Source organism: Rhineura floridana, chromosome 15, assembly GCF_030035675.1.
Source record: "Rhineura floridana isolate rRhiFlo1 chromosome 15, rRhiFlo1.hap2, whole genome shotgun sequence".
NCBI classification, from domain to species: Eukaryota; Metazoa; Chordata; class Lepidosauria; order Squamata; family Rhineuridae; genus Rhineura; species Rhineura floridana.
This window is the reverse complement of record NC_084494.1, coordinates 38,285,180-38,495,665: the sequence shown is the minus strand read 5'-3', so window position 1 is coordinate 38,495,665 and position 210,486 is coordinate 38,285,180. Positions and strand designations below refer to the sequence as shown.

The following is a 210,486-nucleotide window of genomic DNA, read 5'->3' as shown; positions in this document are numbered from 1 at the left end:
GCATGCTGGAATAAAGTTCATAACTACCCAGGCAGTGCTTTGGGCCAGGATCCTGTTGTCTCCAGCTGGGTGACAGTGCAGGAAGGAGAGGAGGTGGGTGAGTTCACGGACGTGTCTCTGAGAAGCTGTGTGTGTCTCTGTGTGCAAGCGGCAGAGTTGAAGAGCTGAGCTGTGAACAACTTCTGAACTAGACCAAGACTGAGGTTGGTTTGCTCATGTGTATCTTTTCTATGCCAATTTCGCTACTTCCGTAGGCAAACCAACAGGTATCCATCACCTTACACTTCCCCCTGGTAACTGGGGCCTGTTTTACCTGGCATATTTCTAACAACAATCCACTAGCGTTCTGATTCCACATCCACTAGGCTGTCTGCTGTTGCTCTCTTTAGCATGTCATCAAGTCCTTATTGCCCAAGAGGCTAACATCTGTGATTTGGTAAAAGTTCCAAGACGTTTCCAAAGAACTGAACATTTCCCTTGCTGTCATCCACTTTGTTCTACCATGTTAGACTGTATAGGTTAAATTGGAAGCTGCAGTCCAGGTGGGTGGGTGGGAAAGGCAGTGGAGGGTGAGCTCTTTGCAAATCATGCATTTTAATGCGAACATTGGGGGAGAGAGAGACAGAGAGCTCAGAGCAGCCAGGCTGGGCTGGTAGACTGGCTGGAGGAGGGAGAGGGGGGCTGGCCACTCTTCTGCTCCAAGGCCTTCCTGCAGGCAAGCGGCTCCTTCCTGCTAGAACAAATGAGAGAACGGACTGGGAGGAAAACAACCTCCTTTGCAGGGTTGTTCTGAGGGGACACACAGTAAAGACTGTAAAAGTAAGTAAGCAAGATTTCAGTTAATTGCTAAAGTAGGGGGTCGGTAGGTGGGCAATGCCCTCCTGTCCAGCATCTCTGTGGCCTCAACTTGAGATGGGCAGAGGGTGGACTTTAGTGACAGTTACTGAGAGAGGAGGGGGAGCTCACTCTGTTCATGTTCAGAAGCACTATGCACTTGCAGTACTATGTGTTCCAAGGTCAAGTGATGATACTGTGAAAGTTAGCTTCTGGGGTTGAGTTTCAAACTGAGTTCTCACACTGGGGAGGTGGGCATAGGAAGGAACACAGAGCCGGGTGTCTCCAGCTCCTGACTGGGGTTGGGGGCACAGAGCACATTTGGCCTTCCCAGCCAAGTCTTGAGAATGTAGGTCAGGCTTCACCTCCTCCTTGGCACCCGCAGGAGGGGTTAAGCAATGCTGGATTTGCCTCCATGCTGCAGCCTGCCAGAGGCCTTCTGCTCCTGAGAAGCCGCTGTGACCCAGTTCCTGGCTTCACACCTGCTTCTGGCTCCTGCTGCTGCTGCCAGCCAGGGTCCGCTACCTTGGTGGGAAGTGGCAGGAGCAGAACTAGCACTGGAGCCCCCTACGGTGCAAGGGTCGTGGGCCTGGGACCCAGTTCCTCCAGTGCCTGGGGGGGGGGCTGCTGCTGCTTGCCACCCTCCCTCCCTCCCAGGGCTTGCCTCAGTGCTGGCCCTTGCAGCATTGCGGCCTGCCTGTGATATCTCTCTTCTTCTACACCCCCCCACCAGCCCTGCTGCCCCAGAGGTTGAGGGGCTGAATTCTCCTCCCTGCCCCCCCCAGCCTCTGCTTTTGCTCTGCTTCCCAGACTGATATCCGCTCCAGCACAAGCTGACTCACGTGAGCCAAGTCTGTGGTGCTCTGGGCCCAGTCAGAGGCAGAAGGCTGGGATGTCGGCCCTTGAACCCCAGGGTGAGCTGGGGCAGAAAGGAAGGCCCTCTCCAATCGAGGGGGGGCCCTGTGCCAGGAGAACAAGGCAGTGTAGTCGGGGGCAGGGTCCTTACTGGGGGGGCAGATGATTGCCCCCCTTCTACTTGCCCACAAGTGCCGCTTTAGCCCTCCTTTGTAGCCCACCCAGGCACAGGGCTGTCCCAGAGAGCAGAGCTGGGCCTGCCTTTAGCGAGGGGGGAGGGTGGCGTGCCTAAAACCCCTCAGGAGTGCAGAGGCCCACAGGCCTAGTGTTTAGTTGCCAGCTGCTTTCTCTGCAATGTGAGCTTGGCCAGGGTGGCCGTGGCCACTTGCATCACCCAGGAGCCTGAAGCCTGAGGTCTCTCCGTTGCGGGCCACGGGCCCGTCTGGAAATCTAAGACAGCCACAGGCAGCACCCAATACCTGTTCCATAGAAGAAAAACAGCTGCCCCCCCCAAGAAAAAATAAACCGGCAAAACCACACATACCACCACCAACACCCTACTGAGCGATCTCCCAAATGCAACCCTCCCCACACCCTCACCTTTTAACAAATGTGCAATTAGCAGGGGCCGGGGTGTGTGTCTGAGGCTGGCAAGAGAGCTGCTTTCCACGCTGCTTTTGCCTCCGCACGTAGCCACCTAGCAGCGCTTGAGTGAAAGGGCTTGGGGGCTGTGCCTAGAGAGAGGAGCTGTGGATCAGCCCACAGAGGTCACCCCCTGTGAGGAGTTTGCAAGGCACTTTGAGGGTCAATCACGCAGATTTCCTCTGAATTCGATACTTCTGTCTAGACAGGTTCAATGGCGAAGACCGCCTAGGCCGGGGCTGTTGCCCTAGCCACAGTGGCTGCAGCTGAATGCCATGGGCGAGGCGCACGAAGGGGTCCTACACATTCCTCCTTGCCACTTCCCAGCCTTGGCTCATAAAAGCAAGCCAAAAGTGGCTGACCCAGCGTGTCCAAATGCCTCTTTGCAGGAGGGGGGCGTGACATCCCCGGCCCAGACATACGAGACAAATCCCATTCTTGGACAAGAAGGTGCTCACGAAAATGGTGACAGAACAGCTTCAAGCATGCTTGGATGAAAACAATTATCTGGACTCATGTCAGTTCAGCTTCAGGCCTGCTTTTGGGTCTGAAACCCTCTTGGTTTCCCTAGCAGATTACCTTCATCCGGAGAGCGAGAGAGAGATGGATATACAATTCAGTGGATTCTCCTGGACCTCTCAGCGACTCTTGATGCCATTGACCACAGTATCTGGATTGCCTTTGGGATTTATGGGTTGGGGCCATCACTTTGGGGCAGTTCCAGAAAATAGCACTGTGGTCTTGCCACCCTTACTGTTTAACATCTCTGTGAAACTTCTAGGAGGCAGCACGTCTGCACGGGGCGGGAGATTTGAAGTGCTTGCCCTAGAAATGGGGGGCTGCGTGCGCTTGGTCCACTTCAGGTACCCAAATAGCTTGTTGCTGCTGGGGGGAGGGGAGATCACCCCTCCCACCCTTCTCCGGCTCACAGTGGCTGGTGGAGCACACCAGTTCTTGGGATTGCAGTCTTGAGCAGCAAAGAACTGAGGTGCCTGCAGCCATTGCAAGTGGCAGATGGAAGTGTGCGTGTGTGAGAGAGAAGGTGGCAGTGGAGTACTCATGGGACAACAGGGGAGTGCACTGGCCGTGTGGCGCTGTAGCCCCAGAGCCACCAGTTACCTATTGAACGTCTGTGTCCTGGAGACAGTTTCTAAGCAGGAGGAGCTGCATCCTCGACTTCGGGAAGATTCGCAAGCGGCAGGGAGGCGCCTTTGCCTCCTGCTCTCCATCACGCCTCCTGTTCCAGCCTTCTTCCCTTGCTTCTGTAGGACCTATAAAAAGAACCCAGGGGTCCTGGCTCCCAGTCCTCCTCCCTCCCTTTTGGTCTGGCCCAGTCTCTTCTGAAGAGCCAAGAACACTGAGGACTCAAGCCCCATTTCCAGTTAATAGCTGGGAGGGGGTTCTGCTTTTGTTCAGATAACATACATGCAGGCAGTGAAGTGCCAGGAAGGAGTGGGAGCTGTAGTCCTCCAGGTGCAGCACAGGGAGGCTTCCTCCTTGGAGAAACAAATGAGAAACAGTGAGGACTAGAACGCTGGAGCTGCTTTGAGCCTGTTAGTACCTACTACCCATACACAGAGCTGGTCCCATTTTCTTTAAGCACACACTTGCCTCAATTGTATGTATGTTATGTTTATGGTCTCACATCCTTCATAGGATTCTGGAGCAAAAGGCATTTCAAGTGTCCAGAATGTGTGTTAGCTGATTCCTTACAACACCCAGGGAGGGCAAGGCCTTGCATGGTGCTAGCAGCGGCTACAGCCAAGCGTCTGGGTCAGTTTCATGGTCCTTAAGGGGCCTCCTGGGAGCCTGGAGGAAGTTGGCCTAGTGACTGTCCCTTCTTCCCCTTTCTCTTTGCTGGCTGGAAACAGACAATCCCTGGGCAGGATCTGAAGGTCCCTGGCTGGGTGTCCCTGGGCCAGGCTTTTGTCCTGCTGCTGCTGCTGCCGCCTCCTCCTCTTGCCAAACAGGTTTTGCAGGATCCTGAAACATGGCGTGGGGGACCAGAGGCTGAGTGCACCCCCCACAGGCAACCCTGCACCTCTCATGACACCTCGAACCTGTGCACGTGTGTCATACACACACACACAGTGTGTAGTGTAACTTAGTCTTTGCCAACCTGGAACCCTCCAGGTGTGATAGACTACAGCTCCCATCAGGCTCAGCCCACACAAGCAACAGCTGATGGGGGCTGCAGTCACTCCAAAATGTATGGAGGGCACCAGGTTGGCAAAGGCTGGCGTAATTCTCCTGCCTGAGGTGCCACAGAGAAAGGGACAAAGTCTAGGCCTGCTAGGGTGAGTACACAGACGCCAGAGTGTCATGCCTGCTTACGTCAGCTGGGGTGTGAAGGTTTTGCTGAGCAAAGTGGCTTCTGTCCCCCCCCTCTGCCGATGCCGGTTGACCTTCTGGCCCCCACTTCCAACTTTCCAGTAACAGTTCGGGTGTTTCCTGTTTTGCTGGGATGCACAGCCCCAAGGGGAGTTTCCAGGCTGCTGTCCTATGCGAAAAGCAGGAAGATCCTCCCCACCCGACAGAAAAACCCATTATCAGGAAGGGTACATTTTCCATTTCAGCATGGAACAGGCCTTGTTTCAGCCATGATTTGGGCCTGGCCTCTGTTTTTTGTGAGGGGTGGACTATTTAAGATTGGATGTGCCATTTATTCATGATTTCATTTATGAATCACTTCCCAGGAGGCATTTCCAAGCGATTTCCAATATACTTTAAAAGTATATATAATAAAAGTGAAGACACCCCCACCTCTGAGCGTGGACAGAGTGCATTTCCTTTAGGCTGGCTGTGCCTGCGATTAAAGATAAGCGCCTCCCCCCGCCCCGCCCACCTGTTTCTTGGACGAAAGAATCTTAACTGTAGCTGTTTTTAGAAAGCCCTTTTCTTGTTTTGTTGATGTATTTCGACTCCTTTGGGAGGAAGGGCGGGATATAAATTCAATCAATAGCAAGTGATCGCCGGGCGCCCTCTTTCCCCCGAGGGCTCAGCCTGAGATTGCTCCCCTCCGTCCCTGGGGCTGGGAGGGTCTGTTTTTGGGGGGTTGACTGGCGGGGTTCCATCTGAAACAGAAGCAGCTGCAGGGCCTGTTGGACCATGGCGGCGGCGGCGAGCGTCTCTCCAGCTCCGATCGCCCCCTCGGACTATTGGCCGCGGCTCTCGACCAGGCCAGGGTCTTCCTGCTTGGTGATGCCGCCCAGGATTGGCCTTGGGGGGCTCCAGCCAGCGCTCTCCGCCTCCCTCCTGCCGGGGCGAGGCGCAGGGGGTGGGAGACACAGCAGCCCTCCAGGGCCCCTCCAGGGGGCAAAGCCCAGGCAGGACACGGGAAATCCACGAAGGAAAGGCAGCCGCGCGTGGAAGGCTCCCTGCTCCGCAAAGCCGTCGAACCAAGGGTGCCCGTTCCAATCCAGCGTCCGGCCCCGCCCGCCTTGTCCGGCCGAGCCTGGGTGCCGGGCGCTGTACAGACGCGGAGGGGCTTCCGGCGCCGGCCGAGGGGCGTGGCGTCCGCCGCACGGAGGCGTGGCCAGGCAAATACGGCTCCCTCGCCTCCCCGCGGCCGGGCGCAGAGCCGCCGCCAGTGCCCGTGTTGCTGTCGCCGCCTTCTGCTCGGGGATCGCCGCCCGTGCCGCGCCCCGCCGGCTCCGGGGATGCCCCCACACGAGGCGCTGCCCCCGGTGCCCCCGCACGGTCCCCGCGGGCGGCAGCGTCTGCCGGAGGAGGCGCTGCGGGGCTTGGAGTGCGTCCTTCTGGGTGACGGCGCCGTCGGGAAGACCAGCCTGGCGCTCAGCTACAGCACCAACGGCTTCCCGGCGCGCTACGTCCCCACCGCGTTGGACCGCTTCTCCGGTAGGGAAGTTGCTGCCCCGCAGCCCACCCTTCCCAGGCCGGCCGGCGGGCGGGCAACCGGCGCTTTCCTGACGCTGCTGCGCACCGCTTGGCGCAGCCCGATCCTTGCTGGACGGGGCTTACGCTCAGGGCGGCCGCAGCCCTTTTGCACGCTGGCTGGGGTGGGGAGTAAGCTCCACGGAAGCACGCGTGGGGACTGGGCTGTCCCTCGCCTTGCTCAGCGCCTTTCCCAGGCTGCCATCCGACGGGCGTCTCCACGGCAGCAAGAGGATTGACCGGGGGGGGGGGTCGGGCGTCCGCAAGCCCCTTCGGATCGGGCTGGTTCCTCCTAGTTATTACTCCCATCTCTGGCAGAAAAAGACAACTGACGTTTGCTACTTTGGGGTCTCCCCCTCCCCATCTGACTCCCTGTTTCTGCTTCTCTCCTAGCGGTGGTTCAAGTGGATGGCGCCCCCATCAGGCTGCAGCTGTGCGACACAGCAGGGCAGGTAAGGGTTCGGCTCCGAGCCTTCCTCTCCGCCACCTCCCCGTGCTACCTGGGAAGGAGGTTGGGCCTGCAACTTTGCATTTTCTCTCTCTCTCCTCTCGGCATAACTTAGGCGGTGATCCTGTTTGTTTAAAATATTTATTTACTGTCCACCAGGTTTAATTCCAGGGCAGCTTGCAAAGCTAAAATAAAACCAAAAAACAATCCTAGGCACTTTTTACTGGTGAACCAGCCTTGTTGAATGTAGTTGCAAGTAAACGTGCATCAGATGGCAGAGTAATTCTGCTTTGGGGGGGGCATGGGGGGAAAAGGGGCTGTGTACACCTCCCCCACCCCCACCCCATTGCTAATTAATGGAATTCCTTCTCTCGCCCCCATGCCCAGTGTGCAGACCTTTTAACTGTCACTTCCTCTATGTTCTTACAGTTTTAAGGGCCAGAAACGTGGTTTTTAAAGATTAATTCAAAAGGAGCCAAGGTTTGCTTGATGCATGTTGCCTGACTGGCGGCAAACCTCTTTCCCCAGAACAGAACAGAGGCTGGTTCTCCCCCCATGAATATGGACCTGCAAGGTTCCCAAGGACAGATGTGCCCATTTGCTGTTTGTATGTGCTCTCGGGGTACAGGCCCCCATGTGGATGCTCCTTATGAGGGGGGAGCATGCAGTGGGACAGGACCCCTGGACCTCCTCTCTGAGTAGCTGCTTAGAGTTTTCTTCTGAATTTGGTCTGTAGGGGAACGAGGGAGGGGCAGCTGTGCGGTTTGGTGCTCTTTGCCTGCAGCCTCTTCACCCACTTTGGGGGTGGGGCACCTATAGCCCTCCAGATGTTGCTGGAAAACCTCTCTCCGTCCCTGACCGTTGGCCATGCTTGTGGCTGGGAGCTGGAGTCCCAACAGCCTCTGGAGGGAGCCACGTAGGCTGCCTCTGCTCTGGCCAGCTAGCCCTCCTGTGCCCCCTCCCCATCCCAACTTGCAGCCAGAGGGTTATTTCTATGAAGAGCCCTACTGGAGTTGAGCGGACGTAGAGGCACACTCTTTCCCAGTTACATCCCAGAACCTGTGAGATGTGGGTCGGATGTTGAAAGCCAACAGCTCTCAGTCCAGACCTCCTGGACTGGAAGACTGAAACTGTGTTGTGCTTTTTCATGAGCCACTTCCCTTTTGAAAAGTATTCATCAGGACACAGGCAATCGTAAAAAACAAAGAAAGGTGCCCTTTGAATTGACTAAAGACAAATGTAAGGTATGCAAACTAAAAAAGAGCACCAGATTTTTTTTGGGGGGGTGCTCCTAACCTAGGACCTTGTCAGGGGTCTGGTTAAGCTCTCCCCTCCCTTGGGTCCACCTTGTCAAGACCCAGCTGTGATTCCTCAGGTGCTGCTGTGGTTTCTCTCTCCTTCCTGCTCCCTTCTTGAGCTTGGGTTGTGCAATTTATTTGCCTTTTCCTGTGCTGTTTGAATAAAGGGCTGGGCGGGGGTCTCTTGCCTGTGCGCAGGACAGGTTGGCCCCCAGCGGCCTGGCCTGCTTTCATTCCTCTCTGCCTCCCCCAACTCGCCAGGATGAATTTGACACCCTGCGCCAGGTCTGTTACCCGAAGGCCGACGTCTTTCTGCTGTGCTTCAGTGTGGTGGCTCCCACATCCTTCCAAAACATCGCCGACAAGTGGCTCCCTGAGGTGCGGCGCCACTGCCCAGCCACGCCAGTGCTGCTGGTGGGGACTCAGTCAGACCTGCGGCAGGACGTCAAGGTGCTCATCGCCCTCTCCCGGCGCAAAGAGAAGCCGGTGGCCCCTGCCGTGGCCCGCTCGCTGTCTGCAAAGCTGGGGGCAGTGGGCTACGTGGAGTGCTCGGCCCTCACCCAGCACAACCTCAAGGAGGTATTTGACACGGCCATCACCGTGGGGCTGAGGCACACCGAGACCCCTGCCCCAAAGGCCCGCAGGAGGACCACCAGCTGTATCCGGACCCTTTCCAAAGCCTGGTGGAGGAAGTACGTCTGTGGGCGGTAGCCCATGTTTTGCCCACGGGAGGCCGGACTTCCTGTGCAGCTTGCCCATCAATGGCTCTGCGCGTGTCCCGCACGAGGAGTGCAGTTCAGCGATGTGATCCTCCACTGCTTGTCTGATGCAGCTGCACTGGGGGGACTGCACTCTGCGAGCAAAGCAGACCTCCCTCCCTCCCTCCCTGGACTCTGTGCGGCTGCAGGCGCACGGTGGAAAATGACCCGTGTGTTCTCCTGTGGGCTGGACCTATTGAGGGGTTGCTGGGGTAGCTTTCGATCGTATCCTCCAGGCAGCTTGCTGGTAGAGGCAACTCCATTTCGGCCTTCCTCAGCCCCCTCAGGTGAATGTAAGCTAGAATCTCATCACTGCAGAGCTTAATTTCCCCCCAAAGCTGCTTTCTACCCCAAAGTCGCTTCCTCATTTCTCAGCCCGTTACGGGGTCGCCGGGGTTGCACTTTCCTTTAACCAGAAGAGAACTTGTTCCTGTCTCGTCCAACACTTTGGGCTGCACGTCGCCGCAGCCCCAAGGAGCACAGCCGCACTGGCAGCACTGACAGTGAGGGGCGTTGTAGCTGAGCCCCAAAATGCCTGGAGGGCACCAGGTTGGGGAAGGCTGATCTGGCGAGACTGTGGACAGAGGCTGCCCCCACCCCAAAGAAAACTTTTGCATGGTGTTGTTGTGTGTGGATATGAGTGAAACACCCTGCCCCTCGCCCAGTAAATGGAGCAAAGTTGTAGCTGGGCCAGCTTTTTCTTACACAAGGGTGAGATCTGGTAACATTTCAAAACAAAAATGAAACACCACCACCACCACCACCACCATCTTGAATCTGAAACTTTGGTTCTTGATTTTAGGATGAGGGGAAAAAATCTGATAAAAATTTTAGCTAGATACTTACAGCAAAAATGTTAACCGTTTGTGTCTTTCTCTTAAGACAAATCTGGGATCAGGGTGGTCCAAGGCAGTATGGCAGTTCTGATATCCCCCCCCCGCCATGAATGCTGTGCCTCTTTGGGGCTCCCTGTTGCCCACCCCACCCCCAGCAACACCTGGAGAAGTGGTCGGTTGTGTTGTGCCAACAGGAAACAGTTTCCTGGTTGCTGTTTCATCTCTTCTGGGTCAGGATGAGGCAGGAGGACCCCTGTTCGCTTGCACGGCCAGGAACATGCAAAACCTTCCGCCCTTTCCCCTTCCTCCCAATTTTTTTTTCCATGGAAGTTTTTTGAGGGTGGGGGAGGAGTAGCTTGTTGGTCCCTCTTTCCGTGTTTTCCTGATTCCCACTGGGCGGGAGCTGACTGGGATCTCTGCCACCAACCTGGTTCCTGAAAATGTGGGCGGCCTTCCTGGGGCAAGCCTTTGGCAGGTGTTCAGAGGGCCTGGCAACCCTCTCTGAAGGCTCTTCTTGCAAGCCAGAATTGCCTGGGCTGGGTCAAGGGGGGAGCCTGCCCTGCTGTGTCATTCCCACCTCCTGCCCTTTTACTTGCAGGTGATCTAGATTCTGTGCCTGTTTGGCTCAGGGCTGTAAACGTCTCTGCAGTCTAAAGTGGAAATGCACCGCTGTGTCTCTCTTATGTATGAGAGAACAACCTCGCTTCTCTCGCTTCTCCCGCCCCCCCAATCTAGGTTGCATTTACACTGGAGTATTCCTGTTGTTTGAGGGAAAAACCTACTTTTAAGTCTCTCCCTCCTTTGGAAACAATTAAAAATAAGCTGTTCCTTTTGTCTCATGTCTTGCGCGTGAATGTCTGCCTTGTGCTTGTGGAACAATGGTGGAGGTGAGGAAAGGGATGTGGAGTTTCAGGGCGCACCACAAAGTAGGAGGCACCCCTCTTCTTGTTAGATGCCTTTGGCCCATTCAGGCAGAGGGAGTTGTGTGCGTCTGTCTGTATGGGAAAGATGCTATCTAAATTTTAGCCAGAATCCCATTTCTTTGTATGTGTTTGTCCCAACAGTGAACCATTTCCTACTCTGACCCGCTATTTTTTAAAGCTTCCCTTTTAAAAATGATCTTCCCTTTAACACCCCCCCCCGTTGTCTCCTTATTACAGATACAGAGACGATGGCTGTGGCTCTAGCTCAGAGGTGGCCAGTGTGGTGCCCTTGACGCTGCCTGGGGCTGATGGGAACTGGAGTTAAAAAACATTTGCAGGCCACCACATTGGCTACCCCTGCTCTAGATGTTCAGTGAGTCGCGAAAGGTACTCTGCACATGCTCAGAGGCATGTGTGTACATTTACAGCTTTAAATGTATGGCTTTCCAGGGCTGAACTTTGGCCTTCACAACAAGTTGTATTGTGCCCAGCCTTGGCACGTTAATATTAACAGGAATGGGGGATGGCGCTAACCTTTGATTGACAGAGTCCAAGGAAAATATATGAGTGTATGAGAGGTCGATCCTGCAGCTCCAGAGGGAGCTCAGATGTCAGCCTCTGAAGCCTCTCCTGCCCCCCCAAAACCCCTTGCCCACCTGGGCCCTTTAAAGGAGGGACGCCGCCTTTCCACACAGGTGTGCGCCTGTACAGACACACAATCCCCTGCTGAGAATCTGTCCAAGGCCAGAGAGGGTGGCTGGGAAAAGGCAGCTGACTCATTTGAGAGAAAGAAATAAAGATAAGGAGGGAACAGAGACCAGGAAGGCTGCCGGCCAGCTTGCTTGCCTTGCTCCTGGCTCAGGTGCCTCCTTTTGCCTGAATGGCGCCTTCTGAGTACCTCTGAACGGATGGGGAGGGTGCTCTCTTCCCCACACCCCATCTGGGATTCATCAGCTCCGCTGGCCTGTGCTCACGGAAGACGGGATGAAGAGCCCTCAAGGCCCCCCACCCCCCAGAGCAGCACTGGCCTCAGCTGTGAAAGTGCCCTTTGGAGAGTATTTTGTTCGCAAAACCTGAATCTGAGATATGTCAAAGCAGCTTTCTCCAGTTAGTTTTTTTTGGGGGGTGGGGGGACAGAGGCCTTTGCAAAACAGGGTCAATGTCACCACCGTGGGAGAAAGGCCATTTTAACCCCTGGCAGCTTCAGAGCGTATCCAGAGCTCTGTCATAAGTGTTCAGTGTGGTGTTGGACAATAGTGAGTTGTTACCCCCATTGTACAGGGAGGGCTCCTGAATGTGTGTGTGTGTGTGGGGGGGGTGCTGGCAGGGAGAAGGGTGGTCAGTCTGCTCTGCCTTGGATGTCTGCAAGGAAGTGTGCCTTGACCTCCTGCCCCATCACCTCTTCCTGGCCTGGGAGTCCCCCCAGCCAGGGCTGCCTCACTCATGGGAGGGGAGCTCCGTGGTGGTGAGGGGGGTGATAGAAGCCAGCGTTTTCTTGACAGGCACCCGCCCGCCCGCCGCCTCCGTGTTTGCCAGAGTTTGGTTGAGGGTGGGAAGGAGAAGGAGCTGCCAGGCAGGCTGGAGAATGCAGAGACTGGAGGCTGAGAGGCAACTGCCTTGCCCCCCCCCACCCCCAGGTCTTGGGACATCTGCCCTTGCTCCACCCTCCCGCTCCCTCCTTCACAGGGGAGGGTCAGGACTCCTGGTTCCTGGAGGAACGTTGTGCCAGCTGAAGTACTTCCTTCTCCTCCTGCTCTGAAAATCTCCGAGGCTCAAGCGGCCTCCATCTTATCGGTGGATCAAAGACAGCTGCTTGGCAAGGTGCCCTGCCTGGCAGTGGCACCGAGGGCAATGGGCATAAGGTGGAGCCAGGAGTCATGGGGACCTTGAGCTCCGGGGTGCGCCAACAGGATATGGAACCAGCTGCTTCCCAGGAAGCGGCTGATAGGGGCAGACCTCCCCCTGAGCATGTGCAAAGTGTGCCTCTGGGAGTGATGGAGTAGGAGCCTCGGCTGGGGCAGAGTGAGCTTCAGGCAGGCCTTGACCCCCACCCCCAGTATGAGGAGGGCACCCCTGTGGTGACCTGATTCAGAATTCGGCTGGAAGTAGGCCCAGCCCTGGACAAGCAACAAGAGCCCCTCTGAGCCCGTGTGAAGTGCCCTTTCTTCACCACTAAGTAACTCCAGTAAGTGGGTGGCAAGAGGGCCCCAGGCATGTTTCTGCTCAGCAGCTAAGGCCCAGCTTCATGGCTACTAGATCCTGGGGGAGGAAGGGGGCTGGCTTGGCTCTGAAGAGCAGCACAGTCCAGGCAGCTGAGTGGCTGAACGGAGGGAGCAATCCTGGCTCTTGAGCCCCTGCACTGCGAAGACCCCGAGGGCCCCCCTCCAGGCTCTGAGCTGCAGGACTCCTGGGTCCTTTAACAGCAAGCGGTGTCGGAGCCTACAGGCTTCCTGGGCATCCTGCCTACCCTTGCTCTCTGGGGCTGCCGGGCTCCTCGGTTCACCCCACCCTTCTGCAGGATCTAACTTGATGGGGAGGAGGAGGAGGAAGGGCATGGCTGCTTGCTTGGCAAGGACAGGCTGTTCTTGCCAGAGCCGGCTCTTCTCTCTGGGCTGGGCCTCACCCTGCCCCCTCCTGTTGGCCTTGCAGAGAGGGCTTGTAGGGGCCTGCGCAGGGGGAAGGAAGAGGGAGAAGCTGGAGTGGGGGGGCTTGCAGCAGGAGGGGCATGCAGGATGCCTGGGTCCTTCCCACCACATTTCTGGGTTAGGGAGCAAGGCCAGCGGTGGGCTGTCAGGTGAGTCTCCGTCCTCTCTCTGCTTGGAAGAGAGTTTGCTACCGTCCTTGCGGGTATTGAATGAGGTGGAATGGAGGGGAGGGGCTTCCTGGGGATACCTGCCCAACCGCAAGAGCCACTGCTGTGAAGTTGTGCTGCAGTGCCTGGGCTATTCATGTTGGCAACAACCCTGCGAGGCACTGCAGAGCTGCCCCCAATTGCCAAAGGGTCAGGGCACATGCCCTGAGGTGAGAGGCAGCTGCTAACCCAGCACCACTCACTGGGCCTATGCCGGAGGTGGGACTTGAACCCGAGCCCCGCTAGGGGCAACCCTCTCTCCTCTGCCCAGCTTAGCTGCTACAGAGAGTCTCAAGAGAGCTGGGTGGCATTGCACCTATGGGTGCCATATTGGCAACCCCTGTAATTATAATGAAGGAATGCTCTCTGATGATCTGGAGCACTCTGTCTCTGAATCCTAGGTGTGAGGATTGGTTGCAAAGATGAAAGGGAAAGGCACTCTGCAGCAGTTTAGGACAGTGCTTCACTTCTGCAAGACAGAGATGTGACTCAAAGCTGCCAGCAAGCTGTGCTGTGCTCTCTGCCCTGGTGGAAACCCAGGCCCCAAATTCTAAGTGCAAGGGAGCAGGTTGTGATGATGATGGAACTCTGCACATGCTCAGAGGCACTTTATTTTAATTTATTTCACTTTGTGGATTCCGGTTCTCATACTTGGTACTGCAAATAGATTCCTGGACAGATGTTTGTTATTGTATGTCAGTTCCAGGCTTGTGGCCTGATGCAGAAATCACCACAACGCTTGTGAGGTTGCGTCCACAGGAAGAGCAATATGGAAAGAGCCTTCATGAAAATCTGAAGGTTTACAAATGTGCAGAAGGAGAAGGAACAGGAAAGGGTGCCGCAGCAGCCAGGCTATGTCATGTCATGCTGCCAGTCCCTACAAGGCCCTAAATCATGGCAGACCTCAAAGTGCTGCAGGCTCAGAGCAGTTCCTGCCGACCAGCTTTTCCTTCCAATATCCAAGAGCCAGTTCCAGACTTGCATTTCTCTCCAGCCCCTGGGAAAAACCCCTCTGTCTTTGGCTTCAGGCCTCCTGTGCTTTCGCAACAGGGAATGGTGCAACCGTCTTGGATTAAGTAGGCTGCTGCCGTTGCTCCTTCTTACCGGGACCTCCGGCCAGGTTCCTCTCAAGGCTGCCATCTACTGCTGGAAGTGGGCATTGCAGCTGGTGAGTTTGTACCATTCTGTGCAGATCTGCTAACTAGGAACTGGCCATGTCTGCAATTGGTGGCCAGTTCCTTAAAAGGGAGATATCAGGGCTCAAGCCTGCTGCAAGTCATACTCTTGACTTGGAAGCTCACAGATGTATATAAAGGATGGGCCATCTTTACTCAGTGCTAAGCAAAATCCACTCTGCATATGCTCAGGGGCACCCCTTTTCCTCCCTCCTCCAACCTAATGGAGGATAAGGCTATCAAAGGATCAGAGGCACCATGTCTCTCCATGCCAGTTGCTGGAGAACTGCAGTAGGAGAAGGGGAGATGTTACCTTCATATCCTGCTTGTGGGCTTCCCACAGGCATCTGGTTGGCCCTGTAGGAAACAGGATGCAGGACTAGATACTTGGCCTGATCCAACTGCAGGGCTCTTCTTATGTTCTTAGGCTAAGTGGAACCTCCATGTTCAGGGGCAGTATATCGCTGAATTATCAGTTGCTGGAAAACAGTAGTGGGAGAGGGCTCTTGCCTTCATGCCCAGTTTGTGGGCTTTCCAGGGGCATTGGGTGGCTTTTGGTCTGATCCAGCTGCAGAGATATGCTGATCTCACCTGAAAAATCTTGAAATGGAAATAAGTCGATCCGGACTTATGGCAACCCTACGAATAGGGTTTTCATGGTAAGCGGTATTCAGAGGGGGTTTACCATTGCCTCCCTCTGAGGCTGAGAGGCAGTGACTGGCCCAAGGTCACCCAGTGAACTTAACGGCTGTGTGGGGATTCGAACCCTGGTCTCCCAGGTCGTAGTCCAACACCTTAACCACTACACCACACTGGCTCTCATTGCTATATAGAACAAAATGGAAATGGACTGCCTTCAAGTCAATTCCAACTTATGGCGACGCTATGAAGAGGGTTTTCATGGTAAGTGGTATTCCGAGGGGGTTTCCCATTGCCCCCCTCTGAGGCTGAGAGGCAGTGGCTGGCCCAAGGTCACCCAGTGAGCTTTGTGGCTGTGTGGGGATTCGAACCCTGGTCTCCCAGGTTGCAGTCCAACACCTTAACCACTACAGCGCAAAAATTAAGAGCATGTAAGACAGACCCTGTCCAAAGGGGAGAGAGGAAACCTGACCCACAAGGGAGACACAAATACTGTATCTACACTACAGATTTGAGCCACATCCAGACTGGCTAAGGAGATTTTGACTCACTTCATTGCCGTGTCTTCCATGCAGCCAGGGAACTATGGGACTGTGTAGTGGAACACAATGACGGTGGCTTCTAACAGAAAATTCTCAGGATCCTCACAAAGCTTATGTAACCTGGGACCTATTAAAGGTAAAGTGAGGTTGTGACAGTTAAACCAGTGTCAGTCTACTTTAACAATGATTGGGCCATCCGCTGCAGCTAAGCATGCAGGGGATGGCTTTGTGGCCTTTCTGGAAGGGGCATCTGATTGGCTGTTGCTAGGAACAGGGTAGCATAGTGGCAAACCGAGAAGTGCAGCGTTCCTTCATGATAGCCACAGCTGTGCCCCCACTTTTGCTGCTGGGTTGAGAATGAGATCCTTGTTAATACCTTCTCCCACAAAAAGAGACGTCCCTAGGAGCCAATAAGCATGAAAGGGGGGGCATTGTTGGCTACTGAAAAGAGTCTTCTCAGTGGTTGACTCACCTCCTTTCATTCTGATTGGCTCCAACCAACAGGAAAAGCCAAGGAAGCATGTTAGAAGACTCTTCTCAGTGACTAACACACTCCTTTCATGCTGATTGGCTGGTGGGATACTGGAGATATAGAGACCCTGCTCCCAAAAAAGTAAGGGGTCTAAGACCCCCTGAGACCCTGGACGACTACACTCCTGGAGCCACCAGCAGAGGGGCCCATGTGGGTCTGAAGCGCCAATCTAGGGCTGCGGGGGGTGGGTTTCCTGGTGTTCCTCCTCGTGGGCTGCAGTTCACGCGCTTCAACGCTAGAAGCCGCTCGTTTCCTCTCTAGCGGTGCACGGAGGGGAGAAAGGGCGCGGCTTGGGAGGGGGCGTGGGGCCGCCGCCGAACAATGTCGTGTGAAGTCATAATTGCAGCGACGCCATAACAAGGGGGGGAGGAGGAAAAGCGACAACCCGGAAGCTGCTGGTCTGGGCGCCTCCATATTGGCCGGGTCCTTGGGCGCCGCCATATTGTGCGAATCATTCTCACTCTTCAGGTCAGGCACAGCCAGAGAGGAAGGAAGGAGGAAGAGGAGGAAGAAGAAGCAGCGGAGGAGGAGAGGGGCCGCCTCCCCTCCCGCGCCCCAAACATGTCTGAGACTTATGGTAAAAAGGGGGGGAGAGGAGGCTGTCCTGAGGTTAGGGGCCCCATAGGCCCTGGGGGGGAGTAGCTGGCTTTAAAGGAGCTGGGGGGAACCTAGGGGGAAGGGCCGAGTAAGGGTGACAGTATCGTGGCTGTGGCTTCTCTCCTCTGGCCTTATTTATAATGATTGTTGTCATTAAGCGTGGGGCAGGCGCTGCTTTTTGTGGGGCGGGGTGTCCCGTGGCGAGGGGTCTCGGGTGTGTGTTGCCAGTGGGGCTGTCTCTTCTTCATCTCTTGGCGGGGTCGTGGAGGGTCAAAGGGTTGCCGGGGAGGGCTTCGTTTTCTGTGTGGGGGGCTTCTGGGTCTGCGCCTGCCTGAGCAATAATTGGGGAGGGGGCGTGTGTTAGGGGAGCAGGCGCGGGATTTCTCGGGATAGGGGTGAGAATATCCTAGGGAGGATTATTTCGGGGGGGGGGTCCTGATTGTGGCTGCTTACCTGCGGAGCACCAGGGGGGTGTTGGGGGGGGTTTCTTAAGCTGAGGGTTAAAGCAGGCTGTTGGCATGCTGGGCTTTGGCCTGGGGAAGAGTGGCTTTGAGGAGTCTTTTCCAGCTAGGACCTTCCAGATGTTTTGGACTGCAGCATCCATCATACAACAGTTGTGCTGGCTGGGATTAATGGGAGGGGTAGTCTGAAACATCAGGAGGGCACCAGGTTGAGGAAGCCTGGCTCAGAGAGTTGAGGGCCCTGGGCTGCGTTCTAGCGCCTCGTTAACCCGGTAGAGTAATCTTGCAATATTTCCCAACGTGGTCCTCGCATCATCTCCTTCTGTCTTCTAAGAAAGTGGCTGAGTGGCTTGCCCAGGTGCCCAGAAGGCGGCCTGTGTCAGAGCTGAGAAACAAACCTGAGCAAGTCTTTCTCTCTCCGCCCCCTTCCCCAGTTTTTTCTAATGAAGGGAATATGTTCTCTTGCTTTGCAGCTTGGCAGGATTGCTGCATGTCATTGTTTTCCTGTTCTCAGAACATGAATCTGTTGCGAACAGAACTCCAAGGGTTGCTGGATGGGCGGGTTGGAGCGTATTTGTCTCTCTCCACCTCTCCTGTGCTCCTGAACGAAGAGAGACAGGATGAGGTGATTTAGGCTGTAATTAAGCCCTATTCTAATCGGAAGTCCTCCACCTCCCCAATAATAGACCTTATTACATTCCATTAAGTAGGCTAAGGTGCCTTTTTCCGTGTGTGTTTACATGTAAGACAGAGACTGCAGATGATAGGAAAACTCTGCTGGGGAAGGAGGCAACATCGGGCCACATTACAGCATTCACTGGAGAAGATCTCCTAATATTTATTTATTTATTATTATTTGATTTATATCCCGCGCTTCCTCCCAGCAGGAGCCCATGGCAGCAAACAAAGTGCTAAAAACACATCAAAATATCATAAAAACAGACCTTAAAATACACCAAAACAAAACAACTTTAAAAACATTTTTTTTAAACGCTTTAAAAACATATTTAAAAAGGGTTAAAAAAACATTTAAAAAAATATTAAAAAGCAATTCCAACACAGGTGCAGACTGGGATAGGTCTCAACTTAAAAGGCTTGTTGAAAGAGGAAAATCTTCAAAAGCCACCAAAAAGATAACAGAGATGGTGCCTGCCTAATATTTAAGGGGAGGGAATTCTACAGGGTAGGTGCTGCCACACTAAAGGTCCGTTTCCTGTGTTGTGCAGAACGGACCTCCTGATAAGATGGTATCTGCAGGAGGCCCTCACCTGCAGAGCGCAGTGATCGACTAGGTATATAAGGGGTAAGACGGTCTTTCAAGTATCCTGGTCCCAAGCTGTATAGGGCGTTGTACACCAAAACTAGAAACTTGAACTTGGCCTCGTAGCAAATGGGCAGCCAGTGCAATTCTTTCAGCAGTGGGGTGACATGTTGGCGATACCCTGCCCCAGTGAGCAGTCTCGCCACTGCATTTTGCACCAGTTGCAGCTTCCAGAACAACCTCAATGGCAGCCCCACATAGAGTGCATTACAGTAATCCAGCCTGGAGGTTACCAGTGTGTGGACAACAGTGGTCAGGCTATCCCGGTCCAGAAACAGCCACAGCTGTCTTACCAGCCAAAGCTGGTATTTATTTATTTATTTTATTTATTTATTAGATTTATATACCGCCCGACTAGCAATAGCTCTCTGGGCGGTGAACATAAAATAGCATAAAAATACAATAAATAACAAAATAATACTAAATAATACAATCAAAAATCCAATACAATAACATTTTTAAAAGTAAATCAATTTAACTTAAAATGCTTCAGAGAATAGGAAGGTTTTGACCTGGTGCCGAAAAGAGAGCACAGTCGGCGCCAGGCGTACTTCCTCGGGGAGACTGTTCCATAGTTCAGGGGCCACCACTGAGAAGGCCCTAGATCTCGTCACTACCCTCCGGGCCTCCCTGTGAGTTGGAACCCGGAGGAGGGCCTTCGTAGCAGAACGTAATGTACGGGCCGGTTCATATCGGAAGAGGCGTTCCGCAAGGTATTGTGGTCCCGCACCATATAAGGCTTTATAGGTTAATACCAACACTTTGAATCTAGCCCGGAAACATATTGGCAACCAGTGCAAGCTGGCCAGAACAGGTGTTATATGCTCGGACCGCTTGGTCCTTGTCAGCAATCTGGCCGCCGCATTTTGCACTAGCTGTAGCTTCCGAACTGTCTTCAAAGGTAGCCCTACGTAAAGCGCATTACAGTAATCCAAACGTGAGGTTACCAGAGCATGTACCACTGCTGTAAGGTCCTCTTTACTCAAATAGGGACGTAGCTGGGCCACCAACCGAAGTTGGTAGAACGCATTCCTAACCACCGAGGCTACTTGAGCCTCAAGTGAGAGGGAAGAGTCTAAAGAGACTCCCAGACTACGAACCCGGTCCTTTAGGGGGAGTGTAACCCCGTCCAGGACAGGGTATATATCCACCATCCGATCAGAGAACCCGTCCACCAACAGCATCTCAGTCTTGTCTGGATTGAGCTTCAGTTTGTTAACTCTCATCCAGTCCATTGTCGCGGCCAGGCAACGGTTCAGCACATCAACAGCCTCACCTGAAGAAGATGAAAAGGAGAAGTAGAGCTGCGTGTCATCAGCATACTGATGACAACGCACTCCAAAACTCCTGATGACCTCTCCCAAGGGCTTCATGTAGATATTGAAAAGCAAGGGGGACAAGACTGACCCCTGCGGGTAAAAGGTACTCCTAGCCACGGAGGTCACCTGGGCCTCTAGCGACAAAGATGAACTGAGCATCCACAGACTACGAACCTGCTCTTTCAGAGGGAGTACAACCCCATCCAAAGCAGGCAACTGACCAATTATCCAAATTGGGGAACCACCAACCCACAGCACCTCCGTCTTGCTAGGATTCAGGCTGTTTATTGGCCCTCATCCAGCCCACCACCGAGTCCAGGCAGCAGTCCAGGGCTTGCACGGCCTCTCCCAATTCAGATGTTACAGAGAAATAGAGCTGGGTATCGTCAACATACTGCTGACACCTTGCTCCAAAGGTCCTGATGTCTGCTCCCAAGGGCTTCATATAGATGTTAAACAGCATGGTACCCTGCAGCACCCCTCAGCACAACTGCCAGGGGGGCGAAAGATGGTCACCCAATGCTATTCTCTGAGAGCGACCCTGGAGATAGGATTGAAACCACTGTAAAACAGTCCCTCCAGTACCCATCTCACCAAGTCGGTCCAGAAGGATACCATGGTCAATGGTAACAAAAGCTGCTGAGAGATCAAGTAAGAATAACAGGGTTGCACTCCCCCTGTCCTTCTCCCGATAAAGGTCATCCATCAGGGCAACCAAGGCCGATTCAGTCCCATAACCAGGCCTGAACCCAGACTGGGATGGGTCAAGATAATCTGTTTCATCCAAGAGTACCTGCAACTGCTGCGCCACAACCCTCTCAATCACCTTCCCTAAAAAGGGGGTATTTGCAACTGGTTGGTAGTTGTCACAAACCAATGGGTCCAGGGTGGGCTTTTTCAGGAGCGATCGAATCACTGCATCTTTCATAATTATACCCCTATTACCTGCATAGCAGGTGAGCAAGATTCAGCAGTGGTATAAACACTCATGACAGACAAAGGGCGTAGCTGTCTACCCAGTGCTTAAAAATAAACAGTTGGCTACCGGAGTGGAAATCCCTTTTTTTGCTCTCTGTGCTAAAGTGGTCAGTGTGAAGGCAGGGCTGAAACTGGGAAAGCTGCAGTGATGTGTGGCCTGATTGAGAACGTCAAAGTGCCTGCAGTTTGAAAAGTGGCTTGTTATTCTTAACTCTCTGTACTGCTTGCAACTCTTTCCTTGGGAAGCCAGTGGTGTAAAGCTGTAATTAGTGCTCAAAATACCTTTTAGGGTTGTAACACAGGCAAACAACCCAGTTGTGGGCATAGTTATGCAGCGTATGCTGTGTGTGAAGGACTGCCCCACTTGCCATTGGCTGCCGTCCTGAGGATGCAGGATCAGGTCCCCCGTCAACAGAACTTGCTGGTGGAGAATAGCTGGGAGACAATCCAAACAAGGAACAACTGGGGAGAGACCTTCAGAGGCTCACATGGCGGGGGGGGCAGGTGTGTGTGTCAAAGCCTGACAAGGAAAAGGGACTGGCAGGGAACTTGAGGGGTTGGCAGGCTACAGAGCGGGGTGTGAGGCCTCAGCCTACGTGCCCCTCAGAGCTGTGGAGGGGTATTCACCAGGGAAAGTGGGGAGTCATGTAGCTCCCTATCCCTAATAAATAATAAGAAGCAAACCAATCCTGTGGCTCTTTGTGTGCTGAAAGAAGACAACCAGGGCACTGGGCCTTTTGATGTTCCCCTGCCCATGGAAGACCAATACTTTTAAATTTCTGGGATAACCCCGACATGTGGCTATATAATCTAACTAATCCAGTGTTTGAAGACATTCTGTGAACAGGTGCAGCCTTAACACTGCATGTTCAGTTGCCGTTTGCTATGTTTGTCTTCACAGACCTGTGCCCTCTGCCTGGTGTTTGTGGGTGTAAAACAGTGGGTGTGGTATTTATAATCGTGTGAGAATGTTCAAAACTGTAGCATATGCATAATATGGGGAAGTATGATATAATCACACAGATGCTGGAACTACAAATAACTTAATTGCTGCTTATGAAAGTGGGCCCCAGAGTGTCACTTCTGAATGCTTCAGGGACTAGCATGCAAATGGAAATGAAATTAAATGAGATGTGGTTGATGGAAGCGTGAAAAACACGGCCTGTCCTGAAAGGAGCATGGAGCAGAAATTCATGGACAGTCAACTTGTCCTTTCAAATTGGAGAACAACAAGAAGTTTCCTACAGCAAACAGCAAAACAAAAAGCAAGAGTTCTGTGGTACTTCAAAGTTTGCTGTGCTTATCTAGGCAAGAACCAACTGAATACCATTTGCTGGGAATCACGACTGCAAGAAGGCGGTTGTGCTCCAGATGCAAGAAGAGGATTATATATATAAAGACTTCAGCTGAGGAACATTGAAAGGAACAATGAAGTTAGCCAGGCAGGGAGAATTGCTGGATTCTGCAGCTGCCTCCCAGGATTGCAGTGGAGGGGACCTGATAGGTTTTACAACCCCAGCAATACTCTTGGTGTGCCAGTTAGGTGGAGCTGTATGTTCTTTGAGGCCTTGCTCTGCTAGAGAGGACAATGTTTTCCTAGATTCATTCCTCGCCTCCCACATAGCCTTGCAACAAGAGCTCCCAAAATATTTTCCTATTAAACAAAGGAGGAAGGCAAAGAGAGAGAAAAATTGCAGGCTTGAGTTGTTTTGTTGAATGAAGTAACTCTTATCTTAAGTGATGGAGAAGTTGATTCTTCCTGGGAGTGTCCAGGGAGTTTCCATACAAGTCAAGTGGGTGTAGATTGAGGCAAGATTAACGCCTGACCTCATAAGTGGGGCTTTGAACCTGTTTGGTTTTATGACTAGCTGGGGAAGCTGTTGGCTGTAGCACTGGAGGTGGGATGGCTCTTGTGGTGTAGAAACTGCTCCAAAGAGAGGATGTGGATCTTGGCAGGATGGTTGATATTGATCCTGATGTTAAGCTACTTTGGGTCCTGGTCAGATGTATTTTTTCAGAGCAAGTCTTTGGAAGAACCGGGGATCAGACAGTGGACAATTCCAGCCTAGGTGCTGCAGTTGCATCTTAACCTCCAGCCTGGCACACCTGAGGTCTGCCGCAGAGTAACATTGGCCAACTCTTATGATTTGCAGTTGACATCTGGCTTTTTCTTCCATGAAAATGACTTTTGTTAAAGCCCTGGAGAGCAAGGGGGTAGCCTTTGTCAACAAAGAGATTCTTTAAGGGGCACAACATGATCATGGGGCTTCAAGAACCCCCCTACCTGAAAAGGTTGTAACATTGGAGGGTATTTAGTTTAGAAAATAGGAAAGTAAGAGGGCCGCAATAGAGGCGCATGAGCTGATGTACTGTGTGTGGAAAGTCGTTTTTCTCCCTCTAGAATCCAACGAGGCCATCCAGTGAAGCTGAATGTTGGAAGATTCAGGACAGACAAAAGGCTTCTTCACACAGCACACAAGACTATGGAATTCACTACCACGTGATGGAACAATTGCAACCAGCTTTGTTAGCTTCAAAAAGGGATTAGACAAATTAATGGAGGATAAAGCTATCGATGGCTAATAGTCAACATGACTATGTGCTGCCTCCTAAATCAGAGGAAGTATGTCCCGGAATTTCAGCTGCTGGGGATCGTGCGTGGGAGAGGGATGTGCTCAGGCTCTACTTGTGGGCCTTCCTTTGGGGCATCTGGTGGGCCACTGTGAGCATAGGTTGTTTTCATCTCCATCTGGGGCCTGGCGCTTGGACAGCTTGATGCTGGCTCCTGGGAGTTTGGCATATGTTTCCTGCCTTGGTTTCCTCCCAAAATGCTGATACCTTCTCAGCCCTGCTTGTGTGTCTTGCAAAGTAGGCTGCTGTCTACAAACTCTCCTGGCTCGGCCACAGCTGGGGCTTCAGCTGCCTGTGTGCCTAGATTTTTTGCTATGGCTGTCAAAGAACATGACATCTTTCTCCAGCAGAGCTGGCCTTACTGTAGGGGTCAGGTGCCCTGCCTGAGAGAGCAGGTTTTGGGAACCACAAAAACTGTGGACTGTCAGGTATTTTGTTCCTTGTATTTTTAGTGGTAGTAATGGAATGCTGTGTGGGTTTTCTGTCCCCAAATGTCTTTCTTCTGACTTGCCCGCTAAATGTCTAGGCCTTTTTTGCTAGTATATGGCATTGTTAATCTCCGGTGCTTCTTGGCTGGTTGCTTTCCAGGCCTTTTGCTGCCTTTTGAGGCTGTTAACACCATGGCGCTCTCTCTCGTTCTCCCTCTACAGATTTCCTCTTCAAATTCCTAGTGATTGGAAGCGCTGGAACGGGAAAGTCTTGCCTCCTCCATCACTTCATAGAGAGCAAATGTAAGATTATTCGGGGCATCGTCATGTTTGTGTTGTACCTTTCCAGGCATACACCAACCCAAGGCTGTTTAGAAGAAACAAAACATAAAAGTCAATATAACAAAAACAACTTAAATACAATTTAAAAAAAATGGCGAAACTAACAGTGTTGACCAGTTTTTAAGTGCCTGCTGGAATAACATGTTAAGAGCCCCCTTAAAAGCAAGCAATGAGGATTCCAGACATGTCTCTCTGGAGAGTTCACGCCGCAGGTTGGGCACCACAATTAAAGAGCCGTTTCCCTCTTTCCTCCTCTGTCTGTTGCGAGGAGAGGGCAGGTGCCTGCCTGCCTGGCTCAGGTGGCAGCGGAGTGTGTTTGTGGAGCATCTGGCCACTTACCTTTCTTTCAAAACAAAGCACGTGAGACCCTTTGATTTTGGGGCTGGGATATTTTTGTGTCTATTGGCAGAAAATATGTAATCGAATGAACTTTATCTTGTTTAGGCCAGCACAAATATTTTGCAGCTCCAGGGAGCCTGCCCAGCTTCAGCTCAGGGACGTGCTCAGGATCTCATGTAATTTTGTGGAGGGTTATTTTATTATTAATTTATATTTTTAAAATATATGTCCCGCCCTTCTCAGGGCAGCTAACATCTGAAAACATCCATAATATACAGGTCTGAAAAGTGCAGCATAGTAAGAACAAAGGCAGTGCAGCAGTTTAAATCAAAAGTATCCTATAAAAAAATCTGTCTGGTAAAATGAGCCGCCAGAGGCCCCGGTGTCACCTTCTTTCATAAAGCAGATGGAGATCAGGCCTGATCCACCAGAGATGGTGCAGAGGCTCGTACCGTGAGCCTGTCTTGCAGCCAGGCTCTTCTGTATGTCGGTGGTAATAATCCTTGGCACTGATATAGCGGTTTACCACGTTAACTCAGTATTCCTTACAACAACCCTGTAAAGTAGGACAGTATTATGAGCTTGTTGTGCAAGTGGGATGAAGAGAGAGTTAGGGCTTCCCTAAGAACATCTAGTGGGTTCACAGCAGGGGCAAGACTTGAAGGGGAGGCTTCCTGGTTCATTGCTCAGTCTCTGAGACGTTACACTGTACTTGCTCACATCAAATTGGGCAAGCTTGTAGGATAGTCATATTTGCATGCTTTGAACTTAACAGAGTGGTGGTGGCTGCACCGTGTCTTTTCCTCTCTCTGTTCTGTAATATATATTGATTATTGCCCTGCGCTTTAGCAGAGTGTAAGGAAGGTGGATGGAAAGGATTCATCTTCTCCCTCCATATAGAGATATAAAAATGTCCTGTTGACAAGTCTGTCTATAGCTGCAGACCACTCAAGGCTGGCTAAACAAAGTGAACTGAGCAAGTTGGAGATGGAAGATAAAGTCTCCCCCACTTCACTTCCTTCCTGTGTTGCAAAAGAGCAACCCAGGACGGCGCTCATTCCGATAGCCAGCCTTGGGTGCCGCACCTGAATTCTCCCTCACCCTGGAAACAGCTGCCATCTTGCCTCCTTTTACCCTGGCATCTAAAACACCTTGTCTGCTGGTCCTTTTGCCCCAAATCTGTGGGTGTTGTTAAATAAACACTCCTGGAAGTGGGTAGGGAGGTGTTATTCTCTGCCCCCCCGCCCTCCAGTGTTTTCGGACATGCAACATCTGAATTGCAGTTTCTGAGTCTTTCTGTGGCTGAGCCTCAATGCTCTCTGCCCCCTGCTCATTTTTCTTTCTCTCTCTCCTTTTATAGTTAAACAGGATTCCAATCACACAATAGGGGTGGAATTTGGATCTAAAGTTGTGAATGTTGGTGGCAAAACAGTGAAGCTCCAGATCTGGGACACAGCTGGGCAAGAGCGGTTTAGGTAAGGGACAGGATCCCCTTGGAGCTCAGAGGTGACCCCTTGCTCATTCTGCAGGTTTGCAAGCCATCAAGTGGTGCTTGACTTGCTTTCCAGACTGTACAGAGAAGAGGGCTCCAGATTTGTTGAAAGGGTGCCTTGTGTTTATGGTGTGTTCCAGGGAAGGTAGGGACGTGGGGATGCCACCCATTTTGTCAAGCCTTAAGGGTGGAAGTTTCTGGGGGTATGAAGATGGGCATGAACAGTGACTTGCAGCAAAAATGATAAAAGTTCTCTAGCAAGACTCCAGATGTCAGGGAATTTATTAAAAAGATTTCCCCCCAAAACAGCATTGTAATGTTTTTCAGTACCGTTGCATATGAATCTGCAAGATCATCAATCTGTCAAGAATTGGTGCTGTCTCTCTCCTTACCACATCTCAAATATCCTGAATGTTAAAAAACAACCCCCCCCAAGAAATCTCCAAATTCAAAGGGGTCTGCTAGGCTTCAAGCTCCCTTTCAGTTTGTGTCCATCCATGAGGGCTGGATTCAGTCAGCTTTTAATAGAAGCCCAAGGACCGCACAGAACACCACTGGGGAGAGGGGGCCGGGGAGTTCATGTGTCTTGAGAGAGGATCTCTGGGCCTCCCAACAGCACAGCCCTGTGTATTTTTACTTGGAAGTAGAGTCCACTGAGTAAGCACATATCAAGTCACTGCCTAAAAAAAGTGTGTCTGGATCCTTCCGTCCACCTCCATCTGAGACTTTGACCTTTTTCTGTCCAGGTCGGTTACTAGAAGCTATTATCGGGGTGCAGCCGGGGCGCTGCTGGTCTATGACATCACCAGGTGGGTCTCTGTCATTGCGTTTCTTTCCCTTCCGTTGGAGCAGCAGATCCCTTCAGACTCCAAGGGACGCAGGAAGCTGCCTTACACTGAGTCAGAGCATGGGTCCCTCTAGATCAGCATTGTCTGCACTGACTGGCAGCAATGGCTGTCCAGGGTCTCAGGCAGGAGTCTGTCCCAGCCCCACATAGAGATGCCACAGGGGATTGACCGTCTGCAGGCAAGACAGCTCCTTCAGGGTTGTGGCGTTCTGAGCCCGTCTGTGGAGAGTGGTGGGGATGATTATTTGGATTGTACAGTTATTTATGTTGCACAACGGCAGTGCAAGGGGAGGAGCCCACTGCAACCCTCTGTGGGTCTGAGGAGATGCCTGTGTGGTGGGTGAGTTTTGAGAGGCTGGAGCATTTCTGTAGCTGAAGCTGGGATTCCCGGGAGGGGAGATGAGAAGCCAAAGGCTGGCTGGCCTAGCTGCTGCAGTGAGAGGGAGGCTCCCTCCTTGGGCCTCTTTGTCCGGCTGCCTGCCTGACAGGGCCACTCCCCCCCCCTTGTTTTTGGTCCTGTGTTGCAGCAGAGAGACGTACAATGCCTTGGCCAACTGGCTAACGGATGCCCGGACTCTGGCCAGTCCCAACATCATCATCATTCTCTGTGGCAACAAGAAGGATCTGGATGCTGACCGGGAAGTCACGTTTCTGGAGGCATCCCGTTTTGCTCAGGAGAATGGTAATATTTGCAAGGGGAGGCAAGCAGCTTTCTTTGGCTGATGCAAGTGCTTTCTTCCCTTCCTCTCCCCACCCCACCTTGAGTTGGGCTCACCCGCTGCTCTCTCCCACGGCTGTCAACGCTGCTTGCTCAGGGCGAGGATCGTGGCTTGTTGAGGTGTGCCTGCGTCCTTCCTGTGCTGCCCTTGTGGTGGTACCACCAAGGATGGCGGTGGGGCAGCTGACGGAGCCGGCTGGTTGCCCGGCCAGCAGGGGCCGCTGAAGTGCCTTCGTGTAGGGATGGGAGCGTCTCTCTCTCTCTGCTTGTAGAAGCCACCTCAGGTGCTAGATTGCTGTGCCCTGTTGGCTCGTTGACGAGTAATGGCCTTTCCCTGATTCCTTCTCTGATCACATGTGGACCTTGTCTTAAATTATTTTTAAAAGATGTGTTTTTAAATTTGTATATTTGTTTTAATGTTTTTAGTTACTGTAAACTGCCCAGAGAGCTTTGGCTATGGGGTGGTATCTAAGTACAATAAACAAACAAACAAATAATTAAATAAACCAGCCCTCAACCTTGGAGGTGGCAGGGGAGGGGGGGAGAACTGGGGCAGAGAGACCCAGAATTTTAAACTGAGCTGACCTATCAGTAAGCCCAGCTCCTTCTCTCTTAACTCTCTTTCAGATAAGTTTCCCTCCTGGAGCTAGGAGGAGAAGCTTCTGTCTTGCGCCCTTCTTTGCTTTACCTGGTTTGACTGAGCAAAATTAAGCTTGTTCTGTGTCTCTTATTTAACCTGGCAGAGTTAATGTTTCTGGAGACCAGCGCCTTGACCGGGGAGAATGTAGAGGAAGCCTTCCTCAAATGTGCCCGGACCATCCTGAACAAAATTGAATCGGGTGTGTCTTGGTCTTTTTTTCCATCTGACTCCAAAAGAAAACAATGAACCTGTTTTGGGTGAAAAAAAGCTTTGGCTTCTGATGTTTATGGCCCCAAAGCATTGACTGTTTGGGAGTGACGCAGATCCTGTTGAGTGTAGCCTTCTGAAGTTCGTTTTCCCCGTAAAGGCAAAGGCTGCATTAGAGCACCACTAGCTTATATTCATGAACAGTTTGGTGCAAACAGAGATATGTGCAAGGGGCTAGGCTTGGCGTAGGGTGGAGGCTTTCCTTCTGCCTTCCAGGGTTTCCCAGGGTTCCACAGAAGTTTAGTGGGTCTTCCTCAAAGAGGAATGGCAGACTGAGCTGCAGGGAGCATTGGCATTAAAAGGTGCAATTTCTGTTCAAGATGAGGCTCTGGGTGACCTCTGCTTGTGCTCCGGAGTGTGCCTGGAATCCTCTGCAGTGTGATAGGGATTCCTCCTCAGGCATGGGAAGAAGAGAGTAGATGTGAAAATCAGAGGTGAAGGAGGAGGAGTTGATCAGAATGCTTTGTGGGACAGAACGCACAGTGGCTCCATTGCAGCGGTTCACTCTGCTCACGGATGGAAATGTTCCAAGTTCTCTGCTCAGCTTTTAAGCTTCAGGTAGAAACTGCTGTGACAGTGTTTGGATTCCTTGTGCCATCCATGGCTCAGGTGGGATGTGCCTGCCCTTCATTAGCCATTTGATAGCCAGCCTTTGAGTTTGGAGAGAAGTCTGACCTTTCAATTCCTGTCTGCTTTGGAAGTGTAAGAAATATGATATGTGGGGATGGCTGGAGAAGCAAATGGGTGGCTGAGGAAGGCTATAATGAGGACCAACCCCTGGACTGGTCTTGTGACTAAGCTTCTCTTTCTCTCTCTCTCCCCCCCCCCCGTTGCCCCTTTATCAGGTGAACTTGATCCGGAGAGGATGGGCTCAGGAATCCAGTATGGGGACGCTTCTCTGCGCCAGCTGCGGCAGCCACGAGGGACCCAGACACAGACTAGGCAGCAATGTAGCTGTTAGAGGCGGAGTCCAAGCATGCCTGGCAACTGTCTTGCAAGGTAAACCCTGGGGGAGGAGTAGGTGCGTGGCCCAGCCCGTGATGATGGAGAAAGCCCCATTGCAGGCTTTCACATCAAGGGAAGTGAGCTGTGTGCAGGGATGGCTCCTTAAGGTGGGGCATCCCCTGCGCAAACAGCAGCCCTCCAGCTGTGAGGAGTCCCTCCCACAGAAGTGCCTGCTTCTCCAGGTCGAATGAGAGGGACTTGGAAAACCTAAAGCTAGCTCCCCCCAAGTCTCTTCTCGAATCCCATTGTCATTTGGGCTCTTTGGTTTGCAGTGCTGTGGGCTGGTCTTGCGTGCTCTTTCCCTCCCTGTGCGCAAGCCCCGCCTTCTGCCTGCCTGATTCTGGCCTCGCCAAGATAGGGAAGCCTCTCTGATGGATTGATCGATTGAGATCATTTACATGCCACCGTTCCACAGCCAGCTGTGCCCAAAGTGGCTCACAACAAAGAGAAGTCAGTTTACAAAAAGTAATAAATTCAGGACAAAAACCAAGAATATAAAAACATAAAATAAATTCAATGCAGGTGGGAGCGCTCCTCTTTACGAGGCACAAAGCCTTCCAGTATACAGAAAATGAGCATGTCCGGGAGAAGCCAGGGCTCAAACCCCTCTTGAGCAGGCTGGTTTTTGGGGAGGGGGCAGTGCATTGCCCAGCGGCGGAGCACCTGCACACCAGCTGCGCTCTCCGCCAGCATCTCTGGCTATAGGATCTCGGGTGGCTTGGAAAGGCCTTGGAGATTGGCTGCCGCCAGCCAGGTGCTGCTGGGGCTAAAGGACCAGCGGCTCTGGATCTGATGCCTGGCGGCGCTGGAAGTGCAGGTGGCCTGCCTTGCTGGGTCCCATGAGCCCCTCACTCACCCACAGCCTGAAGAGTTGCAGCCCAGCTTCCTGCCTTGGTGAGAACAAGGCTTTGCAGGCTGGCAGTGCAGGCGGTGAGGCACCCGCTGCCTGTAGAAAGCACAGAGGAAACCGAAGCGGGTAATGCAGGGTGGGGGGAAGCGGGGCCCTCGAGCAATGGATGCCTGCTGGGATCCTCTTCCTGACGTTTGATTGCTCTCTCAGCCCTTGTCTTCCTCCCCCCGCCCCTTTTTCTTGCGTGCAGTGCTGGAACTTGGCTGCTTTTGGGCCCAGGGCTGTATGAAGCACCGTCTTTTGTTCTGTCCCCCAGGACTATGTGCCTCGTCGGCTGAAGCCTTCTTGCTTACAAGAAATTGTGATGCATCTCCGTGCTGCCGCCGCCACCTCCCCTCTCGCCTCCCTTCCTGACGAGAAGCTTTGCAACCTCAGGCCCCAGACCAGCTTTGTTGTGGGTTGTCCGCAGCGGGGACTGCGGCATCCTCTGGTTGCTTCTCCCTGCCGCAGGCCGAGCCTCCTCTCCGGACACCCTGTGACTGTTTATGGCGTTGAGGTCAGTGGGCTCTGTGCTCATGGAAGGCAGGCAGAGATCCGTGAAGGAATCCAAGGACCGTTAGGCCCTGTAGTTAATCTCTTTCTGACTTAATGACAAGATGCAGTTCTGATTTAGGGGTGAAGAGGGGTGCGTGTTTGTTTGTGTCACTTTGGAGATCTTTAATTTGTCTTCTCTGCCACCGGCCCTGTCCTTAAAGTGAACCTTAATTCTGCCTTTTGAGGAGAAGTCGGCGTGATGAGAGCACACGTTACTTGGTGGGGTCTTTTGGAGGTAGTGGAATGCACTGCCCCCACTAAGACGCCTAAATGGGAATATTCTGCCTTGGTAGCAAACCAGACAGACCTTCTTCCTAAGCAGCATCTCTGGTGCTCATCTTTCCATTGAGGGGTCCAGCTTGAATTTGTGGGTTCAACACTTGTGGCACCAGCTGGGCTGTGTGTGTGTGTTTATTTCTCTCACTCTCTTGTGCCACTTTGAAGGTGCATCTCCTGTTTCTTTTGCAGACTCTTTTTTTTTTACATTCGCTCTCTCTCCCCCACTCTCTGCCTACCCACTTCCCCTCTGGGCCAGGAACCAGCCAGGAGCAGCCCAAGAGAGGGCTGTGGGCTCACCACTTTTAGACAGGGTTGGTAAAGAGTCCAGATCTTCAGAGATTGAGCTGTTGCCTGTGTGACTGTGTCTCCTGGTGTGGGGGAAGACATGGGGTGGGTGGGTGCCAGTGTCTCTTCTCCCCCTGTCCTTGATGCTTTTACAGCCATCTCTTTGAAACCTTAGACCAGGCACCACTGTGAAATGCTTGTGAGATTTTAAGGCCCAGGAGCTTAGAAGAGCCCCTTCCTTGTCAAAAATTCTCATCCTTTTGATTCCATCATAATGAGCACTTAAGGTTTCCTGCAGCCCTTTATTAATCTATCGGTAGGTTGCCCTTTATCCCAGTTTCCTTCCAGCAGCTTAGTCAATAAATAAGGTTTCCAAGCTCTTGTCCTTGACTTCCAGCAGAACTGTTGGACTCACCATTCACCTCCTGCTTCAGTTCAGGCTGGATTGGCTCTGTGGGTGGGTAATGCAGAGGAAAGGGATGGGCGTCCTCCTTAGCAGGATAGAAGGGGGAGCTGGGCATTTCCCCCACCACGTGGCATCTTTCTCCTTTGTAGTGGCTGGCTGTGGTGGTTTGCGTGAGCCTGTCTCAAGTGTGCCTCCTGTTCCCTTTCTCCGGCGACATCCTTTCCTATGTTGGCCTCTTGCCCTTTCTTTGTCCATCACTCTTCTGTGCCAGAGAGTGTTTTTTGAATGCTCCTTCATGTCTTGTTCTGTGGTTTCAGCTCAGATGGCTTTTGAGTGTTCTCCAGGGTGTGGCAGTTTTCAGACCTTGAGACAAGATGTGTTCATTCAAAAGTGTTTCCTTTGCAAAGAAGCACCTTCATGGCAAATTTGCCAAAATCAGTGTGAAACTGAGAGGTTGAATGGAGGCTTTAGCTGTTGGTGTTTATTTCTGTTAATAGATGCGAAGTATGAAGTTTGGACATGTACCTCTGGATATGGGGAGGAATTCAGCCCTCCCCTCACTGCCTAGCTTTACAGACACCTGACAGTGGGGTGCGTGGGGTGGGGGAGAGGACAGTTTCTTCTGCTGGACTGCCAGAGCTGGCACTTCTTGTATGAGTCACTGGCTGGTTGGAGAGGGCAACTTTCCCCCCCAAAAAAATATCTGCCACCTCCACACCAGCTCCTTCAGCTGATCCCCTCCTTCCAAAAAAGAAATGTCCCAAGAGGAAAGAAGGGGTGGTAGAGATCTCGTTAAGATTTTCTTTTGCCTTTTTTCTTTTAAAAAGTATAAAGTTTAACTTTGTTATTTATTACTTCTGTGTCGGGGGGTAAAAGGCTACTGTCATCCTCTGTGTGCCCCCTCCTGTTTCTCCTCCCCACCCCACAAATAGTTCTATATGAACAATCTCCCTCTCTAATTCGAGGTAGTTCTTCCTTGAGATATGCCAAGAGATGGGCACAGCTGGGGTGGGGGGATCCTTTTAATTGGTGGTTGAGCAGCTGACGGTTACGGAAGTTTATTGCCCAGATTCTCTGGTTGATTTCTCTCTCTAAATGCGAACATTCCTCCAGTTTAAGGCTGTGATTCTCCTAAATAAAGTCTTCTTTTTTTCTTTTCCACATTTGAGGCTGGTGCTGTGTTTCTTTCTTCTGGGTACCTGATGTCCAGTTTGAAAAGGAAATGTTCTTCTGAAATAATAATAAAGGTCCCTTCTTCCTCTTCTTAAAAACCAGCAGGAAAGATGCCAGCTGAACCACCTTGGGCAGAGTTCCACAAGTCATCGCTACACCCAGAAGGGACCAGACCTTTGTGGAGCCGGCTGTGCTCCCTATAGCGGGTCCCACTTGTAGGAGAGCCTCCTCACGCTCAGTACCCGAGGCAGGTGCGATGGAAGTGAGGAAGTGACCCTTCCACTAGGCAGCACATAGGAAGCTGCCTTATGTAGACTCAGACTGTTTGGTCCACGTAATTCAGGATTGCCTGCGTGATGGGCAGTGACTCTCCAGGGCTTCAGACAGGAGTCTTTGGCAGACCTACTTGAAGATGCTGCTGGTGGAACCTAAGACCTTTTGGTGTGCGCGTGCTTTACCAGGAGCCTTGTTGGCTTTTATGTAGTGCTTTAGAAGCCAAAGCCAGCACAATGAATAGGGTCCAGAAGCCAACGTGTACCCATAGCTGATTTTTCCAGATCCGGAGTCGGTGGTCTTGACCTGCCTGTTCTCACCAATGCCTTGCTGACCGGGTGAAATTTCTGAATTGTCTTCAAAGGAAGCCCCACAGAGAGAGTGCATTATAGTCATCCAATCTAGAGGTCACCAAGGCATGAATTGTGGAGACAAGGTGCCGGTCATCAAGCTGCTGTGCCATAGCGGTTAAAGAGTGTCGGACTAGGATCGGGGAGATCAGGCCTGAAATCCCTAATAGGCTATAAAGCTCACAGAGTAGACCTTGGGACAATCACAGGATTTTGGGGAGGGGCAGAATCATGCCTGACACCTTTTTATTTATTTATTAAATTAATATCCCGCCCTTCCTCTGAAAAGGAGCCCGGGGTGGCAAAGGAGGCTTGAAATCTTGGGAGGAAAAGTGGGGATATAAATATAATAATATACAGAATAACAAATAAAGGAAGAGTTTGCTTTTGTTTGGTGCCCTGGGCTCCTGCCAGGAGAAAGGGTGGGATGTCAATCAAATAAAGAAATCCAGCAGAGTGTGGAGGGCTGTTCCAGCAACAAGGCTGGACCCAGGAGTACCTGCAGGAGGTCCCCGCCTCCTTTCTCAGTGTGTGTGTGTGGCCCTCCCCATTTCTGCCAGTTCTTCAACCTAAGGTCCCACTTACCCCTAGATCACCTTTGCTGGCTTCATCCAGCTCCTGTCGGACTGGTTCAGGGCTTCCATTGTGTTACTGGGCCCAAGGGCTATAAGCCAACATGCTGATCACATTTTAAGTTCTCCACTAGTTCCAGGAAAATGTTTCAAAGCATAGGGAACCTCCTGCGGCACTTGCCAGGAAAGCCCCTGAAGGCCAGAACAAAAGCCTTGCCAGCTTCCAAAACCTGCTTGGCAGGTAGCAGCAGAACCACTGCCAAAGTGTTGCCTCCAACTCCCTACTCTGTCAGCGGGACCAGAGGAGAACCTTGTGGCATCAAAGCTACTGAGAGTGTTGGGAGCACCAGCCCTGGCCCAGTTGCCCATCTGCCTCCTGACAAAGGTGCTCCACAGTATGCCCAGTATAGATGGGCCCTGAAAATCCAGGGGGTCTGGAGCTGGCTTATTTCTCTACTCCCCCCTCCCTGAGTCCCCTTGCTCAAGGAAAGCATCCAGGAAACTGGCTAGTAATTCCCTGGGTCCAAGATGGGCTGTTAAGGAATGGCTGCTGCATGTCCTCTGCAGGAGGGCTGAGGGCCATTCCTCCCTTCAAGAAGGTCTTAACAATCAGCTCAGCTTCCTTATCCATCCAGGACGCGCTTGCCTAGCTGGATCTGTGGCAAGGACCTTCTCGACAGATCCTGCGAGTCAGGTGTGGCTAAGCTGTGGCCTCCCAGAGCTTGATGGCCCCCCAACCATCGTTGGCAATGGTGGCTGAGGCTGATGGGAGCCTGGAGTAAATGGTCTCAGGGGTGGGGAGGTTTACATAAAATATCCTCCTTTAAAACAATGTAGTCTTCCCAGCAAGAGTGATAAATGTGCCCCCCCCAGCCCTGCAATGTAAGGAAACGTGTCGACTACTGGCTCGGCCTGAGAGGTTTATCTACAAAGTGTTTCGCAAACCTGGCACGGCGGTCAGAGGAGGGCCCTGGTTTACTTAAACTGTGCTCTACTTTAGGCAGCTGGGTTTCTCCCCTTCCTCTAGGACTAAATGTGGCCGCCCCTTCAGAGCTGGCGAGCAAAGTGGCCCATCCGAGAAAGCTGTTGGGAGCCTTGCAGAAGTGGCTGGTTGGTTTCCAGTCCTTGCCCATGTGGGCTCGTGCTCCGCCCCAATGACCCTCCTCAGCCCTCTTCCCAGAGTTTAGTGTTGCATGACTGGAACCTGGGCAGGGTGAGGGGCCACTGCAGGCTGCAGACCTTTTAAGGGGCAAGGGACAGCAGCAGTGAGGTTTTTGGGGGGGGGGGGAGACAGGACAGCTGAGTGTGCCCAAGGCAGCCTGCTCTGCACCTCCTAAGCTAGCCTGCTGCCCCCTGGTGGGGTTCAAAAGGATGGCCCCTCACAGATGCATTTAAATCTTTTTTACTTTTCAGTGGGGAGGAGGAGGGGTGCCATTGTGTCCTTTGCAAAATGTCTTGGGCTGGACCTGGGTATGGAAGACCCAGGCCAGGACGCCTGGGTTCTCTCTCCTGCCCTCCCTTGATGGGGAAAGGCGGCTGAGTCGTGCCCAGGTATTTGGCTACTGCTGGGCCTTGCCTACAGCATTTGGGACATGTGTGCATAATAATAATAATATTAAAATTTTATTTGTTAGTCGCCTATCTGTCCAAGCTAACGGACACTCTAGGCGACTTACAGCAATGCAAAATACAATATATAAATCAATATACAATCAACAAACCATGACATCAATTCATCTAAAACCATCCTTCAATTGATACACCATAAAACTAGTCCACCCCAGAAACCCCATAGGCCTGCCTGAATAGCCAGGTCTTTAAGGCTCGGCGAAAACCCATCAGGGAGGAGGCATGTCGGAGGTCAAAAGGAAGCGAGTTCCAGAGGGTGGGGGCCACGATCGAAAATGCCCTCTCTCTGGTCCGCACCAGCCTAGCTGTTTTAACAAGTGGGACCGAGAGAAGGTCTTGTGAGGCTGATCTTGTTTGGCGGCATAATTGGTGATACTGGAGGCGTTCCTTCAGATAAACTGGGCCAAAACCGTATAGGGTTTTAAAGGTCAATACCAACACCTTGAATTGGGCCCGGTAAACAACTGGTAACCAGTGTAGATCTACCAACACTGGGGTGATATGATCCCAGCGACGGCTCTGCTTTATCAAGCGTGCTGCCTCATTCTGTACCAGCTGCAGTTTCCGGACCGTTTTCAAGGGTAACCCCACGTAGAGCGCATTACAGTAGTCTAAGCGAGAGGAGACCAGGGCATGTATCACTCGTGGGAGCAGATGTACAGGAAGGTAGGGTCGCAGCCTCTGTATCAGATGTAATTGGTACCAAGCTGCCTGGCTCACTGCCGAAAGCTGAGCCTCCATGGACAGCTGGAAGTCAAGAATGACCCCTAGGCTGCGGACCTGGTCCTTCAGGGGTAATCTCACCCCATTAAGCACCAAGTCTAAATCTCCCAACCTTCTCTTATCACCCACAAGCAACACCTTGGTTTTGTCGGGATTTAGCTTCAGCCTGTTCTCTCCCATCCATCCACTTATGGACTCCAGGCATTTGGACAAGGTATTCACAGCCAACTCTGGTGAGGACTTAAATGAGAGATAGAGCTGAGTATGTGGCAGGGTTGTGGAGTCGGAAGCAATTTTGGGTGGAGTCGGAGTCGGTAGAAATGTACCAACTCCGGCTTCAAAATAAATTTTGATTGACAAATGTTTTAAAATATAAATTCAAAACGTCAAAGAAGCTTCCCATGAAGTCAGCTGTAGTTGAGCATTTCACCATAACTCAAGATGGAAAACTTTTTGTGTGTCAGTGTACGACACAAGACCCAGATGAAGACAAATGCTGTGATGCCAAGATCAGCGCATATTCAGACAGCGATAAAAATGCTCCTATGAGAGCTTCCAATTTAAAAAGACATTTATAGCCCTTTCCAGGGCTGTGGAGTTGGAAGCAATTTTGGGTGGAGTCGGAGAGTAGAAAAATAGAGGAGTCGGAGGTTTGGCGTACGGACTCCACAGCCCTGGTATGTGGGGAGGAGAGTAGGTGGCCGTGGGATCTCCCGCCGGCGCGCGTGAGCCAAGCATGACTTGCCAGCCCCCTCCGACCTCAAGCAGTTCCTGGAAAGGCTGGGCGAGGAAGAGTGGATGGAGGGCGTTGCCATGGCGATGGGATGCGGGTGCCACGGCCTGCTCAGAAGAGCATCCGCGGCGCACTCTCTCCCCTCCCCCTTTAGTTTGATTTATACACTTGAACCAATTTACATAGCTCCTGCTCGGAGCCGAAACATTACTGTGAGGAGAAGAAACGTCACGGAACACCAAGTACAGATCTTGGGGTGTCCATAAATTCTACACCCGACACGTCGTGGGTTGCCTCGACGGTCAGTCCTGCTTGGAGGGCCCCCCTCCCCCCGAGGGCCTCGACCGGGGCAGGGGGCCTCCAACTCCCAGCAGCGCCAGCATGTCCAGTGGCCTGGAAAAGGGGGGAAACGGAGGCCAGCAGCATCGGGGGGGGGCGCAGGGTTAGGGGCTCCAGCATCTGCGCTGGGTGCAGAAGGGCCCCGTTCCGGCAGGGAGAAGGAGCCGCGGCCCTCCAGCTGTTGTAGGGCTTCAAGACCCCCTCCTCCCTGTCCCTGACCGTTGGCCCTGCTGTCTGCTGGAGTCCAACAGCACCTGGAGGGGGGCGCAAATGGAGCCCCTCCCTTCCCTGCGTCGCTGGAGGGGCCCGACGTGAGTAGGAGCGCGGAGTCCTGGGTTCAGATCTCCCGGCCCCGAAACCCCCCGGCGACTATTTCTCGGCCTGGCCTGCCTCACCGGCTGCTGTCGCCGTGAGATTCAAACTGGCCCCTAGCTGCTCCTCTGGCTCTGCTCTGCTCATGGTCAGAGGCACCACGCCCTTCGTCCCCTCCGCCCCGCCCCCTCTCAGGCTCCGGCTCCCGAACCGAGCCTTTTCGGCGAGCACGGCGCAAACGAGGGAAGGGCCGGCGGTGCTGGGCTCCTCCCCCAGCCGGGACCGGGCTCGCCGCGGAACAAAAGCTGGAGGCAGAGCAGCGCCGGCCGGCGGAGCGCCGCCTCTTCCTCCTCCTCCTGGGTGAGTCGAGCTGCGCGGCGGGGAGGTCGGTGTTGAAGGGGAGGACTACGCATGCCGTGGTCGCTCTCGACCCCTCTCCTCCTTGGGGCGGCACTGAGGACTAGCCCCTTGGCCTCTCCTCCCTAACCGCGCGGCGGCAGATTAGCGAGCCGGGGTCTGCGTCGGCTATGCTGGGCTGAGGATCCCCTCCGCCGCCCAAGTCTCCCCGCGGGTTCGCGTAGGTACGGTTTGGGAAAGGCTTCCCTGCTCTTGGGCGGGAGGGGCCTGGGAAAGCTTCCTTCCCTCCTCCCCAGCTGGCTTCTGCCGGGGAGGGCGCGCGCTCGGCAAGCCCCGCTGGAGTGGTGGGAGGGGGAAGCGTCGCCGCCGCTCTTCAAGGCCAACTTAGGAAACTCCCCGAGAAAGAGCCGGGAAGGGCCGGAGCAGCCGCCGCCTCGGGAGGAGAAGGGCTGGTGGGACTCCCTTCGCCGGGCCCTTCGGGGGGGTGGAAGCGTAGTCCATTGCCTTCGTTTCCCGGCCATTTCCGTGGCCTTTGGGCTGGCCCGGGGCGCGGGTCCTCCCTCCCGGGCGCCCCTTCTCTTTTCTCTCTCCGCAGCCCCAAAGGCCAGGCTGGGCGTTCTGCGTGACATCCTCGGGGACTGACCCTTCCTGACCCCGCCTTCCTTCCTCTTTTCCCAGGCAAGGGGGCTGACCCCTCCCCCAGGGCTTCAGGGCACGATGGCTTTCCGAGGTGGAGCCGCCGCTCCGTGACCACCCCCCGGCTGCCCCCCCACCTGGCCAGCGTGAGACCCGGCTGCGACATGGCGATGGCCCCCGCCAGGTGCCCCAGGGACCTGCCATGGAGGATTCCTGCCCCACGGGCTCTGTAGGCTTTTCCTGCCAAAGCATGGGCCGGGACAGCCAGGGCAGAGGCTCCTGCTCCCTGGAGAGCGAAGGGGCTGCGGTCGGGGGCCTCCTGCTGCTGGCGCTGACTGGGCATCGGGAGCCAAAGCGTCGGAGGCCAGAACAGGGCGAAGCGGAGGAGGAAGGAACCACCAAGCGCCACCGAGCAGAGCCGGGGAGTCGGCGTGTGCCCACCAGCCGGCTGGCGCTGGCCTACGTGGTACCTTGTATGGACTTCTATGGGATCTGTGTCAAGGACTCGTTCCTCGGGGAGGCTCTGGGCACCCAAATCTTGGTGGAGGTGGAGGCCCTCAACCGCAGCGGCAAGTTCCGCGATGGGCAGCTGGTGAGCCAGAGGACGGTTCCCTCCTGCAGCATTCGGGGAGACCAGATTGCTTGGGTGGAGGGGCGAGAGCCAGGCTGCCAAGCCATTGGCACTCTCATGGCACGTGTAGATGAGCTCATTTTGCAGTGTGCCGGGAAGCTGGGGGGCTACGACATCAACGGCAGGACCAAGGTGAGTTTCCAGCAAGCTGGATGGGTCTGCAGTGAGCTGGGCTGCTTTTGGGGGCCAGACTTGGTCCTTCAACACAGGAAGCTCAAATAAATAGGGAAATTTTATTTATTTATTTATATTTATTTATTAAATTTATATACCGCCCGACTAGCAATAGCTCTCTGGGCGGTGGACATAAAATAGCATAAAAATACAATGAATAACAAAATAATACTAAAATACAATCAACAATCCAATACAATAAACATTTTTAAAATTAAATCAGTGTAACTTAAAATGCTTCAGAGAATAGGAAGGTTTTGACCTGGCGCCGGAAGGAGAGCAGAGTCGGCGCCAGGCGTACTTCCTCGGGGAGACTGTTCCATAGTTCGGGGGCCACCACTGAGAAGGCCCTAGATCTTGTCATCACCCTCCGGGCCTCCCTGTGAGTTGGAACCCCGAGGAGGGCCTTCGTAGCAGAACGTAGTAGTGCACGGGCCGGTTCATATCGGAAGAGGCGTTCCACAAGGTATCGTGGTCCCGCACCGTGTAAGGCTTTATAGGTTAATACCAACACTTTGAATCTAGCCCGGAAACATATTGGCAACCAGTGCAAGCTGGCCAGAACAGGTGTTATATGCTCGGACCGCTTGGTCCTTGTCAGCAATCTGGCCGCCGCATTTTGCACTAGTAGCTTCCGAACTGTCTTCAAAGGTAGCCCTACGTAAAGTGCATTACAGTAATCCAAACGTGAGGTTATCCAAACGTGAGGTTACCAGAGCATGTACCACTGATGTAAGGTCCTCTTTACTCAAATAGGGACGTAGCTGGGCTACCAACCGAAGTTGGTAAAACGCATTCCTAACCACCGAGGCTACTTGAGCCTCAAGTGAGAGGGAAGAGTCTAAAAAGACTCCCAGACTACGAACCCGCTCCTTTAGGGGGAGTGTAACCCCGTCCAGGACAGGGTATATATCCACCATCCGATCAGAGAACCCGTCCACCAACAGCATCTCAGTTTTGTCTGGATTGAGCTTCAGTTTGTTAACTCTCATCCAGTCCATTGTCGCGGCCAGGCAACGGTTCAGCAAATCGACAGCCTCACCTGAAGAAGATGAAAAGGAGAAGTAGAGCTGCGTGTCATCAGCATACTGATGATAACGCACTCCAAAACTCCTGATGACCTCTCCCAACGGCTTCATGTAGATATTAAAAAGCAGGGGGGACAAAACTGACCCCTGCGGGACCCCATATTGGAGAGCCCGCGGTGTCGAGCAATGTTCCCCAAGCACTACCTTCTGGAGACGACCCGCCAAGTAGGAGTGGAACCACTGCCAAGCAGTACCTCCAACTCCCAACTCCGCGAGCCTCTCCAGAAGGATACCATGGCCGATGGTATCAAAAGCCGCTGAGAGATCAAGGAGAATCAACAGAGTTACACTCCCTCTGTCTCTTTCCCGACATAGGTCATCGTACAGGGCGACCAAGGCTGTCTCGGTGCCAAAACCGGGCCTAAAACCCGATTGAAATGGATCTAGATAATCAGTTTCATCCAATAGCGCCTGGAGCTGGCCAGCAACCACCCGTTCCAAGACCTTGCCCAGGAATGGAACATTTGCCACTGGCCTGTAGCTGTTAAAATTGTCTGGGTCCAAGGAAGGCTTTTTCAGGAGTGGTCTCACCACTGCCTCTTTCAGACAGCCTGGGACCACTCCCTCTCGTAAAGAGGCATTTATCACTTCCTTGGCCCAGCTACCTGTTCCATTCCTGCTAGTTTTTATCAGCCAGGAGGGGCAAGGATCCAGTACCGAAGTGGTTGCACGTACCTGTCCAAGCACCTTGTCCACATCCTCGAGTTGAACCAACTGAAGCTCATCCAACAAAACAGGACAAGACTGTGCTCCGGACATCTCACTAGGATTTACTGCTATAACTTGAGAGTCTAGGTCCCGGCGGATACATGAGATCTTATTCTGGAAGTGATCAGCAAACTGATTACAGCGGGCCTCCGATGATTCCCCCGAGTCCGGAGGGTTTGAATGGAGAAGCCCCCGGACAACTCGAAAGAGCTCCGCTGGGCGGCAAAGAGATGATTTAATAGTGGCAGCAAAATGATGTTTTTTAGCTGCCTTCACTGCTCCTACATAGAGCTTAGTCGAAGCACTAACCAGCGCATAATTGTATCCGTCGGGAGTTCGTCTCCATTTCCGCTCAAGCCGCCTCCTATCTTGCTTCATCGCTCTCAGCTCCGGAGTATACCATGGAGCTGTATAAGCTCTACACAGGAGAGGGTGTGCAGGAGCGATCGTGTTTACAGCCCGGGGTCATCTCCGTATTCCACAGAGCGACCAGGGCTTCAGCAGGAGCGCCAGTCCTATCAGCCGGAAAATCCCCCAGAGCCCTTTGAAAACCTTCAGGATCCATTAGTCTCCGGGGGCGGACCATTTTAATAGGTCCCCCACCCTTGCAGAGGGAAGAGGTTACTGAAAGTCTAAACTTCAGCAAGCAGTGGTCTGTCCATGACAAAGGGAGTGTTGTAAAACTCCCCACATCCAGATCACTTTCCCCATGCTCAGTAGCAAAAACAAGGTCTAGAGTGTGCCCTGATACATGTGTGGGACCACTAACACTAAAGGTATCTGTTGCCATTTTCCTCTCTACTGAGCGAGTGGAGGGTGCCCTTTCCTGCCTAGGATTATGGGATGGCTCTTCTCGGTGAACGGGCCTAACTTTCCAATGTCCCACCTGAGCCATGGGGTGGGTCGAAGCAGGGAATCCTAGTTTGGCACAAAGACAAAGTCTTGTGTTCTAGTCCTCAAAGAGGCCAGTCCAAGCTGGGGTGGGTGAGAAGGATGGTCTGCTTTCCCTCTGGCCTGCCTGTGCTGTCTGTATGCTTTCTGCAGGGGCTGTAGCTCTGGCGGAGCGTCTGCCTGGTTGCAGAAGTTCAGTCCCCACCGGCATCTCCAGGGAGGGCTGGGGGAAAAGACCCGACAGAGCCCCTGCCAGTCGAGCTGGATGATGCCAAGTCAGAGGGGCTGTTGGTCTGACTCGGGCAAGGCAGCTTCCCACGAAGCACCTGCTCCTCTTGGTCCCACCAGCTTGTGCGGGTGGGACCCGTCCTTGTGTGCAGGCGCAGGCAGCTGTGGAAGGGAGCAGAGGAGAGACTGCCTTTCTTCAGTATTTCCTCCGCCCCTTTACCTTCACTCTCGGATCATGCTGTGCCCCTATTCCTAAATTCACAAGCACATGCCTTTTGCCCATTTGGGTGCGTATGTTGGGGCTGGGGAAATCTAGGTGTTTTCTGCTCTGGGAAGCGCCTTAAATGTGGCTTTGGGGACCAGGAACTTCCAGACGTCTTTCATTTCTCTCCTCCCTCTCCAACTTTCTCAGCAAGAGAAATACCACCTTGGGAAAATGCCCTGCAGCTCCTGAAATCTGATGACCTCTAGACCAGCAACAGGGATGTGTCACCGTTGGGGAGGCCTCTGTCCTCTTAAGACCAGAGCTGCTTTGTGGCCTGGGGTAGGGGAGGAGGAGAGCACTCTCTTGGCTCCCACCCTGAAGAGTGTTGCATTTCAGAGGCATCCTTATATAACAGCCGTTGCTGCATCTCAGAGGGGTAGTGCTAATTTATTCTGGGTGGGAGGCGGATTCCTTTTCCTGACTCACTGTGGGGTCTTTCCTGTGTGGGCCAGATGAGAACAGGATTTGTTGCATAATGAGGGTAAAGATATTGCGGAGTCTTCGTCCCTCTGCTTTGCGCCTTGGCTGTCTTTGGGAAGGAGCCTGCTAAATTTATTGGGGAATGCCAAGCAGCAGCCTGAATTATGCTGAAGAAGAGAGTCTCTCTGAGCATGTGCAAGGTGCATTTCTGTCAGCTGCAAAACTGCAACCCACCCTCACTTGTGACTAGAACTGGGGGAAGGGGTTAAGGCTCCTAGTTCAGTAAAGGGGGGGATTTCCTAGACTCTCTTGTGATGTGGTATCTCTGATTTCTGTGAAGAACTTTTGTCTGACTAGCTAGTAGGGAGAGGCAGCTGTTCCTGTGACCATAGTCTTGAACTTCTGCCAGTCCCTTTTTCCTTACATAATCAGAATTTCTGGTTGGGGGGGGGGAATCCTTTTCTCTTTCTGCACCTTGACTGCTTCTTTGGCAAATGCTGGAACCCCATAACATGAGGGGCTTGGAGATGTTTTGCAGTGGGGTAGGTAAGACCCTTGTGGGATTCATCAGGCCTGGCTGGACTCCAGGGCTTATCACTGAGATGTGTGTGCATTGGAGCATCTACAGAGTGCAGTGTCAGCTTGTAAATTCAGTAGCCGCAGATGGGCCACCCTCGCGGCGGGGGGGGGACGGAGCCCTCAGCTGGGACTGTCGCTCGGCCTCCCCCTCCCCCCTGCCTGTTCACACAAGGAAGTACCCATAAGTGTTTCGGGTCTTGCTGTCGTTGTCCAGGCAACACCCCGGCAAGTCCCTCTCCGTCCCGCTGTTTCCTGTGGTGACGGTTTCCTTTTTGTGCCAAGGCTCTTTGACCCCGGAATGTGGTTTTCACTTACATCCACGCCAGTATGCAAGCCTGTGTATCGGCTAGCAGCCCAGATAGTTCAAAAATGTGACCCTTCTTTCCTCAAGAAGCGGCTGGCTCTGGGGTGAAGACGGCCCTTGAACCCTGTTCCTGCCAAGCCAAGGCGCTAGCTGCCTCACTTTGCTGCTGGTGTTCTGAGCCCCTAACCCTGCGGGCTGTTCTTGCTCACCCTAGATATGCACAGGGGCTTGTTGTGGTTGTTACGTCCAAAGCAAAGGGACTTTGTGCAGACACTTTATTTGTTCCCTTGTCAAGCCCTGCTCTTTCAAGTAGGCTCTGGGGCTGAGCTGTGGGGAGCCAAGCCCTAACTGCAGCTGGCTCTGGAGTGGAGCCAGCACTTGCCACACAGATCGCTGTCAAGAGCTGCCCGTGTTGACTCTGTGGCTTTTGGGTGGGGGACAGGCAGGAATATATATATATTTTTACCAAGGCTGGCCACTCTGGGTTGCTTCCTTGTCAAGCTGTTAAGGTTTCCAGTTGATCCTTGCTTCTGAGAGTGTGTTTTTTCTGTGCAAAAATGCTGATTAAAGTAGGTTTGCCTGACAAGCACCTCAGCTGCCGTGGAGGCTCTTTCCCTCTTTGGCTTCCAGTGGTAGTGTGGCTGGTTGGGGTTTGGGGGCTGGGACCGGAGGCAGGATCTGCCTGTCGGAGCAGGCCAGGAGACTGGCTCTTTGCGCCTCCCTTCCCAGTAGAGAAAGCGATCTGCATTTTCCAGGAAGACGCCGCTGCCTTTGACTCTTGCTGCAAGGCCTCCTCCTTCTTGGGAGGGATGGGGCACCTTGTGGGCCTTCAGTTGTTGTTGGACGGCCCTCCTAGCTGTGGCTCCTGGTCCCTGCTTTCGGGAGGGACTTCCCAAGCGACTACTTCTGTTGCATAATTGTTTTTTTTTTCTTCAGTGGGGGGGAGACAGCAACAGGGAAGGATGCATGTGGTCCAAGAGCTGCTCTCTGGGGTTCTTGGGGGGGGGGAGGCAGCAGGTGGGTGGTGGCTTTCCTGTGGCTCCTGCTGCCAGACAGGGTGGTCTCAGGACTCCTGGGTTTCTTCCATGCTGTGAGATGGCAGGGATGTCATGCCTTGGGGACTTTAGGCAACATTGCACTGAAATCCCCTCTTGCCTTAATCCACCAGATCATGTGAAACTGAATGGGGAACTCATGCTGGCTGGGCTGTTGCTTGGACTGCTAAGTTAGCTTCTTTTGGGGGGGAAGTCTTGTGGTGTGCGGAAGGCTGGCAAACTTGGGGTTGTAGAGCCTCCGTGCTGTCCTCTTCATGCCCTCTGGTGAAGGGTCTGTTTATGCTGATGCTGTAACAAATGCCACAGGCCTCTCTGTGTGGCTTGACGCACCCTCCCCTTCTTCCGTGAGGCTCAGCTGCATCAACACCCTCCTCACCTGCCTGCCAGAGTTTCTCAGAGGCCCTTCTCCCATGCAAGTGCCCTAGAACTCCTGCATCTGGTGCAGGGTTAGGGTTGGGCTGGAGTGGCCCAACCCTGCAAGGGGAGGGGCCTCAGGCCATAGAAGGTGGCGCACAGGACTCCTGGGTCCTACTCTTGACAGCAGAGCCGGTCAGAGCAGCACAGTGGGGTTAGGGGCTGAGAATCCAGGACTTAGTGGCTCCCCCCCCCTTTCCTTACAGGGACGATGTCACCATTTGACAGTGGTAGGGAGGGGAAGCACAGACTTGTGGCACCCTGGCAAGCTCCCTCTGCCCAGCATCACCCGTGGCCCCCTCAGTGTCCTGGCACAACCCCTGGAGGTGGACAGGCTGCACCCCCCGCCTGCAAATGAGGAGGCGAATGTGTCTCCTGCCAGCTGGCAGAGCCGAATTGCGCCTTCCTTTCATTATCTTGAGCCCTCTAATTGAAGAGTGCAGTGTGTGTGCGGGGTTCTGCTCATTGCTGCTCTTGTCCTCGGCTGACCCTGCAGGGAACACGCCACGTGGTCTTACGACCCAGTTTGGTCAGTGAGCGGATCCTGCGTCACGGGGACAGGATGTCCTTGGTGCTCCCAGGAACGGAGGGAACAGGACGCACCAGCCTTTGCCCTGGGTGTGTGTGACAGCTTTTCTTCCCTCCTTCCCTCCTACCCCCCCACCGCCGGTGATTGGCTGCTGTGTTTCTGGCAGAGAGAGAGTAGAACCTGGTGGAATTTCAGTGCATGGATTCCTTGCCACCCTTTTCCACTTAAAAATGTTTAGTTGGGGAGGGAACAGAGATGATGGCATTGGCTTGGCCCTCTGCCTGCCCCCTCCCTCATTGCAATGGTGCTCTCTTCTCTCTCCCTCCCCCACATGTGTTAACCCTTCTCTGCAGCACATTAAAGACCCATTCACAATTCCCCAACCTCTTCAGGGCCTCATGCTTCATTTCTCAAACACCGCCCCCTCCCCCAAATTCCTCTCTGGCTTTGAGGTTTGACGTTGCTCCTAGCTCCTAGCGTTTTTCACTGTTCTCCATTTTAACAGTGGAGGGGTGCCTCTGAACATATGCAGAATCCCAGCTGCTCTGCACTGAGAACCCACAAAAAGGCCTTTGCATGTCTTGGAATGGAATGAAAGGTGTTTGGGTTGTTTTCTTTTTCAGGACAGCTCCGCAGGGCTCTGCGTATGGTGGCGCTTGAAACGTTGGAGGTGGGGGGAGGGGGGAGGGAGTTCCCACAGGGCAGAGGCCTTTGCTGGCTCATTGGGTCAGAACTACATGGCTTTCTCACGGCCTGCTGAGTTTGGGGGGTCTGAACTGAATGCTCCTGACCCCGAAAGCTGACCCTCAACGCCTGCCTTCAGGGTGAGGATGTGCCTCTGGGGCACGGGAAGGCAAAAGGCTTTATTTTTACTTTATTTTTATTCGCTGTTTAGATGTTGCCCGATAACACAAACCTCCTCCGGTTGGCTGTCAAAGGGCATTAGGGTCCTCACGCACCTGCCAAGTGGCTTCCTGGCACCACTTTGTACCGGCTGTCTGTGTAAAGCCCCAACTGAGTTTGTTTCAGCCATTCAGTGCCTGACGTTTCCTCTCCGCATTCCTCTCTTGGTCTGGTCCACCTCTTTCTCTTCTCTCCCTGCTCGCTGCTCTGATGCATGCTGCTGCTGTTCCCCTGGAAAAGCTACAGACCGGCCGACTCTGCTGTTTCCCCCCCCTCCGTCCACTGAGGGGCTTCTCAGCAGGGGCAATAGGCCCGTGATGGCAGCCTTGTAAATTACGTCCATGAAAGCTTTTCATCCGTCTCCCCATGTCTGTCTCTCAGCCATTTATGGTTCCTCTCAAGGGAAAATTAAGGTGCAGCCATTTGAATAGGCTTTTTGCTGCCTGGTCGCCTGGAGGAGAGCCTCCCCTTTCCATAGGTGAGCGGGAGCGTAGCTCCTGACAAGCCTGCCATTCAGGGTGGCGTGGAGCAGGGGAGGGGTCGGCTGTTCTGCCGGCTATTTGGTCCTTTCCCTGGCAATGAACCCTCCCTCCTCTCTCATCCCCCTCCCCTCCAGGCCATGGTGGCATGTTACCCTGGCAACGGCATGGGTTACGTGCGGCATGTGGACAACCCTCACGGAGATGGGCGATGCGTCACGTGCATATATTACCTAAACCGGCAGTGGGATAGTAAGGTAGGTGGTGGGGGAGGGGTGGGAGGTTGGGGTGCAGGGAGGGAGGGGGTCCTCTGCACCTGTCACTCCTCCCCATGATCTCTTGCATGGCAGGCGTTTCTTCCCCTATCATATGTAGACACCCCATTCCCTCCACCGTCTCTTCCAGCATGCAAGATTCTGCCAAGACTCCTGTGCTTAGTTGGTCAACTGTGCAGTGTGGGTCCTTGGGGGTCCCCGGGGCCTAGACTCCGGGGTGCTGTGCTTAACTTGCAGAAGAGGGGCTGCAGGTGACAAGTGCGAGGCTCAATCCTGGGGTGTGAGAAGTGCCAATAAAAGTGTGTCTGAGCATACGCAGAGTGCCTTACCCCCCAACATTGACTAATTTCGAGAAGCTAGTACAGGGCTTTGGGGTAGGACATGTTGATGTGCATGAGTCCCAGCAGTTCTCCTGGCTGTTGGATCTTTGAGCTGAGACTCCTGGCTTTTTTCCCCTCTGGAAGCTTAGTGGAGAGCCTGTACAAGGAGAATCCCTCAGGAGAGAGTGGGCCCAATCCACCGAGCTTCTGGTTCTGTTCTGGTGCTGCAAGACACAGACAGACAGACAGGCAGAGAGAGCCTGGCTGGTAGATCACACCAAAGAGCCATCTGATCCAGCATGGTGATTTCCACAGTGTCCAGGCGGATACTTCAGGGAAGCCCCCAAGTTCAACTTAAAGGCAATAACCCTCTTCCACTGTTGTTAACCCAGTTATTCCCCCTTAAATTGGTATTTATGTGGTAGACTGCCTCTCAATCTGGAGGTTCCATTTTAGCTATCCTGAATAAAAGCTCACCTCATTTTGCGCAGGGAATTTTGCAAGTCAGTTCTGCTTTTCCTTTTCCTTTCCTGAATTTCCTCCCCATCTGTTTCACAATTGGGTTCTTTTCCTTCAAGCCAAGACCTGCCTTGCTATGAATTGAGCTGGGATGACCCCTGAACAGTAGCATACATTTGGAAGGGGAAGACCTGGTGCTAAAGTTTGCACGAGGGGAGTATTTTCCCCATCATGTTTAGTTTTTGAATTCTCACTTGATCCTTGCAGCAGCCCTGTGAGGGGGCTGGGAGACAGCTCCCACTCCCACAGTCGGATGGCAGCTCTCTTGCATCTAACCTTTCATTGCAGTGAATGGCCTTCTGGTCCCTTCCTGACCTGAATGTGGGTCGATTCAGGGTGAGGAGCAGAGAGCTGCCTAGGGCCACCGTGGGGAGCTTTCTGGGTTTGGGGGCTGGGTGAAGAAAGGCACTGTGGGAGGGGGCACCTGTGGCCCTCCAGATGTTGCTGGAGACCTTCCCTGTTCACTGGTCGTGCTGGCTGGGGCTGATGTGAGCTGGAGTCCAATAATTCTAGGGATCGTAAGGAAAGGAATTGAAAATAAAACTGCCAATATCATAATGCCGTTGCATAAATCTTTGGTGCGGCCACACTTGGAATACTGCATGCAGTTCTGGCTGCCTCACCTCCAAAAGGATATTGTAGAGCTGAAAAGGTTCCGGAAATGATCAAGGGGATAGAGCGACTCCCCTACAGAGAAAAGTTTACAAGATTTGGGGGCTTTTTGGTTTAGAGAAAAGGCCAATAAGGAGGGGCATAAAATGATGCCGGCATGGAGAATGTGCCCAGAGAGAAGCGTTTCTTTCTGCTAGCCCTAGAACTGGGACACATCCAACGAAGCTGAATGCTGGAAGATTCAGCACAGACAAAAAGAGAGGAGTTACTCACACAGCACAGGGTTGATCTGTGGGCTCTGCTCCCACAAGAGGCCGTGATGGCTTCCCTTTGGAGCATCTGGCTAGCCACTGTGAGATCAGTGCGCTGGACTAGATGCGCCCCTTTTGGCCTGATCCAGCTTCAGGGCTCTTGATATTCTGAATAACATCCAGAGGGCCACAGGTGGCCCACCTGTCGTCTAGACCTCCCAGTTCCAAATCCAAACTGCTGTCGAGGGCACCGTCCCGCTCCCAGCCTGCACCCCAGTGTGGCCAGGGCCTCGGCCCTTTGCCAAGACGTTGCCCTGACTTCCTTTCCCAGCAATGCTGTCCCCAGCCCTGGAGCTGCAGCAGCTGCCCTTTTGTGCACCAGATGGACCCCCTTTTGGACCCAGTGAAGGGCCACCCCCTTATTCTCATGCCCCCCGAGCGCCTCGGTTGGCCTCTCTCATGACCCCTTGCCACTGCTGTCCCTAGGGATTCTCCTTTTAAGGGGAGGTAGGAGGCCAGTGGACCTGCGGAGTAGCTGACGAATGGCTTGGGGGGCAGCACATCAGGAGGGAACCGTTCAAGGTCAGTCTGCCAATGGGCATTTTTCTGCCTCCCTGTCTCTACCAGATTCACGGCGGCATCCTGCAGATCTACCCAGAGGGCCGGCCGGTCGTTGCAAGCATTGAACCGATTTTTGACCGGCTGCTCATCTTCTGGTCTGACCGGCGCAACCCGCATGAAGTGAAACCAGCCTATGCCACAAGGTAAGGGGGTGTGGGGGGCCACTATGTGGGTCGGGGTCACAACACAGGCGTATGTATCTCTGACTCTGGGAAGATTGCGGGGCTTTTAGTAGAAGCCAAAGCTGAGGCCTGTGAAGTAGTGCCCCTGAGGATGTGCAGAGTGCCTTTCTGTTCACCACTGAGTACTCTTAGCCGGGATTAGGGGAAATGGTTTCTCTTTTCATTCCTAATCAGGATGGAGCTCCTGCCCCTGCATCGACCTGAGTCTGACAGCAGCCCAGGCTGCTTTGGCACTTCAGTGGGGCTTTGAGGCTTGAGTTGTCGGAGTGTAGCATCCTCATCCAGAGTGATGAGGCTCTGCTTTGCAATGCATGACTAACGAGCGTGCACAGAGTGGCCTTCCTCTTTTGCAGAGGAGCCACAATCTCGCCACCACCGTGTGTCTAGGATTTGGGGGAAGATTCTTTTTCTCTGATGGCCTGAGATCTGGCATCCCTCCTTCTAGGAAATAAGTGCTGCTGCCTTTTTGCAGCGCTTGCAGGCTCTGGGACGGGCGCAGTGTGTCTGGCTCTGTCGTGTTTGGGGCTTGGTGGCTTTCCCATTTGCATGTTGGTGCCTGAGGTGGGAAGTGGAGATTGCACCCGCCTCTTTGCATGGGGCACATGATCCACTGCTGAGTGGCACCTGGCAAGGGGAGGGCTGGAGCTCAGTGGCAGAGCACCTACTTCGTGTGTGAAGGTCCCGGGGTCAGTCCCCAGGGCGGCTGGGAGAGACTTCTGCCTGAAGCCTGTTACGACACGTGCTCTTGGGAACATGAATGTGTGAATTTGCCACCCTCCTGTCCCATGAAGCACACCGCATGTTCGTGGGGAACCCGGTGCTAAATCATTTGCAGACGACCTGATTCTGGGTCACGGTTTCGTGCGTAGCAGAGCAGGTTCCTCGCTGCGATCTATTGAAAGTCAGCTAAAACCCGGTGCTAAATCATTCGTAGACAACCTGATTCTGGGTCATCTACGAATTATTTAGCACCGGGTTAGGAAGAGCGAGAGCTTTGCACTCATCATGGCTAACATTCAACCGTTGTTCTTGTGCTCTAACCACCAGGTGTTCAGCAGTTAATTTTGCCCTGGTACATTCATCCTTTTCTTTTTTCAACTTCTTATGAGCTATTTGAGCCTGAATTAATGCCTCATCTCTCTCCTTCTCCATTTGTCTTAAAGAAGAAGCCCACCTGATTTTTTCTGCTACCGTATTCATTTGTTCATGGCCAAAATTGTCACCATCATTTCTCCATCCTTCAGTCAAATCTACCTGCACACCCACCCAGCCAACTTGTCTGTGCTTCTGTTTCCTGCAGGTATGCCATCACAGTCTGGTATTTTGATGCGAAGGAGCGGGCGGAAGCCAAAGGGAGGCACCAGCTAGGTATGTGAAAGGGCAACTAATGTCGCAGAGTGGCGAAATTGGGAATGGAGAGGCTGAGTGAGCCTTTGTGTGTTTGAATCCTTGCTAAAGATTCTACCTTCCCTGCAAATTAGTCAGACAGAGCCTTTAAGCTTTAAAATAAGAAATAACTACTTTATTCTGGAAGTACATACTTGATAGGAAAGAGTTCTACATCTAGCTGAGTTGGAGATGCAAACACTGAGCCTAGTGTTTGCCCTCATGCTTGGAGGAGAGGGAGATACAAAGAGAATATGCCTGCTCTCCCTCTCAAGAGAAAGAAGAAGGAGATGTGGTCAACATCCTCTGCATATCAGTCTAGCAGGAAGGGAGAGACAGCAGGAGATCAAAGGATAGGTATTAGCCTAGCAATCAGGAGGTCTCCTCTGTAGCTACCCTTTTTAACCCCATGCAGCCTCAACCACAAGTTGGAGTTGAACCACATATATTCCAACAACTAAGTGCTGGGGCTCACCAGTGGATGGGGGAAGGGGGGCAGGCCCACAAGCTAGCTCTTAGTGCTGAGCCTCGGGTCTGTTAAGACTCAGAGCGCTAACCGTTAAGCATGTGCTTCAGAGAGCGTGTGAGGAGCCCTGGGAGTTTGCTCAAGGGTTTGAGTGGAATTGTCTGCACTAAAGAAATAACAAGCGCAAAGCTGGGGCCGTATCTCGGTGGCAGAGTGCCTGCTGTGCATGTTGAAGGTGCCGAGTTCAGTCCCCAATGGCATCTCCAGGCAGGGCGGGGGGAGGGCCCTTTTCTCCCTGCCAGTCAGTGCAGGTTACACTGAGCTTGATAGACGATGGCCTGACTCGGGATGAGGCAGCTTCTTGTTCCGTATACTAAGTCAGAACAGACTGTTTTGGGGATGGGGAGATCTGCCCATTTTGGTTCTCTCAGTTTCCCAATTTTGAATTTGGTTCTGCAGCAATTTGTGACTTAAAAAAAAAAATTCTTCTGAAAATCCCTTATAGTTTTAGTGCAAATTTCTTCTGTTTATTTATTTAGTCCATTTATATGCTGCTTATATTTAAATAAAACTCTTAAGCGGTGTACAAGTCCAAACATCTTAAAGCAACAACTAAAAAAAAACAATAAAATACAGTTAACTGAACAAAACATCCTCTTTAGTATCCACATAATATAAACATTGCATATAAAACTAAGTACAAGAAATACCAGAAAAAACACATAACACACGTAGTAGACTAAACAGAATATTCCCTACGTTTAAAGGAAAAACAAACATGTTAAAACAAGCTTATTTTAAAACATAATAAATTAAACAAATCAGATTTCTTAATCACAGTATAATAAAAACAAAAGAAACACATTTTTGTATGCAGTTTTAACTGCTGTAAACGTTTTTCAAAGCAATTTCTTCTAATATAATTCACTGTATGTTATTTTCACTAATATGTTCATTTTTATGCACAATTTCCCCTAATATATGCATTTTTGTAAACCTTGTTTGGCTGCAGAACTGAAGTGTGACTTTTGAAGAATAACTGTGTTTTGGTTCTCATAGCATTTTGGAAAGTGTGAATTTGATAGATGTGGTTGTCAATGCAAAGCAAACAGAATCCCCCCCATAGATACATCTCCTGTTGAATACTCTGGCAGGCAGCACCTCCCCAGGGCCTTGGGCAGGGAGGAGCAGTGCTTTGCCACCCTTCCACCCAAGATCTTTTTAACAAGAGGGACCTGGGACCTTCTGCAAGCCTCGTATATTCTTTGTCATTGAGCTACAGGCCATATGCAGAGTGCATTTTCCCTCTTCCCCACTCCCCCCCATGAGTAACCACAGCTAACCCCCCCAGACACCTGGGTTAGGGAACTCCTTGTATTCAGTACTGGGTGGGAGGGACTGGAAACCCAGCCATTAAGGAACAACTGTTTGAAGGGAGACTGCCAAAATGGACCATTCAACAGACAAGGTGCACCTATCCAGTTACTCACTATGGGAATATTCATTGGAATGATGTTAGAAGGGAAAACTTTGGTGGTTGTTTGTGAGGGTGATCTTGTTTTTGAAAGTAAATATTTTTTAAAGGGGTGGCATGAAGAGCTTCCAGATCAGAAAAAATTGATTTCCAGGGGCCTTTGAGCTCCAGCACTCCCCTTTGCTTACAAGTTGCCCCAGGCGTGTTGGCAAACAGACGGTGACTTCTTCCTCAGCCCAGGATCGTCTGTCTCTAACTGTATCCCCCCCCCCAATTCAGTTACCCTGTTCAGGACTGGAGTCAGGCCCCAGTGGAAAGTGCAGTGCCCCCCATCTCCTTCGAGTCCCCTTCAGAAATTCTTTCTCTCTCTTCAGTGGTGCTTAATTTGTGGGCCAGCTGGCAGCAGCACTGGGCTCTAAACCTACTTTCAGTGCCAGTGACTGGCCCTGGCACATGCCCTGGTGCAGTGAAAGGCAGGGAAGTACTTCTGAGCATGCACAGACTTCCTCCCCTCTCTACAGCCGCTCCCACTGCATGGATTTGCAGAGGGTGTGTGTGTGTGTTGGGGGGGCACACCGACAGGGCTGTTCGGTGGTTGCACGTGGCAAGCTCCTCACCCCCTTCCTTTCTCTCTTTTTCCCAAAGCATCGGCTCAGAGGGGAGGCCCCTCTCATGGGACTCAGGCAAACAGCCCGACTTGACAGGCGGCTGGATGGCACTGTGGAGTCCCGACAGCCCAAGGCCTTCCCTCTCTTTGGCCATTTCAAGCTGCCTGTTGCTGCTGCCTGCGCCTGCTGCTGCCTGCGCCTGCTGCTGTCCCCAACCCTGGCCGGCTGCAGCTGGAGGGTCTCTGGTCAGAGCCCAGCAGGAGGAAGAGGAGGTTGTCAAGAGAGAGCTGGACCCCAAGAAGGGAGAGTGCGCGCGCGTGTGTGTGTGTTGTGTGAGGATGGACAAGGGGGTCCGTAGGAGCAGCGGCCGTGTGAGGGTCCTTTTGCGTTTTCTCTGCAGAGTGGGAAGGGAAGCCCCGGCGTGTAAGGGGCACCCTCCACCCCAGGGACTCTTCTGTCCCCACCCCACCCCCTGCGTCACTGCGATTGCTTGGTCCTGCTCATTTTAATCCATCTGTGAATGGAGAGAGAGAGAGCAGGAACCGAGGGAGCGAAAAAGACCAGAGCAAAAAGAGACAGGAAGAAGCGACAGAGCGAATCTTTGCATGAACTCTGAGATGGGATGGAATAAACATTACCTCATGAAAATGGCCTCGGGCTGTCCGTCTGTCTGTGGGCAGGGCTGGGGGAGGAAGGGCCAGGAGTCCTGGGGGGTCGTTGCCTTGGGGAAATGGGGGGTGGATTGAGCTGCCTGCTGGCAACCTTGTGGACCCAAACAGTTGCATCCTTGTCGTCTGGCTGAGGTGAGCTGAAGTCACTGCCCCTCTGTGGCTTTGTGGAACGTGGGGAGCTGCCTTGTGGCATGTCCATCCAGCTGTGTATTGTCTGCTCTGACTGGCAGCAGCAGCAGCTCTCTGTGTGCTTGGGCAGAAGGTGGCTTCCAATCTCCTGGTCTTCAAGGTGCTATTAAGTGCTGGGTTTGAACTTGGGACCTTCTGCACGCCAGGCAGGGGCTCTGCAGTTCAGCTGTGGCCCCTCCCCACATGACGGACATGAGTGGAGAGCAAGAATTGGCTCTTTGGTCATTCCCCACCCCCAGTTCAGCATGCATTGAAGTGGGGGCAGCCTACCACTTTACTGTGCTGATTGAGAGGACGATGTTAATGTCTTAGAGCTTGTTATATTGCTCTTCAGGTTACAATTATCAGGCAGGTTAACAAGAATTAAAAAACAGGAGGAGATCCCTTAAAACAGCAATTGAAAAATGCATGATGAAAAACCTCAGATGGTGAAGACTGGGCATAATGGAGAGGTTTCTGTCTGTTGTGGAAAAGGCCCAGTGAGGGTGCAGGTGTTCTGGGGCTGCCATTCTTCCTTGGGAACACTGGAGTGATGGGTTTCCTGCACTAGCGGGGGGTTAGACTACATGATCTCTGGGGACTCATCTAGCTCTATAGCTCCACTCAAGGAGACTGACTCCTGAATAGATGTGTGTAGGATTGCGCTGTGAAATAAGTGCCCAGCCACTGAGAGTTCCATCATAGCAACGGTCCTCTCCTCCCATGTCTGATGATTAAAATGTGCATTTGAGGAGAGAGAGCTGGCACTTGTAGACTTTTGGGGCTTGGTGTGACTTGGAAGTGGCAGGTGAATGGCAAAGTTGGAAGAGGAACGTTGCTGGCAATCGCACGTGAGGAGAGCCCTGCTGTTGCACTCAGGGTCTGCTCAGGGGCTTCCCACAAGAGGCCTCTGGCTGGCCACTGGGAGGACAGAGTGCTGGACTAGATGGGCCCCCTTTGGTGGATGCAGCTGCCAGGCGCTTCTGCTGTTCTTAAGTTGGGCTGGATGAGGGCAGGTGCGTGAGGAAGCCAAAGGCGCTCCTACATGCCCAAGGCTGCCGTTGGGCATCATCATGCTGTGTGTGTTTTTCATGGACAGTATATGGAGTGTCAGTTTTCTTTAATATATATTGCCGCCTCTACATTGCTGGGAGAGGCCTGCAAGTGAGCCAGCCACGTCAAAAGGGAGACCTCCCTGGTATTCGCATTTTCATACTGCATGTGCACAGTGCAACAGGCAAATCAGCTCTCCAGGTGCAAAGAGGGTGGTTGTGTGCCCTGCTTTACAGAAGACAGTCCTCTATTTGAAGGAGTCCTCTATTTGCAGAGCTGTCCAGTCCAAGTCCAATTTAAAGGCAGAGAGCCATAAGAAGGCTGTTGGTGGCTGAAATTCCCCATCAACAGTGAGTTCTTGAACCACAGACTGAGCAGGCACATGGCAGGTCACAGTCTTCAGGGTAAGATGGGCTGTGTTTCTGTTTGAATTAGGGCAATTATTTCTAAATTTGCACCTGTACATATAAATTAGTGCATTGCCAAAAGAGAAGATGTCAGTTTGCATATATGCTAAAAGGTCACCCATAATGAGAGCTGGACTGATGTGCGTCCAAGGTCTCTTTCTGCCTGTATATATCCACGGACTGGAGTTTTGGAAAGGGGTGTGTGTGTGTGGAGAGAGTGAGAGAAGGGCGAAGAAATGCAGCAAGTGAAATGGCCTCAGGGTGGTGCCATTGAGCTGACTTGGGACAGTGTCTGCTGAAGGGTGGGGCACAAGCTGGAAGTGGGTTTTTAATTACCCTCTTGGCTCCTGGCCTGTCGAAAGGAGGAAAAATATTTTTTCCTTTTCTAGCTTACGATTTTATTATTTTGGGTGGTGGGGAGCACATCATTTGGTCAGCTCTAGGTATAGTTTTTAATGTCAGCCCTGGATAGCTTAACAAACACTGAAGTACCCAAGAGTTCTTCTGCTCATGTACAGAGAGCCTTTCTGCCAGCACTGAGCAGCTGGGCTTAGCAGAGAGGGTTTTAAGGATGATGAGTGTGACTTTCAGATAGGCCTCAGATTAATCAGGGGGTGGGATGGGGGGTGTTGGAGAGAGGCACTCGCTGCCGCCACCACCACTGCTGCCACTGGGTGTTAGTCTCTTAATGCCACAAAGAGCTGTGGCTGACTCCCTATATCGGGTGGGGAGCCTGTGCCCCTCCAAATGTTAGATTACAATTCCTATCATCACCCCTGGCCCTTGGAAGGGCTGGCTGCTGGGAGCTGGAGTCCACCAACATGTAGAGGGTGCTAGGTTGGGGGCGGTTGTGCCATCACCCCCCATTTAACTGGGATCGCATGCCCTCCCTCCTCCCCCAAGATGCCCATACAACACCAAACCTTGGCACCACTAAACCACCTCGCCATAAATTTCAAACATGTAGGGTGGGTGGGTAGGTGGAATTCTGAATCAGTTCCACCTTCACATGTCTGTTGATGGCTCAGATGAAACAGTTAAAAAAGACACAACCTTTTAACATCAGTTAAAAAGATGTCCCTAATTGGATAGCAGATTTTTAATAATATATGTTTAATACAATTAATTGCAACAACTCTGGTGGCAGCAGTTCCTCTGAAGAGAGATGTCCCATGTAGGTAGGAGTTACTCTTCCTGGCTGGCCTCTGCTGTGAGCAGATCATCTGAAAACAGTACGTTTTTTACTTTACCCTTCAGGATTTGTTCATTGATGAATGACTAATCAAGCGCAAGACATGCCATGAATCATTTTAAGATTTCTTGAACTGGCGACAGCCCTAGGGAGGTAAAGTCTGCCATGCAGAGTCCTGAAAGTGAACACAAAGCTTCTGAAGTTCTGAAAAGGGAGCAAGGTGATGGCTTTCTCCCCCAAGCTGGTGGAACTCCTTGGCCCTTGATGAAGGAGCTGGAGGGTCAGCTCCGACAGCCAGTGCTTCCCAATCCTTGCCATGTGGCCCTGTGGTTGATTGGTCAGCTTCCCCCACCACACACCTTTTAACAAGCCCTTCAGAATGAAAAGGATGTGGAGCCTCTTGCAGCAAAACTTGGTGTTTGGCGGCACAACGTGCCTGAATGCTACAGTGCTATTAAACTCCACAACCTCCCTATCAACCAAGTTCATTTCAGCTTCCTCCTCTCTCTCTCTCTCTCTCTCTCTCCCTCCCCTGCCTCTGCTCATAGGCTCTGGGGGGATTTAAATTTGAGAAATGGGCGCAGGAAGCTTAACCCCTGTGGTTTAACCGACTGTGGATCTCTGATGTTGCATCTAGTTTTACTGGAGAAGGAGCGCCAGTCCTGAATGATCCACAGATGTGCTGAGCTGGTGCTCCTTGTGTGGCCCAGATGAGGGAGTGGGGTCTCATGGTTCCCCCCCCCGAAGTGTGTGCATGCCACAATTCCACACTAGCTAAGAAAAGGCGCATATGATGTCACCAATAGGCACAGAATATAACCTTTTAATACAAGACGAGCCTGCTGGTTCTGGCCAGTGGCCTATCTAGTCCAGAGTCCTGTTCTCACAGTGGCCAACCTGTGGCCTTTTTTTGTTTTTGAAAGTCAAGCTGCTAGCCCTTATGGTGGCTAACATTTGCTTTAAGATGTTTGGGCAATGCCTGCTGAAATCTTAAAAGGCAGAGGTATAGCTGAGTAAGGAGCATGGGGGGTGCCCCACATGTCTCTAACCTGTATCCCAATGCATGGCAGAAGCAGACTGAATGTTTACAAAAGGCAGAATAAGTTACGTAAAGCAAGAGAGATCATGAACATATTTTAATAATATGTCCAAGGTGCAGAATTTTGGACATGTTTTAATAAGCAGACCCAGCTTTTTTGTCAGAGTGACTGTGAACCCTTCTGCCTCATGTCTCTTGGCTCCTGTCCCAGCTGAAGGAAGGCCTGAGGGCCCCCAGCAGCCAAGCGAGCCGGCGTGGGGCCCCCGTGGCCCTTCCAGAGCTAGCGAGGGAGAAGCCTGAACTCAAACAGACGGGGCACATTGCCCAAGCCAGTGCACTGCGGCGTCAAGTCAATCTCTGTAGGGGCGACCAGAGGCTGGAGGGTGAAGTGTTGGAGGATGGTGGTGAGGAAGAGGAAGATCTCCATTCGGGCCAGGCCGGCACCCAGGCAGATCCGCTTCCCTGCAGGTGAGGAGCAAGAGATGCTGTTTAGAATCCCTCTGCTGCTCTCTGTACTGAAAAGTTCAAGCATGAGCTGGAGGCTGTGAAGATGAGGAGTCGCTCCTTCACATCAGTGACTTTGGCTCTGGGCATAAATCAGCTTAATCAGCCTTCCACAGCTGGGTGCCCTCAACCAGCCCCAACAAGCAGGTCTGTAGGGTTCTGGAGCTGACGGGCACATGGCCATGCTGGCTGAGGCTGATGGGAATTGTAGTCCCAAACATCTGGAGGGCACCAAGTTGGGGAAGGCCGGTGTTAACAATAAAAAAGGAATTGACCACCTGTGTGGGAGAATCATCTTGGCAAATACCTTTCTGCCACCCAATTTTCCCTCTAGTTATCTAATGCCAGACCCTCCTTCTTGGAAGGGAATTAGGCATAGCTGCTGCCAACCGGTTCTGGTGGCTGTTAACCCAAGTTCAACTGGGGTTGCATGGCATCGTGTGTGTGTGTGTGTGTGTGTGTTTGTTTTAAAGAACCATTTCCTGGAGAATTGCTAAAGGCTGGGCTTGAGCCTTTTTTGAAAGCTTTGCAACACCTTTCTCATCTGGGGCAGCCTGCAGTGCTTCAGGTTAAGCTTTTAATTGGCCGACATTGCTTTTACATCTGATCTTGTTTGGTGTCTGTGTGTGTGCAGATTGCAACCTGTCCCTGAACAGGGATTGGGGGGAAATCCTGGGGAGGACAGCTGTCCGTCTCTGTAGCAGGCAGCTCTTCAAATCTTAAAAAATCTTAAATAAATAAATCCCCAGCCCCGACCCCCAGTTGGTGGTTATGCTGAATGTGGATTCAGTCCCTTAAAAAGGGCTCTTCCAGACAGAAGTTTACTGTGGAATTAATGCCGCTCTTTTTTGCAGAGTCCGCACAGCAACATCAAAATGCCAGGCCATAATTTTTAAACATTTTATCCAGATTTCCCATTACCACAGAAAATCTGATAAGTAAAAATAACATCTGCAGTCACTGCTGATGGAAAACTCCTAGGCGCACTTTTGTCTCTGTGTGTGGGTTTTGCCACATGTGTGTGCTGCTGACCTGGAGGCGCTGTTGGGGACTGAACCCAGGACCTTCTGCATACCAATCAAACGCTCTGCCGCTGAGCCCTTTCCAAACAGGAACCCAGAAAACCACCTTAGACTGAGCCAGACCATTGGCCCATCTAGTGCAGAACTGTCTGCACTGACTGGCAGCAGCTCTCCAGGGTTTCAGGCAGGGGTCTCTCCCAGCTCTACCTAGAGACCCCAGGGATTGAACTTGGCACCTTCTGCGTGCAAAGCACCTGCTCTGCCCCTGAGCTAGGGGGGCCCATCCCCCATTAGGGGGTGAGCTCTCCTCCTCTGCCTTGTTGTATTCTCCTTGGCTCTCTCTCAGCTCCACCTGCTTTTGGCCACCCTGCTTTGCAGCGTTGCCAACAGGGAACCCACCTTCCCAGGTCAAGCCAATGGAAACATTCCCTGTTGCTGCAGTGTTGCGCAGGGTCCCCAGCCTTGTCCTGAGCGCCCTCCCCTCCTGTACCTGGGGCAAAAGGCATGAAGGCATCGTTGCTTCTGAAGGAATTGTTTTCATCCAGGAAGTTGGCTGGGTTGAAGGAAGTTGGGTCCTTGAACTGGGCTGGATCTTGGTGCACCGAATTCAGCAAAGGGATCACGTTGGTGCCCTAGAGTGAGGTTTGGGGGGAGAAGGGAGAGAGACCCCAATGCCGGCTATTAGGGGGTTTTGGAAGGAAAGGAAATGCAGGCTGAAGAAGATGATGCACCTCTTCACCCTGTCTTTGGAAGCTTGAGATAGACATTTTTGGATCCTCTTTAGTTGTGAATATAATTTGTTTTAAACCATTTTTAATATCTCCCATATTGTTGTGACCTGCCCTAGGACCTACTGGCAAAAGGCAGGTGGTGGTGGTGATGATGATGATGATGATGATAAGGTAAATAAGAGCCACTGGACAGAGAGAGCTTCCGGATGGGTTATTAGTAACAGTTTTTTTTTTTAATTTACCAGATTTCCCCCGGAAAGGGTAAATCCAGATTAAATTGGGGAGGGGAGGATGGATTGGTATTTTGATGACAATCTTGTTGTGTGAATGCTGAAAAAAACCTCTGTGTGTATGAGATCACTGAAACCCATAAAGAACACCCATCTAGAAGTACCCAGGAATTTGGGATCTCCTCTCATGCGATGATCAGTCTGATAACCTGGGAGGGGGGGATTTGCATCTCCTTCACCCAGCCCAGCACTGTGTCTACTTTATTCCCCTCCCCATTTTGTTGATATCTTGGGTGGGGGAACAAAAATTTGCTTGGGGGCTGGATCAGGTCCCAGACTGGGGGTTAGGCACCACTTCTGATATAAACTGTAGCGGCACAGCACTCCTTTTTGACTAGAAAGCAGATGAGAAGCCCCCCCCCCAATGTATGTTTGAGTTTGGTCTCCATGTGAGAAATGGGCTCCTGTGTATGGAGAACACATTTAAAGGGCATTATTTTCCCTAAAGAATCCTGGGAACAATAGTATACCTCTCACACAGCTACAATTGCCAGCACCGTTAACAAACTACAGTTCCCAGGATTCCCTGAGGGAAATAATGTGCATTAAATGTATGGTGTGTACACAGCCTTAAGCCAGTGAATTAGGGGTGGGGAACATCTGTGGGGTCCCCCCCCAAATATTCCTGGACTCCAAATCCCCTCTGCCCTGGCAGCCAGAGCAATAGCCTAGGATGGCAATGAGAGTTTGGAGTTCAGCAACATCTGGAGGGGCCCAGAAGTCCCGGGGCCCCATCCTTTCTGTAAAGAAAACTGAGGCAAGCCTGGGTGATTGCTGTTGTTTGCACCTTAGGGAGCAGGAAGTCCCTGAAAGGGGTGTCCCGGGTCACGGCACGAGGCAGCCCCATCGGTAAGATGGTGATGAAGCGCTGGATCTCATAGAGGACGGCATCTGTGTACGGCATGAATTTGCGGTCAGCCAGGCAGGGAGCGCGGTCAGACCCAATCACTCGGTCGATCTCCTGGTGGACTTTAGCTGCGGGGAGATGGGCAGAAAGAGGCGAAGGTGGGTGAGGGCTGTGCCTCTACCGAGCCTGCTGGCAAGACTCAGATGAGTTTCCCTGCGCCAGGGCGGATCCAGGACAACTTGCCACCCAACGCGTCTGCACTGAGCCAGGCCAGAGGTGGCACCAGGACCCCTTGCACAGTTGCCCAGTGGAGGCTGGCTGTGCCTCCAGCAGGGATGGCTGAGAATTTCGATACAGTTTGCATTCTAAGCAGAATTTATCAAATTTGCGCTTTCCAAATCAGTATGAGAACTGAAACACAGCTATCCTTGGAAATTCGCGTTTATTAGAATTTTGTGATGCAGTTTGCCAACTAAACAATATTTACAAAAACGCATATATGAGGGGAAGTATGGATAAAAATGAATATATGAGTGAAAATAACATGCAAAAGGCATGATGTGATGAGAAATGGCTTGCAAAAATGGGGACCTTTGTCAAAACTGCCTACAGGAATTTGTTTATTTGGAGAAATTCACACTAAAATGTTGGAGAATTTTCATGAGGATTTTTTTTTTTTAAATGCAAATTGCTGCAGAAATGGGGAGAACTGAATTTAAGATTGGGAAACTGAGAAAGAGAACCAAAATTGTCAGATCTTTCCATCCCTAGCCTCCAGGCCACATGCTGCTCCAGTGGTGCATGTACCTCACGGCTGGGCTCCTGGTGGGGTAGTCTTGCCAGGCCTGCTCAGAACTCAAGTCTCAAGTGGTCAAACAGTCGCTTGCTGGAAATGTCCACGTTGTGCACAAAAATTGCCCTGTGATGGAGAAACTTCCTCCTAGGCAAGAGTGAAATGGCCAGGGACCTGAGACTACAAAGGAGCTCTGCACCCACCAATCCTGACCTTTGATCCATCTAACCCACCCAAGATGGGGAGCCCCTCTGGATTTCCAGATGTTGCATGACTGCAGCTCCCCACCTGAGCACTGGCTACACTGCTTTCCAGGTTGCTGGTGGGATCTGTAATCCAGCAACATCCAGAGGACCCCAGGGTCTCCTTCTGGACAGCCATCTGTTGGGAATGCTTTGATTTGGATTCCTGCATGTAGCAGGGGGTTGGACTTGATGGCCTTATAGGCCCCTTCCAACTCTACGATTCTATGATTCTATGATCCTTTGTTGACACTGACGGTCAGCTCTCCAGGATTTCAGGCTGAAGAGGGTCTATGCTGGCAGGGATTGAACCTGGGAGGTTCTGCCTGCAAAGCAGAGGCTCTACCTCTGAGTGTGTGTGTGTGTGTGTGTGTGTGCGGCTCCCCTGCCCCACCCCTCCACCCCGCCCCTGGGGCTTGCTGTCCTGCTCTCTTCTTGCCATCCCCCACCTGCCACTTCTGGGTACTTCATGAGGATCAGGAAGCTGAAGCGGATGGTGGTGCTGGTGGTCTCGGTGCCCCCGAAGAACAGATTGTGCGTGGTCATCACTAGCGTCTCCGTGTGGAAATGGCTCAGTGGGTCTTGCTTCTCCTGAGAGGAAGACAAAAGTGGAGGCCGTTTGCAAGGAGCTGTTGCCTTGCCTTTGCTGGGACTGGGATCATGGACGATATTCTCCTATGGGCAAAAGCTTGGCTTTCCCCTCCCTGGTGACGTGAGGCGCTGCCACTGTGGAGGCCAGCTGATGGCCAGGGGCCAAAGGTAGCCCACAAACAGCTGTTGTTGATTGATAGTCAAGTTAACCCTGCAGTGCAGATTTCCAATTGTTCCCCAGTTGTTGCCAGGCTTCTCTTGTGCTTGCCTTATCCCCCTGATCCTCAGAGGACGAACCAGAGGCCCCACAGATGGAGAGCCTTGCGGAGCAGGCAGGGTCCCTTGGAACCTCTGCTGGGCATCCCCTTGAGGATCCCCTCTCCAGAAGGACCCTTGGAAGAGGAGAAGGTGGAGCCACCCACCCGGTCCTCGAGAGTGCTGGGACCAAAAGGTACAGGCCTGGGTTGATCAGCAACAACATACCATGTGGCTGTGGACCCACAGTCAATATGCTGCACATGAGTAAGGGGTCTCCTTGTGAGTAAGCAATCCCTGAAACGCCTTCACTGTCAGCAGCTGCAGTGAGGGTGTGGCCTAGGCCAGAGTTTATAAAGACCCATCTGAGTCCTGATGCTAGTTCCCCAGCCTTGCCTGAAACCCTTGAGAGATGAACCTTGGACAGCTGCCTGGCCTTGCCTCTGGGTCGTGTTTTGCACCTAGACAGATTCTCTGTGCTTGACATTGGCTTGTTCTGACTCTGCTGTACCTGCAACCCTGCCCTTGTGGATGAGTGTTTTGCTAAGAGGCTTACACCTCCTGGGATTGGGATCCTGGCCTGAGGGCACTCACTGCAGCGTGACAGTATCTGTAAATATCATTCCTCCTCCTCCTCAAGTCAGCTGGTGGTAAGCGGGGCAGGGGACGGGCTGTTGAAGCCAGTCTTGGGGCCCAGGCAACTTCCCTTCTGGCTTAGTTGTCAATTTTGATTAATTTTAGTTTATATATAGTAGGCTGTTCTTAGCCAGCTTGAGACCTCAGGATAGGGCAGGATATTATCCAGAATAAATCAGTAAATAAAGCAGAAGGGGCCCTGGCTGATGATGGGTGAGCCTTGGGTTGCTGTGTGTGTTCCGGGGTGGTCGTCCGCCTCCCAAACTACCTGCTCCATGCGGATGAGAAAGCAGTCAATGAAATCCCGCGGTGCATCAGGGTCCAGATCTTTCTGATGCCACCGAATGCGCTCAGCGATAAACTGCCGCAGTTTCTCAAAGTTACGGAAGATTTGGTGATGAGGCCCAGGCAGGATGTCCATGAGCCGAGGGAAGATGTTGTAGAGCTGGAAAAGGGAAGTGAAGAGTTAATGGGGTGCAGCAGTGGTGGGCTTTTTTGGAAACAAACCCCACAATTGCCCCAAATACTTTAATAGACTTCAGAACACACAAACAGCCAAAATAGGTCCACCTACTCCAGCTTCCCTCACCCTGGTGCCTTCCAGATGTTTTGGGCTACAGCTCCCATCAGTCCCAGCTGGCACAGCTGTGCTGGCTGGAGCTGATGGGAGTTGTGGTCCAAAATGGCCGTGCTGGCTGGGGCTGATGGGAATTGCAGTCCAACGCAGCTGGAGGGCACCAGGTTAGGGACGGCTGCTGTGGCTCCATCCCCTTCGATTCACCTTATTCCCAAGCCCTGCCGTGCGGCCCTGACTTACCTCCCCCCAGCTGGAGCTCATGAGCTTGAAGTTCTCATTGAAGTGGTCCAGGAGGGTGAGGAAGGCGACATCTTCATAGTCAAAGCGGCGGCCAAAGACCACTGCGCAGATGACGTTGGAGACAGCCCGACACACAAGATTGATGGGGTTGAAAGGAGCCCCTGTGAGGGAGGAGGAGGAGCAGGAGGAGGTGCCAAGGGTGCCAGGGTGGCTTCTGCCTTGGAGGGCCTGAGGGCGAGCGGGCCATGCCTCCCCGCACAGCCGGCTCTTCTCTGGCTGGGTGGTGCTTCATTGAGCAGCAGCCACAGGGCGGGGCAGCTGTGTCCCTGCTGTGACCAATCCTGCCCTCCGAGCAGGCCTTTCTGTGTAAAGATAGGGGCTTGGGGGCCCCTTCCTTCTTCCCACCTCTGGCTCCCAGGAGTGACAGCAGGGGCTCCTGACCCCAAATCACTATGGAGAGGACTGGGGGCCCAGTGCAGTTTCCCAGGCCAAAGAGAGAGCTCCCTGCCCAAAATCACCTCTGCCCCCCTCGACACCCGACAACCCCCTGGAACTGCCAGCCCAGCCTTAACCCCTGCTGTGCTCTGGCGACAGACTCACCGCCAGTTTTCCGGAACTCCTGGACCAGGCACTGGGCTTCCTCTTGGATCCGGACCTCAATGCTTCTTTTTCCCATTCCAAAGTTCTTCAGTGTTTGCAGTGCAAAACGGCGCAGGACCTTCCACTTCTCCCCGCTGGAGAACGCGATGCCTACAGGAGTCGTCAACAGCCCATCACCGCTGGTTGCGGGACGTGGACGGGTCAGGCTGCGAACCTTCTTTTCTGGCGCTTATGGATCCCCCCTCTCTCTAAGGACGATCAAGGTGACCCTACCAAACTGGTGTGCTTCCAAACACCAGTTGCTGGAAACTGCAGTGGGGGAGATTGCTCTTGGGCCTGCTTGCGGGCTTCCCAGTGGGACATCTAGTTAGCCATTGTGAGAACTGAGTGCTGGCCTGATCGAGCTACAGGGCACTTCGTACATTCCTATGTTTACTGTGAGGCAAGGTGCCGCAGTAGATTTGGAGGCCATTAAAGCAAGGGCTGGCTAACCCATTCCTTCCGCCCCCAACATTGCTGAACATTGGCCAGCTGACCAGGGCGGGCCCCTTTCATCTTACCATTGCCTTTGGTGAAGCGATAGAACACGGGGAAGTCTCCACGGTCGCTGAAATCATCAGCCTGGTCTATCAAGGCCTCCTTCACAGCTTGGTAGCCACAGAGGACCACGCAAGGCAGTGACCCCAAGTGGATGGTATAGACAGGCCCATACCTCTTGCTGAGCTGCAGAAAGGAGAAACGGCGTGGGGCTGGTGTGGTCCTGAGCCGAGTGGTTTGCTGTGATGCAGAATATTATTGTATATTCCCTTGAGCATAAAGGACTGCAGCTCGGTGGCAGGACACCTGCCTTGCATGCAAAAGGTCCCACGTTCAGTCCCCAGCAGCACCTCCAGGCAGGAGTGGGAAAAGATTTGTCTGACCCTGGAGAGCCACTGCCAGTCAGTGTAGACAATACTGAGCTGGATGGACCACTGGTCCTATGAGTGGTTGGGCCAGCACCAGGCACAGCAGCAAATGGCACCCTCACTGCCCCCTCCCCCCCTCCCAAGACAAGGTGCTGCTCAGTAGCCAAGGCCAGCCAAGTTATCTTGGCATCTGAGGCAGGAAGTCCACAAAAACATCTCCTGCTCCCTGCCAGTTAAAAAGCAGAAGAACAAATGCAAGGCATTTTCTGCCCTTTCGTGACATCCAACATCAGGTGTTTGAGCCTGGTGGTCCCCTTCCTCTGTTTTGCAGTATTAAGCACCCAGCAGCTGTCCTGACGTAGCCCTCCCCACGGCACGCTGCCTTCACTTGGACACAATCACTCGCTCTTGCACACCTCTGCTCATTCTGTTTCTACCCCAATCTCCTGTGGGCCAGAGTGGCTTACAAAAGCCAAACAATAAAAATCAATTAAAGGTACAATTGAAACAAAAAAAAGATAAAATAGCAGAAATAAACCATACTTAACAGTTGTGATAAAAAAAACAACCCTATAAGCAGCAGATACTTTTATCTTAGGAGCAGATTCTTTGGTGGCTTCTACAACTACTTTGGACACATCATGAGAAGACAGGATTCACTAGGAAAGACAATAATGCTGGGAAAAACAGAAGGGAATAGAAAAAGAGGAAGGCCAAACAAGAGATGGATTGATTCCGTAAAGGAAGCCGCAGACCTGAACTTACAAGATCTGAACAGGGTGGTTTATAACAGATACTATACAAGGTCGCTGATTCATAGGGTCACCATAAGTTGTAATTGACTTGAAGGCACATAACAACAACAACCACAACTTTGTTTGCAGGAAAGTTAGATAACCATGGCTGTTTACTGAGCATTCATCCTGAATGATTTGTGCGGAGGTGACACAAAGTTGCATCAAGCAATGATTATCCCACACTGTCCAAGGCACTTCCCCATCATGTTCCTTACTGCAAAAAGTCCTGCTTTTTTTTTGAGGGGGAGGGATACGGGTTTGTTGTGCAAAAGCACCAGTTTGCTGGAACGTGATTGAATCCCACCCTAACATAACAGTCTGGACATGTTCTCCATTAAACAAGAGAAGATACATGTTCATGAAATAAAAAACCTCTCCATGAGATGCCTGAGCTGGCTTGGGGGGGGGCGACAGAGGGAGGGGGTTACACGGTTTCCCCACCTAACTCTTCCGCCTGCTTATCTGATGATGGGGCTGAGAGCAGAGTCTCCAACATTGACCTTAAATCTCGGGCACGCCCATAGGGGATAAGTCAGTTCCTGAGGGAGCCTGACCCAGTGCCACATCTGCGCTTGAAATCTGGCCCAGAAGCAAGCGTACTCCAGAAGTGCATCTTGAGCACAGGGTTGCTATGTCTGAGATCAACCTGTTTTGTTTCTTTCTGATACTACCAATCCGTTTTTCTCGTATGCCTTGTATCTCCAGCCATAGTCTCAATACATCTTTTGAATTTGAAGCATTGGGGTTTCACTCCGTGAGGCTGGTGGCAGCAGCCGTCTGAAACATCTGGAGGGCACCAGGCTGCTGTACTGCTTTGACAACTTCAGGATCTTTTCCAGGTGGCACCTGCACACTCCGGATTCTGACCAATGGGAGATGAGGGCAAAAGAGGCTGAATTTGCTCCATGGTGATGGGGGAGTGGCATGAGGTCCATATGTGATACCTAAAGGGAAAGGTTGCAGCTAAAACATGGGGGCTCCATGTCTTCTTCTGCCAACTGTTGGACACACAAATAAAGGTGGTTATTAACTGGATTTTTTGCCCATTTCTCCACCTGGTAATGCCCCTCTGAATATCCAGTAGCAGTCACTGGAAAGCACATAGCTGGGTGTAAGCATAAGGCATCAATGCATGCCAGTTTGTTACTTGATCATGATGGGAATTTTTAAAAACTGTATGAATGCGAGCATTGCAAATGATGAATTCTCCTCCAAGATATCAAGCTCTGTGATCTTAGTTTCATTGCTCTTAGCAGCACCCACAGAAGCACATGGGCTGCTTTTGCTCATGTGGGATTAATTTTTATCCAAACACCCCATATCACATTTCTTGCCCCAGGAGCTGCTGTTGCTCAGTCCTAACTGCTTTGGGCAACACTTCTTGGGTAATCTTGATTCATCCAACTCTTGCGGTTTTCATCCCATTATGAGAGCAGAACACAATGGAGTCAAGACTGAACAGAAAAGGAGCCGGCCTCTGCTGTCCACATCATTATTATGGTGTGGTACATGTAACAGTCAGCCCTGAAAGGCAATTTCTCATAGCTCACTCTGCCACATAATACTGATTGGGACAGAATTCCTCTCCTCCTCCCAAAAAACTTTAGGGTAGTACCAAACAGAACGTTCTCTAAGAAGTCCTCCAGGCAAATTAATAATCCCTTAGCTCTTCTTCCGAGATGCTTCTGCAGGTCCCCCCTCTGAGGGAGGTGACAAGGGAGAGGGGCTTTTCAGTTGTGGCTCCCTGTCTGTGGAATGCTCTCCCCAGAAAAGTCCATCTGGTGGCTTTGCAGACATCTTTTTGGCACCAGATAAAGACGCAGCTTTTTTCCCAGACTGAGATGATGTTGTTTCATTATTCGCGTGCTGCCAAACTTCCTGTGGCTGTTTTGGGAATTGTTTGTTCTGTTCTTATGGTATTATGTGTTATATTTTATGTTTCTAATCTGTTGCCAGTCACTTGGAGGCGGGGGTGGGAGGGTCTGTCCGGTTCTCTTCTCTCCGCTCCTCATTGTTCCAGTCTTAACTTCAGTTCTCCACATTTCTGCAGCAATGTGTGATTCTGTTTTTTTAAATCCTCATGAACATTCTTCAGCATTTTAGCATTAATTTCTCCTAATAAACACATCTTGTCTGCAGTTTTGACTAATGTGCACTTTTTTGCAAGCAATTTCACCTATTAGAATGCATTTTTGTATGTTATCTTCACAAATGTATCCATTTCCCCTAATATATGCGTTTTTGAAACACTGGTTGGTTGGAGAACTGTGCTGCAAAATTTGGATAACTGTGAATTTTAAAGGATGGCTGTATTTTATTTTTAATATTGTTTACATAGCTTTAAATGTGAAGTGAATTTAATTTTTCCCTCATCCCTACGTAGAGACCTTCGGATCACAAGTGACTAACAAGATGATGATGTTGTCATATATTCAGGCAGAGATTTATGTGGGCTAAAGACTGCCATGTCGGATCCATGGAAGTTAGCAGAAGCCATCAGGTACGTAGAGAATGACATGGGTGTTATCTGAATACTATTGATCAGACCTGCAAAGATCTACAGTTTTGCAGCATTTATAAATGGTGAGCAGAACGGAGGACAGTGCTTTTACACACTGTTGATATGACAGCCCCCTGATGGGGATGCTTTGATTTGGATTCCTGCATTGAGCAGGGAGTTGGAGTTGATGGCCTTACAGGCCCCTCCCAACTCTACAATTCTATGAGTCTATGAAACTACTTATTGTCAATTTATCCTGACTCATTTGAACAAAGTTTGTGGGGAGGTTAGATGATGATGCATCAAGCAATTTTTATCCCACACTTTCCAGTGTATTTCCTGTCACTTTCCTTATCACAAAAAGTCCAACTGGGGGGAGAGGGTGGAAGTGGGTTTGTTGCACAAGAGCACCACTTTAACTGGCTTGCTGGTATGCACTTGCATCCCTCCAGCAAAAAAGCAACAGCCTGGACTCTGGAAGCATCCTGAGACAAGGCAAGAGAACTGTGGGAAAGCCCACAGGGATGGATGATTGGTGGAGAGTGTTGCGGGGCCATAAAAACTGAGTGATCAGCACATGTACTTCCGTCCTGGTTTGAAACCCCATTCTGTCCATCCACACAAAGGGGTCATCAGTGGGGACTCTTCAGCGCACCCCTAATCCCCAGTAGCTAATGGGTCTTCTGAGGCCACAAATCTGTGTTCCTGACTCCCATGATGCACCTGTCTGAGAGCGGCTCTCTGCCGTCACTATTAACAGACCAGCACCCAAGAGTTTCTGTTTTTGAATTTGCTGTGACTAAACAGGCAGTTTCACTCTTGCAGCACTTTCTGGGAAGCTTAAGCTGTGCTGATTACCCTTCATTAATTACTTGGAGGCAGCAGAGTCCTCACGGAGGGATTAACTTTTTTCAGAAGGACTGGCCTCCCTCCCTTGGCATTCTGCACCTCCTTGTGGGTGCAACGTTGCGCCAAGACTTCCGTTGGGATCCACATTGGGAGGGCAGAGGCAACGAAAATCCAATAATCACATCTATCTTTTCGGTAGGAGTAGCGTGGAGAACTTGGGAGTCCTGGTACCCCGGCACCTCTCTCTCTTTCACAGCTACAGCTGAATCCCTGAACTTGATTAGACTAGACTAGACCAGACATTAATTTAATATTTCTCCATGCCAGGCCTCAGGCATGTGACTTGAGTAGTAGTAATAAATATGAGAGGTTTCCTAACCATGTGCAGAGAGCCTTTCATTCAAAACATTGAAAAACAGCAATCAGTCCAGTCCCCATAGATGGGATTAGCAAGAAGGGCATTCAGGCCAGCTTCAAACACTCTTAAACTCAGTACTGTACCTCTCAGTACTGGAAACCAAACTGTTGCCAAGGGTCCTGCTTCCCAAACTCAATGGTTTAACCTGCGAGTAACCCCTCCCTAGAGAAGGACTGATGGGTCATTTTCTGCCCATGAGATCCAGCTGATTACTTGGGGACGGGTGAAGAGGGGTTGTCATGTTAGGCACTTGCAGCATAAACAATCAGGGGTTCTGAGGAACATTAAAGACTACGGGCCCTCCAGTCTGGTGTTTTATTGCAAGTGCATTCTGCAACATGTTCTGGACACAGTAATCGTGAATTAGTCATGGATTTCTTCTGTGATGCATCCCCAATGCTACAACATTATTGCTGTCCAGAGGGGTTGTAGCACAACAAAAACAGGACAAAAATAAACCAGAACATTTGTGGTATAAAAAGTTACAGGATTTCAGTAGGAAATTACAGGATATGCACTGACTGCAAATGAGGCAGAGTGGCTGCCCCAAACCCTTTGCAGGTGCAGTATTGAAAGCAGGATCATATGTGACTGCCCTGATAGCATCATGAGCACAAAGGATGTCTGGAAGGGCCCTAACAAATTTATTATGGCTTAAGCTTTCATGGACTACAGTCCATTTCATCAGATGCATGAAGTGTTATCCTGAGTTGCAGGTGTACACATACGCACATGGGTGGGTTTTTTTGTGGTGGGAGGTAATTTTGGAGAGTTAGGTCAGATGGAAATGCAAAGTAAAAAGAACATGCAAAATAGTTGCTGTGACCAATTAACAAAGCTGTGTTGGTGAGAACACAAATATCCTGGCATTCGTAAATGAATTAATTCATGGAATGTGATAAAACGGATGGATGATATGAAACTGGGAGGGATAGCTAACACAATGGAAGACAGGAATAAAATCCAAAGGGACCTGGATAGACTAGAAAATTGGGCTGAAATTAATAAAATGACATTCAATAAAGACAAATGCAGGATCCTGCATTTAGGCCACAAAAACAAAAACAAAACAAAACAAAAAAACAGGATGGGAAATACCCGGCTTAGCAGTAGTGCGTGTGAGAAGGACCTTGGAATTGTAGTGGATCGCAAGTTGAACATGACCCAGCAGTGTGATGCTGCGGCAAAAAAGGCAAACACGGTTTGGGGCTGCATAAACAGAGCTATAGTTTCCAGGTCGAGGGAAGTAATAGTCCCACTATATTCTGCATTAGTCAGGCCTCATCTGGAATACTGCGTTCAGTTCTGGGTGCCTCATTTTAAGAAAGATATAGACAAGTTGGAGCGGGTTCAGAAGAGGGCGACGAGGATGATAGCCGGTATGGAGAACAAGTCTTATGAGGAAAGGTTGAAGGAACTTGGCATGTTCAGTCTGGTGAAGAGAAGGCTGAGGGGTGACATGATTGCATTCTTTAAGTACCTGAAGGGCTGTCACATAGAGGGGGGTACAGATTTGTTCTCTGCTGCCCCAGAGGGTAGGAGTAGGTCTAATGGTTTTAAGTTGCAGGAGCGTAGATTCAGATTGGACATTAGAAGGAACTTCTTGACAGTAAGGGCAGTTCGGCAATGGAACCGACTGCCTAGGGAGGTGGTGGGATCCCCTTCGCTGGATGTCTTCAAGCAGAGGCTGGACAGCTATCTGCGGGAGATGCTCTAGCTGTGGATTTCCTGGTGTGAGCAGGGGGTTGGACTCGATGGCCTACAAGGCCCCTTCCAACTCTATGATTCTATGATTCTATGAAAACCCTAACATCTGAATCCAAGCCACGGGTGACTGAATTCAGTTCATTTGGGATGATCATGCACCCAATAAAGTGAAATAAGGTCCATTAAAGGTTAGGCTGTAATATGATTGTTAGTCTATAAGGTGCCAAAAGCCTCTCTTGTGCCAGGACAGGGATGACTCTGCAGAGTAGTGCATTTTACAAGGACACTCCCTGCTTTTGAGATTTTCTGGTTTGGCTGCAGTGTTCCTGCTGTTCTGCTTTTCATTTTTTGGCCGTGTTGTTGCTTTCGTTGTTTTATGGCGCTGTCAGTCAGCCACGCTGAGGACCCTTGCGAAATGGAAGGTGCAGGTATGAAGAACAAACTAATGAACATGGAGAAGAAAATACCCTCCCACGTGAAGCTAACTTTTGTAACTGCCTGCAGGTCCACATGAGGATAATCTCAAGACATTTTGCAGCTCTGGGCAGGTGGATCACAAGGGCAGAGAGAAAAGTTTCGGGCCACGAATGGGAAATTTGCAAAGCCACTTTGCAGGCTGCACGGAGCTGCCTGTAATTATACTGCCAAGGGCCCATGCCTGTGAAGCTGATTTCATAATTGCCCAAACCAGAATAATCACGCGTTCGGCTGCTCAATCAGGATTTAAGTTATGAAAGGGATGCCAAGGCTGCAGTTGCCTCCTGAACGTCTTTCCTCTAATCCCAGACTCTGGCTCACTGTTCAAATTATGAGGGGAAAAGCAGGGGGGAAATAAACCCGCAAGCCCTGCCCTGCCCCTTGACTCCCCCCCCCTTAGCCAAATCATCCCCCCCCATGCTTCTTGGAAACAGTAGGCAAGCAGGCCTCTTCTGCCCACTCTGCTGTGATTTGAGCAGTGGTTTGGCTGTGGTTACTAGATGAGATGAAGAAGGCAGTTGGCACATGCTCAGTGGCAGTGTCTTCGTTACTTCACAACTTTGGGAGTTGAGTAGTGACTCAAATTAAAGCCCACATCTTGAATTGTGCTGGGACATGTTGGCCGTCCACTCTGTGCTGGACTCAGGGCTCTTTGGGGAAGCTGCCGCAGCTCAACCGATTCCAGACTAGGTTTGCATAGCTGTGTCTGCCGTGCATGTGCAGACGAGCCGGGAGTTTCCCCTCCACCACAAGCACCAGCCCCCCAGGTGCCTCTGGAGGAAGGAGGGTAGAGAGGAAGGGAGAGTGGGTGCTTGCCTCTTACCTTTTCCAGCGATCGGTGCATTTCTTTGGGGTCCAACTGGAAGAGGTTGCCAACGAAAGGCAGGGGTGCTGGGCCAGGGGGCAGCTTCCCCTTCTTTTTCCTGCTCCCTTTCAGGTACAAAGCCAAGAAGGAAAGGCAGGCCAGGAGTAAGGCCACGGTGAGGGCTGCATCGACATCCATGGCTGCAGCATGGAATGGGCTTCTCCCGGCGGGCTGGATGTATAGACCTGTGGCTCTCTTTTTCTCCTGCCCTTTCCCTTCCAGCGTTTACCCTCGAAATGCGGGTGAAGTTGGCTATTTACAGTTCTGCATGGACCTCAGGACAACTCCCCCCTGCAGGGTTCTACAGCAGGGCAGAGCAAGGCAGGGGCCCACAGCCACTGAGTTTCTTTGCCTGTCCGCCCCTGAGCAGGGCGTTATAAATCAGCAGAGCAGGCAGAGCCAGAGAGGGAGATCCAGCTGTCACCTCTGCTCTCCTCTTGATAGAACTGTGTACATTTCCAGGGTCTACAACCCCTGCAGGGTGCCAAAATGGGAGCCTGCCAGAACAGTTCCAGAAAATTGAGGAGTTTGTTATACAGACTTATAAACTACATGCGTGTGGGAGGGTAGGTTGGGCTGATTCTGAAAGACTTCAGAATTTAATTGAACTTTGCTTGCTATTCACATTTAATCCTCCCCAACACCCCCTTTCCCCTTGCTGTACCCATTAGGCCCACTGCACAGGCCCCTGGCATCTTCCTTAGGGCTTAATTTTCACCCTAGAATCTGATCTGAGGTTTAGCACTATGGATGACCGCAGGCACGTGCAAAGTGCCCTTCACTCCCTGCTGTGTAGTGGTATGTTTCGTGTTTTTGCCAAGTGCTCAAACGCTACCTGCAACAGGTGGGTATGTGTGCGTGTGTCATTATCTGCATCTTTGCAGGGGTGTGTGTGTGTGTTGGAATGACTCTTAGAGAAAGCAGTTTATCTAAGATCACTCCCTGCCCGCCTGCCCGCCTGCTTTGAGATATACGTTGGGAACATCCACCCCCAGGTTATGCCCTTGTTCGCTACCACAGCACCTTTCGTCCAGCATCTGGGCTGAGGGGCACCAGGTCAGAGGGCCTGGCCCCCAGGCAGACTTAAGCCCCACCACACCCCCTCTTGTGTTACCTGCTGGGTTTGCTTCCTTTAAGCCAAGGGGCGACCGCTGCCCCCCAGGCCTTCCCCATCCAGCTGACAGCCTCCCCTCCTCCCAACACGAGGGGAAAGGGGGCTTAGCGTTCTTCATCCCCTGGAGAGAAGATGCCTCTGCACGTCATTTTCTCTCCAAGGGGCAACCCCCCCTATGCCCCCTTTCTGCTTCCTCATGTGCAGCTATCCCCCATTCCTCTTCCAGCACTGACGGAGGTCTTGGCTTCTCCAGCTGCAAATGCGGATGGGCCACCCTCTCCCCAGGCCCTTCCTCAGAGCGGCCTCTTCCCCCTGGCCCAGTGCACCCCTCTTCCGCTTTTACTTCATCCAAGAGTTCTGCCTGCTGGGCGTGGTGGCAAAAGCTCTTTGCAGTGGCTTTTTTGCTAGACGTGGTTGTGCAAATGCAATTGCCAAAGAGAAGCAGCGGCTTTGGGACAAATGTGGCCGGCCCAGTTCCTCTTGAGCGGCTCCAGTGCACTTAGCTTGGATCCGAAGCTGTTCGCTGTGTTGCTCCCTCTCCCACAGCCAGGCCCTCACAGACCCAAAGCTCCAGCCAGGTCTTACTCTCAGCCCAAGAACCTGTTTTGAATGGCAGGTTCGCTTCTCATTTTCCCAGTTTCCACATCAGTTTGCAATTTTTTAAAAAAATAAAAAGTTCTCATGAAAATTCATGAGTATTTTAATGCGAATTTCTCCATGCTATTTTGCCTGATATATACTTTTCCCTTCTATAACATATTTTTGTCTGTTATTTTCACCAATATGTGCATTTTAATGCACACTTTACTCTAGCATTTGCACACCTTCCTTGGCTGGAGAACTGCACTGAAAACACCACAGTTGTAAATTTCCAAGGATGGCTGTGTTTCGATTCACATCTTGTTTTGGGAAGTGCAAATTAGGTAGGTTTGTCTTTAAATGCTATCTGAATCTAATTTCCCCTATATCCCTAGCAATCGTAGTCAGCTCCTTGACACCTGGTATTTCCAGGCAAAGATATGTGGCTTATCAAAGGGCTGAGCCCCAGCACCTCTCTGCTTAATAATTAAGCTCCGAGCTCAGCTGTGTCCATATAAGCAAAACACTCAGTGAGATTTTGGCTGCAGAGTGTGCTGAAAGAATGTGAGGTTATGCAAGGCGTTCCATGGCAACCAGTGCATGATGCTCATTTCGCCAAGTCTGAGGAGGGAGGAGGGGACACTGTTTATCTGAACAATCTGCCCAAGAGCCACACATTTCTTTCCCTCTCTTCTGAATTCCGCAGCTTTCCAAATGCCACTGACCCATGGCAATATCTGCCACTGTTGATGTGATGTTGGAAAATGAGTATCACAATTGCCTGATAAAGAGACTGGGCAGGGCAGGGCACCAGTAGGCCGTGCACGGAATGTGGACATTTCCTTCAATGGCACCTAATGTGCCTAATACAGGAGCCTATTGTTAGAGAATATGATTTGTATGCAGAAGGTTCGAGGTCCAGTCCCAGTTCTGGTGGGGCTGGTAAACAACTTTTCTGCCTGAGCCGCTGCCACTCAGGGGTCCTGTGTTCCCCCAGTTCATCTGATGGGGAGAACAATGTATCCACAGCCAGACAATTGAATGCACAACTGTACTAGATTAAACAACATTTTGCTAATAGGAACTATTAGCTGTCTGAAAGTGATCGCGTTTCTGGCTAGTGTTCTTGTATTGGTAACCGTTCGGCTTGGCTATGGCAATGTGCTGTATATGGGGCTTCCCTTGAAGAGTGTTCAGAAATTTCTGCTGATCCAGTGCATGCTGGTTGCAGAGTTCATATAATGCAGGGTGGCCAATGTGGCACCCTCCATATGCTGCTAGACAACATTTCCCATCACCCCTGACCATCCTTGTTTGGGCTAGGGGGAGGCACACTTCAGGAACATCTAGAGGGCACCACATTGGCTACTCCTGATATAATATCCACACTCTGTGATCCAGTCTATTTCTGAGCTAAATTCAAAGTGCTGGTTTTATCCATTAAACCTCTAAATTATCTGTGTCATGGAGATTTACAGAACACCTTAAATAAAATATATTTTATCCTGTGAAACGAAAAGCAAGGGTGCGTGTGTGCGTGTGTGTCTCGTAGGGATGGAAAAATCTGTCATTTTGGGGTTTCTCAGCTGCCATTTTTTCCAATCTTAAATTCAGTTCTCTACATCTCTGCAGCAGTTTGTGAATTTTTTAAAAAATTCTCATGAAAATTTTCCACATTTTAGTGCAAAATTTCTTCTAATAAATACATATTTATAGGGAATTTTCACTAATTTTTGCAAGCCATTTCTAACCAAATAATGCATTTGCATGTTATTTTCATCATATATTCATTTTTATGCACACTTTCCCCTAATATATGCATTTTTGTAAATACTGGTTTTCGAACTGCATCACAATATTCAAATAAGTGCAAATTTTGAAGGATGGCTGTTTTCGTACCATTATTGCTTCAGAAAGTGCAAATTTGATAAATTCAACTTGAAATACAAATGGAATAGAAATTCTCGCCCATCTCTAGTGTTTAGGAAGGCTGAACATAAGAGCCCTGTGGCTGGATCAGGCCAATAGATGCTTAGTGTGGGGTGGCAGGGCTACAAATTAATCAAACAAAATCTGAACTACTTTGCATAGACTCACCACCAGCACTGAAAGAACATTTACAGGAAATTACAGGCTTTAAAATTTGCCCCAAACATATTAAATATTTGAAAGTTCAAGTGCCACAACAGGGATCTAAAACTTGGAAACTAAACTGACACCCTTTGATCTCAAAAATAAAAAAAGACTTGCCACAATGGACTGCCTTGAAACTAACGTGGCTTGCCAGAGTGGCAACCATTAAAATGTCCATCTTACTGAAACCCTTTTCCAAGTCCTGCCAGTCCAAATCCCATTACAGATGTTAACAAAATGGCAAGCTTTGCCTTCATCTTTTGTACACTTGGATAAGAGACCTAGACATGGGCACATGATTATTGACAAGCAGGCCAGTTTAGGGCCTTCCCCATCTCCTATGGTATGCATGAAACAGCTCACTGGCAAAATATTCTTCAGATGCAGCATGATCCAGATAGCTGTTCATGTCTGCATATGGAGCAGAGGCGACACTGAACAGACTCCAAGCACTACCATTTCTTTTTAACAATAAGGGTTCTCTGCAGGATATCTCAAACCCATTTGCACCTACAGAACTTGCAGTATGGATACAGTGGACCAAGAAACTGGCACCTCCTGTATCCCCATTAATCCCCCTTTGGATTCATCCATTATTTTATAAGAGAGAGAGAGCCCAAGATTTTCGAAAGTGGAAAGAGGCAGGCTTATTTTGCATATGGGATGTGTATGACCGTCATCAACCAATTTCAGGCACTAACGAAACAATTGGGCCCAGGGAATTATATCTGGCTGCAACACTACTGAATTATTCAAATCATGCCAATAAAGAGGTGAAATTACAAGCAACATGGAACTTGACCCCTTTTGAAAATTTGGCATTAAATTCAACTGTGTTGTTATTATGTGCCTTCAAATCGATCACGACTTATGGCAACCCTATGAATCAGCGACTTTATATAGCATCTGTTGTGAACCACCCTGTTCAGATCTTGTAAGTTCAGCTCTGTGGCTTCCTTTATGGAATCAACCCATCTCTGGTTTGGCCTTCCCCTTTTTCTACTCCCTTCTGTTTTTCCCAGCAGCTTCAACTACTAAAAGCTTCAATTCAACTACAGCTTCTAAAAGGGTTCTTTCAATATCATATAATATCCTTATTGATTGACACACCAGTTATTTTCAGTCTTTGAAACAATTATGGGAGGTAGATCTTGGTATAGAAATAGACTAGTCAGATTGGTATAAAAGGGTGGGCTAAAAACCAATGCTATCTCCATCAGGAAAGATCAGGGAGAGCTCATTTAAAATCCTCTGTCACTGGTATTGGACACCAGTCAGATGCCATAGAATATTTCCCCAGCCCTTCCCCTCTATGCTGGAAAGGCTGTGGGCAAATGGGAACCTGGCTCCACGTGTGGTATGTGTGTGAGTTAGTTCAAAAATGTTGGAAGGATGTCTTTAGAGAAATGTCCTTCGTTACTGGACAGGCAATACATTGTACACTGCAATTTGGATTGTTAAACAAAGTTAAATAAACAATCAGTAAACAGAAGGAACTGATCACTTTTTTGCTTGTTGCAGTGAGACAGGTAGTCGGTCAACATTGGAAGCAGTTGGACAACTTTTGTTTAGAGACCTAGAGACAACAAATATTGATAATGGCATTAATGGAAAAATGAACAAAATATTTAAGAGCTTTAAATGGAACTCAAGAAGATGACAACGTTGTTGAAATATGGTACTGCTGTATTACTTATGTGAACTCTCAAGCATTGCACCCTCCATCTCATGCTCACCTGTGGAGAGGAATCCTAGGTTGAGATCATTATTATGGTTTGTCCTGTACTTACCTTTGAATAGCCCAGCTATGATCTGTTACATGCAACTGGGGGAGAAAGAGGGTGGGAGGGGTAGGGTGTTGGGGAAGTATTCTTACTTACCTTGTTTAAAAAAAACAATAAAATACATTTTAAAAGAAAAGAGAGATGTTAGGAGAAAACTCCACGTGACAGAGCAGCGCACGAGGCTTGGCTGTCGTGCCCATGTGTGTGTGTGACTGGAGAGCTATTCGTGCCTGTTGTGCCTCTAAGAGGCTGTTGAGTGGAATCTGCTCTTCTATAGTGTCTGTTTGTTTTCCTTCCGTGTTTGTTTACTAAGTTCTGGTTGTGCAATAGAAATGATCAGCAATAATAATAGCTTTATTATGCATGTTTTGAAAATCTGGACTAAGCTCTGGCAAACTCTTAAGCCTAGAAATATTCGCTCTGCCTGGAGTTTGATATATGAAGTAATTGAATCATCCTTGTGTTGGGAAATAGAGTGGAGAGGTTAAGGCTGATCTTAGGGGGAAGGCGGAAATGTGTCACTATCTTCTTGCTGCTAAACAGGGAGGGAAGATACCTTTATTTTGGTGTTCTCACCCCTCGTTGCGTTGGGAAAATGGCACCATCACTGGCTTAGAGAGTTGGCCACTGTTGGGCAGCTCTTGCCTTTTTCCTCTGGAGTTGCCATTATATGGTCACTTAACGTTTTACACGGAAGTTGCTGCCGGCCTCTTGTCTTCCTTCTCCTCCCATCTTTTTTCAGACTGGTTTGCAGTGATCCTCTTCCCCACTCCCTCCAGTAAAGCTTCATGTGCTGGCCCCTCCCCTCCCCCCAACAACTACCACCAGAGGGGATCCTGATGATCCATCTTGCCCTGAAGGAAGGGTGCTGATGGGGTGGCAGCAGCAGAAACAACTTATCCTAAACCAGGCATGGGGAACCTCATGGCCAGGAGCCAAATATGGCCCTCCTGACCTCTCAATCTGGCCTTGGGGACTCCCTTCCCAGGCAACGTCCCCCCCTCAGGCACACACCCCACCAGCCCTTCCTGAGCATTTTTTGTCCCTTCTCTTATGTGGCCTTGAGCTCTGATAATATGACTATTTCCTTGCCTGGATGGAGGACAGAGAAGGATGTATGTAACTTGCAGTGACTCTCCAAGGTTTCAGGTGAAAGCCTTTCCCTGCCTTACCCAGAGAAGCCCAGGAATGAACCTGGGACCTTATGTGTGCAGGACACAAAATAATGGGCTCAAGTTGCAGGATGCCAGATTTCGGTTGAAACTCAGCAAAAACCTCTAACTGTTAGAACAGTGGAACAATAGGACCAATGGCCTGGGGAGGTGGTGGGCTCTTCAACCCTGGAGGAATCCAAGAGGCAGCTAGATGGTCACCTGCTGGAGATGCTTTCAGTTGGATTCCTGCATTGAGCAGGGGGTTGGACTCAATGGCCTTATAGGCCCCTTCCAACTCAAATATTCCATGATTCTATGCTGCCAAGCAGGCGTACACCCCCTGCCCTAAGGTACTTCCATTCTAGTTTTGCCTTGTTGTAATGATGTGTGGTCAGGTGGTTTTAGTTAGATGGTATATCAGTTATAAAAAGTCACATTGCTAAAATCTTTTGCTCATTTATGTATTTATTATTTGATTTATATCCCACCCTTCCTCCCAACAGGAGCCCAGGGCGGCAAACAAAAGCACTAAAAACACTTTAAAACATCATAAAAACAGAGTTTAAAATACATTAAAACAAAACATCTTTTAAAACATTTTAAAAAAGCTTTTAAGACATCTTTAAAAAAAGGTTAAAAATATTGTTTTTGTAAAAAAGGTTTAAAAACATATTAGAAAGCAATTCCAACATAGACGCGGGCAGGGATAAGGTCTCAACTTAAAAGGCTTGTTGAAAGAAGAAGGTCTTCAATAGGCACTGAAAAGATAACAGAGACGGCGCCTGTCTAATATTTAAAGGTAGGGAATTCCACAGGGTAGGTGCTGCCACACTAAAGGCCCGTTTCCTATATTGTACAGAACGAACCTCCTGATGAGATGGTATCTGCAGGAGGCCCTCACCTGCAGAGCACAGTGATCGACTGGGTATATAAGGGCTAAGATGATCTTTCAGGTATCCTGGTCCCAAGCTGTGTAGGGCTTTGTACACCAAGACTAGAACCTTGAACTTGGCCCAGTAGCAAATGGGCAGCCAGTGCAATTCTTTCAGCAGCGGAGTGACAAGTTGGTGATACCCTGCCCCAGTGAGCAGTCTCGCTGCCACATTATGCACCAGCTGCAGCTTCCGGACCAACCTCAAGGGCAGTCCAACATAGAGCGCATTACAGTAATCCAGCCTGGGGTTTACCAGTGCGTGGACAACAGTGGTCAGAAACAGCCGCAGCTGTCTTACCATCCAAAGCTGATAAAAGGCACTCCTAGCCACGGAGGTCACCTGGGCCTCTAGCAACAATGGATTCAGGAGCACCCCCTAGACCTGCATCTTTCAGAGGGAGTACAACCCCATCCAAAGCAGGCAACTGACCAATTATCCGAACTCGGGAACCACCAACCCACACCACATCCATCTTGCTAGGATTCAGACTCAGTTTATTGGCCCTCATCCAGCCCACCACCCAGTCCAGGCAGTGGTCCAGGGCTTGCACGGCCTCTCCCGATTCAGACGTTACAGAGAAATAGAGCTGGGTATTGCCAGCATATTGCTGACACCTTGCCCCAGATCTCCTGATGACCTCTCCCAAGGGGTTCATATAGATGATGTTCAACCGCATGGAGGACAAGATGGTACCCTGCGGCACCTCACAGCACAACTGCCAGGGGGCCAAAAGACAAATCACCCAATGCTATTCTCTGGAAATGACCTTAATCTGGAAATGATAGGACTTAAACAGTGCCTCCAATACCCATCTCACCAAGTCGGCCCAGAAGGATACAATGATCATTGGTATCAAAAGCTGCTGAGAGTAACAGGGTCGCACTCCCCCTGTCCTTCTCCTGAGAAAGGTCATCCATCGATTCAGTCCTTGTTCAGGCCTTGCCTATGAAGCTCACCAGCAAACTGCTGGAGTCCTCTGCCCTCTTGCTCTGGCATTATGCAACCACCTCATAGTTGGCACAACCCTGTTCTTCCTTGCGGTGCCCGCCTCTTAAATAGAGCAGGGTTTGGTTTCTCAGTGAGCATACTTCTATCAGCAAACATTTGTCATCGTCATTGGGCATGAAACCCCAGGAATGAGGCAGGCTGGCATCAGAACCCAAGCCAATGTAATCTGCAGGAGCTTTTCTGAGTTCTGCCAAATGGTCAGCATGGAGTTCAGCACAGCGACGGCGGTCCTTTTGGCTGCCTGCCTTTTCTGCCTGCTGTTGTTCTTCAAAGGGAACAGGCAGGGCAAGAAGGGGTATCTTCCCCCAGGGCCTCGCCCACTACCTTTTGTGGGCAACTTGCCCCACCTGGATGCGAAGAACATGATGAAGTCGCTGTTGACGGTAAGGCTGGTCTCTGGTGCCTTTTAGCTAAATGCTACTGCTGCTGCTGCTGCTGCTGCTGCAGTCCTTCTGGAAGAAACATTTTTGCAATCAAGTTGAGGGTAAGAGAGAGGCAATCTTAGGGTGCTGGGTGTGAATCTTGTGATTCCTTTTCCACAGTTGGATGATGGAGAAAGTTCCTAAGAGGAGTAGCAAACAACAATCCTAATCAAGCTGAGGCATGAGGACCCATGGGTGATCTTACCCAGCTTATTAGCTTGGATGGCTTTCTTCCAGGGACACAATATTTGTGGAAAAGATTGGATCTGATCTTTCTGTACCTTGTGGTTAGAGCACATGGTTAGATCATCTCTCTTTCTTCCGTCTCCTCTAGCTCAGCAAGAAGTATGGCTCAGTCTACACCATCTACTTGGGCTCCCAGCCATCCGTGGTGCTCTGTGGGTATCAGGCTGTAAAGGAGGCGCTGGTGGACCACAGCGAGGAGTTTAGTGGACGTGGGGACTTGCCGGTGTTGTTCCGGTTCACTCAAGGAAATGGTGAGCATGCCTGTCTGCTTCCTCTGTTTCTGGAGGGCTCTCTGAGAGGTTGTTAATTTCTAAAAAGAGAGGTGCAGAGATGGAAAAGGTGCAGGAAGGGACAACTAGAATGAGGACCTCCCCGGTGAAGAAGGAGACAGCACTGGAGGCATTTTAGTCTAGGCCAGCCTTTCCCAACCAGCGGGCCACCAGGTGTTGTTGGACCACAACTCCCATCAGCCTCAGCCAGCATTGCCAATGGTCAGGAAAGATGGGGATGGTGGTCCAGCAACACCTGGTGGCCCACTCGTTGGGAAAGGCTGGTTTAGACAAGAGGTGATTAAGGGTGATGTGCCATGGTAGAGGCATTAGGGGTGGAAAGACCGGCCAATTTCGGTTCTCTCAGTTGCTCACTTTTCCAATGTTAAATGCAGTTCTCCCCATTTCTGCAGCAATCTGCGATTTATTTTAAAAAATCCTCATGAAAATTCTCCACCATTTTAGTGTGAATTTCTCCAAATAAACACATTTTTGTAGGCAGTGTTGTTGTTATTATTGTTATTGTTATTATTGTTGTTATTGTTGTTGTTGTTGTTATTATTATTATTAATAATAATAATAATAATTTATACCCCGCCTTTCGGCCAAAGGCCCTCAAGGCGTCTTACAAAGAAAAATAAACACAAGTATTAAAATACATCAGTGTTGACAAAGGGACACATTTTTGCAAGCCATTTCTCATCACATCATGCCTTTTTGCATGTTATTTTCACTCCTGTATTCATTTTTATGCACATTCCCCTGATATATGCATTTTTATAAATATTGTTTAGTTGGCGAACTGCATCCCAAAATTCTAATGAATGCGAATTTCTAAGGATGGCTGTGTTTCGGATCTCATTGTTTCGGAAAGTGCGAATTTGATAAATTCTGCTTGAAATGCGAACTGAATCGAAATTCTCACCCGCCCCTAAGAGGTGTATAAAATGAAGGGGAGAGAGACATCTTTGATCCCTCAAGAAGCCCTGAGATGTAGTGACTGCCAGTGTATGTAGTGAAGGCCCTGAAAAGATCTGGAAAAATTCAGAAAAAAGCAATGTTTTCCCCATTTTTTTCCAGGAAAAAATTGGACAATTCAGGAAAAACTGGGGGGAGAGTGGAGTTGCCCTCCCAATGTTTCTGTTGCTTTTCTGGACCTTGACATCTCTAGTTGCTGGTAGGTTAGATGGCTTCAGAGTGGGATTAGAGAAATTTGAGGAGGAGGAGAGCCTATCAATGATTGCGATGGCTCAGTGAAACTTCCATGTTTAGAGGTTGTCTACCTCTGCATATCAGTTGCTGCACTGAACAACAGCAGGAGTGGGCTACTCCCTCTAAGCCCTGCTTGTGGGCTTCCTGGCGGCATCTGACTAGTCTAGCCTAGACGGGCCCACCTGCTCTCCCGGTCCAGCAGAGCTCTGCTGATGTTCCCAGGTTCTTAAGGGTTCTAACAGCTGATGCCTGGAGATCTGCCTCCTTGAGTGATGCCTCTGCTAACCAATGCCTCCTCTGTTCCCTTAATAGGAATTGCTTTTTCCAATGGGGAGAAATGGAAGGTGTTACGCCGTTTTACTTTACAGACGCTGCGCAGTTTCGGGATGGGTAAGCGCAGCATTGAGGAGCGGATCCGGGAGGAGGCGCAGTGCCTGGTGAAAGAGCTTGCCATGACCAAAGGTGCGTTTGCATGCGGCTGTGGTTGATTGAGGCAGAGAGGAAGGTTGAGCATCCTCACATACACACTGGTGAATGAAGTTCCAGCATTTGAGTGGCTTTTAAACGTAGCTCCACCTTGCTTTTGTAATAGGTAATAGGGCTTTTTAGTTTAGAGAAAAGGCGGGTCAGAGGAGACATGATAGAAGTGTATAAAATTATGCATGGCATTGAGAAAGTGGATAGAGAAAAGTTCTTCTCCCTCTCTCATAACACTAGAACTCGTGGACATTCAAAGAAGCTGAATGTTGGAAGATTCAGGACAGACAAAAGGAAGTACTTCTTTACTCAGCGCATAGTTAAACTATGGAATTTGCTCCCACAAGATGCAGTAATGGCCACCAGCTTGGATGGCTTTAAAAGAAGATTAGACAAATTCATGGAGGACAGGGCTATCAATGGCTACTAGCCGTGATGGCTGTGCTGTGCCACCCTAGTCAGAGGCAGCATGCTTCTGAAAACCAGTTGCCGGAAGCCTCAGGAGGGGAGAGTGTTCTTGCACTCGGGTCCTGCTTGCGGGCTTCCCCCAGGCACCTGGTTGGCCACTGTGAGAACAGGATGCTGGACTAGATGGGCCACTGGCCTGATCCAGCAGGCTCTTCTTATGTTCTTAGGTAATAGGGCTTTCGTCCCATTAGAGAAATCTTATCAACAACAACAATCTTTATTTACAGTCAACCGACCACCAATACAGAGCATAGTATTAAATATTAAAAGATAAAACTGCTTGATAGCAGAAACTGTAACAAGCAGAGAACAGTCCAATTAAGTTAATTGCCATTCACTATCTTACCAGGTCTGGTTAAAATGGCCAGATTCAAGAATTTTGCCACTTGCACAGTGATTGCCTTATCAGAACCCTGGAGTAGAACAGTCAGAAGAGACTCAAGGGGGCGGCCTAGGAAGGACTGCGTAACTGGGTATATTAGATCTTTTGTGGCCCCTTCATAGTATCTACAATTCAACAGAACATGTATGATAGTGAAATCTTATCAATTAATCAAATTTGTTTTTATCTGTCAATTGATTGGTTAATTAATTCAAACTGCATCACTTTACATATGATCAGCACAATAGTGTTGAAGAAAAAAACAGGCTTTCCTTGCTTTCCAGATGTGTTTATGTCACAGTGGACATAAGCGGGATGGGCCTTCCTACAGGAGAAGAACAGAAGATGCAGATTAATCTGTATTCTTACTTTATGCTTTTAATTGGCTGATTTTTTATTTTTTAAAAAATCTACTCTTATTCTGGGGGGGATTTTATTGGTAGTGGGCATTTTTTTGGTGGAAAATGAAGTATAAATGGAACAAACACACAAGTTCCCTCCTGTGTGAGAGTGGGAGGGGGGAATGCTCTTCCACAAGTGCTTTATATTAAAGATCATTTCATAAGTACCTATATTAAAAGTACATATTTAAAATAATATGTTGCCTGATTAATCAGGAATGCCATTTCAGTTTATTAAGAAGATTTTTGATCAAACTAATTGAAGGATGCAGCCCGAAGAATATTCTGCACTGAATATTATCCATCCTGGGGATATTAAAGATGGCTTTTCTTCCTAACAAAGAGCAATAGCTCTTATTAATTAAATTGTGTCTTCCAGAGATACTGAATCCCTCAATAAATGCACCTTTCTGGAGTTTTTGTGAAATCCCCCATTTATTTAATAAAGTAAAACATTTCGTAAAAGCCAGTTACGCTGCAATCCTCTGCACGTAGCCTTCAAAGAGGAATTGAATGTTTGTTCAATGGGGCTTACTCCAAGATTAGTGTGCATAGCAGCCTTCCACAACGTGACGCCCTCCAGATATTTTGGACTACATCACAGCCAAGTTGACTGGGGCTCATGGGAACTGTAGACCAAAACATCTGGAGTGCACCAGATTGGGGAGGGCAGGCGATGTATACGCAGCCTTAATCAGGCAACTGAGACACCGGCCGCCCAAACACTCTTCCCCTCCCTTCCAATCCCATCCTGCTGTCCCTAAATGTGCCCTTTTGCCACTACTTCAGGAGAGCCCTTTGACCCCACATACATCATTGGCCTCGCCTTCTCCAATGTCATTTGCTCCATCATCTTTGGGGATCGGTTTGACTATGAGGATGAGAAATTCCTCACTTTGATTGGGCTGATCAATGACAACTTCCAGCTCCTCAGCTCTCCCTGCGCCCAGGTAAGTCCCGATCCCTGTGGGTAGAAGGCACACGCGTGGCTTGTGCAAGTATTTCCTCCCCCTTGCTCTGTGACACAGACTCTGAATGCTGCATGGAGAATGGGTGGAAAGTGAAGGGGAGGGAGGGCAGAGCTGACGGCTGGGCTCTCCGCCTCAGTGAGAGGCCTAAGGATGCCGTCCATGGTCAGGCCACGATGTGCAGGCTGGCACACAGCACCCCTCCTCCTTTCCTCCTATGGCTACAGCCATCCCAGCCCCATAAGCACACCAGAAGTGCCCCCCTGCGTCAGGCCCAAGGGGGCCCATCTGGCCCAGCGTCCTGTTCTCACTGTGGGCAACCAGAAGCCCCAAAGGGAAGCCCATAAGCAAGCAGGACCTGAGCGCAAGAGCGCTGTTCTCTCTGCCTGCGATTCACGGCAGCTGCATTCAGAGGCATGCTGTCTCCAACAGAACACAGTCATCGTGGCTAGTAGCCAAACATCACTTCTCTCGCTTCTATTAGCCTCTGAAGGGGCTACTTAGTGCAAACAGTAGCTGATGCAGGGTGGGTGGCATTTGGGCATGGAACTGGCGTGGTTCCCCATTCCGAGTCTTGATCCAGATCGGAGCTCTACACTGCAGGTTTTCTTTCCAAATGTGGCATGGGTCACCATGCAGTTTAAACTGGGTAAGCACTGTTTTCAAAAGTGTACTTAATGTGCAGTTTGGCCCTTCAAGGGAGTCTCCTCCTCATATTCCATCACAGCCACGAGAACAGCCTCTTGACTTAAGTCAGCCTTTGCCAACCTGATGCCCTCCAGATATTTTGATATTACCACTTCCATAAGCCCCAGCCAGCTCCAAAGCATCTGGAGGTCACAGGCTGGCAAAGGTTGACTGAATCCATCTATGTTGCTCTTAGTGACTGCTTTGCAAGTGCAAAATTTTCAGATTTATTTATTTTTTAGTCAAATTGTGGAAGGCCGGCTTTCCCCCCTCCCATTTGCGTTCACACACAAACGGGCATCTGCACAAGCACAAAGGGTGCCACTCCAGGCCTTCCATCCTCCTCCTTCTTCTCATTCCCCAATCTAGATGTACAACATTTTCCCCCGCATCATGTATTTCCTGCCTGGACCCCACAACCAAATTTTCATCAACTTTGAGAAGTTGCGTGCCTTCATTCTGGAGATAGTCAAGACGCACCAAGCAACCCTGGACCCCAACTGCCCCCGCGATTTTATTGACAGCTTCCTGATCAAAATGCAACAGGTGACCATCACAGCCTGGGGGAGGAGGGCGTCAGTCCAGGTCTTAATCGCACCACTTAGTTACCTGCTTGTTCTCATCTGGAGCTGGCAGCGAAGAAGGGAGGGCTCGAATTCCTGGCTGGGTTCACCAGTGCCACTTCCTGGCAGCTCAATAAAGGGCGAAGGCGTGCCCTTTGCCATGAACAAAGGATTCCCTGCCTTGCTGGGGGTGTGGCGTACCTTGGAGATAATCTTCATGTCCCTCAGATGAGGCCAATAGGGGTAACCCGAGCATCATGCTAAGTAGTAATCCTTATATTTGGGACCTGTTCAAATATTGAAAGGTCTGGCGTACTGCAAAGACCTCCCCACCACCACCACATGAAATGTCTCCCCTGGGAAGGACAAACATGAAGCTAGATCACTATAAGTTTGAACCAATGCAAATCTCCAAAGAATACAAACCCTTAAGAATCCGTAAAACATATTTTACGGCTGTGAAGATAAAAGGATGCAAACAAACGAGCACCCTCTGGGCGCCTCGAGAGGAAACATCCACACATTTCTGCATGTGACATGGCACATGGCCAACCACTGGCTAGGCACATTAACCTAGGCACATAGGAAACAGACTTATACTGAGTCAAGCCATTGGTTCATCTGGCCCAGCCTGTTTACACTGACTGGAAGCAGCTCTCCGAGTTCTCAGGCAGGAGTCCCTCCCAGCCCTCCCTGGAGATGCCGGAGATGGAACTTGAGACCTTCTGCATGCAAGGCAGATGGCCTCCCGCTGAGCTACGGCCCTCCCCTATAAGAACCACTTCCTTCGTGACGCATTTTCATGTATAATATATTTAGTTAAAGCATTTTTATTCTGCCCTCCATTAAAAATTCCAGGGCAGCTCAGAACACACAAATACCGACGCAATAAAAACAATCCATTAAAATCCAACAGACGCGGCAGTAAGCATAGTAGCTGAGCACTTTTTGATGGCCTTGGTTGCAATGACTAGCAAAGGCCTGTGTGTGTCTGGGCAATTGTTCTCAGGAGGTGTCAAAAACTCACCATAACTGGCACCCGCCTTATTTCTGATGACCATCTGCATGTTGACGCTTCTGGTCCACTGTAGTTTTAATGGTTCTAGCTTACATGCCTCACATGAAAAAGTGTTACCATATCTTTCAAGCGAAGCTACCAGATATTATAGATCACAGGCAAATTATTTCTTCTCAACTACACACAAATAGCAGAATATTTTTACTAACTTTCAAAGGTTGCAAAGAAATTTGCTAGCAAACTCGCCACAGAATTCTCAGTACAATATCCTCAACAAGGGGAAATGAGAGCCCATGTTGGAGACTTATATATGCCCACATGCCTACAGTGGAAGTTGAAATATATAAATGAGGTTTGCCCATGTTCCATTTTAAAACTTTCTGTCCTAAAATGTGTTTTATGGACTTTTTGGGTGTTTGCATAATTTGGAGTTTTGCATTTGGTAAACATTTTATTTATCCCAATGTATTGTTAGCCTTTTTTCTGGTTTGCTTTTGGGTCGGAAGGGGCCTCCCATCTCTCTAGGCTCTTGCCCCATCTCCATTTCCCACCTAGCCCTGAAAGGGGGAGCAAAGGGCTCCTCCTCCTCCTTCCCTCCCCTCTCTTGCCTTCTTCGGTCTTCTTGGGTCATTTCCAGACGCCTTGTTTGTTCTGCATTCACCCTGATTTGTTTGTGGGGAGGCTATTCAACACTGCATCAAGCGATTACTGTCCCACACTTTCCAGTGCATTTCCCCACCACTTTCCTTATCGCAAAAAGTCTGATGGGAAGGCAGGTTTGTTGCACAAGTGTACTAAATCAACTTTAGTTGCACAACCTGAATTTGCTGGTATGTGATGGATTTTCACTTGAAAATAGTGACAGGCTGGCAGTGCCCTCAGTGCCAGCCTCTCCATCCTTCCCCTCGCCATTCCAGGAAGGAGAAGGGAGGAGGAGGAATGGCTGGCAGTAGGAGGCAAGACAGCAACCCTCGGAGGGCCAGATTTTGACCAAGCCCAGCCAGTTGCCAGCCTCTTGTCTAGAGGACTGGGTCTGGTAGAAGTCTCCTGCTGTGGTGTTTCACTGAGCAGGAAAGAATCCGCAGGGTCCAACATTTGGGAGATTAGATTTTGCAGAAATCTAATTTTGTAAGACTAGTGAGGTGAGGCCACAGCTAGATTAGTGAGGTCACATAAGCTTAGAGAGGTGACATGACCCCTGAGGGTGATAAACAGTACGCACCTTCTCTCCCTGGACATTTTGATCGTGCATGGATCTCTGTGCAGGACAAGGAAGACCCTCTCAGCCACTTCCACATTGACACTCTTGTCATGACTACCCACAACCTTTTCTTTGGGGGCACTGAGACCGTCAGCACTACCCTCCGCTATGGGATCCTCATCCTGATGAAGTATCCCGAGGTAGCAGGTAAGATGGCCACGTTGGTCGGGTATAGATGTGATGCTGCCCCCGTGTATACATGCACGCGAATTGAGCTGTCTCGGATCTTGAGGCAGAGTCAGGCATCTTTCCTGTCACCTGTTCCCCAATCCTTTTAACTGGAGCTGCCAGAAGTGGGACCTGGGACCTCCAGCATGCAAAGCGAGGGCTCTCTGCCACTGAGCTGTAGAGGAATTGGGGATGGAAGGAGCTGCCCTTTTTTACTCTCTCTGTTTTCACTTCCCCAATCATAAATCCAGTTCTCTACATTTCTGCAGCAATTTGCATTTTTTTTAAAAAAAGAAATCCTCATTAAAATCCTTCAGCTTTAAGTGTGAATTTCTCCTGATAAAACACATTTTTGTAGACAGTTCTAATGTACACAGTTTTGCAAGCAATTTCACCTAATGTAATACATTGTTGTATGTTGTTTTTGACTAATGTATGCATTTTTATGCACCCTTTCCCCTCATATACACATTTTTGTAAATACTGTTTCACTGGAGAATTGCTTTGCCAAATTTGGGTGAGTGTGAATTTGGGAGGATGGCTGCCTTTCGGTTCTCACACTGTTTTGGAAATGGCAAATAGATCTGGCTTTAAATGTGAACTGAACTGAATTCCCCCCATCCCTAAGAAGGACACATGGAGCTGTCTAGCCCTAAGTCAGACCTGAGGCCCATCTAGCTCAGTATCAGCTGCACTCCTGGCACTGGGTCTCCAGTTTTTCTGGCCGGGAGTCCCCGCTAGCCCTGCCTGGAGATGTCATTGGGGGTTGAACGGGGGCTTTCTGCGTGCAAAGTGGATGCTCTGCCACTGAGCCTCCCCCTCCCTGCCTGTTGCTGCAGCCATCCATTTCCTGTCTTGTGTTTTCAGCCAAGGTCCAAGAGGAGATCAACCGGGTCATTGGTCCTGACCGCAGCCCATTGACTGAGGACCGGGGGCAGATGCCATACACCGATGCCGTGATCCATGAGATCCAGCGATTCATTGATATCATTCCCACGGGGATCCCCCATGCTGTTACAAAGGACACCCACTTCCGGGGTTATGTCTTTCCGAAGGTACTTGAGGATTGTAACGTTGGACTGATTTTTTTTTTTTACCAACCAAGATGGGTTGCTGTTCAGGATAAGGGCAGGTGGTGGGAATTTGGACTGAGCCCTTCCAATTTGCACCGCTTGTGCTCCCACAAACTCCCACACACTTCAGTTCCTATCCTTGGAGAAGATGGGCCCAACTGGGAGCTCTTTCATGAAAGGATGAGGAGGCATGTGCTTCTCAAGCGCTGCTCCAGTTCTGGACTGCATTTCATGTGTAGAACAGGGTCAGCTCCATCCCATTGCAACATGCTTGTGTTGCCCTGCAGAGAATAATTCCTCTAGATGGGAGTGACAGAGAAATCTGTAGGGGCAGCAGCACAGCCTCCCAAGGCAGGGCCAGACATTTTTTGGAGAGAAAGTAAAGAATGTGCACATGGCGTACACCTGACTGTGAGAGTAGACAGGTGAGGCACACCCTGTGGGATAATCACTCAAGATATGGTGCCTACTGCGGCTGGTTTGCTTTTGGAGATTAATGAATAGATCAACCAGCTCAGCATACGAAGGAGGACTGAGTGATTCATAGACTAGATGGATGGGTCAATAAATGTAAAAAATGGTGGGTGGGCAGACTGACTAAAGGTCAATATGGTGTCCCCATCCACACCCTATAGATTTAAAGCACTCTTATACCACTTTAACTGCCATGGCGTTCCCCAAGGAATCTTGGGAACGGTAGTTTGTTAAGAGTGTGAGACTTCTTAGGAGACTCCTCACAGAGTTACAATTCCCAGAGTTCCCTGGGAAGAGGGATTGATGGTTAAACTACTTTGAGAATTGTAGCTCTGTGAGGGGAATAGGCGTCTCCTGCCCACAGTAGCAAACTACCGTTCCCAGAATTAATTGGGGGAAGCCATTACTGTTAAAGTGATATAAGAGTGCTTTAAATGTATGGTATGGATGTGACCGTGTTAGGAGAACAGTTCAAATGCTGGGGCATTTCTGGCTTCACCAACTCCCTTCCTTTTCTCTTTTCCCAACAGGGCACCAACATTATGCCTTTCCTTTACTCTGTCCACAAAGATGCGACCCAGTTCAAAAACCCAGAAGTGTTTGACCCCACCCACTTCCTGGATGAGAAAGGAGGGTTCCGCCTACACGATGCTTTCATGCCCTTCTCTGCCGGTGAGCGCCCTGTGGGGTGATGGTAGCAAGACAGGTGGATGGGAGGGGGGTGGGATGTCTTTTGTCTTGCCTGCTTGATGGAAAGGAGGAATGGTTCTGTTGGGGGGATGGAGATATAATGAAGCATCTTGGGGTCAGGAGGCCAATGACCATGGGTCATGTTGGGGCTGAGGGAGTGTGCAAGGGGGCTGGCTTATGTATGGGTCACAAGAAGCATCCGGCATGGTGAGAGGGTTTCTGGAAGCAATGTGGATCAATGGGCAGAGGTCTGAGAGGGAAAGTCCCTGGGCAGTTCCATCTTTCCTTCCAGTACTTTTGCAAGCAGCAAAGGGTTAGGGTTTTTGCTTGCTTGCTTGCTTGCTTGTTTATAAGGCAGTGTGTTTATACCATCCTTCAGCTTTATTTATAGGGGGAGTTACAAGAAAGAATATAAACAATTACAATGTATATGCAAAACGCTTCAGAGGCCTCAAAGATAAAACCAACATAAAATTTCAGCAAGGCTAAAATTGTATCCAAAAAGCAGGTAAAGAGAATGTTCTTCCTAACCCAGGTTCTTGTTTCGTGTGTAAAAAATGGTATCTCTTCCAGTTAAAAACAAAGCAAACTTTCTAAAAGCTTTCTTCATGCAAGTCAACAGAACTGAAGCCTTCTGCAGGCAGCTAGCTGAGTGCTAGATTTGGATTGGGGGAAATGGAGGGGAATGGAGGGTTTGAGGCTGCAAATCCGAACAAGATGGATCACTGTAAGGCCACTTTTTCTTCTGTACGTAGCCCCAGTCCTAGCTCTTAACGTGGAATTTTAACTGTGGACTACATTGCAGACCTGTCACCACAGCCCACTGTTCTGCCTGGCACACCCTCCCTGGGTGCTTTTGCTGGGCTGACACGTGTCCTTGAATGTGTGCTGGCCTGGATGGAGAGAGGTGTGTGTGTGTCCGTGTTGCCTACTTTACAGAGGACCATCCTCTCTTTGGAAGGCTGTCTGTCCAAGTGTCGTTTCAAGACTGAAAATGCGAGGAAGGGAGAAGCAGGAGGGCTCTAGCGGCTGCCCATTCACAGGCAGCAGCAGCACCTGGAGAGCAGACGGAGCAGGCTGATGGGGGCTTTATTGTATTTCTATTTTAATGATAGCAATGACCTCTAAATTTGCATCTTTGCATATAAATTAGCATATGCGAATGTTCTGCAGCTAGGTGCCCTCTTTCTCTTGTCCCTGTGTGTCTAGCAGAAACCTTTGGCTTTTTTTGCGTGGCTGGAATGCAGATTTCCCGGAGAGTCCCCCTGGATCCTGCACTCACCTTTGCCCCCCCCACATGTGCCCCGGAAGGAGGGAGTGTGGCCCTCGGGCTGAAGCAGGCTTCCTCAGCCTGGCTCTCCCGCCTGCACGGGCCTCGCCATAAAGCCTGGGGCTGTTCGGTGACGAGCAGAGGTCAGCCTTAACGACCAAGCCTGCAGGCAGCTGACGGCGGCGTCTCTCTCTCCCTCCCTCCCTCCCTCCCTCTCTCTCCCGCAGGGAAGCGCCTGTGCCTCGGAGAAGCGCTGGCCCGCATGGAGCTGTTCGTCTTCCTCACCACGCTCCTGCAGCGCTTCGCCTTCCAGCCGACGTGCCCGGAGGAGGAGCTCGACCTCTCGCCCCTGCTGAGCGGCCTCGGGAACGTCCCGCGCCCCTACACCTGCCGCGCCACCCCCCGCTGAACCCCGCCGCCGCCCCTGCCGCCTCTGCCGCCCCGCTCCTCCCGCGCCCCCTCGGCCCAGCCTTCCCCAAACGGCGCGCCCTCCTGGTGTTTCCAGGGTTACCACCTCGGGGCAGGCTGCCCCGGGATCTCCTTGCCTGCCACGGCTGGGGGGGGGGGGGCAACGCTGATGCAAACGGAAGGGCGAGAGGAGGCCAAGCAGGGCCTGGGTGGCGGATGGGGCTGCTGGAGGAGATGGGGAAAGCCAAGGGACGAGGGAGCCCCGCTGGCCACCCGAGCCCGGGCCTCCTGCTTCTTACATCTGGAGGCTGGCCGGGGCATCTGGCCGGGCCGGGTGGTTCTGCGCAGGGTGCCAGGTGCTTGCTTGCCTACGTGGCCCAGAACCGTAGGCCCCGAGAGAGGGGAATGTGAAGGGACCTTTCGCCTTTGCCAGCTACTGTCGCTGCTTGAAGCGGCTGAAGGAGACGGCAGGCGGCCCTTTCCCTCCCGCCTCGGGGACAAGGCTCTTTCCCAGGAGGGGAAGTGTCCAGCGCTGTCAGCTTTTTCTCCCCAGCTGAGGCAGCCTCTTCCATTGCGCTTAGCCAAATGAATGGGATCCGGCTGGATGGGTAAAACTTTCTCCTTGGCTGCAAAATGTGAGCAGTGGAAGGACCTTTACAAAGTCCTGCATGTTATCCCTTTGAATCAGAAGCTGAGACGCTCTAGGAAGGGGCTGTTTTCTGTAAGGAATGATTCCAAAGGATAGAAAAGAAAATCCCCAGGCTTAGTGGGTAAATCCAGTAAAATGCCAGGAATGGTTCTGGTTTCACCTCTATAAATGTCTTTCCCTAGAGCCTCTATGATGCTAACCTGAGGGATCATCCTGCAGGAACGCACCACTCTTGCAGACTTGATAGTTATTACCGGTTTCCAGGGAAGCCTCTGGACCGTACTTCAGTGAGGGGTAGGATGTGACGGTGGCGGCGGCCAAGGCCTTTCCCGGGGATTCTGAGCACCCTCCCCAGACAACAGTTCCCAGCATTCCTTGGGGAGAAGTCGTGACAAGGAATAAAAGCAATATAAGCTTGTACTGAAAATGTGTGTGGGTTTGCAGCGGGGCATTGGTATGGATGAAATGGGGTGGATCTAGGGCAGCCTTCCTCAACTTGGTGCCTTCCAGATGTTTTGCCCTATGACTCCCATCAGTTCCAGGCAGATCAGCCATGCTCACATCAGCCTCCTCCTCATCATATGGCCTTGCTGCCTGGGGCCGATGGGAGTTGTAGGACAAAATATCTGGGGAGCACCAGGTTGGTGAGGGATGATCTAGGAGAGGTGTGGGGAACCTGCAGCCCTCCAGATGTTGCTGAACTACAACTCCCATCATCCCTGGTCATTGGCCACACTTGCTAGGGCTGATGGGAGTTGTAGTTCAGCTGCCATAGGATGGCAGAGTCCCTGCAAAAGGCCTCAGGTTGGGCCAATTGGAGTCCCTCATTTCCTGCCAGATGGTGACTGCTGTGAGTCGGAGTACACAGTCCTGGACTGGATGCTGCCTTGGCCTGATTTGGGTAAAGCTGTTTCATATGTGCTACCCACATAGCTTTCCAGGCCAGGGATAGGAGCGGCATCAGCGGGGGGGGGGGGGTTCACTTCCAAAACGGTGAGGGTTACTCCATCTGGGGCAGAGCTGGCCCGAGTACACAAGCCAGCAAAGAGGGCGCCCGGGCAGCAGCATTTTGAAGGGGTGCCCCTGAAGCTGTGTCATTCTGAGAGGAGCATCCCAGAATCCTCTGCAACAATGTTACATGGGCTCCTGCAGCTCTCCTTTCATTTAGTGCTTCAGGGTGCAAAGTTCTTGTCTAGAAGAGCCAGCTGAGGCATCTGCTAAATATGCAAGCTGGATGGCGCCCAGTTTCCTCCTCAACATTCTTGGCCTGCCCAGAAGAAATATTAGACAGTGTTATCTAATCTAGTGTAATCTTACCTAGGTTGCGGTCTTTCTCAAGACACTGGTGTAAACATTTACGAATAAAGAAGTCTTCCGCTAAAGGGTGTTGAACTGTGTGTGTTCTTGCAAGTGCCTCCTCAAGGCCCAGACCCAAGGGCTTCTTCAGCACAGACAGAGGGAAGATGGCAGCACAGCTGATGCCGGTGGCAAGGGCCTGCTGGGAGGTTCCTCACCTGACACTCATTGCCCTAGCAGAGTGAGGGTGACGCTTGCTGCTGTGCCTTATGTGAGGCCAGGTTTGCCAGCCGTGTGCCAGCCTTCTTTCTGCACCTTGGCATTTAGGGCTATTCTAGATGACCTCTTTTTTTGAACCTTTATCCTGATTTGTTTGCAAGAAGGTTAGATGATGATGCGTCAAGGCAAGGAAGATCCAGCACACCCTTTCCAGTGCATTTCCCCTCACTTTCCTTATGGCAAAAAGTTTGAACATTTGGGGAAGTGGATTTGTTGCACAACCTTAATTTGCTGGACTGTGATTGAATCCCACCCCCCAAAAAAGTGGCATCTGGAAACACCCTTAGTTTTAGCTGTGATTTCTGGGAGAAGCAGTTTTCAGCAAACAGACAATCCTTTGCAGAACAATTAAAAACAAACAGCCAATCTTTGATACGCTCCCTTTCTTGCTGCCTCATTTCTACAATGAGGTGCAGAAATACTTGGGATGCAAATACTTGGCCATTGCTACCTCAACACCACTGCGGAGGCATGGCTTGGGTTGATCAGGCCCAAGTCACTGAGTACTTTACTTGAGCACTTGTCTCTTTTTTCATCCTTCTGTGTCATCATCATCGTCAATGGACACACAAAGGGCAGCTTTGCCCCCTCCCATGGTTTGCCCTTTCCTTTTGTAGCGGGGGAGGGGATTGTGGGAGCCCTTCTCTAAAAGCAGGATGGCCAGATTAAAGGCAGTGCAACAGCCTCATGGTCCTTGCAGGGTTGTGTAGATTGTAGATAAGGGAACTCAGATATTGACCTTTTCAGCAGAGGCTTTGCTTTGCATCCTGCCACCATCTGAGGTGCGGCTGGTGATGCCATGGGGCAGAGCCTCTTTGGGTAGTGCCGCCAAGGTTGTGGAACTACCCTCGCCCTGGAGACTTGCATGCCCTGCACACTATAGGCCAGAGATCCAGAGATGGAGAACTGTTGGCCCTCCAGATGTTGAGACACTCCAGTTGTGTACACACCATACATTTAGAGCACACACACACACCCAGTCCTCAGAGCTACAATTCCCAGCACCCTTAACCACAGTTCCCAGGATTCTTTGTGGGGGGAGGAGGGAATGCGTTTTAGATGTGTAGTGTGTATGCAACCTCCATCTCCCATCGTCCCCCTGACTGCTGGCTGTCCTGGTTGGGGTTGGCGGAAGGTGGGGTGCACAAAGTCTAGAGGGCACTGCTAGAGTCCTTGAGACATTCTGTAAAGATAGTTGTATTTCGCAGGGCGTTGGGGTTTGGGATTATCTGTTTCTAGTTTGCTGTTACAGCTTTGTTCTTAGCGGTTATTTTGCTGCAGCCTTGTGTTTCTGCATTATTCATCTTCTTTTTATAGATTGCTTTGATTTTTGGATTTTGCCTGGTTTTTATTTTATTAAGTCACTTTGGAAATCTTTAGTTGGGAAAGCAGCCTAAAAATACAACTAAATAAATTGGGCAGGTGCAGCTTGTGATGGCAAGGAACTGATGCAGTGGTGGGAAGAATGGAACTTGCCCCAAATCCTTCTCCTGTCCCCCCTCCGCCAGCCCCACTCACCTTCAGAGGGGGGGGAGGGGCCATCATTTGGATGACAGCCACTTCTTGGGCATGCTGCAGCAGCCAACATTCCTTCATTGAACCTGGGGTTAGACTGGATGGCTTTCAAGCCCTTCCACCCACCTTTGGACTCTGAGATTCTATGGAGCTCATCTTGCTATGCCCAGAGGCCCCAAATAATATAGCTTGACCCAAAGCTAACAGAGACAGAAGCCTTTTAAGCACCCAGGCCAGGGTGAAGTTGCTTGATGTGTCTTGTGTGAGCAATGCTGTGAATGATTTACAATGTCCCCGGCACCTTTGCAGAGCTTTGTTGTTGAGAAGAGACAAGTCCCTGCCCCCAGGAGCTCACAATCTAAAATGAACAATGGATGAAACCACAGAGGGAAGGGAAGGAGAGAGAAAAGTGACCAGGTACCTTTGCATGTGCTTAAAACGTGTCATGCAGTTGGTGAAGAAGATGAAGAGAGCAAGACAAGAAAAAGGGGGTTTTGAGGAAGCTTTTGAAGGTGGGGAGAGGGTTGGCACCAAGTCACAATGCATACATTCCTAGGAGAAGAGTTCCACATGTAGGGGGCAGCAAGGGAGAGTGGGCAGGGTCGGGGGCTGAGAACTCTGATGGCAAGAGCCACGAGTTTATAGACAGGCAGTTTCAGTGTGGACCACAAAGGGGCCAGGGTTTGTGTTGAGCCAGGCTGAAGAGGGTCAAGGTTGGCCCTGGAAGGCAGCAGCAATGTGGCTCCAGATTCACATGCCAAAGGAAGAGTTCAAGGAGAGAAGGTCAGAGGTGGATGGATGGGTGAGGAGGGCCCGAGGTTGTCGGCCTGAGTGCTGAACTCATGAAAGGCAACGGTGGGAGTGTTGTCAGAGAGAGAGAGAGAGGCCAGGCCAAGCACTGAGATCATGGAGGACAGCTGAATATGCAACACAAGAGGGATGGGGGTTGGGAGACAGGGGCTTACAGGATGAGCTTCCAAGCCTGAGAGTGAAAGCATCTCCAGAAGAAGCAAAGTCCGATCTCTGGCGGCCGGTCCTGGCCAGAGGAGGGTCTTTTATCGGGGGATGAGGCAGAACTGATAAGGGCGGGGGATGCTCCCCAGCCCAGTTGACTCCGGGGTGATGTCAATGTCCTCAGGCTTCATCAGGGCCTTCAGCTTGAAGTTCTGCAGGATGGTGGTGAGGAAGATGAAGAGCTCCATGACTGCCAGGCCTTCGCCCAGGCACACCCGCTTGCCTGCAGGGGAAGAAGAGGGAGAGGAAGGCCTCTGTGCCCTGAGCTTCAACAGGCAAGGGAGGTCTGTCCACGGCACCGTCCTACACCCCTCAGAGGTGGGCTTCGGGATAGAGTCACAGGGGGCCTGTCAGGGCCGGGTCCTCTGAGGGGCACTTCACCTCCCCTCCCCTGCAACCTTCTGAAAGTTTCTTCAACGCAGTAAGTGTTGTTGTGTCCAGAGCTTGTCCTCCTACACAGAGTAGCTCAACTGAAATTAATGGGTGCGGCTAAGTCAGGTCCAGTCATTTCAGTGGGACTAAACGTAGGTGGATACGACTGTAAACCGCTGGCCTTTTTTGCTTATGGAGATCTAACAGAAGATGTGTGCCAGCCAGATCCAACTCTGTTGCCCCTGAAGGGTTGAAAGGGAGGTGGGAGGGAAACTGGAAGCGGCTCCTGTCTGCGGACTGAGCTCCTGCCCCCTCATCTTCACCCCCTTGCCATGTCCTTAGTTCAAGCTCGCTTTCTCGCCTGGCCGCAAGGGAGACTAGTGGGCAGGAAACCAGCTTTCCCCAGCCTGGTGCCCCCCTTTTCCAGCTGTTGTGGACTACAGCTCCCATCAGCCTCATTGTCATACAGTCCAAAGCAACTGGAGGAGGAGGGCACCAAGTTGGGGAAAGCTGGCTTCCACTAATCTCGAGTTAGAATTTGTGATGTCAATGGGGAGTTTGCTTGCCAAAAGCACAGGTTGGGGGGTTGAGGGGGAGGAGTGCCCAGTCAGAAGGCTGGCATCTTCATTTTAATCTCTCATTTCAAGACCCTTTGCTGCAGCATCCTTGACTGAAGGAATGTGGGTCTCTGTGTGAGTGCAGAGTGCATCTCATTCACCACAGAACAACTACTCTCAAGCTCCCATCCTCATCTTCCTCCGTCATCTGGGATTAAGGTTGAAGGACCACAGAGGGCATAATGCTCAGGCAGGTCTGAACCCCTGAACCTTTCACAGCCAAAAAACATGCACCACCACTTTTGATTTTTTGAAAGAAGTGGAAGGATGGAGGGGACATAATATTTATTTATTTGTTAAATTTATATCTTGCCCTTCCTCCCAGTAGGAGCCCAGGGTGCCAGTCTTACACCTCACCACCTCTCCCTACAGAAAAAGAGGGTCTTGGAGAGGGAGATTTAAACATGGCCAATCCCATCCCAGTTTTGTCCTGCTGTTACCTGCGGAGAAAGCCAGGAAGGCATCGTTCTTCTTGAACCGCCCGCTCTCGTCCAGGAAATGAGTTGGATCAAAGGAGTTTGGATTCTTGAACTGCATCGGATCAAATTGAGATGTGCAGAGCAAAGGGATGATGTTGAGGTCCTGGGATTGGAAGAAGAGGGGCACAGCAGGGAGGAAGGGGAGGATTGGATTAGAACCCAGGATGATGAGTCCATATTAGACAAATGCTGGGCAATGGGGAAGGACTGTGGCTCAGTGATAGATAAGGATGTGCTAGAATTCCTCTCAATTTGGATTTGGTAACGAACTTTCCATTGATTCACTGATTCTCAGTTGCTGAGGATTGGATTTTAATGTAGCAAATTTCCATGGCTATTTTTGAAAAAGGACTTTTTTAAAAAAAATCCACCTCTAAAACATCAGTTGTAAGAATGATAATTTAGTGATGTTTCCTTCAAAATATTGGTATTTCCTTTAAAAATATAGATACTAATACAGGTATTTTTTCCAAGCGAAAACAAAGAGCAGGTCGGTCAAAGCAGCAGCTAGCAGATACAGAGTGGACTCAAATCGATGCCCGCCTGTTAGGCCAACAGAATGCTTTCAAACCGGCACTGGCCAATGGATCCCGTCCCTAGTGACAGAGCATCGAGTCCCGGCTCAGTCTCCAATGGCATCTCCAGGTAGGGCTGGGAAAGTCTCTTTTCTGTCTGAAATCCTGGAGAGCCGCTGCCAGTCAGAGTAGGCAGTACTGAGCTAGATGAACCAGCTGGCATAAGGCAGCTGTTCCTGCACTCCTGTGTTCAACCTTAGACTAAGTCAAGGCTCTCCTGAGCTTAGTCCTAGGACCTATTTTCAAGGCCCCATAATAATTAAAAAGGGCGCCACCCTGAGAACGTGCCGCTTGCCTTCCACTAAAAGTATCCACAGCCCAGTCTCGCCCATCCAGCTTACAGGGCAGGCAGAGAGTTTCCCCAGCAGGTTTCAGTCCTGACATTTCTCCATTTAGCAAACAGCCCATGAGAAATCAAGGCAGGGTGCTGGCGATGGGAAACTTCTCATAGACGGTTTCCCCTGTCCTCACCTTGGGGAGGCTGTATCCGCGGAACTCAATGTCTTTTGTGACAGTGTGGGGCACCCCCATGGGGACTATGTCGGCATAGCGCTGGATCTCATGGATGACGGCATCGGTATAGGGCATCCGGCTCCGGTCTTCCATGCATGGGCTGCGGTTCACCCCAATGACTCGGTCAATCTCTTCATGGAGTTTCTCTGCAATGAGAAAGAGTTCAGGCAAGTTTGCAAATGGCCCAACTGTGTGGTTGCCAGGGAAAGGGATAGGGATGGTTTGTAAGGGGTCAGTGAACGACAGGAAGTACTGGCGTGAACGGGGGAGTTGCAGGAAGGCAAAGACAGCTGGAGCTGCAATCTGACAGGCTCCCTTAAAGACCCACTGATTTCAGTGAGTTTATTAAACCTAAGTCTGTAGGCACGGTTTCCTATAGGGCCAGTCCTAGCTGCTGGGTGGCCTCGTTATATTTTTTATGGGACTTGAGGAGTTCAGAGTAATGTCAGTTTGGACTAGGAACTTGCCGCCAGCTATTGCCATCATGCCCCGGATGTGGCTGTCAGCTGGTTGACAGCTGTGTCGGAGTGGATTCCTGCTTGGTCTGACCAGGATGACATTATTCCTGTGCTCTTCTGATTGCCTATTAATTCACAATAGTCACTTTTTTCCAGAAAGGTGAACTCAATGTGACTTTCAAAAACAAGAGTAAAAACCACCTAAAATGCTGCCCAGTAATATGCATGAACCAGCAGATTCTGAATTTGGGATATGGAATTTGCCCCTCCCCTCCTCCGTGTGAGGTTTTCCCATCCCCTTTGATAGCCTCCCCTTTGCTTCTTGGCCCCCTCCCCTTTACCATCCCTGGCAGGCAGGTTGAACTAACTGGCCAACGCCCACCCCTCCCGTGGCATTCCTGAGTGCAATGAGGTCCCATTCCTTTTCTGGGCGTACCTTCCACCTCAGGGTGCCTCATGAGGATTCGGAGCCCGTATCTCAGGGTTGAACTGACCGTCTCTGTCCCAGCAAAGAAGAGGTTAACGGTGGTCTTCGACATGGTGTCCTCGTTGAAGTGGGTGTTGGCGTTGTTCTTTTCCTGCAAGGGGGATGGGAGAGGATGGGAATTCTTTATAGCTCCAGTTCATTTTGCCATCGCAATAAACCTTGTGAGGAATATAGTTAATGATGCTATCATCTCACAGGGCTCCTCCAGGCATCTTTTTCTGAGTGTGTGTGTGTGTGCTCATTCACGATGATTTGTGCTGATGATGGTATCGGGCGGTTACATGCAATCCTGCTGTCGATACTGTTTGCACCTGCAAAAGCTTCCAGGAGGACATAGAGCATCCTTTCCAACTGGTGCATGTCCCGTAGCCGCTTGCTAAATCCTTGTAACTTTTCACATCACAAATGTTCAGGTTTATTTTTTGTCCCACTATTGTTGCGCAAGAGCCGCCCCTCCAGGTGTCAATCATGTGGTATCATTCAGGAAGCATTGCAGAACAACTCATAAAAGGGAACGATATGTAGGTGGTCCAGTATAAGCCTACCACTGATGCACTGTTATTGTGTCAATGCCATGCTGCAGAATGCACCTGCAAAAAAAAGCCAGTCTGGAGAGGCCCACAGATGAGACAGAGGCAAATTGCCTGGGCTGTGCAAAAATCTGAATCCAAATCACCTTGACTGAAAGCTCCATTGGCTACCATCATTCCAACTCTTGATGGATCATAGAATCCTACAATAGTAGAATTAGAAGGGGTCTATAAGGCCATCGAGTCTAACCCCCTGCTAAATGCAACTTAAAACTTAAAAGTTTAAGTGGGTCAGTCTGGTCCATCTTGACACTTGAATCCCAGTGGAAGCTTCAGCCCAAGGCAATTTGCTGCACACCCCCACCACACATCAAAAGAATGGGGACCCAGCACCCTCTGTGATGTCACCAGGTGACCTGCTGTTTTTTTCTACCTTTTGGCTCAGTCTACATCATTGGCTCTCCTAAACCTATTGCTGTCCCACACAAACGCTGTGCAATTGGGATAACCCTTGTTGCAGTCTATACTACAAACTTGCACCAGTTTTACATCAGTTTAGCTGTCATGACTTTCCCCCAGAGGAACCTGGGGATTTTATGCTGAGAAATCACAGTTAGAGAACTGTACCTCCCCTCCTCCTCCTCCTCCTCCCAGCATGACAACTTTCCTGGATTCCCTGCAAAGAGGGAGAGAATCTGGAATGGGTGGCCTGCTACTTTCGGTGCTGAAGATACCTGTTGGATTTTGATGAGGAAGCAGTCGATGAAATCCCGCGGGGTGTTGGGGTCCAGTGTTTGCCGGTTCATCTCCAAACGCTCACCCACAAACTTTGCCAGTTTCAGGTAGTTTTTGTAGATCTGCCGGTGAGGCCCTGGGATGTGCCTCATGATCTCTGGGAAGGTGAAGAGCAGCTGCAGGAGAGCAGAGAGGAGATGACAGTCACAGACCCCAGTTTATATAGCTTGCCTCCCGGTGCATTTCCCACAGCTGTTTCTGACAGGGAGGTGGATGCCCATCCAGTTGTAACAAGACTGGGACACTTGCCTGACTCTTACCTGGTGAGTTTTTAGATGCAAGCTGCAGGCAATTTTATGTCCCCGAGCTTTTAATTGAGAATATTTGATTGTGCTGTCTTCTGTTTTTCATGGTTTATTTTTTTACTGCTGGTGTTAGTTTGTATGGTTACTGTGTTGCTGTTCATTTTAGTTGTTTGTAATCTTGAGTTAGGATTTGTTTTCTTTTATTTGCTTTTTGTTTATGGAGTCTACGGCAATATGGACTTTCCACAGGAAGAGGTAAGGGACGCCTGAACAAGGTGGATGAATTTGTCACTTTTGCTGTCTCTGTTTCTTGTTTTGCTAATCTTAAATCCAGTTTGCTACATTTCTGTGTCAGTTTTCAATTTTTTTTATGATAGTTTGTCAGCATCTTAGTGTGCATTTCTCCTTACAGTTATTTCTGTATGTAATTATGCACATTTTGCAAGAAATTCCCCCTAATACAATTTTCACTAACATACATTTTTATGCACACTTCCAGTAATAGTTGAATTTTTGTAACACTGTTTTGGGTTGGAGAAGTGCATCACAAAATTCAGAGAATTGCTGTGTGTTGGTCTGTGCATTGTTTCAGGAAGTGCAAACTAGGTAGGTTTACATTAAAATGTGAACTGCTGCAAATTTCTCTCCCATCCTGAATATCATTTTCTGGGGAGTTAGATCGGGAGAGTAGTAACAGGCTTCGTGTCCTGCTTATGAGCGTCCCAGAGGCCCCTGGCACAGCCACGGTGCTGGACCTCAGAGGCTGGATTTTCACTCTGATCTGGCATGCCTCTTCTTGTTTTTTTAAATAACTTTCCTCAGTCAATATATCCATCTTAGAAAGCTTTGGGACAAAAGATAGGACAAATGTGTTTAAAATGAAATAAAGATGTATACACGTAAACAGTTGCAGCCGTGGGGACCCTCCCCTCCCAGTTTCCCTCCCTTTGTGGACTCACTTGTCCCCAGGTGGAGCTCATGAGCTTCCAGTTGCTGTTGATGAGGTCGAGCAACATGAGGAATTTCTTGTCTGTGTATTCAAAGCGGTCTCCAAAAACTAAGGTGCAGATGATGTTGGAGCCAGCACAGCTCAGGAAGAAGGTGGGGTCAAAGGGCTTGCCTGTAAATAAAGCAGGATGAGGTAGAGAGAGGTGTTGCTGTAGTTGTTTTGAGAGCCAGTGTGGGGTAGTGGTTAAAGTGCTGGACTACGGCCTGGGAGACCAGGGTTCGAATTCCCACATAGCCATGAAGCTCACTGGCTGACCTTGGGCCAGTCACTGCCTCTCAGCCTCATGAAAACCCTATTCATAGGGTAGTCATAAGTCAGAATCGACTTGAAGGCAGTATGTACGTACATGTCGTTGTTTTTAAAGTGTCTTTCACAGATTTCTAATGCCATCCTCAGTAACTGTCCTTATAGAACCATAGAACAGAATCATAGAATCGTTGAGTTGGAAGGGGCCTATAAGGCCATCAAGTCCAACTCCCTGCTCAGTGCAGGAACCCAAATGAAAGCATCCCTGACAGGTGCATTTATTTATATTCTGGTTTTCCACTCCCAGATCCACAAAGCAGCTAACAACAGCTTTTAAAATATGATTTAACAACCTAGATGCCACCACAACAAGCATTCTTGCATGGAGGGAAGCCACAGCTGGACCCTAAAAGCCAGCAGCCCCCAGCCTGGCAAAGGTGCCCACCTGAGTGGTTCTGGCGGGTCTGCATGGCCCTCCTGTGTTTGTCACGCAGGACCAAGGAGGAGATGGGCCAGAGAGCTGGACAGGCTTGGAGCAGGTCCTTTCTCTTAAAATAGGACAGCCTTTGCCAACTTGATGTCTTGGATTACAACACCTACAATGGCCGTGCTGGCTGGGGTTGATGGGAGTTGTAGTCTGGGACACTTGGAGATTGACAGGTTGGGGACATTGTTGTGTGTGGAAAGCTCCCTCCATTTGTCCACACTCAAAGCCCACCCAGCCTCTTTTCTTTCTCTGTCTCTCGCAGTGTTAGCCAACTAGACCAAATACTCCAGTTCACAGTTTAGCAAGTCTTCTGTGGACTTTGATTTCAGTATATGTTTCATCAGGAGACTGAGTTGCCACCTTTTCTCTTTTTTTTCCTGGCCCTGCTCCTGTGCGTTTCAACGGCAGCCTGAAACACAGCATGTGTTTCTGCCACGATGGGAGAATCTTGACCTGCTTAAATAATTTTGCCAGGTCAGGCTGGTGATGAAGAGACAAGGAGCAAAGGCTGTGAGGAAGCAGAAGCAACACAGGAATGACATATCCCGAGTTAGACCATTGGCTCTGCTAGCCATGGCATTGCCATCACCGCCTGGCCACAGCCATCCAGGGTTTTAGGAAGGGACGGTCCCAGCCCACCTGGAGATGCCATTGGGGACGGAACCCAGGACCCCCAGCATGCAGTGCAGGGGCCCTACCACTGAGTCCTGACCTTCCCCGAGAAGGGGAGATTCGGCGCAACTTCCACAGGAAGCCATCTCTTGTCCTGAATTGCTTTCTCTTCAGTGGGAAACCGCGTCCCAGGAACAAAAGGCATCAGCTTCAGATTGCCCCCTCACCAGCCACAGAGCCCACCTTCGGTTTTGCGGAACTCAGCCACCAGGAACTGCGCCTCCTCCTTGATCCGCTCCTCAATGGACCGTTTCCCCATCCCAAAGTTCTTGAAGGTACTGATGGCAAACCTGCGCAGTTGCCTCCACCTCTCCCCGGTGCCATACACGATACCTGAGGGAAGAGGCGGAGGAAGCGAGGAATAAGCCCAGGACCACTGGCACAATTCCCCAGTAAGAACCCTCTGACCAGGGAGGCAGTGTGGTGCAGTGGTTAGAGTGTCAGATTGGGACCCACTCAGCCATGAAACTCACTGGGCGGGCCAGTCACCATTGCTCAGCCTAATTTACCTGACAGGGTTGTCCTCCTGAGGATAAAATGGGGAGGGGAGAACTATTTATGTCATCTTGCGCTCCTTGGAGGAAAGGGGGTGGGATATTAATGTAAAATAAAAATAAATAAGCCACAAAAAGGTTTCCCCTGAAGACAGAGAGGCCTGGCTAGCTGGTGGCAGTGTTGCAAGCTCTGAGCACTCTCTAGCCAAGTAGAGGTTGGCTTATGTGCAGACATGTGGGCAGCAAATTCAGGGTTTCATTTGCATGGTCCTAGAATGAGGTGCTAGCAACCTCCGGAGGTCTTGGGACCTGGTGGCCCCCACAGGCGGATCCTCATGGGTGATGGAGAGACACAGGCAGGTGATCTACACTGCTCTCTCTCTCTCTCCCTCTCTCCAGCCCTGACCCCGGGGCTTCCTCTGAGTTTGGGCTCAAGCCCCTTTCCGCGACTAAGCTTCAGTCTCAGAACACATTATGTCAGTCTCAGACATAATACAGGGGAGAATTCCTTCCAACGTGTGCCCAGGGCCCTTTCTTCTCAATTGAGAAACTACCACTACCAGCAGCACTGACACTTCTGGGAACTGAGCAAGGGATTGTTGAGCCCCAGAAACACCCCCCCTTTCACACACACACACGCATGCACGCATTCACGCACACACACAAATATGGAGGGGTGTAGTTGTGGGGGGACTCAGGGGGCCTTAGACTTCTTATCTTTTTAGGAGCAGGGTCCCAGCAGGGTCCCTATGTCTCTAGCATTCTACAAGCCAATCAGCATGAAAGGGGAGTGTGTTAGCTACTGAGAAGAGTCTTCTAACATGTTTCCTTGTCCTTTCCTGCTGATTGGAGCCAACCAGAGTGAAAGGAGGTGAGTCAAATACTGAGAAGACTCTTTTCAGTGGTAACACTCTCCTCTTTCACGCTTATTGTTTCCTAGGCATTAACAAGGATCTCATTTTCAACCCAGCAGCAAAAAAGTGGGGAGGAAGCATGGCTGTGACTGACATGAAGGGACCCTGCACTTCTGGATTTGCCACTACACGACGGCACACGTGTTCCTCACCATTTCCTTTGCTCCACATCTGGACAGCAGGGAAGTCGCCTCGGCCGCTGAACTCTTCTGCCTTGTCAATCAAAGCCTCCTTGAGCACCTGGTAGCCAGAGAGGACCACGCAGGGCCGAGAGCCCAGGTAGAAGGTGTACATGGGCCCGTAGGTCTTGCTCAGCTGCCAAGGAGAGGAAGAAGCCTGGTGTAGGACAGATGGTGCCGGCTGGGATTTCGGGGGGGGGGGAGCATGTGTGTGGGAGTGTTTTCTCTTAGGGCAAGAGGAGATTAAAAGGAACCCAAACCCCACTAAAGCTTTGCCCAGTCTGGTGCACTTTGGACTGTGCCTCCACCAGCCCCAGCATGGCCAGCCCTGCAGAGCACCAGGCTCCAGAAAGCTGCTCCAAGAGGTTGCAGTTGTTGGTTTGTAGGCTGACTCCTCCCATCCCAGTTGTCCTCCTTCAGGACATCTGATTTGCTGGCCCTGTCTTCAGCTGGAGGGTGGCCTAACTCCTCCTTGCCTGCCCTGTTGCTTGCAGATCAGAAGAATGGATGGTCTCAGAAAGGCCAGCATTTCTAATCTGGTTTAAAATGGCCTAAAATGTAGCAGCTGATCAAATGTCCCAAGCCAGGGCTTACCCTATATCAGGAGTGGGGAACATTTGCTGCTCCAGATGTTGCTGAACGACAAACTGGCCATGCTTGCTGGGGCTGGTGGGAGTTATAGTTCAGCGACATCTGGAGGGCCACGGGTCCCCCACCTTTGCCATAGGCCTAGAGTAAAGTTACGGGAGCTTCCAGATGACCTGTTTATTCACCCTGATTTATTTGCAGGGAGATTAGCTGACACTGGCTATTTAACCGGCATTCATTCTAATCTGTTTGCATGGAGGTTAAACAATGTTGCAACAAGCAAATGTTATGCCAGGCATTCTCCCGGTCATTTTCTTTATCACAAAAAAGCAAGTTTGTTGCTCAAGAGCTCCAAATCCTTGCACAACCTGAATCTGCCAGTATATGACTGACTCCCACACCAAAAGAGTGACTGTCTGAAAGTGCCCTAATGAAGAGGTACCTACTCATGAAGAGAGTTGCTGGAGGCCTCTTTTGGGGCTCCTTGAGGTCTTCACTGGCACCCCCGGTTCACTTGGCGAACAAACCAACACATTTCATTGATGAGATGGATAAGAAAGTTCAGGCTGGAGACTCTGGGGGTGCACCAGGAGCCCAGCAAGCTGCCTTTATAGGCCCTCTAGCTTAGAGTTGTCTGTACATACTGACTGACGGGGCTCTTCACGCTCACCAGGGACTGCACCTGGGGCCTTCTGCATGCAAAACAGGTGCCCTGCCCTGCCACTGAGCTGCACCCCTCCTTCAAATGTTAATGGTACAGTCAGCCTCCCTGCTTCTTCAAATAGGGTTGTCTTGGGTCCTCTCACTCCGTACAGCAAAATCATGCCAGTAACCCGGAAGCCAAACAGCAACAGTGCCTTTTGCTTTGGAATAAATTAAAGCAGCCTTCCTCAACCTGGTGCCCGCCAGTGGTTTTGCACTACAACTCCCAGCATCATGTGGCCATGCTGGATGGGACTGATCGGAACTGCAGCCCAAAATATACGGAGACAAAGCTGTCCAGCGAGTAATTTCTTTGTTTTAAAAAACCTTCTTTTCTATAGAAATAAGGAATGAAGCTAATGCTCACTTTTGTATCTTGTTATATTTTCTGTTTAATAAGTTTTAAATTAAACTCAAAAGGCCCTCTGTCCTCTGGCGCACTGTGACACTTTGAAGGGGCTGCTTGGGCAGGTGCCTCTGCCCCACTCACCCTCCAGCCACTGACAGCTCTTGAGTTCTTCATAATGTCCCAGCCTGGCCATGGGAGCAGAAACCATTCACTAAAGCACATTTTTCTGCCCCCTCAAGTATCATGGGAGCTGTAGTTTAACCCTCACAGAGCTATAATTCCCAGCATCCTCAACAAACTACAGTTCCCAGGATTCACCTGTGGTTTCTCCCTAGAATGGACAAGCCAGGCGCTTCAGCCCCAAATGTAGCTCCCTGTACAATACAGAAAGTGAGCCCGGGGAAGGTGCTCTCTTTGATGGGACACTTGATCTCCCTCTAAGCCACCCTCTTCTTCTTTGAAATGAAAAGCTACAGGAGGCAGACAGAGTTGAATTTTAAATAAAGATAGAAAATAAGTACTGGAGCTCAAGCCTACTTGGAAGCCCTTGTCTCTAATACCCAAAAAGCTACAGTCTGCTCTGATGATCTAATAGTGAGAGAATGACACTTTGTGCATGGTCTAAGGCTCTCTTGTATTTAATTCTTCTTTCTCACATTTTGTGGCTGTTTTGAAAGAAGCCCTTTTTATCATTGGAAATGCTCCTCCCCTGCCCCCTCCCCAAATAACTGAAAGTCATTCCACTTTCATGCCTCAGGAAGAAAAGTAAATAACCTCCCCTCCCCAAGCCCACACGGTTGCTGCGGTCTCACTTCTCTCAGAGACTTGATCAGCTCCTTGATGTCGACCTGGAGCATGTTTCCGATGAAAGGCAGTGGGGTGGGCCCTGGAGGGAGGCTCCCAAACTTCCTTTTTGAGGAGAAGTGGAGGAAGAGGAGGCAGGAGATGGCCATGGCTAGGAGAATGCTGAAGGCCCCACTGAAGTCCATCCTGGTGGAGAAGATCTCCATGGCTTTGGTGGCAGCTTGCAGAGTCTTTGTGTTTGCAGTGTGGCCTTGAGCGGACTATATAGAGATGTCAGGGAGACCAGCTTCAAACTGGCTTGCACTGCACACACCCCCTTTGGCAAACACAGTGTGTCTCCTGAACTGATGTTTGTCATCCTCGTGTTTGCAGTTGCCAGCTTATTTCAGTCAGGCACAGAATGGAAACAGGCCATTTCTGCCCTTGGTGGCAGAACCTTTCTGCACATTTAAAAATAAAATAAAAAGAGGATAATATAATTTGTTCCACATGTGATGAAGGTTGTGTAACCTCCTCAGGGCAGAGACCTCACATTTTAGCATATGTTATTGTGCCCCCTTTCAACTCTATGTAGGTTTTTTTGGGTGGGGTTGGCATTGTATACAAATATAGTCCTGACAACTTATTTTTCAGACTTACATCTTGTATTATGCTAAACTATCAGAGCAGATAAATCAAGAGTCCAAGAGGCAAGATCTTATTCTGGTGAGCAAAATACCCAAAATGTTGCAACAGAAATAACATTTCTCTCCCTCTGTCATAATACTAGAGCCCAATGGGGGTCATCCAGTGAAGCTGAATGTTGGGAGATTCAGGAGAGACAAAAAGGAAGGACTTCTTCATAGAGCACATAGTCGAACTGCAGAAATTGCTGTCACAAGATGCAGTGATGCTCATCAACTTGGGTGGTTTCAAGAGGAGATTAGACTGATCCGTGGAGGGCCATAAGCTCTCTGCCAATGGCTCCTGGTCATGATGGCTACTGTAGCACCTCCGGTGCTAGAGGCAGTTGCTGTGGCAACGCAAGTGGGGAGAGTGATGTTGCGCTCAGGTCCTGCTTGGGGACTTCCCACTGAGGCATCTCATTGTGAAAACAGGATGCTGGTCCAGATGGGCCCCCTGTCACCTCATGCAGCAGGCACTTCTGGTAGTCTTAGTTCTCATACAAAGCATTGAAAGAATGAAGGAACAATTGCCTAGCTTCTAGAACACGCCAAAGGGGCCCCGTCTTGCCCAGCTTTCTGCAGCACACAGTAGCCAACAGATGCTTTCAGGAAGCCCAGGAGTATGCCAAGAAAGCAACAGCCCCTTTCTGCCCCCTGCGGTTCCCCTGAAATGGGCACTCAGACGTGGGCTGCCATCTGCACCATCCTGGCAGCGAAGCTTGGGTGGCTGCATTCAACCTTAACCAGAAACCTAAATTTATCTATTAGCAGTGACAGTTAAGCACATGCTGTAAATCAGGCTCCTTAGCAACACGCATCTTGAGTAATAGTGCGCTACCAGCCTCCACCTCTGGGCAACATTCATCCCTATTTGTTGACAGGGCAGCAATACAGCATGCATCCTGGTTGGCTTACAGGGTATTTTTATACATCATCCCATTAGTCATTCACCCCACACTTTGCAAATCACAAAATGTCTGTATTTTTTTAAAGTGGATTTCTTGTGCCAGGGGCACAGAGAGCTTTCCGCTGCTGAAATGACACAAACCTGACGTTCCGGTATGCGCTTCAATTCCTCCTGTCCTGCTTAATCCTGACAGTCTGGAGGCGCCCTTCAGCCTGTGTTCCTGTAACCTTGGTGGAGAAGATGGCCACAAAAATGTCAGGCTGTGGTCTAAAGGCACATGAGGCCAGTGCCCTGCTGAAGCTAAGCCGGATCAGGTCTGGTCAGTGCCTGGATGGGAGACCGCCTGGGAACCATATGTAAGCTTTCTATAATGGAAAGGTGGGGTATAAATGAAATAATAATGATAATGATAATAAGTTGGGGTAGGTGGGGAGCGTGCCTTCAGCTTACGGGGAGAAGTTCAAATCTCTCTGCTGTGGGTTTTCAGAAGCTGGCCAATGTGAGTGATGGCCAACATCCAGGTTCTGTTTCCTTCCACAGGGGGTGGATTTGACCCTTGTTCTCTCCCCCTCCCCGATATTGCGCCCTGGAGTCCTGACTTCGACCCTCTCCCGCTCTGACCTCAGAGCACCTTTGGGTCTATGGCCTTCAGGATGGCTGGGGCCAGGCAGAAGTCCACGCAGGCTAGCTGGCACTCCAGCCATGCCGCTTCTCCCCACTGACCCTCCATGTGGCTTGGCTTTCTCAGATCCCTTGGCAGACTAGCGGAAGGCTAGCTGGGCATTGCTGCCAGCGAGGCTTGTCAAAGATTGACCCAGACCGATGTCTATCAATCCGTGTGTCCACAGTGACCTTTCACCTGGATGGTTAATATCCACAAATTAAATTGCACAATAAGTTAAATTGCACAAGATGTTGTGGCTTAAAGGACTCCGTTGCTTGGCAGACAAAGGGATCCAGTTTCTCTCTCCTCTCCCTCTTGCCTTCCTGGCTTCCTCCAAGTCTTGATGCTGAACACCTGAGAAGGGTTGGGTGGCCTGGCCCAGACCCTCGGGGCCACACACCTTATAAAAGGGAGGGCTGACTGTGGCCCTCCAGGTCTCTCTGTCTGGCCCCAGGGACTCTGCCAGCCCGATCCCTGCAGCCTCCTCCAGGGATTTTACCCAGCTCGAATTTGCCCTTGAACGATGCTCACACTTGTTGCTTGCCTGGGTGAGGGAGGATGGCATATGTGTGGCCACACCCACTTTGGCCACTCCCATCATTGGTATATGGCCCCCGGAAGGTCGCCCAGAAGGGAACGTGGCTCTCAAGCTGAAAAAGGTTCCCCACCCTCACCTTTGGAGAAGGGTGCCACGAGGCAGGAAGTCTGGCAAGGCCTTTGGAACCACAGAGGCCCACCTTCAAGGGGTAGTGCTGGGTAGCCTCTGCAGGAAGGAGTCCCTTCAGTGGTGGTCAATGGGGCAGAGCAGGGTGGGGTGGCTTTGCTCACCTGGCTTCCTAGTGTGGAATTTGCTGCACAGGCAGATGGGTGCAGGGGTGACGGCAGAGCCCATCTGGGGCTCCAACTCTGTGCCTGTGCCGTGCCAGCCTGCATGCTGCCACCTTGACCCTCTCTTGCTCAGTTATTGGCAGTGACCTCTGCATTCAGAAGGCGGGTGAGCAACAGTGTCCTCCCCTGCTCTGTCCCACTGACCATTATTGGCTGGCCACTATATAGCAGAGGAAGGGAAAGGGGGAAATGTGGGAGAGGGGGTCCTTTCCCTTCCCTCCTCCTGGGAGGCCAGACCAGAACTTCCAGTGGTCCTGCTCGAGGGAGGCTGATGCCCTGGATGGGGGGGGGGGAATGCTCTGAAACATTTTCTTGCAAGTCTCTACAAGCATTCTTTTAAATGAGCTGGCTGATTCCCCCCACCCCATCCCCTGGAAGACATAAGCATGTATATCACACTTCTGCACATTAATTTTTTTTTTTAAGTTCATTTTCAGCCTCTCTAATCTGTTTTCTCTTGCCCTGGACAGCATTTGACACGGAACGTCTTTTATGTGGTTAAACTGTAACCTTGGGTAGTGAGTGAATCAACAACTTTATCCTTGAAAATGGTGGCGTCTCCCAGCTGGCTTTGCAAAGGGTTGGAAGACATCCCAAAACAATCACCAGCAGTTACCAGATAACTGATGTGGAAAGCGGCGTGAGCCCCCAGTGCCCTTATAAAGCCAACTGTGGCTCGGTGAGCTTCTCCGTTAGGCCAGGGGACGGCTCTCTCTTGGCAAGTGTCCCCCATGGAGCTGCTCTCTGGGTCTTTGCTGGTGCTCTTCTGCTTCTGCTGCGTCCTCCTCACCTGGACATGGAAGAGGCAAGACGGCAAAGGCCCCCTGCCCCCTGGGCCCACCCCACTCCCCATCCTGGGGAATTTTTTCCAACTGGGCCAAAGTAACATGGTCAAGTCCTTGGAGAAGGTGAGTCTCAGTCCCCCAGCCCTAGTCCTCTGGGAGACCTAAACTCTCCTCCCTGGTGAGGGGGAAGAAGTCTGAGTGGTGGATGAGAGGGGAAGGGGAGCCTGGTGAGGCCAGGTGGCTGAGGAAGTGGGTACACATCCCTGAAGTCTGGGATCCAAAAGGGGCCCACCTAGCCCACCATCCTGTCTACCACCGCAGTGGCTGACCAGATGCCTCCAGAAAGCCCACAGGAAGGGCTTGATGGCAATAGCCCCCCCCATTGTCATTCCCCAAAAACTGTTATTCAGAAGTAACTGTCTCTGAACCTGGAGGTTCCACATGAATTGTTCCTGTCCTTGCCCTGTTCACATCAAGGGAGAAGATTTCGTTTTTAGCATCAAAAGGGAGATATGAGTCAGGGAAGGATGAACCATCTCCTCTTCCTGGCCTCACCCTCCCCATGACCCATTTCTTTGGGCACTTGCCTCCCAACTGGGCTCACTTCCTGTCCACTTCCCCCTCCCCCCATGCACACCTGAGGGGCAGGGGGTGCCTTCAAAGGGATTGACGCTCTTCTCCTGCAGCTGAGCAAGGTGTATGGCCCAGTGTTCACTGTGTACCTGGGGCTGCAGCGGGTCGTGGTCTTGTGCAGCTACACGGTAGTGAAGGAGGCCCTGGTGGCGCAGGCGGAGGAGTTCAGCGGGCGTGGGCAGCTACCGTCCTTCTCCAAGGATTTCAACGAGCATGGTGAGGGGCCCATCCCTGGGGGGGGAGGGCCTGGTGTCCCCCTCTCTCGATTGCTCCTCCTCTCATCAAGCAGGTTTTGGAAAGAACATTGTTGTAAGATTGGGAAGCGTTTGGCCAGGCAAGGATTAATAGAGCCAGAAGTATGTCTGTCTGTATATTGATTTAGTCTATTTCACTTTTCAGAATAACAGGTCCTTGCAAAAAAGCTTGCAATAAAATAGCAAAACAATAAAAAGCATTCTTCATACTACTAAGATCAATACATAAATGTAAAGCAGATAATAGCCATTCCCAGGACAGGGTAACACCTGGCCCAGCTTATCTTAACCGAAAGCCAGTTGGAAAAGTGTCATCTTTCAGGCCCACCTCAAAGAAATTAAGAAGGAAGCCAAACTGGGGGGGGGGGAGTTCCATAGATGGGGTGGGGTGGAGGAACACCTCAGAAAAGCCCCGTCACATCTGCCATCTGCCTAACTGTACCTACCGGAAGATCTGTCAGCTGGAGTTCTGTCTGCAGCCAGCCTTGAGGCTTAAAGGGCAGCTTCATGTAGCGGTAGGCAGCCCTTCAAGTAACTCCAGGCGTCACAGGCTTAAAAGGTTTTGACCAGCACTTTGAATTGGGATGGAAAATGAACTGGCAGCCAGTGCAGCTGATATGATGTTGGAGCAATATGTTCCAAGCACTTTGCCCAACTAACATCTGAGCATCTTGTGTTTTGCACCAGCCGACCTTTCTGCACCGTCTTCAAAGGCAGCCCCTGGAGAGAGGAAGCTGGCTGCTCCTGGGTGACAAAAAGGATCCAGCCCTTGGGCACCAGCCTGCCCCAAGCCCATGGTGCCATAGCCCAACACCGCACCTTACAGGCGGTGCGGGGCTAATAAGCCTGCCCACACACCCCACCTACCTCTTGTGTTGTGTGGATGACGTGTGTGTGTAGCACACATGCCTGCCATTGACCAAGATGGTGATGGGGGCATCAGCCCTATAGGGAAGCCCCCCCCATCTTAGGTCATGGCAGGCATGCACACACAGCATGCATAGCATTCACACTGACGGGAGAGGTAGCTGGGGCATGTGGGCAGGATTATGGAAGCCCTCTTTGTATTGGGGGGTGCCTGGGAGCTCCCTCTCCACAATCTGCAGCAGGGTTGGGTTGCAGGACCCGACACTGCAGCAGATCACAGAAAGGGAACACCACCATCCACCTTAAGGAACGGCCCTTCAGGGGCCCCTCTGGGCTGCAGGGGCCCTTGGCCAGGGCCCAACTTGGCTGCTCTCTGGCACTGGCCCTGCTCCCACCCCCGGCAGGCCATTCTGAGAGGCAGGTGAGGAAAAGAAATTCGATGCAGGCCACATTTAATAGCAAACGTATCAAATGTACACTTTTCAAAACAACATATTAACCAAAACACAGTCATTTGCACTTCTCTGAATTTTGCAGTGCAATTCTCCAAACAAGTAATGCATATAAAAATGCATACATGGGGGTAAGGTATGCATAAAACGCATATATTAGTGAAAACAACATACAAAAATGCATTATATTAGGAAAAATGTCTTGCAAAAATTTGTATATTAAAACTGCATATAAAATATGTTTGTATGGGGAGATCTGTACTAAAACGCTGATGAATTTTCCTAAGGGTTTTTTTTTTTTACAAAAATTGCAAATTGTTGCAGAAATTAGGACAACTGAAATTAAGACTGTAAAAACGAGAAACTTGCAGAATAAACATTGACAGGTTTGTCCATCCCTACCTGTCCATCACCTGACATCTCATGCCCTGTTTTCCCTTTGAGTTCAAGCCAAGCTGCAAAGGAAGATCCCAGATGATCCAAGCAGGGCTTGAAGCCACCGCCCATCGAGCCCCGCTCCTCTGTGGATTGGCTACCCTCTGGGGCATAGCTGATCCCAATGGGGCTTGAAGTTACCACTGATTAGCTGATAGGTGCTGATGTTACTGGATTTTTTTTATTAAAGCAGAATACACTTGTGTATAACAGCAGTTGTGAAGAATGTTGTTTATCCAAGTTGTTGCTATACCTGCAACATTATAAAGGTTAGGAGAAATCTCTTCTATAAACTGGAGGCCTGAGGATGGGAGGCTATGGGAGATGTCTCTGGAAAACATAACACATCAATCTGTGTTAAGAGATAACCTGCATGAAAAACTGCTGGTCTCGTTCTCTCTCTCTCTGCTCATGTAAAAGAGGCCACATAACATGAAATGTGGTTGGCTTGCATAATAAATAATTCAGTGCAGGTTTTGGATTCTACCCCCCATATTATTTATTTATTTATTTAAGGCATTCACTGTATATACTCCTTTTCAAGCAGACCTCAAGAAGTGGTTTACATTTCTTTATTTATGAAAATATTTATACACCACTATTCATTTAAAAAAATCTACAAAAGCGATTTACAACATCTATAAACACAGAATAAAACCATATACAAATTTAAAATCAGAAATCAGTTAACTAACTATTGCAGAAAGATATTTTCCCAATTGCCTGCAAGAGCCGGATGACACAGAGAAGTTTTTCAGCAGGCATTTGAAAATCAGAATCGAAGGTGCCTGCTGAATCTCTACAGGCAGAGCATTCCACAGGACTGGGCTGATGACACAAAAGGCTCGTGTCCTTGTCGTTGTCAGATGAGCCTTGCCAACTCAGGGGATGACCAATGATGTTCTGGCAGGTGATCTCAGTGACTGAGCTGGGATATAAGGGTTCAGGCAGTCTCTAAAGTATCCTGGAGTTAAGTTGTTCAGGGCTTTGTAAGTTAATACAAGGACCTTAAACCTGACTTGGGAGTAGATGGGCAGCCATGTGTGCATGAGGCCCTTGCAGAAGTTCTTCTCTCTCTCTCTCTCTCCAGGGGTCGTGTTTGCCAATGGGGATCGGTGGCGGCAACTCCGTAGGTTTAGTTTGAGCACCTTGCGGAATTTCGGGATGGGGAAACGATCCATTGAAGAGCGAATCCAGGAGGAAGCTCAGTGCCTGGTGGAGGAGTTCCGTAAAACACAAGGTAGACCTTTGGAGACATTCCCCAGCTGTCGTGGGGCCACAGTCAGCCTGCGGCACCTCATAGTGTGTTTGCCAGGACTGGTCAATTGACCCCGAGAGCAGGGAAAACTGCTGCAAGAGTCGCAGTGCTAAAATCGTAACTTCCCTGTTACCACTGAGTGTGTTCCACCTGTTCATGGCCTAGAATGCAGTGGAAATGTCCTTGAATTGTCAAAACTAAGAACATCAGAAGAGCCACATATCCAACAGTGTAGTGGCCAATTCAGAAGCGCAGGGTTCCTTCATGGTAGTCATGCCATGCCCCCTCACAGCCACGGCCTTTTCCAAGATTATACAGCATTCTAAGATTATACAATAAAATGAGCTTTCAGTCTTTTACTTTGTTTAGAGTTCTGTTGAGCAATGAATGCAGTCTTTCTGAGGTTGAGCCAGAAGAAGACAATGTTAGCTTCCAGAAGACTCTTCTCAGTGGCTAACAAGCTCCCCTGTCATGCTGATTGGCTCATGGGACACTGGAGACACAGGGACACTCCTCCCCAAAAAGGGGTCTATGCCCCCCATGACGCCGGACTACTACAGCCCTGCACATGTCTGGATCAGACCAAAGGCCCGTCTAGTCCAACATTCTGCATCTCACAGTGCTCAGCCAGATGCTTCCTATGGAAAACCCACAGGCTGTACATGAACTTAAACTGATTCTTATACTGAGTCAGACCTGCTGGCCCATCCAGCTCAGTACTGTCTACACTGATAGGCAGCAGCTCTTCAGGAGTTCAGGCAGGGATTGTCTCTCCCAGCCCTACCAGGAGATGCCATTGGGGGGCTGAACTCGGGGCCTTCTGCATGCAAAGCAGATGCTCTGCCGCTGAGCTATGATGGCCCTTCCCCAACGGCTTATTCTCAGGCCTTTCTCCACAGTCCTGCTCCACCTCTTGCTGTCTGGCAAAGATATCTAGCGCAGTCTAAATTGATTAACAAGTCTTTTTCTCTCTTCAAGAAGCCATAGTCTTGGGGAGGGTGTGCTCTGGGGGATCTCTAATGTTTCTTCCACACAAGCACCCTTTAACACTGCTGAGGCGTCACTTGTCAACAAATAGCTGCAAGTGAAATTACAAGAGAGGTTCCACACAGCACTTAATATAGTGGTATATTATCTAGTGGCCAAGAACCTTCTATAGCGTTTACTCAAAGTAAGCAAAGGTCCTTTCCAATGTGAATTAAACACTTCCTGTTTGCTGGGAGACCCATTTTATTTCTTCCTGTTTACGTGTGGACAACATTTAATTGGTAGCTTCCTTGTATTAATTATTTTTTTCGGTGCTTCTCTTTTATAGTAAAATACTGCTGCTTTGCTATAAAAGGAAAAAACCAACCAGGAAAATTAATACAAAGGAAACCATCAATTAAGCCCCTGAAATGGGGAACTAATAAAGGAGCAATGAATTGCTACCCCCCTTGAACAGGAAGCAATAAAATATCCAGAACTGGCAAAGAGAAAGTTTTAAATTAAAGGATCAGTTGCCTTTAATTAAAGAATCGGTCGTCCACACTTGACAGGTTGGCACTGCAATTGTGTTTTATTGCCAAATGCACACGTGCACACACACATCTGCCCCCGTCCCCAAAGTCTGAAAAAACACAGGAAAGCAATGCGCTGGAAGGCAACAATTTGGCCATGACATCATCTAGACTGCCTCTCAAACGTGAGTGATGAAAAGATGGCCCTCAGCCAAGCTCTCAGCACCTTGGTTCTCAGGATGCCTTTAGGGAAGCAGCCGTGCCGCTTAAACTGGTATAAAACTGATACAAGCTGGTCGTGTGGATGTGCACTTACTTTTGCCAGGATTTCCCCCTCTCTCCCCCCCTATTAGGGGTGCCCTTTGTCCCCATCTCCATTCTCAGTCGAGCCGTCTCCAACGTCATTTGTTCCATCGTGTTTGGGGATCGGTTTGCGTACAACGATGAAAAATTCCTCACGCTGAACAAGCTGATAACGGAACGGTTCCGCGTGGCCAGCACGTCCTCATGTCAGGTGAGGGTGGCAGGACAAACTCTCCCTTCCTATCTCTCTCCTCTTTAATTATGCCACAAGTGCCAACTGAGCAAGAGGCATAGCTGCTTTCGGCCTATCTCTTGGTGTGGAAACGCCAGGCTCTCGCCCTGTTCACGGCCGTTCTTGTCCTATAGCCTTCCTTGATGGTCTGCAATGGGTTTTGCCAGCAGGCTATTCCAGATGGGGGAAGGAAAGACCAGCTCCTCTGCCAAGGAGCATCATTAGACCACCAACCTGGTGCAACCTCTCTCCTCCCCACATACAGAGCTTCCTAAAATAACTTGAGGTTGATAGGGAGGCAAGAAGGCGGTCTCTCCCCCTGCCCTTCTTCTGTTCTTTGCCTGCATCTGTCCAGCTCAGGATGATGGAGGGGAAAGGAGTTTTGTTGACTGGGGCCTAGATTTGGCACCCCACCAGGGCAAAGCAGTTCCTGTCATCTGCACTGCAGCGACTGGTCGAATCTGTTCCTCCAGCTATATGTAAAGGACTGAGGGGTTTGCAGGGCTGAAGGCAGCCCTGGAATATATGAAGCAAGATGAGAATTTTGGAGAGTCCAAGTGCCAGTGAGCATATGCAGACTATGCTACTTATCGGGTCAAGGATTGTGGCATCTGGGCAGTTGTGACCCTCCTCACCTGCTCTTTGGGGAAATTTAACTTTACAAGAGGTACATGCCAAACAAAGCCTCACATGCTAACATGATTTCATCACCACCAATCTCCTTCTCCCCCCCTTGCCCCCATTCCCAAAAACACAGCTGTACAATATCTTCCCAGAGATCCTAGAAAAGATCCCTGGACCCCACCATGCAGGCAGCAAATGTTGCCAGGAGATCATTAGCTTCATTGAAGAGAGGATCAAGATGCAGCAGGCCTCCCTGGATGCCAGCGCCCCCCAGAACTTCATTGACTGCTTCTTAGCGAAGATGGAGCAGGTGACAGATCAACCTCTTTGTTTCTACCAACTGCCAGAAAAACTTGCCACCTGCCAGTTTTCACCCTCCCCTTAATTCTTGGCAGGAAAAGCACAACCCGAGTTCTGAATATTGCATGGAGAATTTGGTCATGACCACCTTCAATTTGTTCTTCGCCGGGACAGAGACTATCAGCACCACCCTGAGATTTGGTTTCCTCATCCTGCTGAAATATCCACAGATACAAGGTAATAGGAGAAGGAGGAACCCCAACAAGAAATGTTTGTGTTCCTACGGGAATGGGCCCTGCAGATGAAGAAAGGCAACAGCCCAAACTTTAGGGCAGCCTCCCCCAGCTTGATGCTGGCTGAGGTAATGGGAGTTGTAGCTCAAAGCCTCTGGAGGGCACCAGGTTAGGGAAGGCTGATTTAGCCCAACATTATATACTTGTGTAGCATTTGCTCTCCAAGGCTTGAAGCAAAGGTCTTTGAAATTTGCACTCCTTCACATTCTGCAGCATTACAAGTAATGTGTGCATTTTTTAAAGAACGGATATAGTAGGATAAAGTGTGCATATAAGCATATATATATATGTATGTATAGTGAAAATAACATACAACGTGCATTATTTTAGGGAAAAGTGCTTTGCAGAAATGTGTCTTAGGAAAAAATGGAGACAAAAATGCCTATCTTAGGAGAAATTTGCCCTGAAATGGTGATGAATTTTCATGAGGACTTTTTTTTAATCGCAAACTGATCTGGAAATGTGGACAACTGAACTTAAGACTGGAAAAATGAGGCCACAATTGACCTGTTCACTCATCCATTAGCACAAGATTTATGTTTTTAAAAAACTACAGCTTCACCCTGGTCAATCTTCCTGGTGGCTGCGTGTGCCTCTGATTCTGAATAGGCATTTATAGGTCCTCTTACAATGTGAGGCTGTGCAAACTGTTTCCTGTGGAGTTCTGAAGAGTTCTAGTGGTGGTGGTGGTGGCAGAGCCAAGACACATAAAAAATCCCAACCTTTTAACTTTGTAAAAAGTTGTGCATTAATAATAAACAAGTTGTGCTGATGTGCTTTAAGAAAAATAAAATAAAATCCAGAGGTCTTCAGGGCTCTGCAGGAAACATTTTGGACAGCCTCACTTCTTGCTAACCTCATGGATGCAGGGAAACCCAAAGCTATATAGAAAATTATGTAGGGAATGACATGAGGCTTGTTGAGCCTTCAGTCTGACTCAAGGGGAAGTTAATGATATTGTGGCTTTGACATGGGAGGGAAGGAGACCCCTGAATCACCCTGATCGCCTCCTTATTTGACCCCCGCAGCATTCTGCACCAGCTGCAGTTTCTATCCTCAAGGGAAGCCCCAGCTAGAACATATTGTAGTAATCAAGCTCAGGGGTAGCTCCATGTCAGTGGGGCACCAGAATCTGTTCCAGGTTTTAGTCTGAACTTTCAAGAAGCTATCCAAGCTGCTTTCTCCAGACACCACTGATCAAGATGCAAGGTTACCAGAACATGTTGCACTGTGTCATCCCAGTCCAGGCAAATGGCACTCCTTGACGCTGAAGCCACTTGGGCCTTAGCTGACAATTCTGGAGCCAGGACCCCACCCACCCCGAATATGAATCTGGTTCTTCAGGGGCAGTGTGACTCCATCTAGAACAGGCCATTCACCCAAGTCCCAGACATGGGGACTCCCCACCCACAGTGCCTCCGTCATGTCTCCAACAACAGCTTCCTGATGAAAGGGTGCCAAGAGACAAATGAACTGCCTTGTCCTGATTTTGAGCAGGTCCTTAACCACCCTTTCTTCCCCAAGAAAAACTCCATGAGGAAATCGATCGAGTAATTGGGCAAGACCGCAGCCCAGGCATTGAGGACAGGAATAAAATGCCTTATACAGAGGCTGTATTGCATGAGATCCAGCGATTCAGTGATATCCTACCCATGAGCCTGCCGCATGCTGTCACGCAAGACACCCACTTCAGGGGATATGTTATCCCAAAGGTAAGACTCCCAGGACACACCCTACCATGGATGGGGAGACCAGGATCTGGCCTTTGGACTGGCATGAGGCTCTCGGGTCAGCATGTGGATCTGAGCTCAGTGCCTCCCATCACACACAGTGGGTTGCCTTGGGCAACTCGCTCATCCTCAGGACTCAGTTCCCCACCTGCACAGTGGGTATCTTTCTTACCTTATAGGAAGCTGCTTTATACCAGTCGGGCTATTTTCCCATTCATGAAGATATTTTCTATACTAATATATGATGTAAAATCACAGGGAAGACACTTAAGCAGAAAATCTGCTAAATAAATGAAAAGATGCTTTTCTGGAGTTGGGATGCGGCTGCCTGAGAGGCAGCTGTTGAACTAATGAAGCCTGTCTTGGCATGGAGATCCAGCAGTGGATAAAGATTCACCAGTTGAATCACCCTGGTTTGCACAGCTAGGAAAGGCACAGGAGGCCTGCCTGACCACTTTTCTTGTTACCCACATTTCCAGCCACTGATCCCAGAGTAAGGCTCTCAGTGGCTGCTATGCTAACCCCACGTAGCTGGGAGTAAGCCCCACTGAAATCAGTAGGTATTCCCTCTGAGCAGACATGACTAAAATTGCACTAAATGTCCAGAAGTCAGGATGGCTGTATACTAGCTTTTCCAGTTGGATGGAAAGGTCTGTGCCTTAGGTGTTTACTTTCTTTGTACAATTATCTTTAGAGGGGTTTTTATGGACTGTTTAAACACTATTTTAGCTGTTTCTATGGTACATTTGCACATCACCTTGAGACAAATGTTATCGGCGGAGGGGGGGGATTGGCGCTGTCCTATTGCCGGTGCTGAAGCTGCCACAATCAACTGCCAGCCAGGTCAGCTTTTATTATTTATTTTATTTATTAAATTTATATCCTACCCTTCCTCCCAGTAGGAGCCCAGGGTGGCAAATGAAAACACTAAAAACACTCTAAAACACCTTCAAAACAGACTTTAAAATATATTCAAACAAAAATCTTTTAAAATCTTTAAAAAAAAGCTTTAAAAACATCTTAAAAAGCAATTCCAACACAGACGCAGGTAAGGACTTCACAGTCATGGAGCACATGCAGTTAGGTACAAGCCACAATATATTTCTCTTTGGGATTTTTGCGTAACAACAGCACTGTTGTGTGTGTGGAGTGGGGGAAGCCACCATCTTGCCCTTTGCCTATTCGCTTTGAGAGCAGCTAAAGATCTGCCGAAACAACAGCATGTCTCTGAATGCCAGTTGTAGGAGACGGCAGGAAGGGAGAGTGAGGCTCTTTCACTCAGGTCCTGCTTGGGGGCTTCCCATAATGAGCATCTGCCTGGCCTGTGCGAGAAGAGGATGCTGGACTCGATGGGCCCTCCTTGGCCTGATCCAGCTGGAAGACCTTCTGATGTTTCCATGTGCTTCTCTGCCAGGGGACCTACATCTACCCTTTGCTCAGCACCGTTCACTACGACTCAGAGCAGCACTCCAACCCTGATGAGTTTGACCCCAGGAGATTCCTGGACAGCCACGGGTGCTTTAAGAAGGTGGACGCTTTCATGCCTTTCTCAGCAGGTGTGTGGGTGGGGTTGTGGGGGGGGGGGCTCCTTGCATTCCCAAAGAAGGGGACCAGGGGGCTGGGCTCTCTCCTTCAGCATTTATTACTCACTAAAAGTTCTATGGAGGATCACAGAAAGAAGTCTGTCATGACACCTGCTTTACATCTGCTGTGGATAGTGTGGCAAAGGGGTTGGGTTGCCAACTTATCAACCTGCCACTGCAGCTGTGCCTTAACAACAGCTTGACATGCAGGCAATAAGGCCCATTCCCTATACTGTGGGAAACTCTGCTGGCTGATCTTAGCAGAACTTTAACTGCTATTAAAGGCAGACACCGGGCTTTTGTTCCTTGGCCATTTGGCAACCCTGAATCTTCCCCTCTGTTCCCAGCTTCAGCTTGCCTGCTGGTCCAGCTGGTTCTCTGCCACTGCACCTGCTTTAAGTAACAGGGCCAGCCCTACTGTTAGGCAGCAGATGCTGGAAGGCAGGGTGCGGCGGACAGGGGCTGGAGGACAGAGCAGTAAGTTACACAGGCTGCCCTCAGGAGCAGGAGGGGGCGCTGTCCTGTCACCAGGGCTGAAGCGGCAATCAACTGCCAGTCTGGTCAGCTTTTGGATATGGAATGAAGGGAGACGCCATCTTGTCCTTTGCCACAGGCAGGAAAAAGTCTTGGACTGGCCCTGCCTAGATGAGTCTCACTCTGGTGTTCTGATCTTACCTTAGGTGGAGAGGGAAGAATTTATCTATCAGGTTAGACAGTAAAATGGCCTATAGAGGCCAGTGGTGGAGGCGAGTCTATCAGACAACTGTTCAATCTATTGCTGTGTCAAAAATTTTCCCATAACTTTTTAAAAACCATTCTCCCAGCAGTTAATGAGAAAAGAAACTGGATCTCAAAATTATCCAAGAGGAGAGTAAATTTTGATGAAATTCTCTTAAGCAGAAGTGCAGGGTTTTATTATACGTACCTTACTTTTGAGGTGGCCAAGGGGTATTTGTGAGGCTCCTTCCTTCCTTCCTTCCTTCCTTCCTTCCTTCCTTCTTTCTTTCTTTCTTTCTTTCTTTCTTTCTTTCTTTCTTTCTTTCTTTCTTTCTTTCTTTCTTTCTTTCTTTCTTTCTTTCTAGAAATCATCTCTCTAGGGGTCTGCAGGCTGCAGCCTCCCTGGGTGCCTCTGGCAGCTCATCCCATAGAGCTTAATCAGATCAGGAAACATGGGCGACCAGGGAGGCTGCATAGTGCTGGAGTAATGTTTGCTGGAAATTAAGTCTCACACTTAATTTGGCTAAAATATCTATTGACAGGAGGCTGCTGTTTTTGATACGCAATTTGCATTTTAATACTTCCCTCCGGGTCCGCTGCAGCCCTAAGGGAGACCTCTCCAATTCAATTACTACGTCAAGAGGGGTCAGACAGGGATGTGTGCTGGTCCCTCTCCTCTTCAATTTTTTTCTGAATGATTTGGCTCCCAAATGCCTCTCGCCGGACCTACACCCACCCAAAATTGGAGGAAAGAGCTGTCCCATCCTGCTCTATGCGGATGATGCGGCTCTGCTCTCTTTTTCTAAAGTTGTCCTTAAACGCCTGATTAGGATTTTCATGACCTACTGCTCAGAGAATTCCCTCACAATTAATTTCTCCAAAACCAAAATCCTAGCGTTTGCAAAATCCTCTTTAACCCCTGTATGGAAAATCAACGGACATATTATTGAGCAAGTTAGATCCTATAAATATCTAGGCATTGTATTTCATTCCTCCCTTTCCTGGGTGCCACACATACGTGCGTCAGTTGCGACGGCACGGACAGCGATGAAGAGCATTATACGCTACTTCTATAAAAACGGGGGACAATACATACCGGCAGCCATCCAGGTGTTTAGAGCTAAAATACTACCCCAATTACTGTATGGTGTCCAACTTTGGGTACATGCTTTCAATCCTTCGGTTGAATCAGTATTGTCTTACTTTCTCTGACGGATCTTTGGAGTCCCTAATTGTGTGCCAAATGCTGTTTTGAGAGTAGAGGTGGGATCCAGCTCAGTCGAATGCCGAGCTTGGTCCCTTGCCTTCAATCTCTGGATCCAAATTACTTTTGTACGTCCGTCAGGCTTCCTGTCGCTCCTTGGGGAAGATCGGTACCTCTCCACCTGGATGAAATGCTTTCTAGAAAAGCTTCCTTATCTAGGCCTATCCATAGAATTTCTCGCCTCCCAAGATCCCAGTAAGGCTTGGCAGATTATCTGGTCCCAGCTTAAGGACATCGACAGTCAATCCACAATGCAAGCTGCAGCTAAAGTCTGCTCCCCCCTCCAACACAATCTGAATGTTAACTTTCCAAAACATGCTCCCTATTTAGACATCTTCACGAATCCTAAATACAGAGCAGCCTTCTCTAAGGCCCGTTTCAACTGCCTAGAGTCAGTCCTACTGGAGGGCAGATTTAAGGGGATTCCACTAGCACAACGCCTTTGTCTGTGTAAAGAAGGACATGTAGAAACACTGGCTCATGTTCTCTTGGATTGCCCGTTATACGCTGAGGAAAGGGACCGATATATGACTCCCCTCATACAAAAGCACCCTCACAGATCCCTAGAGCAGTGGATGACATGGTTGCTAGCCGGCAATGATAGTCCCCATTTGATTGCTGTGGCTAAATATTTTAATGCAGCTCAGAGCAAACGACCGTCATTTACTCTTAACCTCTCTTGTAGTTGATTTAGTGCCACTCTAGTATTTGAGTGTAAATTTTATTTTAATTGATGCATTCTTATAAATTTTATCCGTTTGTTGGGTCATTGACCGCAATAAAGAATGATGATGATGATGATAAGTCTCACACATACACACACTCCACTCACACCTTGCAATGATAAGACAAGCTCAAAAACTTGCACCCACTGCATGTCCAGAGACATGCTAAAGTTCCGCGAGAATGAGGCAGAGAAATGGAAGAAGAAAAGTGATGAGAAATTGGACGACCAATTTTGGCACAGTTCCATCCCTTGTGCTGCTTTGCTCCTGGCCCTACAGGCTTTGTCTTCTGTCCTGGCAGGGAAGCGCATCTGCTTGGGCGAGGGGCTGGCCCGCGCGGAGTTGTTTCTCTTCTTCACCACCATCCTGCAGACCTTCACCCTCACATCACCCATGCCCCCTGGTGAGATCAGCATTGCACCAGCTGCAGTGGGCATCGGCAGGGTGCCCCCACAATACCAACTCTCAGTGGCCCTGCGCCGAAGTTGAGCTCTCTCCGTTCCTGTGTTTGGGCACAAGAAGGACTCTGACTCTCTCTCTCTTGGTCTCCAGAGCAGGGTGTGTCTACACTATCATTAGGGGAGCCAATAGGATCCTACTTTAGAGAGGACATCCCTCTACTTGAAAGGCTGCCAAGCCCAAGTCCAATTTAAAGACAAATGCCAGCGAGAGAGGGTGGCATCCCATCCCCACCCCCACTCAGCAGCACCTGGACAGCAGATGGAGCAGACACACAGAAGGTCTCACAGTCTTTCCCATTAGGGTGAGATGGGCTGCATTTCTGTTTCAATTGTACTTGATATTCCTAAATTTAGCATATATACATATTCATTCGCATGTGTAAATTTTATGGAAATCAGCACCCTCTTTTGTCCTCTTTTTTGACCAGGCATAAGTGGCCACACTGAGTACAGAGTTAAGCTGTCTTAACTGCAATGCCTTCTCTCCCTTCAAATGTGTCTGCAGGGGAGGGAGTTCTCTCAAAGGGCCTGTAGTGAATCCCCAGCAAGCCAACACTTCCCAGCATTCCTTGGGAGCAGGAGGCATGACAGCCACTGTGCATTCATGTGCACTGCATTCAAGGGGGCTGCCCTATGTACTTGGCAGTGAGCCCCATTGAACTCAGCCGGGCTAACCTCTGAGTAGATAGGGCTAGGACTGAATCATCAGTCAGCTGGCGGAGTTGTTCACAGAAGAAGGCTGTGCTGTGACAGCCTCCCACATAACGCCTTAAGACTCCTACAAGATGCAGACTTGCGGCTTTAACAGAAGCCAATATCCCCTCCCACACACACACTTCTTTTGGTTGAGGAAGAGTTCTGGAGAACTCAAAAGCTTGTACACTGTTTTGTGATATTTTGGTTGGGCTGATAAAGGAATTGCCCTGATATGGATTTTGGAATCTTCTTGTGGGCCAACATGGCAACCTTTATTTTTTTCCCTTTTTGTTTACAAAGAAGGAAGTTGGGCAATACTACATATTCACAGGGGCGACTAACTTCTGACAGAGAGAAGGAAGTTTGTATTTTTTCCCCATTTGAGGATGTGCTGAGGGTCTTCAAAGGATTCTGGCTGCAGACGGCCCTCCCTCCACAATGTCCGCTTCCCCCTCTCCACACTTCCAGCAGGCAAATGTCACAGGAGCCTCTGTGTGCGTCCGTGCGTGCGTGCGTGTGCTCATATTGTCCCCTTTAGTTAGTACACCACAATTATTTCAGTAAGTGCAGCACAGATCTGGAGGGAAATTTGATGCATGTTGAAGGAACTTTAATGAAGCAGATCTACAAATCCTGCCTCTGCGTAGCATCTGGTTTGTGTACAGATGACAGACAGAGCAGTTCTCCTGGAGGGGGAGGCTCTTTTGTCTCCAGATGGCTTGCCCTGATAAATGTGGGCTGGGAATACCCAGGCATGGATGGAGAGCGGGACAGGAGGGCACCTGCAAACCCTGCCCCTTGTCCCCATGGGCACCACCACCCCTGCACCCCGTGCCCAACCATCCCCGTTGGGAGCCTTCACATGCTCAGGCAGCGGTGGCAGCTGGTCCCCATTGGACTGGCAAAGTGGAAGGCAGGGAGCCCAAAGAGTGGGCGGAGCCAGAGCCAAAGGCAAGTGGAGCCAACTCATTCTCATTGTGCTCCATCCTCTTCCTCCTCCCTGCTGAGCTCCACAGCGGGCAACACGGAGGTGAAGGAGGAAGAAGCTAAAGAGCCAAGGCCACCCCCTGGATTGGCAAAGGAGGTGGGCACTGGCTGAGGGCAGACTGAGGTTGGTGGGACTGTGCTCCATTTATCCAAACAAACCCTCCACTCTGTGTGTGTGAGAGAGAGATGGGGGGGTATCTGACCTTAATGCAAAGACTTGTGGGTAGAAGGAGTTCAGGCTAGGTGGGAGAGAGCACAACCCCACAATACCTTGTGCCCCTTGGACTGTCAACCAAATCCTTCAAAAGACCCCCAAATCTGGTGGCTGCATTAAAACCGCAGGTGAAGATGCAACATTTCTTATGGGTTTCATCTGTTTGCATTTCACCAGAATTAGGATGAGGCTGGGGAACTCAAGGAGGCAGCAGGGCAGGGGCAGCGCCATAGGTTGTAGGGATTGGGGTGTGTGGATGGAACAGGGCCGCCAATTTGTGGAGTTGGGAAGTTCAGGCTCTGCTTCATCTCCTGGGTCCAACTGAGGGTGACAATAACTCCCCGGCAGAGCACCTCCTGTACACAAAGAGAGCTCTGGGTCCAACCCCTGGCAGCATCTCCACTTTAAAAAGGATCAGGCAGTGGCAGGTGGCGGGGAAGACCATTACCTGTCCGAGGTAATTGCCCAACCACCCTCAGGCCTAAGTGCCCGTCAGCCCCCTCTGGGCCATGTCTCCCCTGCGCAGAGATTCTGAGCAACTCAAGGAAGGCAGCTGGAAATAAGGCAGCTTCAGCAGCCCAGGAGGACAGAAGGCAATTGCTGAGTGACTGCACTAGATTGCTCCCTCTCTTGCCTGGCCCTTGTATGGCTCCTCTCCCTTTCCACGGGCTCACACAGAAGAGTGTGCCTGGGATGGGTGACTTGCATCCGTCTCCTAAACTGACCTGCTCTTTGTGCTGCCCCCAACCCAGCAGTCAGTGATGCCCTGCTGGTGCCTGTTGGGAATGGCAGGGTGGAAGGCAGGAGCCAATGAGAGGCAGACCCACCCCCTGATTGGTTGTCCATAAGAAGGCGGGCAGGTGAGGGCAGATGGAGACTGGTAGGGCAGTGCCCCATTTGCCCTCCTGGACCAGCCTCCACAGCTGGCGGTAAAGGCAGATGACAGGAGGCCTTATTCTGCACCTGAGAGCTAAAATGGTCCAGTGTAAAGAAGGCATTCATGGACCTGAAGAATGGCCACCAATTTGGCGGTGAGTTAACTCAGCACTGCAACAGCTGGTGGTTGGAAGGGGGAGGCCCCGGCTGTCTACTCCTCCTCCCCCCTCCCCGTTATCTCAGCAAGCCGTTGCAGAGGGTGTGGGTTTCTGTGCCCAGAGCAATTTCGGAGAGGAGGAGGAGGAGCAGCACAGAGTGCATCATCCGCAAAGGTAGGGATGGTGGCAGAGAGAGGTTTGCAACATGTTTTGAGCATTTTTCTTCTTAAGCGGGATCAGTAGGTAAAGAGATTGATAACAGAACTGCCAGTGCAAAAATAAAGTAAAAATAAAAACTGGCAATTGGCGGTGGCAGAAAAAACGACTGCTATATTAAAGACACTAAGGAGACAGCCAAAAGATTACTATGGTATGATTACTATGGAGAATGGTATGATTTTATTCGCTTTGTTAATGATGAAGCAAATAGCATGATTACCCCAAAGCTATACATACAGATATGGAATGATTAGCTACACTAATCCCTGTGCTGCACTGATATGCAGCTGGGTGCAAACAATGTCGGTATATGTTGGATCCCAATTATTAGCTTCAGACACCAGGCAACCTTGCCCCCCCCCAGCATACAGTGGACCACTCATTGCACTTTATTGATTAGTTCTGATGCCCTTTTGAATGCTTACCTATATGGCTTCCTTTGCATGGTTTAATTAGTTAAAAATTTCCTTTTTTGTGAGTGTGTTTTGTTATATGTAGATATGAAGAAACAGGAGGGACTTCTATTTCTGAAAGCTGTATTTGAAATAAGAATTCACATGAACCATTACCTGCATGTGACCTGTCCTGCAGAATTTTGAGTGGCGGGTGACAGTTATTTTCCTGGAATCAATGTGGTTCTTTTTTCTGTAAAACAAAAAATTAATAAAAAATTACATACAAAAAAAACCCCACCTGCCAGTGTGGCTATGCCCTTATGTAAATCTTTATACTGAGCTGTGTCCCCACTGTATAATGTACAGGAGAAATCAACACTTGGGGATCAATGAAAGGGACATATCAATGACATGGATGGCCCAAGAGTGCTGGTTCTGACGTCCAAACCAAAAGCTCTAGCTGATAGACACTATTGGTTCTATTTTATAGCATGGGAAAACTGACACTAAGGCTGCACATACACTGTGCATTTAAAACATATTTAAGGCACATCCCCCCCAAGAATCCCGGGAACTGTAGCCCCCCCCCAGCTACCATTCCTAGCAGGGAGGGGGGAGTGATTTAAATGTAGGGGGTGTACACAGCCTTAGTTTCAGCAATCCATCCAAAGTCACCCAGTGAGTTTCAGGGTTGAGTGGGAATTTGAACCCTTGCTGCTGGGAGAAGCTGGGAGGCTGCAGTGAGCAAGGATCAGGGCAGACAGCCTGTTTGCCAAGTTGTGAGATCAGCTCTGGTTAACCCTGCCCTCCTGGGTCACCAATGAGCAAAGGCATTCACACAGACTGGCCTTCAGCTGCTTTCAAGTGGAGCACAGCCCCATTCAAGCCCCACCTCCCACATCCAAACAGATGAAATGCCTTTCTATGTATCACCCAGATGTCGCAGTGGGGCTCAAAGTGAGGCTCCAGGTGTGTTTGCAAACTGTAGCCTGAATTTGCCCCCTCCCTGCCCCACCGGATGTGACATCCCCTGCAGTCCAGTGACAAAGGGGCATCCCCGCCTCCCCCCTCTCTTGCCAGGTGCCCCCTTTGCTCCCCTCTGCTGCTTCGATTGCTCTGTGTCTAACGCCATCAGATCCCCCATGTTTGGCAAGTGGCGATTGCATTCCCTTGTAATTCGCATGGTTCCCATGATGTTACTTTGACCACCAATTTCCTTTGAAAACAAAATGCAAGCCAGATTTTTAGCCTTTATGGGTTTCAGAGACAAACGTGAAAATGGCCCCGTGGCGTTTTGCTTTCTCTCTCCATTGCAGATTATGTGAGAACCAGGCATGGAAGCAATGCAATAAATGACCCCAACTTAAGCACACATATATTTTGTCCTTGCTTTAGGGGTTTCTGGTTATGTAATTTGGATGTATTTATTCAGGTGGAGAAACACCACAGTCCTGCACAACACCAGCAGATCTAGTCATGGACGGATAGAAGAATGCTGTCTGTCTCTCTGTCTCTCTGTCTCTCTCTCTCTCTGTATGTGAAGCAGGGTACAGAACTTAGGTGCAATAAAATATAATGTGCAGACATTGTAACTCAAACTGGCTCCAATATTGAGTTGCAAACAGTGCAATTTTTTGCACGTCTCCCTGGAAATAAGTCCCACTGAGTTCAATGAAACTTATTCCCAGGGAAGTGCATATTTAGGGTTGCACCCTAGCCAGTGCGGCATAGTGGTTAGAATGTTGGACTACGACCTGGGAGACCAGGGTTGGAATCCCCACACAGCCACGAAGCTCACTGGGTGACCGTGGGCCAGTCACTGCCTCTCAGCCTCAGAGGGAGGCAATGGGAAACCCCCTCGGAATACTGCTTACCATGAAAACCCTCTTCATAGGGGCGCCATAAGTCGGGATTGACTTGAAGTCCAAGCAAGCCTTAATGATATCCCTAGCAATGTGTACAGGCGAGCTACCATTTGTACTTATTGTGATCCCATTAAAATGTAACAAATTAATGCATAACAATATTACAAATGTATCAACAAGATTTAAGGTTTGGGTGTTTTGTTTTTTAAAAACCTCTCTCAAAAATGAACACTGGAAATTCTGGATTCAGTTTGTTTGTTTTTAAAGAAAGATGGTGTGTATGGAAACACTGTCTTCCGTGCTGTTTGATGTACCAACTTTCACAATGGTCTCATTGGCAAGGACCCCCCCCCTTTACCACAAGCAGCTTCACAAAATGTTGCCAGGCTTCATGGAATAGTTGCCTGGCCCACACCAGACAGCTTTCGAGAAGCTCTTGGGGCTGGAGGAGTTTGTCACAGGAAGGCAAGACTGCTTCCTGGTGAAAATGCAGAAGGTATGAGAGGAGGACCGGGAGGAGTCGCAGCAGGAAAAGAGGGTGGAGGAGGGAGAGAGAAAAGGGCTGCCCAATCTGACCTGTAGGGATCTGGGGCTACCTCAGCCCTCCTAAGCAGAGGCCCAAGTGCCTCTGAAGAGCCAAATCCAGCACACAGCCCTACTGGTACCCACATTTATCTTACAGTCACTTGCTGGTTGCTTTGTGGAGTTGCCTGTTTCTCCCTTCCTATCTCCCAGGGAAGTGTGCTCAGCCTCTCCCTAGTGCAGTGATTCCCAGATTCTTTCCCCAGGGACCACTTGAAAACTGCTGAGACTCTTGGCGGACCACTTAATGATTTTTTTTCTGCCTGTTGTAGCAATTGTAATTCCACAGATTTCAAATAAAATGCAAATGTAAGAAATAAAAGAAGCAATTAATTAGATATTAATTAAAATGAATAAATATGATATGTGTTGCAGTGGTTGTGCCGTCTTCCATCTTCAGCCATACATCTGCAGGCATGCCTGGACCACCTGAAAGAAGCTCACGAACCACTGGTGGTCCATCGGTTGGGAACCCCTGCCCTAGTGCATGTCAGTTGCCTGAGTCAACATTTCCTAAACCTTAAAGTACACGTTGCATCTCAATCCAGGGCTCCTAACTGAGGGAGCTCATCCTTGTATGTGTCTGGTTGTGTCTCTCAGGGCCTCTTCCCCCTGGGAGCTGGTTGCGCAAGGCCCCTCCCCTTTCTCAAAGGCACAGGGGGATCCTTTTCGTCTGGGGGTGGAAACGCAAATGAGGAGGAGGATTTTGTGCACAAAACATGAAGAGGGGGCTTAGCTGCTCCTCCAATAATGTTTTTCCTCTCCAAACTGCAGCCTCCTGTGCTGGATTTTCTTCTTCTTTCAGTGCCTGGAAAGAGACTATTGGTCTCTGTGTCACCTTTGGCTGTTATTGTTCATCATTGCCTAATGCCTACTCCTCTTGTGCTGGTGAGGGAATTCTGATTGGATTGCTTTTGGATATGGCTTTTTGGTTTGGTTTGGTTTACTGCTTTTGTCTCAAATCCCTGCCATTCTTCAAAACACTCTTAATCTCACAACCTGATTATCGCAAATACTGTCAAGGCCAGGAGAGAACAATTGAAGAGGCTCGTTAAGATAAAGAGGAGCTTTTTTTAAAAGGGGGGGAGGGAAAATGGCCAACTTGGTCTCTTTCGGAGGAGATGACAGCAGCTCCAATCCGACTTTTCTCTGACTCTTTCCAAATGCAGATGTGTAATCAGACATGGCCTGCTGAGAGAGGACCCAAGTCCACATTCAAGCAAGTGGGTCAGAAGCAGAGCTTGGGAATGTCCCTTTTTTGAACTACAACTCCCATAAGCCCAATCTAGTGGCTATGCTGGCTGGGGCTGATGGGAGTTGTAGTTTTAAAAAGTAACTTTTCCAAGCTCTGGTCTTTTGGCAGCGAGGTCTGTGCCATTGGTTGCAACTCAGGATGGAAGGATCGGTCAGTTTTCCTTCCCTCCGTTTCTTATTTTTCCAGTTGTAAATTCAGTTCTCCACATTCCTGCAGCAATTTGCATTTTTTTAAAAAAACAACATATCCTGATGAAAATTCTTCCTTTTTTTGCGAATTTGTCCTAGTAAACACGGTTTTGCATGCCGTTGTGAGTGTACACATTTTTGCAAGCAATTTCTCCTAAAATAATGCCCATTTCTGTTATTTCCCCCAATTTATTCATTTGTATGCACACTTTCCCCTAATATATGCATTTTTGTAATTACTGGGCCGGAGAAGTGCACTGCAAAATTTGGACAAATTTGGATTTCAAAGGATGATTGTATTTTGGTTCTCATGAAAAATGAAATGGACTGCTTTCAATTTAATTCCGACTTATGGCGACCCTATGAATAGTGTTGTTGGGGTTAAATTGAAATCCCCAGTGCTTGTAAAACTATAGTTCACTTGTCCTATCTAAACCAGCTTGGGCTTTATGGGAAATAGAACCAAAGTGGCCTTTATTTGACTTTTGATATAAAATGTCGGTTTATTTCCTGGTGACCTGACCCTTACCTACATTCCAGTGGCTCGCATAATAAAAGCCGGTTTAAGCTGGACACGTCCCTACTATGTATCTCTTGTATCACATCCATGCCTATGACCTTGTTTATTGCTATAAAGGTGCCTTGCATAGAAATGTTATAAGCTGTTCCGCTGCCCCACAGATCTTGACTTGTGAAACCCTTTGATATGCAAGCGTAGTAATTTTCATGTCTGTCTCCTACCCATGGGGCGCCCGGTTGCGTCACCCCTTTACTCTTCCCTTCTTCTGTAGTTGCATAGTGCTTATCTCTAGGACATGCGAAGTATGCAGACATGGAATCTAAGAGATAATCTTAGTGTTTCCACTTTCGTCCTTCCCCCTACACCCCTTTACCTCCTTTTGTCTGCCCCAAAGCTATAGTGTCTAGCAACTGCTTCTTTTGTATTTTTTGACGTATGCCCAATACTGTAAACTTCGGGGTGAGCCTATATAAACCCTATGACACCAATAAACGAGGTTCCCATGCTGGCCTGCTTCGGCTTGTAAGTATTGGGTCCCCTTTGCAAAGGTTTTTGTCTCGTGTTACTTGATCTCTGATAGTGGGTTCATTTGCACTCAACTCCGCACTCTTCCCGGGTGTAATAAGCGAGTTGGGGTTGACAGGGCGACTTGCGTGTTGGGTTTGGACCTAACAATTGGGGGCCCATCCGGGATCCCTTGTGCGGACCCCCTTTTTGCCATTGCACCCCTTAATTTGATAACAGGCGCCACGAGAGATTTTCTCGGTTATCAATAAAAGCGGGCGGCTTTGACACTTTGGGGATAAAGCACAGTTGAGGAAAACCCGCTATCAGACGTCATGGGAAATAAAGGGAGTGTGCCGGTAAAGGACAGCCCTTTGGGAATAATGTGTATGCTGTGGCAAGAGGAGGACTTGCCTGTGCGTAAGAGAGGCCTGAAAAAGAGAAAGATGATTGAGCTCTGTGCAGTAGTGTGACTGCGGGTAACTGCAGTATTGGCACCGGGTGAACGGTAGCCAAAGAGTGGCTCCTTTAAACCCGTTCCTTTAAGAGGAGTAGGGGAGCGGATTGAGGTAAAACATTCAGATTAATTGCATTTCTGGCTCCTATGGCAGATGGGAGTGCAGAGATTGCAGGGTTTTTACAATGCTGAAAGACAGATCTTTGACCGGTGAGGCCCCCCTCCAAGTTATTTTTCTGAGGATGACTCAGATAGAAGAATGATTTTAAGTCGTTCTATTATGCTTTCCGCGCCAGCGCCGCCTTCCAGCCCCGAAGGCAGGGCTCCTTGGCCGGCGCGGAAACAAGTCTCTTCCGATTCAAGTGCTGAGACGGAAGAAAAGGATCCAGGAGAGGGGCCCTCAGGGGGGAACGGTCACGCACTTGCGAAAAAGGAGAAAAAGAGAAAAAGAGAAACGGTTATTGACTAAGGAAACGCCATTGATTGTGCGAGACCAGCCGTATCTGGACGCCCAGGGACGGGTCAGACTCCTAGGTGTGTAAGGCTTGTGTTTTCCCGGGAAGTAAGAACGTAAGAATGGTAGTAGGAAGGATTTGCATAAAAGAAATGTGTATGAGTTGGGTACCCAAGTGAGAGGTTGTATGCGTATAGCTTTTTTCGAGTTTATGTATGAAAGTTTTTCTGTGGGCTTGCTTTCAAGGGAACTTTCCTTCCATTACTGTCGTTCATAAATCATGCTGATTTTACCTTTTCCTCTTTTAACTGCTTGGATCAGCTGCGCTGCCCACCTGTTCTCTTAGTAGTTCTTAGCATTTTTTTTATAGAAAGTATAGGATTTGAACTAAGCGATTCCTTTTAGAATGTCAGGGTTTCTTTTTCTTTTGTTCCTGTACTGGGTTAACTCCTTCTTCCCTTCCTCCTTATTTGATATGAATTTAGATTATTAAAGTTTTTTTGTGTTTGTCTGTCTTGCTTGCTACAAATTACTTGTGTGCATCTTCCTTCCTGATGTAATGTTTTATATCCTCCTTATCTCAGTCCTTGCCATTGAGGAACGTTTTATTTCTTTGGAGCTCCCTTCCTTTTCAAGTTTCTTAAAATTGTTTTCTCCAGCCTGTTTAAACAGTGGGATGATTGTTTTCTCTGCAGCAGTTTTATGCTTTAAGTCTAACGTGATCCCTATGGTTTACTATGTTTTATATAAAGACGGATTGGCTGTGTTTTCCTAATTATTGTGCTGTCTGTTATGTGATTGTAACTTATTAAATATAATTTCTTATTTCAGCCCTTGCCGTTTGACATTAATCCCAATAGCAGATGTTCACAGGGGGGGGATATTTGTCTAGAATAAGTTTTGCTTTTCATTATTTGTCAGTTATTTCTTATCTTGTAAATGTTACGTTTCTTTTGACGTGGTTCTGTTTTTTGTTTGTTTGTTTGTTTTGTTACTGCATGTTGAGCCAGAATTACAGAAAAGGGAAAGAGATTGTTTTCCCCCCCCCTTGTTCTCTAGATCTAGCACAAACGTATTAAGCATACATCTTGAAATCAGGAGAAGATACTAGAGTTCCTTTTGTTTAGATTAGACCTGAACCTTTGGCTGTTGCTTGTAGATAAAAGCCTGGCACAGTTAGTTTTTCTGTCAGTGGCCAAAGGGGCAAAAATAACAAAATTACTTTTGAAACTACTCTGCCCATTTACCTGTATATAAAGGGAGGCAATTGTAAGTGCCAACTAAATTTGTATGTAGTGCCTTGTGGGTAGAAATGTTTTCCTCCCCCCATACACTTTGACAGGGAAAACATACCCATGAATTAGAAAGGTTGTAAGTAAAATGAAGGATTCTAGGAAAGAAGTTATTTTGATGGTAGAGGAAGGATAGTTTGAGAAATATTTATTGATGGTAATAAGAAAAGGGAAAAATGACAGGAAAAGGGAAAAATGACAGGAAATAACAAAATGTTGTATGTGGGTTTTTTTTTCTCTCTTCTTCATCATTGTTGCTAGATTGTGGATTAGAACCTGTACCTGTTTTTCTTTCTTCCATAAGGAAAATAACACCTCTTCTTGAGGTACTCGATCCCAGGTAATTGTTTTAAATTTGTCTGTGAAATGTATGATTTGCCCATTTCCTAGATAGGCAAAACTGAGGCCACCTTGCTGTTTAAACCTAATGTGATGCCCTCTTGTGACTAGGTAAATTCATTATCAAAAGGGGACCAAAATCACAGTAATTGTCTACCTCATATTAGAATTCACATTGGGAATTAATATTACTTTGCTTCCAAAACAGAAACTCATCCCCAGTTGCTCTTTGACTGAAGATGGACCAGGACTTTCAACAGGAAAATGCTTTCCTCATTGTCATACCTTGTGCATATAAATCACACTATTACTAATGAACTTTTTTCTTTTAAAATGATGTTCACAATTATAACGCATGTTAGTGCATTTATTCCTTGACAGGCACTTAGAGCAACTGCTCTACATACAGGATGAGCACCATTGGAACACCCTGCTGATTTGGAACAGAACTTAAATCTATTTGTGCCACTAACATCTCTTTGTTTTGCATTCATAGCAAGATGTATAAATCCTTTTTCTCTGCTTTCCGTGGCTACTTTTCATGAGCAAGGCTCTACATAGCCAGAGGATGGGGAAACTCAGGAGTTTAGAATATGTTGTACTGTTGTGTGTTTTGTCTGTCTGTTGCAAAAACAATATTTTGGTTTTGTCCACTTTGATCAGAAGTCTCATCTGTGGCCATGGATGTTTTATTTTTATATTTTCTTTCCTGTACTGAAGAGTTTTCTCCCCAAGGAACATTTTCCTTTTGCGTGTGTATCACAGAAGATTTTTATTTTGAGACATTTTGGACTAATCTTTGAAGTGCTCCAGGACCAGAACACGATATGCAACTGGCATGCTATTTTCCTGTATTGCTGCAATAACAGCATAGAGGCCTGCTTCATTCTACCTAACCACAGAACTATTTTCGGGCCTATATTGGCCAGCAACCTGAAACGGGCACCTTGTGCAAGTTTGCAATCTTTTCATACAGTCACTCGGGGGAAGGGGGGGGGAAATGAAGATTCTTTCATTATTCCAGTTTCTCTGCCTAGCATCAGCAAAAGACACACATGTTCAGTGGAAGCTGTAACTGAACATGAACAGGAACAGGATGAACTTTGTGCAAGCCATCCCACAGTGTGTTTATTTGTTTTATTTACTTGTTTTCTTTGTAATATTTCCATTGTAATATTGAATGTAACTGTTTATGCATTGTCCTTTAAGAATGTGTTGTTGTTATTGTTTTCCCTTCATAATTTATATGTTATGGCTGTTTTGTTCTTTAGATGTTTTTACTTTTCAAATCCTTCTGAGCGATTCTGTAATAGGGGTTTACTGAATTTGGCTACTTCAGATGTGAGGTTCATCAATGTGAAGTTGTGACCCATTTGTTTATTTTCTCACTCTGTCATTACAATGGCTAGGAATAGGTAACAATTAATGTGAATGGATGTCAACACCATAAGAATCTAGGAAGATGATAGTTTGGAATTCCATCAAGATTGCTTTTCTCTCAAAATGATTAATGTATCTTATGGCTTTTTCATGCTAAGAAATGAATTAAGTTCAACTATTGTATATTCTGGACATGGGTGCATGTGCCTTAGAACATTTTGTGATTATGATGTTATTGATAAGTACTATACACAACCTATGCTAACATTTCAATAGATGCCTTTGTGGTATTAAGGAAATGGTAGGATGTGATTTTCCATTTAAAGTCCCTGTATGGATCATCCAGAGAATATTAGTTAATCCAGATTTGTTTCAACACCTCAAACCCATCACATTAGGTTATGACCTAGCTGATCTTCAGACACTACTTTCTCATCCTATGTACAGAAACAATTAGAAGCAGTTAAACAAATGGGGGAGCAAGTACACTCTAGATAGCACATGATTGCCATACAGTCATTTACATTATAGATAAGCACTCACAGATATAGTAACATGGATGTATTTGGAATTCCCTGTTTGGCTGGGATAAGGATGCCAAAGAAGGTTTAACCCTTATAATGCACCCCATTGTGGTGAATTGAATTCTGATCTTTGTCTAATTAGCCCTTGTAATGTGTATCCATCTCATATGGCACAGTCACACCCTGGAAGTCAGTATTGGAGCCAGGGGGCAGAACGGTGCTTGCTAATATGTGAAAGGTCATCTGTGTACATCTGCCTTTCACATAAAAGGAGGGAGTGGTACGTCTTGGCTAACCCCGTTTTGGTTCAAGTGGAATCTAGGAGGTGCAAAAGCCAAGAGCTATAACTTCCACCCCAACTCACACATACCCCCACGGCTGGTAATGCGTTCCAGAGGTTTTGTGCATAGAAAAACAAGGGCAGAGTTAAACGCTGTCGCATAAATGTTATCTTAATCCTTGGCGGATACACCCCCATCCACAGGGAATCCCATTGCTCGTTAGAAATAGCATTAGTTTTCCTTTTTTCTTGACTAGAAGCACACATATTGGAAAATATATACAGACATAGGGGGTCTTCTTATATTGAGACCCCCCCACTGGCCTGGACTTTACAGGAGACAGGGACAACCAAAACAAGGAACACACACTTCACCACATGGATAAGTGGGAGTCCCTTTTGTTATTTAAGGAGTACAGTCTCCTTTGCTTCCTGCTACAGCTTAAAGGAGGTAGAGAAGGGCTGGGTGATAAGCGGTTTAGTAAGAGGTGAGGTCTGTGTGACCAATACATGTGATATACCCACTTGAAAATGGCAATTGGACTTTGAAGAATGGGACATAAAACAGTGGGTAAGGTAATATTACTGTTGAGATGGTAGCATTTGTTGCATTTGATTTTCCTTTGGTCACTGACTTGTTCTTTTCCTATTGGGCTTAACGGGTCGCCAAATGCCTGCTGGCCCTTGGTGGCTCTGTGAATTTTGGTCTAGCTGGCAGAAGTTTTTGTTTTATGTGATTATAGTAATAGTTTTTTATTTATTTATTATTATTATTACTGGATGTTGTTACTTGCAATGTATTTCTAATGTTATTCAGTTAATGTCTATAGGTCTCTGAGTTTAGTTTTAGGGACCAAAACCAAGCAAACGGGCCATTCTAGTAGTATCAAAAGGTCCAGTCATACTTGACAGTTCCTTGGTCGATGTACTGAAAAGGGAGTTGAGCAGACTGACGCAAGATTGTGTTTTATGTTGTAATAGTTATAGTATTATTAATAGTTGTTTGTTGCTGTATACAATGCATCTCAAATTTAATCCAGCTTGCTTCCGCCTGCCTGCATAGGCTGATTTCTTCATTTTCCCGAAAGCCTCAATCTGCTATTCCAAATTTGATGCAATTGGCCTCAGTCTGTATAAACAAGCTCACACTGTCATTTTTCCGAAAACCGCAACCAACTTACATGGAAATGGCTTTGAGACCGATTTGGCAACCCAAGCAAGGTAATACAGCTACCTGAGAGACTAGTTAGTCTCTCAGGGCTGAAAGGGGGGACTGTTGGGGTTAAATTGAAATCCCCAGTGCTTGTAAAACTATAGTTCACTTGTCCTATCTAAACCAGCTTGGGCTTTATGGGAAATAGAACCAAAGTGGCCTTTATTTGACTTTTGATATAAAATGTCGGTTTATTTCCTGGTGACCTGACCCTTACCTACATTCCAGTGGCTCGCATAATAAAAGCCAGTTTAAGCTGGACACGTCCCTACTATGTATCTCTTGTATCACATCCATGCCTATGACCTTGTTTATTGCTATAAAGGTGCCTTGCATAGAAATGTTATAAGCTGTTCCGCTGCCCCTCAGATCTTGACTTGTGAAACCCTTTGATATGCAAGCGTAGTAATTTTCATGTCTGTCTCCTACCCATGGGGCGCCCGGTTGCGCCACCCCTTTACTCTTCCCTTCTTCTGTAGTTGCGTAGTGCCTATCTCTAGGACATGCGAAGTATGCAGACATGGAATCTAAGAGATAATCTTAGTGTTTCCACTTTCGTCCTTCCCCCTACACCCCTTTACCTCCTTTTGTCTGCCCCAAAGCTATAGTGTCTAGCAACTGCTTCTTTTGTATTTTGTGACGTATGCCCGATACTGTAAACTTCGGGGTGAGCCTATATAAACCCTATGACACCAATAAACGAGGTTCCCATGCTGGCCTGCTTCGGCTTGTAAGTATTGGGTCCCCTTTGCAAAGGTTTTTGTCTCGTGTTACTTGATCTCTGATAGTGGGTTCATTTGCACTCTTCCCGGGTGTAATAAGCGAGCTGGGGTTGACAGGGCGACTTGTGTGTTGGGTTTGGACCTAACAGTGTTTTCATGGCAAGTGGTATTCAGAGGTGGTTTCCCATTGGCTCCCTCTGAGGCTGAGAGGTAGTGACTGGCCCAAGGTCACCCAGTGAGCTTCATGGCTGTGTGGGGATTCGAACCCTGGTCTCCCAGGTCATAGTCCAGCACCTTAACCACTACACCACACTGGCTCGCTCTATGGTTTTGGAAAGTGCGAATTTGATAAATTTGGCTTTAAATACAGTCTGAATTGCATTTCTTCCCCATCACTAGTTGCAACTACAGAAACCAAGCACCAAGCTGTAGCAAAACCAGCAGCCACCATGGCCAGTGAGCAGGAATGGTGGCAGTTGTAGTCAGGCAACATCTGGAGGGCCACCAGTTCCCCATCCTGCTCTTGCACATCACAGATGAAGATAACAACCCTTGTCCTCGTTGCCCATGGCAATCCCTGCATCCATGCAAACCAGCCCCTTCCTTTAGGGAATCTAAAGCTGGTGCCAGAGCCTCCCACTGTGACTGATCTGCTCAGATTTTGGGTTCTTCCAGACAGGGGGGATCAGTCCTAAATGCAAGCTGAAATCTGTGCAACACCAATTAGAGCTTAACCTAACTGAGTCTGCAGTTTCCTTCTTAAGGACCCCATCTTAAGACTGTGACTAAAATGGAGACTTGGTGGTTCAGCATCAAGCCAGGTCCCCCCCATGCCTTTTTGCTTAACATCCAGTCTGATGAAGAACTCTTGAGAACATTAAAAAAAAAAAAAGTGTACTCACTGTTTTGTGACAAGTTGGTTGGTCCCATTAAAGACATTGCCTAACTGTGGATTCTCAGAAAATATGTTTAGGGTGAAACTGTTAGTGTGCTATATTCTGCTATTTCTGGAGTCTAACATACAGCTCACCCTCCCATGCACTTTGCTCCACGGAATGGTGGTACAGGCCATAGGCAGACTCCTGGGAAAGATTTAGCAAACTTTACTGAATGATAAACACAAAGCTACTTTCAGCAAACTACAGATATCTGACAGAAGTTAACATGAAATTATAATTTCTAACAGCACGAGAGACTTTCTTTTCTTTCAGGGCAGCTGAAATGCAAAAGGAATCAATCTCACCCCTATCCGGTACCTCATACTCCCGCAAAAGGGAAGGTTTGAGGCAGTTACAGGAGCTGAAAGTTCAGAGGATCTCTCTGAAAGTAAGATCCAACCACAGTTGAAATTGAAAGCTGCAATTTCAAGTGAAAATTGCAAAAATCACACTTTTACATTCATGGACTGCATTTAGTCGATTCCGACTTATGGCGCCCCTATGAAGAGGGTTTTCGTGGTAAGCAGTATTCAGAGGGGGTTTACCATTGCCTCCCTCTGAGGCTGAGAGGCAATGACTGGCTCAAGGTCACTCAGTGAGCTTCATGGCTGTGTGGGGATTCGAACCCTGATCTTGCAGGTCATAGTCCAACACCTTAACCACTACACCACACTGGCTCTCTTTACACTCATAAAGTCCTTTTAAAATGTGTCTAATTCATCAACATCCTGGAGAAATTACACCACTTAGGTTCCTCTGTTTTCCACAAAAAGATTTAAACCAGAAAGTCAAAAACTAGATTATAAAGAGTTACCCTTCAAATTTGCAACAACTTTCCCCAAAATCCCAACCGCCTTTCCAAAGATTGTTAGAGGAAGGAGAGAATCACTGATTTCCTCACATCATGCAGGGTAAACCATCATTCCCAGTCTGCTCACAGTTAAAGTGTCAGCTGGCAAACAGGTCACAAGGGGAAGAACCACCCACACAAAAGTGAGGTGGAAGAAAAAGAGCACTAGGTGGAAGGAGCTTCAGAGCTGGCCTAGAGGCAGGAAGGGAGGCTGAGAGCTGGGAAGGTGGCTGGGGGTGGTGGTGAAGGGGCCCATTCATGGGGCCTAAGAGAAAGGGGGCAGGGAAGGTAGGGGATGAGAGACAGGGACTTGCTGTAACATTTCCCGTATCTATTCCTTCCAAAAAGCACTGCAGAAGAGGGAACGGTTACAAATGGAAACAGAGACAACAGACCTCCAAACCAAAGAATTTGGAAAGGGAGATTGATCTATTCTGACAATCTTAATTGCTCAAGAATACCCCTCCCTTTCTTGTCTTTTGGATGGCCAAGTCATACTTTTTTGAGAGCAGAGTCCCTATGTCTCCAACATCCTACAAGCCAATCAGCATGAAAGGGGAATGTGTTAGTCACTGAGAAGAGCCTTCTAACATGCTTCTGACATGTCCTTTCCTGCTGATTGCAACCAATCACGGTGAAAGGAGGTGAGTCAGCCACTGAGAATACTCTTCTCAGTAGCTAACACTACCCCCCCTTTCATGCTGATTGGCTGCTAAAGATGTCTGTTGTGGTGGGAGAAGGCATTAACAAGGGTCTCATTCTCAGCCCAGCAACAAAAAAGGGTGGCTGTTAGGGTTGCCAGGTTCATGCCCTGAGACTGATCCTGTATCTTCAGAAGAAGAGAAAGTCAGCCTGCACAACTTTTAAAGATACAAAAGACCTCTTGGCTGCCAGGCTCAGCTTCCCAAGAACACCTGCCCTTGGCTGACTTTCTCTTCTCCTAAAGATACAGGATCAGTCTCAGGCCATGGACCTGGCAACCCTAGTGGCTGTGACTATCATGAAGGGATCCTGCACTTCTGAATTTGCCACTACGCTACTGGCTAGGTCTGGTGATGATGGTGGGGCTCTACTTTACAAGCCGCCTGCCCCCCGTCAGCGGGGGATGACAGAGATGTCATAGAAACGTGGGATGGTGGCAAACCCAACCAGCATGGGGGAGATGTCGATTTCTTCCGGTGGGATGAGAGACTTGAAGCGGAAGTTCTGCAGGATGCTGGTGAAGAAAAGGAAGAGTTCCATCCGGGCCAGCCGCTCCCCAAAGCAATAGCGTTTCCCTGGGAAACAGAAAGAAAGCAAAGATGGGCATCCAGGAGGCTGTTAGAACCAGCTTGGGGGTGCTTGGGGGCCAGGCTTCTCCAGTTCACAAACCCACACTTCTCCATGGAAGGAAAAGCAGGAAATAACTGGGCATGCGGGGTAACCGGGCTCCTGCTGGGAGGAAGGGCGGGATATAAATTAAATATTTATTTATTATTTGATTTATATCCCGCCCTTCCTCCCAGCAGGAGCCCAGGGCAGCAATAACAAATAATAATAAAAAAGAAATAATACATAAATTTGGGAGTATGTCTGCATCAGCTCCCCTTGCCAGGATAATTCCCCTCCTTTCTGTTTCTTCCTGTTGAGCCCCCTGGCAATGTAGGGCTGTTATTTGCTGTCAACCCTCCATCCCCTCTCTTGGGTTAAGGGGGCTGTCTTGTTGCTTTTTAAAAGAACACCAAGCTTTGCTTGGTGCATGAACTGAGCAGATAACAGGATGGATAACTACACATACGCAGGGTTGTAAGGGGTTGGGCAGGAGAGGGTTAATGGGCCGGAAGGGCTACTTAGAGTCAGCCAAACCTGACCTGGCCATGAAATCCTTTGTTAGGTAAACCACAAGTGATATGCCAGGGGAAATGAATGGTTAGAAAAGTGAGTCTTGATATAGGACCACTTTGGCAATGTTTTTAATAGGGGGGAAATGTCAGAGAAGGGGGCAGACCGTCCCCTGCCCCAGTTAAGGATGGGGTGATCCGGGGGTCTGTGTCTGAAGAGAGGCTGCAGTTTCAGAGAGAGGCAAAGAACGACACAGAGAACTGCACTTTGGAGCTCTATAAGCATGCAGTATTAAGGTGCTGGTTGTCCCCTGGAGATCTGATGGGCGAGTCTTCGACGTTGCCTGTCTGTGGGAGCACCAAAGCCAGCCTTTGCTAATGGGGTGCCCTCCAGATGTTTTGGACTACAACTCCCATCTGCCCAGTCAGCAGAGCTTGGAAAAGTTACTTTTTTGAACTACAACTCCCATCAGCCCGATCCAGTGGCCAAGCTGGCAAGGCGGGTTTAAACTGCTGCCTCCGTCTATACTCAACCAGTATTTATATATATAAGCTCAAATATTGCAAAACGCCAATAAGTCTCCAGTGACGTTCTTCTGAAGGAAAGCAAACCTGGGTAAGCTCTGCACCCCTGGAGTGTGTCTCTGCTCAGAGAAGTGGGGTGAGCCTTATCAATACAGTGATGTGGGGGGAAATCTGTTTTGGATGAAGACAAAAAGAGAAAGCACTTCCTAGCAGGGAGGCATGAACCCGTCAACTAAAGGTCATATTTTGGGTCCTGTCCTCAGAGTGAAACCGAGATGGTGTCCTGGTGCTCTGAGCTGGCTGGTAAGGCAGGCCGGTGGGCTGATGCAGAGACGGGGAGGAGACTCACCAATGGAGAATGGCATAAAGGCTTCGTTCTTCTTGAACTGCCCGTTCGCATCCAGGAAGTGCTGGGGGTCAAACACTTCAGGTCTTGCAAAATGTTTGCGGTCTCTCAGCACGGATCCCAGCACGGGAAACACTTCAGTCCCCTGAACGAGAGAGGGAAAGAAATGGGAAGGGAAGGGAGAAAACTGTGATATTCCTCCGGATGGTCGGAAATTAATTATTAAACTATTTGGAGATTTGGAAAAATCTCTTTCAACTCAGAGGTGCTTTTGTTGCTGCCATCTGATCCCCAGAGTTTCATCTGCTGCTGGCGCTGTTTTTAGTAAGGTCATTTGCTTTAAATCAATTTGATTCTTAAACTGTTTTATTCTTTTTGGGAGCAACTAGGGTCAAAAATTTCAGGCAGTGTGAAATACGTTTTTGTGCAGTTGGGCATATGGGATTTAGTAAGGAGCTAGGTAGTTTCTAAAAAAGAAATAGGAGAGAAAAGATTAAATACTGGCTCCTTTCAAATCTTCATAACTTGATACTGCTAGTCAGTGCTTTTTTGTAAAAAAAAACACGCGCTAGTATTCATATCTTGATAAAAGTATTGTGGGTGCCAGCACAAAACGGCTGGCATAGGCAGCAAAAGAAGAGGTGCAAGAACTCTGTACTGGTGAGTACTGTCACAAAAAAGCCCTGCTAATACTATAATGACTCTCCATGGTGCAGAGTGGTAAGCGGCGGTAACGCAGCTGAAGCTCTGCTCACAGCCGGAGTTCGATTCCAACGGAAGGAGGAAGTCGAATCTCCGGTAAAAGGGGTCGAGGTCCGCTCAGCCCTCCATCCATCCGTGGTCGGTAAAATGAGTACCCGGCATATGCTGGGGGGTAAAGAAAGGCCGGGGAAGGAACTAGCAATCGCACCCCATATATACGGTCTGCCTAGTAAACGTTGCAAGACGGCACCCTAAGAGTCGGAAACGACTCGCACTATAAGTGCGGGGACACCTTTACCTTTTTAAATACTATATTAGAGAGCCAGTGTGGTTTAGTGGTTAAGGTGCTGGACTATGACCTGGGAGACCAGGGTTCGAATCCCAACACAGCCATGGAGCTCGGTGCGTGACTCTGGGCCAGTCATTGCCTCTCAGCCTCAGAGGGAGGCAATGGGAAACCCCCTCTGAATACAGTTTACCATGAAAACCCTATTCATAAGTCACCATAAGTCAGAATTGACTTCAAGGCAGGCCATTTACATTTTCAATACTATATTATGGGACAAATTATTTGATTAGTTTGGGGGCAGGCAGTGTGCTGGCTGCTTGTGTAGCAGGTAAAAAAGTTTAGAATAAACCTTGGAGCAACTTTGGATGGGCCCACATAATGAAATATAAATATTTAAGTATATAAATAAAGCCCCACCACTCCTTGTCCATAGAAGGGCAGGATATAAATGGAAGAAATAAATCAATAATTCATGGAAGAAGTGGAGGAGGAGAGGTCTTTCAGTGGCTACTAGTCTTGATGAATATATGGAGCCTCCAGGTTCAGAGGCAGTCTACCTTTGAGTAACAGTTGTTTGCAAGCAACAGCAGCAGAGGGCCACTGGCCTCCTGTCAAGTCTGCATGAGCTTTCCTGGCCACTGTGGACTACAGGATACTGGATGAGACAGATCCAATTTGGTTTCAACTCACTGGGCTCTTGTGAGTCTATTATTGTTTTCACCCCAATAATCTTACAACCGGGATGACAGATGAGACAGAGAAATAAGTGTTTATGGGAAAATTGACTGGGCCACAAACCATTTCTAGTGGAAATTGTGCTACAGGGAGGAATATAAGTCCCATAATACCTTGGGAATGGTGTATCCCCGGAACTGGGTATCACGGGTCACACGTCGTGCTAATCCCATGGGGATCATGTCAGAAAATCTCTGGATCTCATGGATCACAGCTTCTGTGTAAGGCATCTGGGTCTGATCATCCATGTTGGGAGAGCGATTCTGGCCAATCACACGGTCAATCTCCTTGTGGACCTTCTCTGTAGAGAAATTGGCAGGATGTAAAAACCTGACCGTTTGTACATTCCTGGGAACTAGTGGAGGCTGGTGACTCTGATGTCAGTGGAGCAGTGAATCCACTCTGAGTTTTAGTCTGAACAAGTCACCAGCCTGCACTGCAGGGACTAAACAAGCTCATAGTGGAGAACACAGGAAGTCTCCTGGGAAAGGCAAAGTTGCATCCCCACTTGAAGACTTGGAAGGCCACCCTCATTGCAGAGAGGCTGTGTGAACCGAGAGTCCAGCCTTCAATGGTCCTCACCATCTCAGGCACCCGACAGCCGGGGACTCACAGCATTTTTGAAATGAGACCTTCTGAAGCCTGCTCTGACCAACACCTCTTGAGACCTGTCATGGAGACAGTGTTCACCCCCCCTTCCTTCCACAGTCACCTTCGATCTCCGGGTATTTCAGCAGAAGCAGGAAGCCATAGCGCAAGGTGGTGCTGACGGTCTCTGTGCCAGCAAAGAAGATGTTGAGTGTTGTCATAACCAGATTCTTTAGGGAGAACTCTGAGTTGGGGTTTTCTTTCTCCTTGACAGAAGAAAAAATGGGACAGGGGGGTGCTCTGATTAAAAGTGCCCTGTGGTCTGTTAACACAGGACAGTAAATCAATCAATCTGTAACTCAACCCTGCTTTCCTTAACTTCAGTCCCGTTAATCACGTGACAGGTTCCAGCCTAAGCCATGCTTAGAGAAGACCCACTAGATTCACTCCAAGTATGACTAAGCATCTGGATCCAACCCTGTCTATATACGGGAGTAGAGAAAGAGTTGTAGCTCACTGGCAGAACATCTGCGTTCATGCAGAAGGTCTGAGGTTCAGTCCCCAGCAGCATCTCCAGGGAGGGCTGGGGGAAAGACCTGTGCTTCTTCTGGGAGGAAGGGCAGGATGTCAATGGAATCAATCAATCAATAATAAAAGACCTCTGTCTGAAGCCCCAGAGAGCCGCTACTAGCTAGAGGGACCAGTGGTCTGACTCAGGGTAGTGAAGGGCCATCGTAGCTCAGCGGCAGAGCACCTGCTTTGCATGCAGAAGGTTCCAGGTTAAATCCCTGGCATCTCCAGGTCGGGCTGAGAGAGGAAGACCATTGCTTGAACCCCCAGAGAGCCTCTGCATTGGCAATACTGAGTGAGATGAACCAATGGCCCCACTTATGATATGCCTGTGCTGTTGACTCTAGAGTGGTTGACAACCTGCCCATCTCAACCTGATTATGGGACTCTTGAAGCACCACACCCTGGATAAGTAGAACTCCTTCCCCCTTGTCTGTCGTTAGCCCTATTTCAGTGCCCTCCAAGTTGACAGGGAGGCCACCACGTTTCCTTCTAGAGAGAATGGTCATAATAATGCCTAGAATGAAATAACAGTACCTGCTGCATTTTCACCAGGAAGCAGTCAATGAAATCCCGAGGGGAGTTGGGGTCCAGGGTCTCCTGGTTGACCTTTACCTTCCTTGTGATGAACTCCTCCAGGCCCAAAAGCTTCTTGAAGGCTTCATGTTGTGGGCCAGGCAGGTACTGCATGACATTTGAGAACATGTCGTAGAGCTGCATGTCGGGTTTGGAGAGAGGGACAGAGAGGGGAGTAAGAGAGAGCCCATGCTGCACAAAGGGAAAGTGAGATGAAGGTCTGCAGAAGTCTGATCACACCTTTGAAACAGGAGTCCCTTTCTTCACTGTTGTGGAAGGTTTGGAAGGTACAAGAGGCTAGAAAAGAAGGATAGCTGGAGAAGAACTTCGTTGTCTTTCTACACCAAGAACAGAGCAGACACCTCTGACTCTGCCTGGGGACAACCAAGCCTGGTGCCATCTGTTGACTAAACTACGTACTTGTGATCTCAAGATCTGACTTCCCCTTTTGGAGGACAAGGCTGTAGATTTGAGAGAGGAATCAGAGGGTGAGAGGAAATTGCCCACAGAGCTGGCCACAATGCCCCCCATTGCTCAAAAGGTTCCACCATAAGAGGCAGCCATTTTGCCAACATCTCTCCAGTCTGAGGTGGTTGAATTCCCTCCCTCCAATGCTTAGAGTCCAGTCCACAAGCTGCAACAAAAGCAATGGGTTGTATTCAACTAAGTCCTAATCGGAGTAGTCCCACTGAAAGTAAGGAACCAACTTTAGTCATACTCATTAACTTCAATGGGTCTACTTTGAGCAGGACTAGTGCTGACTACCACCCACTGCTCCTCTTTTCCACAGCAGTTTACAACTACAGAAACAAGCAAGTTCTCTGTAACCAGAGCAGCTCCTCCCACTGGGAGGTGGGGGAGGAGCTAACCACCCAGCCTTATTTAAGGCCCAGTCGGGGATCATCTGTTGCTGAAACAACATTCTCAACTTGCTCCAGCCTGGGCCCGCCCTGGGGAAGGAGCCCACAGAGCAAGGCAGATTGGGAGTTGCAGTACCACGGAGAGCTCCAAGTGGAGAGACTTGCTCCAACAAAGGCCAAAAGCCTTTTTAAGGCTCTGCTCCTGCCCCCAACCCAACTCTCCCAGGCTGTGACCCCTTGCGGAAAAAGTAGTTTCTCAAAGGACTAACTCTCTGCCCTGAGGACGGGCAGCGCTCCTCTTTCCTTAGCCTCCTGTCTGCTGTGCTCCATCCATTGCTGGACCAGTGAGGTCCTGTTTGGCTCCAAAGGCTCAAGGGAAGGAGCCCCCGAGGGTCCCGCCTTGGTAGCACCGTGCTGCCTGCAGCCTCTGGCTCACTGGTCTCCCAGTCTCTAGCAGTGGGCTCAGAGCCCTGAGCCTGGTCTGGCTCCTGAGCTGGAGAAGCTGCATCCTCTCACTCTGCTGGACCCACACAGGGCTGGCTGTCCTGAACGGCACACCTGGAGCAGATCAAAAATGACATTATCCACACCCTCACTACAGAAGTTCCCCACCCCACCCCAGTTTACCTGCCCCCAAGCGGTGGCTGTGAACCGGAAGCTTTCATTGATCATGCTCAGCAAGGACAGGAACTCCTTATCCTCATATTCAAAGCGGTTGCCAAAGGCGATGGAGCTGATGACATTGGAGACTGAGCGGCTCAGAAAGTAGGTGGGGTCAAAGGGCACACCTAGAAAGGGAGGCACCTCGTCACTCCATGGCAGCAGTTTGCAAACCAGCCCAGTCCTTGCGTTAGCAATGGCATGTGTGGACATCGAGGCCACACATGTTGTCTCAGTTCAAGAGGGTTCACCTTGCCACCTTGCAAATCTCTCATGTGATTCATCCTCAGACTGCAGCTCATGTTTGTTATACCCTCACAACTCTTCTAGAACAATTCTAAGCATCATTGCAGCAGATACTGCAGTCTTTGGATGTGGGAAACCCAAGTTAAGATCTTTCCATGGCCATGAAGATCACTGGTGCAACCCTCGGCAGGAAAACTGTCTGGGCCTCAGTTTCTTCCTGTAGAATGGCATTAACATGGTGTGCATGGGCAAATACAACACAGTGAACATAGACACATAGAAAGCTGCCTTATATTGGATCAGACCGTTGATCCATTTAGCTCAGTATTGTCTGCACTGACTGGCAGCAGCTGTTCAGGGTATCAGGCAGGGAATTCCCCCAGTCCTACCTCGAGATGCTGCGGACTGAATCTGGCACCTTTTCCATGCAGAGCAGGGGCTCGGCCACTGAGCTCTGGCTAGAATGGTGAGTTTACGTCCCATCAGTTAACTCTGTGTATGTGAAACAGTCTGCCTTTGTATCTGCTCTGAATCTGTTGCTGATCAAATTCATTGGGCCAAATGGACTTCTTTGGCTCTGTCTACAAAGCCAAAATATGGCATGCTCATTGTCCAAGGCACCCTGGATGCTATAAAAATTCTGAAAAGGGGATGAGGAAGCAGCAGAGGCCAGACCTCCAGCCAGAGTAAGCAAAACTATGTATGGGCTCGAATGTCATCCATAGTAGATTTGGGCCAACTCATTTGCTCCTCTGCTGGCAGACACGGTGCAAATAGTGGTTGTGCTGTTTGTGTGACAGCTGGGGAGTGAGGTGCTTAGTGTCTCTGCCAGGGGTGTAGTTGTTCAGGGTCTTAGGGGGGGTCTTAGACCCTTTACGTTTTTGGGAGCAGGGTCCCAGCAGGGTCCCTATGTCTCCAGCATCCTATGAGCCAATCAGCATGAAAGGGGAATATGTTAGCCACTGAGAAGAATCTTCTAACTTGCTTCCTTGTCCTTTCCAGCTGATCGGAGTCAATCAGAGTAAAAGGAGGTGAGTCAGCCACAGAGAAGACTCTTTTCAGTAGATAACACTCCCCCTTTCATGCTGATTGGCTCCTAGAGATGTCTGTTGTGTGTGGGGGGTAAGGTGTTAACAAGGGTCTCATTCTCAACCCAGCAGCAAAAAAGGAAGGATGGAAGGGAGGATGGCTGAGATTATCATGAAAGGACCCTGCACTTCTGAATTTGCCACTCTCTCTGCTCCTGTGCAGTGGAGGATGTCCCATTAGGCACTGACCCACCAGCCCCACTCTGCTCTCAGCCAGCCCCACCTGCCTCTTTTCTTACTTCCAACCAGACCATGGGGAGGTCCTGGCTGTCAGATTCCTCCCCCTTAGTCTTGGTGTTGCTTTTGTAGAATTCAACAAGGAGGAGGATGGGTGGCAAAGCTAGACTGCCGTGGGCTCTGGCGCCACCTACTGTTGGTCTCCCTGCCTTCCCCCCTATCAGTCCCGATGGGCACCATCCACCACTAACTCCCACATATTGACTAACAAGGGAGCCATGTTGGTGGGTGGACATTTACCACGTCCTAGGCCATGAACTCCAGAAATTAAATATGTCTTGATCTGGTTCAGACAAGCAAACATGGTTTATGAAGCTGAGAATGAGCATCATGTTCAAACGCTCCTGCCCTCACTCTACCTCATGCCTTTTCTGTTATGTGCTAGCTTTGGTGTGAAGAGCTTGGCTTGTATTAAACCAGATTTCCCCCTCCTGTCCAAACTGGGGAACTCCGCCTTAACGTCAGTGAGTAAGCCAGGATGCAGAGCAGAGCAGGAATGCTTGGCCCCCAAGCCCAATTCCTGGCTTCATAAAGCACAGCTTCTGAACCCATGAATGATTGTTTGAGCCAGGCTCTTGTGTGAAATTGCTTGACCTTTTGTCTTTTCTAAATTTACCGCAGATCAGTCTCAAAGCTTCTAGTTTCACATTAGGGGAGGAAAGTTTGACATGTTTCTTATATAAGCCTCAACAGCAGGAAGCAAGAGGTATATAACGGTGCTTCATTTCACCTGTCTGTTTAGTCAAAAAATGTCCTCTTTGTCTGTCTCAAGGTGGCTTATATAATATTAATGAAAAGAGCATCAGCACAAAAGGTTCTGTTCCCAATACTGAAAACTCACAAAACATAACCAAAGCTAAATCAAAAGCAGCAGTGACAAGATTCAGTCGATCAGGATGTAAACTGAGACTGTATTGGTGGCCTTAGTAGACGATCTTCGGAGAGAGTTAGACAAGGGGAATGTGTCCTTACTAGTTCTCCTCGATCTTTCTGCAGCGTTCGACACGATCGACCATAACATCCTCTTAGACCGCCTCTTCAAGATGGGCTTGCGAGGCACTGTTTTTCAGTGGCTCCGCTCGTTCTTGGAGGGCAGATCACAGAGAGTATTGCTTGGGAATTTTAGTTCTGATCCCTGGCCGTTATCATGTGGAGTTCCACAAGGCTCGGTGCTTTCACCGATGCTATTCAACATTTACATGAAACCGCTAGGAGAGATCATCCGGAGGTTTGGAATTCGATTTCACCAATATGCTGATGATACCCAGCTTTATTTTTCCTTTCCTCCGGATACGAAAGATGCCATCCTCTCATTAAACAATTGTCTAACAGCAGTAAAGACCTGGATGACGCAGAATAAACTTAAACTAAACCCAGATAAAACAGAGGTGCTGGTGGTTGGACATCGAACTAAGTTGGAAACAGGGAATGTTCCGATATTAGACGGAGTTGTACTCCCTTTAAAGACTCAAGTCCGTAGTCTCTGTGTTCTCCTAGACTCGGCCTTGACTCTAGAGGCTCATGTTCTTGCAATCTCTAGAAGCGCTTTCGCCCGCCTGAAGCTAGTTCGCCAATTGCGTCCTTTTTTGGAGCTTTCTGACTTGACCATGGTTACCCATGCCTTGGTCACGTCTAAACTAAATTATTGTAACTCACTTTATTTAGGTCTTCCCCTTAGAATACTCCGCCAATTGAAATTGGTTCAGAGAGCAGCTGTTAGGATGCTAACTGGGGCGGACGTCCGAGCTCACACTACTCTGCTTTTAAAACAACTACACTGGCTTCCAATCTCCTATCGAGTTCAGTTTAAAATCCTGGTTTTAACGTTTAAAGCTCTATTGGGCTCAGGTCCTAGTTATCCATCAAATCGTTTGTCATTTTATGAACCAGCCCGTCCTTTAAGATCTTCTTTAGACCCTGGTCTTAATATTCCCTCCTTTTCCCAAATTCACCAGATGGGCATTAGGAATAAATTGTTCTCAGTGGGGGCACCAACTCTTTGGAATGCTCTTCCGCAGGAAATTCGTTCTTCCCCTTCTCTGTTTAGCTTCCGTCGCCAAGTTAAGACCTTTTTATTTCGGTTAGCTTTTGAATTGTAATGTGTGATATACTGTATATTTCTTATAATGTTTTATAACTTGTTTGGTATGTTATACTGTACTATGTTGTTTTATTATGCTATTGTTTGCCGCTTAGAATTCCTTGGAACTGAAGCGGGATATAAACTTTTTTTAAATAAATAAACGCCCAGGGAACAGCCAGCAGTTTCCAACATCTGCCTTATAGGCCACTAAACAACTTTTCTTGGAAGATACTCAAAAATGACCACACCTTTTGTGCCCCGCAGGGATTCCAGCAGGAAATGAGCCTCCTCCACAATCCGCTCTTCAATGGATCTCCTTCCCATCCCAAAATTCCGCAGGGTCATGATGGAGAATCTGCGCAGCTGTTTGGCCCGCTCCCCGTTACTGAAGGCGACCCCTGAAAGCAGAGGAGGAGGAAGAGGGTACTGGAGCAGAATGTGGAGGAAAGGACAAGGTGGTGGAGACCCCAAAGAAACAATGAAAATGTTTTGCAGTTTACAATGTTGCCTGGCATTTAAACGTGAGGATTAAGCATTTGGAAGAACTTTCTCGGTGTCAGGGTTTCCCCTCCGTGTGGGTAAAGTGAATTGAGTCTTCATCTTTGGACGTCTTTCAGAGCAGGGGGGGCAGCGATGGAGTTGAAGGGGCCCTTGTACACCCTGTAGCCCAACCCCTTCTTGATGCTTGCAATTCAGAGCAGCAGCAGCTCCTGCAACAGACGGATGTCAAGACTCTCCTTGACGACCTCCAGGATAGAGATCTGGCTGGCTTACTTTAGATCAGGGGTGGGAAACTGGATCTGGCTGGCAGGCTTAACTCCCCCATCCACCACAGACTGACTTTGACGGGGTCTGATGGGCTCGCCCCCCTGTCAGTCACCCGATGTCACAATGAACTCAAGTGGCTCATTGGCCTTTGCCTGTGTGGTTTGAAATCAGCCGATTAGCAGTGCTTGCAAAGTACAGGGCTTTGCAGGTGCTGACAGTCATCTCATTGTCAGTTCCTGGAAAGTCTGATGCTCTTGCAAGATTGTTGGCACTTGCAAAGTCACTGGATTTTGTAAGCACTGCTGATCAGCTGATCCTGAGTGCTTGCAAAGTGCCGGGCCTTTGCCAGCACCGCCGCCTTACACGGAGTCAGGCCATTGGTGCATCTAGCTCAGTTTTGTCTGCCCTGACTGGCCACAGCTTACCAGGGTTTCAGACAGGGGACATTCCCAGCCCTACCTGGAGCGGCTATTGGGGATTGAACCTGCAATGTTCTTCCTGCAAGGCAGATGCTCTGCCACTGAACTGTGGCCGTTCCGAATGACTGTCGGTGCCTGCAGATCCTTTATTCAGCAGGGAGTCATGTCCTTACCTGCTCTACACCTGATGTCATATACGATGTCAGATGTAGGTGGGCATGGCTTGGCCAAAATGGCCTCATGGGACAAATGAGAGGCCAGGAGGTGGGGTCTGAATTAGGCCTCTGGGCTGGAGAGGTTCCTGACCATTGGCTTAGATAGATTCATGAGACAGGCAGAGCTTAAGTCCCCATTGACTCCACGTGCCAGGTGTCCACCACTCTAGTCATGGTGAGAAGTGTGTGTCTTCCAGTAAAGATGCCTGAGTGAGAATTCCCACTGCTGGAAGAGGGTGAATGCAAGGAAAGCGGAGGTTCTCTTCCAAATGTATGATTGCGTCATGATCAAAAGTGTCTCCCAGGCACGCAAACATCAGGGGGGCTGTGCATGCAATAAGGTTGGAAGGATCTGTTAATTTGGGCTCTCTCCATTTGTCATTTTTCTAATCTTGAACTCGGTTCTCGACACTTCTTCAACAATTTGTGATTTTTTTTAAAAAAAATCCTCATGAAATTTCTTCAGCATTTTAGTGCAAATTTCTCCTAATAAATAAAATTTTGTATGCAGTTTTGACTAATGTACACATTTTTTCCAAGCAATTTATCCTAAAATGATGCATTTTTAATGTTATTTTTACCAATACATTTATTGTGTGCACACTTTCCCCTAACATATGCATTTTTGTAAGCATTGCTTGGTTGGAGAACCACATCTCAAAATTCAGATAAGTGGGAATTTTGAAGGATGGCTGTGTTTCAGAAAGTGTGAATTTGACAAATTTGGCTTTCAATTCAAACCGAACCAAATTTCTCCTCCATCCCTAGCATAGAACCTCTGCTGGGGTGGCCAAGTTCAAATCCATCTCTGCTATGACAGGCTCTGGCTCAGCCTCACTTCCTTCCTCAGTAAAATGGGTATAAGAGCAGTCTGTTTCACAGAACCATTGGAAGGGTCCTTGAGACTGCACAATTCTAAGCTCACTAAAAGTGTCAGCCCTGATGTGCTGTGGCCAGGGATTGCTAAAGAAGAAACTGACCGTAACCCTGGAAAATCCAGTCAAATGTGCCTTGCTCCCCACGGCCACTAAACTCTTCACCCTGATCCACCAGGGCCTCTTTCACTGCATCGTATCCGCACAGCACCACAATCCGGCGAGGTCCTAAGTGGATGGTGTAGACAGAACCATATTTCTCACCGATCTGTGAAAAGAGAGGAGGGAGTCATTATGCTAAATGATGGGGAAAGTGGAAAGATGAGGAAATTAGAATAGTTTTTAGGAAGGAAGGCAAGATTAAACACTTATTAACATCTGTCTATCCTCCCCCTCATTGGCTGACCTACAGTGACATCATGGAAAAGAAACCCAAAGCTATAGAATGCAGATGATACTGATTGAGTGACTGAGTGAGGTTTTTGTGGAGGGAAACCTCACATAGATCTTAGGAATACGAGATGCAAGGAAATGTTGGTGGAAGAGGAAGGCAAGACATGTCAGGGAAGACAGGGAAGGCTGAGGGGTTGAGTGGGCGGAGGACTTCCCTGAATTAGGCTAACTGAAGGAAGGAAACAGATGGGTGGGCATCTGCTAAAGGGAAGGCATTTTGGAGGATGGGCTGGGGTGTTCATAAAGAACCTAGTACAAAAGGAGAGGTAAGCTCTTGGGGTTGGGGGAATGAATGCACATGGAAGCTATGACAATTAGGGAATGGGCAGAGATCCAAGGGGGCTGCAGTACCAAAGGGAGGTTACTTGTTGATCTGCTTCAGACATTTGTATCGCACCATGCCACTTCCCAGTAGAGCTGGCTAAGGAGTTTGATTCCCTTCTCATCTGAAGCCAAATCTGTTGAACTCACACTTTCCAAAACAATCTGAGAACCGAGAGCCCTCCTTCGAAATTCGCATGTACTTGAATTTTGTGATGCAGTTTGCCAACCAAGCAGTATTTACAAAAATGCATATATTAGGGGACAGTGTCCATAAGAACGAATATATGAGTGCGGATGACACGCAAAAATGCAAACAAGTCCAGAAATGGCTTGCAAAAATGTATGCATTTGTCTAAAGTGCCTCCTAAAATGTGTTTCTTAGGAGAAATTCACACTAAAATGCTAGAGAATTTTCATGAGGTTTTTTTAATGCAAATTTTATTTATTTATTTATTATTACATTTATATCCTGCCCTTCCTCCCAGCAGGAGTCCAGGGCGGCAAACAAAAGCACTAAAACACTAAAATATCATAAAACAGACCTTAAAATACTCTAAAAAAATCCTTAAAAATAAATTAAAACATCTTTAAAAACGTATTTAAAAAAGTTTTAAAAACACCTTTAAAAAAAAAAAAGCTTTAAAAACATATTAAAAAACAACTCCAGCACAGACATAGACTGGGATAAGGTCTCTACTTAAATTGTTTGTTGAAAGAGGAAAGTCTTCAAAAGGTGCTGAAAAGATAGCAGAGATGGAGCCTGCATAATATTCAAGGGGAGGGAATTCCACAGGGTAGGTGCCACCACACTAAATGTCTGCTTCCTATGTTGTGCGGAATGGACCTCCTGATACCATGGTTTCTGCAGGAGGCCCTCACCTGCAGAGTGCAGTAGTTGACTGGGTATATAAGGGTATATAAAGTGACAGATCTTTTCATCTCCACTTTATACAGGAGTGACCCAACCCAGCTCTACAGTCACATGGCACCAGCTGGGTTATCATGTGAAAAACATTCCTCAGTTGCCAGATTTGTGGGCAAATCTGGGCAGTTCTCAGATATCAATTGGTTGTTTGATCTATCTGTGTAATTGCTATAAACAAGCTGAATTTGGGTGGGAAAAATAGCTGGAAGGTGAAAGAGAGAGATCTGGACAACAAGGAGAACAAGATCTTGGATTAAGGCAAGGTTTTTTGTCATGCCATCTGGATAATCCCCAGGCACCAACTCCCAGCCTGGGCAAGCTCATGCGCCACCCATCTCTCTTTATTCAGCCCAGTCCACATTTGTTGTCACCTTCCGGGTAGAGCAGGTCTTGCTGGGTGCAGGATTTGCAATTAACTCTGAAGAACCAAATGGTTGGATCTCTTTGTGAGTTTCTGCAAGACCTGCTCCCTGCATTTTTGGCTGATTTCCACCTGGCCTGGAAGGGTGGGGCCCTGTCTCTCTCCAGCTGCAAAAGCAGCAGCTGCTGAAGGGGCCAGAGACTATCTACCTGTGTGAGTTTCTGCAAGACCTGCTCCCTGCATTTCTGGCTGATTTCCACCAGGCCTGGAAGGGTGGGGCCCTGTCTCTCTCCAGCTACAAAAGCAGCAACTGCTGAAGGGGCCAGAGACCATCTACCTGTGTGAGTTTCTGCAAGACCTGCTCCCTGCATTTCTGGCTGATTTCCACCTGGCCTGGAAGGGTGGGGCCCTGTCTCTCTCCAGCTGCAAAAGCAGCAGCTGCTGAAGGGGCCAGAGACCATCTACCTGTGTGAGTTTCTGCAAGACCTGCTCCCTGCATTTCTGGCTGATTTCCACCTGGCCTGGAAGGGCGGGGCCCTGTCTCTCTCCAGCTGCAAAAGCAGCAACTGCTGAAGGGGCCAGAGACCATCTACCTGTGTGAGTTTCTGCAAGACCTGCTCCCTGCATTTCTGGCTGATTTCCACCTGGCCTGGAAGGGCGGGGCCCTGTCTCTCTCCAGCTGCAAAAGCAGCAACTGCTGAAGGGGCCAGAGACCATCTACCTGTGTGAGTTTCTGCAAGACCTGCTCCCTGCATTTCTGGCTGATTTCCACCTGGCCTGGAAGGGCGGGGCCCTGTCTCTCTCCAGCTGCAAAAGCAGCAGCTGCTGAAGGGGCCAGAGACCATCTATCTGTGTGAGTTTCTGCAAGACCTGTTCCCTGCATTTCTGGCTGATTTCCACCTGGCCTGGAAGGGCGGGGCCCTGTCTCTCTCCAGCTGCAAAAGCAGCAGCTGCTGAAGGGGCCAGAGACCATCTACCTGTGTGAGTTTCTGCAAGACCTGCTCCCTGCATTTCTGGCTGATTTCCACCTGGCCTGGAAGGGTGGGGCCCTGTCTCTCTCCAGCTGCAAAAGCAGCAGCTGCTGAAGGGGCCAGAGACCATCTACCTGTGTGAGTTTCTGCAAGACCTGCTCCCTGCATTTCTGGCTGATTTCCACCTGGCCTGGAAGGGTGGGGCCCTGTCTCTCTCCAGCTACAAAAGCAGCAGCTGCTGAAGGGGCCAGAGACCATCTACCTGTGTGAGTTTCTGCAAGACCTGTTCCCTGCATTTCTGGCTGATTTCCACCTGGCCTGGAAGGGTGGGGCCCTGTCTTTCTCCAGCTGCAAAAGCAGCAGCTGCTGAAGGGGCCAGAGACCATCTACCTGTGTGAGTTTCTGCAAGACCTGCTCCCTGCATTTCTGGCTGATTTCCACCTGGCCTGGAAGGGCGGGGCCCTGTCTCTCTCCAGCTGCAAAAGCAGCAGCTGCTGAAGGGGCCAGAGACCATCTACCTGTGTGAGTTTCTGCAAGACCTGTTCCCTGCATTTCTGGCTGATTTCCACCTGGCCTGGAAGGGCGGGGCCCTGTCTCTCTCCAGCTACAGAAGCAGCAACTGCTGAAGGGGACAGAGACCATCTACCTGTGTGAGTTTCTGCAAGACCTGCTCCCTGCATTTCTGGCTGATTTCCACCTGGCCTGGAAGGGCGGGGCCCTGTCTCTCTCCAGCTACAAAAGCAGCAACTGCTGAAGGGGCCAGAGACCGTCTACCTGTGTGAGTTTCTGCAAGACCTGCTCCCTGCATTTCTGGCTGATTTCCACCTGGCCTGGAAGGGCGGGGCCCTGTCTCTCTCCAGCTGCAAAAGCAGCAACTGCTGAAGGGGCCAGAGACCATCTACCTGTGTGAGTTTCTACAAGACCTGCTCCCTGCATTTCTGGCTGATTTCCACCTGGCCTGGAAGGGCGGGGCCCTGTCTCTCTCCAGCTGCAAAAGCAGCAGCTGCTGAAGGGGCCAGAGACCATCTATCTGTGTGAGTTTCTGCAAGACCTGTTCCCTGCATTTCTGGCTGATTTCCACCTGGCCTGGAAGGGCGGGGCCCTGTCTCTCTCCAGCTGCAAAAGCAGCAGCTGCTGAAGGGGCCAGAGACCATCTACCTGTGTGAGTTTCTGCAAGACCTGCTCCCTGCATTTCTGGCTGATTTCCACCTGGCCTGGAAGGGCGGGGCCCTGTCTCTCTCCAGCTGCAAAAGCAGCAGCTGCTGAAGGGGCCAGAGACCATCTACCTGTGTGAGTTTCTGCAAGACCTGCTCCCTGCATTTCTGGCTGATTTCCACCTGGCCTGGAAGGGTGGGGCCCTGTCTCTCTCCAGCTACAAAAGCAGCAGCTGCTGAAGGGGCCAGAGACCATCTACCTGTGTGAGTTTCTGCAAGACCTGTTCCCTGCATTTCTGGCTGATTTCCACCTGGCCTGGAAGGGTGGGGCCCTGTCTCTCTCCAGCTGCAAAAGCAGCAGCTGCTGAAGGGGCCAGAGACCGTCTACCTGTGTGAGTTTCTGCAAGACCTGCTCCCTGCATTTCTGGCTGATTTCCACCTGGCCTGGAAGGGCGGGGCCCTGTCTCTCTCCAGCTGCAAAAGAAGCAGCTGCTGAAGGGGCCAGAGACCGTCTACCTGTGTGAGTTTCTGCAAGACCTGTTCCCTGCATTTCTGGCTGATTTCCACCTGGCCTGGAAGGGCGGGGCCCTGTCTCTCTCCAGCTGCAAAAGCAGCAACTGCTGAAGGGGCCAGAGACCGTCTACCTGTGTGAGTTTCTGCAAGACCTGCTCCCTGCATTTCTGGCTGATTTCCACCTGGCCTGGAAGGGCGGGGCCCTGTCTCTCTCCAGCTGCAAAAGCAGCAACTGCTGAAGGGGCCAGAGACCGTGTGTGTGTATGTGTGCGTGAACCTGCTGCTCGGGATGTCTATAGACTGTTGGGGTTTTGTTTAGTATTATATGTTATATTTTACTCTATATTATATTTTAGTCTATGTACGCCGCCTAGAGTGGCCGTTAATTCGGCCAGATAGGTGGCCTGGAAATAAAATTTTATTATTATTATTATTATATTTGGGCAGGGCAATATTTATTTCTTGGACATGTTTACAGGCAATCCATCCTTGAAAGATCTCAGAGGTGGAGCCAAGCACAGCAACAACAATCACGTGGAGGAGGCCAGGCTGAATGACAGTGAGTGGGCCAAGGGTTCATCCCTGGGAGGTGATTGGAACCTCCAGCCCTGTGCTGCCGCTGACGCACTCCAGCTCTCTTGGTCTGGACTTTGACAACATTGTCCAAGTTTTGAGATTGTGAAAGTTTTCACAGTTGCATAGAAAGAAGGTTTGGTAGGACTTAGCTAAACTGGCTGGTGGTGTTTCAATGCACAAGAGTTTTTTCTCAGATGCATGGGTTGATTTCCTCTTCAGCTGCCATAGCCAGTTGGCACTGGTAGACCTACCTATCCACAATAAGTCCCTGCAGCCATTTGTGCTCATGGCCACCCAAACATGTGTGATAATGATCTCTAGGAGGTATTTGGGGGAGGGGGAGGCTTCCCTTTGACCATCCGGATCTTTCTGCCAATCACTTTCATGTGTGACCTGGAGTTTTTCTTCATTCAGGCTGTGTATGTGTGCCTCTGTCTACCTCATACTTTGGCTATGAGTCTGTGTCTGTTCCTCTCCTAAAAGCTGTGGTTTTAATAGGGCAAGTGAAATGCCCCCTTCAAAAAATCACCTGCTTGATAAAAGCACATGCGGCTCCCAGTAGGGATGGGGGGGGGTTGGTTTACTTTTGATGCAAACCTTCCTAAATCAGTTCCCAAAACAATATCCAAAATGAAATGCAGCCACCCTTCAAAACTCATACTTCTCCAAATTTTGCAGTGCAGTTCCCCAACAAAAAAGTGCACAAAAGAAACACAGAAATATAGCACATCAGGGAAAGTCGCTTGCAAAAATTAGTTTGTTAGGAGAAATGCACCCTAACACACTGATGAATTTTCTTGAGGGTTTTCTATTTTAAAAATTGCAAAATGATGTGGAAATAAGAAACTGGAAAAAACCCCAGAATTGACCGATTTGCCATTCTCTATATTAGGCAGAATTATCTAGAGAAATACTCGAAAGCTGGAGAATGGGGTGGGTGGCTGAGGGAGGGTTATGATGGGATGAGACAAGAGGGACAGGTGAAGGGATGAGCAGATAGACAGGAATGGCCTTCATGAATAAGCTCTCTCTATATAATGATAGACTGGCCGTCATTAATTAGAAGTATGTATGATGATTTTTAAGGATCCAGAGAATGGATAAAGAAGGTGTTACCTTCATGAGCGACCGGTACATATCACTTGTGTTGACTTGGAGAAAGTTCCCAATCAAGGGGAGGGGAGTTGGTCCAGGGGGCATCTTGCTTTTGCGGTGCATCTGGTGCCATGTTGAGAGGACCATCAGGCAGGAGAGGCAGATGACCAAGAAAAGTGCCATTGCTCCCAGGAGATCCATTGGGAGGTTGGAGGTGGTGTGCTGTGCGGTGCTCTCCAAGCAATGCGTTCCTGACCTGCACAGAAGAGAAAGTGCCTATCCAGCTAGAGTGGAAGATGTTATATAACTTTTGGTGAGAGACAACACCCACTTTGAAGTTGTGCAACTTGTTTGTCTGCTGCTGGTCTTCATTCCAGTCGAGAAGAGAAGAGGCAAAAGTTCAGAATTCCTCTTGGGTACTTCAGCCACCGTGGCAACTTCCTTGATTTTTCATGGCTTCTATATAGCTGTTGGGAGAATTCACTGGACTAGCACTATTTTGAATGTCCTCCGAGACAAAGGGTAACTTCTGTGCACCAGTGGCCAATCCCTTATGTCTCAATATAGTGATGGATCCAGGAAAAGAAACCCCGACAATCTCCACAAACGCAACAACTAAGTAACAGGTAGACAGATAATGAGGACTGAGAGTGACCAAGAGAGCTTCTTGGAGTCCCAGGATTGAGCACTATCCTCTTCCTGCTGTACTGCACACAGATTTCTCTTGGAACTCTGAAGCATCTGACAGGGTCTGCACTGATGTTAGACAAAGAGGGTAGAAGCGAGATGGAGGCTGCCAAGGGCGTGGTGGTAGTCATGGACTAGCCCAGGGAGCCAGTGGCACAGACAGAACCCCAGAGGTTCCGCCTTCTGAGTCTCCAAGAATACACATACGAATTTATTTGCCAAATATGCAGGTGTTTCCAGTGGCAATTGCTGGATGGAGAGGTGCCACTATCCCAGTCTTAAGTCGCACCTTTTGTCTCCCTTCCTGGAGGTTTGCAGCAGCTGGCTTCACATGATATGTTAGGTCTCTCTTATTTCCAGAGCTGAATTAGCCTGATGACTCAGATCCAGCCCTAGCGATTTAGGCTACTCTGTTAGGGGTGTGTGTGTGTGTGTGTGTAACAGCCAGCCAGTAGCAAAGTGGCAGCCAGTGCAATGTTTTCAACAGAGGTGTCACATGTTGTCAATAGGCTGACCCAGAGAACAACCATGCAGCAGCTTTTTACACTGGCTGCAGATTGCAGAACAAATTCAAGGGCGGCCCCACATAAAACGCATTACAGGAGTCAAGTTGATGTACACTTTCTTTGCCTGGTGAGTCCCCAACAGTGGTATAGTGGGACTGGAAGGAACAAAGCATCACCCTTACATCACTTCCTGAAATAACAATGATGTCATGACCTGGGGCGCTGTCTGCCAATCCTCTATGTGCCAAACCCACAAGCTTTCCTCAGAGCGAAGCCCACCAAATAAGTGAAGCCAAGGAAGAGGTAGATTATATTAACATGCATCGCAAAGGGTTAAACTGCCACTTTTATTCTGAAAAATGCAACAGACTCTTTAATATGACCAACCAAAATGTCACAAAATACAAGGGATGGGCAAGAAATTCAATTCTATTTGCATTTCAAACTGAATCTATCAGATGTGCACTTTTGGAAACTATCTGCAAACCAAAACACAGCCATCCTTCACAATTTGCACTCATGTGAATTTTGCCATGCAGTTCACTAACCAAACAGTGTTTACAAAACTGCACGTTAGGGGAAAGTGTGCATAAAAATGAATATAGGAGTGAAAATTACATGCAACGATGCATTGTTTGATGAGAGACTGCTTGCAAAAATGTGTTTATTAAAAGCAATTCCCACTAAAATAGTGGAGAATTTACATGAGGATTTTTTTTAAAAATGCAGATTGCTGACTTTGAGATGGAGAGAATGAGAAATGGAGACGACCGAAATGAACAGATCTTTTTTCTATCCCTACCAAATACTGAGCAAGCTTTTGAGCTTAACCAAAATTGTTCATCTGAGAAACAAACAAGATTGCTTGATACAGACGCCCCAAAGCCTGTGTTGGGTTTTGTTCCATAGTTTGTGAAGGGATGTGGCTTTTTAGAAGGGGCGCGGCTACAGAGCTTGCCATGAAGAGCCTCTGCACTCCAGAATTCACCCTGCCCCACAGGTAGTCCCCAAGGCTTGATCTGAGTTTGGGGCTTGATCTGGTTGGCAGCCTTCCAAAGAGGTTCTCAGTTTGCTTCTTTGTTCGGATATTTGGGAGCTGTGAAGGGAACTGTGGGAGGAGGGTCACTCCAATGCACTCTGCCAGCTCTCCGAAGGGCTGCCCAGATTCCCAAGTGCTCCTCCAACATGGAAGAGGCAATCTCAATTAGTAAAAAAAGGGGGAAGATTAATATCAAACATTTTAGGTTATAGGATTCCATTAGATGCCATGTTTTTCCTCTTAAATTGTACGGAGAGGACTTTAAGACAGGATCCTAAGGAATTAACTTCCTACATGGTAACAGCAGCGTTATGACATGCTAAGGCTAGGGAGGGTAACCCTTTTCAGCCCAAGGGCCACATTCCCTTCTGAGCAACCTTCTGAGGGCCACATGCCAGTGGTGGCAGGACCTGACGCAAAAGGGGTTTGAGTGGCAAATGTAAATTTTACCGCTGTACAGTGGGCTAATTTCTACGCACACACTCACAGACCCCTCTGCACCCTCCATCTGGGTAGACAAGAGGCATTATCAGAGTGCAAGGGCACATCCCAGCAAGGCGAAAACACCCAGGGTGCATAGCAGGGTGCATGTCCTGGGGAGAGGAGGGGAGGGAGGCCAAGGGGGGACGTTTGGCCTCCAGGGCTGCTAATTGGGTCGGTTTTGGACCCCTACATATTGACAGATGGCAGTCAGGTGAGAAGCCACGGTGGAGGACAATTGTGCGGTGCGTGTCCTTTCTGGTTGAGGGCTCCTTGCAGTTCTGTGAGCATTGCACTTTCTCCTGCCAGAGAAGAGTTTCTGATAAGCAGCTGGTATAGAGATGTCGGATAGCTCACCCAATATCTAACTGAAAGAATAACACAGAGTGGCACTGACACTATGCAAAAGGGCACTGCTTGGAAAATCACTGATGCAAGGGTCCCAGGAACTCCTTTCATCCCCCTCCCAGACAGATTATGGGAATTCACGGTCTGCATACGTTGGTCCACTCTCAAGTAATATTGTTGGATAATGCCAATCCCCTGGTCTAGTTTTGCTGGTTGGTAGAAAAGATATGTTCAACTGTTGGTGAGTTAGCTGTTCTTCTGGGGGGCGACGGACGTTGCCTTGGGATCACTTTTTCTTCTTCTCTTGCTGCTGTCTGCTCTGCTCTGCCCTGCTTCCGTATGCTTTGCTAAACTGAACGCTTCAGGCCTACACACATAAGAAAATATGTCTTTCTTTAATCCAATATTCTAGGAAATTTAAAAATACACTAGTAGGCTGGAGGGAGTTAGAAGGAGAAGAGATGATTTATCCTGTTAGTTCATATTTTTATTGTCTCAGTTAATTAGCTTATGCAAATATGTATCACATCACTTTAAGATATCTTTAAGTGATTTTAAGTTGCTGTAGTTTCAAATATTATCTGTGTTTAATTTTCCTTGGTTGCCAGGCCCAGCCTCCAAGGGGTCTTCTGTATCTTTAAAAGATGTGCAGGGGGAAGGGAGAATTCCACCTTGTGGTTTTTCCCATTACACTGTTGCAAGAACACCTGCCCTTGGCTGACTTTCTCTTCTCCTAAAGATACAGGATCAGTCTCAGGCCATGGACCTGGCAACCCTAGTGGCTGTGACTATCATGAAGGGATCCTGCACTTCTGAATTTGCCACTACGCTACTGGCCAGGTCTGGTGATGATGGTGGGGCTCTACTTTACAAGCCGCCTGCCCCCCGTCAGCGGGGGATGACAGAGATGTCATAGAAACGTGGGATGGTGGCAAACCCAACCAGCATGGGGGAGATGTCGATTTCTTCCGGTGGGATGAGAGACTTGAAGCGGAAGTTCTGCAGGATGCTGGTGAAGAAAAGGAAGAGTTCCATCCGGGCCAGCCGCTCCCCAAAGCAATAGCGTTTCCCTGGGAAACAGAAAGAAAGCAAAGATGGGCATCCAGGAGGCTGTTAGAACCAGCTTGGGGGTGCTTGGGGGCCAGGCTTCTCCAGTTCACAAACCCACACTTCTCCATGGAAGGAAAAGCAGGAAATAACTGGGCATGCGGGGTAACCGGGCTCCTGCTGGGAGGAAGGGCGGGATATAAATTAAATATTTATTTATTATTTGATTTATATCCCACCCTTCCTCCCAGCAGGAGCCCAGGGCAGCAATAACAAATAATAAAATAAAGAAATAATACATAAATTTGGGAGTATGTCTGCATCAGCTCCCCTTGCCCGGATAATTCCCCTCCTTTCTGTTTCTTCCTGTTGAGCCCCCTGGCAATGTAGGGCTGTTATTTGCTGTCAACCCTCCATCCCCTCTCTTGGGTTAAGGGGGCTGTCTTGTTGCTTTTTAAAAGAACACCAAGCTTTGCTTGGTGCATGAACTGAGCAGATAACAGGATGGATAACTACACATACGCAGGGTTGTAAGGGGTTGGGCAGGAGAGGGTTAATGGGCCGGAAGGGCTACTTAGAGTCAGCCAAACCTGACCTGGCCATGAAATCCTTTGTTAGGTAAACCACAAGTGATATGCCAGGGGAAATGAATGGTTAGAAAAGTGAGTCTTGATATAGGACCACTTTGGCAATGTTTTTAATAGGGGGGAAATGTCAGAGAAGGGGGCAGACCGTCCCCTGCCCCAGTTAAGGATGGGGTGATCCGGGGGTCTGTGTCTGAAGAGAGGCTGCAGTTTCAGAGAGAGGCAAAGAACGACACAGAGAACTGCACTTTGGAGCTCTATAAGCATGCAGTATTAAGGTGCTGGTTGTCCCCTGGAGATCTGATGGGCGAGTCTTCGACGTTGCCTGTCTGTGGGAGCACCAAAGCCAGCCTTTGCTAATGGGGTGCCCTCCAGATGTTTTGGACTACAACTCCCATCTGCCCAGTCAGCAGAGCTTGGAAAAGTTACTTTTTTGAACTACAACTCCCATCAGCCCGATCCAGTGGCCAAGCTGGCAAGGCGGGTTTAAACTGCTGCCTCCGTCTATACTCAACCAGTATTTATATATATAAGCTCAAATATTGCAAAACGCCAATAAGTCTCCAGTGACGTTCTTCTGAAGGAAAGCAAACCTGGGTAAGCTCTGCACCCCTGGAGTGTGTCTCTGCTCAGAGAAGTGGGGTGAGCCTTATCAATACAGTGATGTGGGGGGAAATCTGTTTTGGATGAAGACAAAAAGAGAAAGCACTTCCTAGCAGGGAGGCATGAACCCGTCAACTAAAGGTCATATTTTGGGTCCTGTCCTCAGAGTGAAACCGAGATGGTGTCCTGGTGCTCTGAGCTGGCTGGTAAGGCAGGCCGGTGGGCTGATGCAGAGACGGGGAGGAGACTCACCAATGGAGAATGGCATAAAGGCTTCGTTCTTCTTGAACTGCCCGTTCGCATCCAGGAAGTGCTGGGGGTCAAACACTTCAGGTCTTGCAAAATGTTTGCGGTCTCTCAGCACGGATCCCAGCACGGGAAACACTTCAGTCCCCTGAACGAGAGAGGGAAAGAAATGGGAAGGGAAGGGAGAAAACTGTGATATTCCTCCGGATGGTCGGAAATTAATTATTAAACTATTTGGAGATTTGGAAAAATCTCTTTCAACTCAGAGGTGCTTTTGTTGCTGCCATCTGATCCCCAGTGTTTCATCTGCTGCTGGCACTGTTTTTAGTAAGGTCATTTGCTTTAAATCAATTTGATTCTTAAACTGTTTTATTCTTTTTGGGAGCAACTAGGGTCAAAAATTTCAGGCAGTGTGAAATACGTTTTTGTGCAGTTGGGCATATGGGATTTAGTAAGGAGCTAGGTAGTTTCTAAAAAAGAAATAGGAGAGAAAAGATTAAATACTGGCTCCTTTCAAATCTTCATAACTTGATACTGCTAGTCAGTGCTTTTTTGTAAAAAAAAACACGCGCTAGTATTCATATCTTGATAAAAGTATTGTGGGTGCCAGCACAAAACGGCTGGCATAGGCAGCAAAAGAAGAGGTGCAAGAACTCTGTACTGGTGAGTACTGTCACAAAAAAGCCCTGCTAATACTATAATGACTCTCCGTGGCGCAGAGTGGTAAGCGGCGGTAACGCAGCTGAAGCTCTGCTCACAGCCGGAGTTCGATTCCAACGGAAGGAGGAAGTCGAATCTCCGGTAAAAGGGGTCGAAGTCCGCTCAGCCCTCCATCCATCCGTGGTCGGTAAAATGAGTACCCGGCATATGCTGGGGGGTAAAGAAAGGCCGGGGAAGGAACTAGCAATCCCACCCCATATATACGGTCTGCCTAGTAAACGTTGCAAGACGGCACCCTAAGAGTCGGAAACGACTCGCACTATAAGTGCGGGGACACCTTTACCTTTTTTAATACTATATTAGAGAGCCAGTGTGGTTAAGGTGCTGGACTATGACCTGGGAGACCAGGGTTCGAATCCCAACACAGCCATGGAGCTCGGTGGGTGACTCTGGGCCAGTCATTGCCTCTCAGCCTCAGAGGGAGGCAATGGGAAACCCCCTCTGAATACAGTTTACCATGAAAACCCTATTCATAAGTCACCATAAGTCAGAATTGACTTCAAGGCAGGCCATTTACATTTTCAATACTATATTATGGGACAAATTATTTGATTAGTTTGGGGGCAGGCAGTGTGCTGGCTGCTTGTGTAGCAGGTAAAAAAGTTTAGAATAAACCTTGGAGCAACTTTGGATGGGCCCACATAATGAAATATAAATATTTAAGTATATAAATAAAGCCCCACCACTCCTTGTCCATAGAAGGGCAGGATATAAATGGAAGAAATAAATCAATAATTCATGGAAGAAGTGGAGGAGGAGAGGTCTTTCAGTGGCTACTAGTCTTGATGAATATATGGAGCCTCCAGGTTCAGATGCAGTCTACCTTTGAGTAACAGTTGTTTGGAAGCAACACGGTGAAAGGAGGTGAGTCAGCCACTGAGAATACTCTTCTCAGTAGCTAACACTACCCCCCCTTCATGCTGATTGGCTGCTAAAGATGTCTGTTGTGGTGGGAGAAGGCATTAACAAGGGTCTCATTCTCAGCCCAGCAACAAAAAAGGGTGGCTGTTAGGGTTGCCAGGTTCATGCCCTGAGACTGATCCTGTATCTTCAGAAGAAGAGAAAGTCAGCCTGCACAACTTTTAAAGATACAAAAGACTTCTTGGCTGCCAGGCCCAGCTTCCCAAGAACACCTGCCCTTGGCTGAGTTTCTCTTCTCCTAAAGATACAGGATCAGTCTCAGGCCATGGACCTGGCAACCCTAGTGGCTGTGACTATCATGAAGGGATCCTGCACTTTTGAATTTGCACTCTGGGCCAGTCATTGCCTCTTCAAGGCAGGCCATTTACATTTTCAATACTATATTATGGGACAAATTATTTGATTAGTTTGGGGGCAGGCAGTGTGCTGGCTGCTTGTGTAGCAGGTAAAAAAGTTTAGAATAAACCTTGGAGCAACTTTGGATGGGCCCACATAATGAAATATAAATATTTAAGTATATAAATAAAGCCCCACCACTCCTTGTCCATAGAAGGGCAGGATATAAATGGAAGAAATAAATCAGTAATTAATGGAAGAAGTGGAGGAGGAGAGGTCTTTCAGTGGCTACTAGTCTTGATGAATATATGGAGCCTCCAGGTTCAGAGGCAGTCTACCTTTGAGTAACAGTTGTTTGGAAGCAACAGCAGCAGAGGGCCACTGGCCTCCTGTCAAGTCTGCATGAGCTTTCCTGGCCACTGTGGACTACAGGACACTGGATGAAACAGATCCAATTTGGTTTCAACTCACTGGGCTCTTGTGAGTCTATTATTGTTTTCACCCCAATAATCTTACAACAGGGATGACAGATGAGACAGAGAAATAAGTGTTTATGGGAAAATTGACTGGGCCACAAACCATTTCTAGTAGAAATTGTGCTACAGGGAGGAATATAAGTCCCATAATACCTTGGGAATGGTGTATCCCCGGAACTGGGTATCACGGGTCACACGTCGTGCTAATCCCATGGGGATCATGTCAGAAAATCTCTGGATCTCATGGATCACAGCTTCTGTGTAAGGCATCTGGGTCTGATCATCCATGTTGGGAGAGCGATTCTGGCCAATCACACGGTCAATCTCCTTGTGGACCTTCTCTGTAGAGAAATTGGCAGGATGTAAAAACCTGACCGTTTGTACATTCCTGGGAACTAGTGTAGGCTGGTGACTCTGATGTCAGTGGAGCAGTGAATCCACTCTGAGTTTTAGTCTGAACAAGTCACCAGCCTGCACTGCAGGGACTAAACAAGCTCATAGTGGAGAACACAGGAAGTCTCCTGGGAAAGGCAAAGTTGTATCCCCACTTGAAGACTTGGAAGGCCACCCCCATTGCAGAGAGGCTGTGTGAACCGAGAGTCCAGCCTTCAATGGTCCTCACCATCTCAGGCACCCGACAGCCGGGGACTCACAGCATTTTTGAAATGAGACCTTCTGAAGCCTGCTCTGACCAACACCTCTTGAGACCTGTCATGGAGACAGTGTTCACCCCCCCTTCCTTCCACAGTCACCTTCGATCTCCGGGTATTTCAGCAGAAGCAGGAAGCCATAGCGCAAGGTGGTGCTGACGGTCTCTGTGCCAGCAAAGAAGATGGTGAGTGTTGTCATAACCAGATTCTTTAGGGAGAACTCTGAGTTGGGGTTTTCTTTCTCCTTGACAGAAGAAAAAATGGGACAGGGGGGTGCTCTGATTAAAAGTGCCCTGTGGTCTGTTAACACAGGACAGTAAATCAATCAATCTGTAACTCAACCCTGCTTTCCTTAACTTCAGTCCCGTTAATCACGTGACAGGTTCCAGCCTAAGCCATGCTTAGAGAAGACCCACTAGATTCACTTATGACTAAGCATCTGGATCCAACCCTGTCTATATACGGGAGTAGAGAAAGAGTTGCAGCTCACTGGCAGAACATCTGCGTTCATGCAGAAGGTCTGAGGTTCAGTCCCCAGCAGCATCTCCAGGGAGGGCTGGGGGAAAGACCTGTGCTTCTTCTGGGAGGAAGGGCAGGATGTCAATGGAATCAATCAATCAATAATAAAAGACCTCTGTCTGAAGCCCCAGAGAGCCACTACTAGCTAGAGGGACCAGTGGTCTGACTCAGGGTAGTGAAGGGCCATCGTAGCTCAGCGGCAGAGCACCTGCTTTGCATGCAGAAGGTTCCAGGTTAAATCCCTGGCATCTCCAGGTCGGGCTGAGAGAGGAAGACCATTGCTTGAACCCCCAGAGAGCCTCTGCATTGGCAATACTGAGTGAGATGAACCAATGGCCCCACTTATGATATGCCTGTGCTGTTGACTCTAGAGTGGTTGACAACCTGCCCATCTCAACCTAATTATGGGACTCTTGAAGCACCACACCCTGGATAAGTAGAACTCCTTCCCCCTTGTCTGTCGTTAGCCCTATTTCAGTGCCCTCCAAGTTGACAGGGAGGCCACCACGTTTCCTTCTAGAGAGAATGGTCATAATAATGCCTAGAATGAAATAACAGTACCTGCTGCATTTTCACCAGGAAGCAGTCAATGAAATCCCGAGGGGAGTTGGGGTCCAGGGTCTCCTGGTTGACCTTTACCTTCCTTGTGATGAACTCCTCCAGGCCCAAAAGCTTCTTGAAGGCTTCATGTTGTGGGCCAGGCAGGTACTGCATGACATTTGAGAATATGTCGTAGAGCTGCATGTCGGGTTTGGAGAGAGGGACAGAGAGGGGAGTAAGAGAGAGCCCATGCTGCACAAAGGGAAAGTGAGATGAAGGTCTGCAGAAGTCTGATCACACCTTTGAAACAGGAGTCCCTTTCTTCACTGTTGTGGAAGGTTTGGAAGGTACAAGAGGCTAGAAAAGAAGGATAGCTGGAGAAGAACTTCGTTGTCTTTCTACACCAAGAACAGAGCAGACACCTCTGACTCTGCCTGGGGACAACCAAGCCTGGTGCCATCTGTTGACTAAACTACGTACTTGTGATCTCAAGATCTGACTTCCCCTTTTGGAGGACAAGGCTGTAGATTTGAGAGAGGAATCAGAGGGTGAGAGGAAATTGCCCACAGAGCTGGCCACAATGCCCCCCATTGCTCAAAAAGTTCCACCATAAGAGGCAGCCATTTTGCCAACATCTCTCCAGTCTGAGGTGGTTGAATTCCCTCCCTCCAATGCTTAGAGTCCAGTCCACAAGCTGCAACAAAAGCAATGGGTTGTATTCAACTAAGTCCTAATCGGAGTAGTCCCACTGAAAGTAAGGAACCAACTTTAGTCATACTCATTAACTTCAATGGGTCTACTTTGAGCAGGACTAGTGCTGATTACCACCCACTGCTCCTCTTTTCCACAGCAGTTTACAACTACAGAAACAACCAAGTTCACTGTAACCAGAGCAGCTCCTCCCACTGGGAGGTGGGGGAGGAGCTAACCACCCAGCCTTATTTAAGGCTCAGTCGGGGATCATCTGTTGCTGAAACAACATTCTCAACTTGCTCCAGCCTGGGCCCGCCCTGGGGAAGGAGCCCACAGAGCAAGGCAGATTGGGAGTTGCAGTACCACGGAGAGCTCCAAGTGGAGAGACTTGCTCCAACAAAGGCCAAAAGCCTTTTTAAGGCTCTGCTCCTGCCCCCAACCCAACTCTCCCAGGCTGTGACCCCTTGCGGAAAAAGTAGTTTCTCAAAGGACTAACTCTCTGCCCTGAGGACGGGCAGCGCTCCTCTTTCCTTAGCCTTCTGTCTGCTGTGCTCCATCCACTGCTGGACCAGTGAGGTCCTGTTTGGCTCCAAAGGCTCAAGGGAAGGAGCCCCCGAGGGTCCCGCCTTGGTAGCACCGTGCTGCCTGCAGTCTCTGGCTCACTGGTCTCCCAGTCTCTAGCAGTGGGCTCAGAGCCCTGAGCCTGGTCTGGCTCCTGAGCTGGAGAAGCTGCATCCTCTCACTCTGCTGGACCCACACAGGGCTGGCTGTCCTGAACGGCACACCTGGAGCAGATCAAAAATGACATTATCCACACCCTCACTACAGAAGTTCCCCACCCCACCCCAGTTTACCTGCCCCCAAGCGGTGGCTGTGAACCGGAAGCTTTCATTGATCATGCTCAGCAAGGACAGGAACTCCTTATCCTCATATTCAAAGCGGTTGCCAAAGGCGATGGAGCTGATGACATTGGAGACTGAGCGGCTCAGAAAGTAGGTGGGGTCAAAGGGCACACCTAGAAAGGGAGGCACCTCGTCATTCCATGGCAGCAGTTTGCAAACCAGCCCAGTCCTTGCGTTAGCAATGGCATGTGTGGACATCGAGGCCACACATGTTGTCTCAGTTCAAGAGGGTTCACCTTGCCACCTTGCAAATCTCTCATGTGATTCATCCTCAGACTGCAGCTCATGTTTGTTATACCCTCACAACTCTTCTAGAACAATTCTAAGCATCATTGCAGCAGATACTGCAGTCTTTGGATGTGGGAAACCCAAGTTAAGATCTTTCCATGGCCATGAAGATCACTGGTGCAACCCTCGGCAGGAAAACTGTCTGGGCCTCAGTTTCTTCCTGTAGAATGGCATTAACATGGTGTGCATGGGCAAATACAACACAGTGAACATAGACACATAGAAAGCTGCCTTATATTGGATCAGACCGTTGATCCATTTAGCTCAGTATTGTCTGCACTGACTGGCAGCAGCTGTTCAGGGTATCAGGCAGGGAATTCCCCCAGTCCTACCTCGAGATGCTGCGGACTGAATCTGGCACCTTTTCCATGCAGAGCAGGGGCTCGGCCACTGAGCTCTGGCTAGAATGGTGAGTTTACGTCCCATCAGTTAACTCTGTGTATGTGAAACAGTCTGCCTTTGTATCTGCTCTGAATCTGTTGCTGATCAAATTCATTGGGCCAAATGGACTTCTTTGGCTCTGTCTACAAAGCCAAAATATGGCATGCTCATTGTCCAAGGCACCCTGGATGCTATAAAAATTCTGAAAAGGGGATGAGGAAGCAGCAGAGGCCAGACCTCCAGCCAGAGTAAGCAAAACTATGTATGGGCTCGAATGTCATCCATAGTAGATTTGGGCCAACTCATTTGCTCCTCTGCTGGCAGACACGGTGCAAATAGTGGTTGTGCTGTTTGTGTGACAGCTGGGGAGTGAGGTGCTTAGTGTCTCTGCCAGGGGTGTAGTTGTTCAGGGTCTTAGGGGGGGTCTTAGACCCTTTACGTTTTTGGGAGCAGGGTCCCAGCAGGGTCCCTATGTCTCCAGCATCCTATGAGCCAATCAGCATGAAAGGGGAATATGTTAGCCACTGAGAAGAATCTTCTAACTTGCTTCCTTGTCCTTTCCAGCTGATTGGAGTCAATCAGAGTAAAAGGAGGTGAGTCAGCCACAGAGAAGACTCTTTTCAGTAGATAACACTCCCCCTTTCATGCTGATTGGCTCCTAGAGATGTCTGTTGTGGGGGGGGGTAAGGTGTTAACAAGGGTCTCATTCTCAACCCAGCAGCAAAAAAGGAAGGATGGAAGGGAGGATGGCTGAGATTATCATGAAAGGACCCTGCACTTCTGAATTTGCCACTCTCTCTGCTCCTGTGCAGTGGAGGATGTCCCATTAGGCACTGACCCACCAGCCCCACTCTGCTCTCAGCCAGCCCCACCTGCCTCTTTTCTTACTTCCAACCAGACCATGGGGAGGTCCTGGCTGTCAGATTCCTCCCCCTTAGTCTCGGTGTTGCTTTTGTAGAATTCAACAAGGAGGAAGATGGGTGGCAAAGCTAGAGTGCCGTGGGCTCTGGCGCCACCTACTGTTGGTCTCCCTGCCTTCCCCCCTATCAGTCCCGATGGGCACCATCCACCACTAACTCCCACATATTGACTAACAAGGGAGCCATGTTGGTGGGTGGACATTTACCACGTCCTATGCCCATGAACTCCAGAAATTAAATGTGTCTTGATCTGGTTCAGACAAGCAAACATGGTTTATGAAGCTGAGAATGAGCATCATGTTCAAACGCTCCTGCCCTCACTCTACCTCATGCCTTTCCTGTTATGTGCTAGCTCTGGTGTGAAGAGCTTGGCTTGTATTAAACTAGATTTCCCCCTCCTGTCCAAACTGGGGAACTCCGCCTTAACGTCAGTGAGTAAGCCAGGATGCAGAGCAGAGCAGGAATGCTTGGCCCCCAAGCCCAATTCCTGGCTTCATAAAGCACAGCTTCTGAACCCATGAATGATTGTCTGAGCCAGGCTCTTGTGTGAAATTGCTTGACCTTTTGTCTTTTCTAAATTTACCGCAGATCAGTCTCAAAGCTTCTAGTTTCACATTAGGGGAGGAAAGTTTGACATGTTTCTTATATAAGCCTCAACGGCAGGAAGCAAGAGGTATATAACGGTGCTTCATTTCACCTGTCTATTTAGTCTATTTGTCTGTCTCAAGGTGGCTTATATAATATTAATGAAAAGAGCATCAGCACAAAAGGTTCTGTTCCCAATACTGAAAACTCACAAAACATAACCAAAGCTAAATCAAAAGCAGCAGTGACAAGATTCAGTCGATCAGGATGTAAACTGAGACTGTATTGGTGGCCTTAGTAGACGATCTTCGGAGAGAGTTAGACAAGGGGAATGTGTCCTTACTAGTTCTCCTCGATCTTTCTGCAGCGTTCGACACGATCGACCATAACATCCTCTTAGACCGCCTCTTCAAGATGGGCTTGCGAGGCACTGTTTTTCAGTGGCTCCGCTCGTTCTTGGAGGGCAGATCACAGAGAGTATTGCTTGGGAATTTTAGTTCTGATCCCTGGCCGTTATCATGTGGAGTTCCACAAGGCTCGGTGCTTTCACCGATGCTATTCAACATTTACATGAAACCGCTAGGAGAGATCATCCGGAGGTTTGGAATTCGATTTCACCAATATGCTGATGATACCCAGCTTTATTTTTCCTTTCCTCCGGATACGAAAGATGCCATCCTCTCATTAAACAATTGTCTAACAGCAGTAAAGACCTGGATGACGCAGAATAAACTTAAACTAAACCCAGATAAAACAGAGGTGCTGGTGGTTGGACATCGAACTAAGTTGGAAACAGGGAATGTTCCGATATTAGACGGAGTTGTACTCCCTTTAAAGACTCAAGTCCGTAGTCTCTGTGTTCTCCTAGACTCGGCGTTGACTCTAGAGGCTCATGTTCTTGCAATCTCTAGAAGCGCTTTCGCCCGCCTGAAGCTAGTTCGCCAATTGCGTCCTTTTTTGGAGCTTTCTGACTTGACCATGGTTACCCATGCCTTGGTCACGTCTAAACTAGATTATTGTAACTCACTTTATTTAGGTCTTCCCCTTAGAATACTCCGCCAATTGAAATTGGATCAGAGAGCAGCTGTTAGGATGCTAACTGGGGCGGACGTCCGAGCTCACACTACTCCGCTTTTAAAACAACTACACTGGCTTCCAATCTCCTATCGAGTTCAGTTTAAAATCCTGGTTTTAACGTTTAAAGTTCTATCGGGCTCAGGTCCTAGTTATCCATCAAATCGTTTGTCATTTTATGAACCAGCCCGTCCTTTAAGATCTTCTTTAGACCCTGGTCTTAATATTCCCTCCTTTTCCCAAATTCACCAGACGGGCATTAGGAATAAATTGTTCTCAGTGGGGGCACCAACTCTTTGGAATGCTCTTCCGCAGGAAATTCGTTCTTCCCCTTCTCTGTTTAGCTTCCGTCGCCAAGTTAAGACCTTTTTATTTCGGTTAGCTTTTGAATTGTAATGTGTGATATACTGTATATTTCTTATAATGTTTTATAACTTGTTTGGTATGTTATACTGTACTATGTTGTTTTATTATGCTATTGTTTGCCGCTTAGAATTCCTTGGAACTGAAGCGGGATATAAACTTTTTTTAAATAAATAAACGCCCAGGGAACAGCCAGCAGTTTCCAACATCTGCCTTATAGGCCACTAAACAACTTTTCTTGGAAGATACTCAAAAATGACCACACCTTTTGTGCCCCGCAGGGATTCCAGCAGGAAATGAGCCTCCTCCACAATCCGCTCTTCAATGGATCTCCTTCCCATCCCAAAATTCCGCAGGGTCATGATGGAGAATCTGCGCAGCTGTTTGGCCCGCTCCCCGTTACTGAAGGCGACCCCTGAAAGCAGAGGAGGAGGAAGAGGGTACTGGAGCAGAATGTGGAGGAAAGGACAAGGTGGTGGAGACCCCAAAGAAACAATGAAAATGTTTTGCAGTTTACAATGTTGCCTGGCATTTAAACGTGAGGATTAAGCATTTGGAAGAACTTTCTCGGTGTCAGGGTTTCCCCTCCGTGTGGGTAAAGTGAATTGAGTCTTCATCTTTGGACGTCTTTCAGAGCAGGGGGGGCAGCGATGGAGTTGAAGGGGCCCTTGTACACCCTGTAGCCCAACCCCTTCTTGATGCTTGCAATTCAGAGCAGCAGCAGCTCCTGCAACAGACGGATGTCAAGACTCTCCTTGACGACCTCCAGGATAGAGATCTGGCTGGCTTACTTTAGATCAGGGGTGGGAAACTGGATCTGGCTGGCAGGCTTAACTCCCCCATCCACCACAGACTGACTTTGACGGGGTCTGATGGGCTCGCCCCCCTGTCAGTCACCCGATGTCACAATGAACTCAAGTGGCTCATTGGCCTTTGCCTGTGTGGTTTGAAATCAGCCGATTAGCAGTGCTTGCAAAGTACAGGGCTTTGCAGGTGCTGACAGTCATCTCATTGTCAGTTCCTGGAAAGTCTGATGCTCTTGCAAGATTGTTGGCACTTGCAAAGTCACTGGATTTTGTAAGCACTGCTGATCAGCTGATCCTGAGGGCTTGCAAAGTGCCGGGCCTTTGCCAGCACCGCCGCCTTACACGGAGTCAGGCCATTGGTGCATCTAGCTCAGTTTTGTCTGCCCTGACTGGCCACAGCTTACCAGGGTTTCAGACAGGGGACATTCCCAGCCCTACCTGGAGCGGCTATTGGGGATTGAACCTGCAATGTTCTTCCTGCAAGGCAGATGCTCTGCCACTGAACTGTGGCCGTTCCGAATGACTGTCGGTGCCTGCAGATCCTTTATTCAGCAGGGAGTCATGTCCTTACCTGCTCTACACCTGATGTCATATACGATGTCAGATGTAGGTGGGCATGGCTTGGCCAAAATGGCCTCATGGGACAAATGAGAGGCCAGGAGGTGGGGTCTGAATTAGGCCTCTGGGCTGGAGAGGTTCCTGACCATTGGCTTAGATAGATTCATGAGACAGGCAGAGCTTAAGTCCCCATTGACTCCACGTGCCAGGTGTCCACCACTCTAGTCATGGTGAGAAGTGTGTGTCTTCCAGTAAAGATGCCTGAGTGAGAATTCCCACTGCTGGAAGAGGGTGAATGCAAGGAAAGTGGAGGTTCTCTTCCAAATTTATGATTGCGTCATGATCAAAAGTGTCTCCCAGGCACGCAAACATCAGGGGGGCTGTGCATGCAATAAGGTTGGAAGGATCTGTTAATTTGGGCTCTCTCCATTTGTCATTTTTCTAATCTTTAACTCGGTTCTCGACACTTCTTCAACAATTTGTGATTTTTTTTAAAAAAAATCCTCATGAAATTTCTTCAGCATTTTAGTGCAAATTTCTCCTAATAAATAAAATTTTGTATGCAGTTTTGACTAATGTACACATTTTTTCCAAGCAATTTATCCTAAAATGATGCATTTTTAATGTTATTTTCACCAATACATTTATTGTGTGCACACTTTCCCCTAACATATGCATTTTTGTAAGCATTGCTTGGTTGGAGAACCACATCTCAAAATTCAGATAAGTGGGAATTTTGAAGGATGGCTGTGTTTCAGAAAGTGTGAATTTGACAAATTTGGCTTTCAATTCAAACCGAACCAAATTTCTCCTCCATCCCTAGCATAGAACCTCTGCTGGGGTGGCCAAGTTCAAATCCATCTCTGCTATGACAGACTCTTGCTCAGCCTCACTTCCTTCCTCAGTAAAATGGGTATAAGAGCAGTCTGTTTCACAGAACCATTGGAAGGGTCCTTGAGACTGCACAATTCTAAGCTCACTAAAAGTGTCAGCCCTGATGTGCTGTGGCCAGGGATTGCTAAAGAAGAAACTGACCGTAACCCTGGAAAATCCAGTCAAATGTGGCTTGCTCCCCACGGCCACTAAACTCTTCACCCTGATCCACCAGGGCCTCTTTCACTGCATCATATCCGCACAGCACCACAATCCGGCGAGGCCCTAAGTGGATGGTGTAGACAGAACCATATTTCTCACGGATCTGTGAAAAGAGAGGAGGGAGTCATTATGCTAAATGATGGGGAAAGTGGAAAGATGAGGAAATTAGAATAGTTTTTAGGAAGGAAGGCAAGATTAAACACTTATTAACATCTGTCTATCCTCCCCCTCATTGGCTGACCTACAGTGACATCATGGAAAAGAAACCCAAAGCTATAGAATGCAGATGATACTGATTGAGTGACTGAGTGAGGTTTTTGTGGAGGGAAACCTCACATAGATCTTAGGAATACGAGATGCAAGGAAATGTTGGTGGAAGAGGAAGGCAAGACATGTCAGGGAAGACAGGGAAGGCTGAGGAGTTGAGTGGGCGGAGGACTTCCCTGAATTAGGCTAACTGAAGGAAGGAAACAGATGGGTGGGCATCTGCTAAAGGGAAGGCATTTTGGAGGATGGGCTGGGGTGTTCATAAAGAACCTAGTACAAAAGGAGAGGTAAGCTCTTGGGGTTGGGGGAATGAATGCACATGGAAGCTATGACAATTAGGGAATGGGCAGAGATCCAAGGGGGCTGCAGTACCAAAGGGAGGTTACTTGTTGATCTGCTTCAGACATTTGTATCGCACCATGCCACTTCCCAGTAGAGCTGGCTAAGGAGTTTGATTCCCTTCTCATCTGAAGCCAAATCTGTTGAACTCACACTTTCCAAAACAATCTGAGAACCGAGAGCCCTCCTTCGAAATTCGCATGTACTTGAATTTTGTGATGCAGTTTGCTAACCAAGCAGTATTTACAAAAATGCATATATTAGGGGACAGTGTCCATAAGAACGAATATATGAGTGCGGATGACACGCAAAAATGCAAACAAGTCCAGAAATGGCTTGCAAAAATGTATGCATTTGTCTAAAGTGCCTCCTAAAATGTGTTTCTTAGGAGAAATTCACACTAAAATGCTAGAGAATTTTCATGAGGTTTTTTTAATGCAAATTTTATTTATTTATTTATTATTACATTTATATCCTGCCCTTCCTCCCAGCAGGAGTCCAGGGCAGCAAACAAAAGCACTAAAACACTAAAATATCATAAAACAGACCGTAAAATACTCTAAAAATATCCTTAAAAATAAATTAAAACAAAAAACATCTTTAAAAACGTATTTAAAAAAGCTTTAAAAACATCTTTGAAAAAAAAAAGCTTTAGAAACATATTAAAAAACAATTCCATGCTTCTCTTCATACAAGCTGAATTTGGGTGGGAAAAATAGCTGGAAGGTGAAAGAGAGAGATCTGGACAACAAGGAGAACAAGATCTTGGATTAAGGCAAGGTTTTTTGTCATGCCATCTGGATAATCCCCAGGCACCAACTCCCAGCCTGGGCAAGCTCATGCGCCACCCATCTCTCTTTATTCAGCCCAGTCCACATTTGTTGTCACCTTCCGGGTAGAGCAGGTTTTGCTGGGTGCAGGATTTGCAATTAACTCTGAAGAACCAAATGGTTGGATCTCTTTGGGCAGGGCAATATTTATTTCTTGGACATGTTTACAGGCAATCCATCCTTGAAAGATCTCAGAGGTGGAGCCAAGCACAGCAACAACAATCACGTGGAGGAGGCCAGGCTGAATGACAGTGAGTGGGCCAAGGGTTCATCCCTGGGAGGTGATTGGAACCTCCAGCCCTGTGCTGCCGCTGACGCACTCCAGCTCTCTTGGTCTGGACTTTGACAACATTGTCCAAGTTTTGAGATTGTGAAAGTTTTCACAGTTGCATAGAAAGAAGGTTTGGTAGGACTTAGCTAAACTGGCTGGTGGTGTTTCAATGCACAAGAGTTTTTTCTCAGATGCATGGGTTGATTTCCTCTTCAGCTGCCATAGCCAGTTGGCACTGGTAGACCTACCTATCCACAATAAGTCCCTGCAGCCATTTGTGCTCATGGCCACCCAAACATGTGTGATAATGATCTCTAGGAGGTATTTGGGGGATGGGGAGGCTTCCCTTTGACCATCCGGATCTTTCTGCCAATCACTTTCATGTGTGACCTGGAGTTTTTCTTCATTTAGGCTGTGTATGTGTGCCTCTGTCTACCTCATACTTTGGCTATGAGTCTGTGTCTGTTCCTCTCCTATATACAGTGTATGTGTGTGTGTGTGCGTGTAGAGAGAGGGAGAGAGAGACTCATTTTTCTGTATTGCTTCTCTTCACACCATTTTTAAATGTATACACCTCTCTTCCATTCCCATTTCTACCATAAATATCTCTATAGTTCTCCTTGTGCAGGGGAATTAGCAGCTGTGGTTTTAATAGGGCAAGTGAAATGCCCCCTTCTCTCTCCCTCTCTGCTGACCCCATGGAGAGGTCTGCCTAAAAGAAAGAGTCTGGGGAGGGGACCTTTGGCCCTTAGCCATCTTTCTTTTTTATATACCAAAAAATCACCTGCTTGATAAAAGCACATGCGGCTCCCAGTAGGGATGGGGGGGGGGGTTGGTTTACTTTTGATGCAAACCTTTCTAAATCACAGTTCCCAAAACAATGTCCAAAATGAAATGCAGCCACCCTTCAAAACTCATACTTCTCCAGATTTTGCAGTGCAGTTCCCCAACAAAAAAGTGCACAAAAGAAACACAGAAATATAGCACATCAGGGAAAGTCGCTTGCAAAAATTAGTTTGTTAGGAGAAATGCACCCTAACACACTGATGAATTTTCTTGAGGGTTTTCTATTTTAAAAATTGCAAAATGATGTGGAAATAAGAAACTGGAAAAAACCCCAGAATTGACCGATTTGCCATTCTCTATATTAGGCAGAATTATCTAGAGAAATACTCGAAAGCTGGAGAATGGGGTGGGTGGCTGAGGGAGGGTTATGATGGGATGAGACAAGAGGGACAGGTGAAGGGATGAGCAGATAGACAGGAATGGCCTTCATGAATAAGCTCTCTCTATATAATGATAGACTGGCCGTCATTAATTAGAAGTATGTATGATGATTTTTAAGGATCCAGAGAATGGATAAAGAAGGTGTTACCTTCATGAGCGACCGGTACATATCACTTGTGTTGACTTGGAGAAAGTTCCCAATCAAGGGGAGGGGAGTTGGTCCAGGGGGCATCTTGCTTTTGCGGTGCATCTGGTGCCATGTTGAGAGGACCATCAGGCAGGAGAGGCAGATGACCAAGAAAAGCGCCATTGCTCCCAGGAGATCCATTGGGAGGTTGGAGGTGGTGTGCTGTGCGGTGCTCTCCAAGCAATGCGTTCCTGACCTGCACAGAAGAGAAAGTGCCTATCCAGCTAGAGTGGAAGATGTTATATAACTTTTGGTGAGAGACAACACCCACTTTGAAGTTGTGCAACTTGTTTGTCTGCTGCTTGTCTTCATTCCAGTCGAGAAGAGAAGAGGCAAAAGTTCAGAATTCCTCTTGGGTACTTCAGCCACCGTGGCAACTTCCTTGATTTTTCATGGCTTCTATATAGCTGTTGGGAGAATTCACTGGACTAGCACTATTTTGAATGTCCTCCGAGACAAAGGGTAACTTCTGTGCACCAGTGGCCAATCCCTTATGTCTCAATATAGTGATGGATCCAGGAAAAGAAACCCCGACAATCTCCACAAACGCAACAACTAAGTAACAGGTAGACAGATAATGAGGACTGAGAGTGACCAAGAGAGCTTCTTGGAGTCCCAGGATTGAGCACTATCCTCTTCCTGCTGTACTGCACACAGATTTCTCTTGGAACTCTGAAGCATCTGACAGGGTCTGCACTGATGTTAGACAAAGAGGGTAGAAGCGAGATGGAGGCTGCCAAGGGCGTGGTGGTAGTCATGGACTAGCCCAGGGAGCCAGTGGCACAGACAGAACCCCAGAGGTTCCGCCTTCTGAGTCTCCAAGAATACACATACGAATTTATTTGCCAAATATGCAGGTGTTTCCAGTGGCAGTTGCTGGATGGAGAGGTGCCACTATCCCAGTCTTAAGTCGCACCTTTTGTCTCCCTTCCTGGAGGTTTGCAGCAGCTGGCTTCACATGATATGTTAGGTCTCTCTTATTTCCAGAGCTGAATTAGCCTGATGACTCAGATCCAGCCCTAGCGATTTAGGCTACTCTGTTAGGGGTGTGTGTGTGTGTGTGTGTGTGTGTAACAGCCAGCCAGTAGCAAAGTGGCAGCCAGTGCAATGTTTTCAACAGAGGTGTCACATGTTGTCAATAGGCTGACCCAGAGAACAACCATGCAGCAGCTTTTTACACTGGCTGCAGATTGCAGAACAAATTCAAGGGCGGCCCCACATAAAACGCATTACAGGAGTCAAGTTGATATACACTTTCTTTGCCTGGTGAGTCCCCAACAGTGGTATAGTGGGACTGGAAGGAACAAAGCATCACCCTTACATCACTTCCTGAAATAACAATGATGTCATGACCTGGGGCGCTGTCTGCCAATCCTCTATGTGCCAAACCCACAAGCTTTCCTCAGAGCGAAGCCCACCAAATAAGTGAAGCCAAGGAAGAGGTAGATTATATTAACATGCATCGCAAAGGGTTAAACTGCCACTTTTATTCTGAAAAATGCAACAGACTCTTTAATATGACCAACCAAAATGTCACAAAATACAAGGAATGGGCAAGAAATTCAATTCTATTTGCATTTCAAACTGAATCTATCAGATGTGCACTTTTGGAAACTATCTGCAAACCAAAACACAGCCATCCTTCACAATTTGCACTCATGTGAATTTTGCCATGCAGTTCACTAACCAAACAGTGTTTACAAAACTGCACGTTAGGGGAAAGTGTGCATAAAAATGAATATAGGAGTGAAAATTACATGCAGCGATGCATTGTTTGATGAGAGACTGCTTGCAAAAATGGGTGTCAGCCCAAGGGCCACTTTCCCTTCTAAGTGATCTTCTGAGGGCCACATGCCAGTGGTGGCAGGACCTGACGCAAAAGGGGCTTGAGCGGCAAATGTAAATTTTACCGCTGTACAGTGGGCTAATTTCTACGCACACACTCACAGACCCCTCTGCACCCTCCATCTGGGTAGACAAGAGGCATTATCAGAGTGCAAGGGCACATCCCAGCAAGGCGAAAACACCCAGGGTGCATAGCAGGGTGCATGTCCTGGGGAGAGGAGGGGAGGGAGGCCAAGGGGGGACGTTTGGCCTCCAGGGCTGCTAATTGGGTCGGTTTTGGACCCCTACATATTGACAGATGGCAGTCAGGTGAGAAGCCATGGTGGAGGACAATTTTGTGCGGTGCGTGTCCTTTCTGGTTGAGGGCTCCTTGCAGTTCTGTAAGCATTGCACTTTCTCCTGCCAGAGAAGAGTTTCTGATAAGCAGCTGGTATAGAGATGTCGGATAGCCCACCCAATATCTAACTGAAAGAATAACACAGAGTGGCACTGACACTATGCAAAAGGGCACTGCTTGGAAAATCACTGATGCAAGGGTCCCAGGAACTCCTTTCATCCCCCTCCCAGACAGATTATGGGAATTCACGGTCTGCATACGTTGGCCCACCCGCAAGTAATATTGTTGGATAATGCCAATCCCCTGGTCTAGTTTTGCTGGTTGGTAGAAAAGATATGTTCAACTGTTGGTGAGTTAGCTGTTCTTCTGGGGGGCGACGGACATTGCCTTGGGATCACTTTTTCTTCTTCTCTTGCTGCTGTCTGCTCTGCTCTGCCCTGCTTCCGTATGCTTTGCTAAACTGAACGCTTCAGGCCTACACACATAAGAAAATATGTCTTTCTTTAATCCAATATTCTAGGAAATTTAAAAATACACTAGTAGGCTGGAGGGAGTTAGAAGGAGAAGAGATGATTTATCCTGTTAGTTCATATTTTTATTGTCTCAGTTAATTAGCTTATGCAAATATGTATCGCATCACTTTAAGATAATTTTAACTGATTTTAAGTTGCTGTAGTTTCAAATATTATCTGTGTTTAATTTTCTGACAGTCCTGTAGCACCATTAAGTTTTCTACATCAATAAACCGTTTATTTGTTTCAGTGATAATTTGGAGTTTGTGGAGTTTAGTAACAGATTGTGGTTTTCCTCCTTGTTCCAGCTTGTTCTGTTGCGGCTGAGGAAACGGAACCTGGGTGATGACCCTCCAGGGAAGGTTGATTCACAGGCCAGAATCTGCCAATGTATGCGTGGGCCTTGATTGTATCCACTAATTTAGAGATTAGAACCTAATTTTCAAAGTCCCCCCCCCTTTTTCTAAGTTGTTGTTGTTATTTTGATTTATTGCCCACCCTTCACCCAAAGGTCCCAGGGCGAGTCACAACAGTTTTAACATACATCATTCAAAACAGTTAGGAAGCCTAAAATCACATAAGTAGTGGAGACCACAAAGGAGACCAGGGGGAGCAGGATGGATAGGAAAAAAAATATGTCATGTTGCTTTAATAGCAAAACAGAGTGGTTTTCTGACAGTGAAAGAAAAAAGACAATTGCAAAAACAATTTTTTTTAAAAATTGGAAGCCATTTATTCCAATTGGAATTCATTTCCTCAGTGAAAAGAGTTTTTCAGAGAGGTCCCTTTTCCTCTTTTTTGGTATATGTACAATTCATTTTTATCTTTGTTGGTTATGGATTATTACTATTACTATTATTATTAATAATAATAATAATATTTTGCAAAGTGCTTCCAAGAATACTGTCTCTACCAGGCTCAGTGTGGTCCATTTTTCTTTCTCCTACTGTCACCTACTCTCAGCTAATAGCACGCTTCCCATTGTTACAAATTACCCCTAAAATCCAGGCTTTGTATCTGAGCAGGAAACTCTGTTTTGACCTAGAGAGGCACACAAAGAAACTAAAAAGACCCTCACACACGGTTGACTCTGAACAATGGGAGAAAATCTTCTCCCTGTTGAGCCTGTAACAGAGAGAAGCCTTTGGAGTTGGTGTCATAGATTTTCACTGGACTGGCCAGGAGCCACTTCAAACAACACTTTGCACCTCATGTGAGGTTTCAGCCATGCTGGCTGGCATCAGTTGAGCTGGAGATGCAACAGCCCACTTGGGACTACAAGACTATATATGCTGTGCTCTTAATCTCCTCGTATGAACCCTGCTCGGCAAGCACAATGTGGCTCACAGGCAAAGTTAATTGCTCACCAGCAGAAAAGAAGTTAAATGATAACTGACTTGGGCTGGTCCTGTGAAGAAAGTAAAAAGCCACAGCAGGGTTGCAATAACATTGGCACTACTCTAATGTGCTGTTTGGATTTTCCTGAGACTCTTCCGTGACAAAACACACACACACCGTATTTCTGCCCCAGTCTTAAGGAACACTTTATCAATGAAGTCCGTATCCTCTTCTTGATAAATTTCATTTTATTCTCTGTTCAACTTTCATCCACATAACAGAAGAACAATAATGGCAAGTAGTATCTTGCTCAATTCAACATTTTGCATCCTGTTGTCTAATATCTCTCTGTACCATACAACATCAATAATGATGGGAAAATGTCAAATTCAGAGGAAAACAAATCTGATTTCCCCAAGTAAGGGTAAAGAGGAAGATGTGCCTGATATGCCTGCTTTCCCGCACGCTCTCTAGCTCGCTTCAGTTTTAATGCTTCAAGCCTAAATATGCTTTAAACACCCTCTGAATACAGTGATGAAAAAGGCACACTGTCAGCACTTCTTTCCCCCAAAACACGGATTTTAATCTGTATTAATGCTTGAGCTAACAGAGCCATCCTGGGTATACATTCATTCTGGATCCTTCTGGCGTTAGACTGTGGTTGTGTTCATCCATGAGACTTAAGATGTGCATACCATAGAATCATACAATCATCGAATAGTGCAGTTGGAAGGGGCCTATCAGGCTATCAAGTCCAACCCCCTGCTCAGTGCAGGAATCCAAATCAAAGCATTCCCGACAGATGGCTGCCCATACTTTCAAAGCACATTTAAAGCGCATGACCTCCCCAAGAATCCTGGGAACTGTAGTTTGTTAAGGGTGCTGGGAACTGTAGCTCTGTGAGGGGCATAAGTATAGTTCCCAGGATTCTTTGGGGGAAGCTTTGTGCTTTCAAATGTATGTTGCGTGCACAGCCTTAAATGACCTCTAATCTACCAATAAGTCTGACTGATGATTGTTCATGCAGGACAGAAAGCTTAGCAGAGGCATTTGCCATGCAAGTGAGCATTCTGACCAATGCCGGTTCATGCATTTGCATAACAGGCCTGGCTGAAGGCAGCCTCCTCTGTGAGAACACCTCGAGGGAGGGGATGATGGGAACCCCTCTAGAAAGGATGACTCATCAGACAGAAGGGGCAGCCTCTGGTCAAGGGTGGGGGAGCTTTTGGACATTTCTGGGGCTTTCCAGCAAAAAAGGGAGCTGCTGGAAAGAATTCAACTACCAGGAGGCTGCAATCTAGAGAGATTTGGCACCACTTGATCCAAAAGATGTGTCCAACTTTCCTAATTTTCAGTTTCCTTAATTTTGACCATATATTTCTATGGTGGTAGGTTGCAACCCACCTTAGGTTAGTCGTGATCCGGTAATGGGTCCTGACCCAGCAGTTGAAGACCTGTGTCATAGAGCAGTCTTCCTCAGCTGTTTTGGATGACAACTCCCATCAGCCCAAGGCAGTACTGGCTCAGGCTGATGCGAGTTGTCATCCATAAAAGCTGGGGAGCTGCTGTAGAGGATATTGGCATGTCATGTAGTTCTCTGATCACTTGTGGTCACTTGTGGTCCAAGACCTGTGAACTGGTGACTCTGTCAGTGGGGCAGTGAATCCACTCCAGGTTTTAGTCTGAACTTTAGCCTGAGCGTTTAGCACCTTGGACAACTCTTTGACAGTTCAGACTAAAACCCAGAGTGGATGCACTGCCCCACAGAACCCAGAGCAGAGTCCCTGCTCCACTGACACTGGGGCCACCCGTCTTCACTGGAGTCTAGGGAACTAGGACAGCAAGAGCACTGGGGCAGTGTCAGCACAGCCTTAATGATGTCACAGGCCAGACCTTCTTGTGCCCCCCTAAGGAGTTCTGTTTGTACAAGCAGGACAAGGAATGTCACAATTGCCCCTCTGGGTCAGATGAAGCAGCTCTATCCAACTGTGGCAGGAGAAAGGAACCTGCACAACCCAGACATTTTGCGGGCTTAAAAATGTGACTGCGCAAGAGGTGCTTTTGTGCATGATTCTGAAGCAGTTTTGGGGGAAATGCACAGATGCAAGAGAGGCGAACAGACAAACATCTCCCCTCCCTCCCTCAACCCCCACCTGAGGCAGGTGCCACATCAAAGCTGGGGTCAGCGAGGGACCAGGCACAGCTCATACACAGGCGGGATGTTCCCAAAACCACTCAGTTTGGGGGAGATGTCAATGTCCTTTGCAGGCACGAGGGATTTCAGAGAGAAGCTCTGCAGGATGGTGGTGAAGTATAGGAAGAGCTCCATGCGAGCCATGGCTTCCCCCAGACAGATGCGCTTTCCTGTAGAGGAAGGAAGCCGAACACAGGACATCAGGAGAGCTCCACCACCCTGGCTGTGTAGATTGCAGCACTCTTGGGCGGGGGCCTGCCCTTCAGCTCCCAAAGGCCTCTCTCACATTATCATCTCACAGGGCTACCATCACCATTGTTGTCATTGCTGTTATATCATCGTCATCACAATCATCAATCATCAAGGTTCTCAGGGTGGCGGAATACATGGGAGCCATCCCATTTCAGCTTCACAACAACCCTGCAGGCTAGGTTAAGCTAAAGGTGAGTGACCACCCCAAGGGCTGTCTGGTCTGGTTCAAATAAGGTGGAGTGAGGTTTCCTACTGACTGATGGAATCCACACAAGCAACTGCCTTGCAGCGAGTCTGGCCATTGGTCCATCTGGAGCAGTGTTGTCTGTCCTGACTGGCAGCAACTCGCCAAGGTTTCAGGCAGGGGACATTTGCAGTCCCACCTGGCGACGGCGGGGACCGCGCCTGGGACCACATCCAGTGGGTTATAACATCCCCACCTCCCACAGACCTCTGTCTTCTTCCTTCTCTGCGAGGAAGTTGCTTCTCTTGCTTTTGAAACAAGCTTGATGGGATCCGACCTTGGAGCCAAGCTCCTGAGCTGCACAAAGCAAACAGGAGAAAACAGGGATGAAGACCTACCTGAGGAAAAAGGCACAAAAGCATCGTTCTTCTTAAAGCGCCCTTTCTCGTCCAGGAAGTGCCCAGGGTTGAATTTCTCAGGGTTGCTGAAGTATTTGGGGTCACGTAAGACTGAGCCTAGCAAGGGGAAGACATTGGTGCCCTGCACAGACATCGGAAGGAAAACCAATTGTAAATTAACTGACGGAGACAGTGAGGGCCTTATAAACAGATATGCATCGCCTGTCCATCCCTTCCTTCCTTCCTTCCTTGTCCCACAGGCAGGCTGCTTTAAAACTTAAAATGCCACTCTTGCCTCACCTTGGGGAGGAGGTACCCCCGGAACTGAGTGTCCCGGATCACCGTGTGTGGCACTCCCAGGGGGACGATGTCTGTCAGCCGTTGGATCTCATGGATGACGGCATCCGTGTAGGGCATGTTCATCCTATCCTCCGTGGCAGGGATGCGGTTATGGCCAATGACCTGGTCAATTTCCTGGTGGACCTTCTCTGCCGAGACATCAAGAAATAGCTTCTAGGAGCACAACCAGAGGGAGGGAAAACTTGGGCACCTGAGCACGTCAGTGTGAGAAAAGGAGGCGTTATAGAGGCCAGTGGACTAGTGCTGGGACGCGATGCATAAACTGGAAGCAAGTAGATGTGGTGCATTCATGCTTGTTTAATGCTGTCATTAACACCTGACATTTCCTTACCATTGCAGGGTCTGGGAAATTATACCTGGAACATCCAGTGATCATTTGCTGTCATCTGCCTGGGCCACTGGAGCAGGAGGGTCGATGCTTCTGGAGTGGAGAGTAACTCCTTCAGCAGAAGAGGGGTGCCTTTTCAGAAACAGCCTCTTCTGCTGCCCCTCACTCAGGGCAAGGAAACACACGGCGTCTGCTTTTTTCGGTTCTCCTCAATATAGGGTCGAAACCGAGGGGGAAAGCAGCAACTGACCACCCGAAGGGTACAGAAGTGAAGTCGCCGCCCATTGAACGTTCATAAATTGCTGCAGGAAAAGGAACGGGGTGTGTGCAAACCCTTCCTCTAGGAATGCCTTGAAGGCAGGAGGGAGCCCTCTTTCACTCCCAAGCACTGGCCAGACTATTCCGCCTCCACTTGCTCCTTGCTGTGTGGTTTCTTACTCTCTCATCATGGCTGCTTCAGTGAGGCATTCTCTGCCTTGAAATAGCTGCCTCTTCCTACACGTCACACATGTAAAGCACACTTAAAGCACATATCGCTGTCCCCAAGAATCCTGGGAACTGTTGTTTGCCTCCCACAGAGCTACAGTTCCCAGTACCCTTCACAAACTATGGTTCCCAAGATTTTTGGGGGGGGAGAAATGTGCTTTAAATATATGGGGGGAGGGTTTACCATCTAAGATAGCATCACTTGGTTGACCTTGACTTTCTCAGCAATAAAGTCCTTTTGTTCCTTGATGAGGTAGTAGATAGATGCAGGGGTGTCTCCCTGGTACGTACATTCTTTCATTGTTTCTGTGTCTCTTGCGCCCTCCCAACTGGTACAACGTTTCTCCTTTCTTGCTGATTCTCATGCTTCATAGGGCCAGATTCGACATAACACTACTAATTGAGGGGGGCAACAATTGTTTTGGGGACTGAGGGAAACGTTATATCTCTCATCCCCATATGCTGCAGCCTCAGTGCAAATCCCCTGACACACCTGCTGTTAATTTTTTAAAAACCTGACAGGCTTCCTAATGATACATTTAGCATCTTGCCTAGTTGGGGCCCTAAATTGTCCCTGAGAGCAGAAGACTTGTGCATCCTAGTTTAATACAGCATATTAGGTCTCATAATTTATCATTTTACCAATGGTAAATGATGATGGCTACGAGCAGACATCTAAGGTGAGTGAGGTAGCATTTGGCTGCAAACCTGGATGGCCGCTAGGGGTGGGAGGGAAATTAGAAATGGTTCACATTTATAGATGAACCTATTTAATCCACACTTTCCATAACAGCCTGGGAACCAAAACACAGATTTACTTCGAAATTTGCACTTCTCTGAATTTCTCCAGTCCAGTAACGTGTGTAAAAAGACATATTCTAAGGTAAAGTGTACATAGACATGCATATATTAGTGAAAACCACATCCAGAATGTGTTTTGTTAGGGGAAATTGCTTGCCAAAATGCATATATTAGTCAATGTAGTTATTAAGAGTAGTTTAACCTCGAAATTAGATTACTGCAATGCGCTGTACGTGGGGCTGCCTATGAAGACGGTTCGGAAACTGCAGCTTGTGCAGAATGCAGCGGCCAGACTGCTCACGGGGACCAGACAGTTTGACCACATAACACCAATTCTGGCTCGCTTGCACTGGCTACCTATTTGTTTCTGGGCCCGGTTCAAAGTGCTGGTTCTGACCTATAAAGCCTTACACGGCACAGGACCACAATACCTGTTGGAATGCCTCCCCCGTTATGAACCTGCCCGTACACTACGTTCATCATCAAAGACCCTCCTCCGAGTTCCCACTCATAGGGAAGCTCGGAGGGTGGCGACACGGAAAAAGGCTTTTTCTGTGGTGGCCCCCGAACTGTGGAATGATCTCCCAGAGGAGATACGCCTGGCGCCAACGTTACTATCTTTTCAGCGCCAGGTTAAAACTTTTCTCTTCGCCCAGGCTTTTTAACATGCTTTTAACATGCTCTTAATTTGCTTGTATGTGTGGATATTGTTTTAATTTTTAACATTTTAAATTTTTAATGTGTTTATATTGTTATAGGTTTATTGTACTTCTGATGTTTCTTGTCTTGTGAACCGCCCAGAGAGCTTCGGCTATGGGACGGTCTATAAGTTTAATGAAATAAATAAATAAATAAATTTGTACTAGAATGTTGATGAATTTTCAAGAAGATTTTAAATAAAAGAATTAGCAAAAATGCTGCATAAATGTTGAGAACTGGATTTGAAATCATAAAAATGAGAACCTGAGAAAAACCGAAATTGACCGATTCGCTCCTCCCACATCCAGTTACTGTTGTAACCCTAAATTAGTCTTTGCCAACTTGGTGCCCTCCAGATGTTTTGGACTACGACAGCTGCAGCAGCTGGGACTGATGGGTGTTTTAGCCCAGAACATCTAAGGGGCACCTGGTTGACGAAGGCTGTCCTAAATGAATGTGTTAGTGACCAACTTGCTGTACTTGGGCCAGTCCAAGATTTCATCTGCCATACCTTCCACTTCTGGGTGTTTCATCAAGAAGACAATTCCATATCTCAAGGTGGAGCTGACGGTCTCTGTCCCAGCAAAAAACAGGTTGAGGGTGGTGAGGACCAAATTCTTTATGTTGAATTCGCTGGAAGGGTTCTCCTTTTCCTTTGAGGGAACAAAGAAAAGGTTTGCCTTAAATTTGCAACTTGAGTGTGTGTGGCTGGGAGGAGGAGGAGGGGTGTTGTTATAGTCAGAAACAACCTACCAAGCTTATTTGTAGGAGTCCAAGGTTATTTCAACAATTCATTTGCTTCAGATTTTCCTAATTTATCACCTCTATGGGGCATCATGTTCATCCTCACAAAAACTGTGAGGCACACTACTAAATTTCTTCTTGCACAGATGGGGAACTGAGGCTGAAAGTAAATGGGTCATCTAAGATTACCCAGAGAGTCTGAGCGATGTGGTGGGATTTGCAACCAAGTCTTCCCAGTCCACATCCACAGACTGTCCAAGACAAAACATTGGATGCCATGCGTGCATAATGCTTCAAAGGAACCAGCTGCAAATACAAACCAAGAATCCTGTCTCCTTCATTACAAATTTGCTTCCAAGAATGGGAAATAACTCATAAGAAAGAAGGGCAGCCGTCCTGGATCAGGTCAAAGGAGGTCCATCTCATCCAGCTCCTTGTTTCTCTCAGTGGCCAGCCAGGTGCCTCCAGGAAGCCCCCAAACAGGATAACGAACCCCAAACCCTTTCTTGCAGTTGCTCCTGACTGGTATTCAGAGGCATGCTGGCTCTCACCCTAGCATAGGACATAGCCATCAGGACTAGGAGCCATTGATAGCTGCCTCCTCCATGAATCTGACCAATCCCCCTTCCTAAAACCCACCTAAGCCAAAGGCGAGCCCTCCATCTTCTGACAGCCCAAGTCCCTAATGAAGTGTGGTGAGAAGAAGAGGTTCCTCTCGTCCACCCTGAATGCACCGCCAATCATAGAATCATAGAATAGTAGAGTTGGAAGGGGCCTATAAGGCCATCAAGTCCAACCCCTGCTCAACACAGGAATCCAAATCAAAGCATTCCTGACAGATGGCTGTTGAATGCCTCCAGCATCGGAGTTCCCACCACCTCTCTAGGTAATTGGTTGCATTGTTGTATGGCTCTAACAGTTGGGAATCCATCCCAACACCCATTGTTATGAAAGGAAGAACAATGTCTGAGTAGTATACACCAGGGATAGGCAACCTCAAGACAGAGGCCAAAAGCGGCCCTGCAGGCCTCTCTCTATGACCCTCTGCACTCTTCCCAGGGTACATCTCTCACCTGCACTGCCTCTCACCCCAAGTGTTTTTGCCTGGCTAGAAAGTGTCCTTGAACTCTGGATGGATAGAGAGGGGTGTGTGAGTGTGTATAGCAACGAGGCTATTGTACAAAGGTAATATTTACTTTCATTGCTCTGCCCACTTCTGCCACTGGGCCAGCCCACCACTGGCATACAGCCCTCAGAAGGTTGCTTAGAAGGGAATGTGGCCCTTTGGCTGCAAAGTTTCCCCCTCCTTGGTATACACCATGAATAATTTGACAAAACTCTTCTCTTAATAGCCTTTTTTCTCAGCTGGAAACCCAAATGTTACTGCCTTTTCCTCATAGGGTGCTTGGTCTGCGCATATAACACCTGTCCTGGCTCGCTTGCACTGGCTACCCATTTGTTTCCGAGCTAGATTCAAGGTGCTGGTGTTGACCTATAAAGCCTTATACGGTGTGGGACCGCAATACCTTGTGGAACGCCTCTCCCGCTATGAACCTACCCGCTCACTTCGTTCAGTATCCAAGGCCCTCCTCCGGGTACCAACTCACCAGGATGCCCGGAGGACTGTTACTAGAACTAGGGCCTTTTCTGTGGTGGCCCCCGAATTATGGAACAGCTTACCAGAGGAAATACGCCTGGCGCCTACGGTTCTTTCTTTTAGGCGCCAGGTTAAGACCTGGCTGTACTCCCAGGCATTTTAATGTTCAATGTTTTATGTTTTATGTTTTAGTTTAATGTGTTCCTTTCTGTTACTGATTTTATTCTATATTTTATTTTAATCTCGTTTTGTACACCGCCCAGAGAGCTATTAGCTATGGGCGGTCTAGAAATGAAAATAAATAAATAAATAAATAAACCCTCCTGAACAATTTGGTTGCCTTTCTGTGCATGCTCTTGAGTGCTATGGTGTCCTTGTAGTCATGGGCTGATGAGAAACGTACGCAGTCAGGGTTCCAAATATTGCTGCCCCCTATCGATGGGGGCGATTCCCATTTCCTCCCAGAATGGGAGAAGAGGGCCCAGCTGTTTGGTCCTTCGTTCTCCCTTGGATAGTGGCAAGAGAGTCATTCAGGTACCTTCTCCATCTGGATGAGGAAGCAGTCAATGAAGTCTCGTGGGCTGTTGGGATCGAGCGTCGCTTGGTTGACCTTGACTTTCTCTGCAACAAAGTCCTTTAGGTCCTCGATGAGGTAGTAGATGCGGTTGTGTCTTCCTGGCAAGTGCTTCATGATGCAGGAATACATGTCGTAGAGCTGGAAGAGCAAGCACTGCTGATGTATTCATAGATCACCCACACCTAGGGATGTGCTAGAATTCTACCCAATTTGGATTTGGTGCCGTATTTTCTATTAATTTGCTTATTCTCTATCGTTGTAGATTGGATATTTATGTAGCAATTTTTCATGGCTATTTTTGAAAACAGATTAATTTTTTTAAATCCACCTTTAAAATATTTCCTTTCATTTATTGATATTTCCTTTCAAAAAACCAATATTACTTTTAAAATAATCAATAATTCCTTTAAAAATATTGAGAGCAGTATCATTATATTTTGCCCGGGGGGGGGGATGGATCAATAACCGCAGTGGCTAGTGGACAAAGAATGAACTCGAATTGATGCCAGCCTGTTAGGTCGACAGATTGCTTTTGAACTGGCACCGGCCAATGGATCCCACCCCTGTCCACACCACAAGCAATATACCTTGGAACAACTAACTGCAGTAAGGAGCAGAGAGTCCCAGGGGAGGAGTGTATGGACCCTCCCTGTCGACATCCACAGAAACCGAGGCTCCATCTTGGCACGCTTCATCCCTGCAGAAGAAGGGAAGGAAGAAAAGCCTCCCCTCCAGATTTGTCCATTACCTGCGCCCAAGGAGTGCTCATCTCGAAGAAGCTTGCATTGATCATGCGTAACAAGGCGAGGAAAGTCTTGTCTTCGTAGTCAAAGCGGCTTCCAAAGACAACAGAGCTGATGACATTGGAGACTGTGCGGCTTAGAAAGAAGGTGGGGTCGAAGGGCAGTCCTGACAAGCACCACAGGGAGGGGGTCATTTACGGCTGCACCCTTTCCCCACCCCCATCCACTCAAGCCACCAGCCCCCTTTCCCCAGCTCTGTGGGAGGAGTTGGCTGAGGAGCTGGCCAGCAACACCAACCGTTGGTTTTCCTGAATTCCTCCAGCAGGTACTGCGCCTCCTCCTGGATCCGCTCCTCGATGGACCGTTTCCCCATCCCAAAATTCCTCAGTGTGGTGAGGGAAAAGCGGCGGAGCTGCCTCCATCTCTCCCCATTGGCGAAAGCAACTCCTGGAAATGAAGCCTTTGATATTCACTGAGAAGGAAGCCCTACCTTCCCTTCCCTCACAAAAGCAAGTGTCCCCACCCCAAATGGAACATTAGAGCAGGGATGGGGAATCTGTGTCCCTCCAGGTATTGCTGATCTCCAGCTTCCATCAGCCCCAGCCAGCATGTCCAATGAACAGGAACGAGGAGAGTTGTGGTCCAACATCTTCTGGAGGGTGACAGTTCCCCATCCCTGTGCAAGAGCAGTGGAGAAGAATTTGGGAGAGTGCTCCCCCTATGAGCTCCCTCATCCTACAGCAGCCTTCAAAACAGCTGGAGAGCACCATGTTGGGGAAGGCTGCCTTACAGGACAGACTCTCTTTTGCCACTCATAAAGTTCTTCTACCATGTTTCATTAGCAAATCCCACCCAGTGGAGACTCATGACTCCAATGTCAGTGAAGCAGTGAATCCTCTACAGGTTTTAGTCTGAACTTTCAAGGAGCTGAGCCTGTTTTGGGAATACATTTCAGCACCTTGGACAGCTCTTTGAAAGGTCAGACTAAACCCTGGGGTGGATTCACTGCCCCACTGACATCAGAGTCACCCATCTCCCCTGGTCTCACCAGATCTACCCTACTCACCAAAGCCATTGAAGTTCCGGTCAATGGAAGCCAGCTCCCCTCGCCCGCTGAACTCCTCGGCTTGATCCACCAGAGCTTCCTTCACTGTCTCATGCCCACACAGGACCACAACCCTCCGGGGCCCCAAGTATATCGTGAACACGGGGCCATATTTGTCCCGCAGCTGCAGGAGAAACAATAGTTATCAACAACGGGAAGGAAGGAAATGGTGGGGAGGCATGATAGTAAAAAAAGCCTATAGTAGTCTTCACCAGCCTGGTGCCTTGCTGATGTTTTTTACTACAATTCCCATCAGCCCTAGCTACCATGGCAGTGCTGGCTGGGGCTGATGGGAGTTGTAATCCAAAACATATGCATGGCACCAGGCTGGTATACATGATGTGGAGAAAGGATAGAGAGAGACACCCCATAATAATTCAAAAACATGGTGTTATCCAATAAAGCAGATTAGCATGAACATCATAAGAAGCCTGCTGGATCAGGCCAGTGGCCCATCTAGTCCAGCATCCTGTTCTCACAGTGGCCAACCAGGTGCCCACTATGGGAAGTGTGCAAGCAGGACCTGAGCACAAGAGCAGGTCTCCCCTCCTGCAGTTTCCAGCAAATGGAAGCATCTTGGGAAGATGCTGCCTCTTACCATGGAGACAAAGCATAGCCATTGTGGCTGATAGCCACGGACAGTCATATCCTCACATTCATGGAGGATATGACCCTCTTTTAAAGCCATCCAAGTTGGTGGCCATTACTGAGAGGGAAGACATTTTATTCAGTTTGCGTTTCAAGCCAAATTTATCAAATTTGCACTTTGTGAAACGATATGAGCCCTGAAGCCCAGCCAGTCCTTCCAAATTCACACTGGTCTGAATTTTGCCATGAAGTTCTCCAACCAACCAATGTTTACAAAAATGCATCTATTTGGGGAACTGTGTACAAAAATGAATATATGAGTGAAAATAACATACAAAAATGCATTATATTGTGGAAAATTGCTTGCAAAATGTATTCATCCAAACTGCACACAAAAATGTGATTATTAGGAGAAATTTCTTTAAAATACCTAAAGAATTTTCAGGAGGATTTTTTTTAAATGGCAAGTTGCTGCAGAAATGTGGAGAACTGAATTTACAATTGGAAACAATGAGAAATGACATGACCAAAATGGACAGATCCTTCCATCTGTAGCCGCCACTGCCTCTTGTGGAAGCAAATTCCATAGCTTTAGTATGCACTGTGTGATTTTCAGGACAGACAAAGGAACGCCCTTTTGCACACAACGCAGAATTAATTGGTGGTGGTGGACATGAGCCTAGATGGCTTTAAAAGGGAAGCAGACACGTTCTTGGGAGATAGACCTGTCAGTGGGTATTACCCATGAAAGGTTATATTGACCTTCCATGTTCTGAGGCAGTATACCCTTGAGTAGCATTTGTGGAGGAAACAATGCCTTCCAGTCCTCCTGTGGGCTTCCCACTGGGCCATCCAGTCAGTCATGGATACTGGTGTGGATGGATCTCTGCTCTGCTCTGGGAGGGCTCTTCTTATATTGGGAGGCCTTCCAGAAGTCGCAGAGATACCTTGAGGGAGCAGGGCAGGACAGGTATTTCCCAGGACTCTCAACAATTCCTTGGATCCATCTGGGCAATCTGAAGGAAAGGAACTCTTGATAACTAAACAGGCAGCCCCCTACCCTGAGCCGGGACCCCTTCCTAGCACTGCATTCGGCCCCATTTCCTCCAAGGCTTCTCATACCAACGAGGGCACAACTCACCGCCAAGAAGGATTTGAAGGGCTCACTGGTTTTCATTTGCAGTAAATTGCCAATGAAGGGCAAGGGTGTCGGCCCAGGGGGCAACTTGCCCTCCTTGTGCATCCTCTTCCACGCTGAGATCAGGAGCAAGCAGGAAACACAAATGCCCAGGAAGATGGTCAGTGCCCCTCCGAGCTCCATGGTGAACTGGCTGAGAATTCAGCTGGATGCCAACCTCGGTATGCCCATTATATGCCCATGCCCTGTAAGTGAAACCTGCAGGCCTGGCCTTTTGGTCTTCCTTACAAAGCAGGAAAACAAGATTGGGTTTCAATATAGTGTTCACTGGGCGGTCACCATCTGAGGGAAAGTAGTGGATGAATCCCTCTTTGGGTTAAAAGTGAGGGGCACGTGAAGGATTTCTTGGCTAATCTGAAAAAGGCCTTTCCCCCCCCACAGATTTCCACCTGACAGGTGTGCAGCATGGTCACAGGCAGATTTGGGATCGCAGTGAAAAGCCCACTGAAATCAATAAAATGGGATCGCAACCTTACTATAAGTATTTTTCATCAGTAAATTTCCTTTGAAAATTCAGGCAATCTGTATGTGATAATTATTATCTGCAGCCTTGACTTGCATCTCCAGTTGGAGACTGTATACTAGGCTAGGGAGAGCATTGCTGAGCTATGTGTGGGTCATTGCTTGGCCCCAAGTTCAATCACAGACAGCAGATCTGTACAGAAAGATGTTTGCTTGAGGCTTTCCTGCCAGAGGAAACCTGAACCAGCTCCAGAGGATGGCAAGGTTGGGCATTTGCTAAAGTTCCAATCCACCAAAGAGCTCATTGCCTGACAGCAGTGCCGTTCTCCTTGGGCATGGAGTGCCTGGAAACATCAAAGACAAACTGGAGAGGATTCCCTATCAGTATATCCAACTGCTGCCTGGTTTAGGAACGACAGAGTCCCCCCTGCAAAGAGAAGACGTGGCTGGTGTAGCTGTTGGGGCTAATTGGTCCGACTTGGTTACCAGCAGGGATGGAAGGAACTGTCAGTGTTGCTTCTCTCAGGTCCTCGTTTTTCCAGTCTTAAATTTGGTTCTCCACATTTTTGCAGCAAGTTGTGATTTTTTTAAAAAAATCCTCCTGAAAATTCTTCAGCATTTTAGTGCCAATTTCTTCTAATAAACACATTTTATAGGCAGTTTTGACTAATGTGCACATTTTTGCAAGCAATTTCCCATCATCTAATGTATTTCTGTATGTTATTTTCATTAATATATTCATTTTATGCTCACATTCCCCCAATATATGCATCTTTGTAAAGATTGCTTAGTTGGAGAACTGCATTGCCAAATTCAGATAAGTGTGAATTTCAAAGGATGGCTGCGTTTCAGCTCTCATATTGTTTTGGAAAGTGCAAATTTGATAAATTCACCTTTAAATGTGAACTTAATTGAATTTCTTGCCCATCCCTAGTTACAAGGCAGCGCTGTTGGGAGTCTATCATCCTGGGCAGTTTCAACACATGCCCATTTGGAGCAAGAGGGTCATTCAAAAACCCACCATGTGACATGAAAGTTCCAACTGCACAGAGAATCATCTGTGCAGACATTTGTGTGTTGACTCAGTTGAAAAAGGTTTGTCTGCATTGACCTCATTGACACCTCAAAATCAATCATGGAAGTTGTCAACTCTGAAGTCCATGGCCTGGATCTTTGAGCCAACTGTCCTCTGTCAAATATATTTGATGATTATTTCATTCTGTTGTACACCCCTTTGGTCATATTAAAACAGAAACAGAAACAGAAAAGCATTATATAAATCCTAAAATCAATAAGACAGTAGGGGGTGCTGTATGGGCAAAAGGATCAGCACCCCAGTTTGGCAAGAGTCCTCCAGAAGCAGTCAAGGAGGTGAGGGTTGAGCTTTGTACTTGCAGTTATATAAAAGAAGATAGAGTTTCCTTGCGGAGCAGCTGTGTTATGTAACCCTCCCTTGAGTCTCTTTTGTGATTTTCACATTTGCAGTCGAATGACTTTGTTTACCCACTAATCACTCAATCTCTTGGGAACAGAAGCCTGGTGGGGAGGATGTTAACTGATTATCCAAAAACCTCAAGCATGCAATGGTCCTGGTTGACTAATATTTATCAAGGCGTGAACTGACCTGTGGTGCCTCTTCAGAAGCATGCAATGTGGACAGAAGTTAATCTGCAGGAGGAGATTCCTTGAAGGCTGTGCCCCCCACACACCCTTTTGACAGGCATTTGTGAGGGGTTCTCTTTCTGAATAATGTGGCTTCATCTCCAGCAAGACCCATTAACTCAGGTTTTGCCAACCTTGTGCTCTCCAAATGTTTTGGGACTACAACTCCCATCAGCCCCACTGGACATCTGGAGGGCAGCTGGTTGGCAGAAGCTGCATTAACGTGATGATGTTCTCATGCTCCCTTGTTCCTTTAAGGAATAAAACCTTAATGACCCAGAAGTAGTAAAGAACACCAATTTGATAGAGTTTTGCTGGGGGCCGGAGAGCCACCTATGCTCAATAAAAGCACAGAGGAGTCTTTTTTTTCAGAGCAAGGTAGCCAAATATTGACACCACAGAAGCCGTGTGTGTGTGTGTGTGTGACTCTTCAGTGGCAAGTTTATGACACAATCAGTGGCTCCTGCCCAGAGCTGGCCCCACTATTAGGCAGAGTGAGATGACTGCCATAGGCACAGATTACGGGGGGCAGCAGCAGTCCTGCCCTCCCAGCTGTTCCTCCTGGCCATTGCCCTACATTAGAAGACAGGGCTGGGAATGCCGCACAGCCTGTTCTGCTCTGCCTGCCCCCCCCCACTAGCTGGCTGCCCTCAGGTGTGGCGGAGAAAGTTCTCCCATTGCCAGGCCTGCACTAAGATTTGACTGCCCATCCGCTTGTCCTTTGGGCATGAAATGGGGAGGAAGCACCATCTTGTCTGGAGCCTTGGGCAGCAAGAGGTCTTGGGCCACTCCTGCACCATCCCACTTTTCCCAATGCAAGTGGGCTGAAGGGGTATCGGCTACGACATGTCTGTGCCCTCCCTCCTCAGTGCTGTCCATGTCCCACGGATAATTCCAATCTCCTTTCTCATCCTGCTGCTAAGCTTTTGCCAGCTCCACCAGGAGAGGGTCCCGCCGGCACACCTGTGGTGTTCTGTATCCATCGTGGCATGTGGCCGATCTGCTATCCTGACAGCAGAAGGAGGCTCCCACTGAATCCTTTGGCTCCACAAGCAGCATCTCTTGACAGACCTGTCCCAAATTCCACCTTTCTGTCCAGCCTGAACATAAGAAGATCAGGCCGGTAGCCCATCTAGTCTAGCAGCCTGTTCTCACAATGGCCAACCAGATGCCTTGTTGGGGGCCTGAGCAAAAGAACATGACCTCCCTCCCCCCGGTTTGGTTGTAGATGTTTATACATTTTGTTTTTTCAGACACGGTGTAAAATTCCACTGGTGGGATCCCAACGTGATCCAGTTTGCAATGAGTTACACAATGGGGTCCCAAGTGTTTAGCAAACACATCATGCCTAATAACACTGCCAAAGTTCCCTGGGAAGCCAGCCAGCATGGCCACTCCCAGGAGTCAGGCAAGCAAGAGAGAGAGGCTATAAGGAACAAAAAAAGTTGTGAAAAGACAGGGTTAGCGCTGGAGAATCCACTCTGAGAGGAACAGGTAACTCTAAACCTCCTCTAGCGAAGGTGGCCCGAACCAACTTCTCATTGTGGTCTTGAAAAGGAAAACACTTAAGCAGATTATGTGAAAGCACATTCTTTGGCATGGACAACATGTCCTCCCTAAGTTGTCCTGGACTTCAGCCATGTGAGAGGAATAGATCTGTGTGTGGAAGAGAGCTGGTGAGGGCCAAGGAATGGTTGTGGACACGTTGCCAGGAGGCTGTGGCTGGGATGTGGGAACACAAGCTGCCTATAACTGGCTCAGCAATGTCAAAACCTGGACAGACACCTCGGAGCCCACCTTATACCAAGTCAGACAAGCTCAGGACTCGCTCTGTCCTGATTGGCTGTCTCCAGGGATTCAGACAGGAAGTCATTCCCAGCCCTAGTTGGAGATGCCATTGGAGATTGAACCCGGAACCTTCTGCATCCAAAGCAGGTGCTCTACCATTGAGCAACGGCCCTTCCCCAAGGAAAGCAGAGATTGTCTCAAAAATATCCATGGCTGGAATCAATGGAAGGAGCATCACTGCCAACTCCACCACCCAGCTCTGAGAAACCCCTCTGGTGCATTCTGAGTTATTCCAGTGTCAGAATCCTGTAGTTAAACCTACAGCCGCCAACCCGGTTTTCCATTTCCCTCCTCCTCACCCTCCACACCCCACCCCAGCATACTAGGAAATACTGTAAAGCGCAGCATACAAGGAAGAACAATCATTTGTGTTCTAATAGGAGTTGATAAAAGTTTGCATGAAGCTTAGCAACACTTCTGCAGTCCTATCATAGCCATAAAAATGTCATCTAAAAATGTTACGATTGAAAACTAGCATCCACAGATTAAGAAAGATAGTAAGGCATTTCCATCCATGAGAAAAGGAAAGACAGATCATACATGTGAGCTGAGGGTAGGGATGCAGGAGAACTTCGACTCAGTTCGCATTTCAAGCTGAGTCTATCAAATTTGCACTTTCCAAAACAATATGAGAAGTAAAACAGCCCTCCTTCAAAATCCGCACTTATTCACATTTTGCAATATAGTTCTCCAACCAAACAGTGTTTACATATATTGGGGAAATGTATATATGAGTGAAAATAACATACAAAAATGCATTGGATTAGGAGGAATTGCTTCCAAAAAAGTGTACATGACTCAGACCGCATGTTGTTGTTGTTGTGATGTGCCTCCAAGTCGACTGCGACTTATGGCGACCCCATGAATCAGCCACCTCCGAGAGCATCTGTCGTGGACCACCCTGCTCAGATCTTGTCAGTTCAGGCCTGTGGACCATCTCTTGTTTATTGTTTGTTGTTTGGTTTTTGTCAGACCGCATACAAACATGTATTCACACTAAAATTCACACTAAAATGATAAAGGATTTTCATGAGGATATTTTAAACAAAAACTTGCAAATCTGCAGAAATGTGGAGAACTGCATTTAAGATTGGGAAAATGAGAAACTGAGAATCAAAAAGGACAGATCCGTCCATCTTTATTTGAGGGTTACTTTATTAGAGTAACAGTGCAATCCTATGCACATTTACTCAAAAGTAAGTCCCAGTATGTCCAGTGGGACTTACTCCCAAGAAAGGGCACAGATTGCATTCCTAGACTTCTTATAACAGTCTTCATTTTAATTTAGCCTCCGAGGGAGATATAATTTATATCTCACCCTTCCTCCAAAAGGAGCATTTTCCATCCAACAAGTTAAGAAAAATCCAACAATTTGTTTCTTTGCTATTAAGTGACATTGGGAGAGGCAGTCTGAGGTAGCAAAGCGTGTGTGTCTGCGTGTGGGCGCGTCCGTGCACACACACTTAAACGTTTCCTAACCCACGTCCTGAGTTCCATAATCAACAAACAATGTGCAAAATTTCTCAACTTGCACAATATGTAAATTAGGCTGCTTGGGTTTGGGGGCTGGAAAATAGCCGACCTAGCTGGAACAGCCACCAGTGCAATACTTTGTTTTGTGTAGTCCGTGTCTGTTGCTTAGGCAGTGAGACAAGTTTTCCCACCTCTCTTTCCAGCGAATCAGCCTTGACTCTAGATGAGTTTATCTCGACCCACCACCACCCCGTTTGAGGATTTCATCCCTCACTGGAGAATATTCACCAGCAAATAGGCAGGAAATTGTCAGGCACAAGTGTGTCCAAGCATATGTTTAAATATTGTTGAAGGGAGCAAGGGGCTTCCTCCATCCGCCAGTCTGAGGCTGGGAGTGCACTAGTCGCCTACAGCAAAGCGTTTCCATTGGCTGCACCTGGAGGTGGAACGGGTTGATCTGCCAATCAGCTGCAAAATCTCCTTGAAGAGAATTTTTAAAAAATGCACTCAAGCTGCTCCCACCAGGTTTTACAGTAAAAGGGGGCCAGGGTTTGACTAGCATTGTCTAGCACCCCTGTTTTCAGAAGAGAGAGGTGGAGACGCACTGGAACCGGCAGAACAGCGAGTGCGTTTCCACCAGGAATGAACTAACAACATGGCTTCATTCAGTTTTATATTGAGCCAACATTTCTCAGAAGTGAACGAACTCAGACCATTTCTGACAATTTGATCTCCCCTCCAACTGCCCCCCTATTTGGCAGAATCCTGCCCCATTTGCCTTCGCAAATAGGCTGGCAAGTTTGAAGAAGTCATTCTGCTCGGCCCTAGTTTGGCCAACCCGCAGGCTACTTAAGCCAGCCTTCACCAACCTGGTGCCCTCTGGGTGCTTTGGACTGCAGCCCCATCAGCTGGCTGGGACTGGTGTCTGTAGTCCAAAACATCTGGAGGGCACCAGGTTGTTGAAGGCTGCCCTCAATGGTCTGGGATGCCAGGGTAGCTGGAGGGCTGACTTGCTCCCAGGTGAGACTCTCCTCCCTGGACTGAGATCATCAATGGAGGCCCCTCTCTAAGCCCCCACCCCAACTTCAGAGATGAAGCTGGTGGTGGGAGGAGACCAGACGGCCAAACTGCACAGGACACGTATTCATGCAGTTAAGAAATGCACAGTTTTTAAGAAGTAAATAGCCTAGAATGTGAGTGATCTGAATTGGGTCCATGGGGTACAAGGAGAGGGCTTTAAAGCCTCCCCCACCCACAGTCCCCTCTTGGCTGCTATTTGCACTGGGAGAAAAGCGCCCAGTCCTCTCATCAAGTGTAGTCTGGTGCAGAGCCCATGGTAGCTGGTAACCAATGAACCTGGCGGGGCAGCCAAGAGGGTCGCTGGAGGTGGGGCCAATTTGTTCTGGTTTTCTCCCCATCCTCCTCCCTTGCAAAGATGCTGTGAGGCAGTAGTACAGATACAGGCACTGTCCTGGTGACCAGCCTCCCATGCCCAGAGATTTCTCAGTGGTGGCTCCCCCTGGGCCTTTGGCA

The 210,486-nt window shown here is 49.0% G+C and overlaps 10 protein-coding genes and 1 long non-coding RNA gene across 21 annotated transcripts; 6 read left to right on the top strand and 5 right to left on the bottom strand.

Annotated features, from left to right (window-relative positions):
* Positions 1-5,888: 5,888 nt before the first annotated feature.
* On the top strand, positions 5,889-10,399 carry LOC133370311 (rho-related GTP-binding protein RhoU-like). The gene is made up of 3 exons (XM_061596452.1): positions 5,889-6,189; positions 6,619-6,677; positions 8,233-10,399. The coding sequence occupies exons 1-3, from the start codon at positions 5,991-5,993 to the stop codon at positions 8,680-8,682; spliced, it is 708 nt and encodes a 235-aa protein (XP_061452436.1). The 5' UTR covers positions 5,889-5,990; the 3' UTR covers positions 8,683-10,399.
* A 2,803-nt stretch (positions 10,400-13,202) lies between these two features.
* LOC133370711 (uncharacterized) lies at positions 13,203-15,790 on the top strand. Its single transcript, XR_009759192.1, has 3 exons — positions 13,203-13,282; positions 14,368-14,507; positions 15,729-15,790. It is a non-coding gene; the product is annotated as an uncharacterized LOC133370711 (long non-coding RNA).
* A 797-nt stretch (positions 15,791-16,587) lies between these two features.
* On the top strand, positions 16,588-33,189 carry RAB4B (RAB4B, member RAS oncogene family). 3 transcript variants are annotated; one of them, XM_061597248.1, is made up of 8 exons: positions 16,591-16,804; positions 24,185-24,265; positions 26,004-26,118; positions 26,882-26,944; positions 27,510-27,664; positions 28,444-28,539; positions 29,453-29,606; positions 30,713-33,189. In XM_061597248.1, the coding sequence occupies exons 1-7, from the start codon at positions 16,789-16,791 to the stop codon at positions 29,566-29,568; spliced, it is 642 nt and encodes a 213-aa protein (XP_061453232.1). In that variant the 5' UTR covers positions 16,591-16,788; the 3' UTR covers positions 29,569-29,606; positions 30,713-33,189. The 3 variants fall into 3 exon arrangements, with proteins under 3 accessions (XP_061453233.1, XP_061453232.1, XP_061453231.1); XM_061597247.1 differs by having other exon boundaries at positions 16,592-16,804; positions 30,779-33,189; XM_061597249.1 differs by lacking the exon at positions 28,444-28,539 and having other exon boundaries at positions 16,588-16,804; positions 30,779-33,189.
* Positions 33,190-38,328: 5,139 nt separating this feature from the next.
* On the top strand, positions 38,329-55,156 carry EGLN2 (egl-9 family hypoxia inducible factor 2). Of its 5 annotated transcripts, none has more exons than XM_061596382.1 (6): positions 38,329-38,490; positions 39,166-39,886; positions 47,929-48,048; positions 50,396-50,532; positions 51,872-51,939; positions 54,543-55,156. In XM_061596382.1, exons 2-6 carry the CDS (start codon positions 39,326-39,328, stop codon positions 54,596-54,598), a joined length of 942 nt encoding a protein of 313 aa, XP_061452366.1. In that variant the 5' UTR covers positions 38,329-38,490; positions 39,166-39,325; the 3' UTR covers positions 54,599-55,156. The 5 variants fall into 5 exon arrangements, with proteins under 5 accessions (XP_061452366.1, XP_061452369.1, XP_061452365.1 ...); XM_061596385.1 differs by lacking the exon at positions 38,329-38,490 and adding an exon at positions 38,497-38,711 and having other exon boundaries at positions 39,166-39,715; XM_061596381.1 differs by lacking the exon at positions 38,329-38,490 and adding an exon at positions 38,497-38,711.
* Positions 55,157-59,117: 3,961 nt separating this feature from the next.
* Positions 59,118-75,315, bottom strand: LOC133370323 (cytochrome P450 2F5-like). The gene is made up of 9 exons (XM_061596487.1): positions 74,840-75,315; positions 66,924-67,086; positions 66,364-66,513; positions 65,764-65,924; positions 65,215-65,391; positions 63,914-64,055; positions 62,370-62,557; positions 61,052-61,193; positions 59,118-59,497 (listed from the first exon to the last, which is right to left on the bottom strand). The coding sequence occupies exons 1-9, from the start codon at positions 75,017-75,019 to the stop codon at positions 59,316-59,318; spliced, it is 1,485 nt and encodes a 494-aa protein (XP_061452471.1). The 5' UTR covers positions 75,020-75,315; the 3' UTR covers positions 59,118-59,315.
* LOC133370318 (cytochrome P450 2F3-like) lies at positions 64,710-98,076 on the top strand. 2 transcript variants are annotated; one of them, XM_061596480.1, is made up of 11 exons: positions 64,710-64,960; positions 68,905-69,084; positions 70,449-70,565; positions 84,345-84,507; positions 86,050-86,199; positions 88,255-88,415; positions 89,490-89,666; positions 91,968-92,109; positions 92,998-93,185; positions 94,208-94,349; positions 95,865-98,076. In XM_061596480.1, the coding sequence occupies exons 3-11, from the start codon at positions 70,512-70,514 to the stop codon at positions 96,044-96,046; spliced, it is 1,359 nt and encodes a 452-aa protein (XP_061452464.1). In that variant the 5' UTR covers positions 64,710-64,960; positions 68,905-69,084; positions 70,449-70,511; the 3' UTR covers positions 96,047-98,076. The 2 variants fall into 2 exon arrangements, with proteins under 2 accessions (XP_061452464.1, XP_061452463.1); XM_061596479.1 differs by lacking the exons at positions 64,710-64,960; positions 68,905-69,084; positions 70,449-70,565 and adding an exon at positions 83,669-83,971.
* Positions 98,077-99,604: 1,528 nt separating this feature from the next.
* Positions 99,605-112,581, bottom strand: LOC133370319 (cytochrome P450 2F3-like). Its single transcript, XM_061596482.1, has 9 exons — positions 112,322-112,581; positions 109,844-110,006; positions 108,467-108,616; positions 106,829-106,989; positions 105,564-105,740; positions 104,249-104,390; positions 103,313-103,500; positions 102,228-102,369; positions 99,605-101,021 (listed from the first exon to the last, which is right to left on the bottom strand). The coding sequence occupies exons 1-9, from the start codon at positions 112,517-112,519 to the stop codon at positions 100,840-100,842; spliced, it is 1,503 nt and encodes a 500-aa protein (XP_061452466.1). The 5' UTR covers positions 112,520-112,581; the 3' UTR covers positions 99,605-100,839.
* A 3,470-nt stretch (positions 112,582-116,051) lies between these two features.
* On the top strand, positions 116,052-130,253 carry LOC133370320 (cytochrome P450 2F3-like). Its single transcript, XM_061596483.1, has 9 exons — positions 116,052-116,345; positions 116,909-117,071; positions 119,954-120,103; positions 121,974-122,134; positions 122,913-123,089; positions 123,175-123,316; positions 124,897-125,084; positions 126,517-126,658; positions 129,693-130,253. The coding sequence occupies exons 1-9, from the start codon at positions 116,169-116,171 to the stop codon at positions 129,878-129,880; spliced, it is 1,488 nt and encodes a 495-aa protein (XP_061452467.1). The 5' UTR covers positions 116,052-116,168; the 3' UTR covers positions 129,881-130,253.
* Positions 130,254-146,060: 15,807 nt separating this feature from the next.
* On the bottom strand, positions 146,061-168,166 carry LOC133370322 (cytochrome P450 2A13-like). 2 transcript variants are annotated; one of them, XM_061596485.1, is made up of 9 exons: positions 166,756-168,166; positions 160,468-160,630; positions 158,334-158,483; positions 154,399-154,559; positions 152,873-153,049; positions 151,890-152,031; positions 151,291-151,478; positions 149,455-149,596; positions 146,061-148,037 (listed from the first exon to the last, which is right to left on the bottom strand). In XM_061596485.1, the coding sequence occupies exons 1-9, from the start codon at positions 166,933-166,935 to the stop codon at positions 147,856-147,858; spliced, it is 1,485 nt and encodes a 494-aa protein (XP_061452469.1). In that variant the 5' UTR covers positions 166,936-168,166; the 3' UTR covers positions 146,061-147,855. The 2 variants fall into 2 exon arrangements, with proteins under 2 accessions (XP_061452469.1, XP_061452470.1); XM_061596486.1 differs by having other exon boundaries at positions 152,873-153,019.
* A 2,093-nt stretch (positions 168,167-170,259) lies between these two features.
* LOC133370321 (cytochrome P450 2A13-like) lies at positions 170,260-187,535 on the bottom strand. Its single transcript, XM_061596484.1, has 9 exons — positions 187,184-187,535; positions 184,042-184,204; positions 181,908-182,057; positions 177,984-178,144; positions 176,458-176,634; positions 175,480-175,621; positions 174,881-175,068; positions 172,281-172,422; positions 170,260-170,864 (listed from the first exon to the last, which is right to left on the bottom strand). The coding sequence occupies exons 1-9, from the start codon at positions 187,361-187,363 to the stop codon at positions 170,683-170,685; spliced, it is 1,485 nt and encodes a 494-aa protein (XP_061452468.1). The 5' UTR covers positions 187,364-187,535; the 3' UTR covers positions 170,260-170,682.
* Positions 187,536-191,564: 4,029 nt separating this feature from the next.
* On the bottom strand, positions 191,565-203,631 carry LOC133370805 (cytochrome P450 2G1-like). 3 transcript variants are annotated; one of them, XM_061597654.1, is made up of 9 exons: positions 203,452-203,631; positions 201,684-201,846; positions 200,915-201,064; positions 200,623-200,783; positions 199,836-200,012; positions 197,468-197,609; positions 194,583-194,770; positions 194,283-194,424; positions 191,565-193,618 (listed from the first exon to the last, which is right to left on the bottom strand). In XM_061597654.1, the coding sequence occupies exons 1-9, from the start codon at positions 203,629-203,631 to the stop codon at positions 193,437-193,439; spliced, it is 1,485 nt and encodes a 494-aa protein (XP_061453638.1). In that variant the 3' UTR covers positions 191,565-193,436. The 3 variants fall into 3 exon arrangements, with proteins under 3 accessions (XP_061453638.1, XP_061453639.1, XP_061453640.1); XM_061597655.1 differs by lacking the exon at positions 201,684-201,846 and having other exon boundaries at positions 203,433-203,631; XM_061597656.1 differs by lacking the exon at positions 199,836-200,012.
* Positions 203,632-210,486: the final 6,855 nt, after the last annotated feature.

What these genes read in the sequence shown, in the direction of transcription:
- LOC133370318 (XM_061596479.1), top strand. Translation starts at nt 83,717, where the DNA reads ATGAGGCAGGCTGGCATCAGAACCCAAGCCAATGTAATCTGCAGGAGC. An exon ending in TGATGAAGTCGCTGTTGACG is followed by an intron (nt 83,972 to 84,344) that starts GTAAGGCTGGTC and finishes CGTCTCCTCTAG; the next exon opens with CTCAGCAAGAAGTATGGCTC. An exon ending in GAAGTATCCCGAGGTAGCAG is followed by an intron (nt 92,110 to 92,997) that starts GTAAGATGGCCA and finishes TTGTGTTTTCAG; the next exon opens with CCAAGGTCCAAGAGGAGATC.
- LOC133370311 (XM_061596452.1), top strand. Translation starts at nt 5,991, where the DNA reads ATGCCCCCACACGAGGCGCTGCCCCCGGTGCCCCCGCACGGTCCCCGC. An exon ending in CGCGTTGGACCGCTTCTCCG is followed by an intron (nt 6,190 to 6,618) that starts GTAGGGAAGTTG and finishes CTTCTCTCCTAG; the next exon opens with CGGTGGTTCAAGTGGATGGC. An exon ending in TGTGCGACACAGCAGGGCAG is followed by an intron (nt 6,678 to 8,232) that starts GTAAGGGTTCGG and finishes CCAACTCGCCAG; the next exon opens with GATGAATTTGACACCCTGCG.
- LOC133370319 (XM_061596482.1), bottom strand. Translation starts at nt 112,519, where the DNA reads ATGGAGATCTTCTCCACCAGGATGGACTTCAGTGGGGCCTTCAGCATT. An exon ending in GATGTGGAGCAAAGGAAATG is followed by an intron (nt 108,617 to 109,843) that starts GTGAGGAACACG and finishes CTCTTCCCTCAG; the next exon opens with GTATCGTGTATGGCACCGGG. An exon ending in GCGGATACAGCCTCCCCAAG is followed by an intron (nt 102,370 to 103,312) that starts GTGAGGACAGGG and finishes TTCCAATCCCAG; the next exon opens with GACCTCAACATCATCCCTTT.
- RAB4B (XM_061597248.1), top strand. An exon ending in GCTGGGCAAGAGCGGTTTAG is followed by an intron (nt 26,119 to 26,881) that starts GTAAGGGACAGG and finishes TTTTCTGTCCAG; the next exon opens with GTCGGTTACTAGAAGCTATT. An exon ending in CCGTTTTGCTCAGGAGAATG is followed by an intron (nt 27,665 to 28,443) that starts GTAATATTTGCA and finishes TTAACCTGGCAG; the next exon opens with AGTTAATGTTTCTGGAGACC.
- LOC133370321 (XM_061596484.1), bottom strand. Translation starts at nt 187,363, where the DNA reads ATGGATCTCCTGGGAGCAATGGCGCTTTTCTTGGTCATCTGCCTCTCC. An exon ending in CTGGATTTTCCAGGGTTACG is followed by an intron (nt 182,058 to 184,041) that starts GTCAGTTTCTTC and finishes CTCTGCTTTCAG; the next exon opens with GGGTCGCCTTCAGTAACGGG. An exon ending in CAGCCACCGCTTGGGGGCAG is followed by an intron (nt 176,635 to 177,983) that starts GTAAACTGGGGT and finishes CCCGACATGCAG; the next exon opens with CTCTACGACATATTCTCAAA.
- LOC133370322 (XM_061596485.1), bottom strand. Translation starts at nt 166,935, where the DNA reads ATGGATCTCCTGGGAGCAATGGCACTTTTCTTGGTCATCTGCCTCTCC. An exon ending in ATCCCTGCGGGGCACAAAAG is followed by an intron (nt 154,560 to 158,333) that starts GTGTGGTCATTT and finishes CTCCCTTTCTAG; the next exon opens with GTGTGCCCTTTGACCCCACC. An exon ending in TCCTGGTGAAAATGCAGCAG is followed by an intron (nt 152,032 to 152,872) that starts GTACTGTTATTT and finishes TCTTCTGTCAAG; the next exon opens with GAGAAAGAAAACCCCAACTC.
- EGLN2 (XM_061596382.1), top strand. Translation starts at nt 39,326, where the DNA reads ATGGAGGATTCCTGCCCCACGGGCTCTGTAGGCTTTTCCTGCCAAAGC. An exon ending in ACATCAACGGCAGGACCAAG is followed by an intron (nt 39,887 to 47,928) that starts GTGAGTTTCCAG and finishes CCTCCCCTCCAG; the next exon opens with GCCATGGTGGCATGTTACCC. An exon ending in CAAAGGGAGGCACCAGCTAG is followed by an intron (nt 51,940 to 54,542) that starts GTATGTGAAAGG and finishes TTTTTCCCAAAG; the next exon opens with CATCGGCTCAGAGGGGAGGC.
- LOC133370805 (XM_061597654.1), bottom strand. Translation starts at nt 203,631, where the DNA reads ATGGAGCTCGGAGGGGCACTGACCATCTTCCTGGGCATTTGTGTTTCC. An exon ending in CCTTCAAATCCTTCTTGGCG is followed by an intron (nt 201,847 to 203,451) that starts GTGAGTTGTGCC and finishes TTTCTCCTGCAG; the next exon opens with CTGCGGGACAAATATGGCCC. An exon ending in TTTTGTGCCTTTTTCCTCAG is followed by an intron (nt 193,619 to 194,282) that starts GTAGGTCTTCAT and finishes CTTCCTCTACAG; the next exon opens with GAAAGCGCATCTGTCTGGGG.
- LOC133370323 (XM_061596487.1), bottom strand. Translation starts at nt 75,019, where the DNA reads ATGGATGTCGATGCAGCCCTCACCGTGGCCTTACTCCTGGCCTGCCTT. An exon ending in TTCTCATCCGCATGGAGCAG is followed by an intron (nt 64,056 to 65,214) that starts GTAGTTTGGGAG and finishes TCTTCCTCTCAG; the next exon opens with GAGAAGCAAGACCCACTGAG. An exon ending in GGGACTTCCTGCTCCCTAAG is followed by an intron (nt 61,194 to 62,369) that starts GTGCAAACAACA and finishes ACCTCACTCTAG; the next exon opens with GGCACCAACGTGATCCCTTT.
- LOC133370320 (XM_061596483.1), top strand. Translation starts at nt 116,169, where the DNA reads ATGGAGCTGCTCTCTGGGTCTTTGCTGGTGCTCTTCTGCTTCTGCTGC. An exon ending in TGGTCAAGTCCTTGGAGAAG is followed by an intron (nt 116,346 to 116,908) that starts GTGAGTCTCAGT and finishes CTTCTCCTGCAG; the next exon opens with CTGAGCAAGGTGTATGGCCC. An exon ending in CAAGGATTTCAACGAGCATG is followed by an intron (nt 117,072 to 119,953) that starts GTGAGGGGCCCA and finishes CTCTCTCTCCAG; the next exon opens with GGGTCGTGTTTGCCAATGGG.